Here is a 276506-nt window from a genome sequence, read left to right as displayed (position 1 = left end):
AGGTTCAAATTGTCCCCATTAAAAGTCAAATTGCCCTCCCCCCTGTTGGGAACCAATGCTCTAGTCCCTTGTACAGATTTTCTGAAGGTAGGCACTGAGGGAAACCGGATGCCTGGGACGGTGGGTGCCTTTTTAGTTCTCACGCAAAAGAACAAAAACGAAACCTGCGACTAAATGAGCGGTCGGTCTTCTGCCGAGTTGGGAGTGGAATAGTGGAGCGCGTTGGGTTTGTAACAGTACAAACTGAGAAGGTGAAAAAAAAAATCCACAATGCCCAAAATATGTGAGCTCACTCTCTCACTGATGCAAGGGGGGGGGGGGAATGCAGCCACAGGGAAGGATTTATGGGATGAATATTGATGAAGGGAATACTTGGCTGGACACCAAAATCCAAGAATGTGGAGTTCTGCAGTTGAGCTGCTGCATTTAATGAGCTTGGTTTGGTTTGCAGCTTGCTTAGGTTTGTGGGTTTTGGTCAGGCTATTTTTCCTCTTGTCCCTCCCCCCCCCCCCAGCTCTGCTCTGAACTGGAAGTGTGTGTGTGTGTGCGCGCGCGCGCGCGCTCGTGTGTGTGTGTGTGTGTGTGTGTGTGTGTGTGTGTGTGTGTGTGTATGCCTGCTATCTAAAGATTGGGTTGGAGGTTTTCCTTTCCTGCATCTCTCCAGACTTCACTTATACCTGCTTGTTTTCAGTTCCCCTTTTTTATATAAACAATCGTCATCAAGCAGCTCTGTACAAAACAAGTTATTTTTTTAAGAAAATAGTCTTTAAAAATGTACCTCTGAAAAGTGGCTCTCTGAAACTTGCAGAGTTAGCAATTTGCATATATAGAGATAGTGAAATCTTGGTGCAATGCAAAGGGTTGAATTTGATGTTGTGGGAGCTTCATCATCAGAAGCTTTCAAGGAGAAGCTTCTGTCATTTGTCTAAAATGGTAGGGTCTCCTGCTTGAGTGGGGGGTTGGACTAGGTGACCTACAAGGTCCCTTCCAACTCTGTTATACCCTACCTTCCATACCTCTCCAACTAAGGGTTTTAACCCTCCTTCCCACATAGCACCAAACAAAGGGAAAAATGCATGCTTATTCCAGGTGAAGAGTTCACACTTACACACTGATCCTCAAAGGAGCAGTCAGGCTTTATTGACCAGTGACCCCTTGTCAACAACATGTTAATAGTTTTAAACAACAGGCTTCCATCACAACATATTATTTATTTTATAATAGTTTAAAAGTTCAAAGGAAATATTCCTATAAAATAAATATATCAACCTTGCTTATCCAAATTATACTGAAGTTAAACCATGAAAAAACTAGCCAAATATCTATGGAGATTCTCAGTCATCCAGGTCTTGCTTGTCCCAATGGTGCTTTTTGAAGAAGTCTTTGGACTTTCTAATAACAGTGTTCCATGTGCCTTCAATGTTTAGTCATGTTGGCCACATGACCACAGAATCGTCTTTGGACAGCGCTGGCTCTTTGGCTTTGAAACTGAGATGAGCACCGCCCCCTAGAGTTGGGAACGACTAGCACATATGTGCGAGGGGAACCTTTACCTATTCCCAGGAATCTTCTTGGACCAGGTTTGCATCTGGTGCCTCAATGGTTGCATTATAATTGCTAATTATATATTTTTTATATCCTCACATTACAACCAGTTATTTAACTACTGTTCAAAATTATGACAGCCTCAGAAAGGATGTTTTATGGCATAAAGCACTTCTGGTCATCATAAAACATTGTGGCCTGAACACCCTGATAACTGGATTGCTGAACAGTATAAAATAATAGAATCCTTCAAATAGGGAAAGTCCCCTTTAAATCCTATGGGAAGCAAAAGTAATAATTTCTACTTTAAAGGAATCGCATTCATAAGAAAAGGTCTCAATGCCTTAAACAAAGTCAGCCAGGAATTAAACAAGCCACCAAAAATTAGAACTGATTAAATTGTCCACTGGATTGTCTAAATCAGGCCTTTTTAACCCATGAGCCGTATGCTGTCCTGAAGAGCTAACAATGCAGCCCCACAAGATACAGTATAATAAAAAAGAAAGTTTATATGCATTAACTATGTTGTATATTTTATATGCAGCCTATGACAATTCCTCTTCACTTGATGCAGCCCAGGAAAGCCAAAAGGTTGGAGAGCCATGACTTACCCTTTCTTTGCTCCCTTCCTTGCAAAACTAACAAACAAAACAAACAAAACAGACGGTGAAACTCCCCGACAATGAGATAAGATTAGAAAGATTTCGCTATCTTGTATTAAACATAATAAATGTAATCTTGTATCAAAATGGATAAATGTGAATACTAACCTAGTGTAAACACTAACTTTGTGAAAGAAATATGTAGAGTGACATGTTGTAAACAACGAGGAAACTTTTTGTATAAATGTCAGAGCTAACTTTTATTTAGGGTGCTTATTTGGAACTTTGACCCAAGCATAAGGCAAATTGCCTTTTCAGCTGAAAATTGCCTTCCTTGTTCCAGCATGATTTATTTGTCATTCGCACCAAGAACCCAGAACCCAGTAGAGACTCCATCCAACAACACACACCCCTTTGACTACATTTCAAGGGCTTGGCAATCAGCTAACATTTATGACTAGTTGCAACATTCTACAGCCACATGACCATGATCTGTGATGTTTTTTGTTGGTTTCTGGCACAAAAAAACCCTTCCCATTTGGGAGAATGGATACATTTAATGACCATGTAATTCTCTTAATAATTGCTGTAAAAATGGTCAGAAATTGGATCCAATGACATGGTTGTCTCAATGTACAATTTCTATGAGTTACAACCACAATTCCAGTCCCAAATGTGGTTGTAAGTTTAGGACTATCCGTACTGATAATTTTGATAGTTCCGTTGTTTATTGCATTGTCTGTTGTTACCTGTAAGTCACTTAGGATCTGGTGACTAAGAGCTTTTGTAATAAATACCGGTAAGTAAACATCACATTGTTGCTACAAATTGTGTGGAAGAACAGCAAACATTCCTTGCACGTAATATGAGGCGCCTTAGGAAGATGCTGATTTATATTATTGTTTGCCCTCAAATAGAAGATGAGAAATACTGCATGGGCAAGACTGTTACTGTATACATATAAATGTACACAAGATATTAATAGCTCTTTTTCCTAAAAGAAAGGTTTTTTTAAAATATTTCTTTTTAATGTGGGCTACCATGTCTGAACTAGAGAAATCCAGATTATTAATAATTAGCCAGAATAAAAAATTGCATCAATTGAATAGAATATAGCTCAGAAAACAAGAAAGCAAGCTGGGTTAATGCAGTACCAGAGATTCCACATAGTAAGTTGTGTTTTTCTTTTTGGCTACCTGAAGTAATTGCGGACAGTTCTCCACTAGTATTGTTTCTTGTTTGCTTTTTGATTTCTTCAGTAATTAACATTTACAAAGTAATACTTTGGTTTTCTTCTCTACACAATTTTAAATGTCTCAAAATTTATTTTATATAGAAAGTTTATGTGAAGATATTGTGTAATTTACTAATGAATAATTGATGCAGTTGAAGGTTTTGTTGACAGTAAACTCACAAAAGTCTCTGAATACATTTTCACCATAAATTCTTGTGTTTGAATATTCCATTTGACTGAAGTGAAGCAAATGTGGTTTGGTTGGGCTCAAGGTGTCATTTTTTGAGACTGGAAGTAAAAAATTAAAGAGAAGGGGTTTCAGGTAGTCCTCTGGTTATGGACAAGAATTTCCATAGGAAAGTAACATACAATAATAATACAATGGTAGAGTTGGAAGGGACCTTGGAGGTCGTCTAGTCCAACCCCCTGCCTAGGCAGGAAACCCTATACCATTTCAGACAGATGGCTATCCAACATCTTCTTAAAGACTTCCAGTGTTGGGGCATTCAAACTTCTGGAGGCAAGCTGTTCCACTGATTAATTGTTCTAACTGTCAGGAAATTTCTCCTCAGTTCTAAGTTGCTTCTCTCCTTGATTAGTTTCCACCCATTGCTTCTTGTTCTACCCTCAGGTGCCTTGGAGAATAGTTTGACTCCCTCTTCTTTGTGGCAACCCCTCAGATATTGGAATACTGCTATCATGTCTCCCCTAGTCCTTCTTTCTCTTAAGCTAGACATACCCAGTTCCTGCAACCGTTCTTCATTTGTTTTAGTCTCCAGTCCCCTAATCATCTTTGTTACTCTTCTCTGCACTCTTTCTAGAGTCTCCACATCTTTTTTACATCGTGGCGACCAGAACTGAATGCAGTATTCCAAGTGTGGCCTTACCAAGGCATTATAAAGTGGTATTAACACTTCACGTGATCTTGATTCTATCCCTCTATTTATGCAGCCTAGAACTGTGTTGGCTTTTTTGGCAGCGGCTGCACACTGCTGGCTCACATTTAAATGGTTGTCCACTAGAACTCCAAGATCCCTTTCACAGTTACTACTGTTGAGCAAGGTATCATCTATACTGTACCTGTGCATTCCATTTTTGTTGCCTAAACGTAGAACCTTACTCTTTTCACCATTGAATTTCATTTTATTAGATAGTGCCCAATGTTCAAGTTTGTCAAGATTCTTCTGTATCTTAAGCCTACCTTCTGGAGTGTTGGCTATTCCCGCCAGCTTGGTGTCATCTGCAAATTTGACATGATTGTAAAGTCCACATGACTCTGTCACTTAGCAACAGCAGTTCTGGCAGTCCCACTGCCAGAAAGAACCTCATATGATAATTTACTTTGCTCGTAGGAAATGGACAGGGAACATCCAATCATGTGACCACTGAGGCCTGCAATCAGTGGTGGGATTCAAATAATTTAAGAACCGGTTCTCTGCCCTAATGACCAGCTGGGTAGGAGTGGCTCAGTGGTCATGTGACTGGGTGGGCATGGCCAACTCAATGTCACTCACATTGATGGATGCTTCGCCTTAACTGTTACAATGTAATAAGGGTTAACCGGAGAGGCAGTTTCTGTAAGCACGGCAATAAAAATTAGGCTAGAAACAACACCAGAATATTTCATTCCTGCCTTCCTTACAGGATTATCCCTGTAAAGTGGAAAAAAACAAAGTAAGATTTCTTCCAACAGAATTCTGGAAGTTGAAGTCCACAACTCTTAAAGTTGCCAAGTTTGAACATCTCTGGACTAGAAGATCTCCACGTTCCCTTCCAACTCTGTTATTCTATATTCTGTAAGACAATGATTAAGAGTGGCACTGTGGGAGATGAAATTATAAAGACCTAAGATTATAAATGAAAATGAGTTGTCTCAACTTGCACAAGAAGGAATATTGTTTTAATCAAGCAGAGCTACTTTTAGATACAACTGATTAACCACTACCATTCTACAAATGTTATGCCTCTGACTTTTTGTCTGAGAAATCTAGAATAAAAATATTAGTGATTCTCTTCTCATACTGCATTGAAACACTTGGTTAAACTTTCCTGGTTTGTTGGCACTCGATTCAGACAGAAAGTTAATAATTAAGAAAGTGAAAGATAATAACATTGTCTCTCCTTTTTGTTTATTTGGTAACATGTAGGAACTGGTATAAAAGAATAAACCTTAATAAAGTTTTATTAATTTCCTTAAAATTGTATTTTATGGATAAAATAATTGTATGGCCCTAATAAAAATATTATTGATATATTTATTCAGTCAATTGTATGGAGTATACTTCCATTTATTCAGTATAGGCAAAATGGCTTGTTTACATTAAAGGAAATGCCCATTACCCTGGCACTAATTGTTAGCTATTGTATGAGTCACAGCACAAACACTGAACAGTGAAAAGACATTAATATCTGAATAAATTACTGGCAGACAAACACACTAAAACTGCTTTCAAAACTCCATGATCTAGGAGTGAAACTTAAACTGACAATAGTCCTCAACTTACAACCACAATTGAGCCCAAAATTTATGTTGTTAAGTGAGAAAATTGTTAAGTCCATTGCTAGGAGAAAGTGGCAAGAAGGTGACAAGCAACAGGGAGAAAGCAGAATTATTTAACTCATATTTTGCATCTGTCTTTACACAAAGGGATAAAACAGTCCAACCTTTCAAAAGCAGCACCACAAAAATCAGATTAGGAACACAAATTGAAATAGGGAAGAAAATGGTAAGTGAGCACCTGTCTACCCTAGACGAGTTCAAATCACCAGGACCGGATGGATTACACCCCAGGGTTCTGAAGGAACTAGCAGACGAGATCTCAGAACCACTGAATTATATCTTCAGAGATCCTGGAAAACCGGGGAACTACCAGAGGACTGGAAAAGAGCTGATGTGGTTCCCATCTTCAAAAAAGGGGAAAAAATAGATCCAGGAAACTACAGACCTATCAGCCTGACCTCAATACCAGGAAAGATTCTGGAAAAAATAATCAAGCAACGAATTTGTGAACACCTAGAAGCAAACAAAGTAATAGCCAAAAGTCAACATGGATTTGTCAAAAACAGATCATGCCAGACTAATCTTATTGCATTCTTTGATAATGAGACAAAATTAGTGGACCAGAGGAATGCCGTTGATATAGTTTACTTGGACTTCAGTAAGGCTTTTGATAAGGTAGACCATAATCTACTACTAAATAAAGTAGAAGAATGTGGGTTAGACAGCATCACCACCAGATGGATTCGTAACTGGTTGACCAACCGCACTCAACGTGTAGTCCTCAATGGAACTGCATCTACATGGAGGGAAGTATGCAGTGGAGTACCCCAAGGCTCAGTTTTAGGCCCAGTACTCTTCAACATCTTCATCAATGATTTGGATGAGGGAATAAATGAGGAACTCATCAAATTTGCAGATGACACCAAGCTGGCAGGAATAGCCAACACTCCAGAAGACAGGCTTAAGATACAGAAGGATCTTGACCAGTGGTGGGTTCCTCCCGGATCGCACCGGATCGCGCGCGCTCCCTTTCAGCGCTCCACCTGGCTTGCGCGATCCCTTTCAGCGCTCCACCTGGCTTGCGCGCTCCCTTTCAGCGCTCCACCTGGCTTGCGCGCTCCCTTCCGGCGCTGAAACCGGAAGTACAGTTTTGCCCGGCCCTGGCGAAGCAACGACGCCTGTCTGCGCTCCACCAGCTCGGCTGGGAACGGAGATGTTTCCTCAGCGGAGCGGAGCGCCTGAAAAGTCTTTTCAGGCGCTCCGCTCCGCTGAGGAAACATCTCCGTTCCCAGCCGAGCTGGTGGAGCGCAGGCAGGCGTCGTTGCTTCGCCAGGGGCGGGGCAAGACTGTACTTCCGGTTTCAGCGCCGGAAGGGAGCGCGCAAGCCAGGTGGAGCGCTGAAAGGGAGCGCGCAAGCCAGGTGGAGCGCTGAAAGGGAGCGCGCAAGCCAGGTGGAGCGCTGAAAGGGAGCGCGCGCGATCCGGTGCGATCCAGCAGGAACCCACCACTGATCTTGACAAACTTGAACATTGGGCACTAGCTAATAAAATGAAATTCAATGGTGAAAAGAGTAAGGTTCTACATTTAGGCAACAAAAACGGAAGGCACAGGTACAGTATAGGTGGTACCGTGCTCAATAGTAGTAACTGTGAGAGGGATCTTGGAGTTCTAGTGGACAACCATTTAAATATGAGCCAGCAGTGTGCAGCAGCTGCCAAAAAAGCCAACACAGTTCTAGGCTGCATAAATAGAGGGATAGAATCAAGATCACGTGAAGTGTTAATACCACTTTATAATGCCTTGGTAAGGCCACACTTGGAATACTGCATTCAGTTCTGGTCGCCACGATGTAAAAAAGATGTGGAGACTCTAGAAAGAGTGCAGAGAAGAGTAACAAAGATGATTAGGGGACTGGAGACTAAAACATATGAAGAACGGTTGCAGGAACTGGGTATGTCTAGCTTAAGAGAAAGAAGGACTAGGGGAGACATGATAGCAGTGTTCCAATATCTGAGGGGTTGCCACAAAGAAGAGGGAGTCAAACTATTCTCCAAGGCACCTGAGGGTAGAACAAGAAGCAATGGGTGGAAACTAATCAAGGAGAGAAGCAACTTAGAACTGAAGATAAATTTCCTGACAGAACAATTAATCAGTGGAACAGCTTGCCTCCAGAAGTTGTGAATGCCCCAACACTGGAAGTCCTTAAGAAGATGTTGGATAGCCATCTGTCTGAAATGGTATAGGGTTTCCTGCCTAGGCAGGGGGTTGGACTAGAAGACCTCAAAGATCCCTTCCAACTCTACTATTGTATTGTATTAAGTGAGTTTTGCCCCATTTTACTACTTTTTTTCACCACATTTGTTAAGTGAATCATTGTAGTTGTTATATTAGTGTCATGGTTGTTAAATGTATCTGGTTTCCCCATTAACTTTGCTTGCCAGAAGATTGTCACATGACTTCCAGACACTGCAACTGTCATAAATGTGAATCAGTTGTCAAGTATCTGAATGTAAAGACCATGGGATGCTTCAATGATCATAAGTGTGAAAAATGATCATGTCACTTTTTTCAGTGTTGTTGTAAGTTTGGTTACTAAAGGGACTGTTGTAAGTTGAGGTCTACCTGCATTTGAGAAAATTGATCCAGAACAAAAAAGGAGCAAGGAATTGGCCTACATGACATGATTCCAACTCTTGTATTCTAGTCTCAGTATAGAATTCTTTCACTTTATGCTAGCAATACATTTCCCAAATGAATTGCAAAAAGTGATACACTGAACTAATCAGGAAAAAGGGGATTGCTGGGTAATGTGTCTAAGGTTGCAATGTTATATTTATAATGTTATAAATATTTAAAGCCTTTATTCTTAAGTATTAGGTTACTCAAATACGTTTTCTTCTTGTCTTCTGTTCTATGTACAGCAAATACCTCCATATTTTCTATAGCTGGGTTACTAATGCACATAGTTATCACTGCAGACAAAGAGCTGTCTCTACACATTTTATTAGCATTCTTCATTATGTTGCACCAAGTATATTCATCCAGGATAAAAGTTAGTTCTATAGCTAAGGTTCCTTCAACATCTAAGCATAGTACACAGAATTGTCTGTTACAACGTCTTATCTTTCAACAACTTCTTCAGCTTCAACCTCAATAATACATGGGCAAACAATTGATACAAACTCAAAGTAAACTGCTCCAAACTCGATTGCAGAAAATATGACTTCAGCAACAGAGTGGTCAATGCTTGGAATGCACTACCCAACTCTGTTGTTACATCCTCAAACCCTCACAGCTTCAACCTTAAATTGTCTACCGTGGACCTCACCCAGTGGTGGGTTCCTCCCGGATCGCACCGGATCGCGCGCGCTCCCTTTCAGCGCTCCACCTGGCTCGCGCGCTCCCTTTCAGCGCTCCACCTGGCTTGCGCGCTCCCTTTCAGCGCTCCACCTGGCTTGCGCGCTCCCTTTCAGCGCTCCACCTGGCCTCGCGCTCCCTTCCGGCGCTGAAACCGGAAGTACAGTTTTGCCCGGCCCTGGCGAAGCAATGACGCCTGTCTGCGCTCCACCAGCTCGGCTGGGAATGGAGATGTTTCCTCAGCGGAGCGGAGCGCCTGAAAAGTCTATTTGTCTGAAATGGTATAGAGTTTCCTGCCTAGGCAAGGGGTTGGACTAGAAGACCTCCAAGGTCCCTTCCAACTCTACTATTGTATTGTATGTTCTTCAAAGGCTAAACATTTGGAAATTGCTGTTCAGAGACCAAAGGTTCTAGCTTGATTCTATATCGATGTTCTATCTCTTGTTTGTTTGCTACAGGTATGGTCTCAAATGTGATTGCAAGCTATTCTATTTCAAAACATTGCTGCAGATGGCTGTCTTCCCAGAAATTCTTCTTCTTTTTAGTTATTTTTAAAACCCAAGACACAGTTCAGTGAACTTGGCAAAGTCCCAGGTATTAAGTTGTGTGATCTGTGATCAACTGCTCAGAAGGTCCATGAGCCCAAGGGTGGGCTGTTTCCATACCCATTAGTTGAATATTAATATATTTGGCTATGCTAAGTGGCCTCTTGTTCTTGAATGTGTTGTGAGCTTCAAAACCACTTTTTTATGGAAAGCAACAAAAAGAAGAAAAACAAGTCTATATTCTATTGGATATATACACCTAAATAACTATCTGGATAAAGTTTATTACAGAAATATACATCTTCAAAGACAGTATGTACTCTAGAAGACAAGATGATGAAGTTATTTCTGTGAGTAAGCGTACCCTTGATCAGGGTACATCCATTCTGATACAGCACTGTACAATTTTTTTTCTGTACTAGCATTCAATTGATAAAATTCTATCTGAAAAGATATTCATCTTTAATCAATAGATTTAAACATTAGGAAAAAAATCGTGCCTAAAAGTCTTTTCAGTGCAATAGTAAAGAGTGCTAAAATGCTAATATTGCCATTATTAGAATGCTAATAATGAAGCCTAAAATTCCAGATAACAACATCAGCTAGATAATGTTAGCTGTGGTTAATATAACTATATAAGCAAATATTGCATATCTGTTTGAATGTTTGACCACTCCTTTTTCTGTTTTAAACTTTAGTATTGGTTTTCCCATTGTTCCTGTGAATATGCCATTTTCAATTATAGGCAACTATAACAAAAATAGTAATTATCTTGCTCCCTGTCCTGGGCTTCCATGTTATTCTTTTTGCCTTTTGTTTAAATTAAACAAAGGTAAACTGATTGACTGCTTAAGAGGGTTTTATTTACAATAGTGTAATCAACAGATCGAGAAATCTAATAAAAATGTGGCCATCACTACAATTAAGCAAACTAAAATGGTCACTTCTGACCACACATTTGGGCTGTCATGGAAGAACAGTTTATTGTTCATGATTTAACTTACATGAATTACATTTTTATTACCAGAATAAACAAAAGTTCTATTTTGATATGCTTTATTATCCCAAACATTTTGTAGGTTGTTTGAGCACAATAGTCGCGCCTCTATTTTGAGAAGAGGAATGCCTGAAATAACCTTTTTCACAACCACGCCTTCTTTTCAAACAAAGCAGAAGACCACCAAAGACAGCAGCCAACAGTCATGAAGGAACAACTATGATTGTGACCTGCTGGAATACCAAACTGAAGAAGACATATTTGAACATGACATGAGCCTGGCAACCGAAAACCAATGATCTCATCAAAGATAGAGGAAGAGTTACAGTTTATAATTGGTAGAAACAGGATCATGGAAATTTGAATGTATTTAAATTTCATTTTGAATGCATTGGAACTGCATTTTAAGACACCGAAAGTACTTGCTGACAGAAGCTTGGTAATCCAAGCTTTACCATTTATTTTTCAGGTAAGGCAGGTTATGGGAAGGCAAATGCCCATATGTTCAAAAAGAGTTTGAAGAAGTAAGATTACTTAGCTTGACTGTTAACTGGAAAGATCTGGTGAAGGTACTGGCCTAGAAACCAGCAGACTATGAGTTCTAGTCCCATTTTAGGCATGAAAGCTGGCCAGGTAACTTTGGGCCACCTTTCTTTAGGTGGATTTTTCTCTTTCAGCCCAACCATTTAGAGAGTTATTATTGTGGAGAAAATAGGATGAAGGTGGATTGTATGTGTTCACTGCCTTGAGTTACTTATAGAAACAGGATAACAATCTAATAAATAAAAGTCAGAACAGATTGTCAAGAATAAATCTTGCCAGACTACTCTCATTTCATATTGAGTATTTCCTTAATAAATTGTGATGATGCTTTACATCTAATACATTTTATTTCTGCAAAGCTGTTGAAAAATATGCACTTGAATGAGCAAAGTTAGTTAAGTGTAGCCTGGATATCATAGCAATTAAATGGATAGGTAGCTGCAGTGATTCCTCATCATGGCCCGGTATGGTTGTACCAGTAGTAGCTGGGAGCAGTGGCCACCGTACCGGTACAGTGGCTTGTTTGGCCCACCTGCCCGCCCGTGTTCCATAGCTGTTTTTAAAGTAAACAGGCCAATTGCGCACATGCGCACAGTGTGTGGCGCCTGCACAACCTTTGTTGAGCAGCTGGGTGTCGCAGGGCATTGGCGCGTGCTGCATGCGCAGTGCGTGTGCTTGACTAGGACGCCCGGCCCCATGTGCAGCATACCGGTTGCAACGGGATCCGGAACCCACCACTAGAGTGAGGTTTCAAATGGAGTGTCCTAATAGCAGGGGTAGTGTGCTGCCAGTTCACACTGGTTCAAGCGAACTGGTAGTGGCAGTGGTGTGAGGCTCTGCCCACCCACCCAGACATCATCACAGACCTTCTGCACATGCGCAGAAAGTTCTGAATATGCCCAGGAGTGCACACACTCTCCCGCTACCGAACCGGTAGTGAAGAGACTGGAATATCATTAGTGCCTAATAGGGTTTGAATTCTAAAAATCAAAACAGTTCTCTGATGTTTTTATTAATGAATACGATGAAAAATCTTCATTTTAAAAATTAAATTTTTTTTAAGAACTCAAATAACTATTTTAAAAAAGTCCAGAAAAAGATGACAAGGATTAATCTGAGCTCTAGAAATAATGTTCTTATGAAGATGCTAGAAAAGGAAGTATGCAGTGGTCTTTTGAAGGTGCTGACTGTGGTTTGAGTAAGATGGCTATTGTCTCCCAGAGCACTCAACCCAAAACTTTCTTTGAAAGAGGAATTTCCAAAATGTAATAAAGACTGGATAAAAATCTAATAATACAGTAAATAAATAATTATTATGCACAAATATACATTTCAGTCATGTGTGTGTATGTACAAGCAAACACATACACACACACATTAAATATTTTCTTTACATTTTATTATCAAAAAATATTAAATAATAGACTTTATGCTTAAAAAGAAAGACCCTGAAGGTATTTAGAGATGAAAGGTATGAATGGGTTCTTAACTTATAATTCAGATATCTGAAATTTATGAAGAACTTGAAGTTATTGTACTTGGACTGCTGATAAAAAGGGTTATTATGTTATTCTCAGAGTAATATTTGTGAACTGGACTAAAAAAATTAATGTAATTATATTTGTCAAATATTAGCCTTTGAACTGCTTTTATCCAAAGAGAAACAAGATCAGAAAATATGATTCCATATGCTTACTAATTTCAAATTGCTGCTTAAAAATTAACAATAATTAATTTTATTAATATAACATTAAGAACTTTAAAATGTAAACTTATACAATTTTTAAAATTGAATAAGTTAGTGTTTACAATCATGGGGCTTTAGATTCTCCCTGCCTCCCTGCTTTTCTCTGTTTTTTGTTTGGTTTCATTGCAGGTTTTTTTAGCTCCAGGTCTTTATGATCTGATGCTGTCACCTGTGTCTTATTGCTGAGCTGATTTATTTGAAACAGCATTAAAGGCAAAGTTGCCATCTGAGACACTTAAGTCCTCCCAAAAAAATTTGGAGGGATGTTTTCTCACTGATAGGAATTCTTATTTCACTGTCTCCGGATCTCAAGCTGATCTTGTCTTCCTTTCCACTATAGTTCTATTATTATAGCACCAGAATGTTTATATCATTATTTCTCAGCTCTTTCAATTGCAAACAAGGATTGTCTCTTTGTGGCTTTGCAATTCTACCTCACAGCAAGCATTCTATTTCCTGAACCAAAAAGCAAAACTGTGGATGGAGATTATATCAGCCGAGAATGTCTTTTCTTTGGTCAGCAATAATTTGATGGTCTCAGAATTTGAAAACCAAGAGAAGTAAAAATGTTCACTAAAATTCTTTTTAAAGCTGAAGGAGTAAAAAATGACATAAAAGTATCTTCCATCATGCTTCCTTTTCTCATGACATAATTACTGAAACAGCTGACGGTATCAGTCTGTAAACCAATTTTAAACTTAAAAACTAAAAGATGTAACTAAATTATAAACACCAAACAATTGTGACAACAACACTGAAAGCAAACATTTTGTTTGCAATCATCATTAAAAGTTTAGCTGTGGATATAATTCTATTTACTTAATTCAGTGGATTTACCTCTATTGAAAACAGTGTGCAAAATTGCCAATTATGAAAGAAACTCATTTTTTTGAATGTGATATAATGGATGATGGACTATGAAAAATACTAGACTTTGCAAGGTTGACAAATAGATTTGATAGATGGATGGGTTGAGGATTACTAAAATGAGCTTGGAAGAGCTGCAGACTGGAGACAGATTATTAGGCTACATAATTACCAGAAATTGGTTCCAATTTGATCTATTGACTGTTCAGTGACACAAGAAAGTCATTGGAAGGATGTTGCAGTATTGCTACATTATAGCAGGATATAAAATCTTGAAAACTTGTTCAAGCTTCCCTCTGTCCCCTCTTCAAGAAATAAAATCAAGGTGGAGTTACACTGCATTTGTTTCTCATACTTACAGTCTGACTTTATAATTATTTCTCCAAGCCCCTCTGGACAGTTTTGCCTCTTTGTGATGGCCCCCAACTATAATCCTGTTTATAGGATGACGAATTATTCTCAATGCATATTTGTAATTATAAAGTGATTAGTTTCACAGTTTCCAAACCACAATCATTTTTATTGTATGTTGTTATACAGTTGTTGGCAGCTGCCCAGTTTTGAAAGACAATGAAAATTCCACAAAAGGAAATTTTTTCACCCTTTCACCTGTCTGCAAATCACTCATCCTCTACTTAGAAAGATTAAGAACCGAACAGAATAATAGAGTTGGAGGAGACCTTGGAAGTCTTAGAGTCCAACCTTGTACTTCTTTATTTGATAGTGTAGGTTGTCCAGAAAGATGGAAGAATTGTCACAGATTGTCCCCAACATATTAAGACCATTGATGGAAAATAGAGATATTGCCCTTTACTCATATCCATATCTTTAGCCCTGATCAAGTCAGAATGAATAGACTGTCTCTCGTTCTGAAATACCTTGAAGCGAACTATCCAAAAACTAAGCATAACAGTCTAGGGAATGTTGGAGTGATCAGTTGAAAGCTTTATCATATGCTTAGAATATTATTAACATGTTTGGTTATTTTTATTTATTAATTCAATTTGTACAGCTGCCCATGGCTCAGTGGCTAAGACGTTGAGCTTCTCGATCAGAAAGGTCAGCAGTTCGAATCCCTAGCACCACATAACGGAGTGAGCTCCCATTACTTATAATATATTCTGGATTAGTGTGTTTGAGATTGTGATTTTATTTATTTCAAAATGACTGGCTTAGTTCAATGTAATAGCTGTTTTGCACCTGTCTTTCGCAGTACTCTTTTCAAATTTGGATACTGTCCCCTTTGTAAACAAATTACGAGTCTACATAGGCAGATTACCTATCTAGAATCTGTAATCTGTGCTCTCCAAGCAGAAACTAGGTGTCTACGTCAGCCATTCCACTCTACGGTGAAGCCACACTATCAGCCCCCTCTACCACAAAGATCTTGCAGGAGAAGAGCTGTCTGGACAACTGTGGGATCTGGCAGGTTGAGAGCTGTGAACCATAAACCCAAAGCTTTTGCTGTGACCCAGCAAAACAGATATAGTGCCCTTGCTGACCTTAATGGGGACACTAAAGAGATAGGTCAAGGCAGTTGTGATAATGATGACTCAAATAAGCAGGGGATCGTGGTCCAAAACGAAGAACTTTCTTCGGAAAGGCGAAAAGGGGAACCAGGTATCACACATCAGTCGCAGAAGAAGATCAAGGTATGTAAAAAGAGAAGTCACCTTCTGGTTGGTGATTCAATCGTAAGAGATGTTAATTTAGGAGAGGATACGGAGGTTTTAAAAGAGGTCAGGTGTCTGCCAGGTGCTACTGCCAGCAGAGACAAGAGGCGTATTCTTAAGATAGTCAAGAATGCAAGTAAGGACTGTGACGTTGATGCTATTATACATCTTGGCACTAATGATCTATCCCAGAAAGATGTACTTTCTGTGCAGAATGATTTCCAGAACTTGGGGTATGAACTTAATAGTATAGGTTGTAGGCTTATCTTTTCAGAGGTTTTACCTGTATATAAGGAACAAAAAGGGAAGGGCCAGCGTGTAGCAGAGTTTAATGTTTGGCTAAAGGAGTGGTGTAAAAGGGAAGGCTTTGGTTTTATTAGTCATGAAGCCTGTAGCTGGTCCAATGAAAAACTGTACAAAAGAGATGGGTTGCACCCATCCAAGAAAGGAACTGAGTTACTTGGCATTAAATTCACAGATTTTCTTGATAAACATTTAAACTGAAGAGCGGGGACAGAGAATTAATAGATACAGAACATCTCTGTCCCCAGCAAACTAAAATTCATAGGGTTATAAATGCATGTAACATAGATGTGTGTGTGGGTAAGATTATCACTCCTGCTGTCAAGCAAAACCAAGCATGTAATAGTGATTGTCATACCATGTGCATGAATCACACAAGTGGCAAGAAAATAGGGGCAGTCAGGAATAATACAGGTTATGTAGACAGTAAACACAAGGTCAATCAAAATGGACTCAAATGTCTATATACCAATGCACAGAGTATGAGGAATAAACAGGGAGAATTAGAAATTCAAGTAAAAGAGGGCAGATATGATATTATTGCCATTACAGAAACTTGGTGGGATGAAACTGACAAATGGAACATACAGCTAGAAGGATTTAAATTATTTAAAAGAAATAGACCAAATAAAAGAGGAGGCGGAGTTGCACTATATATAAGAAATAACTACGTCTCTACAGAAATAGAGCACAACAATAATGAGAACTATCTTGAATGCATTTGGGTCAATATTAAAGGTTGTGGGGGAAATGACATTGCCATAGGTCTATACTACAGGCCACCCAACCAAGCAGAGGAAGAAGATGAACTTTTTGCTAGTCAGCTAACTAAGGTATGTAGGAAGCACACCACAATAGTAATGGGAGATTTTAACTACCCTGACATCAACTGGGAAACAAACTCTGCACCAAGTGGAAGATCCAACAGGTTCCTAACAAACCTAGCAGACAACTTTGTTTTCCAAAAAGTAGAGAAGGAAACAAGGGGGTCAGCCATACTGGACTTAATTCTCACTAACAGAGAGGAAATGATAGAAGGTGTTGAAGCCATAGGAACCCTGGGGGCAAGTGACCATGCAATATTGGAATTCAACATTATCCAAACACAAGTAGTAGAACAAAGTCAAACTAGAGTCTTGGACTTTAAGAAAGCTAATTTCAATAAACTTAGAGAGAGCTTGGGAAAAATTCCATGGATGAGAATCCTCGAGGGGAAAACAACTCAAGAAGCTTGGGAAATTTTGAAAAATGAGATTAGAAAAGCCCAGTCTAACACAATACCAATGAAGAAGAAAAACAACAGCTCCCAAAAGAAACCAGCATGGCTGCATAAACAACTATCTGACAAACTGAAAGACAAAAAAAGTAAGTATAAAAAGTGGAAGGAGGGGGACATAACTAAGGCAGAATATCAGCAAATAGCCCGAGCCTGTAAAGATGAAGTGAGGAAAGCTAAGGCTCACAATGAAGAAAGGCTTGCCACAAAAGTAAAAATTAACAAAAAAAGCTTCTTCCAACATGTTAAAAACAAGAAAAAAGTTAAGGAAACAATTGGTCCATTGCTAGGAGAAAGTGGCAAGAAGGTGACAAGCAACAGGGAGAAAGCAGAACTATTTAACTCATGTTTTGCATCTGTCTTTACACAAAGGGATAAAACAGTCCAACCTATCAAAAGCAGCACCACAAAATTAGGAACACAAATTGAAATAGGGAAGAAAATGGTAAGTGAGCACCTGTCTACCCTAGACGAGTTCAAATCACCAGGACCGGATGGATTACACCCCAGAGTTCTGAAGGAACTAGCAGACGAGATCTCAGAACCACTGAATTATATCTTTCAGAGATCCTGGAACACCGGGGAACTACCAGAGGACTGGAAAAGAGCTGATGTGGTTCCCATCTTCAAAAAAGGGAAAAAAATTAGATCCAGGAAACTACAGACCTATCAGCCTAACCTCAATACCAGGAAAGATTCTGGAAAAAATAATCAAGCAACGAATTTGCGAACACCTAGAAGCAAACAAAGTAATAGCCAAAAGCCAACATGGATTTGTCAAAAACAGATCATGCCAGACTAATCTTATTGCATTCTTTGATAATGTGACAAAATTAGTGGACCAGAGGAATGCCGTTGATATAGTTTACTTGGATTTCAGTAAGGCTTTTGATAAAGTAGACCATAACCTACTACTAGATAAAGTAGAAGAATGTGGGTTAGACAGCATCACCACCAGATGGATTGGTAACTGGCTGACCAACCGCACTCAACGTGTAGTTCTCAATGGAACTGCATCTACATGGAGGGAAGTATGCAGTGGAGTACCCCAAGGCTCTGTTTTAGGCCCAGTACTCTTCAACATCTTCATCAATGATTTGGATGAGGGAATAAATGGGGAACTCATCAAATTTGCAGATGATACCAAGCTGGCAGGAATAGCCAACACTCCAGAAGATAGGCTTAAGATACAGAAGGATCTTGACAAACTTGAACATTGGGCACTATCTAATAAAATGAAATTCAATGGTGAAAAGAGTAAGGTTCTACATTTAGGCAACAAAAACGGAATGCACAGGTACAGTATAGGTGATACCTTACTCAGTAGTAGTAACTGTGAAAGGGATCTTGGAGTCCTAGTGGACAACCATTTAAATATGAGCCAGCAGTGTGCAGCAGCTGCCAAAAAAGCCAACACAGTTCTAGGCTGCATCAACAGAGGGATAGAATCAAGATCACGTGAAGTGTTAATACCACTTTATAATGCCTTGGTAAGGCCACACTTGGAATACTGCATTCAGTTCTGGTCGCCACGATGTAAAAAAGATGTGGAGACCCTAGAAAGAGTGCAGAGAAGAGCAACAAAGATGATTAGGGGACTGGAGACTAAAACATATGAAGAACGGTTGCAGGAACTGGGTATGTTTAGCTTAAGAGAAAGAAGGACTAGGGGAGACATGATAGCATTATTCCAATATCTCAGAGGTTGCCACAAAGAAGAGGGAGTCAAACTATTCTCCAAAGCACCTGAGGGTAGAACAAGAAGCAATGGGTGGAAACTAATCAAGGAGAGAAGCAACTTAGAAATGAGGAGAAATTTCCTGACAGTGAGAACAATTAATCAGTGGAACAGCTTGCCTCCAGAAGTTGTGAATGCCCCAACACTGGAAGTCTTTAAGAAGATGTTGGATAGCTATTTGTCTGAAACGGTATAGGGTTTCCTGCCTAGGCAGGGGGTTGGACTAGAAGACCTCCAAGGTCCCTTCGAACTCTACTATTGTATTGTATTGTATTGTATTGTACTTGTCACAGCTTCTGCCAACCTAGCAGTTTGAAAGCACATAAAAAATGCAAGTAGAAAAATAGGAACCAACTTTGGTGGGAAGGCAACAGCGTTCCATGCGCCTTCGGTGTTTAGTCATGCTGGCCACATGACCATGGAGACATCTTCAGACAGTGCTGGCTCTTCGGCTTTGAAATGGAGATGAGCACCACCCCCTAGAGTCTGGAACAACTAGCACATATGTCCATGGGGAACTATTACCTTTACCTTTAAGGCTGCCCATCCTCACAAGTGATTCTAACTGGCTAACAAAATTAGAAATAAAATAAAATACAATTACAATAATACAAAAATAACCAAGAAATAGATCCCTGCACACACTCCTGGCTGCAGGCACAAGTACAGAGGCAGTTTTTAAGGACATATGAAAAGTCAACAGGGTTGGGGTCATCCTGATCTCTAGAGAGTGTATGTGTGTGTGTGTTCCATAAGAGCAGAAAAGGCACAGCAAAAAAGGCATTGCTTCTAGACCTCACCAGCTGACATTCCTTAACTGAGAAGATCCAAAGAATGACCAGATCAGATGGTTAGAAACAACAGGGAAAAGACAGTCCCTAAGTAAACTTGGTCCCAAGACATAAAGAGTTTTAACAGTGACTTTGAATTGCACACTGATCACCAAGGCAGTTCACAAAGTAGAGATGTTGCATGCACCAAATAACCAGTGCCAGTGGTAGGATTCAAACATATTCACTACCGATTCTGTGGGCATGGCTTGGTGGGTATTGCAGGGGAAAAATACTCCAAATTCCCCATTCGTCAATAGCATTCTTTCTGAGAGTCAGAGATGAGTTACAGGCGGTACGTCCCAGTGCCTGCCGGGAGCACCGGGTACCCTTCAGTGCTCTGGAGGGCCCACCCATCGTCCTTACCTGTATTTGAGTCTTCGGTGGTTCCGCGCACATGCATGGAGCACACGGCGCCTGTGCAATGCTCCGCCAAACAGCTGGAGCATCGCAACGGTATCGCAGGAAGTAAGGACGCATGTACACTTGTGTGAATGCTCGCTGCGCACCTTCATCTGGTGGACGCCGAGCCCCGTTGCACCGTACCAGTTGCAACAGGATCCGGAACCCACCACTGGTGAGTTGCAGGTGGTACGTCCCAGTACGGGCGTACCGGTGCCTGCTGGGAGCACCGGGTACCATTCTGGTACAGTGCACTGGAGTGCCCGGCCATCGTCCTTACCTGTATTTGAGTCTTCAGTGGTTCCGCGCACGCAATGGAGCACACAACGCCTGTGCAACTCTCCGCCAAACAGCTTCATGTGGTGGATGCCGAGCCCTGTTGCACCGTACCGGTTGCACCAGGATCTGGAACCCACCACTGGTCAGATGATCCTGAGAGCACAGATAAACCTCCAAGTGGCCTCAATGATTCTGCCATTTTGGATGAGGATGTTGATGAAGCAGCCCAATTTGCTGGCTACGAATGCTAACAACTATAGTTTAACACTTCTGGATAGCACCAAGCTGGAAAAAAATCTTATTTAAATTTAAAAGTGACCTTTGTAACTTTACACTTTTTCTATTATTTATTTTAAGCATTTTAAATTCTTCATTCCTTTTTGGCTTACATTGCTGTCTATCCATCTTTTCTGTCTTCAAAGTTTCTTGATCTTTTTTGCCATACAGTGCAAATTCTTAGGAAAGCTGTAATCTCTTCTCCCTTTGAGAATATCACGTAACAGCAAAAACTGCTGAGTATGTTTGACAGAAAGCGCTATAGACAATGGGAAGGTCAAAGAGAGCTGAGCTAACATTACTGCCAGCCAGGGCAATGTTTTCCTTTATTTTATATTATATTAAGCATCAGGCTGAATACCATGCAATGGCAGAAAAATGTCTCTCTCTGGGTAAGGCATTTTAAGGTAAAAATGTATACCACTTAAATAATAACCTGGGGAACTCAAAACGTTCCAAGAATGGGAAGAAGCTGCAGTGAAATGGACAAGATGACTGGACATTACTTTCCCACCAATACTCCTTTGCTATGCAATTCAGAGGATCATTCCAAGTGCTACCTGCCCCATGTCATGGTGCAAAATGCATTCAGCTTTGTCCCTGGCTATGCATCTTGCCACTGTTTTAACCCTGCACTCCAAATATTTCACTTTATGGTGAGGTAATTGCCATAAACCAGATTTTCTTCACCAAGGAGACAGAAGGAGGTAAAAGCACATCACTTTTCAACTGTATATTATTTCAGATGCTCTTATGAGGTTCTTCTGTAACATTTGCATCAACCAGTTTTTCCAATGCTGTAGGAAGCCCTCTTGTGGAAGGACTGTCCATATATGAATAGCAATAGATCTTATATACCACTTCACGGTGCTTTACAACCCTCTTTAAGTGGTTTACAAAGTCAGCATATTGCCCCCAACAATCTGGGTCCTCATTTTAACCACTTCAGAAGGATGGGAGGCTGAGTCAACCTTGAGCTGGTGGGACTTGAACTGCCAAACCGCTGGAAATCAGTAGTCAGCAGAAGTAGCCTGTAGTACTGCACTCTAACCACGGTGCCACCACGGCTCTGAATAAATGGAACAGAATAGATAAATGCTGAAGCTTAAGATCAGGGGAACATTCAAATTGTCCTCTACTTATATGTTTAGTGACCATTCAATGATAGAAGAGTGATCAAAAAATGATAACCTGTCCTCGCATTTACGACCATTGCAGTATCCCTGCAATCATGTGATCAAAATTCAAACGCTTGGCAACTGACGTGCGTTGATGATGGTTGCAGCGTTCTAGAGTCACGTGATCACCATTTGTGACTATGGGACTTCCTACGAACAAGTCACTAGGGGAAGCTAGATTCACTTAATGACCATGGCAAAAAAAAAAAGATAATAATATTGGGAAGGACTCCCTTAACAACCATTGAGCAGCAGAAGTTCTGGTCTCAATTTTGGTCGTAAGTCAAGCGCTCCCTGTGTACATTTTAAGTACAAGTTGCAGTTACAAGACTGAATACCGAACTGCAGATTGACTGACTTCCACTATAAGACTGATTGCCTATATGTATTTCCCCACTTGATTAAGCATTAGAAGCATTAGAGGAAAAATTGGAAGATGGGCTAATGGCGCATACAGTTTCATTGTCCTCTTTCTTCATGTTGTCCATAGAGCTATTAGCTCTTCAAAGCTAGATTAGTGAAAAGGAGAATATTTCAAAATGAATAAGGTATGATTGTAACCACAATTTCCCCAATTTCTTAGAAATATCGCCAAGGTTTTTTTTTAGTAATGCCTGAGGAATTTAGAATTTTTAGCCTACACCAGATGTGGGATTCAGCAGGTTCTGACCAGTTGTGGAGAACCGATAGCGGAAATTTTGAGTACTTCCGAGAATCCACATGTATATAAAATCACTTTCTACAGCATCAGAAAGCCTGTTTTTTCAATCTCAATATTTTTCCAGCAAATCTTTATTTTGAACAACATATGCTAGTAATAAGATAGAATTGATGACCATGCATTTTTTTCAAATTTCAGCATAGAAACATACGACAGATCATGTGACCCACATATACAGTAATCATAGATTAGAAGGAGCTGGACTGAAGCCGATTTCTGGAATAAGGAAATAAATTAAAATCATATATATCTAGGTTGTTGAATCTGTTGATGGACAAGGAAAAGAAACAAACAAACAGATAATTTACAAGATCACAATACATGAACATGTGAATCACTCCTGTTATGAAAACCATGCAGTTAAAAAAAAAACCAAAATCCTCAAAAACTTTAAATTGCAAGTTTCTTCTTGATTTTTTTACACTGGACAATTTTTAAGGAAGATTGGATTTCTGTACTGTTTCTCCCAGCAACCGTTCAATAGACCAGATACAGAGTTTTAAAAACAACCTAGGTAATACACAGACTGCATAACTTCACGTTCACCATTACCCAGAAGATTGACAGTGATGCTTTACTAATATTGCACATGGTTCAATGGCTATTTCTCTTTGCAATATTTTAATGAGAAGATTTTTTTTAGTAGTTCAGAGAACTGGTAAATAACTCCTCTGGCTGGCCCTGCCCCCATCTATTTTCTGCCTCCCAAGTCCCAGCTGATTGGGAGAAATGGGGATTTTGCAGTAACCTTCCCCTGGAGTGGGGAGGGAATGGATTTTACAGTATCCTTCCCCTGCCATGCCCACCAAGCCACACCCACCAAGCCACACCATGCCCACCAAGCCACGCCAACAGAACCGTTAGTAAAAAAAATGAATCCCACCACTGATTACACTGTACCAGTATTAGACATAGCCTTTGTTCTGAAGATGAAGCTCAAATAATTTGGCCATCTAATGAGAAGAAAGGACTCATTGAAAAAGACCCTGATATTGGGAAAGATTGAAGGCAAAAGATGAAGGGGACAGAAGATTATAGATAGATGATAGATAGGTAGGTAGGTAGGTAGGTAGGTAGGTAGGTAGGTGGGTGGGTGGGTGGGTGGGTGGGTGGGTGGGTGGGTGGATGGATGGATGGATGGATGGATGGATAGATAGATAGATAGATGATAGATAGATAGATAGATAGATAGATAGATAGATCGATAGATGATAGATAGATAGATAGATAGATAGATAGATAGATAGATGATAGATAGATAGATAGATAGATAGATAGATAGATAGATCGATAGATGATAGATAGATAGATAGATAGATAGATAGATAGATAGATAGATAGATAGATAGATAGATAGAAATGTCCATCTGGGATCAGTTCCAAGTGGGGGAAAAGACATTGGATTCATGGGAGCTGCTTGGAACAAAGGTTTTAATGGTGGACAGGATCATGTGCCTTGAAGATGTTGGGTGAAGAAAAAAGGGGAAGAGATGCTGAGAGTGCCTGAGTTATATATTCTGTATGGGCTTTTGAATTTGAGCTTGTATTGTGATTGGTTGTCAGACTCCCATGGGGCCATATAAGGGCAACTCTATAGGCTGTCCTGAGTCCCAGGCTTGGTTGAGCTTTGCTGGGTAATGTAATCTTCCCAGATGCCATGTGGTGAGATGAGTAGAGGGCTTTGTTGGATCTTGGGTGAGAGTATTTGCCTATGAATAGACCTAGCTTACCTCTTTATCACTTAAGGGCGAACATCAGCTGTGGGTTATTGAAAATGGTGAGGTCTATTAAGAGTGAGTATGTTTCCTGCCTAAAAACATGTTTCTCATCCAGGGAAGTATAATATTCTGCCTTTTTAATATTTCCTAGAATATTTCATTTTTCTAGGAAAAAATGTGGGTGCAACTTCCTACGATAGATAGACAGACAGGCAGGCAGGCAGAGTCATCAATGCAATGAACATGAATTTAGGCAAACTCTGGGAGACAGTGGACAGGAGGCCTGTGATGCTATGATCCATGGGATTACAAAGAATTGGGCACAATTTAGCAACTGACCAACAACTAATTGGCATTTGTTGGAAGGGTGAAAAATGAGATTTGTTAGCTGCACTAATTCTTTGCATAAGGTATTATATAGCTTATTTGCTATTCCATTTAGGGATTTCTAGCCACCGACTCCATGACTAAGGAAGGGAGGCAGAACATGGTTTTATAAGCTAAATATTTTTAGATGAAAAGCCGCAATCTAATTTCATACTCTGCCCAGCAGATGGCAATCATTCCTAGTTCCTCTGAAAGTATTTTGGTAATAATTCTTAAAGAGAAGTTAGCAATATTTGTTTAATAAAGTGAAACAGTTAAACCAAAGGAGAGGATGTTGGGATTTAAGTTAATCCATTATTCCTGGATGCTCTCCAAACAACTGACTTACTCATTTCTTTATCTAACACCTGCTCAAAGGCCTCACAGGCAGTTAAAACAGCCACAAATATAGACATGGATATGGAACTAAATACATAACACAATATATACATCATCCTACTTCTCTCATTAATCAAAACAAAAATAATCTAGCATTCACTCAATTTCTTTTAAAGAAAGGCAGCAAAAAGCCACTAGAGTTTATTCTTAAAAGTTGTTTCTATTATGTGGATTGACAATTTCTCTCTAGTCTAACAAATTTATTGTCTATTAAGAGCCTACTTGCTAGAAGATGTTTGGTTATTTGCACGAAGTGTTTCAGACTATTTCAGCTGATAAAAAATTGATACTTAAAATCATAAGACAGAAAAACACCAAAGTCTGCAGTGCAGAATTAATTTCCGTATCCTATTCTAGAGAACCCCTTTCAAATTCTTTGAAAGCACATCAAATGTTTCACAAATAGAAACTCAGTAAGGAAGAGTAAGTTATCCATTCCGTGCACATTCTACGTTTATTCATGTCAGCCATATGATCACGGAGACGTCTTTGAACAGAAATGGAGATGAGCACCGCCCCCTAGAATCGGGAACAACTAGCACATATGTGCGAGGGAAACCTTTACCTTTATCCTGAATGTATTGTTTGTCAATTCCTACTAATCTTTTTGCAACCGAACCAGATTTCATAGGCACAGAACTGTAAATAATTTTTGTTTTTATCTTAAAGTCATCTGCTTTTTGGATTCCCATTTTCTCATTAGCCATGTAATCAAAAGATAAATACCTAGGCCTAAATTAATTCACATAACCCAAATTTAAGGAACTTGCTAACATTCTTCATTCTTCAAATCACTTCTCATTGCTTTATTATTTATTAGATTTATATCCTGTTTTTGTTGAAGAGTTCAAAACATAGCATGTTTTCTTCCTACTTTTTCCACAAACAACCCGGTGAAATAGGTTAAGCTTAGAGCCAGAGAGCGACTAGCCCAAAATAACTCAAGAAGTTCCTATGGCTAAGAGTGGACTAGAATCCTAGCACTGTTAACACTTAACACACTGTCTTTTCCTCCCTCAAGGGATTGTTTATTACCTCTGAGGACTCCATTAAGCAAAAATAGCCAGGAACAGCTAGCCAACCTCTTAACATCGTTTTTCTTTAAGATTTTGAATAAGGCCATTGTCCTAGTTTTGTCCTTTACATTGAAGGTGAAGAAGCATTCAAGATACAATTCACACAAAAAGACAAAGTGATAATTAACAGGGGTTTAATGCAAAAAATATTTGCAAGTTATCAAACATTTTACTCAAGGGGAAAAAAACAGGATAAGGTAATCAGCAGATAGCTTTGGCTTATTAAAGTATAAATTACAGCTCCTTGCTTGAGGAAAGGCATATCATGTGAGCAATATGAATCAACAAGGTAATAATTAATCTTGCTTTAAAAAAACAAGATCAGTGCTTTTGTTATACACACTTCTTCACCATCATTGTGAGTTCCTGCCATAGCTACTTAAGTGACTCTCAAAAACATTTAGTGAGCTTTGGCTGGCACTAAACAACTGAAAGCCAGAAGAGAAGAAAAATTGGAAATAAACTCCTCTTTTTTTGTCGGTACATCATTAATAATGAATATGTTATGTTCGTTTGAGAGGAAAAAGTGACTTTTATTTAAGCAGGGTGGCTTTTAACAAGAAACACAGTGCAGTGATGCCTCAGCATATTTTAATGTCAAAATCAATGTGGGGTTTTTTTCTGTAACGAATCGATGTGCTACTCAAACTAATAACAATGTGTTAATTCAAAGTTTAGATCAGTGACATCTTCCATGTAGAAAAAGCAAGCTTGTCTTTTCATTCTGAAATGAAAAACATTTCAAAGGTAAAAGTTCCTTCTGGAAAGAGACAAATCTTTTTCTATTTTTCTTTGGTTTAATCACAAGCAATACATTTAAAATGTGCTCCTGGTTTTTGAGATGAATACCTGAATACAATTAAGATCTGGTTTTTAACAACACTCAAGTTTCCTACTGCCTCTGAAGGATTTTATTATTATTCATGGAAATCCCCTTCACGGGCCATTATCTTGTAATGGCAAAAGAGACTTGTATAACCCAGTGATGCTATGAGCAATACCACTGAGGACGCACATTCCTAGAAGGGTCACCCATGACTAGATTGCCAGATATCTGAACAAGCAAAGGAGGACATGGATGATTGGAAAGAAGGACAAAAGTGGGGGCAGAGTAGGACACACTAGCTCTTTAACTTTCTTGGCATCTGTGAAAAAAGTTACAATGAAAAACTGCCGGGGGGGGGGGGAATGCACTCAGACCCACATGTATATGAAATTACTTTCTCCAGCATCAGAAAGCCTGGTTTTTCAATCTCAATATTTTTCCAACAAATATATATATATATGTGTGTGTGTGTGTGTGTGTGTGTGTGTGTGTGTTGTATTTGTGCTGATAAATAAATAAAGGGAGACACAATACAAATATAAAAAGGCAACATTAAAAATATGGTTTTCTGCCTGGATGGTCTCCTGCGATGAGCCGATAGACAGAAAGGGGGAGTAGTGAGTTCCCTCCCATATTTGGCCATACCAGGGGTTGTAACACAAATACATACATACATACATACATACATACATACATACATACACACACACACACACACACACACACACACACATACATATATGCACTTATAATATTATAATGTTATATAATATATATAATTCACGTAACACCCAGAGACCAATCGCAACACCCATACAATCCCCAAAACACACCCCCACCCACCAAAAAAAACAAAACAAAAAACCCTCCACCCCTTTATTTTAAAGAACATATGCAAGTAATAATATAGAATTGATTACCATACATTTTTTTCAAATTTCAGCATAGAAACATATGACAGATCATGTGACCCTCATATACAGTAATCATAGATTAGAAGGAGCTGGACTGAAGCTGTTTCCTGGAATAAGGAAATTAATTAAAATCATATATATCTAGGTTGTTGAATCTGTTGATGGACAAGGAAAAGAAAGAAAGAAACAGATAATTTACAAGATCACAATACACAATCACTCCTGTTATGAAAACCATGCAGTTTAAAAAACAAAAAACAAAATCCTCAAAACCTTTAAATTGCAAGTTTCCTCTTGATTTTTACACTGGACAATTTTTAAGGAAGATTGGATTTCTGTACTATAATACTATGTTTCTCCAAGCAGCCGTCCCATAGACCAGATATAGAGTTTAAAAAACAATCTACCATAGGTAATACACAGTCTACATAACTTCACATTCACCATTATCCAGAAGACTGACAGTGATGCTTTAATAATATTGCACATGGTTCAATGGCTATTTCTCTTTGCAATATTTTAATCAGAAGATATTTTTTTCTTTTCTGAATGTATACAAAGAAGGGAGGAAGAAAAATTGTGAATTCCTTTTTATGATCTGTCAATCCCTGAAAGACTGCTCTGAAAAAGCAAAAAGATCCTTTCTGTTACTGTAAGAATTAAGGCAAACATTCTGTTATAGTGGTATCTGTATGAGAAGGACAGAGACAAAGATTACCAGGGTGGTAGAAACCCACTCCATCAGTTGCTGAGAAGATTCAGAAACCATAGTGTCTTATCACTCAAATAACCGTCTCAGTACGGAGCTATCTTTTATTCCATGGCTTCTGTCTCAGCTTCAAGAAGCTGACAGAGATAGTGAATTTCTCTTTATTAATGTTTCTCCTGCATGATAGAGCAAGGCCCAGGATACAGAATATATAATTGAAGGTATTCCTGCCAATTGCATTATGCACTTTCCTCAGTCCTAGCAGAAGAGATATTGAAAAATTGGAAACAGTGAAATGAATTTCTATTATCTGAAAGTTGATGTAGCTTTTACAGTGCAGTCATTCAGAGTATAGTCAAGATTGGCAACAAAAAAAAAGAAACACAAACCTATTGAATAGCTGAATGGCTATGTCACAAGTTTAGCATTTGACTGCTAGGATTGGGTTCATCCTTTCCAAGTTCTCACTTCAATGGTGCCAACATGATATTGGGAAAATCTGGTGATGGGAGGTTTTGCACGCACACAAGCAAAATACAAAGAAAAAATGTTACTTTACATTCACTGTTTAATCACTACTAGTTACTTGCAAAATTCTATTTGCATGCCTCAGAAGTAGTTGGTTGGGAACTTTCTTGGAGTGTTTGATCATTTGTATAATTCCATCAGAAGATATTAGTTCTGGCTTACACGATTTAGACTACAGATGTAATGATCTGAGAATAGTAGTGCTTTAAGAAAAACACAATTTTGCTTGGATTTTAAATGTAAGTAATAAAATGAACATTGGTAAGTACCAACATGTCAAGCTAAGCACCCTCTAGTATATAATTTTTTTTTTACAGTGAGTAAAAAGAATACCGTGGCAAACCACGTAACTTATAATGATTACACATGTATCAAAGTATAGCCAGCCGAACAAACAGGTTTAAAGATAGATTCTATCCTTGGGCTGTGAGACTTTTAAATACAACCACAATCACTCCATGCACATGCTAGTTTTTTTTTTCTTTCTTTCTTTTTTCGTTTCTGTTATAATTTTGCACCAGTGAGGTTAAAACCAATTTCGTTGTATTTAAGTACAATGACAATAAAGATTATACTTATACTTATGTACCAAGCTAGCTATTGTTGGTCAGTCTATTGCTAATCCCCGGTCTCTGTATTATAGCTGTATTCATAAAACAGGCGAAATCATGCTTAATTCAATTTGCTGAGGTCACACAATATATTTAGCTATAAACTCAAAGTCTGAGTTGATACAGCATACTAAGCCAGAATGTGTGGCTACAGTTTACCGAATTCCTTTTTGGCTTCCTCCCAGAAGCCTACATCAGTCCCAAAGGCAAGGAAAAAATGGTTGGGTAGTTTGTGGTTCGGTGCATTGCACAAACACAACCTCTTGTTATTATTTGTGCTGCCTTTGGTTTACAAGGGGTGCCAAACAACTGGTCTGATATCCAGTTTTCATCTCATTTACCTGAAACATCTTCTGAGCAGAGAGACAAGGTACATTAAGCACAGCAACTGCTGTGTTATTTATCAGCAGTTTGATAAGATAATGGAAGTTTTAGATTGCTTTGCTGTATCACTGCAGTAAAACATGGTGCCGGCAATATCTTAAAATAACAGCGGCATTGGCAAGCCAAATTGCAAATATATAATAACAGTAAGATATGAACCGAGATAAGGAAAACAAATGAAAAAATAAGTCAGAAGAATTCCAAACTGCGAATAGTTTTGGAATATGCATTGAATTTACGACAAGTATTTTGATTCAAAAGTGAGAGTGCGTGCATTTTGCAAACGCTCTGCAGAATAGCTTTCAGCTCGGTTTCGTTCTTGGTACAAGAAACCACAGCTGTAATGAAAGTTTTGTTTTGGTAGCCCCAGGATATGGTGACAAAGGAGAACTGTATTCAAATGTGGCCTGTAACCTGAGAAAGATGCATTTCCAAACTGTTATTGAAATGCTGGCATGTGCTGTGATGCCTGCATCATGTTTGGCACGCTGATAACTACAGTAATTCATCATTTCTTGTCTTACGTGCATCAAGTGCCTCAGAAAATGTGGTGCTATCTGGTTATGAGAACATATTTACAATGCCCTGGAGCTTTCAATATTACAAAATTGAACTAAACTACGCCAATTAGTATGACAAAACATTTGTTTTCTGTATCTGGAAGCTTGTGTATCTGTCCTTGCAGACAAATTTGGGAAGATCATCAGATTCAGTTTTGAAACTTCAGATTCTACCCAAACTTTGCCCCATAATAACAGAATAACAGACTTGGATAGGAACTTGGAGGTCTTCTAGTCCAACCCCCTGTTCAGGCAGGAAACCCTATACCAGGGGTGGCGAACACGTGGCTCGCGAGCCGCATGTGGCTCCCGGCCAAAATAAATGAGGCTCTTTGCCTCTTATCATTATTTAGTATACTGTGGCTCGGATCGCGCGCTCCCTTTCGGAAGCTGGGGAGGTCCTTTGCAGGCAGCTAGAACGGGCCGCCTGCAAAGGACTTCCCCAGACTTGCTTTGAGGAGCACGGGGCGACTGAGGCTAGTTGTGAAGCCCCAAAGCCCCCACCGCCACCGGAAGAACTGCTGCCACCTCCTCCTCATCCTCCTCTAACAGGCAACACTGCCGGATTTACCGCCCGGCGCTGCGGCTGAGGTGAAGCTGCCAAAGCTCCAGCCGGCATCTCCACTCGGAGCAGCTGAGCTCAGTCAGCGCTGGGTTACCCCTGCCCCCTCCTCCTCCTCCGCCGTGCTTTTGAGGAGCCATGAGGCTGCAGGAGCCAGTAGGAAGGCGGGGGGGAGCAGGGAAAAAAAAGCCTCATGGCTCCTCAAAAGCACGGAGGAGGGGGAGGGGGCAGAGGTAACTCAGCGCTGAGCTCAGGAGCAAATCTGGTGATTCTGTTGGAGGAGGAGGAGGAGGAGGAGGAGGAGGAGGAGGAGGAGGAGGAGGAGGAGGAGGAGGTAGCAGCAGTTATTCTGGTGGCAACTCGTACTCGTCGGCATCTTCAGCAGAAGCCCTGCCCACAATGAAGAAAGCAAAGATGGAGCAGATCCACGCAGATGACGTCGCTGCAACATGACTGGAGGAGGAATTCTGGGAGTTGAAGTCCACAAGTGTTAAAGCTGTCAGGTTTGAAGACCCCTGGGGGTTTTTTTCCCTAAAGGGTTAGGGGTGCAAGGGTCTTGTAACTTGACAGCTTTAAGAGTTGCGTGCTTCAAATGCCAGAGTTTCTGAGCCAACATTTTGGTTGCTAAGCAAACATCGAAAAAAAATTAGAGGGAACATTGCTTCCGGGTCTGTTTTGGCAGGTCACTGCGTGGTGTGGCTCTCTGACTCTCACAGTTTAAAATTTTGGCTCTTTTTGTTGAACTTGTTCGCCACCCCTGCCCTATACCATTCTGGACAAATGACTGTTCAATCTCTTCTTTAAAACCTGCAGTGATGGAGCACTCGCACTAGTTAATTGTTCCCACTGTTAGGAAGTTTCTCCTTAATTCCAGATTGCTTCTCTCCTTGATTAGTTTCCATCATTTGCTTCTTGTCGTGCCTTCAAGTGCTATGGAGGATAGGTTGATCCCCCTCTTCTTTGTGGCAGCCCCTTAAATTCCCCCAAAGTGAGTCGATGTGCATATTTGGCCACAAACATTCCTCCTCAGCAGATTTGTTTTACCACTCTTCTGGTCATATTTAACTGAAAGCTAGACTCTAGCTTCAATCCTAGGCAGTTCTAATGCTATTTCATTTCCCATTTATGTGCTAAGAATATTGGCTACCATCCCATGCACAGTTTATGCACATGCTTAAGCCCCAGTGAAATCAAAAAGAGCTTAGAATACATATGGGTTTGATTTTTATAGCCATTAAGTTTAAATAATAATGTAGATGCTTAATTCCCAATGAGCTAACTCAGAAACCCAGTGTGTGTTGTTTCACTGCAGAGAGGCAATAAAACCAGACAGATTTCATGCGAACTGATACTACGTATTTACACATTATTTTTACCCCCAATAAGAATTAAACAGTTGCTTGAAACTTTCGTGCTCATTTGTTTTTAAAATAAAAATTAGCAAATGATTTCTGGCTATATCTGCTTGGATCATTGAGTTCAAATAGCATAAGTAAACTTAAACAAGAGGGAACAGACTGAAAGTAGAAACTGGAGGCTGTTTCAAAGAGGGAGCAACAGGTGATTAATAGGTAAAATAGGTGAAATAAAGCACAAATGCACACAATACATGCAATAAGGTGCAAAACACTGACCTAAGAAAACTGGCAGCATTAACTAACCACAACCAGGAAGTGTTGCCTTCAATCACCAGAAAACAGTGATGCTTGCCCTACAATCTTTAGCCTCCAAACACTGAAAAAGGATGTAAAGAGCATCACTTGGTTGGCCCAGGCTTAGCAGATGACCTCATCCAGCAGCTTCAAGTAGATGTTAAACAGAAGTAGGGAGACCATTAAAAAAAAGACCTTGGTTTAGATCTCTTCCCCTAATTACCATGTTTTAAGCCACCTAGAGGCAATCAAGATGGATAGCATATAAATTTAATTAATGAATAAATAAACACTGAGTAGAACGGACCCTGGAAGAAGGAGAACCATCATATTGTTCCTGTACTCTCAATCACCTGATGTAAACCAGAAGGATATTATGACATGGTTTTGAATGTCAGCCAGAGATAAAGAAGAGCAAGGATGGATTTACACCTCAACCTGCTCCTGCCAGAAGCGTGATCGATGTTTTCCTTGCCCCATACTGGAGTCTGAAATTTGATTGAAAAGGAAAATTGGGGAAGACAAATGAGGTCCAGTGCAGTGGTGGGATTCAATTTTTTTTTACTACCAGCTCTGTGCTTGTGGCTTGGTGGCCGTGGCAGTGGAAGGATACTATAAAATCTCAATTTCTTCCCCACTCCAGGGGAAGGTTACTGCAAAATCCACATTTCCTCCCAATCAGCTGGAATTCGGGAGGCAGAAAATAGATGGGGGTGGGGCCAGTCAGACGTGGTATTTACCAGTTTTCTGAACTACTCAAAATTTCCGCTACCGGTTCTCCAGAACTGGTCAGAACATGCTGAATACCACCCCTGGTCCTGTTATGGTTCCTTGAAGAGGGGCAAACTACTGCTTCCTTCCATAATAACAAGACCATCCCTTTCCTCAAGGAATTAACAACCACTTGGACATAATCACACATTTCTTTTTGGCTAGCTTTAGCTAATCAGGAGAGACACGGACCTAGCACGGCAGTAGCTGAGTTTCTAGGTCCTATAATTCTGTCCATTTCCTCAGGCCAACAGGGTGAAATTCATCCCAGATAATTGAGCAAGACTGCACCTCTGTCAACTTTATGGGACCTGCCTGAAAGGTAGATGCCACCTTGGAATGAATCTTAACAACTTTATCCCACAGATGCTTAGCACATTCTTCACAAAAGTACTGTACAATACAATACAATAGCAGAGTTGGAAGGGACCTTGGAGGTCTTCTAGTCCAACCCCCTGCCTAGGCAGGAAACCCTATACCGTTTCAGACAAATGGCTGTAAATTGAGGTAGGCCTTCTTGTTCTCCAGAAGGAACCAGATCACTGTAAACAGGCTGCTGGATGGTTATCTGCAAGTACGGTAATTATAATCCCTACTTTATAGTTGGGCAACCATTAGTCCAGTGTTCCTCACAATGATACAAGGTAGATTGCCAGGCATAGGATTAATGTGCTAACCAACAGGAGAATCCTTTTTTAGAAGCAGAAAATCTCACCTACCAGCAAAAGGTAAAACCAGAGGTATCATATATCTACTAGATCTGGGCTGCAAAAAATCCAGACAATTGTTAGATGGTAGCAAAGAAATGCAGAAAACGCACGTTCTTTGCTATTAATTCATGGTCATCCAAATTTTGGCAACAAGATCCTGAAGACTCAATGTATCTCTTTGGAAATGGTGAACATTTGCAATCTGAAACCTTCCCATCTATCTATCTAGCACCCATTGAAAACAATAATAGATTTTTTAATGTCCCTTACTTCTGTCCCTTGCCTGACTTTGTGTGGTTCTAAGTCATACCGAGAGAAATCTGTAAATGGTGCATCCCTAAACACCACCCATCCAAAGAAAACCTTGAACTTCGAATACTAATAGCTCTTGAGACAGCTGGCCCCCGTGATTATTCAATCCCCCTTTAAAACTAGAAATCAAACCATATACAGCTCATTGGAAATTTGTTACGGATTAAATGAGTTATTGTATGACTATAGGCAGGGCTTGAAACGCAAACTCTGATCAATGTGAGCCTCAGATTGCCCATCGTATTTTACAGTGACTTCATTCTGAACGTTTAAACATGTGGGATTAAGCATCTTCTCGTTTATAAGGTACAGCACAGATGAGTGCACATTATAACCATGCCTGAACTCACCAGCCAGAACATGTACGTTCTATAAAGTACTTCCATCTGCAATTCTGCAACTGGCATTGGTTCAAGTCACCAGTAATGGAATAATTATGCTCTTCTCTTTGAATTGGCAGTTCTGAAGATCAAGCATTTTTGCTGTTTCTGCCGCAATGGCTGATCAGTGAATCCATTCTCATTTGCTAGTGTTGGAATAAAATTCCACTCCGGTTCCAATCTGGGAGAAATAAAATAGAGGCAGGCTGCAGGAAAGAAGGGCTCTGTTTATATAGTAGCTAGAAACGTCAGGGACAGCGCATGTTTCTGGGGTGACTGACAAAATGGGGTTGAGAGTAGATGGGCTTTTATACATTATTTGGTGCTTTGTGATTGAGATGCCTGTTCCTGTGCAAGAATATGTCCTTCAATATTTTAATAGCTGTTGCCATACTCCTATAAGGTCATGTAGGGGTTATGGCTGGCTCTACAGGCAAAAGGGGAAATGCAAATCCTAGGTGTTTGCCTGAGCTAATCTTGTCAGCTTTAGCTTGCCTGTTGTGTTGCTTGTTTGGAGTCTCTTTGCTTATGAATAGATTGGGCCAAACTTTCTGAATGGATACAAAATCTCCATTCCTAAAGACTAGTCATTAGCCTCTTCAAGTTTCTGCTTGTGGCTGTTTTCCTATAACAGGAAGACTGCAGCTGCTGTCTGCTTTTATTAAGATTTTTCTTCATTTCTCCTTTAGGGGAAATATTCTATCCTGCCCCTTTTTAATATTAAGAATAAATAATATTTTAATCTGGATAGGGGTGGCCTTCCTACACTAGTGTATTTACAAAATAACTGAAATGGTTTGAGAGCCACTTTGGTGTAGCAATTAAGACACAGGCTAGAAACCAGGACACCATAAGGTCTAGTCCTGCTTTAAGGTTAAAGCCATAGACGTGAACTTGGGCCACTTCCTCTATCTTAGCCCCAGGAAGCCGGTTATGACAAACCACTTGTGAAAAATTTTGCCAAGAAAACTCTAGAGCAGTGGTTCTCAACCTTCCCAATGCTGTGACCTTTTAATACAGTTCTTCATGTTGTGGTGACTCCTAACCATAATTTTTTTTTCGTTGCACAGGGGTGTATGTGACGAGGTTGGCGCAATGATGTCATCACGCCAGGTACTCGTATGTGGGCGTATCTGCATGTGGGCGGACTCGCCTGGAGACGGATAGAGGAACGGTATCTCGGTTCCTAAGACCATCGAAAATATGTGTTTTCCGATGGTCTTAGGCGACCCCTGTGAAAGGCTCGTTCGACCCCCAAAGGGGTTGCGACCCACAGGTTGAGAACCGCTGCTCTAAAGGCTAGTCTAGGCAGTCATCAGGAGTCAAAAACCAACTTGAAGATGTGTGTGCGCGCACACACACACACACAACACATACACACACAGGGAGGGAGGGAGGGAGGGAAGGAGGGGGAGAAAGAGAGATAGAGCTGAAATAAGAAGGTATATTGTCCTTTCATCTCCTAGAATTTATAAAAATACACTGACAGTTTCCTATTATTTTTCCATAAAAATGTCAGTAGTTAGCTAGATTAAACCAAAGTCTCAATCAGAGATGTAGGGCAACTTTTTAATATAAAGGGACTGCATTTAGATTGCTCTCTTTCTTCCTTCCATCTTTCCTTCCTTCCTTCCTTCCTTCCTTCCTTCCTTCCTTCCTTCCTTCCTTCCTTCCTTTCTTTCTTTCTTCCTTCCTTTCTTTCTTTCTTTCTTCTTCCTTCCTTCCTTCCTTCCTTCCTTCCTTCCTTCCTTCCTTCTTTCTGATGGGGCCAAGTGGATAGGGTCATTATGCAAAATGGTTGAGTCCATGCCATAAACATGGGGGACCAGGAGGGGCACCTGCAAGGAGGTCTAAAGGTCAAGATGGCCATCCACTACACATGAAAATCAGTGGTGGGATTCAATTTTTTTTACTACTGGTTCTGTGGGCATGGCTTGGTGGGCATGGCTTAGTGGGTGTGGCAGGGGAAAGATACTGCAAAATCTCCATTTTCTCCCAATTAGCTGGGAATTGGGAGGCAGAGAATAGATAGGGGCGGGGCCAGTCAGAGGTGGTATTTACTGGTTCGCCGAACTACTCAAAATTTCCACTACTCATTCTCCAGAACTGGTCAGAACCTGCTGAATACCACTTCTGATGAAAATATGTGAAGCTTCAATCAAGATAGTGTTAGCCACTATCTTGACCTTTGTTACCATCCCCAAACACCCCCAAAGATGCCTACAACAAACCAGTCTAATCTGTTTTCCAATATTGTTTGACTCAGGTACCACACCGATCATTTTGTAATCTAAACAAAGGTTGTTCTGCCAGAACATTTTGTTGGCATGTATTGAATGTATAAAAGTTACTGAAAATGTTTTAAAAAAAAACACCACCCTTCCAGGAGAAGAGTTTGTCAATCTTCAGAAAGATTGGTACAAGTCAATGGTAGGTTGCAGGCATACTGGAGTCTGCCCGGAGCACTGGGTATCGTTTCGTACGGTGCTCTGGAGGGCCCACACGTATGCCCGAGCTCCTTACCTGTCCTTTAAGCCTTTGGCGCTTCCACACACGTGCATGGCGCATATGGCACCTGCGCAACGCTCCGCCGAGCAGCGGGAGCATTGCGGAGGCTTGCGGAGACATCACAGGCAGGTACGATGTATGCGCGTGCCGCACCCGTCCATGTGGGTGACGCCGAACGCGTTCCAACCGTACCTGATACAAATAATATATGCCTTGAAATTTGGAAGGTTACAGAGTTCTTAATCATTTCTAGAATCATAAAATATAAGGATTAGAAGGGTTCTTGGTGATAATCTGGCCCATTGCACTACTACAGCAACCATATCTATCGTATGGCTTTGTGAACAATTTGCATGAATATGAGAGCCCCAAATGTGTTTATAATTTACATAAAGAGTCCAGCATTATCTTAATCTAGGTTTCAGATTTAGTGTGTTGGTGAAACCACCATAATATTAGAGTAGCACTTGTAAGAAACATTACATTAGGAGCCAGTTGAATGAATTAGTTAAGATGCTGGACCAGAAACCATGAGCCTGTGAGTGCCAATTCTTGCTGTTAGGTGACTTTGGATCAATTACACTGCCTCAGTTCAACTTACCCTTTATGGTTGTTATTGTAGGGGAATACAATACAATACAATACCATAGCAGAGTTGGAAGGGACCTTGGAGGTCTTCTAGTCCAACCCCCGGCCTAGGCAGGAAACCCTATACCGTTTCAGACAAATAGAAGAGAAATAGAAGACAAGAGCATTATACGCAATAGGAGTATATAGGAGGAGGAGGAGCTTCCGGGGCAATGGAGGGACCTTCCTAGAGTTCCGTAATGTTGGGGCTCCCTGGCAGGGATAGCGGGCGCTTTCGGCCCCCACCGGTCATTTTGGGGACCGTGAGGGGGTCAGTGGTAACCCTGGCCGTCTTTGAGAACCAACTGTGACCCAGGGGGGATAGCTGAGACCCGGGAAAATCAGACAGCCAGATGGACAGGAGATGGAGGATTGCGAGAACGCTGAGGCTGAGCCATGGCAGCGGAAAAACCGGAAAAACCAGAAATGTGACTTGCATGGCTGCTGGGATGGCGAGACAGCTGAGAAACAGAGGAACGGAAGAGCAGAGGAGCGTTTCCATGAGGGAGCGAGTCGGTGAGGAGGAGAACAAACTGTTCGGGGGCGGTGTGTGGGCCCAGCCGGTGACGGTGATGATGGCGGCACCGGCGGAGATGGCATTGAAACATCGGGTGCCATATTTCCTTCCATCTCTCTAACCGCGGTGAGCTGCCTATTCAGGAGGCCGAGGGGCCGGAGAGGAGCTGTGGGGATTTAAGAAGCAAGCCAGGGGGGGCCGCCGGAGGCTTTGGGCAACCCCAGAAGATCAACAAGCCATGAAACTGGCCTTGGCACTTCGCCTATCCCCCCCCCGCCCGCCCCCGCGGATTTCCGATTTAAGCACTTTAAGAATTTTAAGAACTTTAAGAACTGCCTCTTTAAGCAGTTTAAGAACTTTAAGAACTGCCTCTGGGCCTCGATGGAGGACTATTTCCGATTTAAGCACTTTAAGAACTCTAAGAACTGCCTCTGGGCCTCGATGGAGGTCTATTGACTATCATGGTTCGGCGTTGTAGGCTTCCTCTCTCCTTTTATTTATCCATTTACATCTTGGCCTTTTCACATGTATTTACATCCTGGACCTGCCATAGCCATAGTTATCATCATCATAATCTACTCAAGGGCTGATATTTTACAACTGCGAGGGTCCCCCCTGTCACAGGTATGCCCCCCCGCCCTGGTGAGGGCACACCTCGATGAAGGGTTTATTGATCCAGAGAGGTGGAGGAAGCGGGGGATCAGGGGTTTTTTAGTAAAATGTTTTTTAAAATTTTTAAGGGGTTCCAGGGAGGGGGGGAGGGTTACTCAACCTGGGGGTATGGATATAGCCAGGTCAACAGGTGGGATCAGGATGGAGGGGAGCGGAGTGGGGGAGGTGAAAGGTTACAGCATTCCTATGGGGGGGAATCCGATAACGACGGTCGTAGGGAGGGGCGGGCGCGAGGACACCAGAAGAACACATAGTCGGTTGGGAGACCGGGGCTGTTGGACACGCCCGGTCGCTTGTACCAACCCCCGCAGTCTAGGTGGACAGGATCGGCAGAGCCTGGGCCTTAGGCTGATGTTATGTAATGCGAGGTCCGTGGTTAATAAGGCCCCCCTCATCAGGGACTTCATCTCAGAGGGGGAGCCGGACCTCGCAGGAATAACGGAAACCTGGTTGGGCCCGGAGGGGGGGTTGCCCCTCGGTGAAATGTGCCCTCCAGGTTACTGGGTGTTCTATCAGCCACGGGCCCAGGGTAGGGGCGGTGGGGTAGCGATAATCATCCGGGAAGATTTGACTCCGAGAGAATTCACTGTGTCGCAGACATCCGGTTGTGAGTCTCTGGGCGTGAAATGGGGCCCAGGGAGACAGTTGGGTCTGTTGATATTATACCTGGCTCCCCGCCATACATCAACGGCCCTGCCCGGACTCCTCGAGCTGATCGCGGAGATGGCGGTTGAGACCCCCAAGCTACTAGTGATGAGGGACTTCAACCTGCCGTCGACGGGAGAGGCATCCGAGGTAGCCCGGGAATTCATGGCTTCCATGACAGCCATGGATCTGATTCAAGTAGTTCGGGACCCCACACACGAAAGAGGCCACATACTGGATCTTGTGTTTGTCTCCGACCAGTGGACGAGTGATCTGGGTATAGGGAATTTAGTCATCACGCCCCTGTCATGGTCAGATCACTCACTTCTCCAACTGGACTTCCCTGGCGCTACTCCCCGCCGCGGGGAGGCGGAACCAGATTGTCCCAGATGGTTCCACCCCAGGCGTCTGATGGAACCAGATAGGTTCCAGGCAGAGCTTGGGCCACCTCCTGCAGACCTGTCCCACTCCTGGGCAGAGGACCTGGTGTCCGCGTGGAATAGTGCGGCCGCCGGAGCCTTGGACCGGGTTGCGCCTTTGCGGCCTCTCCGATGGCAACGATCGACCCGGGCCCCCTGGTTTAATGGGGAGCTAAGGGCGATGAAACGCCATAGGAGATGCCTAGAGAGCAAGTGGAGATCGTCCAGCTCCGAATCCGATCAAACACAGGTAAGAGCCTACTTAAGGACCTACCTTGTGGCAATAAGGGTGGCCAAGCGTCAGTATTGTGCCACCCTTATAGCATCCGCAGAGAACCACCCTGCCGCCCTGTTTCGGGTGACCCACTCCATGCTGTCGCAGGGACAGCGGGATCCCCCGTTGCAGGGCAGGGCAGAGGAGTTTGGGGAATACCTGCAGGATAAAATTGATCGGATCCGGAGGGAGTGGACCCACCCCAGTGTCCCAGAGGGGGCGTCCGAGGCTAGTCTTGAGATTCCACGCTGGGAGGAGTTTGACCCTGTTGTCACCGAAGATTTGGACAGGTTGCGCGGGCGACTGCGAGCCACCACATGTTTATTGGACCCGTGTCCCTCCTGGTTGGTACTGGCTTCCTGGGAGGGTACACGAGGCTGGCTTCTGGGGCTGGTGAACGCTTCGTTGGGTGAGGGCCTTTTACCAACCGCCTTGAAAGAGGCGGTGGTGAGACCCCTGCTCAAGAAGCCTTCCCTGGACCCAGAGGAGCTAGCAAATTATCGTCCTGTCTCCAACCTTCCTTTTCTAGCGAAGGTTGTTGAGAGTGTGGTGGCTCAACAGTTCCCGCGTCACCTGGAGGAAGATGATTATCTAGACCCGCGCCAGTCCGGCTTCCGGCCCGGTCACAGTACTGAGACGGCCTTGGTCGCGTTGGTGGATGATCTCTGGAGGGCAAAGGATGGGGGTTGTTCCTCCATCCTTGTCCTATTAGATCTCTCGGCGGCTTTCGATACCATCGACCATGGTATCCTATTGCGCCATCTGGAGGGGTTGGGGATCGGAGGCACCGTATTGCGGTGGTTCCGCTCCTACCTCTCTGGCCGGACGCAATGTGTGTTGGCAGGGGAGCAGAGGTCGACCCCGAGGCCCCTTACTTGTGGGGTCCCTCAGGGGTCGATCCTCTCACCTCTCCTGTTCAACACATATATGAAACCGCTGGGCAAGATCATCCGTGGTTTTGGGGTGGGATACCACCTGTACGCTGATGATACCCAGCTGTACATTTCCACCCCAAACCACCCCAACGAGGCCATCAAAGGGATGTCCCGTTGTCTGGAAGCCGTGTGGGTCTGGATGGGTGACAACAGGCTCAGGCTCAACCCCTCCAAGACAGAGTGGCTGTGGCTCCCGGCTCCCCGATACAACCAGCACATTCCATCGCTGGCCATCGGGGATGAACAATTAGCCCCGGTGGAACGGGCACGCAATTTGGGCGTCCTCCTTGATGCCCGGCTGACTATAGAAGATCATGTGGCAGCCGTGGCGAGGGGGACGTTCCACCAGGTTCGCCTGGTGCGCCAATTGCGTCCCCTTTTGGACCAGGGGGCCCTGCGCACAGTCACTCACACGCTGGTGACGTCTCATCTGGACTACTGTAATGCTCTCTACATGGGGCTCCCCTTGAGGTGCACCCAGAGACTGCAGTTGGTCCAGAATGCAGCCGCGCGGGTAATCATGGGGAGATCGAGGTTCTCCCATATAACACCTCTCCTGCGCGAGCTGCACTGGCTTCCTGTGGCCTACCGGGTGCGCTTCAAGGTGTTAGTCACCATCTTTAAAGCGCTCCATGGCATAGGGCCTAGTTATCTGCGGGATCGTGTCCTGCCCCATACATCCCTGCGGCCCATTCGCTCACACAGAGAGGGCCTTCTCCGGGTGCCATCCTCTAGAGACTGTCAGAGGGCGGTGCCCAGGAGTAGGTCCTTCTCTGTGGCGGGTACCACCCTTTGGAACAACCTCCCCCCAGACATCAGGACAACAACCGATCTCCGCTCCTTCCGCAGTAAACTGAAGACCCACCTGTTTCGGCTAGCCGGCCTGGCATAATCTCGACAACTGTTCCACCCCTTGGTTAATTTTAATTGTCAATGTTAGCTTTTAAACTTTTATTCTTATTGGGGTTTTAACTTCTTTGATTATTGTATTTATTTATTTTTACCTCCTTCTTTGTAGTCCGTAGACCGTTGCTTGTGTACGTCACCCCGAGTCCCTGTGGGGAGAGGGGGCGACTAATAAGTCTGATAAAATAAATAAATAAATAAACTGAAAACTGGGTGATAAATCAAATTAGTCATCATCATAAATTAGTTATCTTTCGAGCTCTCCGTGTGGAAACACACATGCAGAGTCACAGAGCCAAAAAAGTCACTTGCTTTATAAGGAATGGGAGGGCTGAAGATGTGGTTGCTCCCTCTCCTTCTGCCTTCCCTCCTTCCCTCCCACACACACACATACACAATTCAATCTCTGATAGAGATTATTGGTTTATATACCACCCTTATGAAAGTTAATTAAACAGTGGTCCTTGACTTACTGCATTTGATGACCATTTGAAGCAGAGGTGGTATTCAGCAGGTTCTGACCAGTTCTAGGGAACCAGTAGTGGAAATTTTGAGTAGTTCAGAGAACCGGTAAATACCATCTCTGACTGGCCCCGCCCCATCTATTCTCTGCCTCCTGAGTGCCAGCTGATCGGGAGCGAATGGGGATTTTGCAGTAAACTTCCCCTGGAGTGGGGAAGAAATTGAGATTTTACAGTATCCTTCCACTGCCACGCCCACAAAGCCATGTCACATCCACCAAGCCACAAGCACAGAACCGGTAGTAAAAACTTTTGCATCCCACCACTGGTTCAAAGTTCCAACAGCACTAAAAAAAAGTTATTTGTGACCATTTTTCATTCTTACTACCATTGCAGCATCCCTGTGGTCACATGATCCAAATTCAGCCACTTGGAAACTGATTCATATTTATGATAACTGCAGGGTCTCAGAGATACATCACCCCCTTTTGCCACTTTCCAATAAGCAAAGTCAATGGGGAAACCAGATTCACTTAACAATCAAGTTACTAATTTTATGACCACAATTATTCCACATCAAATGTGGCCAAAAAAAGTCATAAAATAGGGAAAAAACTCACTCAATTTTGGGCTCAATTCTGGTTGTAAGTTGAGGACTACCTGTACAAGCTTAGACGGTAAGGATTTGGTGAAACCTTACATCTCTGATTGGGAAGTCATGCTAGACACCCACTCTTGTTATGGGTATCACATTTACTGATCTTGGCAGCACAAACATTGCTGTTGCAATCAGTCCCCAAAACAAATTCATATAAATTCCTTCTATGTTCCTGTGATTTGAAATAAAACTGAAAATCTCTGTGAATTTTATCTTACTGACATCTGCAACTGTTAGTCACATAACTGCAATTTCTCCTGTTTTCCCCTCCACCTCACCTTTTTTTGGGGGGGGGTGTATTTTGGAAATGATTTGAAACTATGCTCAGTTGGCCATAAAAAGTGAGGAAAACAAAACAAAATTAACTTCTGGATTCCCCAAGGCAGTCCTGAAGTCTCAAGATGACGCTGATTCACCTTTGACATCTTCATAATTATATATGACTAATTCTTAGATGGTCCAAATATCTTCATTGTAACTTGGCGCTTTGTCGAAAAAGGTTTTTCCACACCGCTATTTTTGTTTCATTTAAGGTATTTTTAAACTGACCTCCCACCAAAGGTAGCCCAAAGCCACTAGCAAAAATAAAACATAGTTCAACCATAACAAAGGTTACAATTTAGTCAGAATCAAATGAAAACAAAGCAACTAAATGAAAAATGCAACGTATTTCAAAACAAATCAGTACCAGAAAGGACATGCTCAACAATTTCAGAGACTGACATTTGATAGCAGAAAATGGGATTGACAAAGAAGCAATGCAGAGACATTCCAAAATCTGGATCACTGAAAATATCTTGCCTCCAGTCTTAAACCAGAGATTGGCCCATCCAAATGACCCATCCAAAACATTGCAATGTTCGCCCACAGTAGACTTAAAGAGAAGGTGGAAGGCCTACCAGTGATATATGAGAGTACATAGAAGGAATATGTGATTTTTAAAAAATTAAAAGCAAAAAAACCCCCAACCCTTCGTTAAATTTTTTTTTTTCACAGATAAAATATTTATTAGAAGTTAGTGAGTTCATTATTTTTGGCTTAATTGCTTCCAGTAAACTCCCACATACCTAAATCTGAGCCAAATATTTCCAAGTGGTCTAGATGTGTTCTGTATTACTCATCCCTCCTATAAAATCCATTGCTGTGATAGACACACACATACACACACACACATATTAATTTAAGCAGCTGTGGATTGGGATACCTAAAAATATGTCCTCCCCTCCTCCCACCCCCTTATCCACCCACCACTTTCGCTCCTCTTCAAGTAAGATCTACATCTGCTAAAGTCTTCAATGGGCTGGAAAGAACGTTGTCAGCATTTTCAAAAAGAAATTAAATCCATCACATCCACAGCAGCAGCAAGTCAGCCTGAGATTTTCAATGTTTTTGGCCAGTGAATATCCTTGACCTTGAATATCAGGTGAAGGGAGAAGATCTTTAGTCTGCAATTTTTTCAAGCCAACTAGCCTTTTGTTGTCTATTCCCCCCCAAAGATACTTCAGCTAGTCGTTAAAACCTCTTTCACTAAGGATTGAAAGATATTTACCTGGTGCTGTAAAGCTGTCTATCCAAAGATTCCTAACAGTTGAAAAGATTTTGCCACAATCACAAGCTCTGCTTTTCATCTTCAGTCCACCATGACTTCCCCAAAGTTCCTCCAATTACTTCTACATTTCTTCATCTGGTCATTTGATGATCTTTCTTACTTTTTCCTGGAACTCTTCCACCATTTCTGAAGCCTTCTTAAACTGTTTAGAATTTGACAGAGTACTCAAAGTACTTGGGAGCTTGACCAAAGCAGAATGATTATCTCGATCAGAAAGGTCAGCAGTTTGGCGGTTCGAATCCCTAGCGCCATGTAATGGAGTGAGCTCCCATTACTTGTCCCAGCTTCTGCCAACCTAGCAGTTCGAAAGCATGTAAAAATGCAAGTAGAAAAAAAAGGGACCATTTTGGTGGGAAGGTAATAGTGCTCTGTGTGCCTTCGGCATTTAGTCATGCTGGCCACATGACCACAGAGACAGTGCTGGCTCTTTGGTTTTGAAACAGAGATGAGCACTGCCCCCTAGAGTCAGGAATGGCCAGCACATATGTGCGAGAGGAACCTTTACCTTTAACCCATCACTGGAGTTTGCTTTAAGTACTGAATCAGATGTGGCAGGAACCAGTCACAAATTACCCAAAGTCAACTTCAGATAGTGATGTAGGTGGCATATAAATTTAATAACTGAATACATATTCTCAGGCTATAAGTCCCTGATTTCATTGCAAAGGCAATCAATGGTTGCATTTGACGCTTCTTGTCGGCAGTAAAATTTACCCTAGCCAAGTTGCAGCTGGAAGTCTTTTGCCAAGTCTAGTTATGAGATGAAATAAGAGTACAGAGATCTATGATGTACTGACAGGCTGTGGTGTGTAGTCAGACATTTACTTTGCGATGAACTATTATTCCAAGAACTTTTCACAAGTCCCATTACTAAGCCATATTATATTGAACTGCATGGCAGCCCATTTAATATCCTATTCCAGTTCCAAGAACAGTCTCGGAATTTATTTATTTTTAGCTAGCCATGTACCTTTTTGTCCACATTTAATTACTCAGAATGTCATGTATTACTTTGTCAAATGCTTCCTTAAAATCTAGATAATCTATATACAATGCACACCGCAATGTACTAAGAAAATTATATGCCTAAAAATGAAATAAATCTAGTCTGTGAAGATTTGTTTTTGAAATAAATCCATATATGCATACTGCAGAGTAGAGAAAATGCCAAAGGCAGTTTATATGCTTCTATACAGGTAGTCCTCAACTGACAACCACAATTGAGGCCAAAATGTATGTTGGTAAGTGAGAAATTTGTTGTGAGTTTTGCCCCATTTTACAACTTTTCTTGCCACATTTCTTAAGTGAATCATTACAGTGGTTAAGTTAATAGCAGAGTTGTTAAGTGAATCTTGGTTTCCCAAACGACTTTGCTTGTCAGAAGGTTGCAAAAGGGGATCACATGATCCTGGGACACTGCAAGTATCATAAATATGAGTCTGTTGTCAAGCATCCAACATGTAAATCACATGACCAGAGGAATGCTGCAACACCCAGTCATAAGTGTGAAAAATGGTCATAAGTCACTTTTTTCAGTGCCAGAGACATTAAAGCACAGCAGATTATATATCTATGTGGAATACAAAAAGATACAATGAAAATAGATCCTGAATGGATTATCTGGGCAATATAATGTAAATCTTCTCTCTATATATCAGTGATGATGAACCTATGGCACATGTGCCCCAAGTGGCATGCGGAGCCATTTGTCAGGGCATGCGCGCGCTGGCCAGCTGACTTCACCTTTTTAAAAGCCATTTTTTGCCCTCCCCAGGCTCCAGAGGTTTTATAGGAGCCTGGGGAGGGCGACAAGAGCCTTCCCCCCCCGGAGGCCCTCCGGAGGCTTCAGGGACCCTCCGGAGGCTTCCCTGAAGCCTTCGGAATGCTTAAAACCACCCTCCTAGCAAACCGGAAGTCACTTCCGGTTTGCTCAGAGGGTGGTTTTAAGGGTTCCAAAGGCTTCAGGGAAGCCTCCGGAGGGTCCCTGAAGCCTCCGGAGGGCCTCCGGGGAGGCGGGGGAGTCTCTTATCGCCTTCCCCAGGCTCCTATAAAGCCTCTGGAGCCTGGGGAGGGCGAAAAAAGCATGTAAAAATGGGGGGGTCACGCATTGTGCGCGCATGCACACTGGGGGGGTCACGCGTTGCATTATGGGTGGGGCACGCCTGCACACGACCCTCCTGTGCTCCCCTCACTTGTGGCACATGAGCCAAAAAAGGTTTGCCATCGCTGCTATATATAAATGGCTCTCTCCAGTAAGGGGGAAAATCCAACATTAGAAATTACATTTGGTCCGGATATTTCCCCCCTATAAATAAATACCCGGGTAACGCTAGGTTATCGGCTAGTCAATTACAAAGTAATTAAGCAGTGGGTTTAAAATGCAGTGAGTTAATTATGCAATGAACAGAATAGTAGGATAAGCACCAGTGGTGGGTTCTGTATTCCGTCGCAAGTGATACGCTGTGACAGAGCCGAGCGTTCACCATGTGCATGAGCGCTGCGCACGCATGCGCACCACTGCCCTGCGATGCTCCAGCTGCTCGGTAGAGTGTCGCAAGGCACCATACGCTGCGTGCTTGTGCACAAACGGCTCGATTGGGTCAAATCCAGGTAAGGAGGATGGGTGGGCGGGTGGGCCCTCCAAAGCATCATACTGGAATGGTACCTGGTGCTCCCAGCAGGGGCATACCGGCCATAACCCACCACTGATAAGGACTGTGTAAGCCATTAAAATACCATAATATTTTAAAGGTTAGCTGTTCAGATGAGTGTTATATCTAGTAATAGCAAATTTATTCTACCTGATGCAAAACCACCATTTCTTTTCCTTAACACCCCACTATAAATGTATGGCAATGAGTGACAATTAATATCTTTCTGGCTGGGGAAAACTGGGATTTGAACTCCACACATCTCAAACTAGCCAAGGTCCAGAAACACGAGTTTAAACTTTCCTATTTAAGCAACTATTGGAGACTTGAGTTAAGGGCCATTATTTTAATTCTATTTTGTGTTCAAGATTGCATTTTAATTGAGATGATTTTTCGAAGCTTCTTTCAAAGGAAAAGAAGATTGCTTGTTTTCCTGGCGCAGATGGGAAAAGAAGCATGGGAATCTACCAGTTAGGTACTATTGTAAGCATCAGTCAAATGTTGGAAGAATTTGAACTCCAAAAAGGGATTTCTTAAGCTGGCTTCACATTACATACGGTGATCAAGCATTTTAACGCTATTGTGCCGAAAACCCATTGTTTTACACTGAGTTTCTTTTCTCTCTCTCACTTTTATTAGCAGAGTGTGGGCATGGGTATGCGTGCCTTAATGGAGAAGTTGCATAAAAATATCTAGCCCTGAATAACTCAGTGGTTTTACTCACAGACCACATTTACTTTTCTTACTGCATCAGCCCTTTTCAATGTATTACACAATACACTGAACCGTAAGCTAACCAGAGAGCTTCAGTTTGCAGACATAAGATAAAGATAAAACGGCCTTAAGCTGCGTTTGCTCAAAGCCTAATCAAAATGCTCCTGCTACATCTTTGTCAATTTGGCAAAGCAGGTTTTGTTAACATGGCCCATAAGAACTGGCCGAGGCCTTCACAAATTAAGGAGGAATAGCCATGCACAGGCCACAGAATTGCTCCAGCCCTGTTATCTCTGCAAGTTAAGCCATAACAAAACCTGTTTGCATGTCTTTTCATGCAGGGCTTGTGGAAATTCATCAGCGCTAATAGCCAAACACAAAATGTTTTCCTCTGGTACTGATTGGCACCAGGCTATGAAAAGGAAGGTGGTGGCTGTGCCACTTGTTTGGCTTGGCGCACATATTTGCACAGGTGTGACTAATCCTGGGAATGCTTAATCAAACACAGACAACGTCAAGTAATTTTGTTTTGACCGGTTGAAACGACTAAGCAATAAGACAAAAGACGAGATGCTTGTTATTGTGAGAATAGTTAAAGAGTGCTTCCTGTTTATGACTAAAGTGGGGGCTGAATATATGCATGGTTGGGGGCTGCAGCTATTTTGAGTACCGAGACCTTGAGACTTAAAATAGAACTTTTGAAGCCCACTCGCTCTTTCTCTGGCCTCCCAATTTTTCCTGGCCTAAAATTCCTTTTCTCTTCATATCACTGCAGTATGTTTCTAATTGAGCTTTTACTTCCCACACAGCAGTATGTATGGCTACTTTGGAAAGTGCATTGGTTTCATCAGGACAGAATCTATCCTGGAGCGTATTTCATTTCCGAAGCTGGCATGGCTTTTTGACACATGATTATAACTCTGCAATCTAAGCACTTATGGATCCACAAAAATCCACTTCACTCTATTTCCTGATTGGAAAGATAAATTTCAAGTACCCTTCACCAAACAACCTTCCATTGTAGAAGTTTTATTTTTTGAGTTCTTGTGCTCTGTCTGAGTTCAGTTTATTACCCAAATGGCCTTTTTTCATTTCCAAGATTTTATGAATTTAGGAGAATCAGTTAGTGTAGTAGTTAAAGGCACCGAGCTAGAAAGTGGGAATCTGTGAGTTCTAGTCCTATCTTACACATGAAGCCAGCTGAGTGACTTTGAATCCATCATTTCCTCCCAGCCCCAGGAAGAAGGCAATGGCAGATGACTTCTAGGCTTCTAGTTCTAGGCTGCATAAACAGAGGGATAAAATCAAGATCACATGAAGTATTAATACCACTTTATAAAGACTTGGTAAGGCCATACCTGGCATACTGCATTCAGTTTTGGTCACCACGTTGTAAGATGTGGAGACTCTAGAAAGAATGCAGAGAAGAGCAACAAAGATGATTAGGGGACTGGAAGCTAAAATGTATGAAGAATGGTTGCAGGAACTGGGTATGTCTAGTTTAATGAGAAAAAAGTCTAGGGGTGACATGACACCAGTGTTTCGATATCTCAGGGGCTGTCACAAAGAAAAGGGAGTCAAACTATTCTCCAAAGCGGGTAGGGTAGGACAAGAAGCAATGGGTGAAAATTAATCAGGGAGAGAAGCAACTTAGAACTAAGGAGAAATTTCCTGGCAGTTAGAACAATTAATCAATGGAACAACTTGCCTCCAGAAGTTGTGAATGCTCCAACACTGGATGTTTTTAAGAGATGTTAAATATCCATTTGTCTGAAGTGGTGTAGGGTTTCCTGCCTAAGCAGGGGGTTGGACTAGAAGATCTTCAAGGTTCCTTCCAACTCTGTTATTCTACTTTTAAAAATCTTGCCCAAAACACTGCAGCAATTTCCAGGCAATTGTCATGAATCAAGATTAACTTGAAGGCATATACATGTGTGTACTCACACACACACACAAAGTTACATTAAATTTTATTGTTTTATATTCAACAGTGCTTTTGCTTGTAAACTAACATTTTCATTGGGAAAAGCAGCATATATGTCTCTTTTTGTTTCAAGTTCTATACTGTTTCAAATTGAAACTAGTAAGTCACCTAGCTTGTTTTTCTTTAAAATATCATTTTCTTTAAAAAGAACCCAAGACTAAAGTTGACACACGAATACACTAAATGCAGTGGTCTGAGAAATCAGTCTTGTCATGCCAAATAATCTCTCATACATTACCAAGATTGCATTTCCACTGTGGATTATATATAAATGTCCAGCTTCCTTTCCACTCATTTACCAGTGTCTCATGATTAATAATATCTACATAGAAAATTCCCAGTGCACTTCATATATAATAGGCAAAGTATGTCTTAGCTAAAGAAAAGTGAGTAAAAATAGAGTGATGGACTGGGGACACACAATAATAAAATAAGAGTTGTAATTTAATTGGATAATCAGCCTTTTTCAGCATCACTGATTTCAATAAGAAAGACCCAAGGGAGTGCTAGCTTTGCTGCTAAAATTAATACCGTTCCAAGTACATAACTGAATTGTGTCTGATCCTTTCTTTTTTCCTCAATAGTTAGACAATGATAGATTGACAGATCGACCTTATGTGTATAAAATGAAATTTACTTCGAAGTGAATGTTAATGATTTGTATGAAGATTATGTGTATACTATTAAATGTTAAGGTAAAGTAAAGGTTCCCCTCGCACATATGTCCTAATCATTTCTGACTCTAGGGGGCGGTGCTCATCTCCATTACAAAACCAAAGAGCCAGCGCTGTCCAAAGACATCTCTGTGGTCATGTGGCCAGCATGACTAAACGCCAAAGGCGCATGGAGTGCTGTTACCTTCCCACCAAAGGTGGTCCCTATTTTTCTACTTGCATTTTTACATGCTTTCGAACTGCTAGGTTGGCGGAAGCTGGGACAAGTAATAGGAGCTCACTCCGTTACGTGGCACTAGGGATTCGAACCGCTGAATTGCCGACCTTTTGGATCGACAAGCTCAGCATCTTAGCCACTGAGCCACCGCGTCCCTTAAAATTAAATGTTAGCTGTTACTAAATGTTCTATTTTATGCTTACAGATCTCAGGTTCTTTAGGAACTACTGGTGATCTCACAATTTTGCTGACATTCACTAAAAATTACTATGTTAATAAATAGTAGATGCAACATACCGTATTTATTCGAGTATAACGCGCACACGTGTATAACGCGCACCCCTAATTTTCGATTAAAAATCGGTATAAAATTTTGTTTCACACCAAGAATTGTAATTGACAAAAAAACGTTGTTGAACACATGCGGCCATGATAAAAATCATTTATTGACAACGTAAACTGGTATAAACACAATACCGAAATAAATAAATGCCGTCCATTTTATTGCTGATGCCGTAACGTGTGAGCGAGGCGAGGAAATGAAGCGGCGACCATACAGCGGATAATAAGAATTCTCACCTCCAGTTCGGGCCGCCCACTGTACGCGACGAGGGGACTTTTTTTTTCTGCGCCCTCGCGTACAGTGAGCGGCTGCAGCCCGGAAAAGGCACAGCGCAAATTTACAATTCGCCTGCGCCCTCAATGGACCGGCCGCCACTGCCACCCCACCCCAGCCCTTGTTTATAACGCGCACCCAAACTTTGATTTCTTTTTTTGGTAGAAAATTTTGCGCGTTATACTCGAATAAATACGGTAGCTTCTCAGAAGACTCGTTGCAGTATCATAATGGTGGTACTATCATATCCATTTGCAAACAATAGATGTCTCTAAGATGTGCCCACATTATCTTTAAAACCTGTGCACTGCCACAGATGATTAAATACAGGGCAACATACAGTATATATGCCTTCCAAAGCCTATGCATTTCCTTTTTTTTCAAAAAACGGGCCCGTTTTCATGAAAAACTGCTGTTTTTTGTTTGTTTTGGGGAGGGGCAGCCCCCAAGAGCACTTTGCAGGCCTCTCAAACTCTCTGCATGCCCCATTTTTCACAAAAAAATGAGGCATGCAGAGGGTTTGGGAGGCCTGCAGAGTGCAAAAACTTTTTTAAAAATTTACTTCTTCAAAATCTTGGTGTGTGTGTGTGTGTGTGTGTGTGTGAGCGCGCGCGCGCACATATATATGCCACCCATCTCTCTCTACCAAGCGACTCTTGGTAGCATATGTCTAATGTTCAGGTAAATCCTTGAAATAAAGCTCACCTTTGATCTGATTCAGCTTGTGAATCAAATTGGAGTAGAAGGAGTGGAATTTTTTCTTGGGATCTAATATTCTTTATATTCTAATAATATTCTTTTTAAAGGAATATTTTAGTCTTAGAAGGTTGGAAAAAGGGTTGCTTGAAAAATGTATCTATCTATATTACACACTAAGATTCTGGCATGAAAACAACTTTTGCAGACAGACATTATTTCACCTCCTTATGTTTGAGGTGACCTTGAGGAGTGTGAATACAATCAGTAAAGTCAACAAAGCTGCCAAGGAACAGCTTGGCCAGATGGGAACCACTCATTCTTAACAGCTCCTCTGACTCATGTACTTTGTGTGGGTGGTAAAAAAAAAATAGAGAGAAGGGAATGGGAAAGAATCTGTTGCTAAATTTAACCATGAAGAATAGGAAGAGGTTCTGCTATTGAGTTAAATTGTAAATAACAGTGAAATGAAATCACCCTTTAGTCATTCATGATTCCATCATTATGGTCTGCTGAGAAAGTGGATGAGAAATGAAAATTGTGGTTTGGGAACAATGGGACCCCTAAAAGAAACTAAGGGGGAAGGCAAAGCTTCTAAATTACTCCAGGTCATAGTACTGCTATTTCTGAATATCAATATATTTTCCTTCTTTTTCCCAAAAGTGCTTTTCCCTTGAAGAGGAAGTGTGAAAGGGAGTTTGTAGACTTGCTAAAGTGGATAATCAATTAAATATGAGCCAGCAATGTGCTGTAACAGCCAAAAAAGCCAATGCAATCTTAAATTGCATTAACAGAGGGAATGAATCAAGATCACCTGATGTACTAGTACCACTCTTTAAAGCCTTAGTAAGACCACACCTAGAATACTGTATCCAGTGTTGGTCACTACACCATAAAAAAGATGTTGAGACTCTAGAAAAAGTGCAGAGAGGAGCAACAAAGATGACTAGGGAATTGGATGCTAAAACCTAGAATGAACGGTTGCAGGAACTGGACATGGCTAGTCTAGTGAAGAGAAAGACCAGGGGGGACATGATAGCAGTGTTTCAATATTTGAGAGGCTGTCATACAGAGGAAGGGGTCTAAGGCACCTGAAGGGCAGACAAGGAGCAATGGATGGAAACTGATCAAGGAGAGATCCAACATAGAAATAAGGATAAATTTTCTGACAATGAGAACAATCAACCAGTGGAACAGAAGTTGCCTTCAGAAGCTGTGGGTGCTTCATCACTGGAGGCTTTCAAGAAGAGACTTGAAAGAAGAGAAGTCACTTATCAGAAATGGTCTAGGATCTCCTGCTTGGGTTGGACTAGATGATCTACAAGGTCCCTTCCAACTCTGTTATTCTTTATCTATCTCTCATCCAAGAAACGTCTTCAGTTCTGCAGTTCTTCCATTCTTCTTCAGTAGTTCAGTAAGAACTGAAGACGTTTCTTGAATAGGTTTTCTTGCTTTCCAGCTGTTGTATAAAAAGTAATCATTTTTTTAGCTTCATCTACTGTTTGTTGATTTAAGAAAATATGTACATAATGTTAATTCAACAATGAATTATCACATAAGTGTAAGATAGGTATAGTAATGAGCTTTCAGGAGTTTATAGAGGAACCATGCTAATAATGGTAGCATACAGGATTATTTTCTATAGAAACCAGTGAAATTAAATTCGGGTGTTATATTCACATGCATCTGAACTCAGTCTGAAACATTATTTGTAGCTGGGAACAAGACAGAATGGAAATTAATTTGAATTGTTGTGCTGAAAAAGGGTTGACTTTGATGGCCTCAGCAGATCCTCCAATTGAATAATTATGAAAATGAGGAGATAGATAGGGCCAAAGGAAAAGAAAATAAAGTGTACAGATCAATATAAATTACATTAATGAATAGCCAAAAGAAAATCTCCCAGGGGGTTAGCCCTTGATAAATGAATTATGCTGTCTGCTAAAGTTTTCATGCAGTGGATTTTTTACTACGGTTTAGAGTTTATTAAATTTATAAACCGCTCCCTCTCCCCGCAGGGACTTGGGGCGGTATACAGACATTGCATATATAAAAACGACAAAGCACAACATGAAAACCCAGACAAACAACGTAAACATACGGTCTGTATATTAGCCCAAACTAATTAATAGTTAAAAACAATTTAAAACCAATTAAAACCCCAAAATTTAAAATTTAAAAAGCCATCCAGAAAGGTCAGTAATAGATGTTACTTATGATTACAAATGGGCCAGGCCGGCTAGTCGGAACAGGTGGGTCTTGAGTTTCTTACGGAAGGAGCAGAGATCAACGGTAGTTCTAATATCGGGGGGGAGGTCGTTCCAGAGGGTTGGGCCCATCACAGAGAAGGCCCTACTCCTGGGCACCGCCCGCCCACATTGCTTAGCGGAAGGTACCCGGAGGAGTCCCTCTCTGTGAGAGCGGATTGATCACAGGGATGTATGGGGTAGGATGCGATCCCGCAGATAACTAGGTCCCGAGCCATGGAGCGCTTTAAAGATGACAATCAACACCTTGAAACGCACCCAAAAAGCCACAGGCAGCCAGTGCAGCTCGCGCAGGAACGGTGTTACATGGGAGTACCTAGTACTCCCCATAATTGCCCGCGCGGCTGCATTCTGAACCAGCTGGAGCCTACGGGTGCATCTCAAGGGGAGCCCCATGTAGAGAGCATTGCAGTAATCAAGACGGGAAGTCACCAGGGCCTGAGTGACTGTGCGAAGGGCGTCCCGCTCTAGTAGGGGGCGCAATTGGCGCACCAGGTGAACCTGGTGGAACGCCCCCCTAGCCACGGCTGTCACATGATCATCCAGCGTCAGCCGGGAATCTAGGAGGATGCCCAAATTGCGCGCCGTATCCACCGGGGGCAATTGTTCCCCCCCAATGGCCAGAGATGGAACACACTGGCTAAAGCGGGGTGCCGGTAGCCACAGCCACTCCGTCTTGGAAGGGTTGAGCTTGAGTCTGTTGTCACCCATCCAGACCCGGACGGCTTCCAGACACCGGGACATCACCTCGATGGCTTCGTTGGGGTGGTTCGAGGTAGAGATGTATGGCTGAGTGTCATCTGCATACAGATGACACTCAACCCCGAAACCTCGGATGATCTCGCCCAGCGGTTTCATGTATGTGTTGAACAGGAGAGGTGAGAGGACCGACCCCTGCGGCACTCCGCATGTGAGCGGCCTCAGGGTCGACCTCTGCTCCCCTGTCAACACACATTGCGACCAACCGGAGAGGAAGGAGGAGAACCACCGCAATTTGGTGCCCCTCACCCCCATCCCCTGCAGCCGACGCAATAAGATACCATGGTCGATGGTATCGAAAGCCGCTGAGAGATCTAACAGGACTAGGATGGAGGAGCAAACCCCATCTTTCGCCCTCCACAGATCATCCACCAACGCGACCAAAGCCGTCTCAGTGCTGTGACCGGGCCGGAAACCGGACTGGCGCGGGTCTAGATAAACAATTTCCTCCAGGTGTCGAGGGAACTGTTGTGCCACCACACTCTCAACAACCTTCGCTAGAAAGGGAAGGTTGGAGACAGGACGATAATTGGCTAACTCTGCTGGGTCCAGAGAAGGCCTCTTAAGTAGGGGCCTCACCACCGCCTCTTTCAAGGCGGCTGGTAGGAACCTCTCCCTCAGCGAGGCGTTCACCAGTCCCAGGAGCCAGTCTCGTGTAACCTCCCAGGCTGCCAGTACAAGCCAGGAGGGACACGGGTCCAATAAACATGTGGTGGCCCGCAGTCGCCCACGTAACCTGTCCATGTCCTCGGCAGCAACAGAGTCAAACTCCTCCCAGAGAGGTACCTCAAAACTCGCCTCCGGTGTCTCCCCTAGATCACTAAAGGAGACCCATTCACTCCGGATCTGAGCGATTTTGTCCTGCAGATATTCCCCAAATTCCTCTGCCCTACCCTGCAAAGGGGCTTCCCGCGGCCTCTGTGAAAGGAGGGAAACAGGGCGGCAGGGGGGTTTTCTGTCGCAATAAGAGTGGCATAATATCGACGTTTAGCCACCCTTAGTGCCACAAGGTAGGTCCGTAAATGGGCTCTTACCTGTGTTCAGTCAGATTCGGCGCGAGAGGACCTCCATCTGCTCTCTAGGCGTCTCTTGTGGCGCTTCATCACCCTCAGCTCCTCGGTGAACCAAGGGGCCAGGGTGGTTCGCTGCCACCGGAGAGGCCGCAAGGGCGCAACCCGGTCCAAGGCCCCGGCCGCCGCACTATTCCATGCGGCCACCAGGTCCTCCATCCGGGAGCGGGTCAGGGCTACAGGAAGTGGCCCAAGCTCCGTCTGGAACCTATCAGGTTCCATCAGTCGCCTGGGGCGGAACCATCTAAGATCTTCTGGTTCCGCCACCCCGCGATGGGGGGTAGCGGCAGGGAAGTCGAGTCGGAGAAGTGAGTGATCTGACCATGACAGGGGAGTAGTAACCAGATCCCATATTCCCAGATCACTCTTCCACCGACCAGAGATAAAAACAAGGTCCAGCGTGTGGCCTCCCTCGTGTGTGGGGCCCTGAATTATTTGGGTCAGGTCCAAGGCTGTCATGGAAGCCATGAACTCCCGAGCTACCTCGGATGATTCGCCCGTTGATGGCAGGTTGAAGTCCCCCATAACTAATAGTCTGGGGGTCTCAACAACCACCTCCACAATCATCTCGAGGAGCTCTGGCAGGGCCGCTGATGCATAGCGAGGAGCCAAGTATGCAATCAGCAGGCCCAACTGACTCCCTGGGCCCCATCTCACACCTAGAGTCTCACACCCGGATATCTGAGGTACGGTGAATTCTCTCGGTGCCAGGCCTTCCCGTATAATGACCGCTACCCCGCCACCCCTACCCAGGCACGAGGCTGATGGAATACACGGTATCCTGGTGGGCACATTTCCACGAGGGGTAAACCCCCCTCGTGGCCCAACCAGGTTTCCGTGATCCCTGCAAGGTCCGGCTCCCCCTCCGAAACCAGGTAATGGATGAGGGGGGCCTTATTAACAACGGACCTTGTGTTACACAACATCAGCCTCATGCCCTGGTTCTGTAAACCCTGGCCACCTAGAGTGCGGGGGTTGGTACAAACGACCGGGCGTATCCAGCGCCCGCGGTCTCCCAACCGACTGCAGAATCTTCTTCTGTCCTCGCATCCACCCCTTCCTATGACCGTTGGAATATAGGAACCCTCTGAAGGAACGACGTTCTCATTCCCCTCCCCCACTCCGCTCTCTTCCCCCCCAGTCCCACCTGTTCGCCTGGCTCTGCCCCCATTCCTGGTCTGGCTGACCCCTCCCCCCACCCTGGATCCCCCTAAAACAGTTAACAGACATTTACACAGAAACCCCCTAAACCTCCTCTTCCTCCACCTCTCTGGATTAATGCATCCGTCCTCGAGGTGGGCCCTTGTAAGGGCGGAGGGCCATGCCTGCGAGAGGGGGGACTCTCGCAGTAAAGTAAGGTCAGACCGCAAATACATGATAATACCCAGGGCTAAAGGTCGAATTCTGGGTGCTAGAGGAGTTAAATAAATCTACCCGTTAGGAATCATAGCAGAACGGCAGCCCAGGTTCCAAGACGAGAAAGGTGACTAAAGAAATAGGAAGAGCCAGTGATCTACAGTCCTCAATGGAAGGGGGTTAAGCAGATCTTAAAATCCATGAAAGGGGAAGCAGATGATCCGTAGTGGGCGAGGGGGGGGGGTCAACGGCTCCCCGCGATCCTTCCAAGCCCCAGCGCCGCTTCCGCGCCATTTCAGCCGGCCTCTGTTCTTCTCTCCGGCCTTCCGCCGGCCTCCGGCGCCCTCCAACGTCCTCCGGCGCCTCTGATGTTTCCAGCCCAGCTCAGTCCTCACACAACCTCCACTAGGCTTCTGGTAGGCTTGGGGCTCCCAGCAGGTCGGGTATCTGATGTTTGGCGCCAATAATCATCCGGGCCACCGCCGCCGCCGCCGCCTCCCTCCGCCATCCCTCGTATGGGACGCCATCGCGTCCCCGTCGCTAGCCGCTCAGGGCGTCGCTGGTCTCACCTTGGGTTGTCGTAGTTGTCGTGGCTCACAAAAACGCCAGCAACGCCAGCAAAACAGTTCGTGGACAGTTCGTAACAGCCAAAACGCCAGCTCCAACAGCCGTCGACGCCTGCAACCCTGGAGTATGCCGGTGCGCCAGCGCGCCGGCTGCCATTTCCTGGCTCACTACAGGTTTCAAGTGCAGATTTCTTTTCTTCCACTCTCCTGTGCCGTCCGACCACCCAGGGGGACCACTAGGGTCCTGAAATAAGCCGGGGTGGTCATTGAGTAGGTTCTTGGTCCTCCAGTTCGTATAGAGGGCCAACAGCAACCCAGCCCGGTCAAAAGGAGCCCCGTGAACGCACAGAGCTCAGAGGCTGACCGCCATCCTCCAGGAAGCTCCTCCCCAGCTTCGGTAACTTGCAAGTGACTGATAGAATATTCACTGTACCTTATACATATTTATATACACTTCATTGTGTTTCAGGATAAATAATACAAAGCACAGTGCAGAAAAAGAAAGAAACAAGAGCCAAAGAAACTAAAGGTACAAGAGGAGAAGAATAAAAAGGAAAGAAAGATAAAAATGTACACAAACACGATTCACTATTACTTACTATGTCTTTCTAACCAAGCATATCATCTGTGCTTTCTTATCTCCCAGTACCGTTTCATGTATAGCCTCTTGTTCTTTAATCTTCTTATCTTTCTCTTTTTGAAGTTCTCATTGACACCATCCATGAAAAAAGCTTTCTCCATCTTCCTCTCTACCCAGTTACTCTTCTTTCTTTTGCAATTCAATATCTATTAATTTTCTTTATATGGCCAACTCACCCTATATGTCTCTGACCCCTCAACTTTCTGTTCCTGATTATTTGCCTCTGACCCCTCAACTTTCTGTTCCTTCTTATATAGAGAACAGGCATTTCCACTTTTTTCAACAAACACACATTCCTTGCAACAGATCACATACATTTTTATCAGCATCTGCAAGTCTCAGTAATTCTTCTTTAGTAAACATACTGCCAATGTACACAGTTGCTCTGTTTGCTCTAGTTTCTCACCAATTTTGTATAAATTAAGTTAGGCACTCTGTTTTCCCTGTCAAATACAATTGGCTTGTTCTTTGATATATTAATTATAACAATCATATTCCTCATGTTCACACATGCTATTTAACATTTCTGTAAATCATTCAAATTTTTAACCAACAAAGGATTTTCTGCATTCAAAAGTATATATACAGTCATAGCCCCAATCTACATATCTCTAAATCACCCCAAGCATTCCTTATACATTTATCCATCAATACATAAACAACCAAGGATGTATCTCATACCCTTATCTTGGTCTCTACTCATGTTGAATAGTGTTCCACTTCTCTCACACAAATGCTTTACTTCCATTATACTCTACTCTTATCAGATTCAACATTCAACTTTTAATGAAAAATATTCCACAGTGGGAGCCTCTTCATTTATTATTCACTTTCTTAGAGCCAATAAATATGAACAGACTTTCTTTCCTATATTCATAAGTATTTGAAGAGCAAAAATTTGGCCTGTATCCTAGATTGTATTCCTGTATGCTTAAAATGAAGTTCCTTGCCCAATACAACTGTGTTTCAATCAGAATTCCACAAAGCTCCTTAACAAATTCCACCATTATTCACCCTTGATGCTTCCAGTTTGTTAAAGAAGAAATAATAGCATTCAATCATCATATACAGATGCAGTCTTCACACTTATTAACCTGGTTGTAATCAGTCCATAAGCAAATCACAGCTGCATTTCAACATTTCTCCAGTTCACCGTCTACACTTGTATTCCTTTTTAAAAAATGTTCTCCTAACATTTATGATGTCTGTTTTACTCATGTTTTATTGGGGGATAACATATTTAGATTCATTTCAATTCACCATGTCATCAGTGCTAAGTTTTCATAATAAATGTACTCCGTTTCCCAAATGACACAAAATCCTCTTCAGTCATTTACCTGGAATTCAGGAGGGCATGGAAGTGGGTAGATGACAGTTTGCTTAAGGAATTCCGTCCCTTATTAACTCTAATCTTCACATATTCAAAGCCAAATTCTTCATTTCTAACAAAACTGAGTCTTAGACCATTTCTAACAAAACTGAGTCTTAGACTCATTTATAAATGTCTTATGTATAAATGTTCATTTATATGGACATAAAGATTTAACTCCTTTATACAAGTTGGAGAGGCAACATGCACATTCCATCCTGATTTTCACAGGTTCCTAAGCTGGAGGGAATGTTCAAGAAGGGTTAAAGCAAAGGGCATCCTTTGAAGTTTTTCTAATCTAAGTTCATAAAGATCAGAGCTAGGCATCTTCTGAGAATATTATGGTGTTTGGAGAGATTTACATGATAGGTTTCAGGTGGGAAAAAATTAATAGATGAAGTATTGACTTTAGAATCACCTTAGGTTGCTCTCTGGGCAAATTGAGTTACAATTCAATTTCTTGTATTTTTATTATTAAGATTTGGAATTGGATTATTCTTAGTGAATAAAAGAAACTGGAAACTCTGACAAAGAATTTGGCAGTCTTCACAAACATTTCTAGAGTCATTTCTACATATATTTATTTTAATAAAAGAGCATCACAATTCTAAAGACCTAAATATGTTAAGCAAAATGAACGATTTACTCTGGGAAGAAATCCTTTCCATCCATGAATATTTCAAATCCTCGTGGATATATTTGCTTCAAACATAAATTTTTGAATGATGAGGTAATGGTGTTTTTTTTTTAAAAAAACCTGCAGAGTGATCATCTTGCTTTGTCATTTATTTTCAAGTTACAGTTGCTTTTTGGGAAGTTTATACATTGAGAGCAAAATAGTCTAGGCACTTTCAGATGATTTTTAAATTATGCAATTTCTTTCAGTTATTCAGAAACTTTTTGTTAGATATTAACACAAGCTACCGTGGTTTCCACTCCAGTCCTCTGTTCAGGCGGGAACAGAGGTTTAATCTGATTGGTTGAGAGGTATGACAGCTCCTTATAAAAGGAGAGCTGTCAGATCTAACCGCTGCTGGATTGTACATACTTGACTGTTGTAATAAAGAGCTGTTGTTGCGTTAAACCCGAGCCTGCCTTTTCATTGCCCTATCCAACACTTTTTATAAGACATAAGCATGAGAAGTCTTTCATTTTGAACACTCTTCCCCCCCTTTCTTTCAAAAAGGTAATGGTGGTAGAATAACTACATTTTACTCTATAATCATGATAATCCTATCCCTTTTCTTCTGATAAAATAATGCCACCATTAAAAAGGAGAAATTAAAGAAATCAGCTTTAAATCAAAGGCAAATTAAAATCATTTAAAGAAATTAAAACAGAAGCAAAAAAGACAAAAAATAATTAAGGTGGTTAAAGCCATAATTAACCATAAAATAGCTTAAAGCCTTATTAGATGTTATGGAAGCCACATGGCACAGAACATCAATAGCAAAAGAAAATGTGCAGTAGTTGGAATTTAACAAGCTTGGGTGAACAGATTCAACATGACTTGTTGCTCAAAATTTACAAGTTCTGGCATAAGGCAGGCATAACTAAACAGATTTGATTGGCAACACTAGGAGCTGACTATCTGTGCTCAGTGGCCAATGTTCATGTTCCTAAATGAGAAACAATGAATGCATTAGCAATTTCAAACAGTACATCTACAGGTAGTTCTTGCTTAGCAACCATTTATGACAGACACCCCACCCCCCCAAAAAGCTACCGTATTTTTCGTAGTATAAGACGCACCAAAGTATAAGATGCACCAAGATTTTGAAGAAGCAATTTTTTTAAAAAAAGTTTTTGCACTCTGCAGACCTCCCAAAAACGGCCCATTTTTCACAAAAATGGGCCCGTTATTTGTCAAACAAAGGAGATGCATAGCCTTTAGGAGGCTTGTAGAATGCTTCTGGGGGCTGGGGGGGGGGACGAGCAAAAACCAGCCCATTGTTTTGCTCACTTTTGCCCTCCCTAGCCCCCAGGAGAACTCTGGAAGCCGCCTAAAGTCTATGCACGGCCATTTTTGCAAAGGGAGCAGGGTTTCGGGAGGCCAAAATGCTGTATTTAGTGTATAAGACCCACCCAGATTTTCACCCTCTTTTTTGAGGGAAAAAGGTGTATCTTGTACTCTGAAAAATACGGTACTTATGCCTGCACATGACATTTCAGTTGCTTGGCAACTGGCTCACCAGTATGGCAGATTGCAACATTCTGCCACCATTTGACTGCAAAATTATGACTTTTTTACTTCTTTCTGGCTATTTTGGTCAGTTTCCAGAAACAATGTCCATAGGGATATGTGGATTCATTTAATGACCATTGCATTTACTTAATGGCCAGGGCATTAAGAGCAATAGCAATAGCATTTAGAATTATATACCACTTCGCATTTCTTTTACTGCCATCTCTAAGCAGTTTAGTGTCAGCATATTGCTACCAACAATCTGGGTCCTCATTCTACCAACTTTAGAAGGATGGAAGGCTGAGTCAACTTTGAGCCGGTGAGAAGCGAACTGCCGGCAGTCAGCAGAAGTAACCTGCAGTACTGCATTCTAACCACTGCGCCACCACTGCTCTTTAAGTAATAACCACCAAAAATGTTGAGTCTGTTCATATGGGTGCCTCGACTTATAGCACTCATGACTTATGATGGAAATATTGAACTCCATTACAGTCATAAATCAAGAACTGCCTGTATGTCTTAAACTGAAAATCATCTTGTGACTTTAAAACAAAAAATGGAGGTCATTTTGATATATGCCGATAATCTCAAGTTAGCCTGCAATGCTGCAGTGTTTAAAATACAGTACTGCAGTGCAGACTAATCTGCTGACTGCCAGCAGCTTAATTCTCACCGGCTCAAGGTTCAAATCCTTCCAAGGTGGGTAAAATGAGGACCCAGCAATATGCTGACGTTGTAAACTGCTTAGAGAACTCTGTAAAGAACTATGAAGGGGAATATGTCTAAGTGCTATGGTTATTGCTATTGTTATTGCTAATCATATTTCTATATAATTTTTATTATAATCCATTAACCCTTGCCATGTTTGCATGTTAGTCTTTTTGGAAACCAAAATGGTGGCGGCCCAGCAGCAGAAAGGGGACCATTTCGGAGGCGTGGCAGGCCTGGGTCGCTGCCGGTTCTGTGACCCAGGCCTGACCCAAGCCAGGACTCTCTTTCAAGTCTCTTAACAGAAAATAGCATATTAATTTTCTCTGTTTTGCATAGCAGGGAAGGGAAAGTTTAATCTTCCTGGCAATGAATCAACTTTGTTGAGACTAATATTCATGTTGAGGTTTGCTGCCACTTCAAAACATTTCCTTGAATTGGTCTACCAGAATATAACAAACAGAATAGACTTTGAGAAAAAAGGATGTTCGCAGTTCAATGAGATTCGCGTTCAAAGGATGTGTGGTTCAAACCAAGGGTGGGTTGCTGCACTACGTGCACGTGTGCTGTTCAATGTAAATTGTTCTGCACATGTGCGCAGAACAATTTACAGTAAACTGAGCATGCGCAGTCACTAAAATCCAAAATGGCGGTGGCCAAGCGGCAGGGAGTGAACCGGTTCAGGGGCATCTCAGGCCTGGGTCACTGCCAGTTCTGTGACCCAGGCCTGAATTCCACAACCGGTTCGGCCAAACCCAGCCAAACTGGCAGCAACCCACCTTGGGTTCAAATTTAAAATTAAACTACAGGGTTCAAATTTAAATATGATCTGACTTAACAAACATAGTATGTGTAGTATAAGTTAACTATTAGGAAATTAAAAGTTCACAATATCTTTAAGACACCAAATAGATATTTTCTTATAATAGCAACCAGCCACCATGCATTTTTTAAAATTTAACTATTTTTAGTGAACCTGAAATCTGCATAGAACCTAAGCCAGTGATGGCGAACCTATGGCACGCGTGCCACAAGTGGCACGTGGAGCCATTTGTCAGGGCACGCGGGGCGCTGCCCTGTCAGCAGCCCAACGCGCATGCGCGCGCTGGCCAGCTGAGTTCACCTTTTTAAAAGCTATTTTTCGCCTTCCCCAGGCTCCAGAGGCTTTATAGGAGCCTGGGGAGGGCGAAAAAAGCATGTAAAAATGGGGGGTGTTGTGAACGCATGCGCAGAGGGATCGGGCGTTGCATTATGGGCGCAGCACGCCCGCACACGACTCCCCCCGTGCTCCCCCCACTTGTGGCACGTGAGCCAAAAAAGATTCGCCATCACTGACCTAAGCCATGAATTTTCCATCTCATTTTTGCTGTATATATTTCGAATAAATGTCTTGTTATATGTCTTAAACATAAACTCATTTCGGCCTTCCAATATATTTTGTTTAACCAACATCCTTATGATTTCATTTCATCATTTTAATGATTGGACAGGAGGCCTATACACTAATTTCAATTTTAAAATGTGATGCAACATATATGAAGCTGCAAAAATGCAGGTGTACATCTCTGAGATCCTATACCATAGAAATATTTGGCTTTAGTATTTGTTTATTCCGCCACAACTAAAGCTGTTCATACTCTATTTTTTTAACAATTAAGTAATCAGACAATTTTTGGTCAGCATATCGTGTATAAGGAGGAAGTCACAGATATAAAAGTAAGACTGGCAGCTGTAAGCTATACATGTTAAGTGAATATATCTGAGAATTATAAAGTTTTTTTTTAAATGAATTCTGATCATGTAAGCAGGCTGGCTGGAGAATTCTGCAAGTGAAATCTATGTATCTTAAAGTTGCCGAAGTTGAGAAACATTAGTGTAGAACATTACTCTTCAGAATTCTGTGTTTAAATGCATGAATGATAAAGTCATTGTCAGTTTCTACATTCAATAAGCAAGATCCTTTCATAACAGGAGATTGGCTTCTTGAGATTTGAATATGCTTAGCATTTCCTGGATCATTCCAGAGATGTTTTGGCCATTTTTTTTAATAGGCCTCCTTTGAGTTCTGCAATATAGTAATGGAAAATTGTACAATTTAAGATAATACATATATACATAAATTTATCAAATGATAGCAGAAAATGTCTGAAGGTCCATATCTAATGATTTTCATCCTTCAAAATAATCAATTTACGTTGAGTTTGTTTTCAGTATTGATTATTGTGCATTGCCAATATAAGTCTGAACTGCTAAAATATATTCTCGTAAAGCACTCATCAAAGCCTTAAAGTTTATCAACGAATAAACTTTCAAATCATCATAAAAATCACTTATTAAAGAACAGAACCCCAAAGAGATTTCATGGTACCCTTAATTAGTAATTAGTTGTTAAAACTAATTTATTTCTGCAACTTTCTGTTTGGATTTGCATTGCATGTAGAAATCTGAACTGTATATTTTTGTTATCAATGAATAAACTTTGAAGTCATCACAAAACTCACTTATTAAGCAATAGAACCCCAAATAGATTTCAAGGTACCCTTAATTACTAATTAGTTGTTAAAACTAATTTATTTTGGTTGAATGTGTTCCATGGCAATCTGTGGACCACTTGGTTAATATCCTGCTTCCCTATTGTTTGTCCAATTAGATCCTTAAACAAAGCATTTCCTACAAGATGGGTTCTGTGCCTATAAGCAACTCTGGCATGGTTCAGATACTTGTCTAAGTTTTGCTAGGATGGATTTGATCCCCAAACTATAAATAGTTTACGCAGATAACCCATCATTTTGGTGGTACACTGTATTGCAGTGATGGCTAACCTTTTCTGGATTGAGTGCCCAAAGTGCACCCCTCCAAACCCCCAAAATGCAATGCGCATGGGGCTCCCATACATGCACTATGCCCCCACACATGCCTGCGTGCTTCCCCCCGCACACCCCATGCCCCCGTATGTGTAGCAGAAACCCAAAGACCAGCTGGCTGGCAGGAGGCGTGTGGGCATGCGCAGTAGAGCTGAACTGGGATAACGGCTCACATGCCCACAGAGAGGGCACTGCGTTCCACCTCTGGCACGCATGCCATAGGATTGCCACCACGGCTATATTGTGTTAATGATGCAATCAATTATTCTGTATTAATTTGGTGATTGGTTTTATAAAAATATGTTTGGAAAATATGAAAGATTAAAAGACCAGGTTGGATATACTCATTTATGTGCCTGAATCCTCTCTGCAGCGTTAGGTATGCTTCCCTATACTTTGCTGGTTTACTGAAGTTGAGAAGCCCTTCTTCCTAAGTGTTGAGATAAAGTGATTGGCCAAGGTCAGCCAGCTAGCTTCATGTCCAAGGCAGTTTTAGAACTCAAGGTCTTTCGGTTTCTAGCCTGATGCTTTAATCACTGCATCAAACTTAGCTCTCAAAAGCAAAATACCTGCCTACGAAAGGATTTGAGAAGACTATTTTAACTGACTGTCTTAACCCATAGTTCAAAAGGAGGACATAAGACACAACCAAAGATAAAGGAATGGAGGAAGTCTAAACAGAAGAACAGTTTTTCGTTTCTTCTTGCAGCTGATGGTGAGTCCATTTGTAGGGGAGTGAAAGAAAATGTGTACATAAGGAGACAAGTAAACCTTGAGGTTTAAAAGATTAATGGCAGGGAAATTTTCAAGTATAAATTTAAAAATCAACAGATAGAAAAGAGTTGATGATTTGATTTTGGTTTAACACATTGTGGGAACCCAGTCATCACTGTAGATTTTGATATAGGTAACATCTGTCTAAGTAGATGGCAACTTGTAAGCAAATCTATGAGTTGCTACTTCATACTTAGTAGCAGGCTACCTCTAAAAAGAGCCTTTTTTCTGTTCCTGTGCTTAGTCTCCTTTTGAAGCTATCTACCCTAATTTTCCTTGGCATTAGTTTATGGTTTTCACAAAATTTATTTAATCCATGGGCAATATTATAGTCTTCAACACCAAACAACGCAGCCCTGGTAGATATAAGGAGTCCCGCCTACCTTTTTCATTGGTCAGCTGATCAACAATAAGTTTGTGCTAGTTCTTACTATCATTAATGGCAGAGTCTGTAGAGACACTCAATCATGCAGGTCGTGGTTGCCCCAAAGGTGCTTTTTCAGGAGGACTTTCTTGTTTTTTTCTTTTGAAGATGTTTCGCTTCTGATCCAAGAAGCTTCTTTAGCTCTGACAGGACAGTGGAAGGATTTATATTCCTTGCATACAGCTGGTAATCTGCATCTTTCTAGAAGGTCCTTGAAGCACTTGGAGATTAATCTGTGTCTTCAGGGTCACCTGAGGAGTGCTCCTGGTTCCTGTAGTCTGCAATTTTCCTCTTTCTTGCCTCCTAAAAAAGCACCTTTGGGACATTAATGGCAGAGAATCAAGCAATCATGGTACTGTGCATATGTGGCTTTCCATTTTTACTAACAGTTCGTTTGTATGTGCGCGATACTTCTGCGCATGCGCAAAAGCTTCTGCACATGTTCAGAAGCATCTGGGCAGAGCCTCCCACTGCTGGAGCAACCGGGCTGAACTGGGAGCAACCCACCTCTGGTGCCATCCTGTAGTTGAGGCAGGATTCTGTGTAGATCTGTGCCTTTAATTATTTCCTGTAGATGTCCAAATAGATAACATGACTAACTTTGGACCAGGCATCATGTCTATTCCACAGAAAAAGGTAAGTTACTATGAGAGATCTTTTAAGCAAAAAAGTGCGGAGAGAAGTTTTTAAAAACCTTATAAAGAAGTTAATAAGAGAATTGACGCAACAACTGGCAAAAGAGATAAGATTGTTTTGTTACTGGAAAGATACAGGCTGATAATGAATGTTGATAATTAAAAACTTAAGTTAATTTTTGGTGATTAACAAGTAGGATTTTGTAGATGTTTTTAGAATGTTTCTTTAAATGTTTATTTGTTAACAAATAATTCATTATGATAATAATAATGAAATAATAATTTCAACTAGTAAAAACAATTTGGATATAAACTACAAATCGGGACCTGGGAAAAAGATTTATCAATTTTACTAATAAATTTTTGTTTAGATTTTGCTATAAAATCTTTCTCGGGTACTTATAAACTTTACTAACAAATTTTTGTTTAGATTTTATTATAAAGATGTAATCTTTCTTGGGTCGGATGAGAGATGTGATATAGTTAAAAAAATTTAGATAACTATAACAACAACAAGGAAATGTTAATGGATAATGTTTAATAATTTCTACATTTGTTGGCATTGGTAAAAGCAATTAGATAGGCCAGTAGGTGGTTGTGTCTTTAAATACAAATGATTCTAGATAAAAGCACGTTTAAATAATTCTAGTCAAATGAGAATGATGGTACATTGAGTGAAACACATGAAGATTTTTGATTTAAAATGTACAATTCAATATGAAGGAAGTATAAATGATTGTGGTAGTAACGCATGAAATCTATTTGTAACTAATCAACATGCTTTCTACAAGATGTAATGAAGAATGATTCTTTTTTTGTTTTTGTTTTAATTAAAACAATTTCAAAAATTTCAAAAAAAGAAAAAAGAAAAAGATAAGTTACTGATCCTATTTCTGAAAGTAGAAATTTCATATTACCTAAAAGAAGAGTCCCAAATAATCTATAAAACCTTTTGGAAGTTCAGCAGAGTCTATAATGCTGGAGAGTTATGCCAAAACCAACCCTTTGGCATTGCAAATTGTTTTGACAGAGTTAAAGGAGGCATTGGACCCTTGCGATGCTTCCAAAACAGATCAACCGGTTTGGTGCCCTCAAAGCCATTGAAATGGCTTTAAAGAGAGCTTGGAAGAAAGAGTAGCTATAAAGAAGAAGCAAAGGACCCTGCCTCTTTTTCTTTCAAGTGGCCATTTTCTTCCTTTGGTGCAGAAAGGGTACCAAGAGGAAAGAAGAGAAATACTAAGTAGTGGAGGTTACAGGTAGGAATAGTAACCTACTGGAAGATTTTCCAGTACATACTATTCCTACTAGAGCCTCAAAAGAAAGAAAATATGGCTCGGTTGCTAGAGACTTTCCGTTCCCTCGGGGAGCCAAAGCAGAATTGGCCTGGAAGCACAGAGCCCTGTGGCCAGATGGACGGAAACAATCCTGCAGTATGCCAAATGGAGCTGTGTGGATGACCAACTTCCATCAGGTTCTTTGTGGATCAGAACGTTCGCATATGAAAATGCATTGCGTTTTCAATGGAAAATTATCACTGGCACTGAGAGGAAGACTCTGTTATGGAGATTTGTCCTCAAGATAATTAGCAAGATTTCCCGGTGCTGAGGAAGGATCAGTGTGTGGATAAGGCCCAGAAAATTGATAGAATAATTGACTGAATAAATGGGACTAACAGGGAGAGTTTTGCAAACAGGTTCCAGAAGTAAGCGAATAGGAGCTCATCTCAATGGCGTACAAGTCATTTTGCTTGTCTCCACTGCTAGTAACTGGGTTTGTGCATTGATTAAAGAAAAGCTTTCTTTAAAATAACACTACCTTATTTCTGTTCAGTCTTTTGGAACTGCCATACATTTGGGCTTATTTCAATTTCACTCTTGCCTGTGATGCAACAAGCAACTGGCAAAGAAGACTGATTTTTCTTAAAAATATCACTTTACATCCGTTTTGGCCATAAGTGCCTTTTCAATTAGTACTTTGCAAGAGAGGGAAATTCAGATAGAAAATAAGGCAGAAAATCAAGTATTTTTAGAATGTTTTGCATTTATTATTGTTTTATCATCATCTGTTTTGCTAAGAAATAACTGGAAGGCCTAACAAAGGAAAGCAAAAATTTGGAATTTGTTTGTCCTATGCTGTTGCCTTTTTTCAGATCCCTTTCTATGCTCAAACTTTAAATCAGACTTTTAATTTGTAACTTCCTGGAGATCGATTATCAGGTTCCTGGGTCCTGGGTCTGGTGAACGCTTCACTGGAGGAGGGGTCCTTGCCGACCGCCTTGAAAGAGGCGGTGGTGAGGCCCCTGCTCAAGAGGCCTTCCCTGGATCCGGAGGAACTAGCTAATTACCGCCCTGTCTCCAACCTTCCCTTTTTAGCGAAGGTTGTAGAGAGTGTGGTGGCGCAATAGTTCCCACGTCACCTGGAGGAAGCAGTCTATCTTGACCCGCGCCAGTCCGGCTTTCGACCCGGTCACAGCACGGAGACGGCCTTGGTCGCGTTGGTAGATGATCTATGGAGGGCCAGAGATAGGGGTTGTTCCTCTATCCTGGTCCTATTAGATCTATCAGCGGCTTTCGATACCATCGACCATGTTATCTTATTGCGCCGGCTGGAAGAGATGGGCGTGGGGGGCACCGTTTTGCGGTGGTTCCGCTCCTATCTCTCCGACCAGACGCAGTGTGTGTTGGCAGGGGAGCAGAGGTCGACCCTTAGGCCATTCACTTGTGGGGTGCCTCAGGGTTCGGTCCTCTCACCCCTCCTGTTCAACACATACATGAAGCCGCTGGGTGAGATCATCCGTGGTTTGGGGGTTGGATACCATCTGTACGCTGATGATACACAGCTGTACATTTCCACCCCAAACCACCCCAACGAGGCCGTCGAAATGTTGTCCCGGTGTTTGGAAGCCGTGCGGGTCTGGATGGGGGACAACAGACTTAAACTCAACCCTTCCAAGACTGAGTGGCTGTGGCTACCGGCGCCCCGATTTAACCAGTTGACGCCATCACTGGCCATAGGGGGCGAATTATTGCCCCCCGTGGAACGGGCACGCAATCTGGGCGTCCTCCTTGATCCCCGGCTGTCGATGGATGACCATCTGACAGCCGTGGCGAGGGGGGTGTTCCACCAGGTTCGCCTGGTGCGTCAATTGCGCCCCCTATTGGATCGGGACGCCCTACGCACAGTCACTCATGCGCTGGTGACGTCTCGCCTGGACTACTGCAATGCTCTCTACATGGGGCTCCCCTTGAGATGCACCCGAAGACTGCAGCTAGTTCAGAATGCGGCCGCGCGGGTTATCATGGGAGGATCAAGATACTCCCACATAACACCATTCCTGCGCGAGCTGCACTGGCTGCCTGTGGTTTTTCGGGTGCGTTTCAAGGTGTTGGTTACTATCTTCAAAGCGCTCCATGGCATGGGACCTAGTTACCTGCGGGACCGCATCTCACCTCATACATCCCTACGACCTATCCGCTCTCACAGGGAGGGACTCCTCCAGGTGCCATCCGCCAAGCAGTGCCAGCGGGTGACGCCTAGGTGTAGAACCTTCTCTGTGATGGGCCCAACCCTCTGGAATGACCTCCCTCCCGATATTAGAATTACCAATGACCTCCGCTCCTTCCGACAGAAGCTCAAGACTCACCTGTTCCGACTAGCTGGCTTAGCTGATTGACAGTTCCATCTTCCACCTCCTGGCAAACATTTTATTGGGGAATTTTTAAGGGAATTTTAATATTTGTATTTTAACTAAGAATTGTACAGTATATTTTTTACCTCCTCCGTCTCCGTCTCCTTCTATGTCTATGTCTATGTTCATGTCTATGTATTTGTATATGGTTTTAACATGACTGTACACCGCCCCGAGTCCGGCCTAGGAAAGGGCGCGGTCTAGAAATAAAAGTTGTTGTTATTATTATTATGTGAAAAGATGGGCCATTATTGTAAGGGGGAAAAAACTATTTTCAGTTTTAATCACCTTCATGAGCCCTACCCTACTGCAAACCATGCAATGCCCTCAGTTTTTTTTTCAATTTCCATCAAATTATATTACTTCTCTAAATAAGACTTTATCCTGATAAAATACAGTAATATGCTGAGCCTAGAAGAGTTTTCCCTATCCCAGAGTCTGTAGAAGCTTTAGACTCCAAGTTGTAACTAGAAAAATGCTTAAAATTTGCTAAATTACTATCATTACTGTTATCTCCTTACTTCTTTCCCAATCTTCTTCCAATAAGTTTGCAAGAGTCTCCCAGTCTTTTTCCAGCAAGTTTGCACAGTAAAATGTGCTGAGTGGAGAATATTTGTAGCTCAGGATTGAAATGAAGAATTCTTGGTGGTCTCTTGAGATTGGTTGTTCTATTGCAAACATTTCATTACCCAAACTATGTAATATCATCACGTTACCAAGTTTGAGTAATCTAATGTCGGCAAGAAATCAACCAAGCTCAGAGAGCACCAAGGACCCCTCAAAATGTGCTTTGTTTAACTCCATGTTGATCAATCAGCCACAATTTTCAGGGATCACCAGATTTGTTAAGTGTATTAACAAGATTAACAAGTATTCAGCCAGTTCTCTTCAGTTTGGGCAAACTAGTAGGAGCAGGAGGCTCTCCCCACCCACCCCAACATAATGTGCAAGCACTGCGCATGCGCAGAAAGCAGTGCACGTGCGCTTACATTTGCAAACCGGTAGGGAAGATAAGTGAATCCCACTGCTAGTGTTAACCCAGAAACACTTCACAGTTTTTGATGCTGTATGAACCCTAGTGAATTCATTTATGGCAAGTGGAAATGTGATGAACTAATTGGTGGCTCAACATTTCCTGCAAATCCAGGCAATTCCATGAACTGTGATTCGGTTAACTTTGTTCAGGTTGCCCTGTTGTGAGAAGCTCACCTGCTCTTTTGTTATCTCCAACCAGCTCCCTAATGCAACATCTGGACCTAGATCTGGAGATATGAGGTTAAGAAAAGCTGTCTTCCTTTTTTTTTTTCCATCTGTTGGATTTCCAAACTTTGTTCACCGAATCTCATTCTGGCCTTGGCTTTATTTGTTTCTCCATGGTGGATATTCTGGTGGCTCCTTCACATTCTCCAGGAAGGAAAAGTCACCATCTCTTGGTCAGCCAGCAAAGAAAAGAAAAGAAAGGAAGGGGGGGGAGAGAAACACAACCTTTCTAATGGAAAAGGAGTTGCATTAAGCCTATTAACATCAGCCAAATGACGATCATCAATTTTTAATCAGAAATATGGAAAGCTTCGGGAGCAAGTAAATTTAAATAACGCTCCGAGGGAAATCCAATCACTTAAGCAGAGGCACGCCAGCCGAGCGAAAGGGAAGCCAGCGTTGACGAGAGGGGAAGACGACAGCTGTATTAATAAAGATTAAAGCGCTGCAAAGGCCGAGCGGATCGGCCCCGTTAACCCCTTGCCCGGCTGCGCGGCCACCACCCGCGTGCAACATGTCCGCGTTTCCCGCCTTCGCCGGCAAGACCCGCTCAGCCTCGCCGCGTCCGAGATTTCGGCTGAGGGACTGAAGGCGAGGCGCGGGCGGAGGGGGGGGTTCCTTTTGCAGCTGCCAAGGCACCCCACCCTCCGCTGTTCCTTCCTGGGCTTGGGAGTTGCGCGCCCGGGAAAAGCGAGTTTGCAAAGAAGCCGGAGGGGAAGCGAGCGCGGAGGCGGCGGGCCATGGTGGCGGGTCGGAGCGAGCGCAGCAGCCCTCCTCCTCCTCTTCCCTGAGGAGGGGGGAAGATGAAGGGCGTCGGCCTCCCCCCGGGTCTGCTGGCGCTGGGCGCCGTTTTGCTGTGGCAGCCTTGCCAAGGCAGCTGCGGCGCGCAGAAATGCGGCGCGCAGGAGAGCTGCTGCAGCTACGGCAACGCCACCTACGCGGAGACCAAGTGCTGCAAGCTGCCTTTCCACACGTTCCTGGACAACGTGGGTTGGTTCGTGCGAAAGCTCTCCGGGCTCCTCATCTTGTTGGTGCTTTTCGCCATCGGGTATTTCTTGCAGCGGATCATCTGCCCCAGCCCCCGCAGGCACGGGAGGCGACGCCGGCGCCCGGGACAACGAGGCGAGGAGGAGGAGGAAGACGAGGAAGACGAGGAGGAGGCGGATTACGAGGATGACGACGCGGAAGAGCGGGACTCGCTTTCCCGCGTCACCCCACTGAATGGGACGGCCGCCACCTCGCAGGACTCGCTACTGGACAGCCGGGGCCGGGAGGCGTCCCTGCCGCCCCCTCTTCTGCACGTCGTCTCGCCCGTCTTTTTGCAACTGCCCAGCTACGAAGAGGTGAAATATTTGCCCACTTACGAGGAATCCATGCGGCTCCAGCAACCTCTGGTCCTGCCTGTCACCAGCCTGGCCGCCGGGACGAGCAGAGGCCCCGCGGAGCCGGATCGCTGGGCCAGAGGCAGCTGAAGACCCTTTGCCCGCCTTTTCCCAGCGTCTCGCAGCTGGCGGGTTGCCGCCAAAATCGAAGGGGCCGCGCCGTCGGCGTGGTCAAAGATCTGCCGCCGAAGCCCCTCTTTCTGTGGGGAGATAATTTAGGGAGGGGCGGTGGAAATAGCGAAGAAGGAAAAGGGAGGAGGACTGGAGGGTCTTCCTTGGTCCTCTCACCCCTTTTTTTATTTTTGCGAAGTTGCACTCTTGAGAGAAGCTCCTTTGTAGCAAAGTCGGATTCTGCCTCTGCCTGTGAAACACCGCCAGCCTTTTCACATTTGAGGTGCCTGATGGTAGTACAGGCATCTTTTAAGTGCCAGTCTAAATATGTGACATATGCGTTCAAATTGGAAACGTTCAAAAGTACGAGCTAGATTGGTTTGTTTTTTTATATACTCCTTCCCTGTATGGTGTGGGTGTGCTCTGTACCTTCCTAATGCAAAATAAAATTCCAGGAAGGGAAGAGAGTAATTCTTTTACTTGGGGTAAATCCAGCTGGTTTAAATTTCTCTTTTCCTGAATTTTGCTTATGCCCATCAACAAGTAACTGGGAGAAATTTGCTTATGCAAAACCATCAACATTGCTGGGTGTGAGATGAGAGAATGAGGAGAAAGACACTGGATCTTTTTTGGTGGTTACACTTTTTTCTTTTTTAAACACTTTGACATTATTAAGTTCAGAAAGATCTGGGGACCTTGGAGAGTGTAATGACTGGGAATTCATTAAAAAGCTTTTTTTAATAACAAAACAGCAGTCATTTGTCTTTTTTTTGTTTTTGGGTAGATGAGCATTATTAAAAGTTCATTTTATAGTGTTCAAATATTCATGACCGCTGATTACCAATGATACATTAATTCCTAAGGTGCTTTTTCAAGAGGCAACTGGACTTTCTAGTTTTTCTTTGAAGGTGTTTCGCTTCTCATCCAAGAAGCTTCTGAAGCTTTGAAGAAATGTCTTTGAAGAAAAACCAGAAAGTCCAGTTGCCTCTTGAAAAAGCATCTTTGGGACAGCCATGACCTGGATGACTGAGAATCTCCATAGACAATTATATACTAAGCGATCCTAATCTAACACTGTAGAACAAAAAGAATGCAAGTTTTATTTGAGGGAGAGCCATAGTTCAGTTTTTATTCATTTAGTTGCCTTTTTGGCCACTGCATTTTTTTATACTGATATTTCAGATAGGCTGCAGAGTATATACCTCACCTTTTAAATATTTTGTGCAGGTTAATATCTCTGTATAACCCCCCTTTCCATCTCATTATGATGTTTAAGTATCTCCTCTAACATTTCCCTCTGAACTCTCAAAGCTGTTTCTTTGCTATAAAAGAGAGTGAAAGATTTCTGATTGGCTCAAATGTTCATTTACTTTTTAAACAAATTCAACTTGGTTCTGTATAGGGACACCTTCATAGAATTAGTATTTGGCAGTCACCCATCTCCAGCTCATGAGGATACCTCAGCTGTTATTATTTTCTCCTTGGCCACCAAAGGGAAATATGGACTACTGGGCAATTGCAAGCATTGCTGAGAGAACATTTGAGAAGTACTTTGACCATTTGATGTGCACTAAATTATTGAAAAGGATTATGATTCGAGAAGTGACCTTAGTTAATAAACCATTTGCTTCCCCCCCCCCCCCTTTTCTGGTCTATACCTGATTCATCAGGCTTATGATGGTCACTTAGAATGGCAGTGATGGCACTTCCTAGCATTAGGCACTTTTTATAATGCTGGAAATGGTAACCTTAACTCTGAATAACGTCATGCAAAATAGGAGATCTTGGTGGTGTTGACGGCCCATAATAGGGGAGAGAGTGTATGTAAGAAAGAGAAACCACAGCTTAAACCACAGTTCCAAGTAGTTCCACTATGAGAATTGTCTTCTAAACAATCCCATTTACATTGGTTGGATTTATAACTGCACGTTAGTTTAAGGGCCACCTCATTTAATTATCTCGCTGTGACTTACTTTCAAGTAAAGGTACGGAGCATTGGCTAAACATCTGTAGAAACCACCTGTTGCTGAAGACCAAGTTATTGATAGCATCACAAGAGAAGATTAATAGTTATGTTTAAAACAATAGCAAAAACTCATATGTAAGTCTGAATATTAATCCAATGTATTTTGAAGATGACTTATTGGAAGTATCAGAATTACAGAGGAAACTTCTTATCTGGATATTCAGGTAAGTGGGAGCTCTAGTTCCGGAACACTTAAAAATTGGTGGAGGAAGATAAAGAATATTGCAGTTAGTGTAGTTATAGGGCTCCTCAATTGGCTTGTTTTTAATTGTGAATTTTTGCCATTAATACATGGAATTGATTTTGCTACACAGTAATACAAAATTGTTTTTTACTAAGTGCTTAACTGCTGCTTGAAATGCTTAGCATTTAGGAACATCGCAACTGTACGGAGAAAATAACAGTACTTAGTGCTTTCTGTCCTTACCAATTCTTCATTTTAAATTGTTCTCTCTTAGCTGGGCTTTTATGTCTAAGCATCTGCAAGTAGTATGTGTTTGGACTTCGATTCTTCCTTCTATCTTTCAACATGTTAAACATTAGTATTAGTATTAGAGAAGGCAAATATAAACTTACAAATATTTGAAAAACTAGCATTAATGAGAAGAAAAATAATTATTTGACTCAGAATTCCCAAAAATAGTTTGAGGCTTCTTTGAATAGGATGAGTTTCACAACCAACCTAGTTAATAATACTTTGATTTGACTTACTTAAACGGGAGCAAAGGAAGTCCTGGTTATGGACTTCTACATGGCAGATAAACCTGCAATCCGTTGTTGCTTGGCATTTCAATAATGTGACAACATAATTTGTATCCATAAGATGGGATTCAAATTACATTACAGTGAATATACTATATGTGGCTCCAGCATTATTTGGCCCATGGCTTCAGCAGGGTTGGAAATACAAACAAAACTCTGCATCAGAGAAAGCTCAAAAAGGTCTCATTCCAAATGTTCAGTTTGTGTAGATTACTCACTAAAGTTCACACGTCGGGGTTCTTCTGGTCATGTTACACACCGTAGTATAAATGTAGTATAAACTAGTAGTATTGAAAACACAAACTTTTACAAATGCAATTTGGACTTAACAGGGCTACAGCCAGATAGGAGATGAAAAAACTGCACAGAATTGCTGCAGAAGATTGTTCCTGATTTCTCCGAAGACTCCTAAGGAGACTGCAGCTTCTTAGAAGATTATTATTATTATTATTATTTTATTTAGTACATACCTATAATTGTGTACCAATTCCTAAAGTCAGAAAAAAACTGATATGGTTCAAAAACAGGAACTATCTACAGATAATCTTTATTAAGTCTCAGTTGTGATATCATGATGCCATCCTCTAAATAGCTTTGCTACTTTCAAAAAGTATTGTATAAACTCACCCATCCACAGGGAAGCCAACCCTTGGAATGTTTTTGTCCTGTTTTAATGTTTGCAATTGGTTTATCTGTGTATGTCACATTTTTATGGTATTTGGTTAAAAAGTTTGCAAATACTTTTTTAAAAAACTGAGGGAAAAATCTACTGTACATCCATGCAGAGAAACCCATCTGTGGATTAGCCAAATCTAATTTTTGGCACCTAACATCCTTGGTTTATCCACAAGTATTACAGTAAGCTTTGTTATTATGGTGGTTTTCATCAAGGGCATTCATGCTTTAAATTAGTCATAGCCCAGCCATTGAAATCTTAAACATTTTAAGGGATCACTATCTCGGTATTTTTTTTAAATTAAAGATCTAGTATCTAAAAAACATGCTTACATGGCATGCTGAATCATAACTAGCCAACCATACTTTACTCTTACAAATTTAACCCAACCAATGTAGCTAGCTAAAGTTTCAGTGATTCGTGCTAAACAGGAAAACTGGATTGAAAAAAAAAATCAGCTAACTAACGCTTCTTATGCTATTAGGATACAGCCTTCAAAATCCAGAAGCTAAACAAGCTGATGTCCAAACAAATTGTAGCAATATTTTCTAGTATCACTTAAGGTAGTTTGTGTACAATTTCATATTTAAGATTATTTAATAACAAGACAGTGGATGACTCTGGGGAGGTGCTGAATTTGATGTTTTTATGTTAATAAATACAGATGGAAACTGGTGCCTATTTAATTAAACGAGGACGAAAAATCTGCCGCTAATGAATTCTCAGATTTTTCATGACAAATAAGAAACTATTCATGGCCTTACAAAAACTACTCATTTCAATTGCCCCAAATACAGTGGTGGGCTGCTGCCGGTTCGGACCGGTTCGGATGATCAGCTGGCTCTACCCACCCGCCCCCGCCCTATCCTGTCCTGTATTTCCTTCTTTCTGGCTCATCTGATTAGAAGGTAAGCAGCTGAACTTCAAATTGTTGTATTTTGAATACTACGCGCAAAGTGGCATGTGTACGCAAAGTGCGCAATCACCGAACCGGTTGTTAAACCGGTTGCAGCCCACCCCTGCCCAAATCAGATAGATACATTTCCAATAACCAGCTTGCTTACTTTGACAGTTTCCTGCTCTATCAATGTGAGCTTTGGGGGTTGACTTTCACCTTGAAGCCATAAGTAATACGTGAAAAGTTGAGGATGAGAGAATGAAAGCTTTTACTGTGGCTTCAGAACCACTTTTATCTGTGCAGAGGTAAAAATAATAGTATGAACAAATACGAAGTTTGTGATTAAAGCATCTCCTTTGCACTAAAAAAAAAACCCATTCTGGTTTAGCATCTCTTAGGAAGTGGTAAATGGGGTGTTCTTTGGAGTTGTAACTGTTCTTTGTCTTTAATGCTGAAAATATTCTCTGTAACTTTTCCTTAGGGTAAGCCCACTTAATAGTTAATGAGTGTTTTCTGGAAGATTATAAATGGCCATTCGCTGCCATTCTATTGCCTTTTTTCTCCACTGCAGTCTTAGCAGGTACTTCTGTGGTTGTGGTTAGATAGAGCAGTACATTATTGTTCCTATAGCCTGAGTACCATTTTCCTCATGCTGCACTTATTAGATGAACCCATTTTAGAAGGCAATATACTTTTAAAAATTGAAGGATATGCTGGCATTTGAACATATATTCATTACTGGCTGCAAAAAAGCATACAGAAGAAAGTTGAAATGCTGTCATTACTTTTTTTTTTTTTGGAAAAGAAAACATTCTTCCAATCAAACACAGAAAGAGAAAGATGTAATCTATCTATCTATCTATCTATCTATCTATCTATCTATCTATCTATCTATCTATCTATCTATCTATCTATGTATATAGATATCTTTATATATATATAAATGGCTCTGTGTGTGTGTGTGTGTGTGTGTGTGTGTGTGTGTGTGTGTTCCAGCATAACTCTGGAACGCCTCGAGCAACTTCAACCAAACTTGGTACACAGATGACTTACTCTCTGGAAACAAATATTGTGGGGGTAAGACACCACTAACACCCTTGGGGGAGGGGGGTGTTCTGTTAAGATACACCCTGTTGTGCCTTAAAATGGCTTCTATCGTACTGCCATAAATGGCTTCTACTGTTCAGCGCAATGGAGTTGCCATGGTAACGGCTTCACAGTACTCCACAAGGGGGCTCCCTCTGGTAGGGGGGGAAAATCCAACATTAGAAATTACGTTTGGTCCGGGATTATTTTTGAGAACAAATGTATAGATTATTATAAATAAATACCTGGGCAACACTGGGTTATCAGCCAGTTTTTTTAAAAAAAGTCTGCCTTGGCCTTTTGTATTCTCATTGTTTATAGAAGCACCCTAAACAGTACCTTAGATTGTGAAAGTATTGATGTACTTGTCTTCTTAAACATCTTTTCAGTGCTAGATTGGAAGATGTAAGGGAAAGATGAGAACCTTGGCTTTTATTTCTTGCTAATATGAGATTTCAGGGAGCAATGAAGAAAGCAAAAAGACAAGTCTTATCCTTTTCACTACTTGCCAATTTCTTCCCCATTGTTCTCTCTGAGCAGTTTTTCTTCTCAAATCAGAGACAGTTAAGTGAATTTTGCCCTATTTTATGACCTTTCCTGTCACAGTTGTTAAATGAACCACCACGGTTGTTAAGTTTGTCATTCAGGTTAAGTGGATTTGGCTTCCCCATTGACTTTGCTTGTCAGAAGCTTGCAAAAGGTGATCAAATGAGCCTGGGACACTGCAACTGTCATAAATATGAGTCAGTTGCCAGGCATTTGGATTTTGAACATGTAACCATCAGGATGCTGCAACAATCGTAAGTGTGGAAAACCACCATAAGTCACATTTTTCACTGCAGTTCGAATGACCGCTAAATAAACTGTTGTAAGTTGAAGACTAACCTGTACTGTGTCCATTGATTTAGTTTGCATTAAAAAGCCATTAAAACACATTTAGCATTTACCAAAGCTAATTAGTTTCATTCATAAATCTGTTTTATTTTTGGCCACCGCTCAAGTAAATAATAAACTCCCAAAGGCCCTGAATGCAAGGAAAATTGCTAGCCAGTAACTCCAAATGTATAAGGCAATTTCCTCAGGTTATTAACATTTTTACCATCAGATTTCCTTTGCCTTTACAGTAATTGGCTGTAGAAAAATGGGTTGAGCTAGTTAATCTTTATTTACTGTCCAACAGAAGCCATTAATTATACTTAAGTATAGACAAGGAAATAAAGAACTAAAGGCATAACAAGCTAAAATATTAATATGCATCCAGCAACAGGAGAAAAACAAGCTTGGAATTCTCAAGAGCACAAAATTCTCTTCAAACCTATTTTAGGTACTCATCAAAAATTTATCATGAAAATAATTTATAGATGACATGAAAACATTCTAAGACTACTTTATACAAATCAAATCTTGAAATCCAGTTTGCTGATGTGATTAAAGGCATTGGCTAGAAACTGTGAAAACAGGAGTTCTAGTTCTGCCTTGAGCATAACAGCCAGTTGGGTGTCTGCTCCAATCACTCTCTCCCATTCCATGAAGGAGACCGCAAGAGCAAGTCACTTCTGAAAATCTTTCCGAGAAACTTGCATTTCCATATATTTGGAAAGAGCCAAGAAAGGGGAAAACATCTTGAATAGTGGCCCCCAACCTTCCCAGGCTCCATGACTGGCAGCAGCAGTGGTGGCAAGGGCTGGGAGAGGGGGAAAGGGGAAGGTTTCGTATGGATGCACAAATGGAGCTTTACGGGCTTGTGTGGGCCAGTTCCCAGCTGGCTGAAGTCCGGGGCTGGGGACCCCGATCTAGAAGGTGTTGAAGGGCTATAATCAAATTGATAATTACCATATTTTTCAGACTATAAGACGCACCATGATTTTGAAGAGGTAAATTTTAAAAAAAGGTTTGCACTCTGCAGGCCTCCCAAACCCACTGCATACCTCGTTTTTTGCAAAAAAAAAAAAGGGGGGGGCATGCACAGCTTTGGGAGGCTCATAGAGTGCTCCTGGGGACTGGGGGGGGGGGAAATAAGCAGAAAAATGAGCAGAAAATGGCCCATTTTCTGCAAAAATGGGCCGTTTTTTGCACACAAAAAAAGTCATGTGTGTTAGGGTGTAACCAACAAGTTGGGTAGACAATATATTGCACAAGGCATGTTATGTATCGTTAAGAGAGGAGATCTGCTAATTAGTAGATTACAGCATTTAAATTGCAGCTGATGTTGTTGCTCTCTCTCTCTCTCTCTTGATTGATGTATGATAACTGCTGTCTAACTGTTACTACTGTTGCTACTACTTACTGTGTGTAAGTTATTTGCTACTTGTATCCAAGTTATCTTGGTAGTATTGGACTGTTTTTTCTGTGTATGACTTTTCGGCTGTGTTTATGGATTTTGCTATATTCTTCAAAAAGTAAAGTTTATTTTGTTACTTTACTACCCATTATTCAGTGTGGTTGCCTTATCTATCGCACGCTGCGTATACTTTACAGGGTTGCTCTGTTATAACCTCGACCTGGGGTTCATTGCTAGTGCTTAATCGCACAAGTACCACTAACATTGGTTATGAGCCCAGACGCCCTGCCTTAACCATAATTTTTTCTTTATTTTTATGCACCACTTTTTGGATAGTTTATTTTTGTGAATATGGCACAAGAACAGTCTGCTGCACTCTCCATGATTACCCGGTTTGATGGAACCAACTATGTTTCCTGGTCCTTGAAGTGTTCCCTACTTCTGCGTAGAGAAGGACTGTGGTCTGTGGTTCAGAACCCACCAGATGTTACAGGTTGGGATCCTGCTGATAATGAGGATGCGAAGAAGATTGCGCAGTTTAACAGGGACAATGAGAGAGCTCTCTGCATTATTGGACTAACACTGAATGACCAGCAACTGGTCCATATTCGTGGCAAAGAGTCTGCTGCTAGGTGTTGGAACACATTGCGGAGAATTTATGTTCGGGACAGTGTGGGTGCTTATATTCATCTCACACGGAAACTGTTTAGAGCCCGTTTGCAAAAAGGTGGTGATATGTTGGCTCATTTAGACTTCATGAAGAAAACTTTGCAGGATTTGCAAGAAAAAGAGTTAATTTTTTCTGAGCTTCAACAGGTGTATATTATTCTATCATCGCTTGATGAAAGCTACGACTCTTTTGTTTCCTCATTGGAAGTTCTTTCACGTGATGAACTGACATTATCTGAGGTTACCGGGAGATTGCTTGAAGAGTCCAGACGAAGAGAGGATAGAGTTCAGTTCAGAGACAATCAATCACAAGAAGAAACACAGTTTTCAACTGTAAATTTTGTTAAGAAATGTTATTCTTGTGGTGGTAAGGGGCATATTGCTAAGAACTGTAAAAATAGCAAGAAAAGGAGTGTTGCTAATAGTAAAAGAAAAAGCAACAATGTTACTGTAACTGTAGCTAAGGTAGATAAGGCTGTAAACCATAGTTTCTGGGTGGTTGACAGTGGCGCATCCCATTCTATAACTAAGGTTAAAGAAAGGTTTGTTACTATGAAGGCTAGCAAACAGCACATTTCCTTAGCAAATGGTTGGAAAATTAAGGCTTCAGGTGAAGGTACAGCTTATTGTCCATGTATTAATGAAAAATTGGAAATGTTATATGTACCTAAAATGAAATTTAACCTATTATCTGTAAAAGACCTTGTGAAATGTGGGTTTACAGTAACATTTAAGAATGATAGATGCATTATTGAAAAGGAAGGTAATAGTGTTATTGCCAATTTGGAGAATAATTTATTTATTCTACATGAGAACTCTTTAAATATTGCGAGTTCTGAACCTGATTATAAGAATAAACAGCCCCATGATAACTGTATACATCTACTTCATAGACGTTTAGGCCATGTAAATTATAAAATGGTACGTCAAACTGTTATTCTATCTAATGGAATCAATTTGAAACCTTGTTCAAAATATCTTAACTGTAATGCCTGTAACCAGGCTAAAAGTAAGGTTACCCCTGCAAACCGGTTTAAAGGATTCAAGACATCTAAACCACTGGAAGTAGTGTTTGCAGACCTAATTGGCCCTAAGAAACCTAGCTTAGGAGGTGCCTGCTATATACTCAGCATTATGGACCATTATTCTAGGTATGGTTTCTGTTATGTAATGAAATCAAAGGCAGAAACTTTCCAACATTTTACTAAATGGTTAAAGTTTGTTGAACGTAAGATGGATAAAAAAGTACTTTGCCTAGTCACTGATAATGGGTCTGAATTCACTAATCATAGGTTTACATCAATGTTGGAGAATGCTGGTATAGAACATAGGCGTTCTGCCCCCTACAGGCCAGAACATAATTCATTTATTGAAAGACGTGGTCAATCATTGCAGGCAATGACCAGAACTATGCTGGTTGATTCTGGTTTGTCAGAAAAGCTTTGGGGTGAGGCTATAATGTGTGCAAACCATATTCTGAACATAGTAGTTAACTCAACTACTGGTAAGATTCCTTATACTCTTTGGCATGGTAGGAAGCCTGATTTGAGTTATTTACACACATTTGGTGTCCCTGCTTGGGTGCATATTCCCTCACAGACTAGACGGAAGGATCAAAGCAGAGCTAGGAAGATGGTTTTTGTTGGGTACAATTCCAATCATAGATCGTTTAGGTTCTGGGAACCTGGAACTCGGAGAATTATGCACAGTGCTAGTGCTAAATTTTCAGAACATGTTGGTTGGGAGAAGCTAGAACAAGAGTTTCACAAGGTTTGTGATGATATAGATGTTGATCGTTTGGTTAATCATGATACACCAAATGAGCAGTTAGAGAATCAGGATGGTCCATCTATTACTCTGAAAGGGGAGGAAGATGTAGATGTAGAATCTACTCGTGAGGTGGAACAGGATGATCCTGCAAGTCCTGTATTGCCTAGGAGGTCTACTAGGGACAGGCATCCACCCGACAGATACCAAGCCAGTGCAGTATTGCAAGTTAGCATAGAACCTTCTAGTTTTGCAGAGTTAAGGCTGTATCCTGAAAAGGAAAAGAAATTGTGGAAGACAGCTATGGAGAAGGAGTTGAAATCCTTACAGGAATTGAAAGTTTATGAAGAAGCTAGGCTCCCTTCAGGGGAGAGTGCAATTGGCTGTAGATGGGTGTTTAAAATTAAAAACGATGCTGCTGGCAATGCTATTTATAAGGCTCGTTTAGTTGCTCAAGGGTTTTCCCAAACTGAGAGGGATTACGATGAGGTTTTTGCTCCGAGCTTGAAAGCCTCTACGTTGAGGGCATCATTGGTGTGGGCTGCTAAATATCAGTGTAATGTTACCCATATTGATGTTGAAACAGCGTATCTGCATGCTCCATTGCAGCATACCATTTATATGAAGATGCCACCAGGTGTGGATTCTAATGGCCAGACTGGTTGTTGGAGACTTAAAAAAAGCCTTTATGGTTTAAAACAGTCCGGTTTTGAGTGGAACAGATGCATAGTAAATGAATTAAAAGCTATGGGATTTATTCCAGGTTTGGCTGATCCTTGTTTGTTTAGACGGGTGAAAAATGGTTTGATCTCGTTGTTGCTTTTGTTCACGGACGATATAGCTATTATTACTAGGTCTGAACAGGAAGCTATTGACATTGTTTCACAATTAGAGAGTAAATTTAAAATCCGGAATTTGGGTGAAATTAAGCATTATCTGGGCTTAGACGTGGTTAGAACCAGTAAAGGTTTTAAGCTGTCGCAGGCTGGTAAAATTAATCATTTGCTTAAGAAATATAGCATGGAGCTATGTAAGACTGCAAAGACACCAATGGCATTGGAGTTTAAACCTGAGGTTACTGAGGGTACTGGTTTTGATAAGGGAATCTATCAATCTTTGATAGGTAGCCTAATGTACCTAAGTAATTGGTCTAGACCAGATATATCATTTAGTGTGAACCAACTGGCTAGATTCAATGATAGTCCTTCAGAGAGGCATTGGCAAGCAGCAAAGCGTGTGCTGCGTTATTTGAAGAAAACTATCCACTATGCATTGTATTTAGAACCGAATAGGGATTTAGTTTTGACTGTTTATGCTGATGCGAATTTTGCAGCTGCTATAGATAATAGGAAGTCAACTTCCGGCATAGCCTTTATGCTAGGTGGTGTACTGATTGGATGGAGGTCGATACGACAGAAACACATAAGCTTATCCACAATGGAAGCTGAGTTTTCATGTTTGTCGTTGACATATACTGAGCTGATATATTATAAGCAGTTGCTTATAGATATGGGATTAAGTATCAATGAACCTTTTACTGTTTATGAAGATAATCAGGCAGCAATAAAAATGGCGACTAGTTTAGCTATTAAGACGAGATCGAAGTATACTGATTTGAGGTATCTTAATGTTCGACAAAGCATTAAGGATGGCCTGATAAAGTTGGAATATTGTTCAACTGAAGACAATTTAGCAGACAACTTCACTAAGGCACAAAGTTCAGTGAAACATACCTCATCATGTGAAGGTTATCATCTTACATTGTGAGTGGATATATTGATCTACCCAAAGGGGAGAATGTTAGGGTGTAACCAACAAGTTGGGTAGACAATATATTGCACAAGGCATGTTATGTATCGTTAAGAGAGGAGATCTGCTAATTAGTAGATTACAGCATTTAAATTGCAGCTGATGTTGTTGCTCTCTCTCTCTCTCTCTCTCTTGATTGATGTATGATAACTGCTGTCTAACTGTTACTACTGTTGCTACTACTTACTGTGTGTAAGTTATTTGCTACTTGTATCCAAGTTATCTTGGTAGTATTGGACTGTTTTTTCTGTGTATGACTTTTCGGCTGTGTTTATGGATTTTGCTATATTCTTCAAAAAGTAAAGTTTATTTTGTTACTTTACTATCCATTATTCAGTGTGGTTGCTTTATCTATCGCACGCTGCGTATACTTTACAGGGTTGCTCTGTTATAACCTCGACCTGGGGTTCATTGCTAGTGCTTAATCGCACAAGTACCACTAACAATGCGGAGCTTTGGGAGACTTGTAGAGTGCTCCTAGGGCCTTGGAGGGCCAAAAATGAGCAAAAAACGGCCCATTTTTTTGCAAATAAAAAGGGCATGTAGAGGCTTTGGGAGACTAGTAGAGTGCTCCTAAGGCCTGGGGGGGGCAAAAATGGCCCATTTTTTGCTATTTCTTTTGCCCTCTCCAGCCCTCAGGAGCACTTTGCAAGCCTCCCAAACCCTCTGCACATCCATTTTTGCAAAGGGGACGGGGTTTCAGTAGGCCAAAAATGCTGTATTCAGTGTATAAGATGCACCCAGATTTTCACCCTCTTTTTTGAGGGAAAAGAGTGCGTCTTATACTCTGAAAAATACGGTATTACCATTGCTAGAGAACTTTCTCCTTAGTTACACACTTTGGACAATTTGTATTTTTTTTGGCAAAATTACATAAGAATCTGGTGTAGGTAGTCCTTCACTTACGACCACAATTGATCCCAAAATTTATATCATTAAGTGAGAAATTTGTTAAGTGATTTTGGCCCCATTTTATGACTCTTTATGCACATTTGTTAAGTGAATCACTAAACTAGTAAAATGGTTGTTAAATGAATCTGGCTTCCCCATTGTCTTTCCTTGTCAGAAGGTTGCAAAAGGTGATCACATGACCCCAGGACACTGCAAATGTCACAAATATGAACCAGTTGTCAAGCATCAAATGTAAATCATGTGATCATGGAGCTGCTGCCAGTCATCAGTGTGAAAAATGGTAATAAGTGACTTTTTTCAGTGCTGTTGTAACTTCAAATGGTCACTAAGCGAACCATTTCAAGGACTACCTGTAAGTCAAGGACTACCTGCAATAACTTCTAGCGTAGTTTATCATTCATTTATTCCAGGCATATAAACTATAAAACAAATTAATCATAAAACTATAAAATAAATTAATTCAATGTTGCAAAGCATTGGAAAACTAATGATTACTTGCAGGAGGATAACTTATTATTTTGCAAGTTTGGAAAAAGGCTCTAACTGAAAAACTGACAGCATGAAAAGGTCTTAAACCTTTCAATTACAAAAAGTGCAATTCAAATTTTACCTATTGAATAAATGTTTATATTTGTTCCCCTCTGTTTTTGCTTTTGCTAATTCTGTTTTTGCTTTTGCTAATTCTCTTTAATTTTAATTATTCATGTTTTTTTCATTAAAAGCCAAGAACAATAAAAATAATAGCAAAGGCAAAACCTTTTAAGCCATTTTCTGTGGTTATTTTTATAACTTACAATTATAGAAATATAAGCATACAACACGGGCATGAAAAAGAATGCAGGCTCCTCTAAATAGTATCTCTCTGCATATAAGATTAAACCTACTTGGGTTTTATTTTGAGGGGCAAACAAATGCTTACAAAATTCTTGTATTAAACATTGCAGCAGACGGATTGAACAATATTTTAGTTCTTTCTACCTTTTATGATTATACCCCCTTCCCCCAATGTTCTTATGCAAAGATTTTCAGCTTTTCTTTTTTCAAGAATCCAAGGGACATATGATCGCCAATTTCCCTTGTGCAATTAGTACATTGTCTACAAACCACAAAGGAATAGTGATTTCAATCTTTTTCCCCTCCAGACATTGGGTTCAAAATATGAGAAAGAACTTACAACAATTAGCCTTAAAAGAGCCGTGGTGACGCAGTGATTAGAATGCAGTACTGCAGGGCTAACTCACTGCTCACTCCATGTCCAAATACCAATGTCTAGACCACTGATGGTTAACCTTTTTCGGACCAAGTGCCCAAAGCATGCACCCAAACCCCCAAAATGCAATGTGTGCATGGCCCCCCGCCTGCTCCCTGCATGCACGTGCGTCCCCTGCATATGCTCCACGCATGCGCAGCAGAGACCCGAAGACGAGCTGGCCAGCAGGAGAAGTGCATGCATGCATGATGGAGCTGAACTGGGCAGATGGCTTGTGGGCCCAAGGAAAGGGTGCTGCATGCCACTTCTGGCACATGGGCCATAGGTTCGCCATCATCTGTCTAGGCCATCTAACCGTTGAAGCACAGCGTGTTGTATATGAAAAAATATCAGTGGACCAGTATATGCCTTCACAATGTGATCTACAGTTTGACGTGGGACCTTGCAGTCACACTGATGGAATGATGCTATACTCCATTTATACAGAGTCCCGCTAGACACAGTTTGAGTGCAAATCCTATTCAGGATTGTCCATTGCTGATATAGTTCAAAGCCTGGCACCGTTTTTGTGGGGTCATTTATATATCTCCCTATGTCTGGGCATTCAGTGATCCATTTGGCTTTCCACTGGGAATCGATGTTAAAGTTGTTGGGCAGATGTTGTACAATGCCAGTAAGGGCTTTCTGGATTTGGCTGATAAATGATAAATGAGGAATATCGCCATGCACTGGCAGGAGTTAGTTGTTCATAATATTTTTTTTTTTGTATTGTCTTCCTAGTGCAGGGCTGTCAAACTTGCAGCCCATGACCCAGATGTGTCACACGCTGGCCACACCCAAGCCTGGTTCAGCAAAGGGGATAAATGTCACAATACATCACATGACACCGCCGTGACGATATGGGTTTGACACCCCTTTCCTAGTATAACTTGTCCTCATAAAGCTGGCGGTGATATATGGCTCAAAATGGGAAGCCAGCAAGTCCAATTCAGTAGTCCTAGTCCTTGATGTTATGTTACATGGATAACATCAGATTGGAAAATAATACAGAGTCTATTAGACAAATATATTAATTGATTAGTAGTTTTCCACTATCATTCTTCAAAAGTATATGGGCTAGGGACTGCTATGGTAAGTATTTGGCTTTGATTGCAAAATCCTGCAAACAAACAGCTAAGAATGACTCTCCTTTTCATATTTATTAAGAGTTCCCCAGAAACATCTGGCCAATTCCTGTAAAATGTCACGTCTGAGCCCATAAACAAGACAGTGAAATCTAATTGAGTTCAATCCTCTATTCTCTTATACCAGTGGTCGGCAAGGCGCGTGCGCACAGCTCGGAAAATTACAGCCTGGAGTCTCCCAGGCTGTAATTTTCTGTGCGCACGGACCTGTTTTCCACGGCGTGGAGCAGCGGCGAGATTCTGCGTGGCGAGCGATGATTCCAGGGGCCATCCGGGAAGATGAGGAATGCGAGGGGAGACCCTGCCCCCCCCACTGATGGCCCCCGGAATCATCGCTCGCCGCGCAGAATCTCGCCGCTGCTCCACGCCGTGGAAAACAGGCGCGCGCGTACAGCTCTGTCAGTCTCTCTCTGATTCCCTCTCTCAGTTCCTCTCTCTGTCTGTCTGTCTCACTCACACACACACACACACACACACTGTGGTCACCTTGTTGAGTGTTCCAATCACATTTGAAACACTCAACAACTGGCCTGCATTTATGGTATTTTGCAGCTGCAAAATACCATAAATGCAGGCCAGTTGTTGAGTGTTTCAAATGTGATTGGAACACTCAACAAGGTGACCACAGTGTGTGTGTGTGTGTGTGAATGAGACAGACAGACAGAGAGGAACAGAGAGAGGGAGTGAGTGAGGGAATCAGAGAGAAAGACTGACAGACACACACACAGAGAGAGAGGGGGGGGGAGGGAGAGAAAGATAGACAGACAGAGAGAGAGACACACACAGAGTGAGTGATTAAGTGAATGAGTGAGAGACAGACACATCCACATACACAGAGTGACAGAGAGAGAGGAAGGGAGGGGAGAGAGACAGAGGGAGAGACAGAGACACACACACACACACACAGAGTGAGTGAGAGACAGACAGACAGACACACAAACACACACAGAGTGACAGAGATGGGGGAAGGAGGAGAGAGAGACAGAGATACAGACAGACAGACAGACAGACAGACAGACAGACAGACACCCAGAGAAAATGACAGAGGGAGAGAGAGAGGGAGGGAGGGAGGGAGAGAGAGACAAAGAGCCAGAGAGAGAGAGAGAAAGAAAAAGAAAAAAAGAAAGTGGGAGAGAGAGATGAAATTATAAACAATAACATACAAACCTGACTTACTCAAACTATCCAAGGAAATGCAAGGCCAATGTTCACATTAGTGGTTGTGACTTTGTCAGTCATTGTCAGGATGTAATTTTCTCTACATTGTAAGGCAAATTTTACGGAATTTAACGTTATCGATAAATAATATCGTTCTAAAGTTTTTGTTTTATTAGTTGTGTTATTTGTATCCTCCCGACCTATGTGGATACTTGCATGCAGAATATTCTCAATAAAAACTTAATTGAAACTAAAAACAGTGTACCATCCTATGTATTTTTGGTTTTAAAAATGCGGCTCTCAAAATAAATTTCAATCGTGGTTTTGGCGAGATTTGGCTCAGTTGAAAAAAAAGGTTGCCCACCACTGTCTTATACCTAATCAACAAGGTATTGCCAAACTAAATATATAAATGTTTAACCTATAAAATATAACCATTGAGATTCTAGGGTATGGTTAACCTGAACCTCTCCTCCATCCATCCATCCATCCATCCATCCATCCATCCATCCATCTCCTTCTCAGGACTAAGCAGTCTCTTAATTCAGGCATCTTTCTGGGAGAGTTTTGAGTTGGCAAAATCATGTCCCTCATTTCTGCAGGTGCACATTCCACCACAAAAATACTAGAGTAGACGGTCTAACACAACACAGCCTGTCTTACCTTCTTCCCTTTTTTCTTATCTTTTTATCTTCTGAGGAGGATTAAGAGGAAGCTCTAAGTGCATTTTCTTTCCCCACAAACATTTCTCCTCCCATATCTCAATTTTTCATTACAACGGCATACTCATTAAATATGAATGAAAGAGTGCTGTAAATTATAGTTCTTTTAAAATGTTTTTGTAATATAGGCCAAAGCAAATATTCATGAAACCTGTTACTTTTCAAATTTTCCTCATGGTTTGAAACATTTTTACCTTGGCATTATTCCCATTTGAAGCCAGGCCTGCTGTGTTTTAGTACCCATAAAAAATCCTATTGGGATGTGTAATAGCTTGGTATTTCCCTAATGTTTTTGTGTAGTTTTGCTGCTTTTGGATTTTAAACAAATGCAAGAACTACATTCTATTACATATTTTAATCTAATATTTCCCCCCCTTTTCAGTTATAACTTAGCCAACTTTACTGTTTCCAGGAATATAATGGATAGAAAGTTTGAAGTTGTTAAACATGTAAATACTAGTTGTGATAAGAAAAAGAAAAACTGATAGAAGTAGTTTTTTCTTCTTCTGCTGTTCAATCATAACTGATTCTTGGAACCTACCTGGACAAGTCCCTGAAATTTTCTTGCCAAGGTTTTTCAGAAATGGTTTGCCATTGCTTCCTCCTTAGGGTTGAGAGAAGGTGACTGGTTCACGGTCACCAAGCTGGTTTTGTGTCTAAGGCAAGACTACAACTCACTTTCTACTGCCCCAAAACAATTTTAAAATTAGTTCTTACTGCATCCAAGATGCAGAAAAGGTAATGAACAGCAAATTCTGTGTAAACCTGAAGAAGAGTGTCAAATATTTTTTAGAACTTTTGTACACATTAATTTGAATAGGTATTTATTTAGTTATGGTTAGTAAGCTGCCTTAATGTAAGTAGAGTCTATAGTCTTTTTTTTAATTGAAAAGTTTTAATAAATTTTTACAAATATTTTCCCCTTCCCCTCCCCTCCCTCCAACCCAACCCTACCACCCCTCCAAGCCTCCCTCCCCCCAACTTCCCAAAGCAAATACAGGGTATAAACCTTTAACAATCATACACTAACATAGGCTAACTATAACATCTTTGCTCCCTCTTGTACTTTAACTCCCCCCTTTTTTAAACCAAATTTAGATAAACTATAACATTCCTTATTCATTCCTAGACTAATTAAAGTTCCTTCGTCCAATGTTTATTTTAAATATAGTCAGTCCATCTTCTCCATTTCGACTTGTATTTCTCTTCTGAACAGTCTTTCCAATATACTGAAATTTTCGCCATCTCTGCTAGATTTACTACCTTTAACGTCCAATCTTGAATGATAAGCAATTCTTCCTTCTTCCCGCAATCTTGTTGCCATTATTAAGTTCAAAATCAACCTAGTCTCTATAAGTATACAGTCTGTAATTATACCTAGCAAAAACAACTGAGGAGTGAACTTCAAAATGCTTTAGTTTCCTTACAAATCCACCATACATAATAATACATAGCATCAACACAATCACATTTCCATTTAAATTATAAGTTGAGATACACACAAACTAACTTTTTAAGATGTAAAAACCATCTAAAAACATCTTATAAAGAGTCTCTATCAAATTTTATTCTTGCATAAATTATCATTTCTTACCCAAATCTTTTTCCATATTAGCATCATTATTAAAAACTATTGTAAATTCTCCCATTTACAGTCTCTATCTATATTTTATGCCCTAATGTTCTTAATTATACTTATATAATCTCCCAATTAAAATTGTAATATAAACTCCTAAATATGTAACCTTTTTTACTATCTCACATCCTATTAATTTTTCTGATTCTTCTTTTGGATTTATCCTGGATCGTGAAATGCTTGTAGTATTCCATTCCTTGTTTCCCTGATAACAAAGTAAATTACATCATCTCTTGATAGTTGTCTCTGTCTGACGATCCATGAACTAACCCGATAATTTTTTTCAACGTGCCAGCCATATTCTGCTTTTAGTTCACCAGTTAACTGAGTGAAAGCTTCTACAAAAAAATATTTCAAATTTACTTCGTTATATTCTTTCAAACCTCTTATTCTCAAAACAAATTCCATCACTGTGTATTGTATCATTGTAATTTCTGCCTCTGATTTTTCAATCTTGATTTGAAGCTCATCGACATTGTTCTCCAAATTCCCATTAGACTGAGTGATTTCTTCCACCCTATCACCCAATGATGTTGCAAAAACAAACAAGCCCTTAAACACTGTAGCCTCTCTTATTTGTGGACTACGGGTCCTTAATTTCAGACATTTCATCAGACACATTTTTAAGGGCAGTTGCAATCCCCTCCTGCAAAAACAAAACTTGTGCCTCCAAAGCGCCCCGGAGAGCTTCAAATGTCACAATTTGTGTATCCGTTCCAGCACTCTTAGAGGCACTTATATTGGTTTGTTTTAAAAGCATTTCCAAATATCCAAATCACACTTTCCAGCAACCAACTTATTGAGTCCAGAAAGTCCACTTAATCCCCAAGCTTGTTAAATCTTGTAACTTTAGACATGAGCTCTTGAGACTTAGCGACGATAACAAACAATTAAGAAATACTTTCCTTTTAAGTTTCGCTTTGATCACACCCTTTGACTTGCAGACGCCATCTTTATTACCCTTTGTTCTTTTCAATTTTCACAGAAGGAAGTAAAACTGCATCGGAGTTAAGATTTGTGCTCGCAGTTATAAAAACTCCCGTACTTGCTTTGCCTGCTTTTTATTCAAATGTAGATAAGCATTGATTGCAGGGGGTGGTCGCAACATTTTGTTTCTGCTGTAGCAGAAGCGTCCCGAGATGCGGAGCTTTGTTGGGCTGCTGGGGAGCTACCCTTCTCACCACAGAATCACTCCTGCGGGTTTATGGGGGGCTCTACCCAAAATGCCCGGCAGCTCTCCTCCCTCTCTTTTCCCAAGGGGAGAGTTTTCAAGCCGCTTGACAGCCGGTTTGCGCTGTTCTAGCAGCTTAAACATGATCTCAAGGCTGGCGTTCCCAAAGAAACGTCTTCCAACGCCTATGGTGCCACCCGGAAGTCCAGAGTCTATAGTCTTGATGTGTCCTGGTTATCCAGTTTCCATCTAAGGATACAATTCTATGGATGTACTTTCAAATATGCACATGATTCCTTTGAAATGAATGACGAGTCATGTCCAAAGCATGAAATAACTGTAGATACCTTTCACATAATGCATTTTATTTTTATATGCTCACTCATCTTAATTGGGCATGGTGGGGAAAAAAAACAGTCTCTTGTTCTTTGGTTCTGATATATGCAAAAATTGGTTCTGAGAGCTCTCAAAAGCTGATTGCTTTGGCTGAAAAATAAAATCTTGAGTGACCTTATAGTACGTTGAACTTTTATAAATTCTTAATAAGAATTTCAGTCTGGGTTCAGGCTAATGAAATAACATGGATCACACTTGTCAATGACCTTTAGAGGGCTCATGATGGAGATGGTACAACCCTGGACCTCTCAGTGGCTTTCAATATCATCAACCATATCTTTCTGGACTAGTTTCAATGTTACTGTGGGTTATACTCCTTTCTGATAGGGGAGGGAAGTGGAGAGGAGGTCCCAACAATGTGGACTATCCCAGAGCTCAAGTATTTTACCACTCCTTTTTAACATCTACATGAAACTGCTAGGGGAGGCCCTATGTTGGCATAGGGTCCGATATCATCAGTATACAGATGATACTCAATTATTCATCTCCAACCCTACCCAGAAAGATGATGCTTTGGTGATGCTGGTTGAATCTTTTCAGGTTGTAAAGGTCTGGATTGGGAGGAACCGGCTTCAACTCAACCCTAGCAAGATGCAGTGGCAAGATGGGATTTTGCCTCCCCAGGTCCAAATAATACATTATCTTTGATTCTTGATGGGGTGGCACTTTTACAGACTGAGCTGGTGTGCAATTTGAGGAGCAGGTAGCAGCTGTGCCTAAGGGGCCCTTTGCAAAAATCCATCTAGTGTGCGTGTTCAGTCATTCATGTCTTGGTTACCTCCCAGCTGCAACACGGTTTATGTAGGGCTGCCCTTGCAAACTATGCAGAAGCTTCACCTGGTCTAGAATGCAGCAGTATGCACAATAATGGGTGTCCCTATGTTTGCCAATGTAACAGTACTGCTTTGTTTCTTTCTGGATGCAATTCAAGGTGTTGATTGTCTCCTTTTAAGCTTTTTATGGCACAGGACAAGGTTATCTGCAGGACTATCTTTCCCTAAAGACATCTACCTTTCCTACCAGGTGAGGTAGGTTGGACAATCTTCAATCCTTTCCTTTAGATATTATCATCTTGTGGGAGCTAGAAGTGTGGCTCTTCCATGACAGCCCCCCTCTTTCCCCCCATGAAACACTCTGGTCCCTGAAACTCAACAGGCCTCTACCCTCTTAGCTTTCTGTAAAGCTTTGAAGACTAGCTTTCCCTCCCAAGTGGGATAAGATGAGGTGAGAGCACATCAGAAGTTTGACTTGGTGCCAGGTTTTAATTTTTTATTTAGTTTTATAGTTTTAATATTGTCTTTATTTTTCATTTTATTTATTTGTATCCTGTCTTTATTATTTTTACAAATAATACAAGATGGTGAACATATCCAACACACCTTCTTCCTCCTATTTTGCCTAAAACAATAACCATGTGTGGTACGTTGGGTTGAGAGGGAGTGACAGGTCCAAAGTCATCCAGCTGCCTTTCATAGCTAAGGTGGGACTTGAACTCACGGTCTCCTCCTTTCTAGCCTTTTCTACCCTTAACTACTAGACCAAATATGGTTTTAATGGGGTCCTAACTTTTGACTGGAAGCCTCCCAGAACTGATTATAAGATAAGCAGTTATATAACTATTACAAATAAATAAATACATTTACAAGAAATTAAACCTCATAAAATGTTAAAATTATATATTTACACATTTAACATGCTTCACCAATCCTAAAAATATTTCATTCCAAATGATAGTTTATTTAGATACTGTACAATTGTATAATATAAACAAACAAATAAAGAAGGAGATTTTGAGAAAAGAAGATTGGACATGCTAACTTAAATTGAGAATATTTTCTGAAAATATCTTACTATAGGTTTCATTAAAAAAAACTAATAATAAAACTCCTACATATAATAAGCAAATGTACTCTCAGATTTCATGCTGAACAAGAATAGCGTGTCAGTAATCAGAATAGCTGACCATTTGTTTTATGTGACAGATTTAATATGCATCATTAATAGTACCAGTACATATAATATTAGAAATCTGTTCATTTAGAGTACATTATAACAAAAATGTATTTATCATTCCAGAAGGTTACATACATACACACTCATTTTCTAAAGTAACTATAAAAACTAAACATTGTATATAAATATTATCAGTAACTTAATATATTGAATTACATATACAAAGTTCATATTTCATAAAATCAATACAAGTCTTAGTGCTGAATGATCATGCTTCCTCTGACTGTTGGAGTAGCAGTAGCTCGTTCTCGTTCTTTTGCAATTTCCAACTCAATTTTAGCTTTGATTTTTTCCCAGTTAACATCAAGCTGCAAAATCAAGAGGGGGGGGAGAGAAAATATTTTTATCTGGGCAGAAAAAAAAATATCAGTGTGCTGTTGTGTGTGCAACATGTATCTAGGGTTTCCTTAGTTTAGCCCAAGAAGATTGTTTAAGCTTGCTCTGGGGTTCTGCATTTTACCTTTGGTTCAAAATTCTTCTTAATTTTAAGTTAGGGGGGAAATACTAGTATTATGATAGAAAATACCAAATTAGGTACCTTAAGTACAAACAATCCTCAGGTTATGATAACAATTGGGACTGGCATTGCATTCACTAAATGATGCAATTGTAAAATGCAATTTCACATGACCATACAACTTAGTGACAGCCATCCTGGCAGTTCTGGTAGCTGTTGTAACCTCAAGGTATGTGGATCATTAAGTGGGAAACTGCAGGAGTCCCATGTAAGTAGTAGATAATGCTGTAAGGTATGGAAAAGGCCAGGAGAGATCCAGGGGTGGGGAGAGGACTGGTACAAGACACATGTGAGCTGAAAGAGCCAGATGTTACCTGAGAGGCTTGGCATTAGCTGCACATGACTCAAGGGAAGGTGGGGTAGGTTTGGGAAGCCAAGTGCATGCCATGTTCAACTCTAGGAAGAGCTTGCCCAGGGCAGGCAGCATGTTAATTGAGAGAGGCTAGAAGAGGGATTTGGCATCCCAGCACAGATTGTACATGTCGAGGGAGGCCTTAGAGGGTCGATGGAGGCTGTATATCAGCAGTGGGACTGCTATAGGTGAGAGCAACTGTAGGTTATCAAAGTAACTTGCAACTTTCCACCTAGCTTTTGGGGAGGAAAACAAGAAAAAAAAATCTGCCTCTGCCTTCCAGTAATTTGCCTCCTTGCAGCAAATAGCAAACAGCCTGGTCAACTTCAGCACAGCCTGGGAGGCAGAGGCCAAAGAGTGGGGGTGGATGAGTGGGGCTTTGGCAACATTCACTCTATAAGACACACAGACATTTCCACCCACTTTTGGGGAGGAAAAAGTGTATCTATAGTCTGAAAAATATGGAAGTTACAAGATATGAGTGAAATAAAATGGCCATTAGTAATGTATTTTTTCCTCAAGTACAGTACTGTAGTCTTTATACATTCTAATAAGCTTTTTTCTCATCCTGCATATATCCTGTAACAATGTACATTTTGTTTACAAATAAAACTGCACAAAATTTATTAAATTAATTACTTTAAGAAGAAATTGCTTCAACAGTAAGATGCTAATTTTAACAATACAAATGTCAATTGCAGATAAACTCAGCTGGTGAGAATGGACTAGGGCAGTGTTGGCAAACCTTTTCAGCACCAAATGTCAAAATGGGAGTGCACGCATGGAAGCATTGGAAACAGGAGGAGCAGCTGCTCTTCCAGTTTCCGGCGCTCCCACATATGTGAAGACCAGCTGACCAGTGTTCATGTGCGCACCGGAACCTAGAAGAGCAACAGGCTATGGCTGGCGTACCCAGAGAGATGGCTCTGCGTTCCACTTCCAGCATGCATGCCATAGGTTCGCCATCACAAGGGAGTATTATCTTAAAGGAATCACACTTTTAAAAGGACATGAAATGGATTCAGAAGAGAGCTATTAAGGTGATAATAGGTCTAGAAATCAAGGAGATGAGAGCATTTCTTTTCAAAAGAGAAATAATCATGCTGCTCTTTATATTTATTTATTTTGTGGATTTTTTTTTACTGTTTTAATGTTTTTAATTGTTTTATCATTTTAGAATTGTAAGCTGTTGAGAGTCACAAGGTTGAAATTTGGCAACTACAGAAATTGAATCAGCCAATCAATCAGTCAGTCAATCAGTCAATCAGTCAATCAATCAATGTTATCTAACAAATATCTAAAAAGCAATCACATGCAAAAATGGTGATGCCTGTTTTCTCTTGAAACTGAGAACAGAAAAATGACCAGTAGGAAGCAATTAAAAGAAAATAAAGGAGATTCAGCTTGAATACTATGAGGAATTTCCAGATGGTAAGAACAGTTAAGTAGAGGAAAAGACTGCCTATAATAATGGTGGGAGTCCCCTTATTGAAGGTTTTCAAACAAGGGTTGGATAGCACCCTTCCAGAGATGGGTTAGAGAATTCCTGCACTGCTCTACCATATTTTTCGCGCTATAAACGCACTTCACCCCCATCCACCCCCAAAAGTGGGTGGAAATGTCTGTGTGTCTTAGAGCAAATATTGCAGCAGGGGAAGAGGGTTGGTGCGGCAGCACCTGTCATCGTTGCCCCTGTTCTCTGCCACTGGGGAAGACTGGAGCCTTCGCTGCCAAGCAGCTGACTGGTGGTTGGATCGGCCTCCAGGAATATTGCCGATCAGCTGTTCTAGGTGGTGGGGATTGCCGTCACCTATTACCACTGCTACCTATCGCCGCCTATTGCTGATGCCACCTATCACCGCGGCGGTGAATGGCAGCAGCGGCAACGATCCCCGCCACCTAGAACAGTTGATCAGTGGTATCCTGGGAGGCCAATCCAATGGCCAATCAACTGCTTGGCAGCAAAGGCTCCAGCATTCTCTGGCGGAGGCAGCAGACACAGAGGAGGCAGGGTGTTTGCTGCAAGGACACTAGCCAGATGAATACTGGATGGATGCTGGGAGGCAGAGGCAGATTTTTTTTTCTTGTTTTCCTCCTCTAAAGCTAATGTACATCTTATGGTCTGGTATGTCTTATAATGCAAATAATATGGTATATGATTTTATCTAAGTCATATATTCTGATTTTACAAAATACACATATTTTGTAGAACAGAGGGAAAAACAGAATATTGTAGTCCATTTTCTTTTATAATGATCTCAGTTTGATGAATTAGTTAATTAAAAAAAAAATTACTAAATGATCAAATCCCAAAAACTGCCTAAACCATGAATCAAGTTCTTTGGCTCCAAGAATGTGTTATATTTTCCCCCTCTGTGATAAACTTGCAATCACATGAGAATTAGATTTTGAAATAAAATTATTTGGATTTCAGCTGTCTTCCTTCCAACTATGTACTATGGCTCTAATTCCATCAAATATGTCATGATAGCTGCTGTGATTTCAAAGCCATATGAAGCCTTTCTTTTCCACAACTATTTTATCTTGTTTCAGGGGGCTGTTTCTGTGATGTATTATAATATATTCAAAACTTGCCAGATACTACTGGCTCAGTTGAGTCCCATATGACAGTATTGCAAGTTTCTATCTTGTTATGCAAAGGAGTGTGAACATTACGGTGTAGCTTGCCAAAAGCAGCATATGATTTTCAAATAAAACTCAGTTTCCCTTAGAGAAGTTTTAATAAGCTAAGCAGCATGTCTACTGTTGTAATGTTTCCTTCAGAATGCCACATCAGAATAAGCTAAGGCAGCATCTTTCACTGGATTAGCCTGTATTGATGAAATCATAAACCTGAAAGCTTTAGCAGCAATCTCCCCCCCCCCCCTTCACTTTCATATTTATCTTTTCCTATAAAATAAAAATTATATTCCTATATTATCTAACTCTACAGTATTTCCACAGTATGATTTTCATAACTGTAAAGAGATATCCTCTAACATACTTTGGCCTTATTCCATCAGTGCTAATAACTGAGCCTCAAAGTGGAAATCCTGAAAAAAAAATCAAGTTGTTGATTTTGTTTCATACTGTGAATTAAAGTATAAGCACACAGTGTTATTAAATACACATTGGCTTACAGTCCAAAATTGTTTCATAGCTGTAAAGCAGAGTTTCAAAAAATATAACTCAACTTCCACAGAATACTTACCCCTTCTGCATATTGCAAAAATCGCTGATTCGTTTCTTTTTTACTGAAGTCATCCAAGAACTTTTGTCGGTAAGCCAGCACTGTGTCAACGTGCGTCTTGTGTTTCACAGCAAGTTCTAGTGCTCTAGAAGAAAGCAAAACTGTAATAAGCTCATCAGTCCGAATTCAGAAACTAAAATGATCACAAATGCCTTGGTTTTATAAATATGCACACTATACAGCAACTGCACTAAATAAACATTTTCTTATCATAAAGCAAGAAGAAACCAAGCATTAAGGCCAGCAACAATTGCTTTAACTGAAAGCTACTTTCCCCATTAAATGTTTATTTATGTTTTCTAAGCATTTTAAGCTATATTTTCCCACAAGTAGTGGTCTGTGTAATTGTTGGATGGTCTAAAGAAAAGTAACAATCTTTATTCCAATGAACAATTCTGTTGAACCTTCTTGCTTTTCTGTCCCCCTTTCATGGTATCTTACTAATGGACAGCAGTTCAATTAAAAAAATTATTCCCACTCTTTTGTGATTATGTAAAAGGCTCTACATGTACAATAAGCATATGCAAATCAAAACATTATACACATCACATAAATTTCCTATCTATGAAACTTTAGACTGGAAACTTTCAAATTTGGCCCCTAACTTTCTAAAACAGTAACAGCTTCCTATTACCAATATAACAATTACTTCTTTGCATCAGAAGACCTGAGATTAGAACAGCTGTCAGTAACATTTTTTTCTTTAAAGGACTAGAAACAAAAACGTGGTAATATATCAGTCTTGTTGAAACTGAACACGTATAAGTTTAGGCAGTGTCAAAATGAGCCACTGTTAAGAAAATATAAGTATGCTGGGGGTTGGTATGCATTTTATCAGTTAATAAATAGTAAGCTACTTTTCTTTGTTAACATATGTCATGTTCATTATAAAGTAGGTGAGAACACCACTGCTCCATATTTATAGATTGGCATAAAATCTGAACTTTTAGAGAAGAATAGCTAAGGCTACCTTGTGGTATTTCAGAGATTTCACAGATGGCATTTTTAGAATTGAGGTTTATGTTAGAAAAATCATGAAAATCGAAATCATTCTAAACTCGGGATAATTTCTTTTTAAAGAAACCAACCTGAAGGAGGAAAGCAGAGAGCCAAAGAACTACCCCCCACCCTCCTAAATACATTTTAGGTGCCTTCCTTATCTGGGTTTTAGACATGTGAGCAGCGTACATAATCAGGAATACACAGAGCTAAAGAGGTATTGATGTTATAATAATGTTATAATCAGGTACAAAAGCTTTCTTTAAAAAAAGTCTTTGTAACAGAATAGGGTTGGGCCCTGTGCTTCTTTATCAATAATTCCACATGCCATGTCAAAAACTTTGGTATATATTACATCAACACTAATTCTGAAAGAAAAAAAAAGGAATTGGAATGGGGCAAAATTATGTAAGTTATCATTTAAACCAGTGCTTCTCAACTTTGGTTGCTTGAGATGTGTGGACTTCAGCTCTCAGAATTTCTGAGCCAGCATAGGGGTTCTGAGGGCTGGGGAATTCTGGGAGTTGAGGTCCACATATCTTCAAGCTGCCTAGCTTGAGAAATGCTGATTTAAACTGTTAAATCCAAATCTGAACCAAGACAAAAATATATACTGTAAATCGTTATAAAAGAACCGTATTACCTTTCCCAGTTGTATAGATTAATATTAATTTGAATCGCCTGGTAAATAAGCCCAGCTTGCAGAAGCAAAGTTTCAGCATCCTGGACATTTCCACTAAAAAGCAGAATATGAGCCATTCTTGATTCTTTTGATGGAAGATCTTTGATGGAACTGATATACTGAACTTTATCAATCTGTTGGTTTAAAAAAAAATGTGATAGGCACAATAAAGTTGGTTAAACTCTAGTTTTGCAATATGTTAAATAATGCAGCAAATGCCGAGAGTCCTTTAAATTGCAACAGGTTAGCATGAAATATTATCAATCAATCAGTGAAAGTTATTAAGTAGTGAACCGTTCTACTTACCTCACCAATTGATGCATAGGCTATTTCTGCTGTGTTCATATCTTTATTGGCTATTGCCATAGCAGCTAAACAAGCCCATAATGTTTGATCCTGAGAAGAAAATATTAAAATAACTGTTCTTCTTATAGAGTATAAACATTAATCTTATGTCAAATTGATATGAATGTAATTTAACCACTACCTAAGAATCAATGGGCTATCCATATTCTTATACATTTATAGTGCAGTGTATTGCCAGATTATATATACATTTAATAAAGAAAAAACTACAATAATATATAAATCATGTACATAAAAATACCTAAAATAGCATAACTTCATCAATAAGTGTTCAAATACTAATGGTATGAGTCAGGGTTCAGCAGGTTCTGGAGAACCGGAAGCGGAAATTTTGAGTAGTTCGGAGAACCGGCAAATACCATCTCTGGCTCGTCCCAGAGTGGGGTAGGAATGGAGATTTTGCAGTATCCTTCCCCTGGAGTGGGGTGGGAATGGGGATTTTGAAGTAACCTTTCTCTGGAGTGGGGTGGGAATGGAGATTTTGCAGTATCCTTCCCCTGCCACGCCCACCATGCCACACCCACAGAACCGGTAGTAAAAAAAAAAAAGAATTTCACCACAGTTTGTGATAATAGAAAAATAGAGTCGCCTCTCATACCATAAAAACAAACATTTAGATAGCATTATAAAAGATACAGTATGTAGCTCAGGTAATTTCATTACCTAACTAGGGAACATCTTAGAAAGGAATGTGTTTTGCTCTGTGTTTCTATATCGTAGTTTGTTCTATCAGTGCTTGTGGGGATGTTGTTTTCTCTGTGGTAGTTTCTTGATTAAGCTGGTGTTTAATGCTTGCTTGTTTTTCTGAGTTGTTAGTTTCTTGATTAGGGAATGATTTACTTCTTCACTGGTTGTCTGGTGTTAATTCTGAAATTAATCCCTGATTATCAGGCTGTTGGAAACTAGCAATTTGCATTTATTTGCTCTCACTATAGCAGATACACGATTTAATAAACATAAGTGAATCAAAATTAACTGAGATTCAGAATATTTCTATTTACTTAACTAGCACTTTTCCAGAGCAACTGGATACTTGTGGCAGATATCTATAGTTCATTCTCTCTCAGTAAGCAGAGAAAATGTAAATATGTAAGTTTGTCAGATTATTTAAAAGTAATATGGCTTTTGGACTAATTTGTTCCTTACAGCTTTCTAAGAGGATGGGGGAAGAAGAATGAAAAAGGCATGAAAGAGAAAAAGAAACTGCTCCCAATTGTCTTTACGGTACATGCAAATGAGTTAGATGCTTTAATCAATTCAATGGGGATGCTTTCTTGTGAAAGCTTTGTACAGCATCATTCATTACCTGATGGAATGTCATATTAGGAAAAAAGAGTCCCTGCATTTTGCTTTACAATATGAGCCTAACAGAACCATCATATCTGACAGTTATCTAGGATATGGGAAAGGTAATGAAGAAAAAATTTTTTTTTAAAGGAACCAAATAAATATTCCTGCTGTAACCACAGAGGATCCAGCAACCCGCTCAGTTTGCTTTCTCTTTTGTGTTCATTTTGCACCTGCTATAAAACTACTGTATGTGTTGCTAGGAGATGCAATGCACTAGTGCACTGTGATAAAAAGGCTATTCTTGAAGGAAGTTATGATAAGCAAGCAAGAGGCTATTGTATGTTCCTTCCCACCCACCCCATCCTTAAATGACTGTTCTTATGTACAGAAATCAGAATGTAAATAGTGTTATGTTAATAGCCAAACCTACAGTTAAACTGCTCAGAACTCTCTGGTGGCAAGTATAATCAGAAAGGCAGCCAAACATTAAAGCATAATGTCTCCAGTTTATTAGCAAAGAACAGACAAACATATTTTGAAATATATTTGAAGTTGAGTACTGTTAACAGTTTGAGGCAGAGGAAAGTACAGGAAGTCCTCAACTTACGATCATAATTGAGCCCAAAATTTCTCTTGCTAAGTGAGACATTTGTTAAGTGAGCTATGTCCTATCTTACAACTTTTGCCACAGTTGTTAAGTGTATCACTGCAGTTGTTAAGTTAGTAACACAGTTGTAAAATGAATCTGGCTCCCCAATTGATTTTGCTTGTCAGAAGACTGCAAAACGTGATCACATGATCTTGGGACACAGCAACTGTCCTAAATATGAGTCAGTTGCCAAGCATCTGAATTTTGATCACGTGACTACGGGGATGCTGCAATGGTCGTAAGTGTGGAAAATGGCCATAAGCCAATTTTTTCAGTGTCGTTGTAACTTTGAATAGTCACTAAATGAACTGCTGTAAGTTGAGGACCAGTAGAAGATACAGTATATGTAGTTTTTCTAAGCAGCAGGTCTCTTTCAGTGCATCACAACTCAGGCAAATAAAATTATCTTGGAAAACATTTTATGATGGGAGGTCTGAAGGGATTATTGCAATCTAAAATTTAAAGAAGTCACATGTCTCTCTCCCATTAATTTTTTTCTAAAAGTTAACATTATATTTACCTTGACAAAGCGACATAATCTGATGGCATCTTCCCATTTCAAATTGTTGACATATTCATGAAGAATAGCTGGGTATGGTGAAATACTAATGTGAATAAGTGAGCCATCGGCTCTTCTGATTGTTACCTGATTGCCAACAAAACTTAAGATCTGGGGGCTTTTACTAAATTCACTATTAGGAAAAAAGAACAGAATTCAGAAACATTATTTTAGAATTAATGTAACTTAGATAGAATACTGATGAAACAGAAAGACATTCCATTTAAAATAACAAGTAATATACAGCCCAATATATCCTTTTAAAAAATTGTTCAGTCCAAAAGAATCTGGAAGTTTGTATTCTGAAACGTCATATTTAGTAAACTTGGCAACTGACAAGTTAGGTATTTCTCTATTAAGTATGTATAACCAATGGTTCATATTAATGTCCCTGCCCTGAACTCCATCTACAGCCTTCAAACAAAATGGCTAATGTACCAAAAATGTGATTTTGGGTATACATGTAAAAAAATTTAAAGTGTTGAAATTCTGCATTTCAATTGCACACCTTGTCTAAACCCCAGAAACAAAGTTAAACTCAACTAAAATTTGCTGGCATTCAGTGGCCTAATTTTTGGTGCCAAAGTGCCAAAATAAGGCTGGAACTGTCTAAACTCCTTAAGGCAAAATGCACATATTTCCACCCCCCACCCCCACCCCTACCCCTGAAACATCCAAAATGGAGAAAAATCAGGCTGAATTTTTTTCACCAAAACCTGAAGACCTTTTAGGGTCTCCTGGCTCCTCAAATAATTTGAAGTATCAGATTGGAAATTGTTGTTTGCTTGTACCATAGTGTCTCAGTCTGAAGGATTAGATTAAAAATATTTTATTAGAGAAAACTATTAATGGAGTATAAAACAAATACCTTGCATCCTTTTCATAGAGAGTTTTTGGCAAGAGATCCTTGTCTACATAAACTACATTGGGGTAGTACCAGACTGTGAAACGTGTATCCTGCAGACCACATAGTATGTTGCATGTGTCATTCCATGCCAGAGTATGCACCATTGTTCCTTAACAAAAAAAAACCACACTAAATAAACTAAATATCTTTCAACTAAATTGGATAAATAATCTATTCTAACGTACTGCTCAAAACTGCAAATAGTATCATCAACTTTTCTCTATACGATTCTAAATAATATATTTCTGTATTCAAAATAAAATTCTTACATTATTACTTATCTTGAAAGATTAAAACAATATAAGCATGCTGAAGTTGATTCCATGTACAGGTTTAAAAAAATATTCTTCAGATATCCAATCTGAAGCTTCATATTAATAAAACTGCCACTAATGCGTGGCCAGCTACTCCTTGTCCATTGCTTTCATTTGTACATCTGTACCACTTAGCCTTTGGGGTTTAATGCTGTATGTATATTATACCACAGTGTCGCTACTGGTTCACCCGAACCAGAGAACTGGCTGAATACCACCTATGATTCAGGCCCTCCGTGAAGGCACGAGGGGGGGGGGGGCTGCATTGGCAGCCAGCAGCATTCTCATTCTCCCCCCCCATCACACATACACTTCTGTCCATCTCACCTAATTGACTGTGCTATAAATGAACTTTTAACCACTAATCCATTTTTATGAACCAAGTAACTGGCAGTGATGGTCTCAGTAGTGAGCAAGTGTTGCATCTGGATAGAGTTGGTGATAACTATAGAGTCTGCAACTTGAACACATAGTGAACCTCTGTGGATCATAATGAAAATCACAGCTTTATAGTGCTTAATATACTTATACTTAATATAGTAAGCCATTTCTTACCTATTTTGATAATTTTCTGTTCTTTTCCAAATCTCTTCACAGAAGTTATATAAAGATCTCTATTTTTGTCAATAAAAGCAATTTTCCTTTCATTTGTAAGACCTTTCTGATCTAAGGCAATTTCCACTATTTCTGTCTGCAACAATATTTGAATCAAAACCCAGATTTGTATTAAAGCAAGATTGTTTTTACAGTAATAAAGATTTGCATTCTCAAATATGTTAATATTGCTACTGTGAACAATATAGTACAATATTACCAATTAAAATTTTACTTATGTTATACTTACTGCTATAGCACATTAAGTATAACTGTGTGAGAGTTGGGAAGCCATATAAATTAGTGTAATAAATAAAATAACAGATAATTTAGAAAACAGGTGTTCTTGTAATATGATGGAAGAGGTAATGTAAATGGCATTGGTAGAAGGTGATCTAAAGTGGGAAATATAGATTTTCCATATAACCCATCTATATTTTATTTCTCAATCTATCTTCCCAATGGAACTTAGTAGCTTAGAGTCACATAAAATGGGAATGGAAAGAAACAATTTTAGAAAATAGATAAAGAATTATTAATCCACAAATTTAAGACTATGGAGTGGTCCTACTTACGTCAGAGTTACTATTTAAATATTTCAGATTGATTCAGAGAACTTCATGCATGCTTAAATGGGTTTCCTCATTTCAGGACAGAAAATTATTTTGTTATCACCATAAAAAAGAGATTAAAATGATATGACATGTTCGAGTTGAACAGTTGTGGCATATGACTACAGTAATAAGGTTTCATTCAAATAAAATATAGTATTTTAATGTTATTTTATAAGAACAAGAACTGTGAAAAAGATGCCTAGACAAGAGACACAAATTCTTAATGCTGATATTGCTTGAGCAATATCAGCTTTCAATCACCTTGCTTCTGATTCTTACTGATTTTTTAAAAAGTCTTCCTGCAACTCAGTCTCAGAGTAAGCATCAATGAACACAACTGACTTCTCAGTAACCACATAACACTTTCTACTAACACTTTCTACAGGAATCTGCTCAGACTGATCAGATTTCAAACTGAAACTTGTTATGGTAATAGAAAATAGAATCTGGGTAAACATTTACTCAGTGCCAGTAACTTCTTGATATAAGTTGTTCATCAGATTATACTTTTTTCCAATATAAACTACAGAAATATTAAACATTATTTACCTTATGATTAAGAGGTTTTCCATCTCCTAATGGTTTGCCAGATAAAGGTTCAAACAGATCAATAACTGTTTTTTTAAAAAAGATAAAATCTGATTACTGATATATAGATGTCACATTTTCAGAAGTCTCTTACTGTAATGATGGTACACGTACAAAAAAGTTTCAAATGGAGACCCTACCAGGTTAATTTAATAATTGCATTTAACTGTTCAAATAAGGGCACTGTTCACCTTTACTGTGTACTTAGTAGAAAATGTAAGTCATATTCTTTTGAGAGATTATTGCTAGTGATCTAGCAATTTATCTCTCTTTATCTCAATTTAGCAAACAATAATTTCTATTCTTCTTTTCAAGGCATAAAATGCTTTATAACTTTGATTCAATTTAGTTTTTTTATAACTACCATTCTCCTGGCTGAGATGTAATCCTCTGATGAAGAACAGAATAATGCTGAGGCACATAGGAAGGCTCAGGTCCAAGTAACAGTTGAGTACCAGGTCTCATAGGCTGGCCTCATAAATTCTAATTGTAAGACCACCATCTCCTTCAAGCTGGAAGTTATAGTACAAAGTTATGTACTATATAACAAAGTTATAATATAAAGATCTGGAAGTTATAGTACAACTATTGGTAGACCTCAGCTGAAGACTCTAATTGAACTTGAAATTAAGGCCGTAAATCATGATGGCTTCATGTGGATCCTCATATGATTGCACCCAATATTACAGCAGACATTAAGCGAACAAGTGGTCATAAAATGAACACAGTAGTTGTTAAGTGAATGTCTCGGTCATTAAATAATCCCTTATTTAGGAAATATTGCATTAGAAAAATGTATATACAATCTTGTATAGTTTGTAGAAAATTCCAACTCAAGGACTATTGGAAATCTCATCTTCATTTGACCCCGATGTTGCAATCTCTATGTCCCTTGAAGCTTAGCAAGTGGTGACAACTTAAATTCCTTAGAATTTGGATTGCATTTTACAGTTATAACCTTGCATGACTTAATATGTAACTTGAATTACTAGATAACTAACTTTACTCGGAAGGAGTAGGGGAAATCATGAAAAAGAAAGTAAAATAAAGACCCACAGTATAGCAGGGATTTGAATATGAATGTTCATATATATAAGCTTACAATTTTATATAATTTTAGTGTGTTTACTTCAATCATTCTATGATAGGTTGGCAGTCTCCATGCAATACACAATATTCCTTTTTACAATCCCAGAGCTCTGTTAGACTGGGTACCATAGGAAGAAATGAATTGCAAGGTTTTTAAGGGACATTTTTTTGTTCTGAGGATCACAGTAGGTGTTATTAATATCAATAGCATCCCTTAAAAACTAATCCAAAGGCCTTCTTCTAACAACAAGAACAATCAATTGCCTGTCCACACTACTGATATTAAACTGCCCACAATTATTATACATGTTCAAGAAAAAATAGTTTTAGGTGGAAAACTTAAAACTGGTATGTCTTGCCATTTGGTTCAAGTATAAAAACCAGAGAAAACAGAATGTGCACTTGTTCTGACTTGATGTGATTTCAAATGTCAGTGTTGTCAGTTTTTTGTTTACTGTTTGTAATTTGTACTAAAGTTTTGATTTGATTCACATTAGTTTAAAACAAAACCCCTTAAAGTTGCAATTCCATAGATATCTATTCAGATGTATGCTCTATGTGGAAACTATATGTCAGAATACATGGGACTACAGTCTAGGAATATTATTTTAGAATTACTGCAATACTGGGGTTTCCGTATCTGGGCTACAAAAATCCATATGACCAATAAATGGCAGAAAAGACAGTTTATTGTCTTCGGATGGTTGTATAAATGTTTGCATTCCAGGCCTGATACCTTGGTGGATGAGTGACCTGCAATCTCTATAATTTTCTTTCTTTCTTCTCATCACTTTTTGCTTTGTACCATGTCTCTGCAGTATAAGCCAATGAGTGGAATGGAATGGATTTTTAAAACTAATCATATTGTAATGTGGTCTTTTAATTGCAGAGTAGGGTAAAGTGAACATTTGTAATAAATAAATGTTACAAATAAAAGTAATAAGTATCAATAAACTTTTTAAATAATATATTTTGAATTACTTTAAGATGTTCTACTTTGAAATACTTTCTTGGAAGGCTGATTTTGTCATTATAAACTTAGTTGGAATCTCTTTCAAACTTCAATTTGCTCTTGGTAAATGCAGACTTGGTGCTGACGCAGCAAAGTGAAAACATTTGGGGATAAATATTTTGCTGCATGATTCTCATTGGTCAACAAAAATACAGTGCTTTATGTTGATTTTATTTAATGTATACTTTAAAATTAAATAACTGTTCAATATTTCTGCATGTGAGGTTTGTGCACTAGTATACTAATATTGTGCAGTAAGCATTTCAGAATGCAAAGGCATTTACAGGAATTATTAATTCTAAACACAATCTAAACAATTTGATATTACATGCCAAATCTAACTGATAATCTCATTTAAATTCAATGCAGCAAACATATTGAACTTTCAAAAGATTCTTCCATTTGAATATTATGACTTTCTTCAGAAGGATACAGGATATTGGTTTGCGGTCACTGGCTGTATTGGCAGGAAAAAGTGCTGTTATAAGAACAGGTGTTGTTCTGCTCTTATTGGTTACATATGAAAAAAGAGTTAAGTCCATTGCTAGTTTGAGGCAGCTGTGTAAACACAAGAAAGTAACTTCTGACTTCAGAAAGTTGGGATCTTTTTTTGATGCAAATTTTTCCTTCTCAGATTCATTGCACATGCTTTTACAAAAGCTTTTATTTAAACACTTGTGATAATAACTTGAAAAATAAAATTAGGAATACTGAATACATTAAAAACTACACTGTTTCTCAAAGAAGAATGAAAAAAGAATAAAAGTTTATAGGTTTTTTTTAATTTGGTGATTATTAAAACACACAAAATGGCAAAAAGTGTTACAAAAAAGAACAAAGAACACAATTCTGTACTATCATGTGATATGGTGGCTGATTCCAAACATATTATACAATTAATATTACTTCACAAATATTTTACTGTTTGCTTTTTAAAACAAACAGAATTGCTTTTCAATTTAAACTATATTTTATAAATCATTCGTAGTTTAAAAAAAAAATGGACATTAGATTATCATGGATAGAAATGCTTCCAAGTAGGAGATTGTGTTACCATATCCTCATATCTGAGAATGAATAATCTTTTCAGAGTCATGTTTTGACTTTATATAGGAAAGAAAAATTTCCACATATTTTAATTAACATATAAAACATATTTTAAACATTACATTAAAATATGTGTACACATACCTTTTTCATCAGATTTGTCCCTTATAGCTAAAGTATCACTACTCAAGGATATAGTTTGGCCATTCAGTATGTCAGTTCTCATGCCTGGAAACTTTGGAGAGGAAATTAAACGTCCCTCATAGGAATATAAGTAGATTCCTCCACCATCAACAAGAACAAAATGCCTAAGAGTTGAGGGTGAGATTAAAGCCATCAATAACTTGGTTAATATTATAGTAACAATTAGTCTAATTGTTTTGTAAATTGCTTGCATTGTTTAACAAGTTTATTCCATTATTTTAACGTATAAAATATTATGCTAGCATTTGTTTTTATAGTTTCTATTCTGTCAAAATAGGCTGTCTAATATTATTTTGAATAAATCCTGTTTCATTTATTCAACATACATATATTAGCACACGGGTACCTTTACCATTTCTGAACTCTCAGAACATAATAAATGTTTAATTAGTTCATTTGCATAAAGGAGTAGAATATCAGCTGAGCAATTTACATTCAGGCCAATACAGACTAATGCTCCAATTATTTGATTGCAGTTAAATGATAAGCAAATAACTATTAAATTTCTTTTCTCTTGCCTGCTCTCTTCTCAAAAATAATTTTGGATCTGATTCTCAGCATCCAAACAGGTTCTTAATGTGTAAAAGGAAGTTTATGAAATGAGATAATAAAAATAACATCAACAATCTATTCCAACTATAGATTAAAACTGGATGTAACCTTGCTTTGGAAGAAGGCTTGGTAAAATAAGCATTCAGTAGGCAATGCTGGACTGGACTTAGCTAAACACTGTTTAGAGACAAGCCTTTCTAGAAAGAAGCAAGTGTCCCCCCCCTCACCCATTAATGCTCCTCTCCAACTCCAAGTAGATAAGGATGAAAGCCTGTCACAACAAGTTAGAGCTCCAACCATCTCCAGCAGGCAATTAGGCAAATGTTAATGCCAATATATCTTTTTGCATTGCCATTCTTCTCCTGCTAGGAAGATATAGCAGACATTTGTTTTAGTTCTCGAGTTACAACCAACAAGTGACAGACCTAAAATAAATAGTAGGTTATTGCCAATGGTGGGATTCAACATTTTATACTACCGGTTCTGTGGACGTGACTTGGTGGGCATGGCAGCGGAAGGATACTGTAAAATCTCCATTCCTGCAAAATCTCTATTTCCTTCCTATCACCTAGGACTCGGGAGGCAGAGAATAGATGGGGGCAGGGCCAGACAGAGGTGGTATTACCGATTCTCCAAACTACTCAAAATTTCCGCTACCGGTTGGTCGCTAGAACTGGTCAGAACCTGCTGAATACCACCTCTGGTTACTACCTACATTTAAGATTGAGGGGGAGGGGGAGAGATGGACAACCCAAATTATTGTTTCTACTCTATAGTTCCAACTATAGGAGAAATGGTCAGGTTCATTTAGCATGCTTGATTTGTTACTCCACAGAAAAACACGGAACGCGGGATTATCAACCCCTATTGAAATCAATGCAAATGGAAACGCCTTACGGTATTTGAATAAATTTTACTTTAATAAAAATAAATAGTTTAAATAGTCATTTAAAATATATACCTTTCTGCTTGTAAAATTAAACTGACAGTTCCTTCTTTGAGGTCAAAGATTAAAGGTGTATTCCAGTTTTTAACTCTAAAATAAAGGGAAGGCAGTACACATTTAAAAATTGTTTATACAAAGCATTTAACAAATGTCTTCATTTATACAGAATACACAAGAAGGCTACATATCCTTAGATTGCCAAAAATATGTAAAATATATAAATACTTTTACTTGATTTAAAAACAGATTGATTATTTAATTGCCTTTTCTGTATTTTGGATTTAGTTATCATTATAACAACACTGTTTATTTACAGCTGCTGGGATTCAAAAAATGTACATAGACATGTGTGAGTTGTATCCCACAAGAACCCTGCATATTCCTTTAAAGCAGCACACACACCCATTTAAAAAGAACTTTATATTTAAAAAAAGTTCAGTGATTTGGCAGAAGAAATTGGCTAAGCAGATCAATTAAGAGTTCTAAAGAATTCATAATTGCTTTAAAAGACATAGTTCTGTTTAGGAAACCATATGGGTTCACTACAAAGGTTTTGCTCATAGATAACTAAGCATACCCGGTCAATTCTACGAGTAATTGGAAAGAGTTTATACTGTAGTTTATTTGTTAAATTCTGGCTGCTTCTCTAAATCAAACCACATCAAAGTTATTACATATTTACAATTTGTCAGATAATATATCTTCAATTCTAATTACTTACGAGAATATATAACACTGAAGAGATGTTGAAACTACTAAATGACCAAAATTCAAAGATGCTTTAATGACTCTGTCACGAAATTCCAGCAAATCCACTGCATCATTAAGTACATTACGAACCTAATAATTAAAAAAAAAACTTAGTTAAATCAAACTTAAAATGTAAGTACAGCATTTCAATTTTAATGTCAACTATAATAATAAAGAAATATATAATTTCTTCAGCATTGTATTTAGCAATTCAAATACTTTAAAAAAACACCTTACAAGCAATTATTTGAAAATAAGACCACATAGTACATCGAGAGAGAATGAACCAAGCCAAACCAAACTAAAAGGACTCAATATTTTAATGTAATACCTAGCTTAAAGATGGCAAGAACAGAGCTGGGCATATTCTTTGAAAAGAGTGTTTGCAAAATATATCACTGAGGCAATCATATATTTTCTAAGTCTGCGCAGCTACTTCAGAAGCTCTCCCAGCTGTTTCCACATATGCATAATTTTTGTTCTCTTCTTGTGCAATGGGTATATTGTGCATGTGAGGAGCCTCTGAAGTAGACACTTAAGTTGTGACTGCTTAAATTGGGAATTCAAAAATAGATGCTTTGTATACTCTTATGAATTCTAAAGGACTGCTTACAAAAGATCTGCAATACTCTAATGTTCAAACCGCCAGATTAGGTCCTGACAAAAATATTTTCTACACATATGACAGGATATTTTTATTTTTATTTATCAAATTTAAGCACCACCTGTCTCACTTTCAGATAATTTTTAAAAGTTATTTAGTATTGCATTTTAAGGAATCTAATGTGTAAATTTCAATAGAACCTCTCCTCATCCTCAATCCTATTGAGGCATTTCAGTTGACTTTTTTAGTTCACACACAAAAAATGCATCACCTACTGGAAGTATCTATGACATAGATGCCTTGCTAAATCTAACCTAAAACATCTCCCTTCCTTGGCATTTTCCCAAATAATAATATATCGTTTTTTCTTTGAAATTTGCAATGTTCCTGTTATTGTTATTATATTGGGACACTCTGTCACACTTCTTTGGCTCATGAGAATTATCAATTTTTCATGAGTGGGACTCCACGTTATGTTCATATAGACACTCTTCTTGTATCTCTTCCTGTATCTACAATCAAATTTCATTTTTATAAAAAAAACTCCAGTGAATTCTATCCATATATAATCAATGATCTTCCTCTGCACATCACAGAGATTTAAAATCTGATTGATAGAACTGATAATGTTCTGGAGTTTACAGAAACACTGTTTGCAACTGATCACCAACTTTGCTGCCACCTGAAACACTCTGGTAATAATTAAGCGGTAATAATTAAATAATTAAACCACTTGGAAGAGCTTTGCATAGGGATATGCAATGAGATGCGCTGACAACAGAATATTACTGTTTTCTCCAGGACATTCCGTTTATCCCCTTGAATGGACCAATCTGGATATTCTGGAAAAGTTCACAATATTCAGGACATTCTCTAATGCTTAATATATCTAAGTCATCACAAACCACTTTCTATTCAATGTACTTTCAGAATAACATCACCTAGATCAGAGCATTCTAGAGGAAAAAGATGTAACATTCTACTACTGGAGAGCCTCATTTTGTACATCCATGTTTCTGCCTGCAGAATTTATAATCAATGTTTCCTTATCACCTCTCAGCACTTGGAAATATTTTTTTCCTAAACTACCAGGCTAACATTAATAAATTAACTTTTGTGCAGAAGAATGAAGGAATGTGTGTTATTTTATTTCACCCCTCCCCCACTTCATTGGATGAATGTTGGAGGGTGCTGAACTACTGGATAGTTTAGACTGGCCCAAAATCACTCACTGAATTTCCATGTTCAAGAATGGACTTGAAGCTGAGTCTCCCTGGCCATAGTCCCTATTGTTAAACACTACTACACACTGGCTCTCCAAAGAGATTCCAGTGCATATGACTATGCACAGAGCCCTTGGATCTATCTAAAAAAGCTATTTGTCACAATACAGATTTTCAAAATGTTAAAAAATCATTAAATCATATTGTAAATAGTTGTTATGTTTGGCTTTGTACTGCTTGCATTAGGGATTTAATTAATACATCAGAAAAATCCTGGGAAAGGCTTGAAAGAAAATCTGCCCATTTTTGCAGAAAGAATAGCTCTTTTTTATATAGTTACAAAGAATTCACAGACAACTGGGACTTACAAACAGTCCTCCTTAAGTTTTTACTGGGAAGGAAGTTCCACTGTACCATAATATCATAGCTGGAGGGAATTTAGAAGTTTTATAGTCCAAACTCCCAGACAAAAGGCTGTTCAACCTTTGCCTGAAAACCTCCAATAAGCTCCCAAGACTGTAGGAGGCGCCACTGCTTAATAGCCCTCATGATCAGGAAATTCCTCCCTATTAACCTTGGAATCTCCTTCTGTAAAGCCTCGACCTGCTGGTTCTTGTTCTACCTTTGGGAGCTATGGAGAATAAATTCCCATCCTATTCTCTATGACAATCCTTCTAGTATTGGAAGACTGCTATCATGTCTTCCCTGGATCTTGGTTTCTTTAAGCTAAACATATCAATGTCTTTTAACTCTTTTTCAAAGTGATTAGCCTCCAAGCACCTCATCATCTTTGCTGCTCTTCTCTGTACTGTTTCCAGTTCCCTAGGGTCCTCCTTAAATTAACATGAGAAGAACCAAATATGGTATTTCAAGTGTGATCTGACTAGTGCAGCACATAACTTCCTATGATCTCATTAGCAATTTTTGGCAGATGCAGCACACTGCTGGCTCATGCTTAATCTGTGGCCTACAAGGACACTTACATATTTCTCACAGTACTATTTACAAGCCAGATACCACCTATCTTGTACTGGTACATTTTATTTTTCTTACCTCAGTACAAAACTGTTGTTGGTTGGAGCTCATTGTTCAAGCTTATCAAGATCTTTTTGAAGTGTTAACAGTACTTCTCCTATCGATTTTGTGTTATCTGCCAACTGGATGAGCATCCTATTTATCCCATCACCTATGTCTTTATGAAAAAGAAAGCACTATGCCCAAGATAGAAATCTGAGGTACCCACTGGATACCTCATTCCATTTGACTTGGAATATTAAAGATCACATATTGAGCCCTGTTCTTAAACCAACTATGAATCTATCTAGTGGGATCATCCATCCCATATATTTCCATTTTCAAAGGATATTCAACTGGATTTACTTCTGAGTAGACATGTATTAGAGGCTGGTGCATTTAAAATGTTGTAAGCATCCCAGGATCAATCGCTTTCAGGCAAGATGGGCAGTAAACAAATCAAATCAAATCAAATCAAAAAAATAAATAGCTTCAACAAAACCTTTACAGAAAGTTAACATTTGAAAAATTAAAATGGCCAGTATTCCTTAGAAAAAACAATGATAACAAATAAGAATAGGTAAAATATTGATAAGTCATTTAACAAATACAAAAAATGAGCCACTTTTTATTTAGTAATGGCATTCTATTTATATAAATATATAATGAAATTAATTATAAAAATAATACAAACTAGAGAGAGAAGCACTACTTGCCAACTAAAAACTAAAGCAATACAATGCCCAATATCCTGTATACCTAACATTCATATGCAATATTAATAGTATACTTTAGTAATGAAGATTTCATTGTACAGGTAGCTCAGATATTTTTATAAGTAAAACACAACTCTAAATACAGGGTTTATCACATTCATTCATTACAATTTTATGGCAGGAAGTAAGTATAAAATATGATTTTTACCTAACAAATGTGTTTTCTGTATTTCCAGACAATGACTCATAACATTCCATCCAGTGAATATTCCTTTTATATAGCCAGCATCAAAATGCCAAATGATTTTTAAATGTTTAATTAGAGATTTGGACAGTCTAATGTTGGGAACAAGGACTAAAAAACTTGGTCTAAATTTCTAAATTTCAGAAATTGTGTTTTATCTTCCAGTCTTCTGGTATGATAATATGTCACTGACTTTCCGGGAAATATAGCACATTTGCCAGATGAAATACTATTTTATACTTCTAGATCGATCTGGCTCAGTTTTTACTGTAGGATAATTTTGATAAAAATCTAACCCTAACCTCTGAATGTAACTTAAAAAATTATGTTACACCAAAATATTTTACTAAAAAGTTTTAATAAAGGGCCTCTTTAATTTTTGCTATAGCTATATATAGGCTGATTTTAGCAATACACAATAGGAAAGTGTTCCCCAGTCAAGCTTTTTGAATCTGCAAGTATCCAGTAATAAAACAAGTGATCAGCATTATGCCTTGTTGAAAGCAATTATAATATCTACCAACATTTTATACAAATATATATTAATCAGTTTAATTATGGTTTGGGAGAAGGGAATGGTAATTTACTTTACCATGATTTTAGATAAAAGAAAAGAGGTATCTTTTACACCTGCCCTTGACAAAAAACAGTACAAAAAACCCCAACACTTCAGTAACAGCCAACAACACTGCAGCTGCTATAATGGTAAACCACAGCTGTACTGCATACAAATAAGGCTTTTTTAAAAAAGCAATAAAGTTTTCAAACATGGAGTATACAGGTGAAACTCGAAAAATTAGAATATCATGCAAAAGTTCATTTATTTCAGTAATGCAACTTAAAAGGTGAAACGAATATATGAGATAAGACTCATTACATGCAAAGCAAGATAGTTCAAGCCGCAATTTGTCATAATTGTGATGAGTATGGCGTACAGCTTATGAAAACCCCAAATCCACCGTCTTAGAAAATTAGAATATTACATGCAATCAATAAAACAAGGATTGTACATAGAACAATATCGGACCTCTGAAAAGCATAAGCATGTATATGTACTCAGTACTTGGTTTGGGCCCCTTTTGCCGCAATTACTGCCTCAATGCGGCGTAGCATGGAAGCTATGAGCCTGTGGCACTGCTGAGGTGTTACGGAAGACCAGGATGCTTCAATAGCAGCCTTCAGCTCTTCTGCATTGTTCGGTCTCATGTCTCTCATCTTTCTCTTGGCAATGCCCCATAGATTTTCTATGGGGTTCAAGTCAGGCGAGTTTACTGGCCAATCAAGCACAGTAATCCAACAGTCATTGAACCAGGTTTTGGTGCTTTTGGCAGCGTGGGCAGCTGGAAAATGAAGTCAGTATGCCCATAAATCTCGTCTGCAGAAGGAAGCATCAAGTGCTCCAAAATCTCCTGGTAGACGGCTGCGTTGACCCTGGTCTTAATGAAGCACAGTGGTCCAAAGTCCTGTTGCTCAGTGGTCCAAAGTCCTCTTTTCTGATGAGAGCAACTTTTGCATCTCATTTGGAAACCAAGGACCCAGAGTATGGAGGAAGAATGGAGAGGCCAATCAAGCACAGTAATCCCATGGTCATTGAACCAGTTTTTGGTGCTTTTGGCAAAAGTTGCTCTCATCAGAAAAGAGGACTAAGTACTTATGCATGCATATACTTTTCAGAGGTCCGATATTGTTCTATGTACAACCTTTGTTTTATTGATTGCATGTAATATTCTAATTTTCTGAGATGGTGGATTTGGGGTTTTCATGAGCTGTACACCATAATCATCACAATTATGACAAACCATGGCTTGAACTATCTTGCTTTGCATGTAATGAGTCTTATCTCATATATTAGTTTCACCTTTTAAGTTGCATTACTGAAATAAATGAACTTTTGCACGATATTCTAATTTTTTGAGTTTCACCTGTATGTTATTGCTTCCAAAGTGCAGACTTTATTTTCAGATATCACAAAAATATTTCCAGTATAAAAAATATTCTTTTGATTCTGACTTTCTAGCCAATGAAAACATCAATCCAGATTGGAATACACATTTTATGTACTTTAGAGTATACAAGACTGTAGCAGGATCACTCTAAGTTTAAACATTTGACTTTGTTCATAAGTTCATGAACCAACATGCACATTCCACTGGGGGCACACTGAAGGGTGTTTTATTACCTAGCTAAATGGTAATATGTTAATCCCATGAACAACATGATAACATTGATTTAACACAAGTAAATTCTAAAACAAACTCTGATTCAAGTCTGTCAACCACAAAAATTATATCTAAATGTATCATTTTGAAGGAAAAAGTTGTGTTTAAAAAATAATCCACTGTTCACCAAACTTTAGATAGCCAACACATACCTCCATGGTTCTTCTCTTAGTTAATGTTATTCCAAAGTTTTTCCATACCCAGCGCTGTTCCACAACATGGGCAAAAATCACATGTCCGTTTCCACACGCCCCAGCTAATTGTGTACCATCAGTAGACCAAGCAATATTGAATATGCTGCCAGTGTTTGGTTTCTCTAAAGCATAGGACCACTGCAAAATATTTTTAAAAATAATTAAAAAATCCTATAGTTAATATATAAAACATACAATAAAAATTATTATGTTTGTTATACATATTGTACATGATTAATAGCACTGTACATATATCTATTTTCATTTTGTTTTTTTAAAGAAAAGACAAGAAAGTCAAATACTCTTTTTATAAGATAAACTATGTGCACAATAAAAGCAAAACTACAACATTGCTACCATTTACCACAGCAGCATTTTTTTATTTAACATGACATAATATTGCTTTTAATGACAAATGTACTTTAAATGCAGTACATTATTGTAAAAGTTTCCATTTAAGAATATACCTATTTTTTAAAAATGAAAAAGATGGCACTAGAAATACTTGAATAGTAATTGCTAAAATGTTGGCACTTTCAAAATTATATTTCTTGTTCCAAGTTTTGTCAATTAAAATTTTGGGGTGGGGGTGTGAACCAATAGTGCAAGAGAAAAATAGAAACATTTTATTTTAATGCTAAAAGGTTGTGGATCCATAGGAAAATTCTTTATAGGTCACAGAGGCAGGGAGAATGGGAGATAACTTCATTAAAACTATATAATAAAATAGTTCATTTGGAATATGTGATTCCATTCATACTGCAAGATAGCAAAACCATGGATTCAGATATAAGAGTTACAACAAGTAATAATAATTAAATGAAATGTTTGAGGCAATGCAAACAAAAGAATCCACTTATTCCTATGTTGTATTATTGTAGGAAATTTTATGGGAGGTAAAAATGTATCCCTGGTTTGCATTTATTACCTTTATTTATTTATTTGTTAAACTTATTTGCTGCTTATGTTAATATGGGCTACAACAGTAAAAAGGAAGAAATTATATCTATCTATCTATCATCTATCTATCTATCTATCTATCTATCTATCTATCTATCTATCTATCTATCATCTATCTATCATCTATCCACAAACACACATATACTAATATACATATACATACACATACACACACACACACACACACACACACACACACACACACACACACATATATATATATATATATATATGCTGGTTTTGTTGTATTCGGGTCTTTTCCCGTGTAAGGTTGAGATTGTCTTTGCAACGTTTCGGCAGGATCACACCTGCCATCTTCAAGCTGTGGGCTTAAAGTGGGAACAGAGCTGCCGTCTTTCTGTAAGTCTTGTTTTCGTAGATTTTCACGGGTGTAGGTATGCTGGTTTTGTTGTATTTGGGTCTTTTCCCGTGTAAGATTGAGATTGTCTTGGCAACGTTTCAGCAAGATCTCACTTGCCATCTTCAGGCTGCTGTTTTAGGCTTAAAATGCACACACAGCCAGCACCAATCAGCACCAATCTACCAATCATGATACAACCACACAACCAATCATTCCACTTACTGAAACAAAGTCAGCACCCCATCCCCTCCCACCAAGATTTACAGAAAGATGGCAGCTCCGTTCGCATTTTAAGCCTAAAACAACAGCCTGAAGATGGCAAGTGAGATCTTGCTGAAACGTTGCCAAGACAATCTCAATCTTACACGGGAAAAGACCCGAATACAACAAAACCAGCATAAATATATATATATAAATTTATTTTTTTGCATGGAGGAATGAATCACAATGGAATGCTGATACCTTATTACTATAGTGTAAAATATTGAATGAATGTGAACTTTTAATGTTTTTAGAATAATACATAATTAAAGCAAGATTTAAAGCAAAACATGAAAAATAAAAGTCCATTTCAAAACTGTTTAGTCAATGAAACAGAGTACTATTGTGAAACATTTCTGTAAATATGTGGGGTGAGAAAGTTCATAGGGGAAGAGCTTTCTTTGTGGTTTCCAAGCAGGTGTTTTATTGTAAGGAAATACTATTAAACACAGAGATATTATCATACATGAAGTGGGGCACATAGATCAAGCAGGGTACTTCAAAGATATATCAATGGATAGTAATTGGGTATACAGTAAAATAATATTTTAAAAAGATCTACTATTCTGTTTTCCCCACAAATACGATTCTCTGTTGTCTAAAAGGACTCTCAAGCACAGGGAGAAAACAGAGATAATAATCAAATGGTGTTACATAAAATGTTTCTAACATAAGAAGCCAAAAATTGCACTGGGAAACCATGGTTTATTCTTTCTTTGGACCAATTAAAAAAGAATGCATTATATAATTTACATATATAGCATTATATACAAATACAATCACACACTTTGTATTTCATTTGACAACTCAGGTAAATCATATGACAATGTCTTCTCTTAAATTAACTAGAATAATTATGTAACTGCTATTTATTTTGTGTATGACAGTAATAACACAAAATCTGTTTTCTAGGACCAAAGACCAAAAGGTGTTATTGTTACAAAAACAGTCAAAACTGCCTCTCTCAAGTACAAACTGGGAAACAAAACTGAGTGAAATAAATTACTGTGATTATTCTTACTGTTAAGAAATTTCTTTCATTGTTCAATCAAAATGTATTCTGTATTGTATTGATCCCTGATATATAGTAGCAGAAAACCAGTTTACTATATGACAATCCTTCAGTATATAAGAGAGAAATATGAAGGAGTGGGGGATTTTTTGCAGAAAATTCATTGTTTCATCACATAAGAAATCTCATTTTGGTTCCAAAAAGATAGCAGTTGTGGAATACTAGTGGGGTCCACCCCTTTTTTTTCTCCTGCCACATTCCTGTGCAGTGAAAATATAAATCTGTCTTTTTCTTAAGTATTTTAGGTGATTGGCAAACATATCTGGGTACAACTATATGTCTGATTCAGCTTTGTACAATTGAATTAAAGATGAACTTCATAAAGTTGCTAAATTCATCATGGAAAGGCCTTCTTTTAGATTACTTCTAAAGGTTGACGTGAAGTGCCAAAAGCTCTCCCAGAGAACCAGAGATAGCTATCTCAGTTAAAACCAGAGTCTACTCTTCCAGAAACAGATTTCCTGCTATACCAGATCTTAATATAAAACAGATGCAAGTGCAAGGTTTTTTTAAAAAAAAACATTGTGCTTATATTTGCTGTACTTTCTTGACTGGTCGAAGATAATTTTGAGGACTCACACGGTATGGACGAGAGAAACCATTAAAGCAGATATTACCAAATTGCTTGGCACTTGGGCTTGGCAAACCACACCTCAAATTTGTAGCACATTGCCTGGCGATGAAATTCCTTCACAAATGTACAGTACTGAGAGGTGAGATACAAACACATCAAAGCGACGAAGAAGTTTTTAAATTATAAAGTATACAACCATTTACAGGTAAGTTCTTTTCTTCATGAAGTTCCTCAGTTAATCTACATAAAATAGCCTTAATTGGCCTAAATTTCTGCTTGGAAATATTTTTCAATATTTTCATGTTCTTTATTATTTTTCAAGAGATTTTCTTCTTTCTATTTGCCTCTTAAGCCCAACTACCACCGTACCTTTGCATTTTATTCTTCTGCTTTAGATGTAAGTAAGACAATGCAATTTTGCCTTGGAAATACAGTGGCAAGGATATGTGCAAGTACTTCAGTAATTAATTCTCTGTTATGCTGGCTTTATTTTTCTACACAGGCATTCAAGAAATGAAGGACATTTTTTCAGATCAACAACTATTTGGTTTTTGAATGGCATTCAAGGAAGTGGTCTTCAATTAAACAAGTATGGATGAATAAAAATAAAAACTAGTTAATACAAATTAATTAGAGGGTATGACTACATGACACCCCCATCTACCATGTATTGGTTAGAACATATTTCTCACTTTCCCTACAGTATATTATATCTCAGGTCACAATTTCACTAAAACTTTTTTTAGCTATCACTAGACTGTTGATGATAAATCCAGCCGAGCCTGACTTCTGTAATTATTAACTTCTGAGCTCTCATATTATATAGACCCGTGATGCCGAGGTGGCATGCAGAGCCCTCTCTGCGGGCATGCGAGCCGTTGTTCCAGCTCAGTTCCGCCCTGCATGTGTGCACACCTCCTGTCGGCCAGCTGATTTTCATGTCTCTGCCATGGGTAGGGGTGCATGTGAAAGATGCATGCGCATACGGGGGTGGGTGCATGTGTGTGGGTCATGCATGTGTGCACGGGGGAGGGGCACATGCAGGGGTAACACATGCATGCACAGGTGCACATGTATTGTATTATGGGTGTGCACACGTCCACGCTTTTGGCACTCTGCGCCAAAAAGGTTAGCCATCACTGATACAGACTCTTATTCAGATAAATGATTTCTTCTTATTTTGTAAATTATATTGATTGCATTTATTTTGGGATCTTTTCAATTTCATTTTAATCATTGTTCTACATGAATTTATAAAAAAATATTTGTTGATTTCTGCAAAAGTAATTCTTTGAATATTTTGATTTTTATGTACTTTAACCAATGTCTAAGTATTTATTTTGTTTCCTAAGAGATTATGGTATTATTTGAGAACAGTAATTCAATATATAAAAATAATGTATGGTGACTAAAATAACTTTTCCTACAAAAAAAATGTTGCAAATTATAAGCAACCATGTTTCTAGTTCATAGTGTTCAAAATTAGGGAAGATATATTCTTTACAGGCAGTCCTCAATTTACAATAGTTCTTTTCATGACTGTTCGAACAGCAAGGAGAAAAGTTACTTATGACCATTTTTCACACTTGCAACCCTTTTAACATCCCCATGGTCACATGATCAAAATTCAGACACATGGCAGCTAGTTCATATGGTGGTTGCAGTGTCACCTTTTGTAATCTTCTGACAAGCAAAGTCAATGGGGAAGCCGGATTTACTTAACAACCATGTTACTTATTTACCGTGTTTCCCCAAAAATAAGACAGGGTCTCATTTTCTTTTGACCTCCGAAATAAACGTTTGGCCTTATTTTCAAGGAGGTCTTATTACTTTTGAGGTGCAGGAGGGAGCGAGTGTGGTCACCTCATGCCTGCTGCTGTGTTGCATTATTTTCAGGGGAGGGCTTATTTTAGCGCATGCACTCAAAAGCCCGATTGGGCTTATTATCTGGGGAGGTCTTATTTTCAGGGAAACAGGGTAGCAACTGCAGCAATTCATTTAACAACTATGGCAATAAAGGTCGTAAAATGGAACAAAACTTACTTAACAAATGTTCCACTTAGCAACAGAAATGTTGGGCTCAATTGTGGTCATAAATTGAGGACTACCTGTATATGAAAAAGAAATAAGCAGTGTAACAAACGGAAGAATGTAAACTTGTTCAACAGATCACTAATGTATCTGAATATTTATTTGTGACATATTCAGTCTATGTATCAGTAGGAGCAAGTGATAAATTGGAGAGGGACAGCTTTCTTACTTAAATATTTAAAGATGAGGCAAACCATTTCATTTAGCTTAAGGGAACAAAGAATAACTTTTTAAAGATAAACCTACTGAGAGATGCAGCTTCAAGGTTAACACATCAAGGATTTGTTTCTATTCAAAAACCTACTGGTTTTGTAAATTTGTTCATTAAATTGGATTGGTTAATTGAAGCTCCATAAGTTTCAGTGGTGGATTCAATTTTACTGATTTTACTAATGACAAATATAATTATACACATACATACAGGCACTTTTGGTTTTGTTCTTTAAATCCTCCCACCAAATCCTCCTGCCTGGTTGATGAGACACTTAGAAACTAGGTAGGTGTAATAGAGTCAAATTAGTACTGCACAGCTGAGGACTTAGTAATACACACTAAGCCATTTTTATCCACAAAACTAAGTGGTGGCTGAATAAGCTCTTATTATGAACCAACTTCAATTTAGCAGCAAAAACCATCAGGGACTAATGGTCAAAAATCAAGCCACAGTGTAGAGAGCAGGAACTGGTGTGAATTGGAACTGCACTTTCACCTGAATCTGCTGGCATTTAAATGTTTTTCCCTCTAGTTTCAATATCTCTGACTCTTAAACACTGACACTTGAATGGGAATAACCCTAATCTCTGTCTTTCCTATTCCAGGAACAGTCCACTTTCTACATGCACACCCACACACCAAACCCCAAAGGGGATGTTAAAAACCCATAGGATACTAAAGAGAATCAGATAACTAATCCATACACTAAACACATAACATGTAATTCAATAAGAATAATCCAACACTATCCATTTATTCTGTTCTTATCAATGCTAGGCTGAACTCAATGATGTCTTCATTTCACACTTCTTCTATTCCCAATAACTAATATTCAATAGAGAAACTCAATGGTTCAGACCAGAATCAGTGGATAGACTTTTTATGGATCTTAACTTACAGTAAGCAGTCCCTCCCCCTCACAAATGATTCAAATATCTAAAGTTAGCCATCAGGAATATTGGCACTAGAAGTAAATGTTTAGAACTAGATCAGATCTTTTATTTTATAAGTATTCTTAACTTATTTTATAAAATCTCTCACAATTCTAAAAATATGGTAATATCATTTTTAGTAATATCAAATACCTAATATCAGGTAATTCTTTTAGTGTGTCACAATGACACTTCTACCTGCTTAAGTCTTATACAATCAGACATAGACACGGAGAAACAGTCCTATAAAATGAGCTCTAATACTTTCTTAAAGACACAGTGAATTGCTTCACATAAACATTATTATCTATTTAAAAAACAGCTCTCATTATTACAAAGAACGAAAAACACATTAAGAGACTGCTAATTTTTCAAGCTTGGCAACTAAGATATATAGACTTCAACTCCTGGAATTCCTCAGCCAACATTCAGCACACTTTAAAGTTGCCAAGTTTGAAAAGCGTTGATCTATAACCTAACAGAAGACTAATAGCAGACTTAAATATCACCGCAGGTATATCTCATTACTTTCTTCTATTTATCCAATTAAAGTTGGCCAACATTCCACTGCCAGAAATCTGAGAGTACAGAAACATTCTAATAATCTCAACTCTTATTATATATAAATCCCCTTTGAAATAAAATTTAAATTATCTTTACCATATCATTTTAAAATTTAAATTAGAAAGCAAATCATGAAGATGCATAACAATAGCAGAGAAAAATGTTCTATAATACTGTTTCATTGCCTTAGATGTTTCCGTGAACTAGTACAATGGAAGAAGCTGAAACTGTGATGCTACATCCATTGGGAAAATCAAAAACAACCATTCTCCACTATGAAAAAAGTGTTAGCCACACATTATCAACTCATGAACATGCACCAATATTTTATTCTCCAAGATACTGAAAAAGATTCTTTCTTATGAGTCATTTTGTATAATTGTAGGGAAGGATGAATATTAGAAGACTTTTCTGTCTTTCCTCCTCATTTCTATTGTATTTGCAACATTGAGAGAGCATGCAGGGATCTACAGGAAGTCACCCACAAGGTATATATGAATAGTCACAGGCTTTAAACCCTTTAAACCCTGTAAGTCTTAAAATGTTAAAAAGCATGGACACAGCATTTCCCCTACTGTTTCATACTTTAACAATGCTTTTAAAGGTGTGCTTAACATCTAAAATGAGAGTTAATTGAAGGTGAAGATGTTGGCCCAGAAATCCAGTGACTTTGAGTTCTAGTCACACTTTAGCCATGAAAAACTGGCTGGGTGACTTTTGGTCCCTCTCTTGGTCCACTCTACCTCACAGGATGGTTGTTGTGGGAAAAATAAAAAAAAAGAAATTGCCCTGTTTGCCACCTTGAGTTGCATATGGAAAAAAAGCAGGATAAAAAATATTTTTTAAAAAATGCACTTTCAAAGAGTATACTTATAGAAATGGCAAACTGTATACTTTTAGTATTAGCACTCCTTAGTATTATTAGTGCTACAAGAAAAAAAAGTCCTATACAAAAAAATGTATGTTAGCGTATTTAATTAAATTATGCTTTATAACTAGTCACATATGCTGCAGAAGGGTTAATGATATGTATATCTCTTGATGGTTCTCCAGGGAGCAATTTGCTGATTCAGCTCCATTACATCAGACACAATAAAAATGTCTGTTGACCAAAAAGCCAGGCCTGGTTTTCTTCAAACACTATCACACAAATAACCAGTGAATCATTCTCTCTTCTCTCTCAGCACTAGCACAGCTAATTCTTTAGCAGCTATTTATATTTAAGTTAAAGAAAAAACTTGCATGAAGCAGCAGAAATGTATAGAGGCAAGTCTAATAAATTATTACAGCCAGCTGTAAAGGAATAGATAGCATCTGGCTTTAGCTACTGTTAAAATCCACTCCTCTCCCAGAGCAAAAGAAAAAAAGAAAGCTTTCTAGGAAGCCCATTTAAAGAAATGTATTTTGTAAATTCATTTGCTTATGTCATTTCAACAATTAAGAACATTGTCATTTTGTAATAAACTTAAGATTTATTACCTTTAAATCAGAAATAAATAAAAATGTAGTTAAAATCTTCACTTTCCCCACAGGATTAAAAATGGAGTTGGAAACTCTTTATTCAGGAATGCTTAGGATAAATATTATGCAACTGCTTCTACTTAACTCTGTAATTTTCTTAAACCAGCTTTCCTTTTCTATACCATCCCATTTTAATTTTTTTCAAATTGAAGGAAGAACTACATAAAAGTAGTTTGCTTGGTATTTTGAGACATATCTCAGACAAAAATACATCTGAAGTAAAGGGTTTACTCCTTTAACTCTCAATTATTAAAAGAAAAACTTTGATGGATTAAATTAAACAGTCTTTTGTTAAGACATTCTTTGTAATGGTTGCAACTGCTAATACAAATAGCTGGAGAAAGGACTAAAGATATGGATTATTTTGACACAAAAATGAATGTTCATATTCTTAAATGCTTATTTTGAGAAGATATAAAATTACTCACAATTTACTCTAACTATTCCATTAGTTTGGTAATAACTTGTATAATCTAAAGATTGGCTATTGTTTTTTCTATGAAGCTTCTCCATGAAAGAAAGTTTGCGTAGGGTAGGAGAATGATGGAACAAGCCTGAGGATAATGTGTGGGATAAATGAACACATAAACAGTCCAAAAGGCAGAGCACCCATTAGAGAAGTTAAATATAGACCGATGACTTAAAAGGGGCAGAATGCAAAAGACCTGTGTAAAGAGATTTACAATACACTACAATAGATTACAATTCAAGAAGTCACTTTCAATGTTCTAAGTGCAGGCAAATATTGATGAGATGAGTAACAAACAAATTTCATAAATAAAACAAATTAATGTCAGCAATTATTATTTATTATTTACTGTTTTCACTAACATGTGATCCTTGCTTAACAACTCAGCCTCCTACAGGCCTGAAGAAATGGTAACTACAATTGGTCCTCATTCTTACAAAGGATGCAGCATCCTGTGGTTATGCAATCACCATTTGCAGCCTTCTTTGTCAGCTTCCTACAAGCAAAATCAATCAGGAAGCTAGGAAGAGATCAGAAATAGCGATCTCCTAATTTAATAACAGGATGCATTCAACAGCAGCAACTAGAAGTGCCAGAATTTGTGGAACTACACAGCATGGTACTTTGACATCACACACTCTGCAAAATCTTTTGATAATTTTTCTTAGGGTTGTTTGAAAAAAATCTTTCTTTGAAGCATATTCAAAAGGATCACTAGAATGAGCAACCAAAATTAAAAACTATGAAATGATACACTCCAACATAACAGATTCTTGTATAAAAAGACAAGATGGATTTTATTTGAGGACGTAATAACTATAAATTACATAATTTCCTTAAGCAGACCAACAGAATTCTGGAAATGAAAAATAATAAAATACATAGAAATTGACATCATCTGAAATCAGAAGGATATGCTGTTACAAATTTAACAAGTAAAAGTTGCTAAATACTGTATCTCCATTGATTAAAAAATCCTTGCTGATGGAATATAATAAAATGAGAACCAAAACAGTTTTGAATTTAAGACATGTCTTATATTCATCTATAAATGTAATAATTTTATTTATAATTCAAGAGAGATGTATAATTAAAATCTTAATCTTTGAACTCGTTTTCTTGAGTTGTATAGTACACTTAATATTTTTAAATAAATATATACCATCTGAACTATTACTTACCCCTGTTTTATCACAAAGTCTTAAAGTGTGAAAGGATCCAACAGCAAATAATTCCCCATCCAAAGCCCAAGCAACAGAAGTGATGGGATATTCATGTGACAGTGAGCTATACAGCAAACGACCATAGCTATCCCATACCTATTTTATTAAAGAACAAAAACCAAAGATTTGTATCATGATGTGATTTCATTTCAGTGAGACTGTGCGGTTTGTTTTTGCAGCTATGTAAAGTGATATTAATGTAATCTTGATTCAAAACTTAATAAATTTAAAATTCCCAAAGTATTTATTCTTGAATATGTTAGTACATTTAAACTGAATAGTATATATATATATATATATATATATATATATATATATATATATATATATATATATATATATATATATATATATATATATATATATATATATATATATATATATATATATATGATAGATAGATAGATAGATAGATAGATATAGATATATAGTAATGTAATGAACAGACATGATTTTTTACAATTTTTAATTCAAAATTTTAACTATAAAATTCTAATTTTTATATAGTTTTATATTCTAATGTTTTATTGCAGCGGTCTCCAACATTTCCAGCTAAAGCTTTGGCGGAGGACCACGTGGTGCGAGTCGATTCGGAACAAGGCTGTGCAAGCGGCAGGCACGCGCATTCACATGAGCAGGTCCATTTATACAAGAGGTAGGCACATGTACCCACCATTCGTGGAACTGGAGCTACATGTGCACTCGCCAGTCACTTACATGACCAGGTTCTGAATGGGCTGTGGTCCAGGGGTTAGGTACCCCTGTTTTATTGGGTATTTTTTATCGAGCCCTTCTTTGAGAATGATCAGCTTTTTAGAAATATGTAATATAATAAATAATGCTCCTGTCCCCTATTTTTCCCCACAACAACTCTGGGATGATTGGGGCTGAGAAAGAGTAACAGGGTCAAATTCACTCAGCCAGCTTTCATGCTTAAAGCATTAAAATTGTAATTAATTATGATTGTAATTAATTATAAGTATGTGGTAAGTTTAAGACATTCTTGGTACAGGTAGTCATACAGCTTCCATAATTGGAATCAGTAATTCAGTCATTAAGTGAAGCGGTCACTAAGGAAAAAGGCAAAGATTGATAACTATGAACAGTCGCTAAATGAGGCAATTACTAAACAAGGATTACTTGTAGATACACACACACACACACACACACACACACACACACACACATACTGTTTCAAGGAATATGTAGTGAAATATTAGCTTCTTTTATTTAACTGCACTTATGATAGTTAATTGCATATTTTAATAAATTTTTGGAAAGAATGCATACCTTATATTTACAGTCTTCCCCAGCTGACAAAATAAGGTCATTGACAGAATTCCAATCAACTTTTAGAATAATTCCATCATGAGCTTTCCACTGGGAACAAATAGGAAGAAGAAATATATTTAAAATAAAGCTTATAATAATGCAACAATCAAGTTTTATATCCAAAGCTGCATTGATGTTGTCACTACCAACAGACAAGTACAGGTGTTCTCTACCAAGAACTCCTGGATAAATAGAGAAGTGTGTCTTTTATTAAGAGCTAGAAATGTTGCTTTCCACTCTGGTGACGCGGTACAGAATAGCGAGGTGAAAGCTAAATTGAAAAAGGGCATTAGGGACGCTAAAGCTACATACAGACAGAGAATTGAACATCTTTTTGAGAACTCGGACTCTCATTGGATATGGCAGGTTCTGCAACAAATCATGGGGCAGAGCAATAAAAATAGTTTGTCCAGCAGTAATGACTACTGCTGGACAGTACTACTCTGACTACTACGGAACAGATAAATCAATTCTTCAGCCATTTTGAGGTGGAAACAGGAACGACCATCATTCCAGCATCTACCACTGATACTAACACCTACTATCGATAGACAACCACTTCCACTGCAGATCTCTGTTGTGAGATGCGCTTTCCAGAATGTTAACATCCGGAAGGCAGCTGGGCCTGATGGAATCATGGGACGAGTTGTTAGGGACTGTGCTGCAGAGCTAGCTGGAGTGTTCACGGATATTTTCAATCTATCCCTGTTGCAGTGCTCTATCCCTACCTGCCTGAAGACATCCATTATAGTGCCAATCCCTAAACAGACAGTAGTGGTATCTCTTAATGATTATAGACCAATAGATTGAACATCTGTTATCATGACATGTTTTGAGAGACTGGTGTTGAACTATATTAAGGCTAGTTTTCCATCTACTTTGGACCCATACCAATTTGCATATAGAAGTAATAGATCAACTGATGATGCTATGTCTATTGTTGTCCATACTGTATTAAATCATTTGGAACAACAGGGAACATATGTAAGGTTGCTATTTGTGGATTGTAGCTCTGCCTTTAACACCATTCTACCCAATAGGTTGTTTCTTAAAATGTCCAATTTGGGTATAAATCAGAGGATCTGTTTGTGCAGAAAGGATTTTCTGACAGTTAGGCCACAGTCAGTAAGGATGGGATCTCACCATTCTTCTACCCTGATATTAAGCACAGGAACTCCCCAGGGATGTGTGCTAAGCCCCTTCCTTTATTCTTTGTACACACATGACTGTACCCTCATTGTATAACACCAACACAATTATTAAATTTGCAGATGACACGACAGTGGTGGCGGTCATTAATAAGAACAATGAGTCTGCTTATAGGAAGGAAGTACAAGGGCTGACATTGTGGTGTAAAGAAAATAATCTTACACTTAACACCCAAAAAACTAAAGAACTTATAATTGACTTCAGTAGGAAGAGAGATGTATGTTTACCACTGTACATAAATGACGGGGAGGTGGAGAAGATTGATAGTTTGAAATTACTGGGCATTTATATCTTGGAGGACCTCTCATGGACCATGAATGCTAACAGGTGAAGAAGGCACAGAAGAGGCTGTACTTCCTGAGAATGCTAAGGAAGATAAATCTATCTCAGTACCTACTTCTGTCCTACTATCATAGCACTATTGAGAGTGTCCTGACATACAGCATTCTTGCATAGTATGGGAGCAGCTCTGCAGCGGACAAAAAAGCTCTACAGAGAATCATTAAAGCTGCCTAGAATATCACCGGGCTCCAGTTACCAGCCCTGGATAACATCTTCGCATCTCGCTGTTTGAGGAAGTTGCATAACATTCTCAGAGACACTTCCCATCCTGCTTACAATCTTTTTAGACTGTTGCCTTCTGGCTGAAGACACAGAACAATTAAAACTAGGACCACACATCTTCTGAATAGCTTTTATCCCAGAGCTATAATTACACTCAACAATTAACTAAAGGGCCACCACCAGTGAGCTATTGAACAGCACTACTTGGTTTGTTGTGTGGATGTTTGGGTGGATTAGGGGCAGGGAATTTTTTGATGGGTGGGGGTGTGTTTGGGGATTGTTATGTCACTCATGTCTTAGACTGGATAGAGACGCTTGGAAGACTGGTGGCCATTTGTTGAAGGTCTGACTTTTTACCCTCTCACCCTTGCTGACAACTTTCCTTCCTCTATTCAATTTACTATCTGACCAAGGCTTACCTTAACGCCCTGCTACAAACTGCTCCTTAGTGCCACCGTGTTACAAACTGCTCCCCAGTTCCCCCTTGAGGCTCCACTTGTAGACCATTCTGGCTAGCCTGCTAGCTCACCAACCTACCCTTTCCATCCAGGGTAAGGATAACCACCATCTACATACCCCCTTTGTGGGGGAACCCTGGCTCACGAACAAACGTATGATTTTAACAACAGCACCCGAAAATGAGCTCGCCCCTATGACTACCTATGAACTCTATATATTCCAGGTCAGACCTATTACTACTGCGAGAGTCCCCCCTCTCGCAGGTATGGCCCTCAGACCTTTCAAGGTCCCACCTTGATGACGGGTTTGTTAACCCAGAGAGGTGGAGGAAGCGGAAATTAAGGGGGTTTTTAATTAATCATTTTTTAACAGTTTTAAGGGGTTCCAGGGTAGGGGGGAAGGGGATTCAGGCCAGGAGGGAAAGTAGAGCCAGGCAAACAGGTGTGGGAGGGAGCGGAGGGAGCGGAGTGGGGGAGGAGAGTGATAATAGCATTCCAGTACAGGGCTCTGTTATACCAACGGTCGGGGGGAGGGGTGGGTGCGAGGACAGACTAAGAACCTGCAGTCGGTTGGGAGACCGTGGTTGTTGGTTACACCCGGTCGCTTGTACCAACCCCCGCACGCTAGGTGGCCAGGATCTACAGAGCCAGGGCCTTAGGCTGATGTTATGCAATGCGAGGTCCGCTGTTAACAAGGCCCCCCTCATTAATAACCTGATTTTGGAGGGGGAGCCGGACCTTGCAGGAATAACAGAGACCTGGTTGGGCCACGAGGGAGGTGTACCCCTCGTGGACATGTGCCCACCAGGTTATCGTGCATTCCACCAGCCACGGGCCCAGGGTAGGGGTGGTGGGGTAGTGGTAATTATCTGGGAAGACCTGGAGCCGAGAGAGTTCACTGTGCCACAGACATCCGGGTGTGAATCCCTTGTTGTGAGATGGGGCCCAGGGAGACAGTTGGGCCTGCTGATTGTATACCTGGCTCCTCGCTATACATCAGCAGCCCTGCCTGAGCTCCTCGAGCTGATCGCAACGATGGCAGTTGAAACCCCCAAACTTTTGGTCATGGGGGACTTCAACTTGCCATCGGTGGGAGAAGCATCTGAGGTGGTTCAGGAGTTCATGGCTTCCATGACAGCCATGGACCTGACTCAGTTAATTCAGGGTCCCACACACGAGGGAGGTCACACGCTGGATCTTGTTTTTGTCTCTGACCAGTGGACGAGTGATCTGGGAATAGGGGACATAGCTATTACTCCCCTGTCATGGTCAGACCACTCACTTCTCCGACTTGACTTCCCTGGTGCTACCCCCCGCCGCGGGGAGGCGGAACCGGAATGTCCTAGATGGTTCCGCCCCAGGCGCCTGATGGAACCGGAAAGGTTCCAGACGGAGCTTGGGCCACCTCCTGTAGACCTGACCTGCCCCCTGATAGAGGACCTAGTAGCCACCTGGAATAATGCGGCTGCCGGGGCCTTAGACCGGGTGGCGCCTTTGCGGCCTCTCCTGCGACAACGAACCATCCTGGCCCCTTAGTTCACCGAGGAGCTAAGGGTGATGAAACGCCACAAGAGACGCCTAGAGAGCCGATGGAGATCCTCCCGTTCCGAACTTGACCGAACACAGGTACGAACCTACTTAAGGACATACCTTGTGGCAATAAGAGCGGCCAAACGTCGACATTGTGCCGCCCTTATTGCGTCCGCAGATAACCGCCCTGCCGCCCTGTTTCGGGTGACCCGCTCTCTTCTTTCGCAGAGACCGCGGGAAGCCCCTTTACAGGGCAGGGCAGAGGAATTTGGGAAATATCTGCAGGATAAAATCGCTCAAATCCGGAGGGAATGGGTCCCACTCAGTGGGCTAGGAGGGATGCCCCAGGCGAGTCTTGAGAGACCATTCTGGGAGGAGTTTGACTCGGTTGCCATCGAGGATTTGGACAGGTTACGCGGGCAACTACGAGCCACCACATGTTCATTGGACCCGTGTCCCTCCTGGCTTGTACTGGCATCCTGGGAGGTTACACAAGATTGGCTCTTGGTGCTAGTGAACGCTTCATTGGGCGAGGGGTTCTTACCGGCCGCCTTGAAAGAGGCGGTTGTGAGACCCTTACTCAAGAAGCCTTCCCTGGACCCAACGGAGCTAGCCAATTACCGTCCTGTCTCCAACCTTCCCTTTTTAGCGAAGGTTGTAGAGAGTGTGGTGGCCCAACAGTTCCCACGTCACCTGGAGGAGAATGATTATCTAGACCCGCGCCAGTCCTGCTTCCGACCCAGGCACAGCACAGAGACGGCCTTGGTCGCGTTGGTAGATGATCTCTAGAGGGCCAGGGATAGGGGCTGTTCCTCTATCCTGGTCCTATTAGATCTCTCAGCGGCTTTTGATACCATCGACCATGGTATCCTCCTGCACCGGCTGGAGGGGCTGGGGGTAAGGGGCACCGTTCTACGGTGGTTCTGCTCCTACCTCTCCGACCGGACGCAGCGTGTGTTGGCAGGGGAGCAGAGGTCGTCCCTGAGGCCTCTCACTTGTGGGGTGCCGCAGGGGTCGGTCCTCTCGCCTCTCCTGTTCAACACATATATGAAACCGCTGGGTGAGATCATCCGTGGTTTTGGGGTGGGATATCATCTGTACGCTGATGATACACAGCTGTACATCTCCACCCCGAACAACCCCAATGAGGCCGTTGAAATGATGTCCCGGTGTTTGGAAGCCGTACGGGTCTGGATGGGTGACAACCGACTCAAACTCAACCCCTCCAAGACGGAGTGGCTGTGGCTTCGGGCCCCCCGGTTCAACCAGCTAATTCCAACACTGGCCATTGGGGGCGAACAACTGGCCCCCATGGAACGGGCGCGCAATTTGGGCATCCTCCTGGATGCCCGGCTGTCCATGGATGACCATGTGGCAGCCGTGGCGAGGGGGGCGTTCCACCAGGTTCGCCTGGTGCGCCAATTGCGCCCCCTATTGGACCGGGATGCCCTTCGCACAGTCACTCACGCGCTGGTGACGTCCCGCCTAGACTACTGTAATGCTCTCTACATGGGGCTTCCCTTGAGATGCACTCGATGACTGCAGCTGGTCCAGAACGCGGCCGCGCGGGTGATTATGGGGAGTACGACATACTCCCATATAACACCTCTCCTGCGCGAGCTGCACTGGCTTCCTGTGGTCTATCGGGTGCGTTTCAAGGTATTGATTACCATCTTCAAAGCGTTCCATGGCACAGGACCTAGCTACATGCGGGATCGCATCCTGCCCCATACATCCCTACGACCAATCCGCTCTCACAGAGAGGGACTTCTCCGGGTGCCGTCCACTAAGCAGTGCCAGAGGTCGGCGCCCAGGAGTAGGGCCTTCTCTGTGATGGGCCCAGCCCTCTGGAATGACCTCCCCCCGGATATTAGGATTACCACCGACCTCCGCTCCTTCCGTTCAAAACTCAAGACCCACCTTTTTCAACTAGCAGGCCTGGCTCAACCATAGCTCCATTTTATTCCTCCTGGCAATTTTTAAACTTGTAATTTCTATTGGGGTTTTAATTTAACTTATTTTAATATTTTTATGTTATTATAATATTGTATTGTGTTTTATACCTCCTCCGTACAATGTGTAATTCTATAATATGTGTTTTTATTTATTGTACGCCGCCCCGAGTCCCTTTGTGGAGAGGGAGCGGCTAACAAATTTAATAAAAGAAATAAATAAAATAAAGTGTGTTGGGCCTGGTCTCTGGGTGTTATATGAATTTCTTTGAATGTGTAAACTGTATATATACATAATGACAATAAAGTAAAGTAAAGTCCCAAGAGCTCTAAATATTAACAAGGTATAATATTAAGGAAGTTAGTTTTAAATAAATAACACTTTAGTCAAAATATTTGATGTATACACACCAGTAGTGGGTTCCGGATCCCGTTGCAACCGGTATGCTGAGATGGGGCCGAGCATCCTCGGTGGGCATGTGAGCTGGGCACACATGTGCACGCCACTGCCCAGCGACACTCAGCTGCTTGGCAGAGGTCGTGCAGGCGCCGCACTCTGCGCGCGTGCGCAATTGGCCCGTTTGCCTCAAAAAGCAGTAAGGAACGCAGGCGGGCCAAATGGCCCATCGTTCCAGTACCATAGCTGCTGCTCCCAGCTACCACCAGTGCACCTGTACCGGGCCGTACCGCCCGGAACCCACCACTGGTATACACAAAAAGAGATTGAACTTCAGTTTGCAAAAAGATTGCTTTAACTTAGATTGTATAAAACATGTTTATGGATTTGATTAATTGAAACTTAAAATACATCTTAGTACAGCTCTGTTACATATAATTGAAACAATAAACTCACAAAATAGAATGGACCCTTGATGCCATTATTTAGCAACCATTTCAATTAGCATATTTCGAAGTAGCTCTACTTTTACATGCTAATTTTACTAAGACATTGAATTACTTTAAATACAATTTCCATAATTGTTTCACTTTGTTTAATACTGTACTTTGCACTATATTTTACAGTTCTTCCCTGAACAGGTGTTAATCCTCTTCCCCCGCACATTTTCCAGAATTAAACTTTCATATTAGATGATAATTTGTAATCTAATTCCAGATTAATTTAATGCTGGCCCCTTGTTCTGGTGCAGTGATTACGGCACTGTTTTTCAAGCTCAGCAACTTTAAGATTTGTGCTGGCTGGGGGAATTCTGCGACTTGAAGTCCACTCATCTTAGCTGTAATTTTACTTTTTAAAGTTAGCATGATGGCATGCATTAAGTAGTAAAGTAATAACTAACTTAATTCAATTTGTCTAGTTTAGGATTAGAATCTAAGCTTTTGTATAACAGGTACTTCTGAGTACCAATTCTGAAATAAATGGTGACAATTCTATCAACATAACATATTCTCTGAATGCCATACATCACCGTATTTCACACAAGAAAGGTAAGGTGAAGAGTACTGTTTTGTCCACTCAATATTTTGCAATCATTATAATTATTAAATACTCTGTATTAATTATACCTGTAAAACTTTAGCATTTGGCTGAAGTGGTTTGATAATCAGTTGTTTTCCTGATGTGTAAAGAATTTTTTCAGAATCTGGACCCCATGCAACTGAATATATTGGTGTTCCTATTGAGATAAGGGGAGAAAACTACAGTGACACACATTGCTGAAAAATGCTATTATTATTTACATTCCAAAATAGTTTAATACTGTTCTAATCTATTTCAGTTTTATAACATGTGTTTAAACAGGATAGAATTAGCAACAAAGGTAAACTTTTATGCAAAGTTATGCTCTCTCCATTCTTATATAACATTTATGTAAAACTGCTAGGGAGATCATCTATCAGTAAGTATTCTACAAAGCTGTGCAAAAGTCCTCCTAGTCATAATAATAATAATAATAATAATAATAATAATAATAATAATAATAATAATAATAATAATAATAATAATTATTATTTTATTTGTTAGCCGCAACCCTCTCCCGAAGGACTCGGGGCGGCGTACAATCAAAACAAATAAAATACAGCTAAAGACAAACATACATAAAACAAAGACATATACATGTGCATGGAGGAGGTAGACTAATGAGTGAGAACAATTAAAAAACACAATTTAAAATCCCATTAAATAAAATTACCGAATTAAAAAACCCGTCAGGAGCGATATGAAGTTATGGTTGAGCCAGGCCAGCTATTTGGAATAGGTGGGTCTTGAGCTTTACACGGAAGGAGCGGAGGTCAGTGGTGGTCCTAATATCCGGAGGGAGGTCATTCCACAGGGCTGGGCCCGCCACAGAGAAGGCTCTGCTCCTAGGCACCGCCCCTCGGCATTGTCTGGTGGACGGCACCTGGAGAAGTCCCTCTCTGTGTGAGCGGATGGGTCGTAGGGATGTATGGGGCAGAATACGATCCCGCAAGTAGCTAGGTCCTGAGCCATGGAGCGCTTTAAAGATCGTAATCAGCACCTTGAAACGCACCCGATAGACCACAGGAAGCCAGTGCAGCTCGCGCAGGAGAGGTGTCACATGGGAGTACTGAGTACTCCCCATAATCACCCGCGCGGCCGCATTCTGGACCAGCTGTAGTCTCCGAGTGCATTTCAAGGGAAGCCCCATGTAGAGAGCGTTACAGTAGTCCAGGCGAGACGTCACCAGCGCATGAGTGACTGTGCGTAAGGCGTCCCGGTCCAATAGGGGGCGCAATTGGCGCACCAGGCGAACCTGGTGGAACGCCCCCCTGGCCACAGCTGTCACATGGTCATCCATGGACAGCCTGGCATCCAGGAGGACGCCCAAATTGCGCGCCCGCTCCACGGGGGCGAGTTGAACGCCCCCAATGGCCAGAGATGGAATTAACTGGTTGAACTGGGGGGCCGGAACCCACAGCCACTCCGTCTTGGAGGGGTTGAGCTTGAACCTGCTCTTACAGCAGGAGTCATGAATCAAGGAGGCGCCCCAGATTGCACACCATGTCTGTCTGGGGCTTTATAACCCAAATCAGCAAAGATGACAGACAATATAGAACACAATCAAAATATTTTTAAAGGAACAAGCCCTTGAAAGATATTCAGTATTAAGTATGTTATTGTCAAAAGAAAAATGAAATAAAGGGTTTCTTAGAGAGAAATGGAGGTAGAGAGGTGGAAATAAAGGATATTAAGATAAAGAAAGTTAGCAGGGAGGAGAAAAAGTCAAGATCATCATCAGCATTGCTTTCTATCTTACTTTCTTCTTTCAGCATGGAGATACGTAAAGAGCAAACTGAAACAACAAGCATATACAGGGAAGCATTCTTCTTAATCCGCAACAAAAGAATTCCCTTCCCACAGAGAATCTCCAAATGAGCTACAACTGGCAAGATTGCAGGAATTTTTATCTGGATTGACTTTTGGGGGATGAATCTTTAATATTATATTTTAGCATTTATTTTCTATTTTATTCGGTTCATTTTTGTCACTTATTAGTCAAGCTCCTGACCCCAAATAGCTTACTGAAACTCAAAGGTAATAAATTAAGGTCTGAAATGGGTTTGTCAGCAGAAAAAGCAAAAGAAACACAGCCAAGCTATTTCCAAGTTGTTCAAAGTGGTTCAAAGAACCAGGGCAGGAGAACTTAAATGGGGATGAAATTTCTGTGAATGCTGGAGTGGCCATAAATCAAATTATCTGATATTTTTCAGTCAGGATTCAGCTCTGGGTACAGGACTGAGGCTGTGTCTTATCTACATTCCAACTGTATGATTTGTGTGATTTCAGCTATCCAAACATTGTTATAGAACTGTATAACTGCATTATAGAATACTAAACTAACATTCTCAATCAATAAATCAAAAATAATATACATTAGATAGCCCCAATACATTATTCTCAGTTGAACTCAGAATTTATTTATCTGGTTGAAGAAACAGCAGTAGAGAATCTCAGCAATCGTCAAAGCAACATATAGCGAAAAAGATTTAAAGTCAAACAACATTAATGAATTTAAAATTGAATAAAATTAAATATTGGAATAAATTAACAAAGGAAGGCGTGAGGATTTTACTATCGTGGCATTCTTATCAATTTTAGTAATGATGTTTATCCATTGCTAACTTTATTTGATATAGCAATACCGTGTTTCCCCCAAAATAAGACAGGGTCTTATTTTCTTTTGACCCCTGAAATAAGTGCTTGGCCTTATTTCATTTTCGGGGAGGTCTTATTATTTTTGAGATGCAGAGGCGGTGAGCGTGGTCACCTCATGGCTGCTGCTACATTGCAATATTTTTTTGGGGGGGGGGCTTATTTTAGGGGGAGAGCTTATTTTAGATCATGCGCTCAAAAGCTTGATTGGGCTTATTATCCAGGGACGTCTTATTTTTGGAGAAATAGGGTAGCAATAGCACTTAGATTTATATATTGCTTCACAGTGCTTTTACATCCCTCTCTAAGCAATTTACAGAGTCAGCATATTGCCTGCAACAATCTGGGCTCTCATTTTACTCACCTCAGAAGGATGGATCAACCTTGAGCCTGGTGAGATTCGATCTGCCAAATTGCAGGCAGCCGGCAGTCAGCAGAAGTAGCCTGTAGTTCTGCATTCTAACCACTGTACCACCACAATTCTTAAAATTTTTAGAAATACTCCTATTTCTCCTATTTTCATGGTAACACCACTGTAACTTGGACTAAAGATTTGCATACCACATTTAGTGATTGAGACACTCAATTGAATTATAATTGGATTATACTTTTGTTTCCATAGGGATGCTGTTACATTTCTAATTCAACAATAAAACTTATTAGACTGATCCAATTCTAAGGTGACTAGTTCATTCTCTGACATTAGCTATTCTTTCTTCTCAGTTGACTTCATCTGAAATTGAATCACCTAACCCCTCTGATAAGCTGCATTAGATATTTTGGTTCCAGTTTTTGAAAAGTTACTTTCAAAAATGAATTCCCATTCATGGCTGACTCCATACATAGGGAAAGTCCATATTTATGTTTGATTACTAGAAGGAAAATATAGAAAAACAGTCCCTTTAATATAAATGACTCCTTTTGTATTTGCTCTTTGCTGGAAAATAACCTTATCACTCAAGCTGATAAAATTAGGAAGCAGTTAAAAAAAAAAACCTAAAAGAATAAATAGGATAAAATACCTCTTTAGGTATAAATAGGATAAAATACCTCTTTAGGTATTTTATGGCTTATTTAAAACTACTCTAAGAAAAACTCAGGATAAAACAATTATCAGAGTTTTGAATAAGAGAAACAGAACCAATAAAAATATAGTTGGCTATCAGATAAATGATAATTGGAAAAAGTGCTGCTTTAAACGAGAATTAAAAGAAGTAGAAATTCTGGAATAGGAAGTAATGTGGCAGTACTGTGAACAAAATGGAAGCTGAAAACACAAGGTGTTTTCAGAGTTTGAAAACTGGGGACTCCTTTTCACTATATACCATCTAAAATGTCAGTAAGACATCTAATAAAGAAAACATAGGTAAATAAAGGCAAATATATGTGTCCCAGGATAATGTTGCAGGATCCAAACTGAGCTAGTCATCGGGACCAGATATTTTACTCTTCCAAGCTTTCAGACTCATGCTGAAGCACATCATCAGGGAAGATCTCATATGCATTCTGGAGAATTCAGAATGTGTATTCTGGAGAATGTGTTTTCTGAAAAACTCAGAATTCAGAATTTATTCTTAGGTGGAATTTCAAAAACAATAAAGAAATAACAACTTACCTTGTTGTACTAATGTGGATCTTAGCATTCCACTCTTGGACCAAATTTTTATTTGTCCATCTTCACCAACTAGAAATAAATATCAAAGTCTTTGCTTAACTATGTTTTTAGCATTAAAATCCTTTAAAAGTTTGAATATTATAAGTTGCATTATGACTTTACTCCTAAAAAGCAGTACTAACAGTCTTGAAGTGTTTCTCATTGCTTTCTGAGGAATCTTATGGTAAAAAGAACTATCAATTTCTGACACACAGTGTTGTCAGAAATCAAGGTTGGCTTGACATCTTACCATAGTCCTGTTTAGATAATTTTCTTAACCATCTGATGAGTAATTTAAGAAGAAAATATAAAGAAATGATAACCTCTAGTTTAAGAAAGGAAAATAAAATTTCCTAAATATATATTGCATTTTCTTGTTTTTTAAAGTTTTTATTTCTTCTGCATGTAATGTATACACATTCAAATCTGTAATACTAACAGCAGAAACTATTATAATCACATGCAAAAGAGCAATAGTGATCATATATTTAAAAAAGGCTGGCCCAGGCTTTTGCTATTTTATACAAATGGAAAATATGTCTGCGTAGTTCTTATTGTATTGCCTGCACTAAATATCTGAAGTTCACGAAAGCCCTAAATTCAATTAACAATTGGATTTTGAATTTGACTTATTTCTGTGAGTTGATAATGAACATTATTTTATTACTATAGTCAATACAATTATTATATTCACTATTTTCTACTTTTTAATCTATATACTGCACATAAATAGTATGAATTTATACTTGTACTATGTACAATATATGTCAACTTCTATTTACTCAGGGATTCACTGAAATATCTAATCTGATAGGCAGTGACGTGCGGTGAGGGTTATGGCTGGTGAGGCTGGTGACGTCATCAGGAAGGCGGAGAATGGGACCACGTGTGCAGGAGGCTGAGGCAGCCTCAGCCTCCAGCACACGTGGTCCCATTCCCCACCTTCCTGAGTGAACATTAAGGGGACCGCGGAGTGCACTGATCCGCGTAGCATTGCTTCCTCCACCGGCGCAGTCCACTTCCCCTCCCCCACTCCTTCAAGGTCTCCCACCAACCCAAAGCCCGATCCCCAGCTCCCTCGGGCCTTCTGTATCCCCCTAACTCCTCCTGCACGGCTTCTTCAGCGTCGTCACCTCAGCGAAGCCCTGCCTTGGCAGCCAGCAAAAGACCCGCCGGCTCCCGGGAATGGCCCCACATCAAACGAGAGACTCACCTACAGGGCGGGCCTTTCCCGACCCGCCGACTCCGAGAAAAAAATCCGGGTGAGGGAGGGAGACGCACAAAATGGGGGCAGGAGCTTCCCAGGGGTGTGGGAGAGGAGGAAGAAGAAGAAGAGCCCATCCAAGGCTTGCAGCCGCCGGCGCCCACAAACACGGGCCCATGGTGGTGGGTTGCTTTGCGTTTGCTTCCTAAAGACCCGAGAGGTGACGGGCCGGCTGTGTGGTTGTCAAGCGGCTTCACCAATCACTGCCCAGGAAAAGCGGCTCCGCAGGGCCCGGTGGCAAGGCTTGAGCGGGGTGAATGGGAAAGGAACGAAAGGGGCTGCGCTTTCACCCCGCTCAAGCCTTGCCACCTGCAGCCACCGCCCGCCCTCGCTGCCCCTTTCATTGCTTTCCCATTCAGGCGGCTGCGCTTTCGTGCCTTTGTCATCCAGCAGCGCCATTTCTGCCTCCGCCCTCCGCAGCTCCCGGGCGCGGCTGGACGGATGTAGCCACAGCGATGCCGAGGCGGTCCGGGCGGACGAAAGAGCGAGTGAGGCAGCATGATCCTCGGTCGCTCGCCCGCCGGACTGTCTCGGCGCCATTCTGGCTACCTCCGTCCGGGCGCCCCCGGGAGCTGCAGAGGGCGAAGGCAGAAATGTTGTCGGCGCTGCCGGATGACGAAGGCACGAAAGCTTTTGTGCCTTCATCATCCGGCAGCGCCAACAACATTTCTGCCTCCGCAGCTCCCGGGCGCGGCCGGACGGATGTATATAATATTATAATATTATGTATGTATATATAGTATATAATATTATATACTATTATTTCATGAAGAGAGGTGAGGCTCTGCCTCCCCTGCCTCCCCTGCCCGCACGTCCCTGCTGATAGGGTATTTTACATAAAGAAGTATATTGCAACTATTTTCACTGTTGTATAAATCAATACAAGTGATGAACAACTAGTTCTTATTCCATGATGTTGCCCTTCAGTCAGTTAGCTTTATGACTGAATTATACAATAAATAAAGTTTTTCATATCCAATGTAGCCTCTGGTTTAGCTACTTTCTGAATACACAATGGTAATGTACTATTAGAGTTCAAAGCAACATATTCTACAAACGAAATAATGAAATAAATATGAATGCTTTCTATATAACTGGCTATCTATCTTTATATAATTTCCATGCAATATATATTTTATATAGTAGTCATGTTACTTATTTTCAATCATATAATTGAAAAAATTAAGCAATTACACAAATGTTATTCCAATCTTTCTTTCAATTTCTGCACTTTAAAAAAAGGGCAATTCTCCTTCTGCATGTTGGGGTAATCATATTCCTTCAGGACATACTTAGAGATGAATGCTGTTACCTGTAACAAGTGCGGTACCTTCATAATTCCATCTTCCTGCAAGTACAGCTCCGCAGTGGGCTTCTACACTTTTTTCAACTCTTCCAGTTTTGGAAATCAAATGAAACTTACCTATAGGAATATTATAGTAATTATATTGCACTATAAATCTAATTTACATACAAAGATTATTTCTGAAAAACAGCATTTCATTCTTCTCTTTTTCTAATTTATTAGTCAATTTACTATTTTCAGTTTGTGAATATTTCTCATTGATATAAGTAATTAATTTCAGTTCAACTGAAATTATTCACACATATATGGCATTAAAATCAATAGGACAAATTAGATAAACTAATGTATTTCATTGAAAGAATCAGCTCAGGAACAGTATGTGTAATTACAGGACCTCTAAAGAAGAAACATGCTTTGGTGCTGAAAGCCTGGGAAGATATGGTAGGAGTTTCTTGCCATGATGTTTCAGAGGAAGGGAGATGCAGAGTTTGATTCTGATAACTCTGGAACTTTATTGATCCCAAGTGGCCACATTACTGTATTTAGGTTTGGGCTACTGTTGATAAATAGGTCTACTTGCAATAAGATCATATTACCCTTTGTAATAAAATCAAGTTCAGTCAGGTGATCACATATTAAATCTGATCTTCACTTTAGAGCCCTTATGTACCTTTTGAAACCGAAGAATATTATGGTTCTTCAACAGAGACAGATTTCTTATCCAAATGAGGATTATTAGCAATACAGTTCTTTGCAAGGCAGGAACACAAATTATAATGGTGTAAACAGAAGCCTTATAGACCTTCACATAAAACTGACCCATCTAGGGCGTACATCTAAAATGTGGATGATTAGCATCCCCCTATGATATATTTAAGGGGTCTAGAAAATATGTTTTTGTATATGTACGCAACTCTCACAGAACAGCCTTGCCATATGAGACGCAAATTGTGATCTCCTTGAAGATGTTTAGGAGCATAGTTAAAACACATTTATTCTGAATGCCTATTCCTAAAATGAGCAAAACTTAGCATGAATTTGTGCTTGATAGATTTTGGCATAATACCCGGTTTCCCGGAAAATAAGACCGGTCATATTAATTTTTGCTCCAAAAGATACATTAGGACTTATTTTCTGGTTAGGTCTTATTTTCAGGGAATACAGTACTAAATGTATCTGTCTGGTTGATTATCTTAACTGGGGCTTATTGGTGGGGGGAGGGGAGGGCTTAAATTACAAGCATCCTGAAAAATGTTAGGGTTTATTTTCTGGCTGGGTCTTATTTTCAGGGAAACAGGGTATTTCTTGCTCACTTTAGCAAATAATTTTTAAAATAATATAGTTGGAACAAAACAACCGGAAAAGACTCAGTTTCAACTTCAATTTTCAATTTCATATCTACTTCATTTTTATTATTTTTTATTAATAAATGAAGCCATGAGGATTCTCAATATTGAAGATTTTTGCTGTGCTGGAAATCATTCAAATAAGATATTATCAGGCTTTTTAAGTACTGCATGCACAAAACTATATCTGTTATATTAATTTGCTACCACAAACGCTTCAAATATTCGTTTCCAATTTTAACAATTAGTCATCAGTGAAACAAAAACTAGTGGGTGGGTGGGTGGGTGAACACTTTTAAAGAACCAGTACAGATTACACTGAAAAGCAGAATGAATAAAAAGCGTATGTGCAAGTATTTATAAAACAATATTGATAATTTTAATTCCACTTTTCCAAACAGAAATGAATCTTTATATAAATGTAATTTTCAAGCTATCAAAGAACAAAATAATTAATATTAAAGTGATTAATCTGAATTAAGCATTATTCAGTTCAGTAGTACTTATACTCAAATCAGCTTTTTCAAGAATAAAGCTAATGCTTAAGAAAAATATCAGGTAACTTGAGAACTACCTGTATAATTTTTACCTTCAACACCCAGTTCCAATTTCCAGTCCACTGCCACATATCAACACAACACTAAAATGATAAATTAGACAGACCATACCCAGGACAAACAAAACTATGTCTAAGTTCAATTGTCTTTGGACAAATTATTTCTTGCCCTTCATACATACATATGGATAATACACCAAAAATCATTAAATTAAAAATCATTAAATCATTAAAAATACAGAAAATATACTGAAAAGCTAATACATTTTTTTTTCAAAAAAATGAAAAACATTTCAGCTACATAATTGCATCAAATCAACACATTCATTCGCATGTAACAGAATAACAGAATACAAAGTTGGAAGGGACCTTGGAAGTCCTTCTTTTTATTAGATTAGACAATCCCTGCTCAAGCCAGAGACCCTATACCAATGATGGCTAACATTTTTTGTCATTGTGTGCCAAAATTGCGTGCCCATAATGCAATGCACACATAACACACACTCCACCCCCACCCCCACATGCATGCATGACTCCCTGCACCCTGTTTTGGGCCTAGTAGGCCTCGCGGCAGCTTCTGGAACCAAAATCGGGCTGCGGGAGGCGCCACACCCTCCCACTGCCCCCCCGCATGTGCACATCTCCCACATGTGCCCCACACATATGTGGCTGAGACCCGAAAATCAGTTGGCTGGCAGGAAGTATGTGCACATGTGTGGTGGAGCTGGGCTTAGGCTGGCGTGCCCGCAGAGAGGGCTCTGGGTGCCACCTGTGGAACACATGTCATAGGTTCGCCATCACGGCCCTATACTATGCCAAATGACTGTCCAGTCTCTTTTTAAAAGCCTCCAGTAATGGAATACCCACAACTTCTGAAGGCAAACTGTTCCACTGATCTATTGTTTTCACTCTCAGGAAATTTCTCCTTAGTTGTAGGTTCTCCTTGCTTAGTTTCTAACCATTGCTTCTTGTCTCGCCTTCTAGTGATTTGGAGAATAGATTGACCCCATTTCTTGTGGCAGCCTCCCAAATATTGGAACACTGCTATCATGTCACCCCTAGTCCTTCTTTTTACTAGACTAGACAAACCTAATTCCTGCAACCAGTTTTCATATATTCTAGCCTCCAGCCCCCTAATCATCTTTGTTGCTCTTCTCTGCACTTTTCCAGAGTCTCAAAATCTTTTTGCTTGTCTGAAAGATCAACTTTATGTTATTTGAACAACAGTGGACAAAATAAATCCTGCTAGTGCAATGTGCAATACAATCAATGTGACAATGAATCAAAATTAGTGATTTAGGCTGGCACACCATATTTGATAGTCAGTGACGTGCAGTCAGGTGAGGCAAGTGAGGCACAGCCTCACCACTCTCATCATGAAAAAAAAAGTAAAAGGAAAAAGCTGAGCTAGTTACTGCCTCACCGTGGATGACTCTGCTTAACTGTTAAAAAAGCTGGAAAAGGTACGTGTGGGTTGGAGGGAGGGGGAGGAATTCAAACTTCATCCTCCTGGTGATGTGCAGGGCTTTGGGCAAAGGCTGGAGGGAAGGACCCTGGCTCGCTTGTGCTCTCCCTCCCCAAGAGTAGTTTGATTGCAGGCAGAGCCACGTTGTGGGGCAAGTGTGTGTGCTACAGCATGGCTCTTTGCTGGCTTCCTGCCTCCTCCTGTGGTCTCCTCACTGGTGCTCTCCCTCCCCAAGTGTAGTGACTTCCTCCCCAGGCCCCCATTCATTTCTCTCTCTCACACACACAGCTGGATAAAACTATATAAAAATCTAGCCCAGCTTCACTGATTACAAGTTTGAAAAGGCAACGTGGCTCTGCCTGCAATCAAACTACACTTGGGGAGGGAGAGCACAAGCGAGCACTGAGGAGACCACAGGAGGAGGCAGGAAGCCAGGCAAAGAGCCATGCTGTAGTACACACACTTCCCCCCAGCCTCTTTCTTTTGGAAGGCTCAGATCGGCTCCCCTCCGGCTTCTCTGCCTCTCCTCTCACCCCAGCCTGCCAGCAGGAGGTGGTGGGTGGGCTTTATTGTGTTCCAGGCATTTCCCACCCAGACAGCAGGCTGCATTTGCAATGGTGGAGGTGTTTGGGAAAGGCAGCAGGGGAATGGGGGGATGGTAGAGGAGCTGCTTTCAAGCCACTGGAAAAGATATCCAATCCAACTTTTGTGTGTGGGGGGGTTTGTTTGAGAGTGAGTGAGAGAGGGAAGGGATAGGAGAGATAGTCCAATCCTACTTGTGTGTGTGTGTGTGTGTGTGTGTGTTGAGAGAGGGGGAGGAAGGGAGAGAGGGAGGAAGGAGGGGAAGGAGAAGAAAAAGAAAAAGAAAGAAGGAGCAAAGGAGAAAAACAAATGCTGTCGCTTTAAATTGGAACTGAGCATGCCTGGCTGTGGAATTCTGGGAGTTGAAGTCCACAAGTCTAAAAATATTTGAAACCCAGCACTGTGTCAGTGCCTCACCAGTCATAAACCTCACCGCACGTCACTGTTGATAGTACCCCAAAATAAATAACATAAATTTTCAAGGCAACTTACCATCAGAACTTGTAAGTACAAAATTCTCAGCATGGGTTTGTCTCTTTCCACCTAAACTTTTAGGAAACCAATGAAGATCTAAAGGATAGATATCATCAGGAAGTTTGACAACTTGTGCTGTTTCTCCATTTAACAAGTTCCATTTTATAATCTGGTGATCATCACTGCATGAATAAAGTTCATCTGCTGTTGTCCAGCCCACACAGCTAACTAATTCCTTATGTTTTAAAAGAATTAAGGAATAAAATTATTTGTAACACATCTGCCTCATGCATTATTCAAAGAGTTTAAATTTGTTTTAAAAATTGATACAATAAATATTACAATACTTCTTATTTTACAATCTCATCATCTGAATATTCTAGCACAAAACTGGATTTGTATGGTATGCTTAATCCTAGAATTTACAACAAATATTTGTACAGTTTGTATGAGAGCTGCTGTGCTCAAATGATATTATTATATTACAGCATCTGCTTTTCAGAGAATGTGAATAAAGATTAGCACATAGTAAAAATGTTGCCTTGAATCCAAATCCAGCTGTAAATCTACTGAACATTAAGACTTGATCATTACTGACCTGTTTAATTTAAACAGAACTTTCACAATTTGAACTTTTTCTAGAGAACAGCAATACAATACTGCAAACTATGGAAGTTTAACAGTTAAAGTGTGTTTATATCTCTCTATTTTGAGGCTATTTATTCCTATTCATGTTTTTAATCCATCATCAAGTAATAGAAAATTCCTTTTTTTGCTCTTTATTGAAGTGTTTAACAATGAAAAGTTTAGATGAGGTTTCAAATTACATCTATTCCACATGCTTTCCATATTCTCAAAATATTTAGCAGATCAACATGATTTTTTTTTACAAGCCCTGTTTATTTCTCTTCAAAATGTTTGATAATATGTTTGTATAGGGAGAAACTGTCTCCAACTCAGTCCTGGCAAGGATTGTGTTTCTCTATTCAGGGGTAGTGCACCACATGGGGAGTCTTTCTGGACTCGCAGATCCTGCTCAAAGAAGAGGTGGCAGATGTGGCAGATTTTTGCACTACTTCATCTTGGTGTGACAGCTGCACCTTTAGATTGGGGGGTCCTTCAGACTTCTCCCTGGTCACTTTGCAACCTAGCTACTGCAGTACAGTCTACACTGAACTGCCTTTGAAGACCATCAGGAAGCTTCAATGGATTGGAATGCAATAGTGAAGGTAGATGTAGACACTTTATTTATTAAGTTTATATGCCACCCATCTCACTGATATGAAAACTCTGGGCAGCTTACAATATAATAGGTTTTAAAATGCTAAAAACAATTACAATTAGAAAAACTTGAATAGAGAAGTTAAAAGTTAAAAATGACCATTGGCTTACCTGAACCGTTGTTTTCTGGGTGCTGCGGGAGAGTCCAAGCATGGATTAAATTCAGTTTATTTGCCCAAGGACTAAGTTGAATTTCTTAACCACGCCTCCCCTCCTTGAGGACCAGTTCAAAAACGAAGGCGCAGTCTGTGATAGACGTGTTCATGATGTGTCCTCCGGACTTGTCCACAATGTCATTGCTCCACGCAGCCTGAGGCGATTTGATAGAGAAGGAGAAGAAACCCCAGGGCGGGGTTGGACTCTCCTGCAACGCCCAGAGAATGACTGTTCAGGTGAGCCAAGCATTGGACATACTCAAGCTATAAGGCCCCAGGGAGAGAAACAGGATCGTCCAGGTGAGTGGAGTCGCCACAACCCTTTGCAACACTCTCCTCCCAAAAGACGCCTCGGCCACGTCGTAGGAGTCAATGCGATAGTGTTTAATGAACAGAGTTGGGGATGACCAGGTGGCCGCCCTGCAGATCTCTTTCACAGGAGCTTTTGTCACCCACACAGCTGTGGTAGCAGCGCTCCTTGTAGAGTGAGCTGTGAGTCTAGGTGGTACCGCCCTACCCTGGTGCTGGTAGGCCAGCTTAATACAAGCCCTCAACCACCAACTGATGATGGACAGTGACACTTTGCATCCCATGAAACCTGGCTGAAAGGAGCCGAAAAGCGATTCAGGAAGGCGAAATCCCTCCGTCCTCTTGATGTACCTGTGAACCGTTCTCCGAATGTCTACCTAGTGCCAGGTTTGTTCCTTGGGATGCTGAGGGCGAGGGCAGAAGTTGGGGAGTACCACTTTTTGAGCTCTATGAAACATAGAGCTAATTTTTGGTAGAAAGGCCGGATCTAGCCGGAGGGTGACCCGGTCGGTGTGAAAGATGTACAAGTCCTCTCGGATCGAGAGAGCCGCCAAGTCCAACATCCTCCTAGCTGACGGTATCGCTATGAGAAAGGACGTCTTCAGAGTCAGATGCCGAAGGCCGATGGAACGTATAGGCTCAAATGGGGTCTTAGTCAGGGCCTGCAAAACAAACGAAAGTTTCCAAGTAGGGAACCTGTGGACTGTGGGCGGGCATAAGTTAGATGCCCCTTTGAGGAAACTTCTCACCTGAGGGTGTTGTCCAAAGGACACAGCTGAATGCCTAGTTAGAATGGTAGAGAGGGCGACCACTTCTCGGCGAAGGGTGTTGGGGGACAATCCTTTATCCAACCGCTCCTGCAAGAAGTCCAGTAGTTGTGGGATGAATGCTGAGATGGGCATGATGTCAAGCATCTGACACCAGGTAGCGAAGGCGGCCCCTAGGAAGGTGGGTGGAACGTCATTTGGCCTCCTTACGTGTGGACCATATCTCAGGAGTGGACAATGTGAGAGTGGACTGGTTGAGCCGGACGACCATCAACAACGCAGATGGATGAAGATGCCATTCTGCATTGTCAATGGTCGTCCGGCTCAGCCAGTCCACTCTCACATTGTCCACTCCCGAGATATGGTCCGCACGTAAGGAGGCCAGATGACGTTCCACCCACCTACCTGGGGCCTCTGCTTCCACCATCAGGGCCCTGAACCTGGTTCCCTCTGGCGGTTGATGTGCGCCTTTGTCGCTAAATTGTCTGTGAGTACCAGAACATGGTGACCCACAATATCCTTCCAGAAGTAGCGTAAGGCTAGCCTGGCCGCCCTTAACTCTAACCAGTTTATGTTGTGTGCTGCCTTGTTCTGTGACCACTTGCCTTGTGTTACTTGCTCCTGGAAGTGGGTGCTCCAACCTTGGAGATTTGCAACTGTTGTGACCACCAAGCAGTCCGGCTCTTTGAAGAGGCAGCCCTTCGTCACCGCGTGAGATTCCCACCACTGGAGAGACTGTTTTACCTTTGGAGGCAGTCTAACCCGTCTGGGAGTTGCTGGCTTTTGCCGCTGGATGGGTAGGAGGAACCATTGCAGTTCCCTCACGTGAAGGCATGCCCAGGGAACTATGTTTATGCATGAAATCATGAGTCCCAGAAGTTGTAAGGCACACGATGGACGCAACCTGGTTCACTCTCACCTCCAGTGTATGAGTGGTGAGGTTGCGCCTGCGGTCTGGTGACAGGAACACTTGGCAACAATCTGAGTCTATGAGTGCTCCAAGATATAAGGTGTGGGTCGATGGTGACTGCTGACTCTTTTCTCAGTTCACCGAGAACCCATGATGCTGTAAGGTCGAGATGGTGGTTCGAACATCTCTGAGAGCTTGTTCGGTGGACACTGATTGGATCAAGATGTGGTCTAGGTAACAAAGAAGACGTATTGGACAGGAGCACAGATGGGCTGCTACAACTGCCAATATCTTTGTGAAAGTCAATTTAGATTTTTTTAGGTCCAATATGGCTCTCCACCCCCTGGAGTTTTTCAGGACAAGGAAAAGAATGGAGTAAACCTCTTTTTCTCCTGCTCTATGGGGACTGGTTATATGGCGTTTATCTGAAGGAGATGCAGAAACTCTGCCTGCATGCATTCTCTTTTGGGAAGGGAGGCGGGGACTGGACAGCGGACGAAGGCCCACAGGGGAAGGGAGAGGAACTCTAGGGTCATGTATTGAGAACCCAATACATGGTGATCAACTCCTATTGGGCGGCGTAAAGTTGGAGACAGCCACCTATGGGAGGATCCTGTTGGTGGTCACTTGGACCTATGGTAAGGGCGGTTGTTGGAGCTGCTGCGAAAGGGGTGCCACTGTTGCTCCTCTGAAGGTTGCCCTCTCCTGGCCCTGGGGATAGGATCTCTGGTAGGAGGGACCCGCACCCGAGGAGTCATTCCCCTGAAAGGACTGCTTCCGAAAAAAGGAGTTATTTTTCCTATCTGTCTTTCTGGAAGTAGATGGAAGAACCTTCCATTTATCCTTGGTCTCAATCAAGAACTTGTCTAGTGTCTCCCCAAACAATTGTCTGCCCTTGAAGAGGGCGGACACAAGCTTCCACTTCGACTTCACATCCGCCTACCAGTGACAGAGCCACAGCAGATGGTGTGAAGTCACGTTGGAGGCCAGTGCCCGGGAGGCAAACTTGGCAGCATTGAAAGAAGCATCATCTGAGTATTCAACAGCTGCTATGATTTTGTTAAGGTCATTCTTCCATCTGGAACCCTCCGAGGGAGGATTCGATCGCAACTGTCTCAGCCAAAGCAGCGAGGCCCGAGTAAAGAATGATGCTGAGGTGGAAGCCTTGATGGACGAGACAGCTGCCTGGTGGGTCTTGTGGCAGGCTTTCTCTGCCTTCCGGGCCTCAACCTTGAACAGGGCCTTGTCGTCTTTGGGATTAGGGCTCCCCTTCCCTTTAGTGCTCTTTCTGCCCACCTCCACTTCAGCGGGGTCTAGACTACTGTGTTTGGATGAGGACTAGATGTTCCTCTGGCGCCAAAGCTCCACACCAGCGATTTAAATATAAGGAAAAATTATGAAATTTTAGAGCTGACTATCAACTAAAGACAAAAATAAGAAAGGTACTATGCTAACTAAAGGAGAGTCCCAGTCTATTTGAACAAGGATTGAGGACCTCCCCCAAAACATGTCCGAACTGGACTGGACTGAGTTTTTGAACTGTTCCTCAATGAGGAGGGGAGGCGTGGTTAAGAAATTCAACTCAGTCCTTGGGTGAATGGACTGAGTTTAATCCATGCTTGGACTCTCCAAGCAGCGCACAGGAGAATAAATGGTGATGGGTGTCCAGGAGGTGAGAACTTTTCCTATTCCATCAGCCGTGCTCCAATGTAGCAGAGCCCTTGCTGGAGCCCCAGGCCAAGTGGCACAGTCAAGTTTTTAGGCTCTTCCTGAAGGCCAGGAATGTGGGAGCAGACCTCACCTCTGACAGGAGAATATTCCAGAGGCGGAGGTCATAGCAGAAAAGGCTTTTCTCCTGGATCCCACCAGTTGAAATTCTTTGGCTAATGGGATCCAAAGTAGCCCTTTCCACTGGAATGAGTGGTGTAGATTAATCCAATCAAGTGAGGTGGTTCCTCAGGTATCCTATGTCCATGTAATATGTCTGGTTATCAGTTTGCTATTGGGTATAACTTAAGGTTTTGGTCATTACCTATAAAGCCAACATGACATTTTACCCCAATAGCATATATCCCACTTATTAAATTTTATAGGGCAGTAATGGTGAACTTTTTTGGCTTGCGTGCCAAAAGGGGGGGAGTGCAGGGGGGTCATGCACAGGCATGCCGCACCCATAATGCAATGCATGACCCCCCAGTGCACGAGAGGTGCTCCCATTTTTGCATGCTTTTTTTCACCCTCCCCAGACTCCAGAGGTCTTATAGGAGCCAGGGGAGGGCAAAAACAGCCTCCCACGCCCCCCGGAGCCCCCACAGGAGGCTTCAGGGACCTTCAGGAGGCTTCCCTGAAGCCTTCGGAGGACTAAAAACGACCCTACGATTGGATTGCTTGTAGGGTCATTTTTAGTCCTCCAGAGGCTTCAGTGAAGCCTCCTGAAGGTTCTTGAAGCCCCCGGAGGGCTTAAACCGACTCTACGAGCAAACCGGAAGTCCGTTCCCAAACTTCCAGTTTGCCCATAGGGCCGGTTTTTTGCACTCCAGAGGCTTCAGGGAAGCTCCTGAAGCCTCCAGAGGGCCTCCGGGGGCGGGGGAGGCTCTTTCTGCCCTCCCCAGACTCCTATAAAGCCTCTGGAGCCTGGGAAGGGCAAAAAATGGCTTTACAAAGGCTGAACTCAGCTCACAGGGCAACGCCTCGCATGCCCTGACAAATGGCTTCGCATGCCATCTGTGGCACGCGTGCCATAGGTTCGCCATCCTGATTATAGGATTTGCACATTCTGAGTTCTTCAATTAAACAATGCATTTATTGGGACTTCAGAAGTGTACCTTTTCTGTAGCAATACCTATACTCTAGAATGAAGTTGTCCCACAGATCCCCTGGTCACTCCTTGCCGTTATTTAAAAGGACTTGAAGATTTGGTTCTTTGGCTAAACCTTTGGTGAGGGAGAGCGAAATCCTTTGTTTCATTATTTAGTTCACTGTTCTTGCCATCTTTTATTTTCCTTTGTTATTAATGATATTTCTCATTTTACTTGTGAGCTGCCATAGTAGTTGGGAGTTAATCAACACACAAATTTGATTAATAAATTGAAATTAATGCTTGATTTTTCTTCCTAGTGTTTCCACTAAGTTCTTATTCTGAAGAAACAACCAAACAATTCTAAAAACATCTACAATAATCAAGATTTCCCTTACAATGAAGTAAATTATTCCAGAATACATAGGAAACAGATCCTGATGTTGGGAATTTTAACACCCAAGTCTGTCAAAATTTGTCTACAAACATAATATAGTTTTTCTCCAAACTTTAGGCTGACATGTTCAACCAAGATATCTTACATACTTGGATCATGCAATTATTATTTCATAAATGATGTCGTTTCATTCTATTTTTTTCTTTATACCACTATAATATTTTATTGAAGATGAGTAAAAAATAATTCTTAAATGGCAGGGGGGATTTTGATTTGTACAAAATGACTTTGCTTGTTTCACTGCAGGACACCACATATTTTATTATCTTATAATGCACCCTTTTAAAAATATAAATTACTACAAACATTGAGAAATGTAATATCCACTACATTGACAACATTATTTCAGACACAAAGGATATGTTTTGGTTCTTTTAGCAGTGATATCTTTAACCTCATTTGGACTATATTTTCTGTGCTGATAAGCCAGCAGATTCATTGACGAAGAAATGTTGTCTTGATTGCGTTACAACTGTAAATATTTAAAAAATCATTAATACACCATCCTCCAAGCCTACATAATAGACAAACACTTTAAGAAATGCAAATATATTTTAAGGACTGTTTTGTCCAAAGTAGCAATACAGAGATATTTTTCAATTTTTCTGAATTTTCAACTCTACTTTATAATTGTTGGTTTATGAAGATAACATGTATATAAATCAGCTGGTAACAGTCTTCTAAAATTTCCTGTAATAATTTTACCAATGTAATATACAATACAAAACAATCTTCTTTTTTCTATTTATAAACTCCAGAAATATAGTGGAGTCAAAACAGATATAAAGAGGTTTTGGAACCATTAAATGTTAAGAAGCTGAAATATATATATAAGTTGGCAGGTAATTTACTTCAAATGTAGGAATCTACCTGGAGATAACAATGAGCTTTTTCTTGGAATAAGCTTAATTCCCCTGTACAATCAGGTTTCAGCTCTACTGATGGCCTACGATTTTTTTGCTATCTTAGCCATCACCTATGTCTATTATTAGACCTTGACCATTTTATACATTATTCACAGCTGGGTTAGACTATTTCACTGTGTTCCATAAGGAGCTTTCTTTGAAGAAGTCTAAAAATACAAGTGCCCAAAATGTGAAAGAATATTATTTATCAATTGCATTGGTTGCCCAAGTATTTCCAAGATCCACTCAATGTGCTCTGTCCTATCAATATTCATATCAAGCTTCGGCACAAAATCAGCTGCTTCTAACTAACCCTGAGTAACATTTGTGATAAGGATCCTGTTTGAAAGCTCTTCTTTAATATCAATTTGATTGGCAGGCATAAAGGGCGGGGGGGGGGGCTTTTAAATGTAGAAAACATTCTACCTCCCAAAGATGTGTCTGTGAACAATTCTGGCACAGTCCAAAGGTTCATTTCAATTATTTCAAGCTGTTGTTTTAAATTTTAATCATAAAACAAAAATCCTAAAGTATTGCTGATATCTTTGGAATGCTTATGTTTTAAGCACATAAGCATATTTTAAAGGACCTATTACATTTTATCTGCCGTGTTTCCCTGAAAATAAGACAGGGTGTTATTTTCTTTTGACCCACAAAATATGCACTTGGCCTTATTTTCGGGGAGGTCTTATTATTTTTGAGGTGCAGGAGGCGGTGAGTGTAGTCACCTCATGGCTGCTGCTGTGTTGCAATATTTTGGGGGAGGGCTTATTTTAGCGCATGTGCTCAAAAGTCTGATTGGGCTTATTATCCAGGGAGGTGTTATTTTTGAGGAAGCAGGGTATTCTTTAGGATTTTGCCCTAAAATGTAACAATACACACTTGCATAAAAATTAAATATTAATAAATTGTAAGCTAATATGTCCTCTGGCCAAAGCTAATAAAAACGCAATATAATTATATGCATAAGAATGATAAAATATTGACCAAAATGGTACCATAATTAAATATTAGTATTAAAAGCCTTGGGTCCATTTCCTGGTATAAACTGAAGATTAAGAAATAATATCTATCTATTAAAAAACAGGAAATAATACAAAATGCTCTGCAAAACATTGGATCTCATGTAATTTCTACAATGAAAGCTACTTGCATTAAAATTAACTAAGAGGCACTTGCTTATTCAGAAGAGCATGTCCTATTAATTAGAACACGTTTTTTAATCTCTTGGGAGTTCTATGATAAATGAACCACAACCCACTGAAGAATTATTACACAAAGGTTTTTATAAGGCCTAAAATAGATACAACTACAGGATATATCAGTTTGCCCCAGAGTATTTAACAACTTAATTTGAAAAGAAAAAAAGATATTTCTTATAAATTTAATTTCTAAAAAGTTTAGGGGGTTGAACTTTTTGAGAATGCTACAATTAGGCGTAAATGCACATTTTAATAACACAGAATAAGCAAGATCAGGCTTAAGAGCTGGTTAATTTAAAAGACAATATTTACATGTTCTTAAAATAATTTGTTTCATCCAGTTACGATATAGCTGAAACTTCTGTCATGTATTAACTAAATAAATATGAGAATGATGTAATATGAGAGTACAGCTTTGTTACTGTATTTCAAAAATAAAGTTTTTCATACAGTACTTTTTAAATGAAACAAGTTTCAATAAATCACAGTATGGCTCACAATCTCATATCTATGTGTGAATGAATATTCAGATTCTGTTTCTGATAATGGCTGTCTTACTCTCGCAATTGCTGATTCAATCTTTTTCCTTGCACTAGAGAAGATGCAGAGAGCTTCCACTTTTCAGTGCAATTGCTAACACATATTTATATAAAAGTTTATATAAGACAGTTTACAAAAATCATGCTAACTTCTATCTTAATCACATAACCTTCCTCTACAGGTATTTCACATCAAAATTTCAGTACACTTTATAACTCTATAGTCTATTGTTTTCAATGAATAAATAAATAAACCTGTCTAAGTTTTCACAACTTGTTTGCAATTTTTATATTATTAGGATAAATCAAGGATTTAGATTAACCTTGATAGTCATTTTAGTATAAATGACACTGAAAGCATACTTTTATTAGGGTAACAATGTATTATTCCCCATTCTTTAGCTAAGATGAACCAAAGAATGTTACAATTACTATCCATAAAAAAGTAAACATATTAAAAATGAACAGAGCTGTTGAACAGACTCTCTAGATATGTGGCACTGAATGTGATTATTTTCTTAGAAGCAAGATGTAAAGTTTTAACTTGGGCTTTCGTGTAGATGTGCATAACATCACAGCATCTAAATAATATATGGAAATCATTTGCTCTGTAAAACAGAGTTAATTTGTCATTTTTCTGAAATATGCATGTAAATGTCTTCTCTCTGGAAACAACAGAAAGGAGACATTTTCTCTATTTAAGAATCTTAATTTTGAATTTTAAAAAATGATAAAGGACCACACTGGTCACAAATCAAATACAACCTACTTTCTACCTACTTGTTTTGAAAAGTAATTAGCTGCGATCATATAATTTAATCTTAGTTCGATTTAAATGGCTAGATTCCTATGTTACACTACATCATTCAGAAGACACAATGACTATATTTACACAAGAAGCAAAGCCAATTAAGTACACCATGGCTTAATAGGACACCCAGTCAACATGTTAATCTTAGCAGCAGCAATTCCCTTACATGAAATATTCCAGAATCTATTAAACATATTGCTTAATAAAAGTATTGGTTTCTAAGGCCCCTCAGAGTTGTATTTTCTACTGTAAGAGATTATCACAGGAACACACCAAGAGTGCAAATTAAGGGATAAATTCTACAGTACTGGAAATATTTGTATTATTATTTAGTCACTTGTTAGCAAGCTTTTGGTAAAAGCTATCTGAATTTCAGAGGGAGCTCATTACACACTATGCTTTTCTTAGATGGAAAACCAGAGAGCCCATAATTTTACAACTGCAGTATGCTGTACGTATAGACGAGTTGGCCTATACTACTTCAGGTTATATGCCTGTTAACTTCTATGAGACTGTGCCTGATTTATCAGTAGATCTTTAATTTTGTTTTTTTATTATAACTACACTATAATTATCTCTTTCATTAAATTTATTACACTAGACAAATGAGAATGAAGTTTTACCTCTGAACCATAGTTGTTAACTCTTACAAACACTTTTTGGAAATATTTTCTTTCAGGGTGGTGTGATGGCTTGGACATTTAAGATACTGGGCTTGTAGGCTGGAAAGTCAAGTCTGGATTCGAGACCCTAGGGTTGCACAATGGGGATGAGAACCTGTCTTTCTACCTAGCATTTCAAAAGCATCCAAATGCAAGAAGATAAATAGGTATCACTTTGTTAGGAGGAAACAGCATTCTGTGATGTCATGCTGGCTCCATGATAACAGAAATGTCTTCGGACAGCACTGGCTCAATGGCCTTGAAACAGAGATGGGAGCCACTCCCTATATTCGGCAACAGCTAGCAGAGTAAAATCCGTAGGGACTCCTTCCTTTCATTTCTTGTCGCAAATGTCCACAAATGTGAACTTCAATTCAAATTTCCAGGGAAATATATACTAAAAGAACTGAAAATCTTCTCTGTCACATTATAACTGAAAACACACTGATAACATGCAATGTACTTTAACCTTTAATTGGCATTCTACATTGGAAGACTCTGGTATTCAGTAAGATTATGGACTCCTGAATTCATCTTTTCATGCAGTTTAATTTGGCAAAAAAAATTGAAAATAGAGTAAAATATGCAATTTGCCTCTGTTTAATAGTGAAGCATTCTTTTTCTCTCTCTCTAATAAGATGATGATAACGAGAAGTTTTAAGTTTCCTTCCTGTTTCAAAGCCTCGGAATAAATACTAAATCAGCCGTCCGTCACCAATCAGTGGTCTGTGTGAAAATGTTGGTGGTCCGCAGAAAAATTATTTGCATTTTTATATTGCACTAAATACCATTTATTTTTTTAAAAAAATCATATCAGTGGTCCGCGGGATTTAAAATTATGAATTTAGTGGTCCCTGTGGTCCAAAAGATTGGCGACCCCTGTACTAAAAGATATAATGTAATAAAGTGTTAGCATTTCAGGGAAGGTAGGCAGTAGCAAATATTACTTCATTTCAGAATCTACTGAATTTTAACTGGAACCACCACTTCCATACCTGCACTAATTTTAAGTTCTGAAATCTTTTAGGATATTTTTATATGACAAACTGAGCTTGAAAGAAAAGGTTCAAGAAGGGGAGTTTCCCTGTGCAGTGGTATACAGCAAAACAAAACAAAACAAAGCCTCAGAGTGTTCACTTCCCAAATAACTCTTACCGTGAAAGTGACAGGTATCATCAGGGATTTGCATACTTACACTTATCCAGTTTCTGGTACTGCAGATAGATTTGGCCAAGGGAAGGTCTGATCATAGTTAACCCCTTCTCTGACGAGCAATGACCAGGAATGGTAATAATCCTGTCCTTTGCAGCTCTCCAATAGTCTCCGAAGGCGAAGGCAATTCAAGGAGACCAGTCCCACTTGCAGTCTCTCATCACTCGCCTCTGAGTCTCTTTACCTCCGGCTCACTTTTTTCCTCTTCTTACCTGTCCAAAGTCATGGTATGTCTATATAGGAAGAACTTACCTGAGAGAACTCGGAGCCAGGACAAACAAAGTAGGCTTCTCCTAGGACAGGTGTTCTGAACCTCGACGAAGCTAAAGGCACCAAGTCTCCCAACCGCACCCTCTGAAAAACCTCCCCAAGAAAAGAGGAGCTTCTTCGCCGTTTTCCACCGTGAGGAGAAGCGGCTCGGTTTCTATAGCTACTTCCCGCGAGAGTTCCTATGCCTAATCCCTAGCAATCTTCACCCTCCCCCATGAGGTTTGACTCTCCTTTTCTCTCTCTCCCCCAAACTCGGGTATCCCCGAGCGCATGACGTCAGCCCTGACGTCAGAAGCCCAACCTGTCAAGTTTAATCAATACACACAAAATTAAATGTTTTTTTTAAAAGTAAAGGCTGTAATCAGTCTTTTTTTTAAAAAAAAAACATCCCATGATCTCTAGGTTGTTGCTAAGTAACCCGCCTACACAACGGGAGGATCGTTCGGGTCCCTCCCTCTCCTTTGTTATCTGGGGATAATTTTCAAACATATTCTTCAAAAAACTGAGAAGTATGCCTCTTGCCTCCTCCCCCGTAAGCTTAAAAAAAAAAACCTTGAGAAAACATGACGTGAAAACAATCCGCCACCTTTTCGCTAAATAACGGAAAACAAGATGGCGGCGCGGGGGAGCGTTTCATTATTTTTTTTTCCTCCTTTCAAACCTAAGGGAAGCCTGCCCCTTTTCTTCCCCCAGCATGCTTTGCGCTTTTCTAACGAATTTCGTTACGAGTTTGTCGTTTGGGCGCCATTTTCGAGTGTAGAAGCCGCCAAGGCTGCAGGCAGGAAACGAAGGTGGCTGGTACTGCAGGGGCTGTTAGTCGGAAACTTGCTGGCCCGCGCTTCTAGTTACCAACTTCGCTCGTGGGTGAGGACGGAATCCTTAGTAGCTGCCTGGTAAGCCCTCAGTGGATATAATATTCCTGCGTTTTGCTTCAGGAGATAATATTTTGAGAAACTCGCTGGGATTAGACCGGAGGTTAAAGCTTCGATACGGTAAATAATTATTTGTTCTGTATGAGGAAGAGTATTTAATTCCGCCCAATTGAGAGAATGGAAATTCCGCGCAAATGTGTCTCTTGTACGGAAAAAGCACTTGCTTCATCCCCCCCCCCTTCCCCCAACCGGCGGACACTTTTTCTTCTCCCCCGCTTTTCCCACTCCCCGCCACCGCGTGGGGGAAGGGACAGAAGGCATTGGTTGGCTTTTTTTCCGTTGCCTCTAATAAACGCCAAGTTGACTCCCTAACTTTTATTCTCGCACAGCCATTTTTTTAATTTGAAGTAGGCTGTCACAGTGCCTATTCCGCTCAATTCGTATTATTTCTGTAAAAAGTGATCTTCGTGGGAGGTTTATAGGGGGAGGGGGTTTAGAAAAATTAATTAGCCGTTTAAATGATAACGCTCAGCCTGCTTTTTTTTTTTAACGATTATACCAGCAACTGAGCACTTTGAAACAGCATGCGTTTCCTTCCAAGTGTAGAGGAGGGGAAGCTTCTTCCAACATATTATTTCAGAAATTGGCAAGACGCTAATTTTTAAAACTTGTACATTCAAATCGAAGCAGAGTTTTGATTTTGCGGCTGGGATCCGATGAGTGATATGTTGCATTAGGTTCCTAAGTCTATTAGAAAACACCGCTACTTCGACCCCTTATGGATGCAAGTTAAGAGGGGTGAGGAAGAGGTGATGGATTTATGAAGGTTAGAAATCTGATTCTCCCCCCTCCCCCTTTAAGGATACTTAACCATCTACTTTTTACGAAATGCTCTGCATAAGATAGTTTTTTTGGAACTTCTTTTAAAATAATTGCAAATTGTCATTCCTGTCAATTGGGTTTCTTTGGATTCTGAAGAAATGAAATATGCAATTTACTTCTGTCTCAAGTTTCCTATTTCCTTAATTGTATGTTTTTTCTGCTAAAAATCAGAAAGATAATTGTTCCAAAATACCATGTACACTGAGTCAAACAAACACTTTAATCTAGATTAGTGATTTTTAGGCATTTCTTTAATGCTAATATCTAAAAAAATTCATGATGCTTTTCATCTCGTTATGGTCGTGTATAATTCAAATTGGAAACCCATCTAAATTTTAAAATCTGTTCTTATAAAAGAGTTTTAATTATTTCAATTTTGCAGCTTTTGACTTTAGAATAAAACCAACATATCTGGATCCCATTATATTCATTTAAATTCATATTAATATACTTTAAAGAATTTAAGCGCTAGATGGTCTAGTTCTGTACTGCAGAGTACTTATTAGTAACTCATTTTTGGTTCTTTATTAGTTTGACTTATTTGTTGGGATAGTATGAGAGTTGTAAATTGTAATTTATTTTTAATATGCAATCTGCCTTAGTATGGAAGATATCTGCTATGAAAAGATAGAAAAACACATGCCGCTGTCACAAATAGCTTGCCAATTTGAAATCTTTGCCTTGATCAATTAATATTTGGGACTGGATGCAAGTTTTTATAGTCTAGGTATAGGGTTTTTCTTTTCTCTTTTAGTACTTCAGCACAAAGGAAAACAAACCTCACACTTTTTATAGTATGATTATTTGGAATTGAAACACGAGACAGAAATCATGCCAAGCAAAAAAACTAAAGTATCTACGGCAGCCCATCAAAAAGGCAATGATTCCTTGGAGGAGTCCTCTAATGATGGGAAACGTGAAAAAGAAGCGATCATGCACCCCCCTGAAGTACCTCAGCAAGGTCAGTCTCTTATTGACCTGATGTTGCTTTATTAACTTAACATATAGGTATCCTAATTTAAATTACAGTCACTATAGTTTGATTTTGTTTATTATTATGTGCTGGCTTCTGCAGTGATTATACATTGTTCAGGTAAAAGTTGTGCTTAAAAGCAAATTTGGAACTTCAGGAAAAGTTAATTACTTTATCTTGTGATACCATGACATCAATAATTGAAGTAGATAAAAGTTTGGAAACATTTGGAGAGTAGTATTTGTACCTTAGGTACTGTTAGAAAATTACTGATCATGCTTTAAATTTGTGTGTGTGTTTGTCTCCATTAAAAGTAAATAATTGCCAGTCAATTTACTTATCAAATATTAGTAAGTGGATTGATACTGAAAATTGATACTAATTATTCAGAGAAAATATTTTCTCAAGGAGTTAGAAAATGGTCTAAGCCTTGCTGAAACATAAATGGTCAGGTTTGTGTGTGTGTGTGTGTGTGTGTATTTGAGAGAGACAAACTTCCTGTCTTTGAGAAGTAGTGCTGTTGCTGTCATTAGGACTTGCAAGGCAATGTATAGTTAGCAACCACAGTGTGCTGTAGCTCTGGGTGTGCCTGAAAATGCAGGAATATGGGAAGATTCCCTGTTTTCTTTGATGTATATGTATAAAGGTATTTTCTAATATAGGACGGTACTACATAGAAAATAAATGGTTGCTCTGAGAATAGAATTGATTATAGAATTAGTCCTTCAGTATTTGAGAGAGTTGCATTCAGTTCTTAGTAATTCAGTCTGCTGTACAAATATGTTGATTCTGTTACAGTAGTAGAGCTTTAAAAGATGAAGCTTTTACTTCCATTGAAAATATGTGTGTGTGTCTGCTGTAGTTATTAAGTATATAAATTTTCTTGTTTTTGGATATCTTTAGCACTATCAGATGGAGTAGTTGATGATCAAAGTTTAGAAGAAATTTTGAGTAGCATCTCTCCTCCCCCACCTCCAGCTATGACCAATGAAGCTGGAGCTCCTCGTCTCATGATAACTCACATTGTAAACCAGAACTTCAAATCTTATGCTGGGGAGCAAATTCTAGGACCGTTTCATAAGGTATCTTTCTAGTTTATGTAACTTAAGCTGAAGTAAAGATTTATTGTGACTTTTTTACTTAATAGTTAAATAAATTACATATTGGCAACTAACACCGTGGTGAAGGGGTGGGGCGGGGGGGGGGTTAGAGCAGATGAAAGTCTCAATTACTATTGTTTGTACTTTTTAAAAAGTTGCTTGTGGAGTTCAAGAAGCTAAAAGTATACAAAGTATTTTCCTAGTACGTATGAATAACAATCGGTAATCAAAATAATCTTTTACAGTTTGAAGCATTTTATTGATGCTAATTATGAACATACTTGTTTGTAGCATTTTGTTTACTGTATGTTTTTTTGGGAAAACTTTAGAAATGTGAACTAATAGGGGTGTAGTTTGTATGCTTTATGCTTGGCTATAAAAACTAAGCTTTCTAGTACTGTACTACATATTTTCCTGCACCATGTTTAACTATATTTTAAACCATTGTGAAAGGCAGAGAGGTCAATTGCTAGTAACATTAAACTACAATGTATTTTGTGTGTGTTATGCAGCGTTTTTCATGCATTATTGGACCTAATGGCAGTGGAAAATCTAATGTGATTGATTCCATGCTCTTTGTTTTTGGCTATCGAGCACAAAAAATAAGATCCAAAAAAATTTCAGTACTGATACACAATTCTGATGAACATAGTGACATCCAGAGCTGCACTGTAGAAGTTCATTTTCAAAAGATAATTGACAAGGTATGTTTTTTAAACCTGAAGAACCTAATCATATAATGCCCTATGAATTTTTAATCATGCAGTTTATTTAATTTATGTAGAAAAAAGCATCGTGGGGGAATATTGAATTTTTCTTATTCAAATTATTGTCTATAAAACACTGACAGATTTCATATTCATTTTCTTCTGTGTAAATGTGTTAAATTGGGGAAAGTTTACTGTATACACAATTTGAAACATTCTAGACATTTGGTTTGTATAAAACATGTCAGCTACAAATTATGGTATAAATATTGCTGAATATTTTTTTAAAAAAAAATCTAGGTAAAAATTCTGGTGTGTGCGCGTTTGGATTCTAATCAAAATCCAAAATATATATGTAAATACGCACACATACATATATGTATAATTCTTTCAGTATTAAGTTTTTTTAAAAAATAATATAATTTACTTGAATTTACAAATTATACATTTAATGAGATTTCTTTTGCAATGATTAGTTTGAAGTTAATTTTTGGACCTATGTCAATGTTGTACTGTTACAGAACCCCCCCCCCCCCAAATACCCATATTGTCTAAACCTAAAAAAAAAACCTTACATCATCATGCCAAAAACAAATTACTGACTCAAAAATCTAAATTTTGTATAAAAGTGATATCAAAGTTGGTATTTTTCTGACCAAAAAGAATGGAATATATAAAATGCAGTAATTTTAATGTAATTATTTAAATATAACTTAAAATCTTTTCTTGTAATTTAAACCATGCTATATGGCTATTTAGATATTAGACATAATTAGATCATAGCTAATTTTCCATTTATATTAATACTAGCTTTCTAAAATGCATTATCTACCGTATTATTATTAAATAATTTTTAAGGAAATATACTGGGAAAACAAACTTACCTAAAATTAGTAACACAAACATGAAAATAACAAAATAATTTTGGATTTTTATCAAAATTTGTGTGAAAATGCTTCTGAAGCAGGAGCATGGGTAAATGTAATTTTTGAAACTTACAACTACAATTTTTTCAAATTTTCTCATAGTAATGATTATAAAGCAATTTCAAGTGTTCAAGTACAGACTTTTATTTTTACATATTACAAGCATTCTAAAGTGACTATGCAAGTGGTCCAGAATATAGAAGAAAAGCATCTTTTTCATTAGATGGAAGTATAAGGTGGAATCCTGCATGCAATTATTTTAGAATCTTCCACTCAATTAATATTACATGTTTACTCAGAAAGAAAGGTGTGTTACACATTAAATTGTTCAAATCTTTTGATACTGTTTTGGCAATTGAAAGTGGATCTTTTGTTTCCTAAGACATTGTGATAACAAAAATACTGGTATGACTAATACAGTACATGCATTGCAAAATTTATTCTAGCTTCAGTTATATTTGAACTTTGAACTGGAATATAAAAGATTTGTGATATGAAATAATTTTGAAATTTGGAGTAGAGCAATGACTTAATACTAAGATTTGTTTTTCTGGTTTTGTTTTCCTTCAAAACAGGAAGGGGATGATTACGAAGTCATTCCCAACAGCAGTTTCTGTGTTTCCAGAACAGCCTATAAAGATAATTCTTCAATATACAATATCAGTGGGAAGAAAGCAACTTTTAAAGATGTTGGGCTTTTGCTCCGAAGTCATGGTATTGACCTAGACCATAATAGGTTTCTGATTTTACAGGTACTGTCTAAAATAATTTATTACTTCATATAACTCAATATATTTTATTAGTGATTGTCCTAATTTTGTTCTGGAAGCCTCAGAGTACTATAGCAGCACATCATGATTTGTGTTTCATAATAAATATGCAAGTCATTATTTGCTGCTTTAGAATTTTAAGGAAGAAAACCAATTTAATTTTTTTTCTAGATTAGATTGATTTCATGTATTAAATAGGCACCTGGATAGAATAATTGTTATACTTGTTCCGCTGTAGCAGCACGTAAATATTGGTGTAGTAAAGATAACGCCAATATTATTGTGCTGCTTAAGCGTGACAGGGATTAACCAACATTATTTGGGTCCTGTTACATGTCATGATAATGTCTGTAATTTTTAGTACATAATTTATTACCAATGAATGAAATATGTTTTATTATTCTTTGTGCCTTTTTTTATTAGTAGATTAGAAATATGAAATTTTCATTCCATTCTGTAATCTTACACAAATAGTTAAATATGTTTTTGGACAGAAGAGTGTAAGGCCTAAAATATTAATTGAGGACACAGGACTTAATAGCAAATGTAAACAGTCATATTGCTTAAATTTTCTTTCTTAGAAAAAAGTTAATGTAACTTGATATTTACTAATTTCTACTTTCTGTTTCATGACGATGGCTAAATCCCTGCAGTAATCACCCAGGAATTAATTGTGTCAAACCTAGTTTTTTCTACATTATAAATTTTAAATTAATAAGGAGGGATTAAATTAATTGAATAAATAATGACAAAGAGCATTTCCTTAAAACTACACATGGTATTTTATTAAAAGCTTATGGAATAATTTTAAAATAACTAAAATTCTATTTAGAAGATTTTGAGTTTTTTAATACAGAAAAAAATGGAGAAATATTGTAAGGTTTGCAGTACAGAGAAATTTATATGAATTTCAAATGCTCAAGTCAAGTCTGTCCCTAGACTCAGAACTTTGAGCAGTTCTAATATTAGGAGTTAATAAGGATTAGCTAAAAAGTCTTTGTCCATGTACAGAGGCACTTATATGTCATAAGTGACCCAGGTGATGCCATATTTGTTTTATAGCTACTTTAAGTTGTATTACTTAGTTGTACAATGCCATCCCTTAATTCTTAAGGAATGGGATCATGCAGGTGTGCATACAATATTTGGTTTACGTTTTCTTTTTTTCACTAATGCCTTCCCTTTTCTTTTTACCAACTGTAAGCATAGCATCTAAATTAGATTCTAACTCTAATAAACGTAAACCACGCTGAATTTATTGCTAAAAAGAATAATAATGATATCAAGATTTGTATGCCTTATACTCAGGCCTACTCATTCAGATAAATACACCCATACACAATTCTCTACAATTTTACTTTACAAATATGTTTTGTAATATGTGAAATATATTGCTAAACAGCATATATTCTGTACTATGAGTTAATAATAGCTGGTTCCTAATTTATTGTGAAATAAAAAAAGATATAATTTAATCTCCATAATTTAGAGGATTAATTTTGAAACAAAGTATTTTCTTGATTGAGCACATATTTTTCCTATGAGAGATATAAAACTTTTATATGAATACAATGTGTAGAGATAGAGTACAGCCAACATACCTTTGTGACTATTGATAACATGAATAATTTCTAATAAGCAATATCCTAGTAAGAAATTATTGTGCTTGATTTGAAAGTCAAACTATAATTTATAGTTTTAAATTTTAAAGTCTTTTAGCAAAATCTGAGCATCCAGGCTCAAAGATATTGCATATCTAAGTCTGAATTTGGTTGATTTTCTGAAACACTGTATCCTAATCAGAGAAAACTTAAAGGCAGGAGGCTTTATTTTCAATCAAATGATTTAAGGCTATAGTCCTCTTGCAGTGTTCCTTGGGAATACTTTTAATAGAAAATGGGCTAACATTGATAAACCACTAAGGAAAATGGACAAAAATGTAAGAAGTTTCTATTTGTGCTAATAATGCTAAATAAGAAATGTGCATTTTAACTGCTTTATGTTATAAAAGTTGTTATTGTATATTTACATCCTTTTCCATGATAAATCCATATTTTTAGAATATGACAGGGATAAGTTGCTTCTTACCACTGTTACAGTCTTGCTGTAAGTTTAATATAGAATAGAATAGAATTCTTTATTGGCCAAGTGTGATTGGACACACAAGGAATTTGGTGCATATGCTCTCAGTGTACATAAAAGAACATCCTTCAAGTTTTGGGGGATGCAGAGGAGATTGGAATAATAGTGAGAAATGGAATGAAGAACCATGTAATGTTTTTGCTTAGGGATGGGCCTAAGGAGTTTCTAAAATAGAATTATCAACTGCTTAAGTCCTGGCTGAGGATAATAGATGTTGGGACTGGCTTTAGTTGCACATGGTAATAAATCAAACATGGGAGTTTAAAATCACATTCTCAGGTAGGATATATAACATTTATAGAAAGCCATCTTGGTGGGTTTGCTGGATTATCTAGGTGAACCATAAGATGTATTTGGGATCTGAAATTTATTATGATTTGGTAGCCTTTGGCTAATAGAATTAGGATCATAGGTTTTGGCTAGAATCCAAAATATTACATACATAAAAGGAAAAGGTTTCCCTGAGGGAAGGATGTCCAGATTTTAATTTAAGTTGCAATTTACATTGTTGAATATCCACTTAGTAATGACTGAGGAACAACAAGAGAAGCCCAAAAATTATCTAATATCTAAAACCTCTTGAATCCCAACCAAAATGTACTATAGTAAATATGCTATAGTGTGCCTGATTAGAAATAGGTTTTCCCCCCAGTTATTCTTCCTTTATGCTGACCAACAGGATCTGGCACTGTACCATCTACCTAGTACTAGGTCATATGACTTATGGAGAAAGTAATGATTTAGTTTTAAATTAATTAATTGGAGGCTTTGAGTTAATATTTTTATGCTAAAGTTACTATATATTTTCCTTTGCTTCTTAATGAAATTTAATGTTACATTTATAAGATTACATTAAGTTTAATGCAAGAAAGAATTAAAAATACTATATTTTAAATATTTTATAAAGCCTTTAAAAGTCTAAAAAAACTTCCAATAAATTTAGTTAGCAGGTTTCAGTGTTCCTGTTCTGCTAAATAATTTACAAATGTCATAAATATAATATGTTAAAGTATTGCTTTTTTGAGGAGCAAGCTATGTTGATAGAACTTACAAACACTTTAAAATGGTATTTACTAAATGGGAAAGTAAGATTATATTGTAGATTATATTATATTGTATAATAATATATTATTGTATCTTCGAGCCAAATTAGGCATGTTTTCTCAATTAAAACCAGCCAGAACATAGATTGAAATTGGTGGTCCCTCAAATGCAAAAACTTTGACTGAATTGTGTTCAGGGCATTTTGATAATTTCTGTTGTCCAATATATATGTTCAGTACAAAACTTTTATTAACTGTTTATATTTGCAAAGATGTATTTAAGCCATAATTATATAAAATACTTAAGAGTGTGTGCTAGTGAATTCATCTAGACTTACTTATAAGACATTACATAGAATCATATAATATAACTATCAGAAGGAGGCTTTGAGATAATATATTCCAGCCCCCAGCAAGTAGCCTTGTAACAGCATTCCCATTGGATGAACTCTATTTAAAACCCTCCAGCATGAGAAAATCTATTACCTCTAGAGGCATTCTGTTCTGTTTTGGAACAGCTCTTAATTTTTTTTTTCTTGATGTCCAATCTAAATGTACCTTTTTGTAATTTTAATTTATTATTTTTTATCCTGTCTTCTGGAAAACTGAATAGTTCTGTCCTGGCTTCTACATGGTAACTTGTCAGAAAGTAAGACAGATATGTAGATATGTTTCTCTATGGTCTTGTCTTCTTCAAGATTAATTTGCTAAGTTTTGCTATCCAGGCTCTTTACCATTTTGGTTGCTGTGTTTTTCCTAAACTGCAGTTCCAGCACTGGATGCATAACTATCTGTATTTTTTTTAATTCAATATTTTTATATTCACCACTTCTAAATAAGATGTAATGTGATCAAATGTAGCTTTCCACAGTAAAATTGTTTTTGAAAAGCACTATTCCGAAGGATGTGGTATAGCTTCATTAAGTCAGTTACACAGAGCCCACCTGTTAAATGAAAGCTTTTTGCTAGTTAACTTTTGTTTCCAGATGTATATCTCTGCAGGCTTCCTAATTAAAATATGGGTATATGTAATATAGCTACAGTGGAATATTAAGGGTATGCCTAAAATGGAAAATATGTTTTGTTTTAAATCTAAAGCAAACTTTGAGCATTCTCCCACTACTGTATATTCTGAATCGTTCGTGTAGCAGCCTGCCTGTTTACTATCTTCTCACTGCCTTCCTCCCTGCTCATCTCTGTTAGTGCACCCAAATTCCTGCAAAGATCCAAGCAGTAGGAATATTAACGAGAGCAGAAATATCTTGCTAGTCCATTTGCCCCTGACCTTCCTAATCTCACTTCTACTACCACTAATTGCTCAGGTTTTTTTCCTGTTTTTATCCCCTCAACAATTTCTGCCTGGAACAACTGTTCCATTTGAAAAACAAAATAACCCAGTTTCAATTTGTATATAGAGAAAACATCCAAAATGCTAGTTTTGGTATGGACGATTCAATATGCACTAATATGCTGCTCATATACAGGTCTTCTTAACCATGAGCAATAAAGAATTCGTATCAAATTTAGGAATCCTTTATTTCTAATAATTACCTACAAAGATTACTAGTCACGCTGAAGCTTTATTCAGTTTAAACATGACCAAGTAGCCATAAATTGCTCACAATTTTATTAAAATTGATAAACACATTTTAAACTTTTTTCCATAGAGTAAAATTACTTTAAAATGCTGGATTGTGATCAGATTATGTCACTTTGTTCCTTTTATAATATGGTCATAAGAAATAAAAATAAGAAATATTCCTATATAAAGAATAGGAAATAATATTTTGTCAAGTTGTATAAATGTTTTGATAATTTAATTGTTTTTCTTTATAATATGAATATACTACTTTAAACATATTTCCCTATTTTAAAAACAATACCAATTACTGTTTCTGTAAAATTAATATTTTTGCTTCAATTTTTTTTATTTTTTTATTTTTTTAATTAATATTTTTGCTTCAAACTAAAATACAGACTCTATAGATTTAAATAGACACAAAAAGTTTACTGAATGAGAACTATACTAAAGTCAGAATGTTCTCACCTCTAATAAATATGTCCATTCAACTATAGTTAGAACCTTAAAAAAAATTCTTCGGGAACTCATTACACTTCCTCCCATGGAATAAAAGTAAAATTTTCGTGTGTGTATGTATGTCAGTAAAAGGACTACAAATCTTAGAAGATAACTATGGAAAAATTCTTTTTTAGTATCTGCTGTGTTATATACTAGAATATTGAGAAATATAGCTCTGTTGACATCCAAATATTTAAAAGAAAAAAATTCCAAGAATTTCATCATCTATTTTCTTCTAGGTGCAAATAAGATATGAAGTATGTTAGTATGAATCATTCAAAGTCAGCTAGCTTGAAAGCTTATTTCTGTTTCCCTTAGTATAAATGTAAAAAAAAATCCAAATATTTGCCATTTTTGTTGCCAGTTATGAATGGTGGCATATATTTTATGGTTTAGGATACATTAACACACACACCCATATATATTTTTTTATCGTCCTGGGAAGATAAAATAATACAATACAATAGCAGAGTTGGAAAGGACCTTGGAGGCCTTCTAGTCAAACCCCTGCTAGGCAGGAAACCTATACCATTTCGGACAAACGGCAATCCAATATCTTCTTAAAGACTTCCAGTGTTGGGGCATTCACAACTTCTGGAGGCAAGCTGTTTCACTGATTAATTGTTCTAACTGTCAGGAAATTTCTCCTCAGTTCTAAGTTGCTTCTCTCCTTGATTAGCTTCCACCCATTGCTTCTTGTTCTGCCTTCAGGTGCTTTGGAGAATAGTTTGACTCCCTCTTCTTTGTGGCAACCCTTGAGATATTGGAACACTGCTATCATGTCTCCCCTAGTTCTTTTCATCAAACTAGACATATTCAGTTCCTGCAACCATTCTTCATATGTTTTAGCCTCCAGTCCCCTAATCATTTTTGTTGCTCTTCTTTGTGCTCTTTCTAGAGTCTCCACATCTTTTTTACATCAATATTATTGTTATTATTCAAAATGTGCTAGTGGATTTTTAAGGAACTCACTTGTATCTTCTAATTCTTAGGTTGCTATCCTCAATTATACCCAGTCACCTGTCAGTAGTCCTATACAGCAACAATTATTGTACTGTAAGGTTATTTCTCAGCTTTGTACTTTTATAGATGCATACATCTAAGGAACTTAAATTCAACTTGAATTACTTAAATTCAAAAGGCATTATTTGTTATAGTAATTTTTAAATAATATTTACTAGTTGAAAAATAATGTATGGTTATTATGAAAACTAACATGTAACCCAGATAAATATTATTTCAGGAACAATATTTATTGAAGGCAAGAAACTGTTAAATATCACTTATCTTGTAAAAGTAGTTATCAAGCCAGGTCAAGTTTCATTCTGACTTATAACCAAAATCCCAAACTTAATTGTGGTCATAAATTAAGGACTACTTGAATGATGGGTGCACAGATGCTTCTTTATTCTTGAATTTAATATTAAACCAAAATGGTCTACTAAAATATTCTTACTATATTATTTAAATATCAAAATTTCTTAAAATTGATTTATTCATTCTGAAATTGTGATTTTAATGGAGTTACAGTAAGATACAATTTCTAAACAGTATAATTTGCAGATTGATAGATCAAATATATTTAAAGATAGTAGAACAGAAGCTACAAATCTCAAATGAAATTAATATATACCATTGCTGGCTGGATTGCGGTCACCATAATTGTATCATAACTTGCCTTTGGTAACAATTAGCTGCTAATTTTTAATTAAAAATATGTAATCTTATCCTTTAAAACTATTGTCTACACTGCCTAAGATAATTTGTGGGGCATCCCTTGATAATAGCTTGCAAACTGGAGGAGTCACTTCTCCCTTTGCTGAAATACCTATATTGGTGCTCTTTGGGTTCAATTTAATGCTTTTTAAAAGTCTTTTTTAACACTTGTAGTATCAGGTCTTCAGCGCAGCTCCTTTTGCAGGTGTTATATGCTTAACGCTGATAGACAACAAATTGTAAATAGATTTGAGGCTTAAAATGCACATGCAGACACACCAACAGAGAATCCTTGAGATAATTTTGGTAAGAAACTTGGGAAAGCACATGCCTTGAAAAAAATACTGCATAATGTTTTGTCCAAACATAAATATTAGCCTCCTGTTATGTATCTTTTCAATTAAGATTCCTTTGTACAGATATACCAGTATTTTTTGTTAGTTATATTTGCAATGTTGGTTAAAGCTCTTGCAGATTCTTTTTATTTAATACCTCATAGGGAGAAGTTGAACAAATAGCAATGATGAAACCAAAAGGGCAGAATGAGCATGATGAAGGCATGCTTGAATATTTGGAAGATATAATAGGATCAGGACGATTGAAAGAGCCTATTCAAACATTATGTCGACGAGTGGAGATATTAAATGAACAAAGAGGTGAGAAGGTGAGGTTATGAATTAACAGATTATTCTAGAGTTAGTTTTAATTTTAAATTGTAAATCTAATATGCTTGTCATATGCAATGTAGATGCTTTTTTCTGAGTTGCAACAATCTAAATGCTATAAAAGAAGTATCTGGAGTGTTCTTGCTTTCATGTGTAATTACTGCATGCAAACTCAAACTAAACCCTTCATGATTTTTATATAGTGAATTTGTGAAAATTTATTAAGTAGGTATAGCTATTGCAAAATAGTTTAAATCTGTATGTTTTGTCTAGTTAAACAGAGTTAAAATGGTGGAAAAGGAAAAGGATGCCTTGGAAGGAGAACGGAATAAAGCAATTGAATTTCTTTCTTTGGAAAACAAAATGTTTAAAGAAAAAAATAAAATCTGTCAATACTACATGTAAGTAGCAGCATTTTGGAAAACATAGGATGGGATGGATCAAATCAGCATATATAGATGTCACATCTACTCCAATATGTGTTTAGTTTCTATTTATGGAAAGATTGTGGAAAATTTATTCTACAGTAGTTTCTTTAGATGGCTAGTAAAACCTACAATATATCAGAGAGAGAAAAGGAATAGATTAGAAAACAGCGTTGGAAGGAACCTTGGAGGTCTTGTAGTCCAACCCCTTGCTCAGGTAGGAAACCCTATACTATTTCAGACAAATGGTTGTCCAATCACTTCTTAAAAACTTTCAGTGTTGGAGCATTCATAACTTCTGGAGGCAAGTTGTTCCACAAATATTGTTCTGAGCCTAGAACAGGACGGTTTTATTAGAAATATTTCAGTGGAATGTTCTGAGTTGATTGTATTCCAACATAACAAAACTCAAAGTGTGTTGAATCTTAAATCACATATAACAGGGAAACTTGAAACAACCCTCTTGTTTCTTTGTTTTTCAGCATTGAGACACAAAAGTTGATGTAAGAGTCTACTGTGTATTATATGCTACCTAACCTTCCAATCTAAAGAAAATCCTGGTTAGAGGTTTTTTTATAAAATATAAACACCTTTTTGAAATCCAAGCAATTTATTTATTATAAATAAATTCCCAGTAACAAGTACTGGAAAGAAAGAAAAATCTTTTTACTCCTTGGCCTGCCTGCACAGATAATCAGAAATGAAGTCAGCGAAGTATTTAATTGTTGAATTTATTTCAACAATGTCAACAACAGAAGCACATTTCTTTCATTACATGTAGCTTTTCCAAATGGAAATGCTTAGACTTTGTGTAACTTTCTGATTTCTGAACTTTCCTGCAAAGCTGAATGTAAATTGCAAATTTCAGTTCGTCAATCTGAAATTACAAGAGTTTCTGCAATGAAATGCACAATGCTCAAATTTGCATTTGATAAGCTGCTTAAAAAACATAATGTACACAGAATACATTGAGATAGTACATATGACATATTGCAACTAATGAATTCTATAGTAGCAAATTTAAAAACAGCATTAAGTTATCAATGAAGCATGCAATAATACCATTGCTGAAATGACTTTTCCTCACCTGTCATTACCTAAGTATAATTATTGGTGCCAGGTATGAAATGCAAAGTTTGCTGTTTATTGGCTGATCTCTCCAAGTTGCCATAGCTTGAAAGTATTTTTTTAAAAAAACTGTGGGTTATTAGGTCATTAGAAAGAATGTGGAATAAAACACCTTGTAATATTCTGAGCTGAGAACAAGCTTGGAACATTTCAAACAGTTGTTTCAAGATGGGAAAGCTTTGCATACTTCTGATACAAATTGCATTATTTTCTATTCTACCAAACTACTAGTGATGATGTTGTAGTTTATACATTTGGTTGGTTTGGCTTCTACAATTATTACAATTTGTGTATGTTTTATTGTGTATTGCTTAGGCACTAATTGATTAAATAAAAAGTTCAAAGAATAATGTTAAACTATGCCCATAGTTCAGTATTATTGATTCTTTTGAAATGTTAAAGTATGTGTTCTGTTTAATGCACTTCACCAAAACATAGCAAATACATTGGGTTGGGTCAGTGTTTGGGCTTACTTACACTTTGCTAAGCAGTGTGGAAAAAATTAGTAAATTATTCGTTGGATTGGAGTTGGTGGTTATGAAATGGGCGGCAAATAAATTTTATAAATAAATACTTTCCATTCAGAATAATGGAATTTAATTGCAAGTAGCGCAGTACAAATTTAACCCATTGCTTTTGTACTTAAACAAGTTCTTGTTGCTCCTGCACAAAATAGCGAGGCATATATATTCATTAGGGATTTGAAAAAGATATGATACACTATTCCAGTAAATAATTTGAAAGGTCCTAAAGTTTCAGGCATTGTTGGTTCATCTACCATATTTTTCAGAGTATAAGAGCCACCTTTTTCCCCCCAAAAGAGGGTGAAAATCTGGGTGCGTCTTGTACACTGAATACAGCATTTTTGGCCTCCAGAAACCCCAGCCCCTTCACAAAAAAGGGCATGCAGAAGGTTTGGGAGGGATGCAAAGTGCTCCTGGGGGCTGGGGAGGGCAAAAACAAGGAAAAAACCAGCCGTTTTTTGCTTAGTTTTGGCCCCAGCCCCCAGGAGCACTCTACAAGCCTTCTAAAGGCTATGCATGCTCTCTCTCTCTTTTTTTTTTTTTTTCAAAAAAAGGGCCTGTTTTCACAAAGGGCCATTTTGTGCTTGTTCCCCTACTCCAGCTCCCAGGAGCACTCTATAAGGCTCCTAAAGGCTATGCATGCCCCCTTTTTTGGCAAAAAATGGGGCCGTTTTCACAAAAAACGGTGTTTTTGCGCAGCCCCTCTTCAGCCCCCAGGGACCACTTTGCAGGCCTCTCAAACTCTGCATGCCCCATTTTTCACAAAAAATGAGGCATGCAGAGGGTTTAGGAGGTCTGCAGAGTGCAAAACCTTTTTTAAAAAAATATACCTCTTCAAAATCTTGGTGTGTCTTATACTGTGGTGCGTGTTATACTCTGAAAAATACAGTATGTTGCTTAATTAGAATTGTTTCTAATTAATCTTAAACTGGGCAATGAAATCCAGTAGAGACATTTTTACTCTGAATATGTCAAAGCAGGTAACTTTAGATAAGATCAATTTTATCCAATATCAGATGTCTTCCTTTTTTAGTTATGAATTACAGAAGCGGATATATGACCTGGAAGCACAGAAAGGAAAAATACATGAAGACACTAAAGAAGTTAACGAGAAGAGCAGCAAACTGGCAGATGAAATGAGAGATAAGAATGAAGCTCTGAAAGAAGTAGAAAAGTAAACATTAATTGTTCTATTATTTGGCAAAACTTAGCAATATTTGAAGGAGTGCTGCACTTGTTCTATTTGCTGTTCATCACTGATGCATTATGGGTAACAAGTGTGACTTTTTAAATCTTTTGTAAAACGATGAAAAAAATTCATTGGATCATTTGAGGGTTTCCCAAACTGAGGTGTACCTCCCTAACCCTTGGGGAGGTACAAATAGAGTTCAGGAGAACTTAGTTAAATCTTTCTCAAAGTTTCATTGTATTATGTTCATTTTGGTGTTTGTATTTTTAGCAGGAGGTATATACAATAAGATTACAGTAAAGGGGGATGTGGACACAAAAAGGAGCCCCTGGATTATGTTCTTATTCTAATACAATGGTTGTTGTTATATTTACCCTTTTTAGGAAACTCAGTAAAATCACAGCATTTATCGAAGAAAATAAAAATAAATTTAACCAGCTGGATTTGGAGGATGTTCAAATTAGGGAAAATCTAAAACATGCAAAAAGCAAATCAAAGAAACTAGAGAAGCAGCTTCAGAAGGATAAAGAAAAGGTATAACTGCAACTTCATTATGGCTTTTCAAGGGGAAAACATATATTTGGTTGCCTCTAGATGTAGAAATATATGACCAGAAAGATGAATCTTGCTGCTGCTGCAGTTAGATCCCAGAGTGAAAGAGCTTTGTGATCATAGCTGTATTCCGTTCTATAACTTAGGTCTCTTTGTTCACTTCTGTCCCAATTTCTTCAATCAGAAAATTGATCTTTTATTCTCATATCCTAGTGCAGCGATGGTGAACCTTTTTTGGCTCGTGTGCCAAAAGCAGGGGGGTTGTGCATGGGCGTGCTACACCAATAATGCGGTGTGCAAACCCCCCCCCCCATTTTTTGCATGCTTTTTTCGCCCTCTCTGAAGGCTCCGGAGGGCTTAAACCGGCCACACAGCCTGATGCAATCCAGTAGAGAGGGAGTAAACCCCAGGGCGGGGTTGGACTCTCCCGCAGTGTCCAGAGAATGACTGTTCAGGTAAGCCAATGGTCACTCTCCTGTGCGCTGCTTGGAGAATCCAAGCATGGGACATACCCAAGCTATGAAGTCCCAGAGAGGGGAACAGACGTCCAAGGTGCGCGGAGTCGCTACAACCTGTTGTAACACCCTCCTCCCAAAAGAAGCCTTGGCTGCAGCATAAGAGTCAATGCGATAAGTGTTTTATAAATAAGGTTGGAGAAGACCATGTGGCTGCCCGACATATTTCCTCCACGGGAGCCTGTGTCGCCCACCCGGCCGTGGTGGCGGCACTTGTAGAATGAGCCGTTACTCTAGGTGGTACTGCCTTGCCCTGTTGTAGGTAGGCCAACTTAATACAAGCCCTCAGCCAGCGACCAATTGTAGAAGGGGAAACTTTCCGTCCCATGGAGCCTGGTTGAAAGGAGATGAAGAGAGTGATTCGGATCGGCGAAAACCTTCCGTCCTTTTGATGTATCTGCGGACCGTCCGGCGAACGTCTAGCTTGTGCCAGGTTCATTCTTTGGGATGCTGAGGGTGAGGGAAGAAGTTAGCGAGTACCACTTCTTGAGTTCTGTGAAACAGTGAGTTAACTTTCGGCAGAAAGGCCAGATCTAACTGGAGGATGATACGGTCAGCATGAAAGATACACAAGTCCTCACGAATCGAGAGAGCTGCCAGCTCCGCCACCCTCCTGGCCAATGTAATAGCAATAAGGAAAACGGTTTTAAGGTCAGGTGCCAAAGACCGATGGACCGGATTGGCTCAAATGGAGTCTTGGTCAGAGCCCTGAGAACAAGGGGAAGGTCTCATGTGGGGAACCTGTGAACAGTAGGCAGATGTAAATTGGAAGCCCCTTTTAGGAAGCTTTTCACCAGAAGATGCTGTCCCAAAGACACTGAAGAATGTCTAGTTAAGATGGTGGACAGGGTAGCAACTTGATGGCGAAGGGTGTTGGGTGCCAAAACCTTGTCCAACCCCTCCTGCAAGAATTCAAGCATCTGTGGCACTGTAGCTGAAACTGCAACGATGTCGTGAGTCTGGCACCAGGTATCGAAGGCTTGTGTCATATATTTGAGTCGAGGAAGGATGACGCGATGCTTGTATGGTATGAATGACTTTGTCAGACAGATTGTCCTTCCTCAGGAGTTCCCCCTCAAGGACCAGACGGCCAACTGGAGCCAGCTGGGATCCGGATGTACTATGGTCCCCGGGCTGAGGGAGAGCAGCTCCTGAGGTATCCTCCATGGTCTGCGAATGGAGAGGCTGACAAGGTCCGCATATCAGGATCTCCTGGTCCAATGAGGTGCAATGAGAAGATCCTCTGCTCCCTCTGCCAGAATATTCTGGACTACCTGCGGAATGAGAGGCAGCGGCGCAAAGGCGTACAAGAGGCCCCTTGGCCAACGGCAGCGCATGGCATCGGTCCCTTCTGCTTGAGGAGTGGCATACCTTGAGAAGAACCTCGGGAGTTGAGAATTGGCTGGATTGGTGAACAGATCAATCACCGGAAGGCCGAACCTGACCGTGATCTGGTGGAAGGTGTCGGGATGAAGTCGCCATTCCGTGGTGTCGATGGTCGTCCAGCTTAACCAGACCGCCCTCAACATTGTCCACTCCCGAGATGTGGTCTGCTCGTAGGGAGGCCAGATGACATTTGGCCCACCTCCCTAGCGTCTCTGCTTCTGACATGAAGGTCTTGGACCTGGTGGCCACCTGGTGGTTTATGTCGGCCTTCGTTGCTGTTATCTTAAGTAGCAACATATGGTGACCCACAATGTCCCTCCAAAAATGGCGCAAGGCTAGCCTGGCCGCCCTTAGCTCTAACAGGTTTATGCTCTGTGCCGCCTCTCTCTGCGAACACTTGCCTTGAGTCACTTGTTCCTGAAAGTGAGCCCCCCGACTTGCATCGGTCGTGACTACCAGCCATTCTGGTTCTCTGAAGAGGCAACCCTTTGTCACGGCCCGCGATTCCCACCACTGAAGGGACTGTTTTACCTTCAAGGGTAGCTTGACATGCCTGGGAGAGTTGCTGGCCTTCACGTTCTGGGTGGGAAGGAGGAACCATTGTAGTTCACGTGCATGTAGACGTGCCCATAGAACTATGTTTATGCAAGAAATCATAAGTCCCAGAAGTTGAGACAGTGACACAATGGACGCCAGCTGGTTCACTCTCGCAGTCCGTGCATGCACAATGTCCCTGCGAAAGGGACCTTGTGAGGTTGCGTCTGCGGTCCGGAGACAGAACACTTAGCAACATTTTGAGTCTATCAGCGCACCTAGATGTAATATGCGGATGGACGACAGTAGCTGACACTTCCCGGTTCACCGAGAACCTGTGATGTTGTAGAGTGGAGATGGTGTGTTGAACATCTCTGACGGCTTGTTTGGAGACACTGATTGAATCAAGATGTTGTCCAGGTAGCAGAGTAGCCACATCTTTGGATGGGAGCGCAGGTGGGCCGCTACACCGCCAATATCTTTGTAAAGGTCCTCGGTGTGGACGACAGGCCAAACTGGAGATCCCTGTATTGGTAGTGCCTACCGTCGTAGTGGAACCTGAGGAACCTCCTTTGAGACCTGCGGATGGGGATGTGCAAGTATGCTTCCTTCAGGTCTATAGAGGTCACTCTGTCCCCTCGTCTGATGCAACCCAGGATGGTCTGTAGGGATTGCATCTTGAAACGCTTGTAGGCCAGATATCGATTTAGAGCTTTGAGGTTCAAGATGGTCCTCCACCCCCCGGAGCTTTTGGGGACAAGGAATAGAATGGAGTAGAGCCCCTTCTTTTCTTGCTCTACCGGAACTGGCTCTATGGTGTTTATCTGTAGGAGATGTTGAATCTCCGTCTGCATGTGTTCCTTCCCTCTTGGGAAGGAATGTGGGGACGGGACACCGGACAAAGGTCCTCGGGGGAGGGGATAGAAACTCCAGGGTCAGGCCCTGCCTGACCGTGTTGAGGACCCATGCATCCTTGGAGATCAACTCCTAACGGGCGGCGTATAGTTGGAGATGACCGCCTATGGGAGGATCCCGTTGGTGGTCACTTGGACCTGTGATAGGAGCGGTTGTTGGAACCGCCGCGAAAAGGGCACTGAAAGGACTTGTTGCTGGCGGCCCTTGTCCCTGAAAATCGTTCTATCTTGTCCACGGTCATTGGTCTGGGGATAGGATCTCTGATAAGAGGTTCCCGCACCTGAGGAATCAATCCCTCGAAAGGGCTACCTCTGAAAGAATAAACCCCCCCTTCTTATCTGGCTTCTTAGTGGTGGTAGGAAGTACTTTTCTCTTATCTTTGGTTTCAATTTTTTCCAAGGGTTCCCCAAACAATTGGCTTGAAGGAGGTGGAGGCTAACTTACATTTTGACTTCATGTCCGCCTGCCAGTGACGGAGCCACAGCAGACAGTGTGAAGTCATGTTAGAGGCTAATGCCCGGGAGGCAAACTTGGCTGCATTGAGTGAAGCGTCAGCTGAATATTCTATAGCAGCAATGATCTTATTAAGGTCATGCCTCCACCTGGACCCTGCTGAGGGGGGATGAGCTCTCAATTGCCTCAGCCACAGTAGCGAAGCTCTAGTAAAAAATGATGCTGAGTAAGAAGCCCTGATAGACCAAGCGGCTGCTTGGTGGGTCTTGTGGCAGGCTTTCTCTGCCTTTTTGTCCTCAAGGAGGTCAGCCGGAAGGACAGAATTAGAAGTAAGGGAGATGATTGGGGTATCCACCTGTGGCAGTTGCAACAGATCGTCTAGTTTGCTTTCCATAGAGTAAAGATTTTTGTCTACCCCGCTGGGGAACTAGTTCCAGTTCCTGGTCTCATCAAAAAGCCCCTCCTTCGGATCTTGAGATACGGAGGGGGTAGTGGTCCCTTGGGTAGAAATACCCAATTGGGTGGAAGCTTTAACCTTATGCAATATCGACTTAAATATGGAAGGGCGGAATAAGCCAGTAAGGGCAGTTTTTTTAGGAGGAGGATTCTCATCCTCTGAAAATTCCTGCTCCTCTCCATTGTCCTTCTGCAGGACGGATTCCTCAATGGCAATAGAGGTGCCTGGAGAAGGAGGACCTTCTACCTGATCCCTTTGGACAGGTTTCTGGGTAGTCTTGGCAGAAGTAGCTCTCGAGGCCTGGAGCTTCTTTTGAATGCCAGCCCCGAATGCCCCTCTCAATGGCCTTTTGCATCTCAGCGGACAGGTTGGGGCCCTGATCCTCAATGGGCCTTGATGTTCCTGGCCCTTCCCTGCCAGCCTGTCAAGAGGAAACCACATCTTCCTCAACAATTGAGCAGTCAAATGGACATATTTCTTCCTGGATGGAAGAAGACTCTGGGTACCCCAGGGAAGCTGCAGGTGAAGAAGCCTGAAATCCCTCTTCCACTACTGGGGGAGAATTGCCCTCCCTTGGAGAATCCTGGGGAAAAACCACCTGAGGCTGGGGCAAGGGACTAGGATTCCTAGATGGCTGTCCAGATGAAAGGGACAGTCTTCGGGCCCTTTCAAAGGTCTTTTTTAAAGCCCTATGCCTGAGGGCCTCAGCCTTGGATAAGGCCTTGCCACCTCTGGGGTTAGGGGTCCCCTTCTCTTTGGTGCCCTTGTTGCCCTTTTCCATCTCAGGTAGATCTGGCCTACTGCATTTCGATGAGGGTTCTGGATGGTCTTCTGGCGCCCTCTTGCCTCTCTCAGCCATGATTATCTTCAGCTGGAGTCTTCAACACTGCAAACAGTAGGCCTGGAACCGGCACAAGTTAACAGAAGCTGCACGTCCCGCATGTGTGTCCTCCGGACAGGAGTATGACCCGAGGGCCAAAACTCTCTTAAGCCATCTGATTTAGGTCTTCTTGGAGGAGGAAGCCTTGCCGGCGCCCCGAACGAAGGCTAAGAACTCCCCCACGGCGATGTGCTGGCTAGGAGGAAAAGCGTGGCAAACTGCAACGGCTGGAGTTCTAAAGTGCGCCAAAACAGCTTCAAAATGGTTGCCATGCTTCAGGTGATAAGGGAGCTGTCAGACGCAATCCGAAGCCTCCGACAAGGTCTCCGGGTGAAGAAGAATCAATTGACAGCTTGGGGGGGGAGCCTCCTGCCACCCCCGTGCTTGCCAGCTGCCACTGGACAAGTGCCCCAACAAACCTAGGCTCCATTAGTTACGAAGAGCCGAGAATCCCGAAGTCCTCCCAGCAGTATAACAGCAACGGCGTTTTAAAAGGAAATTTTCCTCCTCACTACGACGAATACAAAAATAAGAAAATCTCTAACTAATTAGGAGCGTCTATTCACCCAAAAACTGAGGAACTCCCCAAAAACGCATCTGAACTGGGCTGGACTGAGTTTTTGAACTGGTCCTCAATGAGGAGAGGAGGCGTGGCTAAGAAAATCAACTCAGTCCTTGGGCGAATAGACTGAATTTAACCCATGTTTGGACTCTCCAAGCAGCGCACGGGAGAATGACCAGGTTGCCAAATTAAACAGCTATTTTAGCATAAGTATATTAAAGTGATCAAAAAAACCAATTCCAAACCAAACAATCTTCCTGCAATAAGAAGTTAGATTATTCCCCTGAGAAGATTCCTTCATCTCATAGGCCAAGAATGGTTTTATTTTTTAGGCTGTCTGTGTTCATATTTGATTCAGTTTATTTCCTTTGGGAAACATATCAACATATAGTAATTACTATGAAATTTCTATTAGCCTAATCTCACTGCACTGGATTGCATGCTCTGGAACCAAATATCTAAAGTGATTTGAGTAATAACATGCATCATTTACACAATGACACCATTCAAAAGAAGTCATTAGTTGACACTTGTAACCATTTGTGTGATATCATTATGCAAATGACACAATTGCTTTGATGTCATTTGTGTTTAAGAGGAATTCTTAACTTGCAAACATTTCTTTCTGTTCATTGAAAAGAGGTTTCTCTTATGGCTTCTGTATACATTGTTTTGCTTAGGTTTTATATTTACATTATATAAATATATAGCATGTGGAAACGCCTTAGGCTCATAAATTAATTAGGGCAACTCTTGGAACCTTCACAGAATGCATATAGGTTTTACTACAAAAACATGGGAATACATCTGAATTAAAGCAAAGTGACTGTAAAATGTTTAGACTAGTTACTATTTCTGGCAAATCAATTATTAAATGACGTAATGTGATTCTGAATGAGTAAAGTATTATGAACTAGATCAGTGATGGCTAACCTTTTTGTCATCGCATGCCAAAATCGCCTGTGTGCGCACCCATAATACAATGTGTGTGTAAACCCCCCACATGCCCCTGCAAGCCCCCCACATGCGGCCCCCTGTGCACATGCCCCACAAATGCCGCCATGCATGTGCATGCATCTCCCACATGCGCCCCCCCCCCACATGAGTAGCAGAGACTCAAAACCAGCTGGCCGGTGTGGCGTGTGTGCATGTGTGATGGAGATGAGCTGGGGCAAGGCCTCGTGTGCCCGTAGAGAGGACTCTGCATGTCATCTCGCACATGTGCCGTAGGTTCGCCATCACAGAACTATATAATCCTGTTACCCATTGGGTTAGCCTTTGAAAGAATAAGGCAGTCTGATGTTACTAAAGCATCAAAGTTTAGGCTGATAATATGTGTTTTACCCAATGCTAAACAGTCTGTGATAAGAGTATATATCAAAGATAATTATAGTGGCAAACACACTTTAATGATGAGTCAACATATAGATGATCATGGACAGATTTCCTCATTTGATTTTGCATGTAGGAATCTGGCAGGGCACATTGGAGAACATGTGACTGGGAACACACAGCAATTACAAATTCGTGAATAAAATGTCTAAACTTTGGAGTTTTCAATTCCAGTGGACGTTTTATGCATTCTTTGTGTTAACTGTTTTTTAAAAAATATTGCACTATAATGCAGCATTTGGGCAAAGGAGGGTATAGATAAATAACAACATTTTAGTACTATATAAGGATAAAGATAAAATGCCTTGAGGAAAGAAGTACAATAGCATAGAATGCCTGTCTGTTTTAGGATGTATTGTGCGAAAATTATGGTATATACTTATTCATGAATAGGGTATGCTAATCTTGCTGCATAAATTATAATGTGTAAAAATTCATCTTATCTTTAGGTACTATTTATGTCTTTCGAGAAAGATAACTAATGAGCAATATCCAAAGCTACATAAGTAGGCTTCTATTTCGTTGTAGGGATTTATTCTCCTAATAATGCTTTACATTTTAAAAGTTTCCTAATCTTCCAGAATAGGTTTGGGTGATTCTGAGGAATCTAATTGTAAATTTTCATAGAACTTTTTTAAAAATGTGGAATTATTCTATTGCAAAAGTAATGTTAGACTTCTGATAGGTAGAAGAATTCAGAACTGTACCTGCTAGCAGTGAATCTGCAATTACTGAAGCAACAGCTAAGAGAGAAATTCTAGAAAAAGAAAAAGAAAAAGCAGAAGAAAAACTAAAAGAAGTTATGGACAGTCTTAAAAAGGAAACTCAAGGACTGCAGAAAGAGAAAGAGGTTTGTATTAACTACTTGCCTGTCTCTTAAAAAAATAAAATAGTGTTTTGTTTTCAAGTACCATTCAAGTAGCAGTAAATTCATCATTATGTGATGAAATACAGTTGACCATATTCTTTTGATTACTATGGAACTATATTTTATTTATGAAACATGTTGCAACACTAATGTAGTCAATACATGGTTCTTTAGAAAACATTCTAGTTTTTTGAGGACAGATTAAAAGATTATGAGATGATACTTCTATATGTAGATACATATACAGAAAACTGAAAAAAGCTGGACTTGAAAAGAATAATTATATATTATTCCCATAAATTATACTTATTATTTATACTTCACTGGTGAGACCACACTTCAAATACTGAGCTTATGATATGGCCTCAGACTCAATTCATTCTATTTAAGCCAGGAAAGTGGAAGCCTCCTGTGACACCCCGACCCACACATGCACACACAACCTCCCTGTGTACAACAACCCCTGTGTGTGCGCCTCACGCATGCGTGGCAGAGACCAGAAAAATCAGCTGGCCGACAGGAGGCACATGCGCAACAGAACTGAGCAGGAGCAACGGCTCGTGTGTCTGCAGAAAGGAGTCTGCGTGCCACAGGTTCGCCATCATGGAATTACAGGTTGCTTTAATAGTCGGCACTTTCCCATGATATACAGTACAATAAGATACATTCTTCTATCATCGTGCCACATTTTGCTTGGATAAAAGGCAGGATTAGGTGTCAAGCTAGTCCAAGCTTTACTTCTTTTGGAGAACCCTCTTCTACATTGTAGTGGACTGACTGCAATCTTATAAGCAGATTATTGAGCTTAATTGTGTTCCTAACTTTTCCAGATACACAGCAGGGTGTACATGTAGTCAGTGTTGTCAAGCTGCTTCCCTAAATGCCCTAAGCATTGCCTTAAAGTGATTATGACATTACTCCCATCTTGTTGCTTTTGTGAAAAGACCAGAACACATGGCTTTGTCAGCAGGTGTGGGAACCCTGAATGGAGATGGAGCTGATCAAGTTGTTGGTTTGATTATGTTGCTGTTGCCATGTGGTGGGCAGTTGTTTTTATATTGTGGATTTTTACTGTAAGCCACCTGGAATCTCCTGTGAGTTGAGCGGCCATATAAATATGTTAAATAAAATCATGATTTGGCTGCCTATGCAAATCATAGCCCTTACACCACCATTTACTGAAGAACAAGTCCATTAAATTAGTGTAAAAGAGTACTTTCATCTATCCTTCAGTACTGTATTCAAAAAGCTTTGGAAGTAGAAGCAGTTATTACTTCTATTGTTAGGGAAAGGCATCCTGAATCAGATGCTGGAAACCAAAATTTTCCAAATGTTGCAGCATGTCAGTCAGCTTCAGAACAATTGCCTATAATTTGTCATAAGCTTCTACTGATAGTTACATTATTTTGTGATGAAGCTCTGTGCCAGCAGCTAAAATAATGTGTGTGTTTATCTGGGCTTTTTCTACTTGTCATTCCTTGCAATAAATAAAAACATAAGCACCTTAGATTTTGGAGGAATTGGAAAACAACAGCTTTTCCTCTTGATGTTTAGTTACTTAGTTCTTTGGAAAGGTGAACAAACTGAGCCAATCAGGATTCTCATTTCTTATGTTGGGAAATTCTCATCCCACAGTAGTCCTCCAATCTGTTAACTGGACTATCATAACCATTGTCCCCTAGCTTCTCTGGTCATGATTTGATGGGAAAGAAGGGAAAAAAATATTTTAAAGGCAACTCCCAAAGAAAGCATCTGTTTTTATTTTATTTTATTTATTTTTATATTCTGTCATAATAGAATGACACTTGACAGAAATTGTTATTGAAAGTTGGAACACAGAGATATATTAATTTCTGTAGAAAGAAAAATTTTTTTTTCCTGCCCCTCTCTTCAGGGTAAAGAAAAAGAACTAATGGAATTCAGCAAAACAGTTAATGAAGCACGTTCAAATTTTGACATGGCCAAGTCAGAACTTGATCTGTATCTTAGTCGTCATAATACTGCAGTATCTCAGCTAAAAACAGCAGAAGATGCTCTTCAGACTGCTTCAGGAACACTTAAAGAAAGATTAACTGCTATCAAAGAATTGGAATCAAAATTACCTCAAACTGAGAATGAGCTGAAGAAGGTCAGATTTAAAACATTTTAATATATTTGAAATATTTAACTTCATTTGTGGTGTTCTAGAAATCTGGGTGGGTAATTTTTTGACATCAAGAACTCTGCTTTAAAAATAAATGCCTTAAAACAAACGTCTTTTAACATTTAGGAATCTAGCCATTGGTGTGATCTTGCAGGAGTGGTAAGGATCAAACTTGGGGCCATTTTGGGGTCACAGGGAATTACAAAATCTGCAACTAGACATCTGAGGAATGTACATTTCACTACAATGTTTACTCCTATGTGTCCGTCATGATTCATTTTTGCCTTCTTAATGACAGAGTTTCTGATGTTGGAAAGATTTAGTCTCAATCATGATGACAGGAGGATTTTTCCAGATTTTGGTTTTAGCTTCTTCATTTTCAAGGGGAAATCTGACAATAGTCTGGAATGTTTGAACTACTAACTCAGGTTGTCTAGGATGTCAATTCCATTCTTCATAAAGTATAAAAGTAAAATTGGCCCTGAAGCTCAACTAAATCTAATAAACTGAATTCAGATGTACTCTAAACAAACATTTAAAGTGTCACGCGTTAGTTTCCTTTGCTGATTCGCTTAGGAACAAGTTTATATTATCCTAAATTAAAGGTAAATGTCCAGAAATATGCCTCAACACACATACCTGATTGTGAATCTTGACTCAAGTATCACAGCACTAACTTTTTAGTGTAAGCTAAATTAAAGTGTAAGGGGAAAAAACCCTCAGAGTATGGTGTTTTTTTCCCCAGGAAGCCTGCCCTAGCAATAGGGAGCCTACAATTTGGTTCTATTATATATAACATCTTCTCTCTCATAGTTTTGTTTTATCTATTGTTACTATTTAAATGGATTTGCAAAATGTTTTAATTCCTTGGGGTTTTTTGTACACTGTCCAGTCACTTTTGATGATATGGGCAGATATATATTTGATTTGTAAACTTATATATTATAAATTTGGAAGATTTATTTGACTAAGTAAATGAGAGGAACAGCAGAAAAATGATTTTATTACCGTGTTTCCCCGAAAATACGCCAGGGGCTTATTTTCTTTTGCCCCACGAAATATGCCCTTGGGTTTATTATCAGGGAGGGCTTATTGTTTTGGGGCTGCCGGGCGGCTGCTCCCTTGTGAAGTGGCTCCCGAAGTGCCGGGCACAGCCTCAGGGGCAAAGCAGCCATGAGGTAACCATGCTCACGAGCTGCCGCCCGGCAAATCCCCTCTCCAGCCGGGAAGAGCGCCATTCACTGACCTAGGGGGTAATCCCCAAAGTGCCAAGCCATGTGGCGCTCTGCCCGTTCCCCAGCTCCTGCGGCTTGGCACATTCGGGATACCCCCTAGGTCAGTGCATGGAGCTCTGCCCGGCTGGAGAAGGGGGTTGCACGAGCGCCTGTTCCGCTCGCAGCTTCACCAAGCCCTTGCCAGGCTCTCCCAGGCCACCGCCGCTGGCTGCTGCTGCTGCCCCCCGCCGCCGCCGCCGCCCCGCTGCTGCTGCCCGCCGCCGCCCCGCTCCGCTCCGCGCAACTTCAAAACTCGGGCCGAGTCTTTCAGCATCGGCCGCTCTAGGAGTGCTCTCTATGGTGGGCCGGCTGCTGGAAAACTCCCTGTCCGGCAGCCAGCCCACCATAGAGAGCACTCCTGGAGCGGCCGATGCTGAAAGACTCGGCCCGAGTTTTGAAGCTGCGCGGAGCGGAGCGGGGCGGCGGCGGCGGCGGGCAGCAGCAGCAGCCAGCGGCGGTGGCCTGGGAGAGCCTGGCAAGGGCTTGGTGAAGCTGCGAGCGGAACAGGCGCTCGCGCAACCCCCTTCTCCAGCCGGGCAGAGCTCCATGCACTGACCTAGGGGGTATCCCAAATGTGCCAAGCCGCAGGAGCTGGGGAGCGGACAGAGCGCCACATGGCTTGGCACTTTGGGGATTACCCCCTAGGTCAGTGAATGGCGCTCTTCCCGGCTGGAGAGGGGATTTGCCGGGCGGCTGCTCGTGGGCATGATTACCTCATGGCTGCTTTGCCCCTGAGGCTGTGCCCGGCTCTTCGGGAGCCACTTCACAAGGGAGCAGCCGCCCGGCAACTCTCCCCTTCGGCCAGGCAGAACGCCACTCCCCAACCTAGCGGTATCCCGAAGGCAGCAAGCAACGTGAGCGCTCCCCCCCTCCTGCGACTTGGCGCTTTCGGAATAACGCTAGGTCAGTGAGCGGTGCTCTGCCTGGCCGGAGGGGGGGTTTATTTTCGGGGGTGGGCTTATATTTTTGCCCACGCGAAAAATGTGGCATGGGTTTAGTTTCGGGACAGGTTGTATTTTCGGGGAAACACGGTAACATTGTAATAAAAGATATGTATCATTTATTTCAAAGTTCAGATACATTATTAGGTATTATTTGATACTGGTATGTCCTTTACCCAACTTATTTGTAGAATCATAAATGAAAAGTTATGAATATATCTGCAGCAATTCATGATGATCCCAAAATGATATGTATACAGTGATGCCATAACATAAATACTACCTTACATACTGCCATATTGATGTCCAAGGCAAATATATGTTATGGCATTTGTGTGATGTAACATATGTATCATTTGCCTCCCCCTTGTGGAGACTTATAATTTCAATTTCTTATTCAAGAAGCTGTACAATTAGTTTTTAGTAGAATTCCCACTTTTTGAAGTAGCTGTAAGTACAATTGCTTAGGTGGATTGGTTGTACAAGAGAGTTTTATGTTAGATTTGTTATGCTACTTGTAATATTAAAAAAATATTGATTTCTTTCTTTTAAGAAAGAAAATGAATTGGATAGACTTGTAAAGGAGGAGGCGGACATGAAATATTACATTGGAGATCTACGTCAGAAAGTAGAAGAAGCAAAAAGTTCATTGGCAATAAATAGAAGCCGAGGAAAAGTTCTTGAAGCCTTGATTCAGCAGAAAAAATCTGGAAATATTTCTGGAATATATGGAAGACTTGTAAGCTGTTTCTTTAAATTATTATTTTGTGATTTTCTCCTCCTTTTTTGAGCTCTAATTTAGAGAAGAACTGTATTCATTAAGAAAATGTATTAGCAAAAAATGGCTGGTCTTGATGAAGCTTAATTTGTGATCATTGCCAGGAGATTAAAATTTTTTCTTGCTAAAGTATTAGTGTCATTAGTGACGTATACCAGCATAAAGTGGGTTAGAGTCATTAAAAAGTATGGATCTAAAATATCTTGATTTAGTGAAAATGAAAATCTAAAAAGAACTATAAGATGCTAGAAAAAATAAAAGATGTGTTTGTTAAAAGCTAAAAGTAAATATACAAATCATAAGTAAATTCTTCAAAGATAAGTTCAGTTTCCAAGTTTCTACAGAGCAAAGAAACAAAAGCTCAAGATTAGCTTTCATTTTTAAGCATCTGCTAGATAACCAATTCTTTAGTCATACACTTCAAAGATTTTTGTTGATATGCTTTGTAAACTAGTATTGTACTATTGTACTGTATTGATTTTATTAAGAGTTTTGAAAACATTTAAATTGTAATTTTCACGAAGAAGTCTATGAAGGTATTCTGACTTTCTCATTATTATTACCTCATAAAACTCAGTTGTAAATCATATTATTGTACTTGGCAATAATATTACCCCGTGTCTTTATTTGAAATCAGGCTGCATTTATCTACATTCTTATACACACACTCTTGCATGCACACAGTGCGGTTTTCCTTCAATACTGAAAAGGATTCAAATGTTGACTCAAACATCTTCAGAGGATTTTGTTCATATCTGCTGCAAAATTAATTGTGCATAAGATAAAGTTTCCCTTGAGTTGAGTTCTATTACTGCTGTTACATCACCCTGCCAACAAAAGTGTATAGCCAAGGCTATGGTTTTCCCAGTTGCAATGTATGGCTGTGAAAGTTGGACCATAAGAGAGACTGAGTGCCAAAGAATTGAGGCCTTTGAACTATGGTGCTGGAGAAGACTCATGTGAGTCCCTTGGACTGCAAGGCAATCAAACTAGTCAGTCTTAGAGGAGAACAACCCTGACTGCTCTTTAGAAGGACAGATCCTGAAGATGAAACTCAAATACTTTGGCCACCTAATGAGAAGAAAGGACTCCCTGGAGAAGAGCTTAAAGCTGGAAAGATTGCGGGCAAAAGAAGAAGGGGACGACAGAATGAGGTGGCTGGATGGAGTGACTGAAGCAGTGGGCGTGAGCTTAAATGGGCTCCAGAGGATGGTAGAGGAAGACCTGCAGGAACGTTGTCCATGGGGTCATGATAGGTTGGACATGACTTCGCAACTAACAACAACTGCTGTTATGAAATCTCAGTGTTTTCCTGAGAGCAATAGGGAAGGGCTTTGCTATTGTTATCTTCTGGATTTATTATATTTTAACTTCTCACTCTAGCTTACTGTCTTGGTTTTTCCTGGCAATCTCTCATCCAACTAATAAGTCCAATCCTGCAGGATCCAGACACCAGAGGTTTAGTCTTCCGAGTTTTCAGATTGTCTTGGAGCCCATCCTCGGGGAATTTGTATATCTTTTGGTGAGAGTGCATTCCAGCACAAGTCCAATAGCTCAAGTCTCAACCTCTGGTCCCAGTGACTGACCCAGATTGGATCCTACAACATTATCCTGGGATAGGTATATTTGCCTTCAAGTGCAATCCTGTTCAGCTTTTTCAAGATTTACTTCAACAAAGTGCTGCCATCTGCTTTGATTGACAGTGCTTACATAACTTCAATTAATTTATTTAAATTAAATGCATATAATTATTTGGAATTTACACACACTACATTCTAATAATGGAGTTTAGAATAAAGAATTTTTCTGAATGAAAATGAAGTGTGTGTTTTATTAAAAGATGTGATATTTGTATGCTAATAAATATGCTTAGTATCAGACGTTAGTAACTTCTATTTCTTACCTAGATACTAAATACTTTGATATTTTGCCAACAGGGTGACTTGGGAGCTATAGATGAAAAATATGATGTTGCAATATCATCATCATGCGGAGCGTTAGATCACATAGTTGTTGATACTATTGATACAGCTCAAAAATGTGTTAATTTCTTAAAGAAGCAAAACATAGGAGTAGCAACATTTATAGCTCTTGATAAGGTTTGTATGGTTTTAATTTGTTATAATTTTCTTGTAATTGGTGGGTTTTTTAATTTGGAAAAATGATTTTATATTACAGCTATAATCAGTAAATGTTTTCCAATGATTGATATTTAAAAGTTAAAATAAAATTAGAACTATAATTTTAATGTCATTTTTATTGATTTTTATTTATTTATCTTGATACAGGAATGTCCTTGCCTTTAAACCAATAATTAGCACCAATACTTTCATTTATGTATCCATTAAAAATATCCATGTTTTGAATAATTTTATGTGATCTTTTAATAGAGCCTCCCATATACTTTAGCAGCTGGTCAGAATATTATTATTTTTAAATAAGCAGATCTGAATGATTTTGTTACCGTCACTGTTTTAATCAAAGCAGCTTTAGGTCTATGTCAACCATAGCTAGTCTTTGACTTATAAGTGCAACTGGAACTGGAATTTCAGTCGTAAGTCGAGGCACTCCTATGAATGGATCTGATTTTATGACTATTTTTATGGCTGTTATTAAGCAAATGAAGTATTTGCGAGTACAGATCTCACAGGCAAATCATATGGTCATAATCCCAGATCTGTTCTCCCAAATGGTTGCTTTGGGCCAGAATAAGCACTAATGCTGGAAACTGGCAGATTCATAAATTGCAGTCATGTGACCTTGGGATGCTGCAACCAGTTGTGAATGTGAGCCGGTTGCCAATTATCTGAAATGCAGTCATGTGATCATGGGTGTGGTGGTGCAAGGTTTTATGACAGCCATGCTTTCCAAAACTGTAAATCACTCCAACGCCATCATAATGTTGTTAAACAGCCAGTTGGAAGTTCCCTGCTACCTGTAATTTTAGCTGTTCTCTGCTCATATGCTCATTAAAATGCCCAGCACCCAGAAAAGTGGGACAACTCCTATAACAAAATATTATTTTGCTAAGAACTTTTAATGGTATGCTCTCTGGATGCTGGGGCATGACAGGTTGCCCATTCTTTTTGAAAATATATATTAAGATTAAATTGAAGAAAGCACTACAAATGTTTTGTAGTATAATTACGATGCTAATAAAATCCATATAACTGAAGCTGTAGATGTGTATATGAAATGCTTAGAAATTTTTGAAATTATTAATTGATTGCTTTTGTGGTGGTTTTCATTCTCCTCCAGATGGCAGTATGGGAGAAAAGCATGGGCAAAATTCAGACTCCTGAAAATATTCCTCGTCTATTTGACATGGTGAAAGTGAAAGATGAGAATGTTCGCCAAGCCTTTTATTTCGCATTGCGTGATACTCTGGTGGCCAATAACTTGGATCAAGCCACCAGAGTAGCATTTGGAAAAGGCATTAGGTGGCGAGTCATAACGTTGCAAGGACAACTTATTGAACAATCAGGTACTTTTAAAAGTACAATTAAAAAAAAAGAAATGGAGTGTATGTAGAAGGCTAGCATTTCTCATTTGTTACTAATATTTCCATAGGAACAATGACTGGTGGTGGAGGAAGAGTAATGAAGGGTAGAATGGGATCCTCTGTTATAGTTGAAATATCCGAAGAAGAGGTTAGTAAACTGCATAGATGCCGTATACATATTTATTTGTATAACCTTTTCTATTATAACAAATCTCAAAAACGCCTTATAATCAAGAATTAAAATACCTTCATATAATCAAGAACTAAATTACCTACTTAATAATACAAATAATACATTCAATTTAAAGTGTAAGTAAGGCTTTTTTAAAGCCATTTTTCTCCCCAGGCTGCAGAGGCTTTATAGGAGTCTGGGGAGGGCGAAAAGAGCCCCCTCAGAGGCCCTCCAGAGCACAAAAATCCAGCCCTATGGGCAAACTGGAAGTTTGGGAACGGACTTCTGGTTTGCTCGTAGGGTCGATTTTAGCCCCCTGGAGCCTTCAGGGAAGCCTCCTGAAGGTCCCTGAAGCCTCCGGGGGTCGAGGGAGGCTGTTTTTGCCCTCCCCAAGCTACTATAAAGCTTCTGGAGCCTGGGAAGGTCGAAAAAAGCATGCAAAAAATGGGGTATCATGCCTCATGCGCGCATGCGCCCTGGGAGGGTCGGGCATTGCATTATGGGTACAGCACGCCCGCGCACGACCCCCCTGCGCTCCCCCCTTATGCATGCGAGCCAAAAAAGGTTCGCCATCACTGGCCTATAGCTATCATATACAAAGCACTGGAAAAATAATATTGAACATTTAAGTGCCTCACAACTTTTAGAAAGGGGAGCATTCATGAATGAGATGATACCTACAAATAACTTCTAGACAACACTTTGCTTAATTTCTTACATTTAACTTTTTTTTAACCTACATTTTATTTTTACAGGTCCATGAAATGGAATCACAATTGCAAACAAAATCTCAAAAAGCCATGCTATGTCAGGAACAGAAAACACAACTGGAGGAAATAATAGCAAAATTACATAAAAATATTAGAGAAATGAAAAATACTTTAGAAAAATACACTGCCAGTATAAAGGTAATGAAAATTGTTTATGTTGCATAGATACAATCTTTTTTTAGAGGAAACTAAACTTAGTGATCTTTTCAGATTTTGACACAGTCCTATTTAAAAGTACCACCCAAGGAAATAAATGCAAAATTCTGAATCTCAGAAAATAAAACTGTTCTCTTGATCCTGTACTTTACAGATGGTTCTAAAGACTGCCTTTCTAAAGTGGTATTTCTGTTACTTAATGTAACTATTAAAAGACAACTATCTTCAGATTAAGTCATAATGTGAAGGTTTACAAGTTTAAATTCTTCATTTGGGAATGAAGCCACCTAGGGTTTGTAGAAATTTAATAAATGAATATGTAAAATAAATTAGAATTTCAGAGCAGGTATGTGGATTAGGAATTATGAATTCATTTTAATAATGCTCAGGAGCAAGTGGACAAAAGGGATATTTTCATTTATTGACAGAAGTTTTCATATCATAAAATCGTATTCAAGAACAGTAGGTTGTGAGGAGTCTGGTCTAAAGTAAATCAAGAGTTGTCTTTCATGAAGATTATGCAGTACTCATGGTCTTTGTTCATCTTTTTCTGAATGATAATTGCACTTGAGGAACTTGAATATTTTGTGTGAACTGCTAACATGCCTATTTTTATCTGTTAGAGTTTGATGGATCAAGAAGCTCACTTAAAAGTCCAGGTTAAAGAACTAGAAGCAAATGTAATTGCTTCTGCTCCCGATAAAGTCAAGCAAATAGAAATGGAGAAAAAATGTAATAATTTCAAAGAAGGTAAATTTTTTTTTGGGGGGGGGTGTCTTTTTTATGTCATGCAAAATTTTGAATTTTAATCTTGGTTTCCCCCCACTCTATAGAAATCCATTAAATGTTTTTGCTGATTTTTAAATCCTGGATTTGAATTGGTGTCATTTGAAATCAGTCTATCTTGCACTGTGAGTTTTTTTGTCGCCTTAAGTCATAACTAGCAGTGTTTTAATTTTTTCTATATTTAAGGCCTTGTTTTATTTCTTTCCATAATTTATTGCAGTGGTTTCAAAATATATCCTTATTGCATCATGACAAGTAAAGTCCTAAATATTTCAGTGGATCTTTTGTTATCTCACAATTGAGTCTCCTTTTTCACATTTTTCCCCTCAGACGTTAAGTGCCTGCTATTATGTTGTTTTCTTTTCATTGATTTTGTTTTCAGAAAACAAGCCAGAATGTTTTATTACTTTTAATAGCTTCCATAATAATAATTTATTTGAAGTTTAATAAAACTGCCCAACTCAAACAGTTTGCTGTGAACAGCATACAGCATAAACATACAATATATTTTTTAAAAAAGAATAAACAAAGAAAACCATATAACAATAAACAGACAACATATAAATATAAAATTTAAAACAGTAAACAAGTATACAGGAAAGGAAATCTAGGGGAGTTGGACTTAAATGAGAAGAGCCAAGTGTTAATGGCATTCCTTAAGACAAATTATTGGGTCTGTTATATATTGGAGAAGTTGATTGTTCCAGAGATCAGTGAAAAAAGGCAGACTTCCTGGATGATGACAAAATGATAACAAGATGACAATTTAGAAGCCAGAGCATGTCCTCCCTATGGAGATGCAGATATTCTTGGAATAAGGTGGGATCTTTCAAGTTATCTAGACCTTTGCTATGTAGGGCTTTAAAGGTAATAACCTGCAGCTTGGATCGTACCTGGAAAATCTTGACAGCTTCATTTAGATAGGGACAGAAATCTACACTGTGAATCATTGGCATATTAATGATAGCCACCCTGAACTGACAAGATGACCTCTCCCAGCATCTTCATGTAGATATTAGAAAGGAGAGGGAATTGGACAGAGCCTTGAGGCATCCTTCAAAGCATGGACCTAGGGTTCAACTTATTCCCTTCCACTGACTGGAACTGGCCTTGGAAAACCACTGCAAAATGGTGCCCCTGATGCCCATAGTGGTCCAGAGAGATATCATTGTTCAAAGACCATCAAGAGAGCAAGGAGAGCTAGGATGGATGCACCACTCCTATCCTGGGTTAGTTATAGGTCATCCACCAGTGCCATAATACTATTGGTAAATTCAAAACAAAAGTTCTTTAAAATTCCATATTTAAATATGCACTGAAATATTAATAAAGATATTTCTTTTTGACAGAATATGACAAAGTGGCTGCAGAAGCTGACGAACTGGAAAAAGAAGTTAAGAGACTACATAATTTAATTATTGAGATAAATAATAATAAACTTAAAGCTCAGCAAGACAGTCTTGATAAGATAAACAAAGAAATAGATCAGTGCACTTTTGCCATTACGAAAGCACAAGTAGCAATCAAGACATCAGAAAGGTATGATTTCCTATTATGAACCAACATCGTGATATTTATTGCAATTATTACATTTACCGTACTTTTCAATAATGGTTAGGAGCACCATAAGATGCACCTAGGTTTAGAGGAGGAGAACAAGAAAAAGAAATCTGACTCCCAGCGTCCATCCAGTATTCATCTGGCTAGCGTCCTTGCAGCAAACAGCCTGCCTCCTCCGTGCCTGCTGCCTCTGCTGGGGAACGTTGGAATCTTTACCTCTGAGCTACTGCGATGGCGGTTGGATAGGCCTCCTGGAATACCGCCGATCAGTTGTTCCAGGTGGTGGGGATTGTTGCCGCTGTTGCCTGTCACCCATATTTTCTCCATATGATGCACAGATATTTCCACCCATGTAAAGCATATTGCTGTACCTTCGTTGTTTATTTTTGTTTCATTGTTATATTTACAGTTTTTATAATTTTACTCAGAGTAGCCGCATGGGTGATAATAATTAAAACTGATCAAATAGATCAAAGGATAAATGAAGAACAATAGATTTATAATACATGAAGTGGAGTAGATCAATTAAAAAGTGACAATATTTTTAGATGCAGAAAAAGGTTTTGATATATTTCTTTGTGGAGGTTTAAACAATGAATACAAGACAAAAATTGAAAACATGAGCAGATGTTTTAACAGTAAAAAAACAGCAATGTGGCCAATTTTTTCTGCAGAAAGTGTGGTCTTTGTATATATATTTAATACATGTTAAAAAGGAATTTTATTATATATATATGTATACTTTATAGAAACCTGAAAAAAACGGAGGATGCAATTGTTCGCACTGAGAAAGAAATGGAAGAAAATAAAAACCATATACAAACCTTAAAAGAACAGCTGACTGCATTAGATGAAAAAGCTGCTGAAGTTATAAATAATAGCAAAAAAGCTGAGGTATATATTATATTTGCTTTATTTTTCAGATTACACTTAAAATAGCGATACATGAACACAAAATGTGCTTGTTGAGTAAAAAAAAATTTTTTTTTCTCCTGAATTTTCTGGTAAGCTCTCGACATTACCAAAAATTCATTTTGCTTAAGGCCAGGATTGCGATCCTATGGCATGCGTGCCACCTGTCAGGGCACATGAGATGCACGCTGGCCAGTTGACTTCAGCCTTTTTAAAGGCCATTTTTCGCCCTCCCCAGGCTCCAGAGGCTTTATAGGAGCCTGGGGAGGGCGAAAACAGCCCCCCCCCGGGAGGCCCTCCAGAAGCTTCAGGGAAGCTCCTGAAGCCTCTGGAGCGCAAAAAACCGGCCCCACGGGCAAACCCGAAGTCTATTCCTGAACTTCCAGTTTGCCCGTAGGTTTTTTGCCGGTTATTTGGCTCCAGAGGCTTCAGGGAAGCTCCTGAAGCCGGCGGGGAGGGCTGTTTTCGCCCTCCTCAAACTCCTATAAAGCCTCTGGAGCCTGCGGATGGTGAAAAAAAACCTGCAAAAAATTAGGGGAAGGGCTGGTTATGTGTGCATGCATGCTGGGGGCGCGCATTACACTATGGGTCTGGCACGCTCACGTGTGCCCTCCTTGTGCTCCCCCCCCCCTTTGGCACGCGAGCCAAAATAGGTTCGCCATCACTGGCTTAAGGTATATTCTGTTAAAGTAGTTCTGTGTAAACCGAGTTGCTGTTTTATAATCTTTAACAGTAACTTTTGAAAGCACCATGAAAATCGTGGGGCTGGTGCTCTCTGAGCTTGGTTGTTTCTTGTAGATATTTCATTACTAAACTAGGTAACATCAGTTGCTAGAAGGGAGTGGGGCTTGCTCTTGTTTTATATGTTAGTGGCTTACCCTGACCGTATTGGTAGGAATGGTCTTGGTGGTGGTTCCTCCTTTCATGTAGATATCATGCTCCTATGTGTTCCAGAATTCATTTTGGAGACGGAATCAAAAGCCTTATATAGTAGACTTAGATTGAATAATAAGATAGTGTTCAGGAAAAACAGTTGTTTAAAGCATTCCAAACAAAAATTGCTGAAGACTTTATTTAGTTATTTATGGGATATTGTCTGACTTTATGAGAAAGGAAAGAGATTGCCCATAACTCAAAGCAAAACAATATTTTAATTGATTCTGTCCCCTAAGCAGACAAAACTTTTATGGCTTTTCCAATCACTTTTCTTTGAAATTTGACTAATTTTGATGCTTTGCAAATATTTTAATTTTATTTTATAAAATTTATTTTTTAATTTTGTATGGTAACTATGTGTACATATATGAATTAAAGATGCATTAAAAGGTATTTTGAAATAAATCATTAGAAATGCAAATTTTATGTTAACCAAATAATAAAGATATAATTTTAACTTTTTGTTAAGGAATCCCTACCAGAAATTCAAGAGGAACGTCGTTTGGTGCTTGAGAAAATTAAAGCTATACAAGAAGAAGAACATTTGCTACAAAAAGAGGCTCTCAATATTAGGCTTAAAATTGAACAACTAGACAGTCACATTGCTGAGCATCAATTAAAGATTAAGTATTGGCAAAAGGAGGTAATAGATACCAATAATATTTTTTTTAAAATAAGGCAAATTAGACATTGACAAAAAGGTACTAGATGGTTGCTTAATTCATATAACACAATGTATTATCACACGTATCATATGTTGAAATTTGTAAAGATATAATATTGAAGCAGTCAGTGGTTTTTGTGCTGGGCTTGGTATCATGGGTGGAGAAGTGGTAAAGCGTGTATTTATAGCCTTCATGGATTATACAAGGGACCTCTGTAGGGACGAATGAAATGCTTCATTCATTACAATCTCCAGAAGCTCTCCTATAATCCCCTCTAAAACAATTGCTATTGGTATGGATGGTAATTGCTCATTCACTGAATAAAATATATTTTAGATATCAAAGATATCACTGCATTCTGTGGAAGCTGAACAAACAGAAAACCTTCCAGTGCTAACTCAAGATGAACTAGAAAATATTAAAGATCCGGATATTATAAAAAATCAAATAGCTATTTTGGAAGCTCAGTGTCATGAAATGAAACCAAACTTGAGTGCCATTGCTGAGTATAATAAAAAGGTAAGAATTTTTCCAATATTGTTGTAGAATTGTTACACACTAATATAGATTAGTCCCAAAGTTATAGCCCATGTGGTCATGTGCTCAAAATTCAGACATTTGACAACCCACCCAAACTTCATCTCCATCTATCCACCTAGCTCTTCCCCATCTCTTCCCTTTTGACTGTCTTGAATAGCAGCACTCGGTGACAGCAGCATCAAACCTGACCACAAAACAAAACCCAGCCATCTCCTATGCTCCACGGACCGTGCCATGCCCAGTTGATTTTTGCCATCTTTCTTCCACTGCTGCTGAGGCGTGCCTGGCCTGGTTCCTATGTGAGATAGCTGCTGGCCACACTAGGCTTTGTTCCAAGGGCCATTCAGACCATTCTCCAAATTGCATGTGCACAATGCTTCGGAAAAAGTTTTCCAAAGGCTTTCCAAAATATCACAAGAATAACCCATATAATTTCCACTAGACTCTCCAAAGCATTATGACAATGGCACATGTGATTTTGAGAATGACGGGCACAGCCTTCTTAAAAGATCTTAGAAGCCTGCACTTAAGTCCCAGTTATATTGTCAAGGAATGGCACTGTGCAGGAAGACCAAAATGGTAAAGAGGTAGGGAGCTAGATGGATGGGGAAAATTAAAGAGGAGGCAGCCTCTTACCATACTGAAGCCTGGGAGGGACCAACCTGGGAATAGTTTGGATTGGGCTAGGTCCTAGCCTAACAACCTCTGGGGCTCTGTTAACAATTTGGATTGCTAGAATTGCGGTCATTAAATGATGCAATAAGGCAATCTAGTGTTTTACAACTGCATGACTTAATAACAGAAATTCTAATCTCAATTATTCTTGTAACACCAGGACTACTGTACAGTCTTGTATCCACTGTATTCAGTTTTGCTACCTTATAGGGACAGCATTCGTTGAAATTAAGAGCCACTTATGAAATTTTATATTCTGTTTAAAAACTATTACAGTCATTAATGCCTTTTGTTGTATAAAATAAACATTGAATAGGGGTGGGAGTCCAGGAAGAAGGAAATGACAGGTGAGGTAATAAATAGGAGTGGGTTAGAAAAAACGATCTGTATGAAGTCATAATGACAGATCCAGGTATTTGTATATCAAATATTAGATCTAAGAAATAATGGAAGTGATAAGTTCAATTTTCAGGTTGCGGAATTTTACAAGAATACAACTCTAAATTACTAAATGGGATTTAAATTAATAAATAGTACAGATAATCTTTAGGTTAAGACAGCAATTTGGACGGGGACATGTAAAGCACGACATCACATGAACACATTGCTTAACAATGGCATTCAATAGTCCCAATTGCTGTTGTAACCCTAAGACATAATGGTCATTAAGTAGGAAGTGCTGAGAGTCCAAGGAAAGAGTGGGTTCTGTTGGGTGGCAGGAGAGACCTGGCTAAGTTGGGGATGAGGCTGCACTGGGATAGTTGCTAAGGGAAAAAGGAGGCATGGCTCAGGATGAGTGCTGGGAGGTTGAGGGAAGGAGGTGTGATGCAGTCTGAGTGCTGGGAGACACTGGTGCATCTTGCTTTGGGGATTACCACAGCGACTTGTGACTTCCTGCCAGGTTCCTCATTGCCTTTCCTTTTGGAAGCCAGCAGGGGAAATTGTGAATGACAGTCACATGAATGCATGAGTGTGTGACATTGAAACAATCTAAGTGCAAGTTGGTTGCCAAATGCTCGAATCACAATCATGTGACCTCAGACATGCTGGAGCAGTCAGCTTTTCAAGAATCCATCATTAAGTACCATATGTTCGGCACCATGGCAACTTCTATTGCTGAACAAGTGGTTGGTCAGCAAAGACAATCTACTGTAGTTAAGGATGACATCACTGTTGTTCCAGTATTTCAGCACTATTAAGCTTCATTGAATTGTTAAATACATTGTTTAATTTCATTTAGTTGGTTTTTAATATTTGTTTTAGGAAGAGCTGTATCTAAAACGTGTGGCAGAGTTGGATGATATTACCAATGAGAGAGACAAATTCAGAGAAGCTTTTGAAGGCCTTCGAAAAAAACGGCTTAATGAATTTATGGCAGGATTTAATGTCATAACGAATAAGCTAAAGGAAAATTATCAGATGCTTACGCTAGGAGGGGATGCAGAACTTGAGCTTGTTGACAGTCTGGATCCGTTCTCTGAAGGAATTATGTTCAGGTTGGTATTGCATGTAATTTTCTTAATTTGAATTAAGCCATTTTAAAAGCAAGATGCACCTGATACAAGATCAATTAGTACTATATGATGGACCAGGATAAAATAAGGGCTACGAAAATGGACCACAAAACATGGTTTCACAGCTCATTGTTTAGCCACAGAGTAAAAATTGATATCTAAATCTAAGCCCCTAAATTGCACTACAAAAATAATGATGTGTCTGAAGGATTAATGGAAAATTGAGATGATAGATATTATGTGCTTTTGGGTAGCTTAAAGCATCTTGATGTCAATGTGAAATTAATTAAAGCATACATTTGTGAATATCTTTCAGTGTTCGACCACCAAAGAAAAGTTGGAAGAAGATATTTAACTTGTCAGGTGGAGAGAAGACATTGAGCTCATTAGCTTTGGTTTTTGCTTTGCATCATTACAAGCCAACCCCTCTCTATTTCATGGATGAAATTGACGCAGCCCTTGACTTTAAAAACGTTTCCATTGTAGCATTTTACATATATGTAAGTATTATAGAAGTTAACATCATTCAAACTTTATGTTAATATCAAGGTAACAGTAGCTGTACATAAAAGTATTGGGAAAAGCTTTTGAACTCTTTGGAAATGTACACTTCCACAAATTAAGAAAATGAAATCTGAAAATCAAAATGTTTGATTAATTCACAACCGCAAAAACTGTGAGTACCAATACTGTAGAAAATGCACATGATCAGTATTTTAGTGCATGCATACTCCTCATATTGTTTCTTTTCAAAGTAAGCAGTATTTTGCATAGTTAAGGTACCAACTAGAAAGAAGTGGACCGTGAGTTCAAGTTCCACTGTAAAAACTTTGGGTCAGTCATTCTCTAAGCCCAAATCACCTCACAGGATTGTTGTGGGGAGAAAGGAGGAAGGTGTGTTGGATATATCTGTTGCCTTGTGTGAGATAACAAAAAGGAAATATAGTTAAAACTAGATTATACCAACATTCTTCATTCTCATATTTCTCTCCTTGCAAACTCATTGATTCTATTACATGTCTCTTGTTCTTACTCTTGAAAATTTCATCTATTTCAGCCAACCATAACTTTCTCATTCTTCCCCTTTCTTTTGATACATTCGCACCTTATTCAAAATTAATTATTATTGTATGCCTTATTCGCCTGTGATCGTGGAGATAGCAGCCAGAGTGAATTTACTCCATCCAGTAACCAATTGGACTGAGTCTACACTTTGGATGTCATCGGGCCCTTGTGGCTCCTCCCCATTTCAGACTCAGTCCAACCAGGACTAGCAGTGAGAATTGATCTCTCCTCCAAATTTTAGCTTTATAGCATTAATTGGTGACTTTTTACAATTTTTTTTCCTTTAAATTGGCTTTTAAATCATTTTTTTCTTCTTACCAACTTGGAGGAAAATTCAAAACTGCTTCCAGGCTGCCTCTCTTCAGCCATTCTGACTGCCTGCGGCCACAAGTTCACTCAGGAAGCCTGCCTTGCAGTCGGATTGGCCAGCTCACGAGCTACGGCTCCGTAGCTGTTTCTCCAAGGCGCTCCTGGACTTTGGGCACTCGAAGAGACGTGCGACCAGCCTTTTCATGCACAGCGGTTCCAGGCGAGGTCAATGGCCATTCTGTGGCGTGCCCGGGCACTTTGAGTGTTGGCGGTCATTTTGCGGGCCGGAAAAGGCCGCGAAGATAGCGGTGGCCATTTTAAGACTTGGGAAAGCCTTGGAAGAAAAAAAGTCAGCCATTTTGGACACTTTAAAAAAGGCGCAAACTCTGCAGCAGCCATTACAAGTGCCCAGCGACCCAGGATCATTCCAGGTAGACCGGATCAGGGGTGCCTGGCCATCAAACGGGTGAGACCGTTGCCTATCTTTATTGTGGCTTGATTTATGTTGGGAGAGATGGCTGAGCAAGCTGTGTCTGCAGATAGAGTATTAGAAGAGGCAGGGCCATTGGGGGTGAAGAACAGTAGGAAGAGGCAAGCCAAAGAGGCTCCTTCCTCAGGCGTCAATCTCAAGGTCTCTAAAGCCACTAGCAGGGCAGAAGAGCGAAGGCAGAAGGCTCTTGAGAAAGAATTTCAGAGGGCCCAAAAACAATAAGTTCTAACTGCCCAGCCCTCCCCCACTCCTCCCAAGGGTCTCCAATTGTCTCCCTGGATCCACCTGTCTTGCCTCCCATGGGCCCTTGCCATTCACTGGCAGACTCAGATGGGGAATTGTCTTTTTCTGAGTCTTCTTCTTCTATAGAACCTGACAACAGAGGTAATTTCTTTAATGTCCCTCTCAATAGGGAACGCACCTTTGAGCAGGCTTACCTCCTTATGGCGCATGGTTCAGGGATTCCCCAAGCCATGTACACCTCCTGCAGATATGGCAACCATCATTGCTGAAACCATCAAACAGGTCATGGCTGCTGGTCTACAACAGCGCCCTCAACCTGCTCCATCACATAGCCACAATCATAAATCTTCTGCCGCTGCTCAACAACCTGATCCCTCTGCTTCTACTTCTCAGGCCTCAGTTGGTGGTGAACAAGGTAACCTGAGGGATTCAGATCTGTCTGACGATGAGGTGGTCACCCCGGATGCCCTGGTCTTTGCCGGATTATTTAAAACCAATCGTTTTAAGTCCCTACTGCTTAAAGCCATTAAAGCTGCTAACTTAATATCCTCTGCTTCAGCTTCTACTTCACAGGAAAACCAACAGAACCGGCTACAACTGTGGGTCCCAGTACCCCATTTACCGAACCTACTGTGGAAAAGGAGGTGATCCCTGTACCCAAGATCTTCCTGAACATGATCCAGAAGCAGTGGCAGTCTGGCAGTCCCCGGGCACGGGTCCATAGCCAACCAACCTCGACAAACGTCTCTATAACATTGCACCGGAACTCACCAAATTCTTCGAATCTCCCCCAGAGGACGCACCGGTTGCAGTACTTTCATCCCCTACTGTGGTCTCTGGAGCCCTTGAAGAGGTACTCAAGCCTGAGGATAAAAGGTCAGACCAAATCTTTGTCAAAAACTATCAGGCTGGGGCCTGGGCTATTAGGGCCTCCACTGCCACTTCCTTTTTCTCTAGAGCGGCCCTAGTTTGGATTGAACAGCTTCAGGAGCGCATTTCTCCTACCTTCACTGGATCACATAGGGACCTCAACAAGATTAGGGCAGCTGTTAAAAATGCGGCTGATTCTTCTCTCAATGCTGCCAGGTTCGCTTCCAAAGCCATGGCATCTTTGGTCATGGCCAGACGTCTGCTTTGGCTCAAGCCATGGCAGGCGGATGTCCGTACCAAGTGGCGCCTGGCAGCCTCCCCCTTCAGTGGAACCCAATTATTTGGTACCCCTTTGGATCCGTACCTCATGGTATCCAAAGACAAGCGCAAGGTCCTTTCATCCATCTATAAAAAACAGGACAGTCGTGTCCGTCCCCCAGGAACACTTTGTGCGATGCCCAGTCTCTTGTTGTCCTCGCAAGAGGGCACTGATGGAACAGGCCTTTCAGCACCTGTTGGAGATCCGGGCCATCAACTGGTTCCTCCCCATCAGGAAGGGCAGGATTTTTATTCCCGCCTGTTTGTGGTACCGAAGAATTCTGGGGGATAGAGAGCAATTTTGGATCTAAAATGGTTGAACTGCCATATTGTCCACCGGTGATTCAAAATGCATTCTCTGCACACCATCCTAAAGAGAGTCAGGAAAGGCGACTTCCTCACATCGGTAGAATTGACCAAAGCTTACCTTCATATTCCCAACTTCATAAATAACTGAAAATATCTCTGTTTCTCTTATGGAGGGAGGCACTTCCAGTATCGAGCGCTTCCGTTCGGACTGTCCTTGGCCCCCAGGGTATTCACAAAGGTGCTGGCTGCCCTAGCTGCCCACATCAGGTCATCCCCAGTTCAGATTCTCTGTTACCTGGACAACATCCTCTTTCAGGTCTCCGACTCAAGCAAAAAGGGATCTTGCTCTCACCATTCACATCCTGCGGAATCACGGGTTCCCAGCACTCGCATTCTTCACCTCGGGGTCTTGATAGACACTGTGGTGGGGAGGGTGTTTCTGTCCAACGACTACATTCTCAGTCTTAAGGAAATTGTCAGGAGGGTGCTGTGCGCCTACGCAAGGCGTCCCTTCTTCTCTCCCAAATCTTGGGCAAGATGGTGTCTTGCTTCGGGGTTGTCCTGTGGGCCAGGTTCCACAGCAGGACCCTTCAATGGTTCATGCTTCCCCATCAAAAGGCTGTCAGGAGCTGCTCCCCGCTCCGGGTTCCTCTTCCCAGTCAGGTCTTACAGTCCCTCAAATGGTGGCAATCCCCGGCAATTTTGCAAGGGACCTTGTTCAGGGATCCAGACCGTCCCACACTTAAGACGGACGCAAGTCTGACAGGGTGAGGGCACACATGCAGGACCTAGTGGCTCAGGGTCAGTGGTCCTTCGAAGAGAACCAAAACAGCATAAATTGGCTAGAGTTGCGGGCAGTTCGCTTCGCCCTCAAACAATTCCAACACGGTTCAGGACCGCCACATATTAGTCCTGTTCCTGGCCTCTGATGCAGGAATCCAACCTGTTGTGCCAGTGGGTGGAATCTCACCTGTCATCTCTCAGGGCAGAGCACATCTCAGGGGCCTTCAACATCCAGGCAGACTGGCTGAGCTGGACTAGGATAGATCAGGCGGAGTGGAGCGTCCATCCGAACCTCTTCCATTGACTGACATTACGATTCGGTCTCCCAGTCCTAGACCTGTTTGCGATGGCAGACAACAACCAGGTACCCAGGTATTGCTCTTGGTTCATGGATCCAATGGCAGAAGGAGTAGACGCCCTCAGGTGCCATTGGCCCAAAGGTCTTCTGTATGCATTTCCGCCCCTTCCCCTCATTCAGAGAGTAATTCGGAAAATGTTGGAGCAGGAGGCAAAACTATTGCTACTAGCGCCGACCTTGGTATGCCGACTTAAGTGACTCTGTCAACCTCCACTCCATGGCACTTTCCACGGTCTCCTGTCTCTATACCAAGGGTCAGTTTGTCATCCCGACCCCCAGTGGCTACAATTAATTGCATGGCGATTGAGCGGCAAGCCTTAACAGCTGATAACATCTCCCTCAAAATCATTGCTACCATTCAGGCATCACGCAGAAGCTCTACTAACTGCATTTATGATGCCACTTGGCGGGCATTCGCACTGTGGTGTACCAACAAGACTATTGACCCACTTAAAGCGTCCATTCCACAGATATTGGACTTCTTACAGAGGAGGCTTGATCATGATCTTACCCCTAATACATTACGCCAACAGGTGGCTGCTTTAGTTTCTGTCCTAGACAATCTTTCCTCCGACCATCTACCTTCTCATCCCTTGATCCAGAGATTTCTCCATGGAGCATCCAACCTGCGCCCCCCTGTCATCCATAGGTATCCGACTTGGGACTTGCCTCGTGTCCTAAAGGCTCTGACTTCCTCGCCTTTTGAACCTATGAGATCCACTTCTTTGAAACTGTTGTCCTTTAAGACATTGTTTTTGGTGGCTATAACATCTGCCAGATGTATTTCTGATTTGGCTGCCCTTTCAGTCAGGCATGACTTATGCGCATTCCATCCAGACCGACTCGTTTTAAGACTGGACCCGATATTCATACCGAGGATGAATAGCTGCTTCCAGAGAGGTCAAGAGTTAACCTTGCCTGATTTCTGCCAGTCTCCTCATCATGAGAGGAAGCGTAAGTGGCACACTCTTGATGTATGACGTGCCCTCAAGATCTTCATTGACCGCACCGCTTCGTTCCTCCACTTAGAAGCTCTTTTCATATCTTTTCGCTGGGCCTCCTTGGGTAACAAGGCTTCGTCGTCAAGTCTGGGACGGTGGATCAGAGCCTGTATTAAACTGTTTTATGAACTTCAGTCCTTGCAGGTTCCTCTAAACATTACTGCTCATTCTACACGTAATGCTGCGACAACTGCTGCTTGGTCCATGCAAGCCACATTGGAAGAAATCTGTCGGGCAGCCACATGGGCGTCTCTCACGGTCTTCATACTTCATTACATGTTAGACAAGTATGCGTCTGCTGGCACAGCTTTTGGGCGCAGGGTGCTGCAACAAGTGCTTGTGCCTTAACGGACTTTCTTTAGTATCCCCACCCTAGTGGACAGCCCAGTCTTTGGTACATCCCAGTCTGACTGCTATCTCCATGATCACAGGAGAATGGGTGTTGGTTCTTATCTGATACGCTCATTCTCTGTTGGAGACAGCAGCCACCCCACCCTGGGGTGCGTCACACAATTCAGAACTTTTTTGTACGGAGGAGAGAGAGAGAGAAACAGAGGATATGGACTTGACACATGTACGTTTTTGCTCACAATTCTCACTTGAGTCTACAGTTTTCCTTCGTCTGAACTGGGGAGCAGCCATAACGGCCCGATGACATCATAAGTGTAGACTCAGTCCAATTGGTTACTGGACAGAGTAAACCCAGTCTGGCTGCTGTCTCCACTTCAACAGAGAATGAGAGTATCAGGTAAGAACCAACATCCATTTTAAAAATTCAGCAGCCTTTTTTCAACTTATCTGCAGGGAATAAAGTGATTAATTTTAGGAATTCAGGACAGCCTGCCACCTTTTGTATAGGAAAATTAATAACCTGAAATTTCTTTTCTCTAAGACAGTTGAAGAAGGTTACTAATGTTGATACTCAGTCCAATACTAAGAAGTGCTGATTCTTATTATTGTAATTGGGAAGGATTATAAAAGCATTTTCTGAAAAATCATTGTGTTGTGAATATTAACACAAAATTTATTCCAATTTCCAGGAGCAAACAAAAAATGCACAGTTCATCATTATTTCTCTGCGAAACAACATGTTTGAAATAGCAGACAGACTGATTGGTATTTACAAGACTTATAATACAACAAAAAGTGTTGCAACAAATCCGAAAATTATTGCATCAAAGGGACTTGCTGAACCTGGTTCCACAGAATGCTTCTGAATATAAACTTTTCTTTCAACATTCTTTTTCCTAATGAAGATTTGCTAATAATTTAATATCTATTTTCTGTAAGTAATTTTTAAATTTAACTTGTTACTGAGCATCCATTATCTTAAACAATATAGATCTCTTCAACTCTAAGTGACTGCTTAAAACAGAAAAATAATTCATATGTGACTTTTGGTAGAAACATCTAGTGATTAAAATTTTAAAAACCCCACTGCCTATTTTTAATTGAAATTTGAATTTCAAATAAATTTTGAATTTATTTGAATTTGAAAGTACAATTGGACGAATTTCTCTGTATATTACAAAAGTATTCTAGTAAATAAATAAGTTGATAAACAATAAAGAAAAATTATGAATAGTGAGCAGAATCTGTGATATTGTCCTAGCTGCAGCATGGTTGTTTGATTTATTTGGCATCCCGGATTTGGGATTGATTTGACAATTAAAACCCAGTTACAATAAATAATGTTTAAACGGCTCCTGGCTCAAATATATTGTAAGCCCGTAATCTAAAAATTATTGCTGAAATATGTTCACGTATACGTATTGCAGAACAAGACAATAATGGACAAATGGCTATGATGCCAGGCAAATCCCATGGTTCTTAACCAGACTTAATATCCATCAAGGAGATGATGTTTAAATAAATTGTTTTCCTTAAATAAGCTGTGGTAGAAAACTGTTTGTCTGAATATCCCCCGTTTGGCAGTTTCCCAAATTTTTTTTTACTCACCCTAGAAAACTATAGCTAATGTTAACAAGACAGTGTTAAGTTTTATGAATGATGACTTGATTCAGTACAAGACTACTGCTTATATTCCACCAGACAGAAAGATGTATGTATATTTATTTATACATACAGTACATATGTACATACATACAATATCTAGGGCCTCATCCTGTGCTGGTTCAGATTGTCTATAACCTCTGGTACCAGTCCCAAGAATTAGGGCAGAGACTACATCCATAATCCATTCTATACTATTTGCTAGCTGAAGAAGGATAGCTGATCTGCAGCACTGCTGAGCTCTGCTGCCTGCTCACCAGAGAGCCTCTGCAATGGACTCCCCTGATGCAGTCTAACTTGGCAACTATGTAGGGAAGCACTGCACCAGCCTCCAGTCACTTCATTTACCATTGGGCCAGTTGTCTTTGCCGTGATTGCTGTTGCTGGTCCTATTCCTCCCAGCAGCTCAAGCAATTAGTTGTGAGGGCGCTGAACAAGTGGTTCTTTAGACCAGTCTTCAAAATTCCAACTGTTGCAACATCTCTACAGTCATGTGATTGTGATCCAGGTGCTTGGTGACGGGATCACATGACAGCCATTTCTGACCTTTGCTGGCTTGTCCCAAGTGAAGTCAATGCAGATGGCAGGGAAGGCTGCACATTGTTCCTCTAAGTCACTCCCACTCCTCCTGAGGAGCCCCATTATTGTAAGATCTTGGGGGTCTTGTAGACTATAGTGCACACTAGTGCCACAGCATCCTTTTCTATCCATATACACTAGTATCTCAATCCCCCACTCCCCACTCTAGCATTCATCCACCCACCGGCCTGCTTGCAACTCTCTTGGGACTTTCAATGTCTTCCCAACTTCCCCTTTGCTTGTGGGAAGCTGGCAAGAAGTTGCTAGTTGGGAGGTCCTCACTTAAAGAAAAAAAGCAACAGAGACTAACTGGATTGCCATTGCTATGCAGTTTAGTCATAATGTGCTTAGTAATGGAAATTCCAATCCCATTTCCCATCATTAAATTACTTGTATGGATTATACTGAAGCTTTTACAAAATATTTTTGAGTTTTATTTCTGGAATTCATTCCTTCTGTGAGACAGGAAGCCCTAGTTGGATCTTAATCTGGTTTTTAAGGAAGAGAATGTCCTGGAACAACCTCTTCAATTGGGATTTATCTTTTACAGCAAGAAAGCATTATCCATAGAAAAGGAGGATAAAGAATATGGTTTTTGCACATCCTCCTTTAAATGTTTTTGAATTGAAATAAAATGAATGTTCATCCATAGTAATCTTAAAATTGCTTAGTCATATTCCATGTTTCTCAAATAAATTAAGGGTGTTCCCAAAATGGAAAAGCAGCTTTATTTCAAACCTAAAACAAACATCACTTTTTCAAACTTCACAAACCATTTCAGATGAACTTCAGTTTGATAGAAATAAAACTTGGATTGTGGGTGGTGTTGCGGGTTTTGCCTGAAAAAAAGTCATGGGAATCGCCAAGTAATCTAAACATTGAATGTGACAAGGATGGTATTCAATTTCCGCTTTCCTATTTTCTTCTGGCGGGAAATCAACCACCAATCCAGCTAATATATTCAGCAGCTCCGGCAGGGCCGATGAAATGTAGCAGGGGCATAGGTACGTAACAAAAAGGCCCATCTGAGCTCCAAGGCCCCACTTCACAAAGAGGGACTCACACCCACCTATCTGAGGCACAGTGACCTCCTGAGGTCTGAGACTTTCCCTAATAACCACTGCCACCCCCCCGCTCCTGCCCTGGGCTCTCGGCTGGTGAAACGCCCGGAAGCCTGGTGGGCATAGTTCGCTAAGGGGCACACCCCCCTCATGGCCTAACCAGGTCTCCGTAATGCACGCCAGGTCCGCTCTACCCTCTTGTATGAGGTCGTAAATGAGGGGAGCCTTATGTACCACAGACCTGGCGTTAAGCGACACCAGCCGGAGACCAGGGTCCTGTAATCCCGAGCACCCGGGGGTACGAGAAGGGCGGTGAGGGTCGGAACGCGCGATCGCTCTTAAACAGCAAACCCGCATCCTCCGAACATCATTTGGCTCTCAGCCCCCACCATATCTGCCTTTCCCACAAACAGAGATGGTGAACCCCCCAATGGAATGGCTTAACATCTCCCCCGGAATCCCTAGCCTTCCCAACCCGCGCCCATTAGTTAGCTCTGGCCTGTGCCCTGGCAGACTCCCCCCAAAGCCTGTCTGAGCCATCCGAATCAACCCCCCCTCCCCGCCTTAAAATTTGGTTTAAAAGCCCCTGTAAAAAACCCTTAAGAAGTCTCTTCTTCACATGCCACCTCTCGGGATCCCAAGATCCGTTATTAAGGAAGCATCTTGATAGGTCAGAAGGCCATACCCGGGAAAGGGGGAGTTCCCGGAGGGAATAAAGTTCTGTCACAGTATAACGTAGAGGAGAGTGTGGCATCAACCAAACAGGATGACATCATGGGGAGATGGCACGAGGAGATGACATGTCCACAGGGGGGGGGGGCAGCCGGCAGTGTTCAAGGGGGTAGCAGGAAGCTTATGTCCATCATAAAAATAGTTGGTGTTGGGGACAATATGCAAGGGTAACGGACAGCTGTCCAAAATCGCAGCAGATGCTAGCTTGTGAGGTGGTGAAGTGGCCAGTGATGGCGGCAACGAGGACAGCGGCGGCATCGGCAGCTGCTCCAACTCCGACTCCAACAGCTAAGCTCCGCCCACGCCAGCCGCACTCACATCCATCGCCAGGGCTGCACTCAGTTGACCCAGTCCATAATATCACAGGAGGGGGGGGGGCAAATGGCACAGTACGGTGGCCCAGGCAATGCCGGTAATACCAGGGGGGCACAACGAAGGACCCCCCCCTCCAACCACGCCCACGCCAACTCCCGAAGCCATCTTCTGCTGGCATTAGTATCCATGCCAGCTGCCTCAGCCCCTCCCCGCTGATCTAATTTATCATCTTCATAAGCAAGGAGGGGGGGAGCAACTGGGATAACACCACTGTGTGGGGAGCGGCAGCTGTAGAGACCCCAGACCGGGCGTCCCGCCGCCACCGCCGACCATACCCACGCCGGCTGCAGAGACCCCAGGCCGGGCGTCCCGCCCCAGCTGCTGACCACACCCATGCCAGCAGCTGCCAATGCTCTCCATTCTCCTTTCATCACTAACCTCCCCATTTCACTCACGATGGTCCGGCTATAAGGCAGGACATCGCAGCTCAAGGGTATCCCCGAGGACCCAGGAAGTTCTCATAACGACCTGGAACCAACGATACCCCTGCAAGCCCCAAGAAGGACAATCATCTCCCCGAAGCTCTCCTCAAACGCGACAGGACACCATCTTGGGTATGCGTAGTAGAAGAGTCATGCTTTGTGGCCAATTGCTTAATAGGGAAATGGAAGATCAGCTTCACACTTTCTTGCAAGATAACAATTTTCTGCACCTACTTCAATCTGGTTGTAAACCACATTTTTAACATTAAAATTGCCTTGGCCTCCTGAACATTGGGAACTGCAGGTCTGTGCAGTTGGTCCTTAGAATGAGGTGCTGCATTTCTAAGGCTGCCAGGTAACATGCCTTTGATATTATCTAAGCAATTTAATCTCATGTATATTGAAATTAATAAACCCTCTTGTTATATTTGCATTTCAGCTTCAAAAGCAGATTATCAAAATAGTTTAGCTCCATTTCAGATATGATTGGACTACTTTCTAAGGTCAACAGTTTAAAATGTTTTTTTTTAAAAAGTGAACATTCGTGATTTCTATTTTGCATCCACTGTAAAGACAAAACATAGCGCTACAACTTAAGAGGTTCATACTGAGCTATGGGGTAAATGAAACACTGGGATTTTCTTCTAGATCACTAAAACTTTTCTCTCATTTGGTGTCTGCAACTGCAAATGCAGCTGCCAAAAAAGCCAACACAGTTCTAGGCTGCATCAACAGAGGGATAGAATCAAGATCACGTGAAGTGTTAATACCACTTTATAATGCCTTGGTAAGGCCACACTTGGAATACTGCATTCAGTTCTGGTCGCCACGATGTAAAAAAGATGTGGAGACTCTAGAGAGAGTGCAGAGAAGAGCAACAAAGATGATTAGGGGACTGGAGACTAAAACATATGAAGAACGGTTGCAGGAACTAGGTATGTCTAGCTTAAGACAAAGAAGGACTAGGGGAGACATGATAGCAGTGTTCCAATATCTCAGGGGTTGCCACAAAGAAGAGGGAATCAAACTAGTCTCCAAGGCACCTGAGGGTAGAACAAGAAGCAATGAGTGGAAACTAATCAAGGAGAGAAGCAACTAAGAACTGAGGAGAAACTTCATGACAGTTAATCAGTGGAACAGCTTGCCTCCAGAAGTTGTGAATGCCCCAACACTGGAAGTCTTTAAGAAGATGTTGGATAGCCATCTGTCTGAAACAGTATAGGGTTTCCTGCCTAGGCAGGGGGTTGGACTAGAAGACCTCCAAGGTCCCTTCCAACTCTACTATTGTATTGTATTGTATTGCTTAAGTTTAATAGTGAGCACGTTTATAGGTTCTTCGTTCCCCTTGTTTGAAATTTAACAGTTGTATTTATTCTTCTTTGAAAAGGATCAATTTCCCTGACGTTGGGCAGCATCCACATCCAGTAAAATAAATAAAACCATCTTTCCCAAAACTTCATGAATTGTGAGCCTCATATTAAAGCAAATGACAAGTGATATTTGGACTTAAATCTAACATGTGGAGGGACAGACATGCATATTGAAAAGATATGATGTTTCTCATCAGTTACAAACTCAGTCTTACCCAAGAACAGTTTATTTTTCTACACTTATTTAAAATAGCTTCAGAAAGATTAATACAATTATAGCTAAAGAATTTCTTTTATTAATTAAAAGTACAAATTCTGAAACCTGAAAAAACCATTACAAATTTTAAAATTTAAAAGCATGAATGAGAGAACCAATACTGAAGATTAACTAACAAATTCCCAAAAAAACCTACTCTGATCATGCAGCTGCTATACACCATATATGGTGAGTAACAGAAAAGAGGCTACTAACATACATTCTTTAAAATATATTTTCTACCAGGCTCTTGAGCTGTATGTTTATGTTGAACCAACTACAGTTAAGGATGACAATATTTACTTGGAAACCACATTTATATTTATATGTATTCCTTTTTAGCAATCTCATTTTATGTGGTAACAGCTAAACATCTCTTTTCGCAACATGAAAGCATGTTAAACAAGTCCATTAATCTTTATAGCAAACTCGTTAAAAACTATTCTGAAGAAGCTGATAGGCCCTGCTGCTTTTGGTCATTTAATCATTTTCACTGCTATTTGCATGAACTAAAAACTGCCAGAATCAGTTTATTATCAAGCATTTCATTTTAAAACTCTTCTGGCAATTTATGATAATCTTGTCAGGTAATGCCAGGTGATTTACTGCAAAGTTCCGTCTCACTATTTAATACCATTATGCCTTCCAAGAAAAACAAAGGCTTCAGTGAAATATGTATGTAAAATAGCAACCAGTTATAATATCATTGTTGAAGAACTATAATGCTCTTGTTTGAAGTGATAGGCCCAAATCTTAGTGGAACTAAAACCAGAACCCCTGGGAGATTTATTGCAAATGCTGATTGTTAAAAATATGTTAAGCTTTCTGAAAACTATGATGTAATATAAATTTTAAATGTTAAGACTAGAAATATATGCTTCCCTATCAGTCAAGATAATTTCTCTCTCTGATTAAAAGGAGTTAATAAAAATATTTTTCATCTTTCCTAATCATGCTATTTGAAATATTAGAAATTGTTAGATGTTTCAATTAATTTCCTTTTTCATAAGGAAACACTTAAAATATTCAGTCTCCAATATTTGTTCCTAACAGGAAAAGCAATTTAAAATAAGCTTTTGGATAATTAGCATTGTTTTATATTAATTCGTGTATAAAAATTATGAATGTGAAGACAACAGAGATGTGACCAGAGTAAACCATCAAGTCAAGCCAAACTCAACTTTGATCCCAAAAGAAAAGAATATTTGTAGCTTAGGGTTGAATTGTAGGGTTCCTGGTGGTATCTAAACTTGTTTTCTTGCAGACATTTCATTGCCCAACTTACTGTATTTTTCAGAGTATATGACGTACCAAGGTTTTGAAAAGGCAAATTAAAAAAAAGTAGGTAGGTAGAGAGAGGGAAATATAGAGAGAAATACAGTAGGGAGAGGGTGTATGTGTAGGTAGATAGAGGGATAGAAAGAAATAGAAAGATACAGAGAGAAATACAGTAGCCCATTTTTTGACAAAAAAATTGCATGCATAGCCTTGTGGAGGCTTATAGAGTGCTGTTGGGGGGGGGGGGGAATGCCCCATTTTTGCTCATTTCTGCCTTCCTCAGCCCCCAGCTGTCTGAAAGCCTCCATAAGGGTATGCACGGCCATTTTGGTGAAGGGGTGGGGCTTCAGGAGGCAAACAATGCTGTATTCGGTGTATAAGATGCACCCAGATTTTCAGCCTCTTTTGAGGAAAAACTGTCTTATACTCCGAAAAATTCAGTAGGTAACACCATTACTTCTAGAAGTGAGGGAGGTTTGTTCTCTGTTTATGTACAAGTGTCTTGCCCTACTAATGCTGGTGGAAGTGTTCTTAGTGATTGATGATGTTACCTAGGGTTCATTGCCTTGGGTAATGAAATGTCTGCAAAAAAACCACACAAATAAAAACCAAGCTCAAATAGCCCCAAAGATCCCACAGTTCACTTCAATTCTTACACAATCCTTACGTGATCTTCTGTTGGCAAGAGATTGCCGCTGTATGCATATGGAGAAGAGAATTGAACATTTGTCCAAATAGTACAGGCTGTTACTGGCTTATTTGCAATGCTAGGTAATTTCTGACACTCTTGACAAAAGACATTGATATCAATTAAACCTTAATTTAACATCAAGTTAAAATTAAATCCATTAGAATTCAGATATTTTTCTTAAAAGGGCAAAAAGTTGCTATCAAAAGCAAAAATATTATTCAATTAAATCAGGGGTATATCATAGCATTTTCCACTATGTACAATCTTTTACTTAAGTCTTGATAAATTATCTGCAAAGTATCAAAAATATATGGAAAAACTATTTCATTTATGAATATTAATATATGTTGGCTAAACGTAACAGTAAGAAAAATAAAAGAAAGTAATATAATTGCCACAGGACTGAAGGACCAGAAGGATTTTTTAGCTGGTCTAGTCTCATTGTCACAATCCTGGGTACATACTTTCTGCTTTGAAATTAGCTTTATTTTGGGAATGAGAATTTTGTTAATCTGATTAATTTCGCTTTTGTTCCACACATCTTTTAACACCTGTCCTATTCGAGGATGGATTTCAACTGGCGTAATCATTGGTAACGGTTTTTCCCTTAAAATGTTAACACGCTGACGTATTTCCTCAACTTTCTCCAGAAAATGAAGAGGAGACTCTTCCTCTTGAAATGATGTATTCAGTGACATTAGTTCAAGTTGCTCTTCTCGTATTCCTTTCAACATTTCTATGAGAGGTTCATATTCGGCCTCAATTTGCATATTTACATCATCCAACGCTCCAAGTAAAGCTTGTTTTTTCTGATCAAGGGCATCTCCAAGTCTCTTAAAATATTGCAAAACTGTTTTTTTATCCTCCTGAACAATGCTCCCACACTGAGCTTTCTGTTCCTCCAGATTCTGAATAAGCAAACAAACTTCACTCCAATGTTTATCGGTCAACTGCTCAAGGAGTCTTCCAGGAGTCTCTTTTTCTTTCCTGTAGGCACTTTGTAGGTCATCTATAGGATGGCCATGATGTTTTCCTATTGTAAGACAATGGCCACACACAAGTTTTCTGTCTAGTAGACAGTAAATATTTAGTGGTTGTCTATAATGCTCACTGCAGGTAGCTACTTCAGGATGATCCTCTTGTTGATACTTTTCAATAATAGCCTTTAATGCAAAGTTTACAGGCAAAGAGTCTGTACCAGATGGAGGAATTTCAACAATATTTCTACAGTTGGGACACTTCAGAGGAAGCCTTAGGGGGCGCCAAATGGAAAAATTGCTTGATATCTGAAGAATACTTTCCAAGCAATTTCTACAAAATGTATGCGAACATGGCAGTACACGAGGATCATCAAATATACTGTAGCAAATAGAACAAGTTAACTCCTCTTCAAAATAATGCATTTCCTACAATTAAAAAAGAGAGAGAGATAGAGATGCACAAAAAATAGTTGTTAAATTTTAAAATACTGATAGTTCGAGGAAATTAGTTATTACATGATTTAAATGTAAATAAATCTTTTTAAAAATATAAGCAGAATTAGCCAAAACAATAAATAATTCATGCTTAATTCCCACTTCATTTATTTAGTGTAGGATATTATCCTAATTACTATTTATCTCTAATATTAATGTTTGTAGTAACTAGACAAGCAAAAAGTAATCCAAAAATTAACAAGCAACAAGATTTTAACAAGAAATGCTATCAACTTTGCATCTTACACACATTTCATCATTCCATTATTTTTTTTAAAGAGTTAAAATACTAAGCTTTTATTAAGTTCACAGACAAAATAAAATCATGGAATAAATAATTCAAGAACTAATTCTGCTTTAGTTACCATGTTTTAAGTCAAGCTTAATATTTGTGGGCCTAGCCCAAAGCTTCAGAGAATAAAAATAGATAAAGCTGCTATTATAAAACAGATAAAAATCTACAAAGCCAGAATTATTAATATCACAAAAACAAGGGCTGTTTTTTAACTTCCACCAATAGAGGTGAATGCCTCTGAAATACAATTGTTCAAGTAATTAAGCAGGAGCAGTCAAGGTTCAACTTGAGGTTGGTTTTTTGCCAGCAGTGGGATGAGAATGCTGAACAAAATTGATCTAACTACTATTCTTATAGATTGATTTTTGTAATTATTCGCTGTTCACTTATCTGTGGAGCAAACATTTGATTGTTTCAAAAACTGTAGCATATTTTACAGAAAGGCAGCTACATTGGGCCAATTGCAGTAGCGGTTTCAAGTGTCATATAACTTTTTGGTGGAAAAGTGATTCTGTCCACTACAGGTAGAACTATCTACAGTATTATTAAGCAAGACACAAGGACTTTCAAATAGAAGTAAATAAGTTTCACAACAGTTCTCAACCCTGCAGCCATATCTCAAGTGTCTTCCTGGTTATTCCCCCAAGTCAGCACTGGAACCTATAGTGGCTTTCCCACAATTTTTCTTTACTTTTCATAAAGCAGAAAAATAAAAATAAATCTTGCTATTCCACTCTTCCTCCCACTTCTGGCTCTAGTTCCACTTGCTAACACAGAACATAGTGGTATTATGAAGAACCTTATCTATGTGATGTCTAACATATTCATAATAACTAAGTCAATGGTGCCCAAGAAGAGGAGGAACACTGACCACACATGCAAGTGGCTGGCAAACCAATGAAGGACTAAGATATGTGCATGAGCTTACAGCATCAGCCATGGCTAAGATCTCAGTATTACTGGCATACATATTTCTTTAGGAGGCAACAGATGCAAAACATTTGATGGAAGGTGTAATGTCCTCAACTTACGACCAGTCTTAACTCCTCGACTTACGACCGGCCGCAATCCTCGACATACGACTGTCAGCCCGGCAACCAAAGGTTCGCGCCTATTGGCTAAGACGCGCCTGGCTGGAAGCGGGCTTTTTACTCTGTTGCCATTGGTTGCTCTGCTTGACAGCTCCCGTATAAATAACTGTCAAGCAGAGCAAGGTGCTGAAGTGTTCTGCTGTTCCTCTGTTGGTTGTTAATCGCAATAAAGCTGTTCCTTTTTTTACCTCAGCCAGTCTGTCGCCTTTTCTCTCGGTCCAGACTTCTACAGAAGGTCTAAACAAACTGGGGTGGAGGGATGTTCTGACTTAGTGGTTAACTCATACAGACTACTAGTCTATAGCATAGAGCAGCAATGGCGAACCTTTTTTGGCTCGCGTGCCACAAGTGGGGGGAGCGCAGGGGGGTCATGTGCGGGCATGCCGCACCCATAATGCAATGCACGCTCCCCACCAGTGCGCATGCGCGCACAATGCGTGACCCCCCCATTGTTACATGCTTTTTTCGACCTCCCCAGGCTCCAGAGGCTTTATAGAAGCCTGGGGAGGGCGAAAAGAGCTTCCCCCCCCAGAGGCCCTCTGGAGGCTTCAGAGACCGTCCGGAGGCTTCCCTGAAGCCTTTGGAATGCTTAAAACGACCCTCCGAGCAAACCGGACTTCCGGTTTGCTCGGAGGGTCGTTTTAAGCGCTCCAAAGGCCTCCGGACGGTCCCTAAAGCCTTCGGAATGCTTAAAACGACCCTCCGAGCAAACCGGAAGTCACGTTCCCTGAAGCCTCCGGAGGGCCTCTGGGGGGGGAGGGGCGGCTCTTTTCACCCTCCCCAGGCATAAAGCCTCTGGAGCCTGGGGAGGGCGAAAAATGACTTTTAAAAAGGTGAACTCAGCTGGCCAGCGTGCATGCGCACGCGCACTGGCCAGCTGACAGGGCAGCGCCTTGCGTGCCCTGACAAATGGCTCCGCTTGCCACCTGTGGCACACTTGCCATAGGTTCGCCATCACTGGCATAGTGCTTTCTCAGAAAACATACTTTAGTCTTTGCTGATCTCCCACCTAACCCTGTGAGGTGGATTCAGCTGTGAGTGAGTGACTAACCCAAAGTCACCCAGCCAACTTTTATGCTTAAACTAGAACTCAATCTCACGGTTTCTAGGCCAGCACCTTTATCAGTACTCCTCAGTCTCAATCCCCAAGCATCCAAGCGTTTGACTACAACTCCCAAAATTCCAAACGACAATGAATCATGTTGTAAAGAACAGAAGACTAAGGAAAGCTGTTTTCATATTCCTAACTAAGCTTCATCTGATTTATTTTACAGTTTTATCAGGGTATGATCACTATTAATTGGTGATGGCCAACAATGCAGATAATAGGCAGTTCTCAGCTTACCATTCCTTTAGTAACTATTTCAAGTTACAATGACGCTGAAAAAAGTGAAGCGTTTTTCACACTTACTACCTTTGCAGCATCCCCATGATCACATGATTGAAATTTTGATGCTTGGCAACCGGAATGTATATGTCATCTTTTATACAGCATGTATATATGAGTTGCCCTGTCCTGGGGTCATGTGATCACCATTTGTAACCTTCCCAGCTGGCTTCAAACAAGCAATGGGGGAAGGCAGATGTGCTTAATGATCACGATTCCCTTAAAAACTTTGACAAAAAAGGTCATAAAATGGGGCAAAACCACACTTAACTGCCTTGCTTAGCAACGGAAATTTTGGGTTCGATTTGTTACCATAAGGCAAGGATGACCTGTACTGCTTGCAAATTTTCTGAATACTTCTAGTTGGCCATGACCAGCCAGAGAAAGCTGAACTGATAAGAATCCCAAATTCAAACAAAAGAAGGAAAGAAAAGCGGAGTAAGAAAAAGTATCCTTACGAAGTTACACCTGCTGGGATCGCCTCTTCTCCAGTGAGTTAGGTGCCAGGCAAAACCTTCCCCCCCCACAAGAGCATCTATCTTGTCTAAAGAGACCGTGACATTCACCAAAAGAAAAACTCATAGGGCAAGAGATTAGCAATGACCATAAGGCAGGGATGCTGACAATCCCTGCCTTTAAGTAACCTGTCAGCTCCAGAAAACAAAGAGTACACTAATTGCAATTGAATCCATATAGAGATGAACCATTCCAAAGGTATTTTTTTTCAAGAGGTAACTGGACTTCCTTGGTTTTTCTTTGAAGACGTGTCGCTTCTCATCCAAGAAGCTTCTTCCGCAGAGCCGAAGAAGCTTCTTGGATGAGAAGCGACACGTCTTCAAGGAAAATCAAAGAAAGTCCAGTTGCCTCTTGGAAAAAAAGCACTTTTGGGATAACTCTGACCTGGATGACTGGGGAATCTCCATTGACCTATAGCAGGGGTGTCCAAACTTGGCAACTTTAAGACTTATGGACTTCAACTCCCAGAATTCCCCAGCCAGCTCTGCTGGCTGGGGAATTCTGGGAGTTGAAGTCCACAAGTCTTAAAGTTGCCAAGTTTGGGCACCCCTGACATATAGAGACGAACGTCACCTTCCGATAAAACCTCCCCTTCGCAACCGAAGTTACTAGTGTAGCGTCGAGCTCTTTCAAAATCCCCTCGGTCCCTCTCCACTCACAGATCACTGAGGGACCGAAGAAGCAGGAACCGTCCCTCGCTTCGTTTTAAGCAAACAGGCACGGCGCCGATTCCCTCCCCCCCCCCCCACTTCTCCCCGCCGTCGGTGTTCACCTCAGCCTCCCGCCGGATCCCCGAAACGCCAAGCAGGCCGCCGGCTCCCCCAAACTTCTCTTGCCGCGGCGAAGGAACTTCCCCCCCACCGGAGACGGCATCGGCGGCCTCCTAATGATGTTCCTCCAACCGCCTCCAATCAGAAGCAACAGGAAAGGAGCTAAGAAACGGCCGGGCCGCTTCGCTGCTGCGCACGCGCTGAAAGAAGCCGAGCCGGCCTCGAGCCAATCAGAGTTTTCGGAAGCTTTCGTTCAAAAAGGAATGGAAAGGAAACGAGGCGGGAGGGTGGGCTGCGAGGCATTTCACCGCGAGATGGCCGTTAACGGTTGCCCGGGTGGGCGGTGCTGGAATGTAATTTGCATCTCTTTGTTGTTTGGCCTCACTTAACCGCCCGAGGTTGTTTTTCTCCCCCTGACGATTGTCTGGAAGACTAAGAAACAAAACGCTCAGGACTGTCTTTCAAACGTTCGCGATTTTAAAATGAGGCGGAAATTAACACGCGCATCCGAAAGCACGCCCAAGTGCCGCAAAGTTTGTCTAGTTAAGTATGGTATGGTGATGATGGATAGCAATGCAACGTAACAGTTTGCAAGGCGCGCCTATTGCTGCTAGGTGTCAGACCTTGACTGGATCTGACACCTTCCTCGTGGAGAGCCTGGACTGGCCCAACAAGAGCTCAGGTGATGCACTAGAAGCAGCGAGACCCGGGTTCAAGTACAGTGTCACTTCACTGGGTTGCTTTGGGCCAGTCATGTTCTCTGAGCCCAACTAGCCTACAGGGGTGTTTACGGAAAATAACGAGGAAGAGGGAACTGCAAGGAAACCCCTATGCTAAATAGGATGACAGCCTAAAAAGCAAAACCTCTGACTTGATTCGCATCCTTGATATTTTTTACAAGTATATTCAATTGATAAATTAATTTCACCTTTTGCAATAATTTTATTGATTATATGAAATAGATAAAACAGATGCAAAAAGAATTCCTAACAAAACAATACATTAAAGGGGGAAAAATAGAAAGCGCAGGGGGAAACCACCCCCTCAAAGGGAAAACAAATTAAGGAAAAGAAACCTCCAGCTTTAGTCTCAGCAATATTATTCAACATTAACATTTTAGCACAGACTCCTAAAGTACAATCCGCTATATCTTCATTCCCTCTACCACTCCACTTTATATAAACTAGTCTCTAAATCTTCAGCTTGTCTTATTAATCAGGTTCAGTGTGTTAACAAAAACACCTACTGGTAGCAATATGAATATATTTCCCTACTTCTGTTTAAAATCTAATCCCTCTAATTACTGTCTATAATAATAATCCAATCTCAACAAATATTACAAAAAATATTAAACATTATCAAAATCAACTTTTTATATTGAAAGTATTAACAGATACTACAGACTAACCTATTATACCCAATTAAACATTTCTAAAGTGAAAACTATTCAAAGTAGCTATTAAACACCATCAAATATAGTGATGTGTTGTTATGATTTGTTGCAGTCAGCCAGATGTTCAGACTGGATGTGGCATTTTTATCCACCTATCAAGTCCTTCCCAAGGGCCTGGGATATAGGCATGTTAAAATATTGTGGGATTTCTGAATACAGACTGATAAAGTTTTGACATATAACACACTAGGTTTAAGAAAAAAAGTTCATAATTGATGTGGTAACACTTGAGTTTAGTAGAATAGAAGACAAAGAATTGGAGAAGATAAAGTATCAAGATCTGAAAACTGAATTTGAAAATTTAACACAGACCACTCGTGGTTACAGTGGTTATTGACACAATGGATGCCATCACAGAAAATCTTGGATGGCACTTGGAACATCTGTACATTGACCAAATTTCTCTTTTTCAATTACCAAAGGCTGCTTGGATCTGCACATACAGTATACTATGCTTATACATTATATCAGGGCTGTCAAACTCACATCGTCACGTCTCGGGACTTTTTCCCTCTTTGCTAAGCCAGGGTTAGGCATGGCCAGCACATGACACATCCGGCCAGTGATCCGTGAGTTTGACACCCCTCCATTATATGATATGTTCAGAACTGTAGCTGCTTCCAAAATGGCACCTGCTTCTGGGATGGCACAAGATGGTACTTTGGCTGATTCTGTTTTAGAAAGGTGATTTCCAAAGACCACCTTTTGCAAAGCATACCCAGATGATACACTGTGCAGCCTTCCTATACAGTAGTTGCCATCCTAAAAGCTGATACTATTTTGGAAGAGACCACAATTCTTGCAGTCTGAATGATGGCTGATTCTAGAATGGCATGAGGTGGCTTTGTATAAGGCTGTGAGGTGCATTGGCTGGGCACTCTTGGAAAGGTGATCTTTGGAAGAGGTCAATGGAGCAAGGCTTGGCGGGGAAGAATCCAAGGATGTGGCATCCAGCTGGAGGGAAGCAGGCCCAAGGCCTGTGGGAACCCAGTCGAAAGAAAGACGTCTCAAGGGACCCAGCTGGGTGGGATGGAGGTGATTTCCGTGTTCCTGAGCAGCCATATTACCAAATGCCCAAACTGTGATCACATTATTGGGGAAGAAGGGGATTGCAGCAATCATAACTTAGGTTATCCTCCTCTTATTTATGTATCTATCTATTTAATAATTTTAATTGTCTAAATTTATTCATGATGTATTTCTGATATGGACTGTACACCGCCCCGAGTCCCTTTTGGGAGAGGGGGCGGTCTATAAGCGCTAAGAAATAAATAAATAAATAAATATAGGTAGTAAATTGAACTAATGGTCTTAAACCATCACGACTACCTGAACTCTTCAGTTTTTATTTTTCAGTCTTGAATTTCGTATATACCATCTTTCAAGCAAAAGATCTAGAACTGTGATGGCGAACCTGTGGCATGCAGAGCCATTTGTCAGGGCATGCAAGGTGTTGCGCACGCTGGCCAGCTGACTTCACCCTTCTTTTGAGGCAGTTTTTTGCCATCCAGAGGCTTCACGTTCCAGAGGCTTTCCTGAAGCCTCTGGAACGTGAAAAAACGGCCCTAGGGGCAAATTGGAAGTTCAGGAACGAACTTCCGGTTTGCTCGTAGGACCGTTTTTCACCTTCCGAAGCCTTCAGTAGGCATCCCTATAGGCTGATTTTTGCTCTCCGGAGCCTTTTGGGAAGCCTCCTGAAGACTCCTCAGTGCAAAAATCAGCCCTATGAGTAAACTGGAAGTAACTTCCCGTTTGTCCGTAGGGCTGATTTTTGACCTCCTGAGCCTTCTGGGAAGCCTCCTGAAGGCTACGGAGGTCGAAAATCGTCCCTACGGACACACTGGAAGTCACCATTCTTGAACTTCCGGGTTCCCTGTAGATCCGTTTTTTGCCCTCTGGAGGCTTCAGGGAAGATGTGTGTGTGGGGGAGGCTGTTTTCGGCCTCCCCAGGCTCCTAAAAAGCCTCTGGCGCAAAAAGCGGTGTGTCGCTGGTTGCGCGCATGCACTAGGGGGGCATGCACATAGCATTATGGGTGTGGCATGCTGGCGCACGACCCCCTCTATGCTCTCCCCGCTTTTGGCACAGCAGCCAAAAAAGGTTCACCATCACTGATCTAGAATATTCAACAGTAGATGAGATCATATTTTAGTCAGGTAACTTAACACCCCTGAGGCAATATGCTTGAACAGCTCAGAACTACAAGCATTTTAAATTTGGGGCATACTAGCTTGAAGAAGGATGTGATCAATTTTATAATCTGTTATATAAAGAATACTGCTGCTGAACAATTAGTGGGTACTATTCATGTATTTTCAGTAGGTCTTATTTTTTGAGGTGCAGGAGGCGGTGATCGTGGTCACCTCATGGCTGCTGCTTATGTTGCAATATTTTTTGGGAGGTCTTATTTTAGCGCAGGCACTCAAAAGCCTGATTGGGCTTATTATCCGGGGAGGTCTTATTTTTGGGGAAACAAGGTATCAAAAATAAACTAAAATAATCAAAAATAACAATGCAGAATATTTCCACCTTTGATTCTGTAGGAAAACAGACATCAGTAACACCAGTGGATATTTATGTGGCCTTGACTGTGATCTCCCATCTGTTATCTATATAATCCGCAAGATTTCATAAATAAAGTATTTCATATTTTTTTCTATTTAACATATTTTGAGATATCCTAAAGTACAAACTGACATACAGAGTAATGTTTGCTATATTACATTTGAAAAAGCAAATGATGATATATTTTTGCCACTTTGTCATAAATAATGTTTATCATCAGAATATATGAGCATCTGCCTTTACTGATAATATTAAGTGTATATTTTATAGTCTGCCATAAAAGTATCTGAGAAACGTCTGGAATTATGCCTGGAAAGTTAAAGTTAAAATCCTTTTTTATGCTCCCCTAGTTTCACAATGAATGTTATGATAATACAAATCTATTTTTCTCTACTCAATATGTTATCTGCTGTGTTTCTTTGTGTGCTTTAATAAAAAACAAGCTGCCATTTTAAACATATTGTGAACACAAGCCAATCTTCTGTGCAACTCCATTAAATATTCAAACTGTCCTTTTCCTGAACTAAAGGAATTTTAATATTTTATAAAGATTTTTAAAACTATTGTTGGGAAGACCAAAACCAAAAACTAAACAAACTGTTGGTATAACTCAAGGATCCAAAGATTACCTAGAATAAAATTAAGTCAAACATGGGTGTCAGATTGTACACATCTGTTTAATATATATGGAACCAAAATATTGTAAAATATTTTTGTGGTGGTGCAATGGTTAGAATGCAGTATTGAAGTATGACTCTGCCCACTCCCAGGAATTCGATCCTGACTGGCTCAAGGTTGACTTAGTCTTCCATCCTTCCGAGGTCAGTAAAATGAGGATCCAGATTGTTGGGGACAATATGCTGACTCTGTAAACCACTTAGAGAGCGCTGTAAAGCACTATGAAGTAGTACATAACCCTAGATGTCATTGTTGTATCAAGCACTTAAATTTAGTTAGAAACTGAGAGTGTGAAAGTTTTCACAAACTCAGAAAATTGGGGAAATTAGATGTAATACCAGACACATGAACAACCCTACATATGGATGAGCCTCTTGGATACTCTCCAGGTGGACTTTCATCTCCCAGAAGCCTCAGCAATTTCATGAGTTATTCCATATAATGTTGAGATGCCCAGATTGAGGAAGGCTGCCATAGGCTGTGTTTGCACATTAATTGATTTTGTGGCAAGGTAAACCTGGTTAAATTGCAATAGTGAAATAAATTATACCACAAACCTCTAGGGCTATAATAAATTCAGAAAACATATTGACACTAGTTCGGGACAATTAAGTTCAGAAGAATCCAGATTATATCTAAGGAAAATGTTTCAAATAACATCTCTTCCCATTATCATTTTATTTTAATGTTACAATGGTCATGTTTCATCATTTAAACATGCTTTTACACATTTGCAACAGCTGACGGCAAAAATGAAAATAAAAATTGTGCCGTAAAATGGCTAAACAAATGGCTTACATTCTAAACAAAATTTAGAAAGCTTTTACTTAATATATGGACATTTTTACCATTATGAAATATTGCATGATCTAGACACAAGCACTGAAAAGATCTTTTGGATAAGGAGACTAAAAGAAATAATGTAATAATGCATGTTCAAGTAAATATGGAATAAAGTGGTTCTTCGAGTACCTGCTCGCCAACTTTTTATGGCTTTAGAAAATACCATCATTGGCCAGGATAGAAAAAAAAGTAATTAAACAGTGTCCGTTCTGTTGGAAAACAATTGATTGAAATTATATTTGAAATTTTGAGACTTGAGACAATTTGTTACTTGATCCCAAAATACATTTCTGTCTGGAACAAACTAGTCAGAAATCATGGCTCTATGAACCAGTTAGACCACTAAGATTTTATCTTTTTTTGTTTTTTTATAGAAAAAGAACCACAGCTGCAAAATTTAACATTTTCTCCAATTTACAAAGGACTATCAAGCTATTAAAACTGTTAATATGTGTAATAAATATGTAATTTAGTACATCTGCTTTTGACAATCTCAATGCAACGCTCAATGCCCCCCCCCCCAGTAAAGGATACACCCCATCTTTTTACACTGGTTCATTCCTGCGCCCTTGTTTGTACTATATCATAACACTCCGGGTTTAACGGTTTTTAAAATAGTAATTTATTTGCCAGGATTCCGAATACTGCCTCCCTCGAGAAAAATTCTAACAGTGTTTGTAGTCCCAAACACAGAACAGGGATTATTCAATGAGCGATGGCATTCTGCACGATTTTGCCGATATTGTTCTTGAAATGTCCCTAAGTAACGAAAGGTTGGCAAGCAACTCCCGTCTGAATTTAAATTTAGTGAGAATGTGGCCTATCCGAAGCTTCCATTGGTCACGTTTTTAAGCCAACGGTTAATTTTAGCAGATAATTGGGAACCATCAATCGGGAAGCTCTCTCTCCATCGAGGTTACCGCTAGAAGCTCCGAACTACTCACGGCACAAAACCAAACCTCACTCGCCTGGCGGGAAAAGCGGGACTTTCTTCCATACACCCCCAACCCCCAACTCGGGCTTTAACTGTTCCTGTCAGGTTCTGACCAAGTCGCCGGGTGAAGCCGAACCGGGCAAGCCGGCGCTCTCAGCTGATCATGATGGAGACAGGCAACCTCCAGGTGCCCAGAAGACTCCGCGTGATTCTGCGGAGGAGAAGGAGACGCCGGCGGGAAGGAAACTTGGCAGCGGCGCTGACGCAAAGCATGGCGCTGGCCGTGATGGGCACGGCGGGGGCTTATCCCAGCTGGGTGCTGGTGACCGGCGGAGAGATACAGATTGTACTGGGAGCGTCTTGGGTCATCAATAGGGCCGGCCCCGATTCCGGGTCGCTGCTGCTAGGCCCGAACGGGGCTCCCCTCCTGTTGGCCATCGCTTTCTGCTGCATCTTCAGCATCTTGATTGGCTCGTTGGCCCTGACGCTGGACTTCTTAGGATGGCGGCGGTGGCGCTCGTGGGCGCCGCTGTTCCACGCCTTCGCCACGCTGCTGATCGTCTGCGCGACGGCGCTCGGCTTCTGCCTCTTGGAGGTGATCGCCAGACGGATCCGCACCAAGAAGGAGTTTCACGGGTACGATTTGTCCATCAGCCCCGGGCAGAGCCTTTTCTTGGCCTTCCTGGCCTGCATCTTGGCAGCCGCCGCCACTTACATAAGCTTCAAAACCCCGGCTCTGATGGAACCGCCACGCTCCCCCCGGGATTTGGAAAAGCTCGAGGAGTTAAGATTCATCCCGAGCCGCGTTGGACCGGGAGAATTTACCGACACCTCCGCAGCGTCGTTCTCTTTGAGGAATAAATTTACACTCGGGAGCGACTCGATAGACGACACGGCGTCAGACAGGGGGGAACTCTACGAGTGCGAAAAATGCAGGAAACTGCATACGTCTCCCCGTGAATGTCCTCTAGAAAAACGAAGGCGACAGCAGGAAGCAAAACAAGAGCCTGACCGAGGGTGGCCGCAGCGGCTATTCCAGAGGGAAAATAGACATTTAGCTAAAGTGGGGAAGCGCGAAAACCAAGAGAAAGTTTGCAGTTCTGAAACCTAAGTTTCTGCTCGGCAATCTGGAAGCCAAAATCGCACATTTTGGACAAACCTTAACAATCTGAATGTGATAGGAAAGGAACTATAGCCCTTTCCCGTATTTATTCTTAGGGATATTTTACTTTGGATTGGAGAAATAATTTCACTGGGCATTCATTAATGGAAAATGAAAGCTAAACGTCCTATGAAACTGACAGCTGAAAACTAAATGCAGGGATTTTATAATATATTAACCAGCAATTAATAATTACTTCAGCTGAGTAAACCCAAATACATACAATTTCACCTTAAGTGTCCAGATTTGCACAATTTTTCACCTTTAAGAATGTATTTCTACCACTAGAAGCAATTTTGTTCAAATCAGACCAGCTACTTTTCAAAGGTTATTTCAAGTATTCCTGTGTGAATTAATGTTAAAATTCAGATCAGAACAGGAACTTAGTCTACAGTTCTAAAATTAACACAGAACTATCATATCCAGAGACCACAGTATCTCATTTGAACCATTTGTTAGGAAATATCCTGAAGCAAGCCAGCTATCAGGCATGCCTAAACCCCTGATAAGCTAGCTCAAGCTTTAGATTTGTATCACATTTTATTCAGCAGTTTACCTTTATTTTCTAGATGTTGTATGTTCTGCAGCATATCTGATTCTTCAGTCCTGTTTACTCCCCTCCCCCATTTGTTGCTATCTGTTCTTAGACTTCTTGTGTCTTGTGAGAGATTTATTATAGTTTGTTGTTGAGTACTATCTCGAAGGTGAAAAGGATGAACCAATTACACACATAACTGCCTTTGACAGATGCTTGGCCTTCAGATGCTTAAGATCCAAAAGTTTTATTAGTGTATTCAAAATGCAACAATAAGCTAATTTTCAATGTTGAATGTTGCATTGTGAAAACAGAAATAAGCAAGATCACTTAAAAATATTTAAATGGGCATCAGTAAGATATTTTTTCTTGTAAAAAAACATTTTCAATTACATTTGTCATCTTTTGCTACACCACGTTGGAAAGGAAAACGAGCTTTGTAACCTCAAATGATGTTTCCCCATTCTCTTTTAAATATTGTAAACATTCTATTTGGAGATAAAATGAGTGGACCAAGTTCAGTCATGTATTAAGGATATTCAGTTTTAAGCAATAAATTATTTAGTTTTAATGTAAAAATGCAATTATACTCAAGCTACAATTTTACCTATCCCGTTTTAACCCCCTTTCAGAAGTTGTTTGCTGAAACAACTGGGGTGAGAAAAGTGATTAGTCCAAGGTCACTCAGCAGGCTTTGTGAGATGATGAAACTAGAATTCAAGATCTCCACACTTCTAGCCCAATACTTTAACGCCTATACCAAACTGGCTTTCTTTTTGACATTTTAGTATATTAATTCCCTGGTTGGTCTGGTCTGGTCGGCTGTAAACTATACATCTCCCTTCCCCACTGGCAGTATATGATTTATTTCTAACCAGAAAAAAAGGAGCAACTAAGTTGTCATGCGCAAGCTTGAAGTTGGGTTTGTGATTTTGGCAAGAACCCCCCCCCCCAAATGTTTCTAAAACTTATTTTGTGCATATTAATTATACTAATTAATGATTTGGAAAAAGTTTCATATGTGTTCATTCTAGTTGGTGAATGCAAATACTGAAATATTTCACCTTTGCTTAAAGTGGTATAAATAGAACATGGAAAGTGAAGTTCGGGATTAGAAGAGGAAATAAGAAATTACACCACCATTTCTTTAGACAAAAATACATATACCAACATAATCTTGTTTTAAGTTTTAATGTTTATTTTCCCCAAGACAGCCTAGCCTGCATTCTACTTGGATAAATTTCACAAGCTAGTTTTCTGCTGCATCTAGTTTTAAACTTTTAACCATGTTTCTGATGACAAGGAATGCTGCAAAAATACTCTAGTCCAACAAAGTTATGATCACAAAATAATTTGTATCCATTCTACTGCATTTCAGAATTACCAGCTGATTTAAAAAAAAACACAAGGTAGAGATATAGATGCTAATGGTGGCTAACCTGGTACGTTTTCTTACAGCAAACTGTTGATCATGCAACACTTGTGCTCAAAGGGGAAGGCACAGCATTTCCTACAATGAGCCACCTTATAAAGAGTTTTCTTTTTGTACATATTTGTAATGTTATCTTTAATTTAGTGTGCAGAACCTCAAATTGAGGTATTATTCCAATTACAAAAACCACTTGCATTTTCATGCAAGTTAAGAATACAAAGTTCTCTCTAAAGTGGCTCAAAATAGATTGTTCATGGCTGTCTACATCTAAAGATAAAAGTCTAGAACAATTGGACAGATTAGGTGGTATCAACGGTGTTCAAACCATGACTTGATTTGTACATCTATTCACATCTCCAATCTTTTCAGCAGTACATATGCACCAAATTTTATTTTGAGGTTTCCATATCATTTTCATAGAAAACAAAGTTGAAAACAATTAACATTGAAACACAGCACGGTATTCTACCACAACAGAAACAGCTGGTTACAGGACTCAACAAAATCTAAAAATGAGCTATGCTGTAGATTACCGCATGCAAAAATAGCTTTATGTCATCTCTGAAAATGAAAAGATGATAAACATTGTTTTCTAGTATTATGATAATTTTGTGTACTGCAACACAATAGTTAGAAGAGGGAAATGTATGGATTCCATGCAAAAATCTACACAAAATAGTTTGGATGATATGGAACACTTTTTTCTTTTGTAATAATGAACAATCATCTGGTGCAAATGCACAGGGAAGCCTTCCTCAATGTTTTCTGACTTTACAAGCAACTAGTAATAAGCCATACAGGAAATAAAATAACTAAAATTAAAAGGGATAAAATAAAATAAAAACACAGGCTGCAGGAGTAAGACCATAGTCTGCTGCTAAACCGGTCTCTTTTTTTGTGTGTGTCCAGTGTTATAACACTTATGCACTCCTTTTGATGATTGACTAGGGTTATTATCAGCCCCCTGAAGGCAAATCAAGCTTGCATGCATTCACATACAGCATCACAACCATACTCTCGTACACACCCCACTCCAAGACTAGGAGTCTGCTTTATGAGCAAAAGAGCCCTAGATTTGAAAAACACACGTGGCCCCACAGCACTGAGTCCAGACATTCACTCAATGTTGTCCATTCACACGGTGCTTCATTAGCAAGGCCTGGGCTCATTCTCCTTGGACTTATATGGGTATCCTATTCTCCTTTTATGCTTACATGGCTTGATGATAGAATAGTACTGCATTTCCCCCACAATTGCGCTAATTAAATCAATGTCCTTCCTCAGGCACTGAATTTCTTTGACCTGTAGCCCTTTTCCTTTGAACAACCTATATAAGCATTCAGTGTGAAGTTTTTCATTACATTTTGCCACTCACTCTCACTCGCACCCACTCGCCATCTTGACTTCATTCGGGCTTTTCTGTGATTCCAAATGAAATCTTCACATTTTCTTTCCCGATTTAATGCAGCAGCGGATCCCATGAGCCAAGCTTGATGGATCAAACCTTTTTTTATTCAGTGCTGCATTGTACCTAAATTCCAAAATACCACTCTAGAACTGGAACCCTTCTGCAGGTACATTGGCAGATGAATTGAAACCAAATGTTCCACCTTGTATTGTTTCAGGAACAAGGTTTGGATCTTCATCTATCTGTTAAGACAACAACAACAACAACAGAAAGATCTGGAATTAGATACTGTATAGTTATGAGGGACTATGCTGCATTTGCAGCAGGAACAAAGATTTGCTCTTGTGAGCTCCTTTTGGTTTGTGGTGTACATTCATTCCTGGAAGTATTACAGATAAGTTTTTGTTTAATGCCTGACTTGGACAGCAAAAATTTGCAGTTACAGTAGCGATGAAAAAATAACTCTGTGATCAATGTCTGCCATTACAACCTTCACAGTCTCTCTATATGTCATATATTTGCCTTTACGGTCAGTATATGTCAAGGGTGGATAATTTTCCCAAGCGGGTACTTGAGAAACAGACTGTGTTGGAGGGCCGAACTGATGTAACCCAATTTTATGTCCTCAAATTCCATCACTCCAGGCTGTTCCAGGCGAGAGACAAGTGCTACGGAAGCGCAGAAAAGTGCTTTCTCTCCTCGCCCTCCTGTGGCTGCCAGATGACTGAAGGGACACAAGGTGAGCCAGATTTGACTTCTTCTCCTGCCTATGATGCACTCATTAACATTTGATTTCTAATTTCCAGTTAACCTCACACTGGTGGGACAGGGACAGCCAAAGGGTTGGGTGTGACCTGGAGATACCGTGTTTCCCCGAAAATAAGACAGGGGCTTATTTTCTTTTGCCCCACGAAATATGGCCTTGGGCTTATTATAGGGGAGGGCTTATTATTTCTGGGGCAGGTGAGAAGCAAGGCGCGCCTTTTACCTTTCCAGCTCCGTCGCGTTCCTCGCCATTGTGCTCAGGGAAGTGGCTGGTAAAAAAAAAAACCTTCTCGCGAGTTCAATCAACCATCTTGAAATCGCGAGGAGGTTTTTTTTTACCAGGGGCTTCCCTGAATACAACGGCGAGGAACGCGACGGAGCTGGAAAGGTAAGAGGCACGCCTCGCGGCCCAACACCACCCACCTCGCCCCAATGGTAAAGGCAGCCTGCCTGGTTCCCTTCCCCGCCATCCCTTTATCCCTCTTAACTTTCCAGCTCCGTTCCGTTCCTCGCACTTTCGCCGATTGAATCCCCTTGTAAAAAAAACCTCATGAGTTCAACTCGCAATATTTTTTTTACAAGGGGATTCAATGAGCGAAAGGGCAAGGAACGCGATGGAGCTGTCAGTCTCTGGTAGCGCTAGGACACGCATCGCGCTTCTCCCCCCCCACACCTCTCCCCCCTCACTAAAGGGACGGCAGGAGAGGGAACCAGGCAGGCTGCCTTTACTGTTGGGGTGAGGTGGGCGGTGTTGGGCTCTTATCTTTCCAGCTCCGTCGCGTTCCTTGCCCTTTCGCTCATTGAATCCCCTTGTAAAAAAACCTCGCAAGTTGAACTAATGAGATTTTTTTTACAAGGGGATTCAATGGGCGAAAGGGCGAGGAACGCGATGAAGCTGGAAAGAGGTGCGCAACGCGGCCCAACACCGCCTACCTCACCCCAACAGTATATGCAGGATCGCATCCTGCCCCACACATCCCTACGACCAATTCGCTCACACAGAGAGGGACTTCTCCGGGTGCCGTCCGCCAAACAGTGTCGGGGGGCGACACCCAGGAGCAGAGCCTTCTCTGTGATGGGCCCAGCCCTATGGAATGACCTCCCCCGTGACATTAGGATTACTTCCGATCTCCGCTCCTTCCGTGTACAGCTGAAGACCCACCTCTTTCAATTATCCGGCCTGGCTCAATCGCAATCGTAATTTTCCCATTCCTCCAAACTGTTTTTTAAATTGTTCTTAAATATTAATTTTATTGGGTTTTCACAATTGGGGTATTTTAAAGTAGATTTTTAACTGTCTATTGTTGTAATTTGTTTCCTCCTCCGTGTATATGTATATGTGTTGTGTATGTATGTACGTTTGGTGTTGTTATGTATTTTATGTTATATGCTCCATTGTACGCCGCCCCGAGTCCTACTTGGAAAGGGAGCGGCTAATAAATCCAAATTTATTATTATTATTATTATTAAGCACGACGCGTGTCCTAGTACTACCAGAGACTGACAGCTCCGTCGTGTTCCTCGCCCTTTCGCCGATTGAATCCCTTGGTAAAAACTCATGAGTTCAACTCGCAAGATTTTTTTTACAAGGGGATTCAATGAGCGAAAGGGCAAGGAACGTGACGGAGCTGTCAGTCTCTGGTAGCGCTAGGACACGCGTTGCGCTTCTCCCCCCCCCACACCTCTCCCCCCTCACTAAAGGGACGGCAGGAGAGGGAACCAGGCAGGCTGCCTTTACTGTTGGGGTGAGGTGGGCGGTGTTGGGCTGTGAGGTACACCTCTTATCTTTCCAGCTTCGTCGCGTTCCTCGCCCTTTCGCTCATTGAATCCCCTTGTAAAAAAAATCTCGCGAGTTGAACTCATGAGGTTTTTTTTACAAGGGGATTCAAACGGCGAAAGGGCGAGGAACGGAACGGAGCTGGAAAGGTAGCAGGCGTGCCTCGCTTCTCCCCCCCCAACTGCCGCCCGTCGTTAAAGGGACGGTGGGGAAAGGAACCAGGCAGGCTGCCTTTACCATTGGGGCAAAGTGGGCGGAGTTGGGCTGCGGGGTGCGCCTCTTACCTTTCTAGCTTTGTTGCATTCCTCAACATTGTATTCAGGGAAGCCCCTGGTAAAAAAACTTCTCGCGATTTGAAGATGTTTGATTGAACTCATGAGAAGTTTTTTTTTCACCAGCTGCTTCCCTGAGCACAATGGCGAGGAACGCGAGGAAGGGAACCAGGCAGGCTGCCTTTGCCGTTGGGGTGGGCGGTGTTTTTTTGCACCAGAAGGAACAGGCAGGAGGGGGTGATCACATTGCTGGCCTGCCACTGTTTTTGCCGCGAGCCCTCTTTTTGCCCCGGGAGCCGGTAGGTGGTACAGTGTTAATGGCGGGGACTGGTTGCGCATGCGCTTAAATATTTGGGGCGGGCTTATTTTCAGGGGAGGGCGTATTATGGCGCATGCTCTGTAAAGCCCGATTGGGCTTATTAGCAGGGCATGTTTTATTTTCGGGGAAACACGGTAATAAAATGCTCAGATCTGGTATATGTTGTCTTGGGCCTGACAAATACTGCCCCCCCCCCCCAATCTGCAGAGCAGAGAGATTGCCTGAACAAGTGATCTCTTTCTGAGTTGCTTTTATCCACAGCTCAGCTTATCCCTAAAGTGTGCTAACTATAAATTAACAAACTCAGCACTGTAACCTTAGTTGATCCTACCACGGGTCTTGCTGCCTGACATTGATAAGACCTTAATCAATTTCATCTTAGAGTCTGTTTGCTTCCCAAGTCACTCTGGCTTGCAGTGGGGGCTAACACATTCCTTTCAATGTGTATTCCCAACTATCTGGCTGCTGTAATCTCTTCCTCTCTAATGAACGTAAAACATCAATTCTCTTTCTGCTAATTATGCCAACACTGGGGTGAACATCCCAAAGAATGACTGAATGGGGAAAAGGGCTACTATAAGATTTGCCCTTTTATCCGACTTCCTCATAAGTCATTCCAGAAATCTTCCCTGCTATTTGGAGCCATATCATTCTGAAGCTATAAAACAAAGAAAAACCAAAGTAAAATCCTAAGCGTAGTGATGTGGTTTTTCACTTAGCAATTGCTTCACTTAAAATCTGGCTTGCCAATTCCAACTGCAGTTGCTAAGTGAGAACTACCTGTAGTTTAAAAGAGCATTCTGTGGATTTTTCAGGATTAGTTCTGATCAAGGGAACCTCTCTTCCCCCTTTCTCTGTAACAACTGCATAACTTTTCATGCATCGGGTTGGAGAAACAAAAAATAAAAATAAAGTGGTTAAAAAAAATAAAGCACTTCAATTACAACCCCTCAAACATAACAGCTTGGTACACATATTCATAAGCAGAATTTACTTACATCATCTGAAGAGAAGAATTGATCAATGATCTCATAAGCCAGTTTGTAGATGTCTTCATTTTCATGATTTTGTAGTTGTTCAATTTTCTCCAATCCTATAGGCAAAACCAAAGAAAAAGTTCACAACCAACTATAAGAAAATATTTTCAGGACATAATTATTTCTGTGATCATATTTCAAGAAATAAATATTCATTTTTTAGCGTATCAACGTATCTGGATCTGTGACAAAATATCAAATAATTTAAACTAATGAATTCAAATCGTTTACTAAATCAAACAATTAAATTATACCTCCACATTCTTCAATAAGGTTGGCTATGGTTTCTGCCTCATCATCAGCCATTTTTAATATATTACTTAGCCCATCCAGCACTACTTGCACGACCTGAGCATCTTTTACTGTTAACAAGTTGCAAAATGGAGGAATTACGTTTTGTTGAATTAGGTATGCCACCTAAAAACAAAAATAAATGATATCAGGACCATAAATTAAGACAATGTTAAAAACAGCAAACTGCATGTATATTTAAAATGAATAGATTTTCATTATTTCTTAAACCTGAAAGGCATTATCTGCAGACTAGGGATTACATAGATCTTAAATGATAAATCTGCCTTGATTTTTTTTAAAGTCAAGTATTTATAAATAGAATACTTTACCAGACTGAACACACATTTGATGAATTTAGAAATTTACAATTTCTAAGATACTGCATGTTCCTACTGAGTTAAAGTTTAAGGGTGGGGATTTAATTTAATGTAAAATAATCCAGTTTTTTGATCTAAAGTTCTTTGCATAAATAGAAAAGTACTTTTCTGTACAAGTGTATCTATATAATTTTCACTCTAGGTAATCCCTGCTTAATGACAATTGGCACCAGCAATTCTGTCAGTAAGTGACACAGTTGTAAAATGAGACATCAGATGATCACGACATGTGATTTTGCTGCTGGTTTCTACCTTGCTTGTCAGAAGCTAGCTGCGAGGCATGCAAAAAGTGATCCTGTGACCACTGGATATGCAATGGTCATAAGTGTGAGGACTGGTCATATAGTTAATTTCTCAGTGTTATCTAACTGAATATTCGCTAAACAAGACAGTAATTAAGCGAGATCTACCTGTAATTCTATTATGCCTCATCACAACCTATATGCTGACCTATGAATGAAGGCCACTGCAGTAAAAAGGGAACATACTAAAACATTCAATTATAAATAAATATTCTGTGCACTGAATACTATTTATAATCTTTTGGTTTTAAATAATTGAAAATGCACATATTTTAATTACTTTACAGAAAACCGAGATATTACAAATTGATCTGTAATGAGATAATTTACCTTAATATTGTTTATTCTGAGAGCACCCTTAAAGTACTATTATCTATTTCTATACTAGACTGATATAAACTTAAGGAATGTGAGGCTGGAAACTGTTTTGAGACATTTTTGTTTCAGTTAACCAGAAGTAAAGCTATTGTAAAGACTTTCTTGAGTATAAACTTTAAAAGTCTCCAAAAACAAATCTAATAAAAGTATGTCATTCAGTTCTCAGCAGGCTTGCACTGGAAAACAATAATGAAGGACTTTTATACTCCAATCTGAGACACTTGAAGAAAACACAAAATTGGACCTTCTAAATACCTTCTTCGAATTGGACTGTGCCTCTCATTTGTACCCATTTTAATCCCATCATATTCCCTTACCTCAAATATATATGAGGTATTACTTACTTGATCTTTTCTTCCACTGATTGTCAGGTTACTTATAGCCCAAGCAGCTTCCTTTTGTGTACCAAAATCACCCTAAAAACATGAAAAAGTTGATACATTATTTTCAGCACAGGCTTTCCTTAATAAGGTAAATGGAAGATTTTTAACGGGCAAACTTAAACATGAGTTTAACATTCATTTAATTTGTTAAAGCCCATTCTCCTGTCTCCCAAAGATTGATTTTTCCCCAGCATTGGGATCAAAATGGGTATAGATAGTACTTGAATTTTGAACTATTAACTGAGCATGCAATTTTGGTTGTAAGTTGTGGTGGTAATAAAGAGAGGCATCACATGACCATGGCAAATTTTATAACATTTTTTGCACTGGTAAAGTGAACATTATGGTCATTAAACAAATCCATTGTTCTCCATTGGGATTTTTACTCAGAAACTAAAAGTAAATTCAGTTTCTGAAAAAACATTGTACATTGCCAATGGTAAAAAACGTGGTCATGTGACGGGGGGGGGGCATGGACATTGAAACTTCAAATCCGGGTTGTAAATTCCTTTTTTGGGATTTGTCGTAACTGAACTATTGCTAAGTGACTGGTACTAAGTCAAGAACTAGCTGTACCTTAAACTATTAACTGTAGGAGATGATCAGTCTGAGCCTAAGGGAGGGAACAAATGTGTCATCAACCTCGAGTTCCTTCATGCCCACGAGATCAAAGTCCAGCCCACCATGAATTCTATTGACTCTTTATCTTCCGCCAATTTGCTTTGATCATTAGTAGTTCATATTCTTGTAGAGAGCATTAGCATACAATAAACTTACATTCATTTGAACTGATTGGAATCCTGATTCCACAGTTTCACTCTTTCTCTCCTTCTTTTCAACATCTACATGAAACTGCTGGGTAAGGTCATCTGCCAATTTGGGGTTCAGTATCATCAGTATCTTTCAATCCTGGGCAACCAAGTTAAGCTGTCAAGGTTCTGTCCCAGAATCTGGAGATTGTATGAGTTTGGTGGGGAGAAACTGTCTCTGACTCATTCCTACCAGATGGCTAAAAGTACTGTGAATATCTGGTTATTCACTCAGGCCTTTGATAGAAAAAGAAACTGCTGCTTCACTGCACTTGCCATCTTCTAATTTTAATGGTTTACTGATTTTATTGCAATTTGATTGATGTGAGCTGTCTAGAGTGGTTGAGAGTTGGGTTGCATATTATTAATTACCCATAGCAGAAGGTAGCTACAATGATTTTGGAGGCAAAGGGTAATCTGTTTATCTCCTCAAATCCTTTTAATCCCTTGAGTTATAAAGCAATTGGGCCAAGTAGTTATGCATAGTTCTGCTTGGAGTTGACTTATAAGTCAAAAAAATAATTTAAAAAATGGAAAGAGAATAGAATACTAACCTAATTTCTATTAAAGGAGTGGAATAATATTACTACTTGCAGATATTTGTATGTAGTTGTTTTAATGCACTGCTGCATTCATTTTTTACTGGAAGCTATCCTATTTATTATTTTTTACACATGGAGTTTGGTATTATAATTACTATATTATGAATGCCATTTTACAGTTGGTATACCCTCACAATCTCTGACGGTGCATCTCATGCTATCAAAACTGCAAAGATCCCAAAATATTGCCTGATACAATTTAGCCTTCAATTTGAGGAACAAATATAATATCTGCTCTGTATGACAATTTACTTGTTTTAAAATATGAAATGATATCTCATCCAAATTTGGAAAACCAAGACTTCTGTGGCATGTAGATGTGGCATGTACAATGTAGAAAGACGGCTAAAATAAATTTTGAGCTACATTAGGCGACTGCTTACAGCAGAATTTGTGAACATGAAAAGAAAGATCCTCACTTTCTCTCCAAAGGAAACACTGCATTTAGTCCAGAATGTCCTACAGCATTTTGTTGACATATGACTGCCTTTGAAAGCATCTGGTAATGAATACCTGATTTGCACTGTAAAATTTGGTACTTGTAATGTTTCATTGTTGTGCAAGGAATATAGCAGTAGTAGACCACAACTGAGAAATCTACTGATAAGATTGTTCATTACATAATTTACTACGGATTTAAAATATCTTAGTCTTTTTAATCAACTTTTTCCCTTATATAACTTCATTATCTAAGTCCTGAATTATAATTATTTAAGTGATATAATCAGCAGGTTGCTTGAGGATTGGTGCTTGCCTTGCTAGAAAAAAAGCGAAGTTTACTGAGTTAAGTGAACTATCAGATAGACATATGTGCATCCACCTAAATAATTTAAGCAAATGTTTGACTAACCTTATCTAAAAGATGTATTATCATTGGTACAAGGTTAGCATCTATCACTGCCTGGACTTGCTGCTGATTTCCTGCAGTGATGTTAGATAGGAACCATACAGCTTCCTGCAACAAAAAGGGAAAAGTTGAACAATACTTAAATAACTATTACAAATTCTGAAACTATAGCTTGACTCTTGTAGAGCTACATGGTTTTCAGTATGAACATGGTAAAATAAAATCTATGTACTAGGTACCATTTACGTTGCATGTTAACCTATTTATGTTGAAATTGTTCAGCATACATCTGCTTCCAAGATGAGTTCTATTTAAATAAGATAAGAACTAAGTTATAGGATATATACCTTTACCTATAAACAACAACTATGCTTATCCCACTGAACTGATTTTAAGATAAAGTATAAATATGAAGTAATAAAATATAAAATTTGTTTTAAGCATTTTATTAAGTATTTAGGGTGGTGTTGGTGTTGTGAGTTATTGTTTACCCTTGGGCACTAAGTGTATAAATCATGGCTTTTTGTTTTTAATCCTTGTATATGCTCCAGAGGCACCTGAAATGTGCAGCCATATAATTCATAAAATAAATAAATTTGCAAAAACATTTATAAAGTTGTAGAATTTTACAATCTTCAATTGATGAACTATTTAATAATGAAATGACCCTAAGGTTAACCAGAATTTAAAGGGGTTGAATTCCCTTCTCATTGGTTTCAAACCTTAGTGACTATAGTAGTGATTTCAAACATGTTACATATATAGATTAAAAACTATATGAAAATATTAAGAGCACATTTTTAAATGGGCTTTAAAGCCCCTCGATCAGTTGTTAAAAATGAAACATATTACTTGAAGTATGGTAGCATCCAGCTGTTATACTGTGTTTAGAGAATAATTTACAAGTATTATCAAGCCACTATAATGATAGTTTCCAAACTCTTGACCAAAGTACAAATCTCCATAGGACTTAAGGACAATGAAATAATGGGCTGGCTTTATATAATATGTTAAATTATAAAGTAGCTTGATTGGTTCAGCATGATGATTAAACAACCAGTACAATTAATATTGGGCAAAGTAAGCCACCAGGATTTGTTGTAATAACAATTCACTGGATTAAAAACTTGATCCCATGATCAGAAAAGACCTTTAAACAAATATATTTAAATAATATATATTCTGGGTTATTCCCCTACTACTCTGTGATAGTAGTTAAGTAGTTAAGAAAGTTTACTGAATACAGATTTGGTGAGTTATTGTGACCAATTAATATTACAGTAAGCTGAGAGCTGGCCTTGTAAGTTTAATGGTAAATACCAACTCATATTCTGAAGCCAGGGATTTTTGAATGGATATAGATGAACCGAACACTAATCTACAGAAAGCTAGAGGTGCTCTGGGAATAAATTGATAAATAAATCTAGCTAATGATATGCATGCTGTAGTACAGTGATGGCGAACCTTTTTTGGCTCGCGTGTCACAAGTGGGGGGAGCGCAGGGGGGTCGAATGCGGGCGTGCCGCACCCATAATGCAACGCGCGACCCCCCCAGTGCACATGCGTGCAAAACGTGCGACCCCCCCCATTTTTACTTTTTTTTTTTTGCCCTCCCCATGCTCCAGGGGCTTTATAGGAGCTTGTGGAGAGCGAAAAGAGCCTCCCCCGACCCCCCGGAGGCTTCAGGGACTGTCCAGAGGCTTCCCTGAAGCCTTCAGAGTGCTTAAAACCACCCTCCGAGCAAAATGGAAGTGACTTCCGGGTTGCTCGGAGGGTCGTTTTAAGCGCTCCGAAGGCATCAGGGAAGCCTTGGACGGTCCCTGAAGCCTTCGGAACGCTTAAAACGACCCTCCGAGCAACCCGGAAGTCACTTCCGGGTTGCTCGGAGGGTCGTTTTAAGCGCTCCGAAGGCATCAGGGAAGCCTTGGACGGTCCCTGAAGCCTTTGGAACGCTTAAAATGACCCTCCGAGCAACCCGGAAGTCACTTCCGGTTTGCTCGGAGGGTCGTTTTAAGCGTTCCGAAGGCTTCAGGAACGGTCCCTGAAGCCTCCGGGGGGACTCTTTTCGCCCTCCCCAGGCTCCTATAAAGCCTCTGGAGCCTGGGGAAGGTGAAAAATAGCTTTTAAAAAGGTGAACTCAGCTGGCCAGCGCGCACATGCGCGCTGGCCAGCTGACAGGGCAGCGCCTCGCGTGCCCTGACAAATGGCTCCACATGCCACTCGGCTGTAGTACATTCACCCCTAGCTGAAAATCCAAATTTGAACTTGGAAAAGTCTTCTGAAATTATGATCTTCTTGCACTATCTGTGTGCAAGATTCACCCCTTAGATTGATACATTAACTTTATTCACTAATAGATATGGATTTTACTTTGATCCTACATGCATTGATTACATGTAGATTATGCTATTAAATGTAATCAATCTGGGCCTATTAGACCATTAGGACAGTTTAACTGATGCAAAAAAGAAAACAACATTAATTCTATGACAGCCATATATTATTGACATGTTTCCAAACAAATTCATAGTACTTATATTGGTCTTTTAAGACCTGAACATTTTGAGCCAGATATTTAAAAACTAACTGTGCCCACATGAATCCATCTAGGTTTTAAGATCAATGAAAAAGCTCTAGTCTAAATTCAATAAGATTGGTAGCCTTGACACATTTATTTTTCTGTTCAATGGATCTACAGTTTCAAATCTCAGTGGGCTTTGGACTGTTTAGATATATTAAAATAAGTATAACACATTAAATAATTAAAATGAAAATAACAAATATGTACAACATAGCCTTTAATTTATATTTCACTTTTTGAATTTTAACATTTAAAGTATATAATTGTATTTACTCTTTTTTTGCTACCCTAGAAAGGTCATTTTTAAATGAAATGAAATGTGCACATAAATAAAACTTTTGTCAAAGCTTTCTTTTTAAAAAAAATAGCAGAACTTATAAGCATAATCAATTGAAATTTCTATGTGTTTTTAATATTTTTAAAAAATGCTCATTCTTTATGAATAAAAACCATGTTTGGGCATTTTAAAAATAATTAAACTGGACTCTTGGATCAGATTACATATTCATTTATATGACTAAAAGAACATGTCAGAGGTTTACAATTTCTAGATACAAACTGTGAACATATTTTGGGCTTTAATCACAGGCAATGTTGCAAGAAAGGCCCTAGGACTTAGCAACTGTGCCTCAGATGCACTCCGATATCAGCAATTCTTTTCAGTGTCCACAATTTGCATCATTATTTGGCCCTGAATGCACACATGCACCACACACATTCTTACACACACACACACACACACATATACTTTTTCCTTTTCCATATTGAATAAAACAATCAAGCTCTTCGATTCACTCACATTCATCCCTCTACATTTAACCTCCATTTCATCATTTCCAAGAGTGAGTAAGATTTGAACATAGCTGTGTTCAAATGGATTCAATGGATCAGTTAATAATAATATTAATTTCTTATCAATAACATGTAATAGGTAATACATACCTTATTAATTTTTTCTTTGGGGTGTGTCAACAGAGCAGGAAAATGTGAAAGAGCTTCACAATTCAGAACTACCTGGGTTTGTTCATCAGTGCCAGTAACAATATTGCCTACAGCTCTGAGTGCTGCAGTCTAGGAAAAAAAAGAATCAAACCTGGTGGTCAAATAATATGTTAAAAAGGAAAGAATTGGTGATTCATTTAAAATATTATGCATTAATATCATCCTTCCACAAGATTTATTTACTGTAAACTGAATGCTATCAGTGAAAAGATTCCAGAAATAAACATTTTAAAGGGCCAAGCATTATTCAGGGAAATAGATAATTTGGTACTCCTATTCTAAGGACAGAGTCTAAAATATTGTTCATTTATTTGAAATGCCATTTCATACCAAAAACAAAGGCTATTCATATCAGAATACTTTACAGCTCTCATTTTGAGAAAATGACAACTCAAAAGATTTGATATATAAATTTCTAATGTAGACCTTCCCCTATAACCCAATTTAAGGAAAAGAACCTTGCAGAATACTTACTTGTACTTTAACTTCCTGATGGCTGAGAAGAGGAACCAAATGAGGAACTATCCCAGAATCTATCACCATCTGAATCTGTTCATTGCCTGAATCCGTTAGGTACGAGAGGGCCCAGACTGTATCTACCAATATCTAATTAGAAGGGGGAAAATGCATCACAACTTTACAAACAACAAAACAATGAGATATGCGTCCAGGCCATAAAGTGATCCATTGGCCTGGTGTGGACTTTAACATCAATCAAGTACTGTGCTATAATTGCTAATCATTCAAATTCATCTTTAGTTTTCTTACCCTCTGTCATGGTTCTGCCCATTTTACTTTGTTGTCCGCTACACTTGCTTGTCTGGAATCCTTTTAGAACCCTCCTTCCCCAGAGTTCACTTTCACCTTCATTTCTAACCATGAATTAATTATAAAATATGTATCAAACTTAACTTCTTTCTATTCTCAGAACATTGTGTATTGTTATATTGCATGTGTTTGGGAGAATATTATTAAAACTTGTTTATGTATCCCAGACACATTTTTGCACCACTCATCTTAAAGTAAAGTAAAGAAGTAAAGTAAAGTAAAGAAGTAAAGTAAAGAAGTAAAGTAAAGTAAAGTAAAAAAGTAGAGTAAAGTAGAGTAGAGTAAAGTCGTGTCGGTGAGTGGTGCTCTGCCCGGCTGGAGTTGGGGTTGCGTAAGCACCTGTTCACACACACATCCCCGCGCCTCCCAGTCCTTACCATGACCTAGGCCAAATCTCCCTGCAGGACCACGGCCAGGGCTGCCGCCACCACCACCATCCCAGCACTGAGGCTGGCTTCTTCTGAAGCCAGTCGGGCCAGCTGCCTGCTGCCAAGTCTAGTTGTATCCGGCTGCCGGAAGACTCTCTGCCCCAGCTCCTGGAAGACTCAGCAGCAGGCAGTTGGCTTGGCCCAAGCTGCTTCTCAGAAGAAGCCATCCTCAGTGCTGGAATGGCGGCTGCAGCCCTGGCCCTGCAGGCCCAGTGAGGACTGGGAGGCGCAGGGGGGGGAGAAAGGCACTTGCGCAACCCCCCTCCAGCTGAGTAGAGCACCACTCACTGACCCAATAGTATCTGAAAGGTGCCAAGCCGCACGAACTCCGTCCCCCCCACCCCTCGCGCAGCTTGGCACCTTCAGTATACCGCTGTGTTGGTGAATGGCGCTCTGCCCGGCTAGAGAGGGGGGTTGCTGGGTGGCTGCTCTCTTGTGAGCAAGCTCCTGAAGAGTCTGGCTCCAGAATAAGCCCCCTCCCCCCAGATAATAAGGCCAAGGCCATATTTCAGGGGTCAAAAGAAAATAAGACCTTGTCTTATCTTCAGGGAAACACGGTAACTTTTCAATGATTAAATTTGGAAAAAGGGTAATAATACCAGGAAGCCATGGTTAAGGGATTATTTGCAACATTCACACATATTTACTTATTTGAGATACCAGTGATTTCCTGAAAGGTAAATCTAATAGATTAATGCATAGTTAAGCAGGTACCAATTCTGATAGGGTTCTGTATTTTGTCTTTAGAGATACCTTACAAAATATTGTATTACTCACATTTACATCTGTGTGATGAATTAAGACACACAATGCTGGGAGGATCTAGAAGAAACAAAAAAAGGGTACAAAATTCAAAATTCTGCAGTAAGATCCAAACTGATTAATTTCCAACAAGCAAGTACATTTACCTCTTGAATGGTTTCCATTGGTGGAGGTGGGTCTTTGTGACGGCATAGGTTGACCATTACCCAAGTTACATTTCTTAAGAAAGTTATTGGAATAGATGGACTGATGAATGACAGCAACGGCTTCACCACTCCAAGACTAATGACATAATCTCTACATTGTGGCCCATCACCTGTATAAATATTTAAACATTTTTAATATATTAGTAAAAATATCTGCACATATTTTCAATGCAAGGGAGAATTATTCTAATAGACTATTATTAGAAATGCTTGTCTTTTAGGATAAGCAATCTAAAGACTGCCATTTCCCTGTATGATATCTCCTGCAGGAAAGAAAAGCCTAATCCCATAAATCCATTCCACTGAGAAGTTGTTCGTTATTATACATTTCTTAATATTCATGGCAACAAACATGCTCCTGCCTCGGATTTTCCCTACAATGCTATGAGATAGATAGGGCTGATGACTGGCCCAGTCATCAGCCAGCTTTCCTATCTAAGAGAGACCTACCACTCAGTCTCCTTTATTACCACACTAAGATGGCCCTTCTCTACATCAGTAATTGTTAAACTGAGAGTAAGTACCCCGAGGGATAATTTGGGCATGTTCCTGGGGGTAATGGAACAATTTGTAATTGCTTGTTTGCTTGCATAAAGCAAGAAATTCTGTGTGTTTGTGTGACAGAGAAAGGGAGGGAGTGGGGGAAGAAGTAACATTACAGGTAGACCACGACAACAACCACAATTGAATCCACATTTTTTGTTGGTAAGCAAGATAGCTAAGTTTTGCTTCATTTCGCGACCTTTCTTGCCAGTTGTTAAGTGAATTGTTGCAGATGTTAAGTTAGTAAGATGGTTGCTAAGTGAATCTGACTTTGTATGTCAGAAGGTCGCCAAAAGTGAATCACATGATCCCGGGACATGTGAGTCACTTGCCAAGCATCCCAGTTTTCATCACGTGACCATGAGGATACTGCAATGGTTGTAAGCGTGAAAAATGGTCACAAATTACATTTTTCAAACAGTCACTAAATGAACTCTTGCAAGTTGAGGACTACCTATATTTCATACCGAGAAAAGGGATAACTGGATTGACTTGTGATCCACTGCCCTAGATAGTGGATAGCCTATGAATATTTTAAAATAAATAAAGCACTCCATGTTGGGAGACACCTAGCTGTGCAAGGTGACAAGTGGGAGGCCTCAAGTGTGGAAATAGTCTCAAATCCTTGCGATGAGATCCAGAAATAACTCCCTTTAAGCTCCATTTGAGGTTGATATCTGGGAAGATTCCTGTATAACAGGCAGAATATAATAAAGTACAAGCTTGAACTCTTCACGTGTGGGTCTGGTTGTTTGTGTCTGACACACCATGAATGAAGTCATTCATGTTTTCTATTCTTCCATATAATTTTATCAGAACATCCATGCATATCATTAAGAGATACTTTGGAGAAATGAAGAAAAAAAAGATTATGTACAAAATATTTCTGAGAAAAAAACTAATATTAATATTGCAGTGCAAGCTTGGCATGTTATTAAATGTTAAATTACTGAATCAGCATGTTTTATATAAAATGTAACAAACCTATGATATTGCCTAAAGCCCATACTGCTTGTTCACAAACATTTTGATGGGGTGAATGCAGCAACCTCAAAAAGAGTGGGACAGCATCTGCAAAAGAAAGACATAAATTACTTAACTGTTTCAAAGCCCAAAAACATACTCTTAGTATATGACTTTAAGCTGATGGATAATGAAAACCAAAAGACTTAATTTCTGAGAGCTGCCAAGATGAGAAACAATACAGGCAATCCTCGACTTGCGACCCCAAAATTTCTGTTGCCAAGCAAGACTGTTGTTAAGTGGATTTTGCTCTATTTTATGACATTTCTTGCCGCACTTCTTAAGTGAATCGCTGCAGTTAAGATAGTAACAGGGAAGTTAAGTGAATCTGGCTCCCACATTGACTTCGCTTATTAAAAGATTGCACAAGATAAATCACATGACCCTGGAATATTGCAATCGTCATAAATATGTCAGTTGCCAAACATCTGAATTTTGATCACATGACCATAGGGATGCTGCAACATTTGTAAGTGTGAAAAATGGTCAGAAGTCACTATTTTCAGTGCCGTTGTAACTTTGAACAGTCACTAAATGAACTGTTCTAAGTCAAGGACAACCTGCAGTCCTACTGTTGGAAGAATCAATTCTATTCAGTACAGCAACAGTTGTTTCTGGACAGTTACATTATGGAATATGCAGATTTTCTAAAATCAGTTATACAATATACAATTCTCCAGAAACTTAAAGTAAGAAGAAGGGAGAGTCCATCATACTCACCAGCATATATCAAGCTAATTAGAGCTGGCAATATTTGTTTTCATTAAAAATATTTTCATCACTCTTTTTTACTTAAAAAGCACACAGACCTGTTCTTGGCCATGCATTAGTCAGTAAAAATGATTTTAATACACTGTATTAAAGCAATATTGTTTTGAAAAAGTTAAATGTAACTCAATTTTCTAAACCATACTCTACTGTAATTTAACAGTGCTGTGGTCTAGAGGTGGAGCTCTCGCCTCACAATCAGGAGGTTGTGAGTTTGATCCTAGGTAGAGGCAGATGTAGGGTCTCCTGCTTGGGCAGGGGGTTGGACTAGATGACCTGCAAGGTCCCTTCTAACTCTGTTAATCTATTAAGGCTGACCTACAGCTTTGCCCTCTCTTCCATTTTCTCCAATAATTGCCCTACATCAGAATACCTAGCTGAAGATATTTGAATCCTTAACTATAATTTATTTTATTTACATTTGATAATAAGAGAGTTTCATGAATTGTAGTTCACTGAGATTAGACATGATAACAAGTATCACCTGAATCTAAGTGCAGTACTGCAGGCTACTTCTGCTGACTGTCATCTGCCTACAATTTGGCAGTTCAAATCTCACCAGGCTCAAGGTTGACTCAATCTTCCATCCTTCTGAGATGGGTAAAATGAAGACCCAAATTGTTGGGGGCAATATGTTGACTCTGTAAACTGCTTAGAGAGGGCTGTAAAGCGGAGGTGGGTTGCCAATTTTTCTACTACTGGTTTGGGTGTGCTCTCACACTCCGGGCTTGGGCGTGGAGCCTCCCACTGCTACTACCGGTTCGCCCGATCCAGGCCGAACTGGGAGCAACCCACCTCTGCTGTAAAGCACTGTAAAGCAGTATATAAGTCTAAGTGCTATAAGTAAAAAATTGCAAGAAATGCATTATTTCAATGGAAATTTGAGAAAAATGTCATGCTGACAGTGCATGGGCTCACATTTACTTCCTTTTTAAAAAGCCCCAATAACCTGTCTACATTCTATTCCTTTTATATGTTTTTAGAATATTCTCTTCTCCCCTTTGGCTTTAGACAGGCTATGAGAAACATTCTACTTGTTCAGCATAGAAATACAGGGTGATGTCTTAATCAGAGCACTCTACTTCTTCATAAGCAACACAATAAGAAAACAAGAGACAAGACGGATGGGGTATATAAACCATGTACTAATTGGGTTGAATTTCAACCTACATATGAGATGCAGGTTTCCTACTTCTGGAGTTAAAGGAATTGACAGATCGGTATATACTAGTATATTCTTAAAACAAAACAAACCTGGAATGTACACAGTTCTATTTAAAAAGAGGTTTTGCACAAGTTATGTGTATACACAAATGCATAGTAATAATTAACTTACTGGATTGAACTACAGCCTGTGTTTGTTCAGAGGTTCCAGATGCAATATTTGTCAGGGCCCATGCCGCTTCAAATTGTAAAGATGGACTAAAGATAATATTTAAACACATAGATAGAGATAGGGATTTAGTTTTCATTCCAGTATTTTCAAATATTTGCTTCTATTTTTAAAAATGTGCTGTTAAGGTACATACTCACTTATCATCTCTTTCCAGACAATGTACTAATATCGGTAATATTCCAGACTTTATTAAATCATCGATCGGTGGATTGCGATCACTGGAGAGTAGTTTTCTGTTTAAAAACATACAGTATTAGTTCAAATTTGCATGCTAGCTTTAGTTTCTTCCATGTGGACTTTCAATAAATACTTAGATCCAAAATTATATTAAAAAGAACTGATACTATTTATCCAATGTTTCAAAGTATTTACTATCTTAGTATTGATACAAAGATGAAATAATGAGTAATTCTGATTCTGTTTTTTTCAATAATATGCTTAAAATGTAAATTACATAATTCAGTTGCCAAGTGTCTGAAATGCAGTCATGTGACCACAGTGCGTGTGTGCGTGTGCGTAAGAGGGGGGGAGGAGAGAGAGAGAGAGAGGGAGGAATTTTGCAATAGCCAGATGTGTTTACAGGCCATAAAGATCTTTTCCAGGCCCACTGTAATATCAAACGCTTATTAAATAACCATCCAGTATTCCAGGGGTGTCAAAACTTGAGAACTTTAAGACTTGAGGACTTTAACTCCCAGAATTCCCCAGCCAGCATGGCTGGCTGGGGAATTCTGGGAGTTGAAGTCCACAAGTCTTAAAGTTCCCAACTTTGGACACCCCTGCAGTATTCGAAAACTACCTGTATGCACATGATGTCAGGGCATCATTTCATCTATTTTTGTTCAAAAAATTAAGCTTTAGGTTTTTAAACTTTTTTTTACTAGAAAATCTATTAATCAGAAAAAGAAATTTATTAAAGAGATTTAGAACAATCACAATTTCCATTAATAAACTTTATTACAATCAGACAATTCAAGTGGTTAAATTTGCATCTTACCTTGCAGCCTGTACTGCACTTAACTGGACTCCCTGGTTGTCACTTGAGGCATTCTAAAAAAAATAAACCCATTAATTAATTTTGCAGTCAGAACTCATAAAATATGATCAATTTCACCGATTTTAAAAAATCGAAGAAGATATTTACCTGAACTATTGCCTCCAAAGATGTATTTTGCTGTTATAGGAGATAACAAAGTGTTAGGAATGGTTTCTTTAAAAAAACAAAACAAATGGGTCTTTTGAATATTGTACTTATTCTTACCACTCTGAAGTCACCATCTATATCAGAATCTTCACAGATATCTTCATGAGGTACATTTCTTCTTTTTAAAAGATGCTCATCTCTTTTGTTCTTTTAAATACAAATTATAACATTACGTTTTGGAAATGTTTGGAAAATGCTTCCCATTTTTTTTTCAAAATGTATTAAAATTTGTAAATTTAAAAACCCGTTCTCAATATAAAATAAGAGCAAAGAACAAAATGCAGAGTTTTTATAATTTGCTATAATTAAGCGCTGCACACATAACATGCAATATACAGCATATTGTAACACTTTTCTGAAATGCAGAAAAGTGCAGCAAAAACATGCATGACTAGTGCTGCACTGCTGCTGTACTAGTCATCTCAATCCAATTATATTTTTTGCTGAACTTCTGTTGTTCGTAGGCTCAATAAACTTAATTCACTGCTATTTGTTTCATTGTCAGACCCATTTTTTAAGGTGTTGAACAGGCAGGGCAAGTTGCAACTAGTATACAATAGTGCTTTCATTGTTTGCACAATGAATACAATGTTTTAAATTGTGATCTTGCTGTTTTGATCCTTTTTTAAAAAAAACCTGCATGGTTTTTTATTTGTAAATGCCTCCATTTTAACAAATTATAGGCATTTTGAATTTGATCAAACTGGTGAACATTAAGCACAGGAGAAGAGAAATTTCTCATATATATGAGGATAGTTGCACCAGTGTTGTACTGGACTGAGCCAATGTTAAATCTAAAATTATTTTATGTGATTAAAATGTTAAACCTTACCTTTCTTAATTCCACAACAACTTCATTTCGCTGTCTTCTCATAGTCTGTAAAATTAAAATATTATAGTATTACATCCCACTCCTAATGTTTTCTGAAGTAATATGAGTTCTAAATGTGACTATGAGATACCTTCAGTTCTACAATAGAAACTGTGTTATAGATAAATGAAGTAGGTCCAAAACTCTTTAAAAAAAAAATAGTAGTACTGTATTTTTCGGAGTATAAGACGCCCTTTTCCCTCAAAAAAGAGGCTGAAAATCTGGATGCATCTTATACACTGAATACAGCATTTTTTGCTCCTGAAACCCCACCCCCTTCACTAAAATGGCAGTGCATACTGTTTAGGAGGCTTTCAGTGCTCCTGGGGGCTGGGGAGGCATAAATGAGTGAAAAATGGGCCGTTGTTTGCTCATTTTTGCCCCCCTGCCTCAGCCCTCAGGAGTACTCTATAAGCCTCCTGAAGGCTATACATGCCATTTGGACAAAAAATGGGCCAGTTTGAACAAAAAATGGGCCAGTTTTTTGCTTGATTTTGCTCCCCCCAGGAGCACTCTACAAGCCTCCTAAAGGCTATTCATGCCTTTTTTTTTTTGAAAAAAAACCTGGGCCCGTTTTCATCAAAAACAAACCATTTTTGGGAGGCCTGAAGAGTGCAAAAACTTTTTTTTTTTTAATTGCCTCTTCAAAATCTTGGTGCGTTTTATACTCCACTAATATTCCAGAAATTGATGAAAGGAAAATACTCAAACAATTTTTTACAAGTTATCCAGATATTGAATCTAGCCCCTTTAATATCTGTACCAAGTAATGAAACAAGCCAGCTTCTATAATACATCAACCAGAATAAACAGCCATTGAGAACCTCGGGCTTTTCTCTCAGACATGAAACTTTTTCTGTCCACAATTTCAGGGTTTCAAAAGCATATTTTTAAAATAAGATTTATATTTCTTTTATTAAAAGTTATCCCAAGACAATATATTCAATTTTATTGCTAGAATGAATAATATCAGGTTTACTAACAAGACAAGGAAAGAAAAAAAATATCTAATGTCTGACGCTCTTTGCTAAATTCATATTGATCTTATTTGCACCTTCTATTCTTATTTACTACTTCTTTCAGATTAAAGGAGGGACTGAAAATCTTAATTTTCCAGATCAGGGTTTCAAATTGGGGGGAGGGGGGAGGAATGGGACAGAACAAATTAAGACAAATTAAACATGCCGTATATAAGACAGATTTAATGAAAGGTATTTTCAATCATGAAATACAATTAAGCTAAAAGGCTACCAAAAAAGTTATTCCAAAAACAAGGCCTGTATGAAGCTCAATCACATGAATTCCAATAAATCCACACTTTTTGTTGCAACACCAATTTCAAATGGATCAGGAAATTCACTGAGCCCTGAGGAATGTATTAGTGAGCACACGGTACTTATGGACAATATGTTAAAAATTTCAGCATTAACTAAACCAATTAAACTGCTTCCACTATGATTAGGCTCTAGACTTGAGAGCATGCATATTTGTGAGTAAAGAATTACACTGTCAGCTAATTATCTCATGGAGTATCCAATAATTGTTTTTATGTCAGGCCTCAATAAAGAACATTAAACCAAAAGTGGAGTCAGTGAAGTTTCACTACATATACAGACATACATATACATATATTTATCTTCAGAAAAGCTTTTAACTTTTAAACATCTAAATTTTTGAAGGGGAATTGGTGGTTTGTACAGACATTCAAGCTTCTATATTAGTTATAAACCATCCACTATAGCCCTCGGGTGTCGAACTCACGTCATTAAGTTGTCATCACGTGACGGATCACAACTTTCCCCCTTCATTAAACCATGGATGGGCATGGCCAGCACATGATGCATCTGGCCTGCAGGCTGTGAGTTTGAAACCCCTGACCTAGCCCAACGGGGCTTCTAATCAGAGAAAGAACTGGAACCATGTTTTGCTGAATGCAGACATAATATCCTTACACACTTCCCTATCCAATGAAACAAGTGGGGAGAAGGCATGTCAACACATTTTGATACTACAGTATGTATCGTTATAGTGGAATTATCACCTAAAATAATAACATCTGTGATCTATATTATAGATAATTCAATTTATCAAAATAACCAACTATTTAGACAAGGAGAGACACTTCGGAGTATGTAAGTATACACCCTATTTCCCCCAAAACAAGACCTCCCTGGATAAGCCCAATCGGACTTTTGAGCGCATATGCTAAAATAAGCCCTCCCCCAAAATTAAGCCCTCCTTGGAAATATTGCAACACAGCAGCAGTCACGAGGAGACTACGCTCGCCGCCTCCTGCATCTCAAAAATAATAAGACCCCTCTGAAAATAAGGCCAAGCGCTTATTTCGGGGGGGGGTGTCAAAAGAAAATAAGACGCTCTCTTATTTTCGGGGAAACACGGTATGTATGTGTGTATGTATGTATGTATGTATGTATGTATGTATGTATGTATGTATGTATGTATATAGTTAACTACTGTGGATCCACGGTTAAATTTAATTTGTTTTAAAACATTCAAGGCAGCAGCACTATAACTTAATAATTCAATTGAGTATTTCAATATGTCCATTCATGTTTTCTTGTCCAAAGCTGGTCATCACACAGAAGTTTCATTAAGAATTTCCTACAGGAAGCACATGCATCTATTTGGATTAACATTATTTAAGGAGAAATTACCATTGAAATGTAAGAATTTGAGACTATGGTGAAAACCACAGGCAGTTAAGATATCTATTTGGATTAACATTATTTAAGGAGAAATTACCATTGAAATGTAAGAATTTGAGACTATGGTGAAAACCACAGGCAGTTAAGATATTACAAAGTTCTTTTCTACATGAACAAAGCTGGGATACCCTTTTTTAAAAAAAAACAGCATTTAGTGATTAGTCTAACCTCTAGCAAATTAAAATTTTATGTTTAAAAAAACCTGACACTTAACTGAAAGATAAAATGTGAGTTTTGTCCTTTTATAGAAAGAGTGAAAAAATACACAACCCCCACTTTATTTATTCAGTGTTAAAAACACCTATAAAGTAACTATCACAGCTGTTTAGTCAATAATTTGTTGTATATTGCTGAAGCAATAGTGGAAGTTTTGTTCTGTATTTATGTAGCCTTCTGTACTGGTGCTGGGTTACTAATAAAGTCACTTATTGTGGCTATTTTTTAGTTTTAGAAACTCAGCATACAGAATGCATGAAAGGCTTTCAAATTAAAAAGATATTTTATTGCTTTTACTTTTGTATATTGGGTTTTTATTTTTTGTAATCTGCCCAGAATGAGTTGGTGATCATATAAATTCTTAAAAAAAGAAAATTGGCAAATGAAAATGACCTTCAGTAGTTTCACTTCTCTTTGGTCTTCTAAATCAACCAAAGATGGTTCCGTGCTGCCATCTAGTGGAAGTGTTGCACTTTACAAAAACTGTACAGAGTTTAGACTGGTTTGCTACAACATGACACACATTTCCTGAATACAGTATTAACTTTCCCCTGGGCAAACTTTTCACCAGTTCAGTCTCTTTCAGTTTGACTCGAAAGAGAATACACGTGTGCACAGGCACACACACACATTTTAAGCACATTTTATAAATCTTAATAAAACCACTAACTCATCAGAATTTTCTGCAATAATTGATGGAAAAAAATATTGTTGAAGAAATCTGGCTATTGGCCCATTTATATCAAAGCTATCTGGATTGGAAAAATGGTTTAAGCAGGTCTACATTTCGCCATATTTGAGTTCTATGAAGTACAAATTATCCCTTTCATTAGTTTGCATTTACTGTGAGTTCTCTAACCAAGCTAGACAGCTTTTTTAGCTTTGACTTTTTAATATTAACCATGATTTTTATTTTCTATGTTTCATAATGAATTATTTTAATGAACTTTTCTTTCAGCTAATAGAATGGTATCAACTGCATATTTCAATGTTAGTGTTTCAACCTTCAGTTCTGATTATAGCTGTTATCTCTTTTAGCCTTTTAATTCAGTAATTATTATGTAACAGATACAGGATCAGCATGTATCCTTAAATTACTCCTTTTTATTCCAAGCCATTTCCCTCCAAAATGCAGTTCTTATTCTAGAACTAGTATAAAGGATCTTCAAAGAGTAATCAATCATTTCATTGTCTTAATATATTTTAAATTCTGGCAAGAAGTGTAAATTCGAAGGCAATGTTTATGATAAGTAAAACCTTTCCTTAAAATTGTCTTGCTCTCTCCACTTTATATTAAACACCAGTTCATTGATCCCTCTGCCTTTTCTGAAACCTATATGCTTCTTTCTCATTTCCCCATATGGAGCATTATTTTTTGTAAAATATTAAAACTAGAAAAAACTATACAGGGATTTTTAAATTTGGCAATGCATATATTCCCTTCCTTTTCTTGTCTTAGGCATGAATACATGCTGTTTTGCTACTTTTTTTTATTCAGAGCTTGGTATCATTTTAAATGTCTCATCTACATTACTTTAAACAGCTCCATGACTATTTTATCTGTATCTGGTGTCCATTTGATCGATAACCGATTACCATTCAGGGATTGGAGTAAGTCCCTGAACACATATTTTTCTCTTTTGTACAAACACTTTTATTTTTTTTAAAAAATGGATGCAACAGACAAAAGTTGAGTCCAGACACCCTTCTGAAACAATTTGTAAAGGGATTCAACATATTTACATCTCCCTCTAATCTCAGTGGCCTCTATCATATCTATTCTACCATTACTCTTCAGTACTAAGTTAGACACACTTTTTCCTCACTTCTTTTTCTTTTGAACTTCAGTTTACTTCAGTTTAACCATATTCATCCTTGTCGATCAAGATGTAGTATTTTTTTATTCTTTATGATATTGCAAAAGACAGCATTCAGCTAGCACAGATATTTCTTGTAACTAAAGGCATACTCCAGCTTTCTTTAGCTTTCTTTCTTTCATAATAGCTTTTCTAAAAGCTGCTTAGATATTTTCCAGTTAAAATGCTAAAATATTTTTAGATGCTTCAGTTTTGAAAATGTCTCTGAAAAATATAAAATTTGGTACAGCCACATGGTGATCCTCTTTTACACCATTACAAATTTAAGTGCCAGGCTCAACTGGAGGACCACCTGCATGTTGCATACATTAAGTTTTGGTAATAACCAAAAATGTATACTTGGACAATACTATTAGTTTCCTGCTTTAGTGTATTTACTCAATTCAAATCATCCTATTGACTTATTTTCCCCTTTTCTTCAACTTTTGTATTCCAATCACCCTTCAGCAACATTAAGCCTTTTTTTGCTTAAATTGCTTTTAACACACCTTGCAATTTGTCATAAACTGTTGTTTCTCCAACTATGCAATACTGATCTCCACTAGAATTCTAATAAATATGTGACTCTGCCATTTATAGGGATATAACCAAGCACAAACTTAAAAGTAGCCTTTCCATTACTTTTCAGGATTTCTTGCATGTAAAATTCTACTTAAAGGGGCCACTTATCTTAAATTGACTATTTCTAGAACTTCCAATCTGATGTGTTTAATTTCTGCTTTCACACTTCCAAATTTTTTTTAGGAGCATGGCAGTCTATATTCCAATTGTACCTTTTCTGTTAAAACAAAAGTTTATTCTGGCCATATCTTCATCTCTAGGTGTACTTATAAAGTTTAACATTCTTCCCCATTAACTAGAATAGTTAACAGTTTCTTCCATTCTGATAAACTCATCATATGATATAAGATCAGGTCCAAAAATGTTAGCTAGGCCCATATAGTTATCCTGGCAAAATACAGAAATATTTTGCTGTTGCTTCTTCTAAGTTTGGTTTTATACTTCCTTCTCATAGACTTCCCTCATATTGCTAAAACCTTGAGTTGGATATAGTCCTCCTGTGGATAACCCTTACCTGCACCTCTCCTTTATTGGGAAGAGGGACTTGAGGTTCTCAGGTAAGATCATTCTCAGGGTCAATAAAGTACTGAGCTCTCCAATGACATCAAGATGGTAATTGCCCAAGAAAGCAAACCAATAAGTTACAATGTAAATATGAAATCTGATTATAGTAAAAGAGTCAATTGATCACCATCTGTATAGCAAGCCGAGAAATTGTTGCAGATGGCAGTATTTTTAGTTCTATTAGAACACATGATTTAAAAAATCTCCCAGAATAGTTTAATGTGACTATAATTAGTTAGAGGTCTGTATCTTCTGCAACTTTAAAATGATGCATCCCCTAGAAAAGTAATAGTAGATATTTAGAACAACAAAGTATCTCAAATAAACCTTTAATCTGCCCACATTCATCTGCAAATGGGGAAAAAAGGGGATGGCACATGCTCCAATACCTGCAACATAAAGATCTACTGATGAGGTGCTAACAACATCCAATTGAACCATGATTTTAACATCTGTATAATTTATATGATGGTACATGATGCAACTGTGACACAAGTTATTAAAGAATTACAGTATAAACTGGCGTAGAACAATTTCATTGGATGCATCCCAACAATTCTAAAATCTACTTTGCAGTCACAGCTACTAAGCAGCTTTTCAAGAATGTTTATGCAAAGAACATTCAACTATATTGTACAGCTAATTAGTTTAACATAGCCTAAACCTGATATCCTCCAGATGTGTTGGATTACAATTCCTATCATCCTTAACCATAGAGCCATAAACATAAATTGATAGCAAACAAATTCGAGATAATTAAAGTAACACATGTTTATTAGCATAAGTCTAATATACTTATATATGATAGTATATAGACTTATTGACTTATTAGCATATTAGACTTATTAGCATAAGTCTGTATACTATCATATATAATACATCTATTACCTCATAAGCCAGATAATGACACAAAATGTAAAGTTGACTCAAGAATGATATCCCCTTCATACTGAAGATTCTTTTTATTTTGATATACTGGAATCAGGAAGATTGTTTTCCACAGAAGCAGGAAAGCAGAATTCCCAGGTGCCCTTAAATACCCACCTTTCATTAACCTCCTGCATGAAAAAATAGACTGGCAGCAAATAGCAAAGCACATTTTCATCAGAAAATATTGTTGTGCTCCTCATTTTCAGCCTTCTGTTGATTCTAACTTCATTTACTCTCCCTAATCTTTAGGAATGAACATAGCTGTCTCTTATAAAATTTAAAATGAACAACATACCTCACAGGGGTGGGTTCTGGGCGGCTTTACTAACGGTTCCCTTGTGCGCTTCATGCGCAGTTCAATTAAAATTGCAGAACACGAAACCAAGATGGCGTTGGCAATGGCGGCAACCGGAGAACCAGTTCGGGGTCGTGGCAGGCCTGGGTCATTGCTGGTTCCAGCAACCCAGGCCACCATACCACTACCGGTTCTGCCGATAGATATTTTAAAAGTTCCATCTCAACACCAGAATTTTTTTTTAAAAAAATCTCTGTCCTTTCCCTGAATGACAGAGCCATACCTCATAGTGTCAGTTCAACTTTACAAATAATTCAGATGAATTCAGTTTCCATTTGCTAGCTTGCTTTTATTAAAGATTCCCTTTCATCTAGTAAAATTAAAACCAATGTTTTTATTTTTCACATTATGTAGATAACAAAACCTTAACAATGCATGACAGATTAATTCCAACATTTCCTAATTTTAGAATAAAACCTTCCAAAATAAGCTTTGCAGATGTTCAGCACATCTCATTTGTGAAACAATTTAAAGCTCACATAAAATGCTATCCACTATGTATGCACGAAAATTACCAGAATTCACAGCATTTCCTAGAATTATATGGAGCCCAGAAGTCAAGGGAATTAATCATGGAACCAAATTAGTTAACTTCATGAAATTATAATTTTCACTAGAGTTAAGCTATTACTTATAATCCTCTCTGAAGCAGAGCTGGAGTAAATATTAGATACGTACTGAAAATAAATTAAAACCATATCAAGGTACTTTCTTGCCAGCTAAGCAGGTATACTAACAGAATGTTAAATATATTTTCAAAAGGTTATTTACCTGCCAGCCATCTGCGAGACATAAGAGCATATAATCTAAATAATATGATGTTCAGATGCATGATAAAGACTATGTTATAAAGGAGGTAAGAAATGGCAGCAAGAATTCATGAAATCCTAGACAGGAGAATGTTTTATGACCATGCTATATCAGATTGTTGCTCGTATTATTCTTTATATTCAATACTGGCACCAACTTTGTTAAAGGCATATTTTAGATCATCTTGTGATGAAAATCAATGAACCCACAATACAGCACCTAAATAATTCTGGCCAATCTCAAAAAGCTAAGCATGTGCTTAGTACTTGGTTGAGACATCAGTAGGGCTGTTGCCTAGGCGAAGAAGTTGAAAAACTATTGCATAAGACCAATTCCATGCTGTTCCTAACTATATAGACATTTCTTCAAAGTCAGTAGGAGACAATTTATCTTTTATAAATTCTCACCTTTGAAATTAGACATAATTCGAAATTTGAGATAGGAATCTGAGAAACTGCAAACTGAGATGATATTCAAACAACTTAAAAGAATTTCTAGTCAAATGAAAAACAATAACCAAGCTGCTTACATTATTGTGCCTTCCATCACTGACCACATCTAAGAGCAGTTTTTGAGCAATCCTGGGAAACTGTGCATTTTATTTATTTGTTTGTTTATGTTTGTCAAGGTATCTTTACATGCAGAATGACCCACCAATTTCATTTCATTTGTTTCCAGGCTGAGGCTAGGTTGGAACAGGAATACTTGCAAAAGTTAAGGGCTCGCAGAACAAGATTCAATATTCAAATTTCACTTTAAAAAACTCACCACAGGAACACTACACCTGTAAAGTGTTGAACTGCAAATGCAACCAAAAGTGATCCCCATTTTAAATGAAAAATCGCTTGATTTACATTTGCACTGCAGTAGAGGGAAAACTATAGAGTAGGAAGTAGTTTGGTTTTAAAAAAAGAAAAGAATAATTTCAACCATGTAGCAGGCAGGAGGACATTTGTGCAACTGTGTGGTTCCAAATCTGGTTCTCCACGGCAAGGTGCAGATAGATCACAGGAAGAGAGAGAGAAAAGGAGAGAGAAAAGGTGGGGAAGAGGAGAAAAACAAGTCATCTGACAGGCCATTTCCATGTCAGGCTGCTGAGGGCGGGGTGGGGGGGTGGAGGAAGGGGCTTCCTCCATCAGCTTTCGGGCTCCTTCTTTCCTCGCCTTCCAGTCTCGGGCGTCTAATAAGGCCTGGCTCTTCCACGCCTACCCCAAGTAGAAAAGGCAAGGAGGACGGCATCCCCTTCCTGGTCTCTGCCAGCGAGGAAAACGGAACCTTTCCATGCCGCCGCCGCCGAGCGGCAGGCTAGGCCGCGGCCCTTCCCAGCCCAGGGTGTTGAGTGTCGACGCGTCCCTCGCGAGGAAAGCACAGCCAACCCCACCCTCCTTCTTCTCTTTACCCCCCTCCTCCTTTCCTTCCCGGCGGAGGCTCCGGCCTCGCCTCGAGGCACTTTAAGCAGGCCGGCCGGCCCACCGGCCGGCCCCCTAGCCGCTAACGTGAGAGATTATCAGAGACGCCACAGGCAGCCGATCTCCGAACTCCAAACCCGCCGGGACCCTTTTGGGCGCGATTGGCGAGGCCGCTCCGGACCCTCCTCCTCCTCTCTAAGGGGTGCCTACCTCCAGGTCGCGGCCTTTGTTCTTAAAGTTCTTCAGCCGTTGGTTGTCCAGCTTCTCGTTGTCGGCCATGGCGGTAGGCAGGGAGCGCGGCCTCGCTTCGTCCACTTCTCTCCCTCCCCGGACCCGGCCGGGCCCTTCTTTCCCGGTTTTACTGTCGTTTCCTCGTCCGTCCGTCCGTCCCCTCCCCGGCTTCTTTCAGCGCCGCGGCGGGCTGCCTAATCCTCCCTCGAGCCGGCTCCGGCCTGGCCCGATGACAAACTAAGAAGCCGGCTGAGGCCCTTCCTGCCTGTTCCAGCCGCTCCCGTTGCCTTTCGGGCCTTTCTCAGGGCGGCGGAATGTGCCGGTAGCGAAGGCAAAGAGAGCGAGCGAGAGAAAGATGGGGGAGGGGAGGGAAGGGGACGGGCGGGGGGGGGAGCAGGGGAGGAGGTTATAGCCTCGCTCTCGGATAGAGGGCAACGGCCACGCCTTCCCTCTCTCCAGCGCCACTCTATGATTGGCTAATCCTCCGCGGCGGGGCGGGACGCCGGAGCCCTTGGGTGGAGAGACATACGCAAATGAAAAGGAAGGCGGAAAGGTGGAGCGCTCGGAAGGAAAGAAGGGAGGCGGGGGGGGGGCTGGCGCCCGCTCGCGGAGCTTCCCATTCCTTTCGTTGAGGGAGAACCGCCCGCTCGTCTCTCCGACCGGTCGGGGCCCCGGGAGTCATTTCAAGAGCAGGGGTGACCGCGAGGGCTCCCGGCGTGGATCCAAAAAAGGTTTCAATCGTATAGGCGCGGCAAAAGAACGTTTAGTGACGTCCGCGCTTCCCTGATGGATTCCTGCCTCCCCTTCATAGGGAAAGCAAATGAACTGGGCGGAGTCGGGAGTGCCTGCGACTGTTGCCTCTCCTCCCCTGCTTGGGGGAGGGGGAGGGGGGGGGGGAAAAGGCCGTTCAGAAAACTCTAGTGGCGCTTTAGTAAAGGTTTTCCTCTCACGGGCGGAAAGTTGATATTTATTGATACTAGCTTTTGCATCGATTTTATTCCGCCTGTTTTATTCCCAAAATGACTTCGGTTGGCTTGCAGAATAAATACTGAAGCATTAAAAAGTGCACCGTCGGATGCAACTCAAGAGGGAGTTAGGACTTCATGTATGTCTTCTTAACACATTTTAATTAAAAAAAATAGTTTTGAACATTTCCCTCATCTCTTCTACCGTGTTAATTTCTTAAAACAGTTACTCATTTTTGTATTTAGGAAGCCAAAAATTAGCACAAGTGGCAATTGTACTGGTAATATCGGGGTTTTAAAACTATAGTTACAACAGTAGTATTTTCTGGTAAGTATTTTGAAAACATTTTAATAGGCCAGTGTGGCTTTAGGTGTAGTATTCTGAAAACTTTATATTTTGGGCACATTGTGATACTCAGAACCTGTTTCTCTTACTAGAGGTCAGAAATTTAAACTGTTCGGAATAAATGCCATTTGGCATCTGAAAGACAAACTTGTACTTTTAACTTGAAGCAAAAACTTTTATCTTTAATATTAGTGTTTAGTACATCCATGCAATCTACACTTGTTTTGAGGTGAAATGAACTTGAATGTGGCACAGATAAGCAGTGTTGAAATGGAAGCAAATGGCTGGATGCCTGCAATAATTTTTACCCTTTAATCTCCTGTGGGATTTATTCAAGTCTTCCTAGAAAAATACCATTCTAGACAATTAAACAGAAATTTAGCCTGTTTTAGTTCTAGGATAGAAATATATTGGGGAATTTCCAATATAACATTATTAAATAAAGTATATACTTTTTTCTGTTTGAAAATTGTGTTTTCTATTTAGTTTTCTAAACTAATTCTTAGACTAGCTTTGTGTGTCAGCCATATATTTGTCACTTTTAAATAATGTAATAATATAAATCAGTCCAATCCAATCTATAGGATGTGTTTCTTTGTAAAACATTCATCCATAGCCTCTTTGGTAGAAAGCTTTTTTTCAGAGAGCCAATAGCAAGCATCAGCTAGAAAGCATGCAAGAGAAAAAGTACTTTAACTTCAGCCTACTCATCCATAACAAACAGAACTTTGTTTTCCTCTACTTAGCCATACATTATTTATAATGTGTCTGAATTAAGGATTACTTTACAACTCACTGTTAATATATACATTCTAATTAAACATGTTTACATCTCTGGAATTAATAATTAATTGCTGTGTTACTATTTGTGCAGTTTTATCGTTGACTTAATTTTGGATGTACAGTAACATCTATTAAAATCTGGAAATTCCAATGCAAGGTGGAAGAGACTTCTATTTTTAATCTCACATTTTTCCAGTTTTGAGGGAGGGAGGGAGAAACTTGTATCATTGTATCCAAAGAGAAGCCAGTTGAGAAACACTTGTACTATTATATTTAGAAACAATCTAGAATTCAGTTTTAGCAACAATAGCAACACTATTTAAATAATAAATAAATAAAATATATGTATTTAATAAATAATATGTATTCATATAAATTTAAATGCTAATTAATATTTAAATATTATTTAAATAATACAATACAATACAATAGTAGAGTTGGAAGGGACCTTGGAGGTCTTCTAGTCCAACCCCCTGCCTAGGCAGGAAACCCTATACCGTTTCAGACAAATAGCTATCCAACATCTTCTTAAAGACTTCCAGTGTTGGGGCATTCACAACTTCTGGAGGCAAGCTGTTCCACTGATTAATTGTTCTCACTGTCAGGAAATTTCTCCTCAGTTCTAAGTTGCTTCTCTCCTTGATTAGTTTCCACCCATTGCTTCTTGTTCTACCCTCAGGTGCTTTGGAAAATAGTTTGACTCCCTCTTCTTTGTGGCAACCTCTGAGATATTGGAACAATGCTATCATGTCTCCCCTAGTCCTTCTTTCTCTTAAGCTAAACATACCCAGTTCCTGCAACCGTTCTTCATATGTTTTAGTCTCCAGTCCCCTAATCATCTTTGTTGCTCTTCTCTGCACTCTTTCTAGAGTCTCCACATCTTTTTTACATCGTGGTGACCAGAACTGAATGCAGTATTCCAAGTGTGGCCTTACCAAGGCATTATAAAGTGGTATTAACACTTCACGTGATCTTGATTCTATCCCTCTGTTGATGCAGCCTAGAACTGTGTTGGCTTTTTTGGCAGCTGCTGCACACTGCTGGCTCATATTTAAATGGTTGTCCACTAGGACTCCAAGATCCCTTTCACAGTTACTACTACTGAGCAAGGTATCACCTATACTGTACCTGTGCATTCCGTTTTTGTTGCCTAAATGTAGAACCTTACTCTTTTCACCATTGAATTTCATTTTATTAGATAGTGCCCAATGTTCAAGTTTGTCAAGATCCTTCTGTATTTTAAGCCTGTCTTCTGGAGTGTTGGCTATTCCTGCCAGCTTGGTATCATCTGCAAATTTGATGAGTTCCCCATTTATTCCCTCATCCAAATCATTGATGAAGATGTTGAAGAGTACTGGGCCTAAAACAGAGCCTTGGGGTACTCCACTGCATACTCCCCTCCATGTAGATGCAGTTCCATTGAGAACTACACGTTGAGTGCGGTTGGTCAGCCAGTTACGAATCCATCTGGTGGTGATGCTGTCTAACCCACATTCTTCTACTTTATCTAGTAGTAGGTTATGGTCTACCTTATCAAAAGCCTTACTGAAGTCCAAGTAAACTATATCAACGGCATTCCTCTGGTCCACTAATTTTGTCACATTATCAAAGAATGCAATAAGATTAGTCTGGCATGATCTGTTTTTGACAAATCCATGTTGGCTTTTGGCTATTACTTTGTTTGCTTCTAGGTGTTCGCAAATTCGTTGCTTGATTATTTTTTCCAGAATCTTTCCTGGTATTGAGGTTAGGCTGATAGGTCTGTAGTTTCCTGGATCTAATTTTTTCCCTTTTTTGAAGATGGGAACCACATCAGCTCTTTTCCAGTCCTCTGGTAGTTCCCCGGTGTTCCAGGATCTCTGAAAGATATAATTCAGTGGTTCTGAGATCTCGTCTGCTAGTTCCTTCAGAACTCTGGGGTGTAATCCATCCGGTCCTGGTGATTTGAACTCATCTAGGGTAGACAGGTGCTCACTTACCATTTTCTTCCCTATTTCAATTTGTGTTCCTAATTTTGTGGTGCTGCTTTTGATAGGTTGGACTGTTTTATCCCTTTGTGTAAAGACAGATGCAAAACATGAGTTAAATAGTTCTGCTTTCTCCCTGTTGCTTGTCACCTTCTTGCCACTTTCTCCTAGCAATGGACCAATTGTTTCCTTAACTTTTTTCTTGTTTTTAACATGTTGGAAGAAGCTTTTTTTGTTAATTTTTACTTTTGTGGCAAGCCTTTCTTCATTGTGAGCCTTAGCTTTCCTCACTTCATCTTTACAGGCTCGGGCTATTTGCTGATATTCTGCCTTAGTTATGTCCCCCTCCTTCCACTTTTTATACTTACTTTTTTTGTCTTTCAGTTTGTCAGATAGTTGTTTATGCAGCCATGCTGGTTTCTTTTGGGAGCTGTTATTTTTCTTCTTCATTGGTATTGTGTTAGACTGGGCTTTTCTAATCTCATTTTTCAAAATTTCCCAAGCTTCTTGGGTTGTTTTCCCCTCGAGGATTCTCATCCATGGAATTTTTCCCAAGCTCTCTCTAAGTTTATTGAAATTAGCTTTCTTAAAGTCCAAGACTCTAGTTTGACTTTGTTCTACTACTTGTGTTTGGATAATGTTGAATTCCAATATTGCATGGTCACTTGCCCCCAGGGTTCCTATGGCTTCAACACCTTCTATCATTTCCTCTCTGTTAGTGAGAATTAAGTCCAGTATGGCTGATCCCCTTGTTTCCTTCTCTACTTTTTGGAAAACAAAGTTGTCTGCTAGGTTTGTTAGGAACCTGTTGGATCTTCCACTTGGTGCAGAGTTTGTTTCCCAGTTGATGTCAGGGTAGTTAAAATCTCCCATTACTATTGTGGTGTGCTTCCTACATACCTTAGTTAGCTGACTAGCAAAAAGTTCATCTTCTTCCTCTGCTTGGTTGGGTGGCCTGTAGTATAGACCTATGGCAATGTCATTTCCCCCACAACCTTTAATATTGACCCAAATGCATTCAATATAGTTCTCATTATTGTTGTGCTCTATTTCTGTAGAGACGTAGTTATTTCTTATATATAATGCAACTCCACCTCCTCTTTTATTTGGTCTATTTCTTTTAAATAATTTAAATCCTTCTAGCTGTATGTTCCATTTGTCAGTTTCATCCCACCAAGTTTCTGTAATGGCAATAATATCATATCTGCCCTCTTTTACTTGAATCCATATAAGTAAATATCTTGGCCTTCTTTCTGAACATTCATGTATAAAATGAGAGCCTTCTGAATGTGTGCACAAACATCTAATTGACAATAATTACCAAAGATCAAACAACTACCTTTTACTAACATTATTGTTATTGTTTTAGTGTGTTACTAGCTGTCCAGAGTCATATTTGCAATGTTGGCAGCCATATAAATAGATTGATTAAATAAAAAAACTCTCATGAGCATATTATTATATATATAGTATTGATATATATATCAACACTATCTTGTATTCTTGTCATTTCAGTACTATATAATAATTAAGTAAATTGTGATTGCAAAAGAGTTAAAAACAACACCTTAATTCAAACAATGCAGAACGGGTAGGATCACATGACAATGCCCACTATCTTGACTTTTTTACTCCTCTATGGACACTCTTGATGCAGAAAATAATGTAATTGAATTTCACAGTATTAAGCAGAATGTATAATAAATCTGAACTATTTTATTATTTTGTAGCCTGTGCTATTATACTATTAATGCAAAACAACCGAGCGTATCACATCTTTACCAGTTCAGTACAAAACATTTACCATTTTAACTCTGTAAATGATTTTTAGAGCCAAGAAGTTTAATAATTTTGGGTAATATTGCAGCTGTCACATACCTAGCTGCCAGTGAAATAGAAAATTTGCCTGTGAAAGAAATTAAAAGTATTGAAATATATTAATGGCCACTTCTTTCTAGTTCTACTGAGAGTTTTTGTGGCATCCAAGATTAATGGTTTTATTTTTACTCCTTTTGAATTGAGTACTCAAGACAATAAAATTAAAAATCCAAAAATATTTGTCTCACCTGGAAGTCATTTTACCAATAAACAGCAACCACTAGAACCAATGTTCTAAGAAGAAAATAAAAAAGAAATTAAACTTAATACTAAAATTAACAATTAAAAGATATATGACTTTACAAATTTTCTAAACACCAGAAGAGTCAGCCAAAGATGATTCCTGAGGAAATGTATTCATTAGCTCAGCAGCAACACAAAAGAACAGTGTGGGGGTGAATCTCCTAACAAAGGGGGATCTTCAAAAGGGGCTCTTGCAAACCAAAATGATCAGGCAGATGTCTAACCAGTTTATTGGGCCTATACTGGTAGTCCTCCAATTACAAACACAACTGGGGAAAACTTCCATCACTAAGTGATATGGTCTTTATATCCAATCATACCCAATTTTAAGACTGTTTTACCATAGTCATTAAGTAAATCACTGGTTGTTGAACAAATCAGGCAATTAAGTGAATCCAGATCCCCCACTTGACTTTGTGGTTGGAAAGCCTCTGGGAAAATTGCAAATGGTGATCAGATGATCACAGAAGGCTGCAATTGTAAATATATGCTAGCTTCCAGGCACCCAAATATCAATCACCGGATTTCTGATGGCAATAATTGTGAGGACCAGTCATAAGTCACATAGAATAACTTTATTGTCATTTGGAATGTACACTAATAAGCATACATTAAAATGAAAATTGGTTGCATACAGCTCTCAAAGGGTCACCACCTCCAATATACACTACATAAACATGACAAAAATAAATAAATAAATGCATAATTCTTCATATACCCACGTACCATTTTTTTCAGACTATATATAAGATGCACTGGAGTATAAGACGCATCAAGATTTTGAATAGGAAAACAAGAAAAAAATTGTTTTTTCCCTCCCCGGCTCCCAGGAGCACTCTGCAGATCTCCCAAACCCTTTGTGCATTCCACTTTTGCAAAAAATGTTTTTGGCTTCCCAACTCCCCCCCCCTACTCAATTTTTGCCCTCCCCAGCCCCCAGGAACACTGCAGGCCTCTCAAACCCTCTGTGTGCCCCGTTTTTGGCAAAAACGGGATGCATAGGACAGGGTTTTGGGAAGACAAACACGGCTGTATTCGGTGTATAAGACGCACCAACATTTCCACCCTCTTTTGGGGGTGGGGGGAAGTGCGTCTTATACTCAGAAAAGTATGGTATATTATATGATAAAGAGGAACAACACAGTCTAATTTGGATGTATACTTATACATGACAAGAAAAACAAATCTTGCGAGTTTACCAGACAGATGGTATAGGGAACAAAGCTGTTACAGAATCTGGTAGCCCCTGCTAGAAATACTTTGAAACCTCGTCCCAGAGGGGAGCAACAGCAACAGAAACAGACTGTAAAGTGGGTGGCGTCTCTAACAATGCTTTGAGCTCTAAACACATAGTGCTTATAAGCAGTATCCTAAATAACAGGAAGCTGTTATCTCGGCTGTCCTTACCACTCTCTGTATGGACTTTCTATCTGAGGCACTGCTGCCACCAAATCAAACAGTGATGCAATTTGTTAAAACACTCTCAATTGTGCCTCTAAAAAGTGGCCAGGACACAAGGAGAAAGATGTGCTCTCTTCACCTGACTTAGGAAATGCAGGCGCTGGTTTGCACGCTTCACTAAAGATGAAGTGTGGAGAGCCCCAATTCAGATTGTTAGTTATCTGCACCCCCAGATACTTAACACTGTTGACCATCTCTCCAGCTGCATATAGCTATATTCTATTTAGCATTACTGCAACTTTGACCAGCCATTAAGCAAATGTTCATAAGGTGAGCACTTCCTGGAAGGAAGTTTGTTTAGGGAACTTTTTATGCATAAAGAAGTATCTGACCTCCTCTGGTTTATTGGCCCCACTGATCATTTTTGGGAGTTGGTACTAGGCAATAATACCCAGGCTCGATACCAACCAAGAACATTTTAATTTTTCCCTGCCAACTTCACAGTTGAACTACAAGGCCAGATTCTGACAACAGCGCTGGGTGTCAGGCATGCCTCCTTCAGTATCCAAGAAAAAAAAACCTCAACTCCATTTGAATAGAGATAAAGTTACTAGATATGAATTGAAAGCAGCAAAAGGGAAAGCAAGATCTGAGCCAGAAAGGCGTGAACACATACATATCAAATGAATGGGAATGGGAATTTCCATTCATTTGATATGTATCTTGGAATGGAAACCAGAGCTACATTTAGCATATATTTTATGCAAATGTTTAATACTTATTTGTATTTTCGTACAGTCTTGAAGAAAAGTTTCCTTAACCGTGGTCTGTTGAATCATTCTGAATCAACAATAAGCAAGCCACATTGTGGTGTAGGACAAAACATTAGCCTACTTTTAGCTTCTTAAGTATGCATTTATTTTAATGACTTATTATTAAAAGAAATCGCCAAATCGCCAAAATGTACTGTTTGATAAACATAACAAGTATGCCAAACGAAGTTTTGAAGTGGACTTTCATTTTATTTCTCAAGTCACGGGGTCACAAGCTATCATGGCACTGATAAAATTATGTTGCTGCAAATGTGAATTGAGACAGAAAAATGATCAGGGAGCATGTGATGGCTGTGAATTTACTATTTGGCAGCAAAGGCAAGTCCAGGCAAATTTCAGGAAAATAATGTCTCCTTTCTGTTTGAATTATTTATACAGGTTTGAGGGGTGCTTTAGTTATCATGATCATAAGCATCAACAGTTGCTATCACTGTATAGGATAGGATAGGATAGGACAGGACAGGACAGGACAGGACAGAATGCAATGCAATGCAATGCAATGCAATGCAATGCAATGCAATGCAATGCAATGCAATGCAATGCAATAAAATAAAATAAAATAAAATAAAATAATAAAATAAAATAAAATAAAATAATAAAATAAAATAAAATAAAATAATAAAATAAAATAAAATAAAATAATAAAATAAATAAAATAAAATAAAATAAAATAAAATAATAAAATAAAATAATAAAATGAAATAATAAAATAAAATAAAATAATAAAATAAAATAAAATAATAAAATAAAATAAAATAATAAAATAAAATAAAATAAATAAAATAATAATGAAATAATAATGAAATAATAATGAAATAATAATGAAATAATAATGAAATGAAACGAAATGAAATGAAATCAGGAGTGGGCTGCCCGGGTTTGGGAGAACCAATAGCTAATGTTATGTCTGGTTCGGAGAACTTCCAAATCCCACCACTGGCTGCTTTTCCCACCCTGCTCTGCCCCTCCTACCCCTCCACTCCCAGGAGTCTCCATTTTGGATGTGAGGTAAGTGTAGGGCCCACACAGAGGCTTGGGGAGGGGGAAAAACATGTTTCCTGGAAGTTCTGAAAGTCTAGGAATGGGCCTGTTTCCAGCCTCTGAAGAGCCTCCAAAGCCCGAGGGAGGAAGTTTTCGCCCTCCCGGAGGCTCAAGGAAAGCCTCCGGAACCTGGGAAACAGCACCACCACCATGGTGCAGGAGGCCAACAGCCAAGCCCACCATGGCCATGCCCACCCAGTAACCAGGCAGATAACCTGTTGCTGAAATTTTTGAAGGCCACCCCTGATTAGAATACAATACAATACAATATAATTCTTTATTGGTCAAGTGTGATTGGGCACACAAGGAATTTGTCTCTGGTGCATAAGCTTTCAGCGTACATAAAAAATATAAGTTGTAAATATCGTTACACAGAAAAAGCTATACAGGTTGTTTTGAGTTTTGT

General features: G+C 39.7%; 5 protein-coding genes across 8 annotated transcripts; 2 read left to right on the top strand and 3 right to left on the bottom strand.

Annotated features, from left to right (window-relative positions):
• Positions 1 to 69572: 69572 nt before the first annotated feature.
• Positions 69573 to 75666, top strand: LOC309393609 (putative membrane protein C3orf80 homolog). The gene is made up of 2 exons (XM_081956008.1): positions 69573 to 70715; positions 72420 to 75666. Exon 2 carries the CDS (start codon positions 74243 to 74245, stop codon positions 74909 to 74911), a length of 669 nt encoding a protein of 222 aa, XP_081812134.1. The 5' UTR covers positions 69573 to 70715; positions 72420 to 74242; the 3' UTR covers positions 74912 to 75666.
• A 21345-nt stretch (positions 75667 to 97011) lies between these two features.
• Positions 97012 to 163674, bottom strand: IFT80 (intraflagellar transport 80). 2 transcript variants are annotated; one of them, XM_081954424.1, is made up of 20 exons: positions 162859 to 163674; positions 157912 to 158016; positions 150887 to 151113; positions 146452 to 146562; positions 143837 to 143905; positions 139614 to 139723; positions 132335 to 132424; positions 131003 to 131140; positions 120762 to 120941; positions 114561 to 114679; positions 113855 to 113929; positions 112282 to 112445; positions 108951 to 109015; positions 107749 to 107884; positions 106841 to 106988; positions 105934 to 106105; positions 103415 to 103504; positions 103070 to 103242; positions 101389 to 101512; positions 97012 to 97616 (listed from the first exon to the last, which is right to left on the bottom strand). In XM_081954424.1, the coding sequence occupies exons 2-20, from the start codon at positions 157941 to 157943 to the stop codon at positions 97503 to 97505; spliced, it is 2337 nt and encodes a 778-aa protein (XP_081810550.1). In that variant the 5' UTR covers positions 157944 to 158016; positions 162859 to 163674; the 3' UTR covers positions 97012 to 97502. The 2 variants fall into 2 exon arrangements, with proteins under 2 accessions (XP_081810550.1, XP_081810549.1); XM_081954423.1 differs by having other exon boundaries at positions 163128 to 163674.
• Positions 163675 to 163847: 173 nt separating this feature from the next.
• SMC4 (structural maintenance of chromosomes 4) lies at positions 163848 to 213455 on the top strand. 2 transcript variants are annotated; one of them, XM_081954421.1, is made up of 24 exons: positions 163848 to 164038; positions 165654 to 165860; positions 166776 to 166954; positions 167485 to 167676; positions 169181 to 169357; positions 176856 to 177020; positions 177295 to 177422; positions 180132 to 180272; positions 180671 to 180821; positions 188619 to 188783; positions 190696 to 190929; positions 193713 to 193898; positions 195875 to 196036; positions 197196 to 197421; positions 197508 to 197587; positions 198367 to 198519; positions 199161 to 199287; positions 200673 to 200862; positions 201633 to 201777; positions 203201 to 203374; positions 203733 to 203915; positions 205875 to 206107; positions 206442 to 206625; positions 212912 to 213455. In XM_081954421.1, exons 2-24 carry the CDS (start codon positions 165731 to 165733, stop codon positions 213086 to 213088), a joined length of 3882 nt encoding a protein of 1293 aa, XP_081810547.1. In that variant the 5' UTR covers positions 163848 to 164038; positions 165654 to 165730; the 3' UTR covers positions 213089 to 213455. The 2 variants fall into 2 exon arrangements, with proteins under 2 accessions (XP_081810547.1, XP_081810548.1); XM_081954422.1 differs by having other exon boundaries at positions 163848 to 164137.
• Positions 213456 to 218634: 5179 nt separating this feature from the next.
• Positions 218635 to 226500, bottom strand: TRIM59 (tripartite motif containing 59). The gene is given in 6 exon segments (XM_081954326.1): positions 218635 to 222054; positions 226185 to 226295; positions 226299 to 226358; positions 226360 to 226398; positions 226400 to 226414; positions 226417 to 226500. Coding segments are annotated over 6 exon segments (1473 nt in total). The 5' UTR covers positions 226486 to 226500; the 3' UTR covers positions 218635 to 220875.
• Positions 226501 to 235527: 9027 nt separating this feature from the next.
• On the bottom strand, positions 235528 to 267040 carry KPNA4 (karyopherin subunit alpha 4). Of its 2 annotated transcripts, none has more exons than XM_081955294.1 (17): positions 266623 to 267040; positions 256926 to 256970; positions 256151 to 256240; positions 256034 to 256063; positions 255887 to 255939; positions 255027 to 255122; positions 254830 to 254915; positions 252687 to 252773; positions 251100 to 251269; positions 250969 to 251013; positions 249410 to 249541; positions 248876 to 249004; positions 245356 to 245460; positions 243056 to 243127; positions 241615 to 241777; positions 241322 to 241416; positions 235528 to 237432 (listed from the first exon to the last, which is right to left on the bottom strand). In XM_081955294.1, the coding sequence occupies exons 1-17, from the start codon at positions 266689 to 266691 to the stop codon at positions 237334 to 237336; spliced, it is 1566 nt and encodes a 521-aa protein (XP_081811420.1). In that variant the 5' UTR covers positions 266692 to 267040; the 3' UTR covers positions 235528 to 237333. The 2 variants fall into 2 exon arrangements, with proteins under 2 accessions (XP_081811420.1, XP_081811421.1); XM_081955295.1 differs by lacking the exon at positions 266623 to 267040 and adding an exon at positions 266213 to 266271.
• Between the last annotated feature and the right edge of the window lie 9466 nt (positions 267041 to 276506).

The sequence above is a fragment of the Natrix helvetica genome (assembly GCF_964273705.1).
Source record: "Natrix helvetica genome assembly, chromosome: 5".
NCBI lineage: Eukaryota > Metazoa > Chordata > Lepidosauria > Squamata > Natricidae > Natrix > Natrix helvetica.
Note: the sequence above shows the minus strand (reverse complement) of the source record. Positions and strands in the feature narration are given on the sequence as shown.

What these genes read in the sequence shown, in the direction of transcription:
- LOC309393609 (XM_081956008.1), top strand. Translation starts at nt 74,243, where the DNA reads ATGAAGGGCGTCGGCCTCCCCCCGGGTCTGCTGGCGCTGGGCGCCGTT.
- IFT80 (XM_081954424.1), bottom strand. Translation starts at nt 157,943, where the DNA reads ATGAGGTTAAAGATATCACTGCTAAAAGAACC. An exon ending in TGTACTTACAAGTTCTGATG is followed by an intron (nt 146,563 to 150,886) that starts GTAAGTTGCCTT and finishes ATATTCCTATAG; the next exon opens with GTAAGTTTCATTTGATTTCC. An exon ending in CTAAGAGAAGAACCATGGAG is followed by an intron (nt 114,680 to 120,761) that starts GTATGTGTTGGC and finishes TTTAATTATTAG; the next exon opens with GTTCGTAATGTACTTAATGA.
- KPNA4 (XM_081955294.1), bottom strand. Translation starts at nt 266,691, where the DNA reads ATGGCCGACAACGAGAAGCTGGACAACCAACGGCTGAAGAACTTTAAG. An exon ending in GGCTTTAGGCAATATCATAG is followed by an intron (nt 251,270 to 252,686) that starts GTTTGTTACATT and finishes ATATTTATACAG; the next exon opens with GTGATGGGCCACAATGTAGA. An exon ending in CCAAAGAAAAAATTAATAAG is followed by an intron (nt 245,461 to 248,875) that starts GTATGTATTACC and finishes TTTTTGTTGCAG; the next exon opens with GAAGCTGTATGGTTCCTATC.
- SMC4 (XM_081954421.1), top strand. Translation starts at nt 165,731, where the DNA reads ATGCCAAGCAAAAAAACTAAAGTATCTACGGCAGCCCATCAAAAAGGC. An exon ending in TTCTAGGACCGTTTCATAAG is followed by an intron (nt 166,955 to 167,484) that starts GTATCTTTCTAG and finishes TGTGTTATGCAG; the next exon opens with CGTTTTTCATGCATTATTGG. An exon ending in CTGAGAATGAGCTGAAGAAG is followed by an intron (nt 190,930 to 193,712) that starts GTCAGATTTAAA and finishes CTTTCTTTTAAG; the next exon opens with AAAGAAAATGAATTGGATAG.